Consider the following 288,358-nt stretch of genomic DNA (forward strand, 5'->3'; position numbering starts at 1 on the left):
CAAAGACACACAAGCCGTCGCCCTTTCACATAGGTAAGTGCAAAGATTTTTTTCGCTGCAACAACTTAAGTGCAAAGTTCCGGCTGCAGTTCGTTTTGCTTTGCATCTGAATTTTTGTAAATGGAGCTGCATTTCCGCTTTCAACAATGAATGGATTTTCAAACACGGACTGCTTTTTGCACAAATGTGTGGGGTGGAAGGTGGGGGGGCAGGCAGGTCATCACAGTCCTGTTCTAGGAGGGAGATGTTTATTTTCTTACCGTACTCTGCGTGTGTATGTATGTGTGTATGTATGTGTATATATATATATATATATCTGGGCTGCAGCTTTAATTGACAGGCTGATAAGAGTGAACGGAACTTTACAGCGGAACCTGCTGAGATCCGCAGGTGAGGCTGTCAGGAAGTGGAGATGGTGTGCAGGGCAGCAGAGTGAGAGAGTCTGAACGTTGTTAGCACCTCAGCACCGGCCAGCGTCAGCCCACTGAGACTGCCTGGCCAAGCAGTCTGCATAGTTACCAGTATTGCTTTCCCCAATGCAACGAGTGAGTGATGGGTGCAGGTACAACAAGCTTTTAGGGGGAACTTCCCAATGCAACGAGTGCAGGTACAACAGGCTTTCAGGGGGAACTTCGTCGCCGCTGCCCTTTTGCACGTTGAAACACTTTGTTAAGGGGGCGGATCTGGGCGGGGGGGGGGAGAGCCCGTGGGCAGTGTTGCAAACGCTGGGAGGTGGGAACACTTGGCATTTGTGTTGGAGACACCGCGGGGTTGAGAAGGAGGAGTGAAGAGACGCCAGGCTGCACAACGTTACACATCCAACCAAGCAAGATTAGCGGTAGCTTTCCCCTCCCCTTCTTTGTGAAGTTCACTTGGCAGCGATTCACAGGCAGCGCCGGACCGTTCCACAGACTGTTACATCGCCCCACTGTCTGGTCCAACCTTGTTGCGGGTTGAGCAGAAGGTGCCACTTCACCAACACTCGTCTGATCCAGACCTTGTTGTGGGTTGAGCAGAAGGTGCCACTTCACCAACACTCGTCTGATCCAGACCTTGTTGTGGGTTGAGCAGAAGGTGCCACTTCACCAACACTCTCGAAGAAGAAAGAATCGATTTGATACCTAGAAATGGAGAGGAAGGGACAGTCGGATTGTAACGTGCTGGCGTTTACAGAGGGTCAACGCTGGGTGGAGGTGTGTTAACGTTGTTTATATATTTTTTAGGAATTCAATATATTTTAGGGTACTTTAAAAAAAAAATATATATATATAAACAAAAAGGAAAAAGAAAGATGTATCTAAGTTTGGCGTATTGTGTTTCTAAGTTAAGCAAACAGAAACTGTTTGAAAGCGAGTCAAAGTTTGACTGTCAAATTTGATGCTACATTCTCTCTGTGGCAGCTCTCCTGCTAAATCATTTACTCGCGAACGCATAGTTTAGTTTTGGCAACAGCTTCTGAGAGTTGAGTGACTGTAGTTTTTTTTGGTTTCCCATTGACTGAATGACCGATTGGATCACAAACATTAATTATTCCTTCTATGTATTTGCTGAGATTTTTGTTTTTTATTTTTTGTGTGTGTGCCTCAAATGGGCCAGGTTGAGAAGTAAACTTTGTTTTTGGAAGCGGCCCCTTTTATTCCTTCCCCTCTTTGTTCCACGGTTTCGATGTCAAGTTTACTGTGAAGTTTTTGCTTTGGGGAATTGGAGAGGGAGAGATTAGTGGGGGAGATTGTAAAACGCCAACCAACGTCTGCTTGTTTGGGCTACAGTACTTGTAGCACAGAGAACACACATAATTAAAGGAAACTTTCGAAATGTTATTCCTTCAGGTAACTGAGATCACTTGGAAGGGAGAGGATGACCGATACCAACATTATTGCTAAATGTCTCAAGTTGACTCACCAAAGTAAATAGTAGTTTCACAAGTGGTATCACCGCTCAATTATACGTGAGGCTTTACATTTATTGGCAAAGCAGGTCATAAATTGATTGCAATTTCCAATGTTAAAGGGTGCGGGATTTCGACTGCAATAGATTTATTATTTTGGGATTATCCTAGATCAGAGAGTTTCAGGAATTGAGCAAGAGTGGAGGTATTGGTTAAGGAAGAGCCAACTGCTTTTACTTGCACTTCTACCAATACTAATGTCCCAGTCATGCAGCTTGGGAAACAGGCCCTTCGGCCCACCGACCCCATGCTGGCCATCAACCACCCATTTTACATGAATCCCATTTTTAGTTTTTGCATTGTCATTAGCTCACCTCGGATACCACCATTCACCTACTCATTAGGGGCAGTTTACAGCAGTCAATGAGTATACCAACCTGCAGGACTTTGAGATGTGGGAGGAAACCAGAGTGCCCAGAGTGAAGAACGTGCAAACTCCACAAAGCAGCACCTGAGGTCAGGATTGAGCTCAGGTCTGTGGCATTGCAAGGCAGCGGTTTTACTAACTACACCACTGTGCTGCCCTTTCAGGATGCAGGCTTCAAAAGGTGTATCCTTTTCACAATGGTTCACAGTTGTTTTCAAGGGATGAAATACTTTTTTTGATGTGTAGGTAAAATGTAGGAATGATGGGAGCCAAATTGTACACAATAAACTCCCACCAATGGCAGTGTAGTTCAGACCAGGTAATGTAATGTTGCTCAAGAATGCCAAGAATGATTATTTTTATTAATGGCATCCATCTGATTCACAATCCAATTCCATTCTCCCACTAATTTTCCCTGCAACCTATCTTCCCCAGATTCTATCATCTACCTGAATGAGGGGCAATTTACAGTGGCCAATTGACTTAAAAATCAGCAAATATTTGGAGTGTGCAGGGAGACTGGAAGCATCCACAGGGAATGTGCAGACCCCACACACGTCACCTGACAGACCCAGGTCACTGTCTTGTTTACTCTGATGTTTTTTTTGGGGAAAAAACCTGAGAGATCAATGGACCTATTACTGACAATACCCGCCAGAGCTTTACTGGTCAAATCACTGGGCTGAGGCATGAACTCAGAACTTCTGCTTTGGAGAGGCAAACATGTTCATCATATTTATTCTGATTTGAATCTAGTTGGCAGGCTTTCCTTGTTTGAGTTAACAAGTTGGCAGGCTTTGAGTTGGCAGGCTTTCCCTGAGTGAGTTAACAAACTTTTTTTGTTGCTCTTTATTTCGTTTTTACCAGAGATTTATGTTTACATATCTGTAGTGCTGCCTCATGTAAGAATTTCATTGTTCTGTTTCAGGACATATGACAATAAAACACTCTTGACTCTTTCAGACATGTGGTACCTTTGGTGGTGAATCTGTGGAATTCTTTGCTGCAGAAGGCTATGGAGACCAAGTCAATGGATACATTTAAGGCAGAGATAGATAGATTCCTCATTAGTATGCGTGTTAGGGGTTATGGGGAGAAGGCAGGAGAATGGGGTTAGGAGGGAGAGACAGATCAGCCATGATTGAATGATGGAGTAGACTTGACGGGCTGTAGGGCCTAATTCTGCTCCTATCAGTTAAGACCTTATGACCTTGGCAAAGGCCTTGCTAAGGTCCATGTACATATGTGCTGCACTGCCCTCATCGATCTTCTCGGTCATCCCTTCAAAAGTCTCAGTCAAGTTGCTCATTGAAATGAAGAGAATGCAGTTAGAACTGCTGGCCCGTGCCTTGGGGTCAGTCTTGACATGCACTACTGCTGTCTGTGTGGAGTTTGCTTGTTCTCCCCATCGCGTGGGTTCACATCCCACACTCTAAAGGCATACTGGTTATTTGATTAATTGACCATTCTAAATAACAGTGGGAAACTTTGGCTAGGTGGGTGGGTGGTGAGAGAATTGGGTGGGGGAGGGATATATTGTCAATGAGCAGGTGTAAGAGAATATTTTACATGGAAATAACTAGGGAAATGAGATTGATGAGATGGCTCTGTGAGCCAGCATAGACTCAAAGACTTGAATGGCATCTGTCCCCATCATAAGGAAACAAGAAATGTGGACTCAATTTAATTACTCCATTGACTGTCAATGCTTTTTCTGCAAAGGTCCAAATCTCTGGACTTCCCTTTCCTTTGCCTCTTCGCCTCTGCTGTCTCCTTTTAAGGCTCTCTTGCTTTTGAACCTATACCTTTGATCAAGCTGTTGTTTGTCGACCGTAATATCTTTTTTTATGCTAGTCGCCATTATTTTCCCTTGGGGAAAGCTCCTAAGAAACATTTTGTTTCTTTTGTGTGACATTGACTTTATTTCAACAAAGAGTATTGTTGGTTTTAGTGTCCATAATAATATAAGTCCTTTATGTAACAAGGCTGCAGAGAACAGTGCTAAAAGGGAAAGATAAGAGGCTTCTGGGTTTATGGCATCAACTATGCATGTTCTCCTTCTGACTGCATGGGTTTCTCCAGATTTTCTCTCATATTTCAAAGACGTGCATGCTAGCGGGTTAATTGGCTGCTGTAATTTACCCTAACGTTGGCGCATGGTAGTATCTGGAGTGGAAATAGTTGAGGGGAATGTGGGGAGAATACAATGAGAGGATTGTAGGATTTGTGTGACTGGGTTCTTGAATGGCTAGTGTGAACTCGATGGGCTGACAGTTCTGATCCTGTGCTGCACGACTGCATGAAATCTAATCTAATTTCTGAAGTATAACTGATCATTTTAATGCAAGAAAAAAAAAAAGGCAAACAATTTGCTTAAAACAAGCTCGCACAAACAGGGGTGTGTCAATGATCACTTTCAGTAATACTAATTGAGAGATAAATACTGGCCAGGACATGAGAAATAACACCACTTGGCTTCCTCATAAGAGTGACATGTAGATTGTTTGCATCTCCCGGAGAGAAGATCAACCTTGGTTTAACTTTGTTAACATCTTTCAGGACATGGCAGCTCTGACAATACAGCACAAAAGCCTCTGCCCAGATTTTGATGCTCAATTTGTAAACCCAGGAACCATTCAAACTGATGATTGAATGTGTTATCAATTAAGTCACAGTTGGCACACAGGATGCAGAACTCGCTCCCAGTTTCCCCCAAAGCAACAGGAGCTGGCAGATCGTCAGCCTTATGAGATATTTCAGTGGAGCTTATTCTTGGTCAAATTCAAAACACATTTGTACATCCACAGCATGTGGATTGGGTATCGGGTAAAGTTGGGGAGGAAGACACTGAACAATTTTCTCCAGTGCAACAAAGGTCAACTGTAAGGTTTTTTCCACCACCTATGTCAAGTAGTTCTGTGTTGCTTGACAAAGCTGTACCGGAATGAATGACATGCAAGCAGGAAGTATTCAACAGGTCAGGTAGTAGCTGGGATGGCCGAGACAGAGTTTCCAGAAAATCCCCGGGTTCCAACATGGTTTCATTCCCTGGAAATGTCCGTAACCTGAGCTGTTTGTAAGTTATAAAAGAACAAGAACAGTGCGTGGTAGAGGTTCACAGTAAGAGTTGTGATGGGAGTGTAAGCAGACGTGGGAAGAGAGCTACCAGCCCACCTCAGCGAGTCAGTGAATTGACTGAGTCTGCTTGTTGCTCTCAGCTCTGCTTGGCTTGGCCCAGTCCCCTTTTTTTGCGGCTTGGAGGGTGGGGAGAGAAGTGATGCAAAAATGTCCCATTCCCACCGGGTAGAAGATTCCTGCAGCCCCATGGAATCTGGCAAATCTATCCCGTATGTCTCGGCTCGAAGGGCCGAATGGCCTTCTCCTGCACCTATTGTCTATTGTATGTCCTTGCCGTATCTTCGGAAGGACATGTACTATTTAAGGTCGAAGAACTTCTCTTGAAAGTGGCAACAGCCAGACATGAACAGGTTTTAAGTACAGTGGCAGAATGAAAGGGGAGGCTATGAAAGGATAGAGGTCAGGAGAGAGTAAATGCCCAGGTGCAATGGGGAGAGAAGAAGAGAATTGGACAAGTGTAACAGCAAAAGGGGAGGCCGTGATGGAAATAACCATGGCAGAATTATTAATACTTGCTCTCTTGAAAAATGAGAGCAATCAATAGGATTGTACACTCTGCCTGGCAAGGTGTAATTTGCTCTAGTAGGAATGATGGCATTCACTAACTAAGGGCACAGTGGGTTCGTTCTGCACACTACATACACATCATGAGTTGCAGCAGTGTCGAGGGGTGTGGCATTTTAGCACTGGACACTTTCAGTGTACGGAGTGACTCCACTATAAGAGTAAGAACATCTGCAGGGTGGTTCCAATGCAATGGGACATTGGCACATCAGTTAACCTCCAGGAAGTACATTACTATCTTGAGAGCTTGCAGAATAATGATGTTTGTAGTTTAGTTTATTGTCACATGAGCCGAGGGAAACAGTGAAAATCTTTTTTTGTTGCGTGCTATCCAGTCAGCAGAAAGACTATACATGATTACAAACAAGCCGTCCATAGTGTACAGATACATTGTAGATGATCAGCCATGATCACAATGAATGGAGGTGCTGGCTCGAAGGGCCAAATGGCCTCCTCCTGCACCTATTTTCTATGTTTCTAGGATAAAGGGAATAATGTTTAGTGCAAAATAAAGATCAATAAAGTCCATTAAAGATAGTCTGAGGGTCCCCAATGAGGTAGGTGGTAGCTTAGGACTGCTCTCTAGTTGGTGATCGGATGGTTCAGTTGCCTGATCACAGCTGGGAATAAACTGTCCCTGCATCTGGAGGTATTTTCAAATAAAGGGATGGGGTGGGGAAAAAAGGAAAAGCATACAGGAAAGGGTTAAAGAGACTGCAGAACAATGGGGAAACTTTTAAATGCTTATAACTGGATTTAGAAAATGAATGACAATCTTTACATCCCAATGCTCTAGGCTATGTATCAAGAGTATTCGTCCGTTAAATCTCTCATTATAATATAATAGTTGGATTTTGCGTGCCAACTGGCTGCATCACAACTGCATTCCATGCATTTCAGTGTCAAATGCACCAGAGTAACTGGCTAACTCTCTCAGGTTTGGGACGATAGAATTGCCAATAGTATTTTCTTATAAAAAAGACCAAAGCAATTTGCTGAATTATCTTTTTATTCATTTCTTGAATTCCTGTGGTCTATCTAAGTCTATTGTGCAGAGATAATGGAGTTGCCCTCTGAGTCGACACCCCTGTCTACACTATTCAATGTATTCTCGCCACATTCCCAAAACCTTCCTCGAGATTCACCTATACACTAGAGACAATTTACAGTGGCAAATTAGCCTACTGACCTGCATAGCTTTTGGGATGTGGGAGGAAACCAGACCCGAAGGAAACTCGCACCATCACATGAGGATAAATGCACATTTTGCATGACAGCACCAGAGAACTTCGATCACTATAAGGTAGTGCTTCTATCAGCTGTGCCGTCATGTTCCCAAGACTGCTGATGTAAAGCCATTCTGGTGGTAATGTGAATTAGCAAGGCAGAATGCAAGACATTCCTCAAAGTGAGTTAAAAGGTTTGAGAGGAAACTAATGTGCAGATAGTAGGAAGCGCTGACTCCTACCCATTACCGATATAGCAGTATGGCTCCACAGCAGTACGAGGTCATAATAACCTAAAGCTGTTGCTGAAAGTGAGTGAAATTTTAACTTTTTAGTCAAGTGTGAAAGATGTATCAAAACTGTATGCAAGTGATTGTTTCAATTAAAGTAAAAATCTACCTCGGCATCAATTGAGCATTACTGTTATCTGTAATTACTGCTTTGAATAAAAGTGAATTGGGTTCTACGAACATTAAATTTTACGCAGCTGAATTTAAGACTTTGGAGCATTGATGATACTCGTGTCCTGTTCCGCGCATGTACTACTATGGTTGCTCACCCTGAATAAATTCCGATAAATATACAATCTTTGGTTTAAAATCCAAATAGCGTCTCTGGCGGTGCAATCAACAAGCCAAGTAATTCATCTGTGGGGCTATCATCTAATCCTGCTACTTAGAATGGAACCACAGATGCTGGATTAAACCGAAGATAGATGCAAAAAGCTGGAGTATCTCAGTGGGACAGGCAGCATCTTTGGAGAGACCTGAATTTTGACCTGAAACATCACCTGTTTCTTCTCTCCAGAGATGCTCCAGCTTTTTGTGTCTATCTAATCCTGCTGCCTTTGTAGATGATAATTTTCCTCATCTTTGTAACGGGTCTGATTTTTAACCTTTATATACAATATGTATGATTGGGGGCCTTGAACTTGCCAACATAAAGTGAGCTTTATTTTTCCCTTGTGAAAATATTGTGACTAGATTTCCTCTCCGTTGCTGCCACGCATGATGTTGAATTTACAAAAGCTTTATAGAGAATGTCACATCCAGTGAGAGTTCAACAGCAGAGTTCCAGAAATAACCCCAAATTGTTTCTCATTATTGCAAATATATAACTTACCAAAAGGTTTTATTGGCAGATAACCAGAAGCAAGTGGCGTAAATGTTTAACGTAACATTGTGTGTGAGTCTTTGCAAAATCACACTCTTACATATTTTTAGAACTTCCCGCAGAAATTTTATGCTGTAAAAACACTTGAGTTGAGTTTGGAGAGTTTTTAAGTGCTGCAGCTGAAGCGATGTTGCTCTTGGACAAAGTGTTGTTTAAGTTAAACATTCCTTCACACATTTTCTATTAAATTGCACTTCTAGAGGACATAAACCAAAGCGACAGCAATTCTGCATTGGCACAGTGAGGCACATTCGATTTTAAAGCTGAATGTTCAAAAGGAATGGGTTAGCTGTTTCCGCTTTAAGATGTTAATGTTTGGCTGCTCAGTTTTTCCAACCAAAATATTACAGTATGAATTCCATAGAACAGATGTCAAGTTAAAAGTTGGACAGTTGAATTATGGCATTTTTTTGTGACCTTAATGCAATCATGTGTGTGTTTTTAAATATCAAGCCAGACCTTGCTTAATTAACCTTTGGTATTTCACATGTTTACCCCCCACGACTTTCATAGTTAATTTTAAACTGCAATCTTCCATTCTACTTGCGTAATGATTCGCCACTTCACAACTTTTATAAATCTTCATATTGTCATTGCTGAAATTTCACAGATGTGAAGATGTCCTTGGTTTTGGCTCCTCACTGCTCCTTCTGGTACAGGTAGTAGTTAATAGTTTTGTGGTGACACTGATGCAGTTCAGCATCAAAACTATCCTTGGGGTTGTGTTTGCGAGCATTCGTACATTGAGGCAAAGAGGTGACTAACTCTGATCAGTTTTTTGAAAAAAATCAGAACTCATTCCTCTTTCTCCATCCTCCACCTAATGCTCTCTTGGTTTGATTTTCTTATCAGTAAATGTAACTCTGTTCCAGCTGAGAGTAATTAATTTTAGTATTATTTGAACTAGCATCAACCCACATTTAAAGAAGTGAATTCCAACTTTCCCCAGCTTCACTACTAAAGCACGGCTCAACTTTTTAGACTCTGCTTCAAATCCTAGATTTCCGAACCAGTGGAAATCCTTTCTCTGTGTCAACCAATTGTAGTAGTTTCCCATATCAGCTTTAAAACTTGAATCAAATCAGTCCTTCATAAATCCAAGTGAATGCGATCTCTGGATAGCACCTTGAATTTAATCCTTGCAGGTGGGGTTTTATTCCAGTAAACATATACTGCATTGCCTCCATTTCAATTTTTTTCTTCAAAGATCTGGTCTTTGTAATGCTCCATTGGTCCAAGTACTGAATCTTTTATAGTGTGTAGTAGTTTCTGCCACCACCTATCACAATCCTCCCGATATAAAAGACAGCCATTCCATTAGCTGCTTTTGATTATTTTCTAAACACTTTGATTTTTATTGGCGACTAAAACTAAATGCAAAACTGCAGATGTTGGAATCTTGCAGCATCCTGATCTGCAGAGATCCTCCAGCAGCTTATTTATTGGCGACTGAAACAGTTTGGTCCTTCAGAATTAAAACAAAATGTCCTAGGTCATCAGTGTTAAGCATATATTGCAATACTTACTGTATCTGTATTTGTATAGCTCTTAGTCAGACCTCCCAACATTTGATTTTACAAATTCATAATTTTGATGTCCAAAATTCAGAATTTTACATCAAAATTCATAATATGGCGCGTAATGCAACTTTTCAGCAAAAAAAAGTATGCACGCCAAATGTGCATACGCATTGCGCTACATTCATGTGTGAAAAATGACTATTTCCAACAGTCTGTAGTTCTTGGACTACATGTACAATTTCAGGCCTATCATGTGTATATTCTGCTATTTATAGAAAGGTTATTGAACAAAGATACTTTTTGCAACACAGAAAAAATAGTTTTGGTTTGTTTTCTTTTATGCCTTTTCCTTACACATCCCAATCCTCTTGGTATTGAATAAAAGAACAATGGTCATAAAATGTATTACTAAGTTATGAAGAAAGAGCTGATATATGCGACTTGACTAAGTACACGGAAGTACTTGTTGAAGTAAATTTGCACATTAATTTGCACGGTAGCGCAGCGGTAGAGTTGCTGCTTTACAGCGAATGCAGCGCCGGAGACTCAGGTTCGATCCTGACTACGGGTGCTGCACTGTAAGGAGTTTGTACGTTCTTCCCGTGACCTGCGTGGGTTTTCTCCGAGATCTTCGGTTTCCTCCCACACTCCAAAGACGTACAGGTATGTAGGTTAATTGGCGGGTAAATGTAAAAATTGTCCCTAGTGGGTGTAGGATAGTGTTAATGTACGGGGATCACTGGGCGGGACGGACTTGGAGGGCCGAAAAAGGCCTGTTTCCGGCTGTATATATATGATATGATATGATAATCAGCCCAAAAAGTTGGTAATTGATTTTTCTGCTGTGTTTTATATTTTAATCCCGTATTAATTAATTAATATAGTTATATAATCTTGCATTTAAATTTAATATTTACTCATTACAGTTCCACCACTGATTTTCTGGCACTCCTGGCTCCAGAGCTTTGCTGGTTTATCCAGCCGGCCAAGGAACTCGGCTATGGGGATGGATGTGCTGGCTCCAGCTGGGCTGGAGTTCCAGAGCCCCGGCCGCAGGTTGCAAATTCAACCCACCGATCGGCCATAGAAGTCCCGATGAGGTTGAGATTGGCTGCCTTGCCCAGCCTAGGTGCCACATTTTCCGGGAGACTTCCAGGGTGGGGGGATTTCTCGTGGAACCTCTAGCGGCCAAATTGACAAATTGCAGTTGCCGATTGTTTTGCGAAAAAATGTGAGGCGAAATCGGAATGGCGGAAATAAAATAAAAAAGCGGAAACTTTCCGCCAAATTCGGAAGGTTTGGGAGGGATGCTTAGGACTAACGGAATCAAAGGATATGGGGAGAAAGCAGGAATAGGGTACTGATTTAGGATGATCAGTCATAATCATATTGAATGGCGATGCTGGCTGGCTGGAATGGCCTACCCCTGCACTTATTTTCTATGTTTCTAAAATCATTTTCTGATATGTGGTATTGGTATGTTAAAATTTCTTTCGCCATAGTTTCTAGGTTTGCAGCATTAATTAAATATTCTGTGTGTTATTCATGGATCCAAAAATACATTTGCCTTTTAAAATAATTTTCTTGTCAAAATAGCACTATTACCTGATGGTTGTGATGGGCCAGCTAACACAAGGTTGAGAAATGGACCCATGTTACTGCTTCTGGATGCTATCCAATGCCTGCTATAGACTGGCAAAAACGACACGATCTTCTCATCATATCTGACCAGTCTATTGCAATACACTGATAACATCTCCCACTGGGATCGATTCTCAGAAAGGAGAGCAATGAGCCACTATTTTCCAAGATACAGTCAGCGCAAAGTTAGTGTCTTGGTTTCTCATGCACCCGCTATGTCATGCTATCTTCAACTATCTTCCAACAATCATACGCAACAAGAAATGTGGTACAATGATGGTATTTGGCAAATGTGTTCAGTTTCAGCTGAAACTCGGTTGGCTCCATAAATCAACGGCTGTCGGACTTCTTGAATATAATTCTTTGGACTCCTTGTGTGCAGATGACTTAGGGTTGAGTTGATATCAGTCATTCTAAAGCAGCAACTGACAAATCTAACTCAACCACAGTCTAAGATTGGGAAATGACTGTGGCCTGCTACAGTTTTAACTTATTTTGCCTTATAATGTAGTTTTTTTTTGTTATTTGGGAGTTTGATAACCAAACCTTGCAGAGAAATATTTGTAATAGGTTTCCTTCTTGCAACCATTCCGAAGAATGTGCCTCGATGTTATCACTTCTTTTGGCAAAACAGTTGAAAATTGGTTTAACCTAAACGGTGTTTGTCGTCATTTCCGGTTGTATTTTGCTGAAAGGAAAGTTCACTTGGGTACTTCCTGTTGGAGCTCCCAATTTGATTTGTGCCTCTTGCAGCGTAGAAATAGGCCCTTTTGACCAGATTGTAGGTGAAGATTGTAGATTGTAGATGTAGATTGGAGGGGGGAGGGGGAAAGAGGGATAGAGGAACTATCTTTCCCTTCCCCCTTCCCAGTTCTCCTACTGTCTTCCTTGCGCCTACCGCATCCTATTTTTGACCCATCCCCTCCCCTGACATCAGTCTGAAGAAGGGTCTCGACCCGAAACGTCACCCATTCCTTCTCTCCAGAGATGCTGCCTGACCCGCTGAGTTATTCCAGCATTTTGTGTCTACTTTCGAAGAAAATAAACATTAAACCCTGGCTTCTGGTTCCAGAGACTCTGCTAACCATCATTAGAATAGATGTTTTGCTGGCACACATCTACAACTAAATCTGAAACTTGGATTATTATTACTAAAATGCAAATTAAAAGCTTATATTTGGCACACCAGAAAGCGGGAAGCTAACTTGTGGACTTGTTTTGCATATTATTTAAAGCTGCAGCAGAGACAAAGCACAAATCAATGGATTGGAGAAAATACTACATTCATATTAGGGATCTATATTTATATTCGTCAAATTTGTTGGATGCCAAGTGAGCACGATTCAGCTAGTCTGCACGCTGGTCCTTCCCAAGGCTGCAGCTTTTTGTGATGTGACCATGATTGCTACCATTAGAATGGGTGTCGTGACAATACATAGATATAACTAAAACCGAAACTATACGCCAAAATATAAATACAAACTTTACATTGACTCACTCACGATAGGAAGGCAGTCCATTATTTTGCATAATATATTCAAAACTGAAGAGGAAGTACTGCATAAATTAGAACAATGAAGCACAGGAACAGGCCCTTCAACCCATGACCTCTGCACATACTATGTATCAATCCAATGTAAACTAATCCCACTTGTCAGCGTGTTGACTATATCCCTCCATCGCTACCCGTTCGTGTGCTTGTCTAAATACCTTTTAGGTCATTATTGCATTTTATATCCAATAGTGCCAAAATCTGTTGCCTGATCAAGTGAACATAATTCAACAAGTCCACAAGTTAGCTTCCCGCTTTCCAAAGGAACGAGGCCAACTGGTGATGTACTCAATGCATTAAATATTTTGCGGAATCTTCTGATTATTTTGCTGTAACGGGCATCTGGGACGTGGATGGTAGTAAGTTTTCCACTCGATGAAAGATGCACTTTACTCTGCCTTAAACTCGTTGGCCTGTCAGTATAAGGGATTCCAAGTTCCAATCTCCCAATTAATTTGTTAATGAAATTGCATAACATTTTTTATAGAGAGCTTCTGAATGAAATACTGTCATCTGCTGAACACCTGATTTGGAACCAAGAATGTGCATTTATTTCAAGCAAATTTGTATGAAGACCTTGCTTTGCATGTTGTGGGTTTTACAACGTCATGCATTCGAAATCACTTTACATGTAATGTGTGAGTGCCAGCAGCCGATTGAACACAGCAACCTTCCATAAGTCACAACACAGCAAAGGGCAGTTATGCATTTTTTTTCATCTTTGTATGAAATAGCAGGAGAGCATTCGGAAGATTGGGTCTATGCTAGAACTTGGAGAGTGATCCGTTCATTCCCACTCCTCCACTTATTTCCCTGTAACCCAATGGGCATAATTTTCTCACCCGGGCATAATTTTCTTGCCACCCACCAGCCTTGGAGGCAATTTATAGTGGTCCATTAACCTATCAATCCACATATCTTTGGGAGTGGAACAAAATTGTGGCACCCGGCGAGAACGCTTCTAGTGAAAAGCACAACGTTCAAGCTCCACACACTTCAGGTCAGGATCAAATCGGCATGCTGTTCAGTATGCTGCACAGTAAGTCTGAAGAAGGGTTTCGACCCAAAACATCACCCATTCCTTCTCTCCAGCCTGTCTTGTTGAGTTACTCCAGCATGTTGTGTCTTTCTTTGGTTTAAACCAGCATCTGCAGTTCTCTCCTACACATTTTGTCTGCTGCACTTTTACTCTATTTCACCAGCATGTTGGTTATTGATTAAGACCTGCCAGGTCTTCCCTTTCAAATGGCCCTAAAATATTCCTCTCAAAATAGTGTCATATGATATTTTACTTCAATCTCACATGCGAAGGGGCTTTCATTTAACATCTTGTCATGAAGATGGTGATCCTTTGACAGTGCATCCCCTTCAGTACTGTGGAGGCATGAGGCTGCAGATGTCGGACCCTTGAACAAAAAACAAAGTGCGGAGGATTTCAGTAGGTCAGGCAGCATCTGTGGGTGGAAAATGGACAGATAATGTTTAGGGTTGGGACCCTTCCTCAAAGTTGCTCAGTGTTGCACCGGTTTCCAACTTATTTGCCATAGATTGGCAGCACTCAATATAATGTGTGACCTTACTGGGAGAACTTTCCAACCTGTACCTAGATAGTTAGTCTTACTCGTGAAGGTATGACACTGGACCCAGTTTTTGGCAAATATTTGAAGTGCTAGTGAAACAGCATTTTGGAGGTACAAGAGAATGAGGTCTAGAAACTACAATCCTGAAGTTAGGGAAGTTTGATTTCCATAACATAAGCCAGGACTTAAGAAAGGTTGTGTGGTTACATCTGTTTGCAGGTGGGTCAACATGTGACAATTAGGAGTCTTGCAAAGTAACATAAACAATTCCTGTAAGCGTGCAAGTTAAGGCAGGAGAGGTCCTAAGGAGTACAGAATTAACGGGGGCTTCTTAAGAAAGTAATTGGCTTGATGCAGAGTTGGTGTGGAATAGTACTAATGGGCAAGGGAAAGAAAAATATTCAAATATTTTATTAGCATATTCAATTAAAGAAGGTAAAAATGCAAAGAGCGAGGATTCTTTGGGACCAAAAAGGTCAATTTATGCTTGGAGCAGGTGGATATATGTGAGGTTCTGAGTTTACCAATGTTCTTTAATATTGTAAAACTTCAACTAATTAGATAGCCATATAGTCATAAATATAGCACAGAAACTGCCCTTTGGCACATGGTGCCCATATTGACCAACAAAATCACTCATTTATCCTACATTATTTTTAACAAACTCTCTTAACGTTCACTATGATGTATCACAGGGATTCGTCATGGGGTCCTTAATGTTTCTTGTTTACACAAATGTGGAATTATTGTGAATGTAGGAAATATGATTGGTAAGTTTGCAGATGACATAAAAAACGAACATATTATTGATAGTGAGAAGGATAATCTTGAGCTGTACAATAATATAGATGAGTTGATAAGATGGGCAGAATAATGGTCTGTGGTATATGAAATTTAATCCTGACAAGTGTAAGGTGATGCATTTTGGCAGAAGTAATGAGACGATGATATGGAGAGCGAATGGTCTGACCCACTGGAGTACTGAGGTCTCCCTATCCAAGGAAAGCAGTGGGAAGGTTTAGTTTACTTTAGGAAACAAAAGAGCGGAAACAGGCTTTTCAGTCCACCGAGTCCGTGCCGTCCAGCGATCCCCGCACACTAGCACTTTCCTACACACACTAGGCACAATTTACAATTTTACCAAACCAATTAGCCTACATGGCGGCACGGTGGCGCAGCAGTAGAGTTGCTGCCTGACAGCGAATGCAGCGCCGGAGACTCAGTTTCGATCCTGACTACGGGTGCTGTCTGTACGGAGTTTGTACGTTCTCCCCGTGACCTGCGTGGGTTTTCTCCGAGATCTTCGGTTTCCTCCCACACTCCAAAGACGTACAGGTTTGTAGGTTAATTGACTGGGTAAATGTAAAAAAAATTGTCCCTAGTGTGTATAGGGTAATGTTAATGTGCGGGGATCGCTGGGTGGCGCGGACTTGGTGGGCCGAAGGGCCTGTTTCCGCACTGTATCTCTAAAAAAAAAGAAGAAAAAAAAAGAAACATGTATGTCTTTGGAGTGTGGGCAGAAACCAGAGCACCTGGAGAAAACCCATGCAGGTCATGGGAAAACGAACAAACTCCATACAGATAGCACCCATAGTCAGGATCAAACCCAGGTCTCTGCCGCTGTAAGGCAGCAACTCACCGCAGCGCCATCATGCCACTAATATAAAGCAACCAAAAATAAAGTCTCTCATTATGTTGTGAGACTGTGTCTGCGAATAACATTACTATGTCGATGACTGTTTAAAAATGTAGAGGTTGCACATGATTAGATTGCAATTAATGGCATTCTTAAACTGTAAGCACGTAGCCATGCTAATACAAAGCCACGGCATGCAGACACCATTTGGGAATAATGATCAATCAGACTATTGTCAAATTTGCTTGTTGCATGCCTAGTTTTCCCCTGAGCTTAACCAATGGCTTGTTGTGGACTGTTTTTTATGTGGGATAGCTACCTATCTCGTTTGCCAACAATACGAGATGTTGGAATTTGTTATGTGTGGCTCTTTGACGTTCACATCAATAGTGTGGGTCAGTGTGCTGTCTTTCAGAGCTTTCAGTCTTCCTTAAGATGTAACTTGCCCTGTCAGTGGATGTGTGAACTGACTTTGTTGTGGTATAGTTATGCTAATCGCCAAGGATGACTTTGTATAAAGCATTTTTTTTTACTGTTTTTGATGCCTCCCACTCAAGTAGCAGAGACCCCTATCTGATGATCATAGTCAGATACCAAGAATTCTGCAATAAAGATATGTGATTGTCAATCCAGGAATTGGTTTCCTATTTGTGTTGGTGGATTGTATTGACATTGGTATTGAAACCCTGAGTCCTATTGCTGTGCAGTATTGTGTGCGAGTAATTAGCGAATGATTAATTCATGTAGGATTGCAGTAAACAGAAATAAATATCACTTACAATGTGAGGCTGTATATGAAGTTACACCCTCACCACTGTCGTATGCCTTTTTAGTATTAAACAAAGTGCTGGACTAACTCAGAAGGTCAGGCAGCATCTTTGGGGGGGATTTTTTTAAATTTCAAAATTGAATTTTAGTTGTAATTTAAAAAAGAAACGGGCAGCATCTCTGGGGAGAAGGAATGGGTGACGGGTCGAGACGGATTCAGACTAAGAGTCTGAAGAAGGGTCTCGACCCGTAATGTCAGCCATTCCTTCTATCCAGAGATGCTGCCTGTCCCGCTGAATTACTCCAGCATCTTGCGTCTACTTTCAGTAGTGTTAGCACCTCTCTTTTTCTTTAAGCATCATGCCATTGTTTAGTGGCCCCATGGGATGATAGAGTCAGACAGCGTGGAAAGGGGCCCTTTGGTCCAACTAGCCCACACCGGCCAACATACCCCTTCCCTTGTATGAGAGGTGTCCCCACGGTACACTGTTCTCCATTCTCCGGCAGGTGAAGGACCCCAGACTGTGGTCCTCTCTCACCGATCCTTCCATCTGGCTACACAAAACCTCAGCATGTACTCCTGCAGTCTGGAATGGGCAAGTCGACAGCATTCACTTCCGGACATCTCCAAGGAAAAGGCATATAAATTGGCCAGAGGAAGCAGCAAACCGGAGGACTGGGAGAAACTTGGAACTCAACAGAGGAGGACCGAGGCGTTAATTAAGAGGGGGAAAATAGAGCATGAAAGAAAGCTTGGGGGGAATATAAAAACTGACTCCAAAAACTTCTTCAGATATGTAAAATGGAAAAGATTATTGAAAACTGTAGGTCCCTTACAATTACAGAGACAGGTGATTTTTTTTAATGGGAAACAAGGAAATGGCAGAACAGTTAAATGAGTACTTTGTGTCTTCACTAAGGAAAACACAAACAATCTCCCAGAAATACTAGGAGACCAAGGATCTAGTGGGAGGAAGGAACTGAAGGGAATCCACATTTGTCAGGAAATGGTGTTAGGTAAACCGATGGGACTGAAGGCAGATAAATCCCCATGGCCAAAATGGTCTGTATACCAAGGTACTCAAGGAGGTAGCCCTAGAAATCGTGGATGCATTGGTGATCATTTTCCAATGTTCTCTTGACTCTGGATCAGTTCATGTGGACTGGAGGGTAGCCAATGTTTCTATCTCCTTGTGCTGGAAAACCAGAAAGTTCCATCTCCGGTCACTTTCCCCTGCAGCTGCAAGAAATGTAGCCCTGTCCCTCCATCTCTCTCTCTCTCGCTTCCATCCAAGAGCCCCACCAGCCCTTCCAGGTGAGATAGAGGATCATGTGCATCTTTCAAACCTCGCCTATTGTTCCTGATGTGCCCTCCGTTACATCAGCAAGACCTCAAGTAAACTAGGCGACTGTTTCGCTGAGCACTTGCCCAGCCGGAGAGCCCTGTTTTAAAGTATTTTAAATCTCATTTCCATACTGACTTTCTATCATTTGCCTCCTCCATTGCCAGAGTGAGGCCACACACAAAGTAGAACAGCACCTTATATTCCACTTGGGTAGCTGAAAACCCAACTGTGTGAATATTGAATTCTCCAATCTCAAGTAATACTCCCCTACCCCCCACTCCCTGTCTTTTTCCCCTGCACCCACACCCCAGTGCTCACAAGTTCACCCACCATCTCCTATTGCTCTAAGTCACCTTGCTCCTTTCTGCTCCTTTGTACATTCATCTCCCATCCCCAAGTTTCATATTTTCCCTTTATCCCCCACCCCTTGCACATTTATCCCCCTCCTTCCAGCTTCACATTTCACTCCTTTCATCAACTGACAGCCTTTTGTTTCTTTTTCACCTCTAGTCTTTGTCACTTATTCCACCCATCTGCCAATCCCCCTCCCTCACCTGCAACTACCTATTACTTGCCAAGGTTTGTCCTACCGTCACATCTTTTTCCAGTTTTCTACCCCCCCCCCCACTACTCCAATCAGTCTGAAGAAGGGTCCTATCCTGCAGTGTCACCATTTATTTCCCTCCAAAGATGTTGTCTGACCCATTGAGTTCCGCCAGCCATTTGCTCTTTGCTCAAGATCCCAGTATTTCATTGTTTCAAGGTAAAGGTCAGTTTATTGTCATGTGTACCAATTAAGGTACAGTGAAATTTGCAGTTTCTTATATCTGCTTTGTTAGTAATGTTGAATTGAAATGGGCATTGAAATCTCTCAAGTGGATACAAGAAACAGGAAATATATCAGGGAAGGACTAACATGAAAGGAACTGCAGATGCTGGTTTATACCAACTCAGTGGGCCAGGCAGCATCTCTGGAGAAAAGGGGTAGGTGACATTTCAGTTGTTGGTGTTTAGTGGCCAATGTTTATCTCCTGACCAGTGCACACACCTAATTATTTTCAATTGTCAGATGTTACTTAAATCTGGGAATTTGCTGTGTGCATATTAATTTTCCCATTATACTATGTTCCAACACATCACATCAGAACTATTCCATTCACCTTGACATAGTTTGGTTGTTCTAAATAATACGAATAGCGCTTTATTTCAATTTGAAAATGTTCAGATTATTCTTTTTGAAGGAATAATGAAGCAAAATTCTCAATAATTTGCCTTGTGCGAAACAGTTGCCTGTCCACCTTGACTGTTTTTCCTCTGTGCTATATTTTTAGAATATTTATAAACTTGGCTTTTAAAATCTATTTTAGAATAAAATCTGATGCTTTTGGGCAAATCCCTGACATTATTTGATGCCAAGAGGAAACCTATTGCATCGTACAATGCTTTCCATTCTTTCCCCAGTTGGATGCCACTAATGTACATGGAAAAAATGAGCCAGTACTGAATGCTAACAGTTTATTGAGTGCACATTATCATGGCAGTTTCCTGTTGAAGCCCCCACTGTTCCATGGGATAATTGCACCCTAGACTAAATAGGGAGCGATCTTTCCAACTTTTCTTTTGTACACCTCTCAAAATACCAACATAATAAAGGAATTTGAGCATTAGAGGCCGAGGGGAGACCTGATAGAAGTATATTAAAATTATGAGAGACAAAGGGTAAACTGAAGTGATGCAGCGGTAGAGTTGCTGCCTTACAGCGCCAGAGACCCGGGTTCGATCTTGACGATGGGCGTTATCTTTACGGCATTTGTACGTTCTCCCTGTGACCGCGTGGTTTTTCTTCGGGTGCATCAATTTCCACCCACATTCCAAAGACGAACAGGTTTGATGGTTAATTTGCTATGGTAAAAAATGTCCCCAGTGTGTGGGATAGTGCTGGTGTATGGGGTGATCACAGGTTGGCATGGACTCGATGAGCTGAAGGGCCTGTTTTCGCGCCGTATCTCTAAAGTCTAAAGGAACTTTTTTTCCCCAGTGTGGAAATGTCAAATGCTAGAGGACTTGGCTTTAAGGTGAGGGGGAAAAACAAATGTTGATATTAATAATGAATACATGAACAGAATTCCAATTTTTCAGTAGTCAAAACATTTTTAAGTTCTTCCAGATATTTCCAGTACCACAGTGCTATTTTAAGAGACCCCGTTTGCACGATGACTTGACGTGGTTCTATGTTAAAATACTCACTAGTGGAAAATTTAGGCTTCTGTGTTGCATTTAATTGCATGAAGCTGCGAGCTGTATAATTTGAGAATTAGAGAATCAAATAAAATACATCTTATAAAGAACATGTTTAGAAAATTACACTAACTTCAGATTTCTGGAACCTAAATTAAAAATCCAATTTGAAAGCCTTTAAAATGCCACTACCACTTTATTCATATCCAAATGGATTTGCATGCTCTTTGTCATTAAGGAAGAATTTGTGTGCTGTTTGGGGTACTGTAATTAACAGCCGCCTCTTTCAACCATGGATTTGTGTAGATGGTAGATTTTCAGCCTGCTAATATCTCTCGAACTGACCATGATTTTCCTTCATACTGAAGTCAGAGTTTATTTTTAAAACCTGGAGGTTTCCTTTGAAGCAGCAGAGTTGTCAGATTATACAGTCCACTCCCTAGTACTTGGAAATGAGGAATTCTTAGAGTTCCTGCACCCTTTTAGACTTTAAACTTTAGAGATACAGCACAGAAACAGGCTTTTCGGCCCACCAAGTCTGCACCAACCAGCATTCACCCAGCACTACCCTACACAGTAGGGATAATTTACGATTTTTACTACAAACTTGTCCATCGTTGGAGTGTGGGAGGAAACTGGAGCTCCCAAAGAAAATCCTCGGGTCACGGGGAGAATGTACAAACTCTGTACAGACAGCAGTCATAGTCAGGATCGAATCTGGGTCTCTGGCACTGTAATTCAATTCACATTACAAAATTATCTCCCAATTCAATTCCCAAATTAATACATGAAATTCTCTTCCACAAGCAATTGATATTTTGCTTATCGATAATACCAGGATTGATTTTTCTGTAGCAAAAACCAAAGTGCTGGAAGAACTTGGCAGGTCAGGCAGCATCTGTGGAGAGAATGGATAGATGACGTTTCCAGTCAGGACCCTTCAGACTGAGTAGAGGAGAGAAAGCTGGAAAAGAGAGGTGGGGGTAAGGCAAAGCCTGGCAAGTGATAGGTGGATACAGATGAGGTGGCTTGGGGTGGGAGTGTGTTTGATTAGCATATGGGTGGAGTAAGTGACAAAAGCTCGCTGAAAAGGAGACAAGAGGGTGCCAGATATGAAACGAAGTGGTGTGAAGCCGGAGGGACGGATATGGATGGAAGGGGACAGTGGGGAGGGAAAAGAGGATGGATAAAAGGGACATATGGGACTTGGGGGTGGCAAGTCTTGATGCTCTGTCTCCATCACAGGGGACAGACTATCAACTGACATCTACCACAAACCCACTGACTCTCACAGTTACCTCGACTCCAGCAACTGGGACCTCAACGCCTGTCATCTCGTCACCCTTTCTCCCGTCATGCAGCGACCCTCTGTGGCTCCGGTTTCAACATACTAGGAGCAAGGAGAACCAGCTGGGAACAGACATCGCGACCTCCTCAATTCACTGTCGCACCAAACACCACAGCCCCACCCGGCTCAGACATGCCCCGCAAAGAGTGGGTCGCCCTGAACCGGCTCCGCACAGGGGTCGGCCTGTTCAATGCCAACATGCATCGTTGGGGGTTGCGTCCATCAGCAGCCTGCGTGTGTGATGCAGACCAGCAAACAGCGCAGCATGTCAGTTTCGACTGCACTGTCCTCCGTCCCCCTGGTGGAGAGGTAGACCTCACGGTCCTTGATAACAGCACATTACACTGGCTACAGCACCTGGAGGGCATTATATAATTTCTGCTGCCTCAAACGCAAGAAGAAGAAGAACCTTGACTACACCTCCTCCCACCTGGCTCTTGGAAGAATGCCTTCCTCTTGACTTCTCCGTCACCCCTGCATCTGCTCCCAAGGTGAAGCTTTCTGTTCTTGGACATTTGAGATGTCCCTTACCTCAGTAAATGTAGTTTCTTCCCTGCTGTTGAGAATGGAGATTCCACCTGTGTCTCCTCTTTGTGCTCTCCCTCCTCCAGATGGAATAAGGATAGAGTTCTGCTTCTCTTCACCTTTCACCTCACCAGCCTTTATATCCAGTGCATTCTCCTGCATATCTGGTGTTTTCAACATGATCCCACCACTGGTTCACATTTTCCCATCCCTACATCTTTCAGCTTTCTGTAGCAATCACTCACTCTGAAATTCCTAGGTTCGCTCATCCCTTCAACCCCCCCCCCCCCCAACTCCATGGGCATGGGGATGTAACACTTATATAAATCGCCACCTCTCTCACTTTTATCCATGGAGCTCAGATGAGACAGAGGTTCATGTGCACCTCCGATTTCAAGTAACAACACCTACTCCCACCTCCACCAGCCTCTCCTTCCCCTGCTCCCCCACCCCAGCTGCAACAATTGCAACAGGCCAAAGCCATCCATCACATGCATGCCAAAGTAAAATGGAAAAATGGTTGAACTGTTAACATGAAAAGGCTCATTGAGGTTATTTTCGCAAGTCTAAAGGCACTGTGGAGAATCTAAGCATCCTACTTAATGTGGTTTATTCACAGAAGGGAAGTTTCCACAGCAAGAAGTCACAGAGGAAGTCCATGTGATATTAAAGCTAGTGACAACTATGCAGAATTAAGCTGATGAAGCATATTTTCCACCAGTAGCCATGGCAGAGAGTTGGTCCCCACTGTTATACTATGGTTACCTAGTGTAACTGATTATTAACTACTTGTATTAATGATTGTTGTATTCCTATTTGTGTGTTATTGTGCTATTGGGCCTGTTACACAGCAGCAACTAGCAATTTAATTTTACTGTTGCTGGTACATATAGTTTAGAGATACAGCATGGAAACAGACCCTTTGGCCCACCAAGACTGTACTGACTACAATCACCATGTACACTAGTCCTATCCTACACTCATGGGACAATTTAAAGAAACCAATTAACCTACGAACCAGGCATGTCTTTGGAATGTGGGAGGAAACTGGAGTGCCCGGAGAAAACACACGTGGTCGCAGGGAGATCGTATAATCTCCGTACAGACACCACCCATAGTCAGGATCGAACCTGGGTCTCTGGAGCTGTAGGGCAGCAACTCGACTGTTGTATCACCGTGTCACCCCTTTGACCAATTAAACCCTCTTGACTCGTAACCTCAATGACTTTAGCTCAAAACGATGATTAAATAGTCAGAGCATCACAGACCAGTAGTTTAAATTATGGTCAAGGATGTATTTCTAACTTAATTCAGACAAGCACCACCAATAATAACGATAGCGTAGATGAAATATTGAAGACTTTAGATCTGATGTTTAGTGCACCACCAGAGGTAGAAAAATAAGACAACCAATGGTTTAGCTGACCATATTAATGGACCAACCCAAACTAAAGAGCCTCGGAAATTTGAATTAAAGTGGAAAAGCAGAGTTGAGCATGTGTGATTTGAACTGACTCATGACATCTCAATGGGAATATATGTAGCAGGATTTCTATACAGTTAAAGGTTCAATGATACTTTGAAGGGTAAGGCGTCATCCATTCCTTCTCTCCAGAGATGCTACCTGCCCCGCTGAGTTACTCCAGCACTTTGTGTCTATCTCTGGCGTAAACCAGCATTTGCAGTTCTTTCCTACACATTAAAGGAGAAGGTTGTGTTATGTTCCAGCAGTTAACTTCCATTTGACTTATGGAGTGGTTATCTATCTTCGAAGGACCTGATTATAAATGCTTGTCATCTTGATGCCTAATTTTAGTGTCCAGCTTAGCAGAAGTATTTTCTCAATGATCAAATTGTCACACGAATCCATCTGTCATGAAGTCGACTTTTCTCTGTGTGTAATTTTCATGATTGTTCAGTGGATTTTGGAACAGTCCTTTGCTCTGGGTTTGTTCTCCTCTTTCCAGGATTCTCTGCAACTGATGCAGCAGAAAGTGTAGAGGTGGCTTATGAATTGACCTGAAAATGGTTCTTATTTCTGGACCACCATTTTTATACATTTAAATGTGCCAACTTCCAATAATGTTGATTTTTGTAGCCATCAAAGCCCACCTTCCCTACTATGTCCAGGTCAGTCTTATTTCTTTGGTGTTTATACTTGTGATAGCTTTTCTATGCTATAAGTAAAAAGCTAGTCATGTTTTAATTGTGACTTTGGATTTGGCTAGGAGAGACCCGGATGGGGCGTACTCAAAAGAAAACTTGTACATTCTTTATGCATGAGAGATAAGGAAATGTCTTTCCATTTTTCTATTATTAGTTAGGGCAAGAATCAACATTTCCTTTTCAAAGGGAAATGGATGCTGATTTGTGAGAGATTAGTTTTGCCCATGCTTTTGAATAGCTTGGAGATTAGAGCGCTTTAGTGAGTTCAGTGCTTCAGTTATGCTCCAATTGGCATTTAACAAAAACGATGAGTCATCCAACTTGCAAATAATTCCAGTGAAGTTACCAAAGCCTGGTGGGTAATGATAGCATTGCCAAAGGTACAAACCCATGAAGACCAAAATACGCTTGAACTAATTCCGGAGTCTGGTTGGGATTTACCTGTTTCTGTTTTGTCATTAATGAAACTCAGAAATGGGTAAAATTAGCACATTTCCAGAATTGGTCCAAGGGTATTTTGGTGGTGTGGGAAGGGGGAAAAAGTTAATCAGGGCTTTTCATGCTATTTGGTGATTATTGCATGTATTTGAACTTGATTGCGGTGCTCAACACTTAAATAGACCAACTTAACTGTTCAGCTCGCACAACCCAGATTAGTGGATTGTAGTCATGCCTCAGCCTTAACATTGGGGTATGATACTATTCTGTTCAAAGGATAAAAAGAGAGAAAATATCATAATTTTTTGATAGGACATACATTGCTTTCAGCTCTTGTCAATGTATCTCAATAAAATACTTTTGAGATGTAATCATTATTGTAATGTGGGAAATGAGTCAATCTCGTCATCACACGGCAAACTCACAAAAGCAACATTGTTTAGTTTAGTGTAGTTTAGAGATACAGCGCAGAAACAGGTCCTTTGGCCCACAGAGCCCGCACCGACCAGCAATCCCCGCACGTTAGCACTATCCTACACATACTAGGAACAATTTACACTTATACCAGGTATACATGCCCAAACCAATTAACTGACAAACCTGAACATGTTTGGAGTGTGAGAGGAAACCGAAGATCTCGGAGAAAACCCACATGGTCACGGGGAGAACGTGCAAACTCTGTTCAGACAGCACCCTTAGTCGGGATCGAAACCGCGTCTCTGGCGCTGCAAGCGCTGTAAGGCAGCAACTCTACCGCTTCGCCCAGTGTGATGATAAACATTTAAAAATCAATGGTACAGTTTAGCCTCTTTATTATGGACCTCTTTATAACAGATTTTGGTTATAGCAGACAAATTGCGTTGTAACCCAGGTGTCTGTTCATATCGGGCAGGTCAGGAAACATTGGCATTTTATAAGGTTACCAAGACTCCAGGATTGAAAATCGTTAAACAACGTCATAACATGGAGATTTACTAAGTGTCTGTGAGTTACCCTCCACCAACAGACTATCCAAAAACCGGTCAGAAGGAATGGAGAAGTTCTGCAAACACTTCTTTGTTTTGAATCATTTAGTATTGTACATATTATTGTAAATGATTGAATTAATTATTTTTGGTTTAAAACAAAAGTGTGTAGGTGCTGACGTTGCTTTACGTGACGATGCATGCGTGCCGGTCCCCCTATCCCTTGTGACCGCCCCCCTAGGTCCTTCCACCACGTGACTACCCGAAGACCTTGCTAACCAGCGGCTTTGTTCCCACAGCGTTGTCCCATGACTGCTCCAAGTGGAGGAGCATAGAACAGTACAACACAGGATCTGGCCCTTCAGCCCACAATGTCCATACTGAACTTGTGGCGAAGCCAAACTAATTTCATCTGCCTGCACATAATCAGCATCTTTGTGTGTTGTTTGAGTTTCTGGCACCTGCAGCTCCCTCCCCTCCCCCCCGGGTTCCTCCAAGGCGCCTATAAAACCCACCCTGCTGAAGGTCAGCCAAACCCGCTGCCCCCATACGGCAAGGAGACTGTTGAAGATGTTGGTGGAGACAGTGGCTAACTGGGTGGCACACAATCATAGACACCACCCAGAGACTCTATGCATGCTTTCAGCTTTCTGAGAGTGTACCTTCATGAAAGGAAGTTTGACCTCTGCTGCAGAGATATACGGGACAGAGCTAGCAGGGGTTGGGGAGCGGGGGACACGACATATCATGGTGAAACTTTGTTTGCCTGTTCAACTCGTGCAAAAAGCAATAAGCTCACCTGGTAAAGATGCAGCATTGCCAGAGGTCAGGCTTGCAACCCGTGATGGCATTCAGCCCCCGTCTCCGGCTTGGTGTCCAGCCTATTTGGAATTCTCCACTGGCATCCTTGATAGATTTATGGAGAAAATACTTGGCCAACTTGTAAAATGTGGAGTCTTCCTTCGAAATGTCCTCTGAACCGGACTTTAGCAGAGGGTGATTTACCCCATCCATCCAAGGTTTTTAGTTAGGAAAGAACCTAATTGTCATCAGGCTGGCTCAACCTCCCCCTGTCGCTCAGGCTCTCGAGTTCTTGCAATAGCCTCATAAATCTTCACTGAACCTTTTCCAGCTTAACAGCATCTTTCAGATAACAGGGTGTCCAATACTCTAAATGTGGCCTCACCAATGTCTTGTACAACTGTAACATGACCTTCCAACGTCTAGACTCAATACTCTGATCAATGAAGTCAGTGGAACAGATTTTCAGAAGATGACAAAATATGTAGGAAGGAACTGTAACCCTGGCATTCCCTCTCTCTCCACCTCTCCCCACGCTAGTCATCCTGCCAGCTCCACTGTTTGCATCCATATATCGCTTCATATCACCTCTTCCACAACCATTGAGGTTTCCACCTAACCTTAGTCATCGGTGCCAGCTCTGATTTGTTCTGAACCTTTTCATAACTCTAGTTTCCCTCTTTATTGACTCTCATTCTGAAGAAGGGTCTCGACCCAAAATGTAACTTGTTATTTTTCCCCAGATATGCTGCCTGACCAGCTTAGTTACTCCGGCATTTTGACGCGTTCTACTCACTTTGCCATATTACCCATTTATATGTACAGTCAAGGACCCATCTCTTCCATTAACAGTCTCCAATTTTGATCACCATTAAATTTAGGAAGATATCTTGTGCAGTGAGCACTGCCGAACTGGGACTCAACTGCATGAACCCTCTGGAATTTTATATTATCCATCTGCTTCTAAACTGAAGAATAGTTGCTCAGTCCAATCATGATTGCTGTGAGGCAGTGAACAGACTCATAGCTCATCAAAGATTGAAGCTTGGTCTTAACTCTTCTGAGCCAGATGATTTTCCCCAGAGCAAACCCATTTTGATCATTGTTTCACCATTTTGCCTCTTTCACGATACTTAGCTGTTTAACCTGGTATCAGGTGCCGTTGTTTAGTTTAGAGATACAGCATGAAAAAGGGGTCCTTTGGACCACCAAGTCCATACTGACCTCGATCACCTGTACACTAGTTCTATGTTATTCCACTTTCACACCCTACACGCAAGCATCTGGTTTTCTCCAGATTTTCTCTACACCATGTTTTCCTCTGTGCTGTGAAGCAGCAGCTCTACACTGTGCCACATGGCTGCCCTGTTGTATAAGAACAGAATTGGATTCTCACATCATGCATTAAATGGCAGGTTTGATTCGGAATAACGGCAGCCCAGCTCAAGTATAGGATAGGGAAACAACTCTTTTGTTGAGAAATTTTGGAAGGTATGGTTTTGTGATGCCTGGTAGCAAATGTTAAGCTGCACTGATCGTGGCAGATTTACACGCATGTCATTCTATTGCAAGAACATGGTGCTGGTGGAACAGCCTTGCACACTCACTCTTTCGTTTCTTTTGCTTGCTGTTTCTTTCTGTGGGCTGCCACACTCTTGCTGCTCGTTGAATCACCATTTTGCTGTTTTTCTTCTGCCTTGTTCTCTTTAAAAGCGCAATGCGGTTGTTTGCTCCTTCCCGACTCCGACAAAATTCCTGCAATGTTTTCTTCTTCAATCAATTATGTCACACATCATTGACAATAGCTGCTTTGCTCAGTGTTGCTGCTGTGTTTGTTTCTACCTAGTGTGGTAACACAGCGTTGTTGTAGCTGTAGACTATCTTAATCTGCAGGGGGCACTGTCTGAGTGTTTTGAAATGCTTTATTCCCCAAATTAGACTAGTTAAAAACAATCTAATTTTACACTTGCTGGCCAGTTATTATAAATCTGCTTAATACAGCTACTGTACTCCATACAGTAGATTAACATAGATTTCAGAATTATAGATTTAGAATTAGATTTTAAATTTATAGGCCTGTAAAGCTACAGCGAGCAATAATTTAATTGTTCCGTTCCCTGTACACATGACCATTAAACACTCTTGACTCTTGGCCATCGGATTTGCGCACAAAAGGAATTTTGTTCCTGTGTTTTACTTCACCGCTTTGTCAGATAAATTTGATTTTTATTCAATTTTTAATGAAATCTTTTAGCGGTTTGTGGGAACCCACTCCCATGGTTTGCAACAATTGTGCTGTTAAATTTGTTGCTCATCAATATTTCTCTTTCCAACCCCTCCCTCTCTCCTGATACTTTATTATGGATGGTGGAAATATAGAAAAGGAACGGGGTTGGGGGTGGAAATATACAACACGCCTGCAGACCTATGTGGAGAGCTTAATAGAATTATTGGTGTGGACTATTGTAAGATCTCTATATTCCAGTTTAGCAGCATTTAAAAACCTTTGCTTTTGTTCTTGCATTTATTCTGCAGTTAGATTAACCTTTGGGCATGCAACTTAGTGTATAAACATGGTGCAGGTAGGGTAGACTTTGGCATTTGCCTTCCATCTGGAGAGGAAATTGAGCAAGTACCACAATACCTTGTCTACCACTCCACCTGCAATCTCCTTCAACAATTTGCCACCAATTTGTTACATACACGTGTTATGTGTCTTGATATCTTCTCTATGACATTTCAGCCAATAAATGATCTCTTCCTTTTATTCACAAAATGCTGGAGTAACTCAGCAGGTCAGGTCATGATCTCTTCCTGTTTTATATGTAGAATGCCTTATAAACTACCCAGTTTTGAACACGTACATCCTCATCAATATGACTTGGGAGGGATAGGTGTGTGAATTTGAATCAATGGTGGAGAATGAATGGCCTGAGATCTTCATGAGAATCTTAGTGGATGATGAATGAATAGATCTCGATTCAAACAAACAATTCAAAGCACATTGACCAATGGATTACTTTGAAGCTCAACACTCTTAAACACAAGAACAGCAGCCAGTTTGTGCACAGCAAGTCTTTCTTCCTGTGGAGATAATGAGCAAATAATCTATTTTACATATTGATTGAGGGTTAAATATGGGTCAAGACCCATGGATAATGCTTTCAGTCTTGTTCAAAGTGTTGCCATGTGATTGAAGCAAGGAATAGAGTTCAACCCAACTGAAATAGTAAGGGGTCATTTAAAGATTCGTGCAGAGACCTTAGCAATGAATTGGAGTTGAATTCTGCTGCACGTCATAGAAAATCCAACAGAAATGAGGAGTGCACCCTGCCTGGTATCGGTGTTAACTAAGGTTTCTACAATGCAGCTCCACCTTTGATTTTCTGGCACCCTTGCTTCCAGAGCCTTTGTGGATCATCTGTTTTGCCGGACCAACAGAGGTCAAGGCCTCTAAGAAGGGTTGAATGAACTGTCGAGGAGGCCGAGATACTGGCCCTTAAAGTCAGCGTCGGAAGTCTGCTATGGGAAAGGATCTGCCGGCTCTGGCAAGTTCGACCCGCTGATTGGAAATCGGGATGAGGTTGAGAACGGCTGCCTCACCCAGCCCAAATTTTTTTGGGGGACTTCCGGGGGGGATTTCAAGTGCACTCTCATAATTAAAGTAGGTGCCGAACCACCAGTTGGCGGAAAATCGGTGGTGGATCTTGTACAGACTTCTAAATTTCAACGCTGTCAATTTAAAAGTGTTATTATTTTAAAAAAAGATTTCTATATACACTGATGAGCCAAAACATTATGACCACCTGCCTAATATGCTGTTGGCCCTCCGAGTGCCGCCAAAACAGCGCCGACCCACTGAGGCATGGACTCTATAAGACCCCTGAAGGTGTCCTGTGGCACCAAAACATTAGCAGCAGATCCTTCAAGTCCTGTAAGTTGCAAGGTTGAGCTGCCGTGGATCGGACTTGTCGATCCAGCACATCCCACAGATGCTCAATCAGATTGATATCTGGAGAATTTGGAGGCCAGGGCAACACACCGTGAACACTTTATCATGTTCCTCAAACCATTCCCCAACAATGTGTGCAGTGTGGCAGGGCGCATTATCCTGCTGAAAGAGGCCACTGCCATCAGGGAATACCATTGCCATGAAGGGGTGTACCTGGTCTGCAACGATGTTTAGGTAGGTGATATGTGTCAAATTGACGTCCACATGAATGGCTAGACCCAGGGTTTTCCAGCAGAATATTGCCCAGAGCATCACACTCCTTCCACCGGCTTGTCGTCTTCCCACAGTGCATCCTGGTGCCATCACTTCCCCAGGGAAACAGCGCACACGTACACGGCCATCCACGTGAGCTACAAGAAAATGTGACTCATTGGTCCAGGCGACCTTCTTCCACTGCCCCAAGGTCCAGTTCTGACGCTCGCGTGCCCAATGGTGATGGTGGTGGACAGAGGTCATTATGGGCACTCTGACCAGTCTGCAGCTACACAGCCCCATACGCAGCAGGGTGCAATGCACTGTGTATTGTGATACATTCCTCCCGTGACCATCATTAAAATGTTCTGTGACTTGTGCCGCAGTAGACCTTCTGTTGGTTTGGACCAGATGGGATAGTCTTCGTTGCCCTTGCGTATCGATGAGCCTTTGGCGTCCAACACCCCCTCGGACCACTGTCAGTAGGTACTCACCACTACTGACTGGGAGCACCCCACAAGCCTTGCCATTTCAGTGATGCTCTGACCCAGTCGTCTGGCCATAACAATTTGGCCCTTGTCAAAGTCGCTCGGGTCTTTACTCCTGCCCATTTCTCCTGCATCCAACACAATAACTTCAAGAACTGACGGTTCACTTGCTGCCTTATATATCCCACCCCTTGACAGGTGCTAATGTAACAAGATAATCAATGTTATTTACGTCACCTGTCAGTGGTCATAATGTTTTGGCTCATCGGTGTGTACTGGGAAAGATACAGGCACAAACAAAATTAGCTTGGTCAGTCTGAGGAAGGGTCCCGACTCAAAATATCTGTCCATTTCTCTCTACAGATGCTGTCTGAGTTCCTCCAGCAATTTGTTTTTTGTTTGCTCAATCAAAGTTCATTGGATTTGCTAATCATGCATTTGTAATCATTGTTGGGGCCAGAAAAAGTCTGAAATGTTTCTACTTTTAGATTTAATTTTGTGTTTAAAATGAGATTCCCTTCCTTTGCATTCCCAAAAATTGAGTAGTTGGTACTTGGAGACACAGTCTCAATTTCCTTGACCATTGTTAATTGAAAGTGATGAATAAGACTGATTTGCGCAGTGTCAAGTAGATTAAAAATCCCCAAAGTCTTTATGCTTGTATTTTTTATATTTTGATCATTACGGAATCGAGGGATATGGGGAGAAAGCAGGAATGGGTTGATTTAGTGTGATCAGCCGTGATCATCTTGAATGGCGGTGCTGGCTCGATGGGCCGAATGGCCAGCTCCTGCACCTTATTTCCTGTGTTTCTATAATTTGTTTTATCACACGAATGAAATAAATTCAGCATCACTTTTGGCTCATATCGGCATGTGGTTTAGAGTGATGGATATCGACTAGTTTGAAGATTTGGCTGGATTTTGCGTAGGTTTGTGCACTCAATCTTGTATTATGCCCTTCTCTTTCACAGTGTTCAGAATTACACAGCGATCATGAAGTTGAGGGAGCAACATTTAATTAGCAAACCACACCCAGGCCAAGCCAAGAGAATAATATTTGTCTGAATATTTGTAGGATGATGTGTTTGCAATTCTCTGTCACTTATTTATTTTGAGGCAAATTTCACAATAGGGTTGAGCTTGAACAAACACCTGTGTCAGCACGAGGAGTATGTAGGAAGGAACTGCAGATGCTCATTTACACTGAAGATAGAAAGAAAATGCTGGAATAATTCAGCAGGTTGGTCAGCTTCTCTGGAGAAACGGAAAAGGTGAAGTTTTGGGTCGAACCCTTCTTCAGATTGAGAGTCTTTCCCTCTCCCCTGACAGTGTGAAGAAGGGTCTCAACCCAAAACGCCACCTTTTCTCCAGAGATGCTGTAAGACGGGAGGAGTATCTTGTAGATGGTTTCCAAGTGCTATGTTTATTCTGCTTACTACTCTTGTGATATTTTCATGTATATTCTTACTGTCATTGGTGAATGACCCATGTAATTGAGAGTGTGTGCGTGCACACATGTGTGCGCTTAAAAGAGCAGCATAATTGAAGAAGGGTGTCCACTCACCTTCTTTCCAGAGATCCTGCCTGTCCCGCTGAGTTACTCCAGCATTTTGGGTCTTCCTTCGATTTAAACCAGCATCTACATCTCCTTCCTACACAGCATAATTAGGCCATTTGGTCCATCCACTCTGCATTGCAATTTAAGCAAGCCTCATCTATTTTTCCTTCACCTGCCTTCTCCCAGTAACCTTTGACACCCTGTGATAATTCATTACTTGCACTATACTGTTTCTTCCACTGAGGTCCTGCTTGTGGTGTTACAGCATAGTCAGCTGTTGCCAGTGGAACTGCCTCCGGATCAACGCAGGGAAAACCATGGAGATGGTGGCAGATTTCCGCAGGCGCAGCCAGGTCCCCGCGACACCGGTGAACATCCAGGGAATGGACATCGAGAGGGTGGATTCTTATAAGTACCTGGATGTCTACCATAACAATAAACTGGACTGGACTGAAAACACCGATGCGCTATACAGAAAGGGCCAGAGCAGACTTTATCTGCTAAATTGAAAAAGTACAGAGGAAGCATGTTCCCCTAAAGTTTAAGGGTGGGACAAACAAGTCCAAAGAACCTTGGATGTCGAACGATATAGTAGGATTGATTCGAGAGAAAAAAGGGGGGCTTTTGGAAGGCATAAAGAACTTAAGGCACAGACATCATTAGAGGAATACAGAAGGTGTAGGGCGGTTCTTAAAAAAGAAATTAGGAGAGCAAAAAGGGGGCATGAGATAGCACTAGCGGGCAAAATAAAAGAAAATCCCAAAGTGTTCTATAAGTATATCAAGGGTAAGAGGATAACGAGGGAAAGAGTGGGGCCCATCAGGGACCATAGTGGAAAGCTGTGTGTGGAGCCAGAGGATGTAGGAGATGTTTTAAATGATTTTTTTGCATCTGTTTTTACGAGGGAGGTGAGCGATGCGTACTTAGAAATGGAGCAGGAGGGTTGTGATGTTCTTGAGCATATTGCTATTGACAGGGAGGTGGTGCTGGAGGCTCTGGCAGGCTTAAAAGTGGATAAGTCTCCGGGCCCTGACGAGATGTATCCCAGGATGCTGAGAGAGGCAAGGGAGGAGATTGCGGGGGCTCTGGCACAAATTTTCAGAGCCTCTCTTGCAACAGGGGATGTACCGGAGGACTGGAGGATAGCTAATGTGGTGCCATTATTTAAAAAGGGCAGTAGGGATAAACCTGGGAACTACAGGCCGGTGAGTCTGACATCGGTGGTGAGAAGCTGCTAGAAAAGATTCTGAGGGACAGAATCAGTCTTCACTTGGAGGATCGAGGGTTAATTAAGGATAGTCAACATGGCTTTGTTAAGGGAAGGTCATGTCTGACTAACTTGATTGAATTTTTTGAAGGGGTGACCAAGGAGGTAAATGGGGGTAGTGCAGTGGATGTGGTATACATGGATTTCAGTAAGGCTTTTGACAAGGTCCCACACAGGAGACTAGTCAAGAAGGTAAGAGCCCATGGGATCCAGGGCACCTTGGCAAAATGGATAAAAAACTGGCTTAGTGACAGAAGGCAGAGGGTGATGGTAGAAGGGTGCTTCTGTGACTGGAGGCCGGTGTCCAGTGGGGTGCCGCAGGGATCGGTGTTGGGTCCCTTACTGTTTGTAATCTACATAAATGATCTGGATGTTAACGTACAGGGCATGATCAGCAAGTTTGCAGATGACACAAAGGTAGGGGGGGTGGTGAATAGCGAGGAAGGGATCTGCAAGCTGCAGGAAGATATAGATGAGATGGTCAGAGGGGCGGAGCAGTGGCAGATGGAATTTAATCCTGAAAAGTGCGAGGTGATGCACTTTGGCAGAAATAACTTGGAGAGGGAGTACACCATGAATGGAAGGACCCTAGGGAAGACAGGGGTACAGAGGGACCTTGGAGTACAGGTACACAAGCCCTTGAAGGCAGCAGGACAGGTGGACAGGGTGGTCAAAAAGGCATATGGGTTACTGGCCTTCATTAGCCGGGGCATCGAATATAAAAGTAGGGGGGTAATGATGGAATTGTACAGAACACTGGTGAGGCCACAGCTGGAGTATTGTGTACAGTTCTGGTCACCACATTATAGAAAGGATGTGATAGCTTTGGAGAGGGTGCAGAGGAGATTCACCAGGATGCTGCCAGGGATGAAGGGCCTCGGCTATGAGGAGAGACTGAGCAGACTGGGGTTGTTTTCCCTGGAGCAGAGAAGGCTGAGAGGGGACATGATCGAGGTGTACAAGATCATGAGGGGCATAGATAAGATAGATGGCGGGGAACTTCTTCCACTGGTGGAAGGTTCAATAACGAGGGGACATAGATACAGGGTAAGGGGAGGGAGGTTTCGGGGGGATGTAAGAAAGAACTTTTTCACCCAGAGGGTGGTTGGAGTCTGGAACTCACTGCCTGGGGTGGTGGTGGAGGCGGGAACACTCACAACGTTTAAGAGGCATTTGGATGGGCACTTGAAATGCTACAACATTCAGGGCTACGGTCCAAATGCGGGAAAATGGGATTAAAATTAGACTGTGTTTGGTAACGGGCGGCGCGGACACGATGGGCCGAAGGGCCTCTTTCTGTGCTGTAGGACTCTATGATTCTAAGGAGACTCGGGTCCTTTGGAGTGTAGGGGGCACTCCTAAGGACCTTCTACAACATGGTGGTTGCATCAGCCATTTTCTATGGAGTGGTCTGCTGGAGCAGCAGCATCTCAGCGGCAGAAGGGAAGAGACTCGACAAGCTGGTCAGGAAGGCCAGCTCTGTCCTGGGTTGCCCCCTCGACTCAATGCAGGTGGTGGGAGAGAAGAGGATGATGGCAAAGCTAACATTGCTGCTGGACCACGATTCCCACCCCATGCAGGACTCTGTCACTGCACTGAGTAGCTCCTTCAGTGACAGACTCCTTCACCCCAAGTGCGTGAAGGAGATATATAGGAGGTCTGGCTTCATCCCCATATTTACTGGCTGTTAGAGGCTACCAGAGAAACAGAAAGTTTGTATGCATCTTCACAAATCCCTGGGGACCAAAAGAACCTACTAATTCATAAAAATTTAAATGGTAGAAAAAGACACCAAAAAAAGTGCATATGTAAGTATGTGGAAGAAGGAACTGCAGATGCAGGTTTAAACTCAGCGGGTCAAGCATCATCTCTGGAGAAAAGAAATAGGTGATGTATCGGGTTGAGACCCTTCATCAGGGTCTACTCCTGAGCCGAAACATCACCTATTCCTTTTCTCCTGAGATGCTGCCTGACCTGCTGAATTACTTGAGCATTTTGTGCCTATCGTCTGCATATAAGTAAATCATTGTAAAAACATCTTCCTGTTCTTCCAGCAGCTGTAACTATCGATTTTAATGGAGCTGCTATAATGTGGGCCTTGCTCAGTGGGAAGATTAATCCAGTTCGCAGGCGGGGAAGTTTATTGAAATTTGCCCTGTCCTTTGGGATCCCACAAGAGGTCCTCTGTGGTCCCTGTGCTGCAGTCTTTAGTTCATGCCAGTACTGGACTTTGACGTTTACAGAGAAGCAAGGGTGAGCCTTGGTGGGTGTTTGGCATCAGATCAGAAGTTAGATGTAGATACAATACCATCTTATCATTTAATATTTCATGAGGGTTAAACGAGGGTATGTGAAACAAAATAGTAAACAGGAATCAGTAATTGCTGTCTTAATTGAGCTTGTAGGTCCTCCCGAGGTTATGAACACCCTGTAGCGACCATAGAGAATGGTCCAGGTCGTCGAACCCTCGGATTGGCCAGCGAGGTCACGTGGGAACGCGACCATAGGGATTGGTCCAGAGAGCGACATCGCTGATTGGCCAGCGATGTCATGTGCGCGTTTGGCGCCCGATTGAGTCAGTTCGGCGAAGTCTTCAAGGAAGACAGTAAGTTTGTATTGGTTGTCCTTTACCTTGTTGTTTAACTCTGTATCCGAATATTGCGGCTGCAATAAACTCCTCTTACAACCAACAAGTTTCGGACTCGCCATATTGGTGACCCCGACGTGATCTGGACGATCACCGACTGAGCAGGAACCCGACGCCTCGTTGACGATGACCGAGCAGGGCACACCGGAGTCAAGCGCGGCAGGCGTTCATCTACCGTTGTTTTGGACGCACGCACCGCAAGCTTGGTTTATCCACGCCGAGGCTCAATTTCATATAAAGAAGATGTCGGACGAATCCACGAAGTACTTCTACCTCGTCAGCGCTCTATCGCCGGACACAACCAAGCGCGTGATGCGGTTCATCGTGAATCCACCTGCGGAAAACAAGTACGAGGCCATGAAGAAAGTATTACTGCGAACCTTCGGGTTTAATAAGCATGGTGGTGCGGCAAAACTTCTGCACCTACCGGATCTTGGAGACCAACTGCCTTCCGTCCTCATGGCCGAAATGATGATGCTAGCCGGTGAGCATACGGATTACCCTATGTTCGAGCAGGCATTCCGCGAGAAACTTCCCGAGGATGTCCGACTGCAGCTCACGGATTGTTCTTTTAAGGACCCCGAAGCATATGCAGCGAAAGCGGACGCGCTCATAGCGGCAAAAAACAAGGCGAGTGGTTCGATCAACAAAGTCTCGACATCAGTGACCACGCCACAGCGACGGCAAGATGGCGCCATGTCTCCCGCCAATTCTCAGAAAGCCCGCCAAAAAGATCCGCACAAGCGCGGCTGGTGCTATTATCACCTACGATGGGGTAACGAATCCCGCAACTGTCGTTTGCCTTGTACCTTCGCAGGAAATGCCTCGGCCGATCGTACATAGGGGCAGTTACGATTGGCCAGAACCGGCGCCTCTATGTCCATGATCGATTCACGGACACAGAATTTTTGGTAGACACGGGAGCCATCGTCAGCATAGTGCCGCCGACCGACCTCGAAACCAGATCGGGTAAGACAGGTCCCACCCTCATCGCGGTTAATGGCAGCCCAATTCGCACTTTCGGTACACGGACGTCAAACAAGCGATCCTGGGCGCAGATTTTCTCTGGGCTTTTTCACTGGTTCCTGATGTCCGCGGTAACGACCTCCGACCCTCCGCCGAAGATGAGCACGTCGCTCCGACAATCGCCTCCTCGCCCAGCCCTACTGTCCAGGCCGTCGTCGCGGCCCCCGACTCGTATGCTGCGATTCTGGCAGAGTTTCCGGAGCTGCTCGTCCAACGTTTTGACACGCCTTCGGCTAAGCACGGTGTGGTCCATCACATCCGCACCGAAGGCCCTCCCGTTTTCGCTCGGGCCAGGAGACTACCGCCAGACAAACTGGTGGTGGCAAGGGCGGAGTTCAGGAAAATGGAGGAAATGGGAATTGTCCGTCAGTCTGACAGCCCGTGGGCCTCGCCGTTACACATGGTCTCCAAAGCATCTGGGGGGTGGAGACCATGTGGCGATTATCGGCATCTCAATGCTGTCACCACGGCTGATCGCTACCCCATACCGCACCTACAGGATTTTTCATCTGGGCTGGAAGGAGCGGTGGTGTTTTCCAAAATCGATTTGGTGCGAGGATACCATCAGATTCCGGTGCGACCGGAGGACATACAGAAAACTGCAACAATTACTCCGTTCGGGTTGTTTGAATGGTTGCGTATGCCTTTCGGTTTAAAGAACGCGGCACAGGCTTTCCAGCGACTGATGGACCGCGTGGGCCGGGGTTTACCGTTTTTGTTTATTTATTTAGACGACATCCTGGTAGCCAGCCCCTCCGTGCAGGAACACCAGGCCCATTTGCGGACCGTGTTCCAGCGGCTCCAAGACCACGGGCTCATAATCCAACCCTCCAAATGTCAATTCGGCCTTCCTGCTCTTGATTTTCTAGGGCACAGAATTACCCCTGCCGGCGCCTCCCCTTTGCCCGAAAAGGTGGAGGCTATCCGGGCATTTCCTAGGCCCACCACAGTAAAAGGGCTACAGGAGTTCGTAGGCATGGTTAATTTCTACCATAGGTTCGTTCCGGCAGCTGCGCGAGTCATGCGCCCACTCTTCCAATGCCTTGCAGGGAATCCGGTAGAGTTGTTGTGGTCCCCGACCGCTGAGTCGGCTTTTACAGCAGCTAAGGCAGCTTTGGCAGACGCCACCATGTTGGTCCATCCGAGCCCCTCCGCCCCCACGGCCCTGACGGTTGACGCCTCTGACGTGGCGGTGGGCGGGGTTCTGGAGCAGCAGGTCGGTGGCCGTTGGCAGCCTTTAGCGTTTTTCAGCCGGCAACTAAATTCGGCCGAGCTGAAGTATAGCGCATTTGACCGAGAGCTTCTGGCTCTCTATTTAGCTGTTCGTCATTTCAGGTACTTCCTCGAGGGCCGCCCATTTGTGGCATTTACGGACCACAAGCCATTAACATTTGCTTTTTTGAATTTGTCTGACCCATGGTCGGCCCGCCAGCAGCGGCACCTGACCGCTATCTCCGAATTTACCACCGATGTCCGTCATGTCGCGGGTAAGCTTAATGCCGTTGCTGACGCCCTGTCTAGACCTGCTTTTCCCCCTATTTCGGCGGTGGACTGCGAAGTGGATCCCAAGGAGCTTGCGGAGGCACAGCTCCTAGCGGATACCGTTTCGGCTTACCGGTCCACCACTTCGGGATTGAAGTTGGCCCAGGTAGCTTGTGGGTCGGAGGGCACGAAAGTCTGGTGCGATGTTTCTCTTCCCCGTCCCAGGCCGGTAGTACCGCCCTCCCTTCAGCGCCGGGTTTTCGATGCCATTCATGGGCTGGCGCACCCGTCCATCCGCTCCACCTCTGCCTTGGTAGCAGCGAGGTTTGTCTGGCATGGCCTGCGGAAACAGGTAGCGGGGTGGGCACGTTCCTGCGTGCCCTGTCAGACCGCTAAAGTCCAGCGCCACGTCCAGCCCCCTGTACAGGATTTCGAGGTCCCGGCTGTTCGTTTTTTCCACATCCACGTGGATTTGGTCGGGCCTTTGCCTTCCTCCCGGGGCTACACCCACCTCCTCACGGTGGTGGATCGGTTCACCCGGTGGCCAGAGGCTTTCCCATTGTTTGATATTTCGTCAGCGTCTTGTGCTAGGACTTTGGCCCTTCATTGGGTAGCTCGTTTCGGGGTCCCGGCAGTTATTACCACTGACAGAGGGCCACAGTTCACTTCGTCCCTCTGGGCCGCGCTGGCAGAACTGTACGGGTCCAAGTTACAACCCACGACTGCATATCACCCCCAAGCAAATGGACTCGTAGAAAGGTTCCACCGCCAACTTAAGGCGTCCCTCAGTGCAAGGCTTGAAGGCCCGGACTGGGTAGACCAACTCCCTTGGGTTCTTTTGGGCATCCGGACTGCTCCTAAGCCAGATCTCGGTGCGTCGTCCGCAGAGCTAGTATATGGCTCGACACTTCGAGTACCCGGAGATCTGTTTCCGGACCCTTCAGACCTGCTGCCTACAGTCCCATCAGTGTTAGCATCTCTCCGGGAACGGGTGGGCTCCCTGGCTCCAGTTCCGACTTCACGTCATGGGTGTCCCATGGTACATGAACCGTCTTCCCTGAAGGACTGTGAGTTTGTTTTTCTGCGTAAAGATGCCCATCGCGCCCCGTTGCAAAGGGTCTATCAAGGGCCGTTCCGGGTTTTACGTAAGGGAACGGCTACCTTCACCTTAGACATGTGCGGCAAGAGTGAGCTCGTCTCGGTGTCCCGGCTCAAACCTGCCCATTTGGACCCGGATCAACCAGTCCTGGTCGGTCAAACCCCTAGGAGAGGCCGACCTCCGTTAGTTCCGCTCAGTACGGGACCCCCCGTTCCGACAGTTCCTCTAGGACCCCCCGTTCCGGCAGTCCCTCCAGGACCCCCCGTTCCGGTAGTTCCTCCAGAACCTCTCGTTCCGGCTGTTCCGCCAAGTCCGGAACCTCCGGCTCCTGTGGTTCAGGCTGTCCCTCTCCGTACTCGTTATGGTCGCGAAATCCGGCTCCCTGCTAGGTTCCGCACCTCGGGTTCTGGGGGGGGTCATGTAGCGACCATAGAGAATGGTCCAGGTCGTCGAACCCTCGGATTGGCCAGCGAGGTCACGTGGGAACGCGACCATAGGGATTGGTCCAGAGAGCGACATCGCTGATTGGCCAGCGATGTCATGTGCGCGTTTGGCGCCCGATTGAGTCAGTTCGGCGAAGTCTTCAACGAAGACAGTAAGTTTGTATTGGTTGTCCTTTACCTTGTTGTTTAACTCTGTATCCGAATATTGCGGCTGCAATAAACTCCTCTTACAACCAACAAGTTTCGGACTCGCCATAACCCAATCTATGGACACCCTACAGTGGAAAGAGCATTTGGGTGACTGGCAGGAATCTTCTGCCATTTGGGAATGAAGCATTTCTGTTTCCCTTCTCTTCCCAACATCAACCCCCACCCCCCACCCTAGCCCATCCCAGAACCTTAACTGGGTTGAGGAGAGGTTGGTGTTGGGGAGGACTCAGCAAATTCACTCGCTCACTCACCGAGTCCATGAGGCTGTCGAAAGGCCACTCTTCCTGCGTCTGGTCACTCCTGCCTCACAGCTGCAATCCTCTCTCTCACACGCTGTTTTTGTTTCAGATTTCGATTTAGAAAGATTTTGGGTGACTGGCAGATGCTGATTTATACTGAAGATAGACGCACAATGCTGGAGTAACTCAATGGGTCAGGCAGCACCTCTGGAGAAAAAGAATGGGTGACATTTGGGTCAGAACCCTACTTCAGACGGTGGTCTGACCAGAAACATCACCTATTTTTTTCTTCAGAGATGCTGCCTGACCCACTGAGTTCCTCCAGAATTTGGTGTCTATCCCAGGAATGGAATCCTGTTGGAACAATTTGATTGTTGATATCCAGAACCTTTTAATTGGTACAAGTATTGTATATGATCACTACCTATTTGTTCTTGGCTAATTCATGTAGATGACTTTCTTGCCTCAGAGTCTGCACAAGAATCTAAACTGATACTCTCGTGCAGTCATCAGGGTGTGGCACTGTGTCAGAGGTGCTCTGTTTGGGATGGGAGGTTAAGTCCATGTTTCCTTTTGGGTTGAGGTGAAAGATCCTGTGATCTCATTTCAAGGTGGAGCAGGATAATTATTCCCAGTATCCCGATCATTATTTATTCCTTTCTCGTCATCATTAGACTCACACACTCAACTACTCCTGTGCAAATATTCTAGATACGCTCACCAGAATCACAGGTAATTGGATCAAGTTATCTCTACACACAGACACACCTTCGTGGAATAAAGGCTGATGTACCAGTTACTTTGCTAATTTACTTTGTAATTGTGTAAGTGATCACGGTCCCGCACGGGAGATTGGTGACTAAAATTAGAGCACATGGTATTGGGGCTAGGGTGTTGACATGGATAGAAAATTGGTTGGCAGACAGGAAGCAAAGAGTATGAGTAAACAGATCCTTTTCAGAATGGCAGGCAGTGGCGAATGGAGTGCCGCATGGCTCGGTGTTGGGGCCACAATTGTTTACCATATATATTAATGATTTGGAAGAGGGAATTAGAAGCAACTCTAGCAAGTTTGTGGATGACACAAAGCTGGGTGGCAGTGTAAGCTGTGAAGAGGATGTTAGGAGGTTGCAGGGTGACCTGGACAGATTGAGTGAGGTGGCAGATGCAGTATAATATAGATATAAATTAGGTTATCCACTTTGGAGGCAAAAACAAGGAAGCAGATTATTACCTCAGTGGTGTTAGGTTAGGTGAGGGGGAGGTGCAGCGAGACCTGGTTGTCCTTGTACACCAGTCACTGAAAGATGGCGTGCAGGTACAGCAGTCAGTGATTAAAGCTAATGGAATGTTGGCCTTCATAACAAGAGGATTTCAGTATAGGAGTGAAGAGGTTCTTCTGCAGTTGTATAGGGCCCTGGTAAGACCACATCTGGAGTATTGTGTACAGCTTTGGTCTCCTAATTTGATGAAGGACATCCTTGTAATTGAGGCAGTGCAGCGTAGGTTCACGAGATTGATCCCTGGGATGGCGGGACTGTCATATGAGGAAAGATTGAAGTGACTAGGCCTGTATTCACTGGAGTTTAGAAGGATGAGAGGGAATCTTATAGAAACATATAAAATTATAAAAAGGACTGGACAAGCTAGATGCAGGAAAAATGTTCCGAATAGTGGGGGAGTCCAGAACCAGGGGCCACAGTCTTAGAATAAAGGGGAGGCCATTTAAAACTGAGGCGAGAAAAAACCGTTTCACCCAGAGTTGTGAATTTGTGGAATTCTCTGCCACAGAGGGCAGTGGAAGCCAAATCACTGGATGGATTTAAGAGAGAGTTAGATAGAGCTCTAGGGGCTAGTGGAATCAAGGGATACGGGGAGAAGGCAGGCAAGGGTTATTGATTGGGAACGATCAGCCATGATCATAATGAATGGCGGTGCTGGCTCGAAGCGCCGAATGGCCTCCTCCTGCACCTATTTTCTATGTTTTTATTTGGGTATGCAACTTTGAGGCTGGTAACAAAAGGAGGTGGTAAGAGGTTGTTTCTTCTGGCAGCAGAACCTAGAAGTCTGGACAATTGTCAGGAAAAGGAGCTGGATCTATAGGATGATGGAGAGAGTTTGAATTGTGAATCTTACGAGAGTTTGAGTTGTTTTTTCTACCACTGAGCTTGGTGGTATGTTTGGTTTCACAACTGATGGATTCTTTGATTTGGATGGAACCAAAGGAAATGGGTATCAGATGCGAAGGTGAATTTAGATTCATCGAGTCCATGCCAACCAACGATGACCCGTACACTAGTTCTATCCTCCACACTAGGGACAATTTGCAGAAGCCACTTAACCTACAAATCTGCACGCTTTTGGAATTTGGGAGGAAACCGGAGCACCCGGCGAACACCTACAGGGAGAACATACAAACTCCGTACAGACATCACCTTCATTTTCAAACCTGTGTCTCTGGCACTGGAAGGCAGCAACTCTACCACTGCATCACTGTGCTGCCCTTTGTTTGGATTTGTGGATCAGCCGTTATCTTTTTGAAAGTTTGAGTAGGATTAGGCCATTCAAACCAATTCTTCTGTTCATTAAATGGATTAGTTCAGGGTTGGTTTTCCCCCAGAAGTTCCATGAGATGTTTATGAAGACATCCATTTGGTTCTAATTTTAACTGCAACCTGTCAAGGAATCTAACGTGTCTGCATTCCTCACCATTTCAAGTCCCTTGCTGTACGCCTTCAATTTCATCTTTGTGCAAGTATTATAATTCTGTAAAGTGTCCGAGTTGCTTCTGTTCTAATGGTGAAGGGGGCCCCTGCTGAATAGTCCCCTGAAGGTACATTTTAAGTCAAGGTGGGACTTATTTGGGAATGTGATATTGATGTTTAACACGATAACTTCTGTAATAGATCAAAACTTGTCTCTTTGGTGTAAAGTGAGAAGTGCTAATGGTGAGGTTGTCATTCAGTGACTGTTTCCTTATGACATTTCTCCAAGTGAATTTATGAACACAGTAATATGAGAAGGAATTTATTGCTGTATAGCCTATCCCATTAGCAATTAAAATTCTATACTCGCAGGAAGTTGATGCAACTTTTGGAGTGCTGTTTTTTTACTTTTCATCTTTTTTTTTGGTAACTGGTTTCACTCTTAATCTTGCTGGTTTCCATTTACTGTCTGCCATCGGATATTACAAATGCTGGGGATCTTCTCCTTGCATACACAATACTCATTGTAACTCCTGCCTGGTCGTAACTGAGTGTCTCGAAATCAAACCCAGATCATTCTTCCTCCAGACTCATTCCGACATTTCTTGATGTGGTTTTGGGTCATGATCAAAGTTGCATAAAAATGCATGAGACTCCACTGAGGAATTTTACTCTTCTAAACTACAGAACATTTGATAAGTTGTATTGCCCCCAGGTTGGCCTAGAATAATACCCAGAGGCCGTTTGGCCCATTTATGTTTGAGATATCTCTCTGATAAGAGCTAACCGCAGCAAAGGCTGATGCAATATGCGGGTAGCTTCAAGCCCATTGCACAGATGGTATGGTGAGGAAGAATAACAGAGTGTACGCATAATCAAGAGAACTATCCTTTCTGCACCCGATCAACATTTCCTTTTCCAAGGGAATGAAATAGTCCAAAGAACTGTTTTACAAAAAAAAAACCTTGAGATAACCAACAATAAACGTAAAGGTGGTGATTCAAGAGGATAGAATGCAGGTAGTGTCCTGGGTGGAGTGGTGTTTTTCTAAGGTGGGGCTTATTTGAGCTTTGGTAATAGTCTCAGTGAAGTACAGATAAGGACTTTGGCTTTATTAATAGAAGAGAAGGCATTGTGTTTGAGCATGAAGATGAACTGCCTTGGTGAAAGGATATGAGACACGATCACAGCCCAAACTCAAATTAATGAACTGCTGGTGAGGTTTTATTAACCAAAGTGAAAGATTGCAGGTGCATTATAATAATAATAATAATAATTCATTTATTTTATATAGCGCCTTATCGGGTGCTCAAAGCGCTTTACAAAAACAATTAACATAAAAACAAACAGACAAACTATCCTGACGGAAAAGCGGCGAATAAACAACGCCAGCGTCCTCTCACGTCAGGGTCCGGCAGTAGACAACAAAAAGCACAGGACACACAGATACAATTTTTACACAAACAGCCATCACAGTGATTGCTCTAGGCATACCCTCACTGTGATGGAAGGCAAAGTCTTATCTCCTCCTCATTCTTCTCCCGTGGTGCCACGAGGTGATCGAGGCTCCCAACTTTTTGAAGCCCCCACCGGGCGATGGAAAGTCCCAGGGCCGAGCCGAGCAGGCCGATGAAAGTCCTGAGCCCCCACCGGGCGATGGAAAGTCCCAGGGCCGAGCCGAGCAGGCCGATGAAAGTCCTGAGCCCCCACGCAGGGTGATGAAGGGCCTGCGAGCGGGTCGATCGTACCTCGCGCTTCGGGGCGGTCGAAGCTGCTACGGCTGGAGCTCCCAAAAACCGGTCGCCAGCCAGGGACCTGCGAACTCCCGATGTTGCGGTCTGCAGGGCCCACGGCCGAAGCCTCCGAGATGGTAAGTCCAGGCCCTGCGACCGGAGTCTTCAAGGTCGATCCCAGCTGGAGGCCGCCGACTCCACGATGTTAGGCCGTAGCGCGAACGGAGATACGACACGGTAAAGGTCGCATCTCTGTTGAGGAAGAGATTAGAAAAAAAGGTTTTCCCCAACCCCCCCACCACCCCCCACATACACAGAGTTAAAAATAGAACAAAACGTACATTAAACGATGACAGTAGACAAAAAACAAAAAAAAGACAGAGAGACTGCCGGTGAGCCGCAGCTGCAGAACACAGCCACGCCCCTAAATTAGGTGGTTTCAATGGGTCGAAGGGTGGGTTGTGTATCTGTCTGCCTGTGTCTTACTGGTTGTCAGTGTACAGCTTTCACACACAACTCTTGCAAAGGTTCAAGGTTGGCCACTGTTCATAATATACTTGTAAAACATTATCAATGCAGTTTAACAGCAGGCCAAAGGATTACAAAGTGCTCACTGCATTGGTAGTTAATTTGGCAGATATTAATCTTCATAGAATCTTAATGCATCTTGCATTTCATCTTTATGCAGTGAAATTAAAATGTGAAAAGTAGCAATTTGAAAGAGTGAAGTGTTTAAGGAAAATTAATTTCCTTTCCCCCCACCCCTCCCCCAATTTCCTCGTCACCTCTCAACCATATCTGGAATTTGCAAGGCAAATTAGCTGCTCCCAGATCTTTGTTTCAAGTCCCAACTAGTTCCTTAGAAGTTGAAAAGTCAACTTTATTTATTGTTTTGTGCAATAATAATTGAAATGTCTGCTGCATAAAAGGATTGGAATAATGCTAAAGCTTTGCAATGGTGTCGTGTGGAGCACTCGGCCTGACACTAAGTCGACGCACTATGAAGCTTCCCAGCTTCTTGACATAACTTCTCTCAACTTGTAGGTTTTTATTTAAACAACATATTAAATTTGCAAGGGAACATCCTGCACCGAGTGAATTCCCTATACTAGAGACACTCAGATGATACATATTAAATTGTAAACCGTCTCAGTGACTTTTATAATTGCAACTTTTATAATTACACCTGAACATTTTGTTGACTAGCACATCATGGTACTGAATGTTTTTTGTAGACTGTAACTCGTGCATGTGCACAGACCAACAACACACATACACCATATATGCAGCATGAGCATGCGCACACACACGGGCACACAAACTTCATCTCTAATGTATTTCCACCATAATTCATTCTCTGTAATGGTACACTGAGTTTAATGGGGGGGAGGAGGAGGGGGGGGGGGAGGAGGAGGGGGGGGAGGAGGAGGAGGGGGGGGGGGAGGAGGGGGGGGGAGGAGGAGGAGGGGGGGAGGAGGGGAGGAGGAGGGGGGGGGAGGAGGAGGAGGAGGGGGGGGGGAGGAGGAGGAGGAGGAGGGGGGGAGGGAGGGGGAGAGGGAGGAGGGGAGGGGGGGGGGAGGAGGGGGGGGGAGGGAGGGGGAGGGAGGGGAGGAGGGAGGGGGAGAGGGAGGAGGGGAGGGGGGGAGAGGGAGGGGGGGGGGAGGGGAGGGGAGGGAGGGAGGGGGGGAGGGGGAGGGGGAGGGGGAGGGGAGGGGGAGGTTTGGGCCCAATGGGTCCCCTTGGTCTAGTAGCTAACTAAAATACTGTGTCCTTTTTATAACATGCAATCATAACGCATACATTTTTATATTTCTGATTATGTACACATTCTGAATTTTTAATGCAGTTACTCTGCATCCAAAATTTAAGTACAATTGGGTGTGTGTTGTATTCAAGGTTAGTGAGATACCTTGCGATAAAACTTGATAATTTTTCATTAAGATTGAATGACTGGAATGATGGATGTTCTACTGATCTACTCTTTGATTTCTTTTTAAATAGGAAGTTACTGGAAAGAGATTTGGGCAGAAAGATTTTCGATCTGCACTGGAGGATGGAGTCCTGCTATGCGAGTATGTATCAATGTAGACAAATGTGTGCATGGTATTGTTTCTCTGGTGGAGAGAGGGAAGCTGGAAAGGGCTACTGGGTGGACTTTGGGACTGGAATATAAAGCTGCTTTTAAGCTTGCAGTTCCATGGAGTATCATCTGCTCGATTTTTGACTTCTGTGCATATGCAAAAATTGTGTGGTATATCAGAGTATTACAGTGAGGGGTGTGGGGAGCATCAATGAGTAACAGTCAAGGGTGTGGGATGTATCTACTGCAGGGAGGGGCGTGGGATGTATCAGCGTGATACAGGGAGGGGCAAGGGATGATCAGCGTGATACAGGGAGGGGCGAGGGATGTATCTACTGCAGGGAGGGGCGTGGGATGTATCAGCGTGATACAGGGAGGGGCAAGGGATGATCAGCGTGATACAGGGAGGGGCGAGGGATGTATCAGCGTGATACAGGGAGGGGCGAGGGGTGTATCAGCGTGATACAGGGAGGGGCGTGGGTTGTATCAATAATTCAGGGAGAGGTGAAGGATGTTTCGGTGTGGTAGTGGTGTCACAAGGAGAGGTGTGAGGTGTATTAAAGTAACATGGGAAGAGGTGTGAGATGTATTGGAGTGAAAAGGGGAGGAGAGCAAAGTGTATTGGAGTGCCTTTAGAGAGGGCTCCTGGTATATTGTAATGACGGGGAAAGTCTGGATGCATTGGAATGAAATGTGGAGGAGTGCAATATGTTTTGAGGTGATACAGGAAAGGGTGTGGGGTGCAGTGAAATAATGGGGAGGGGCATGGGGTCCAATGTACTGAGACAGGGTGGGGAGTGAGCCTCGTCTTTTCATCCCTACCCCTGTGTACAATGGTGCAGGGGTGGTTCTGCCTCAAGCCTTGTGGGGAGGGGGGTCCTCGTCTTGCATACAGTGGGGGGTAGCTGCCTTGATCCCAGTGGGGGGGGGGGGGGGTGTGGTCCCCTCTGCCCTGCAAGACGTCCCTGGACAAGGGTCCGGTCTTGCAACCTACTGGGCTGCCTTGACGTGTTCTATCTGCCTGGTCACCATTACCATTACTTTGAGCTGCACCAACATGGCCGCTTCATCCGTGGGCCACCCATGTAAACATGGTTCCACGTGACCTGAGGCTGTGTAATCTGAGCTGTGGATGGGACCCGGGTGTTGTCCGTGCACCCAGCTCTCCTTGAGGCACCTTCACCTTCACCTTCACTCTCCTTGGCAAAGTCCGTGGTCCCTGCATGCTTCAAAAGATCCATCATTGTACCGGTGCCAAAGAATGCCTCTCCAGCGTGTTTAAATGACTACCGACCGGTGGCCCTCACCTCGGTTGTCATGAAATGCTTGGAGAGGCTAGTCAAGAAGCACATCTGCGCCCTCCTTCCTCGCAACATGGACCCACTACAGTTCGCATACCGTCCGAACAGGTCCACGGATGATGCGGTCTCCCAGGTTCTACACACCGCTCTCTCTCATCTGGACAGCCAGGGGGGCTATGTGAGGATGCTGTTCATTGACTTTAGTTCAGCATTCAACACAATAGTCCCCAGCAGACTGGTTGAAAAGCTGCTGGAACTGGGGCTTAGCACCCCTCTGTGTGCCTGGGTCCTGGACTTTCTCACTGCCAGGCCCCAAGTGGTCAGGATGGGGGAACACACATCTAGCTCCCTCACCCTGAACATAGGATCCCCCCAGGGCTGCGTCCTTAGCCCCCTACTGTACTCCCTGTACACACATGACTGTAGGGCCAGGTTCAGCTCAAACTCCATCATCAAGTTTGCTGATGACACTGTGGTGGTGGGCCGGATCTCCAACAACAATGAGAAGGCCTACCGGGAGGAGGTGGCTGATCTGGCACTCTGGTGTCAGGACAATAGCCTCCTCTTGAATGTCACTAAAACAAAGGAGCTGATTGTGGACTTCAGAAGGGCTAAACATCCAAGGACGTACACGCCACTGGAGATAAATGGGTCTATTGTGGATAGGGTGAGCAGTTTCAAATACTTGGGAGTCCGCATCGCAGAGGATCTGACGTGGGCAACGCACATTGCCGCACTGGTGGGTAAGGCTAAGCAGCGCCTTTACCACCTTAGACAACTGAGGAAATTCAGAGTGTCGCTGAAGATCCTTCATTGCTTCTACTCTGGGGCTGTAGAGAGCATCCTGTCCGGCAACATTACAGTCTGGTTTGGGAACAGCTCTGCCCAGGACAGGATGGCCCTGCAGAGAGTAGTGCGTTCGGCAGAACGCACCATGGGAACTACACTCATCCCCCTGCAGGACCTATACATCAGGAGGTGCAGATCCAGAGCAAGCAAGATCATGAGGGACCCCTGCCACCCCAGTAACGGACTGTTCCAGATGCTACGGTCAGGCAAACGCCTCCGCTGTCACGCTGTGAAAACGGAGAGGATGAGACGGAGCTTCTTCCCACAGGCCATCAGGACTGTCAACTTTGATAACCCCAGAGACTAAATTTTTGTCGACACTTTTTGTGCTATGTTTAGTAACTTATTAACTTTATTTATATGCTGTAACTGTAATTCTTTTTGTGCACAACCCGCAGGCATTGCCACTTTCATTTCACTGCACATCGAGTATGTGTATGTGACAAATAAATTTGACTTGACTTGACTTGACTTCAAGCAGACGTGCTCAATAAAGGTTAAAACACACAGGTTAGATTAAGGGGGAAGGTGATGCATTCAAATTTTATTAAAAACAAATACATCTTCATTCTATCAAAATTTGTGACATTTGCGAAACAATTATCTGTGAAAATTTGGATATTTAAGTTTAGGTTTTTAAGCCAAAAGAAAATATCGTTTAGCATTGGTGTTGATCAGGAAGTGTTTAGAGAGAAGCATGGAAACAGGCCCTTCAACCCACTGAATCCATGCTGACTATTGATCACCTGTTCACACCAGTTCTATGCTATCCTCATCCACTCCCCACACAGAGGCCAATTAACCCACAAACCAAGAACATCTTTGCATGTGGGAGGAAACCAGAGCGCCCAGAGGAAACCCACGTGGTCATAGAGAAAGTGTGCAAATTCCACACAGACAGCACATGAGGTCAGGATCGAACCCGTGTCTCTGGCAGTGTGAGGTAGTAACTTTACCACTGCATCACTGTGCTGACTGAATGGCGCCACTGCACAATTTTGGAAAGCTTGTTTGCTTCATGGGAGAGATAAGGTTTGCAGGTTGGACAGTTTAATTGGTCTTCATTTTGTGTTCGATGCTGCAATGGTGCACCAGCTGGTGGAGGAGGGAAGTGCCATCAGCAACTCCTGCACTTCTGCCTTCCATTGCAGCTCTGCATACGTCAGAGTTTGCTGCCGGAATTTGTTCCTTCCGATGGTGATGGTTATCAGGCTTATCAATGTTGTTGTTCACTCCACAACAATAGCTCAGTTCATGTGACAATAATATACCAACAACCATTGTTGAATGCGAAGAAAACTTTCATGCAACATTTGCTTTTGAATTTAAACATGATTGCCTTCTGGCCACTATGCAGGTTCAATAAATGCTGAGGAAACTTTGGCCATGAAATATTTAATCACCTGTGAATGCTATTTTCATCGTTTGATTATGAGAATGTGCAGAACATAGCCCCAGAAGCAAATAAAAGTCATTTTCAATTGCACAATCATGCATATACATGCATTTTGCCCTTTAATCCTACCACGTAGGGCAGTGTCCTTGTTTAATATTTGACTGTTCATTTGACGTACTTCTAGTTTGTAATGGTGACTCTGTTCTCCTCTCAGCTTTGAGCCTGCATTCTGTTAAGGTGCCCACTTAACACTGAGATGAGAAAGAAAATATCTTAAAGGGTCTTTTTGAAATCTCTTTGAGACAAGGGGGCTGTGGCGACAGAATCCATGGGTATGTTTAAGGCTGAGAAAGGTTTCTAATTAATAAAATAATCAAATGTCATGTGGAAAGGGCAGGAGAGTGGAGATGAGGAATGTTGGATCAGATATGATCCTATTGAGTGATGAAACAGACTGGATTATGGATTACCTTTTCCCTGCTCCTCCCTTTGGTCAGGGCCGGTCTATTTTTGGACTGTTTTTCCATGGGGGGGGGGGTTAGATCAGAGTGTAGCCATCGTCAGTAAATGCCAGTTTGGTTGCCCTTTCTTGAATTGTTTTGGGTTACCAGAACTCATTTCACTGTACCTTAATTGGCACATGTGACAATAAACTGACCTTGAAATCCTTGCATCAAAGTGGTGGTCAGAATTGTACATTGTACTTGAGTTTTGATTCAATCTGTGTATAATCTTGGGATTTGTGCATCAGTAGCTTAAATTTGCAAATTTTTTTCAGCAGGTCAAATTTGCCACCTTGTATCAGTGTCCATTGCTGCTGGTTTTAATAAGTTATTCATCATGTCCTGCAGTCACTTATTTTCTGAAGTTACTTCTGGCAGTTTTGAGCTTAAGCTTTCACTGTTCACTTGCTTGATCTATACTAAGGTAAACATTACACTTCCCCACCTGGCAGTGTATTTTAAAAAAGCTTTTAAAAACAGCAGACAGTGAAAGTTCTAAATAAAATCAGCAGGTCAGGCAGCATCTGCAAAGAGAGAAACTGGGTCAAAGTTTCAGATCACTTGCTCTTCATTAGTTGTCCTTTTTTTTTCTTAGCCTGATTTGAAATCCCCTCAATTGCAGTGTCTTTGAAAGAGCAATTAATTAAAATATAGTATACCCAGTCCAGTTCCTGCGATCCTCAGCATGTGAACCCTTGACAAGTTGGCCACAGCTAAATTTGCATTGCTTCCCTCTCTGAAACCTATTTGCAGATCACTTAGGACACTTCCAAGTTTGGGCTTGCTTTGTTTTTTTGAATTTGTGTGACATTTCTGAAAGCTTTCGAGACAAAAGTACACAATGTCCAAAAATTTCAGATGCGAGCACACAGATTCCCTCCCCAAATTTTGTACGTATCATCTAATTGCATAATTGTAACAGTCTATCTCCCCTCAAGAACAGCCAATATGTTAGAAAGTGTATTGTTAACAGCAGTTTTCTTCTGTGTGCCTACACCCAGATAGGCAATTGGCTCAAGCCAGTTCAATATGAACAATACAGGCGACCCCTCCATTACGATTGTTCCGGATATGGAAATCAGTCCTTGTAGAATTGGTGGATCACTATACAAAAGTTTGAAATAAGGAATAACATTTACTTTCTCAAAATTCATGTGGTTGGGATAAAAATAAATAACTTGGGATTCTGGCACATGCACGGATAACGTGGCTTAGTGTTACGGAAAATCGCAAGACTGACCATTTTCCAGGAGCCATAACATGGGGATTGGTTATTTAGTAAATTTCCCAAAAGGGTATCAATCCAATATTATATAAATCGTATGCTAGAGTGTCCTCTCTCAGGGTGATTTTTCTAGCGAATGCTGGGCTAACTGACTTGTAGTTCAGTGGAAAGGAATTGCCAAATGTTGTGGGAGGGGGAGGATGTTCAGTTTTGGAATCAGGCAGATAGATTTCACTCTTGTTTCCTTACTTGGACATCACTGTGATCCAATTTAGATCATTTTGTTCAAAGACTTTTTAATGCCTGATGAATCTGTCAGCTGCCGATGTCTCTCATTAGTTATAATTAAAGTGAGGACCATTCTTTGTTTACAAAACGTTGGCCTCACTGCACTTTTATGGACTATTTGACAATTTTTTCCTGAACAATGTGGATATTATTGGTGTTAAAAAAAGTAAGGACAAACAATTAAATGACAAGCAATTGAACTCCTGGTGTTTACTTTGTATATGACTGTAGCTTTTTAATCTAATCGGGACATGGACATTTCTGCCAGGGCCACCAATTATTGCCCATAGCTCTACTGCTCTTGAACAGAATGGTTTGTCAATGCATTTCAGTAACATAGAAATATAGAAAATAGGTGGAGGAGGAGTCCATTTGGCCCCATCGAGCCAGCACCGCCATTCATTGTGATCATGACTGATCATCCACAATCAGTAATCCGAGCCTGCCGTCTCCCCTTATCCCTTGATTCCACTAGCCCTTAGAGCTCTATCTAACTCTTTCTTAAATCCTTCCAGTGATTTGGTCTTCATTGCCCTCTGTGGCAGAGAATTCCACAAATTCACAACTCTCTGGGTGGAAAAAGTTCCTTCTCACCTCAGTTTTAAATGGCCTCCCCTTTATTCTAAGACTGTGGCCCCTGGTTCTGGACTCCCCCAACATTGGGAACATTTTTCCTGCATCTAGCTTGTCCAGTCCTTTTATAATTTTATATGTCTCTATAAGATCCCCTCTCATCCTTCTAAACTCCAATGAATACGAGCCTAGTCTTTTCAATCTTTCCTCATATGATAGTCCCACCATCCCAGGGATGAATCTCGTGAACCGACGCTGCACTGCCTCAATTACAAGGACGTCCTTCCTCAAATTAGGAGACCAAAACTGTACACAATATTCCAGATGTGGTCTTGCCAGGGCCCTATACAACTGCAGAAGAACCTCTTTACTCCTATACTGAAATCCTCTCATTATGAAGGCCAACATGCCATAAGCTTTCTCCAATGCCTGCTGTACCTGGACGCCAACTTTCAGTGACTGGTGTACAAGGACACCCAGGTTTCGCTGCACTTCCCCCTTACCTAACCTGACTCCATTGAGATAATAACCTGCCTCCTTGTTTTTGCTGCCAAAGTGGATAACCTCACATTTATCTACATTATACTGCATCTGCCATGCATCTGCCCACTCACTCAACCTGTCCAGGTCACCCTGCAACCTCCTAACATCCTCTTCACAGTTCACACTGCCACCCAGCTTTGTGTCATCTGCAAATTTGCTAGTGTTACTTCTAATTCCTTCATCCAAATCATTAATATATATGGTGAATAGTTGTGGCCCCGACACCGAGCCTTGCCACTCGCCACTGCCTGCCATTCTGAAAAGGACCCATTTACTCCTACTCTTTGCCAAACAATTCTCTATCCATGTCAACACTCTACCCCGAATACCAAGTATTCAATTAAAATGCAGGGATTTTTTGCTGTGGGACCGGACACAAATTGGCTAGGCTGATTAAGGATAACAGGATGACGAAATATTAATGAGAGACCTTTCTCTTGCAATATAATCGCTCACCCGCTAACTTAATTCAAACCAAATTTGATAAATTAATTGAATTAATTAAATTTGCCAACAGCTGTGCTGGGATAGGAACTCATGCCTCTGGCTAAGCAATCAGTTTCTTGACCTTGCTGGCCTATTAAATTAACCACTATTTTACAGTACTCACTGTGTGCTTCTATTCAGAAACTGCCAACTTTACTTGTTATTGATTAATTTTGCATGTTTTACAGAGGAGTCTCGCGTTATGTCTTCTTTCTTATCCTTCCCGTTTACACATAGTTCGGGATAGGAAATCTAATACAGGGGGACGTGTTGACATCTATTTGATTTGAGTGACCAGGGCAGTAGGTGACGCATAACACCATTTGCTCTTGTGTTCGTAGAGGTTTCTCCACTAAGTAAAGCTAACTAAAAATAACATTGCAAGAGACAAGCAAGTAATTGCACAAAAGCTAGATTTTTTGTTTCTCCTGGTCTTCCAGTTGTAATTAGTTTGCATATTACAGGGTTGAGTTATTTTACAGATTAATAGCTAAGACTATTAAAGGTAAGGCGGATATTGATTTTGGCTATGTGAACGATTGTGATACACCTTGATGTGCTGATGTTTGTCTTGGATAGTGTACATAAGAATGGGTAAGCTAATAACCAATTTGGAACTCGGTTCATTGCTTCTGGTCCTTGCAGGGAGGTAGCTTATTGCGTTCGGCTCCACCAGCTTAGTTGGTAGAGGAAGTGCTGAGTTCATAGCTCTGATATCTGACCCTGCTGCACATCACATTCCTGAATGCATGTAAATGATGGAAGCACAGAGCGCTTATGTTTGACTTTTCTGGGAAAATTTACTGCATCTAAAAAATAAATCGTGTGCTATCCCCTTCCAAGTTCCTTCAGTTAGTTTTCTGCTGCACTGATGCATCAGAAAAGGCTAAACCAACATTCCCCATGATCCGAGGAGCATTGCAGTTAATTGTTGAAGTCTGCCTGTTTGTAACTATGGACCACATGCCATGCAGCCCTCCCTCCCCCTTCTGATCTCAGCTCCAAGGGATTGTTCTCATTTGGCCTTCACTCTTTTCCTATCCAGTCTTACCCACCGATATCCTCAAGTGGCATATTTTCTTCTTCTCTTGTCCCTGTTCTTGAGTCCTAATGCTCCTGCCTTGAGCTCTCGTCACCTAATTGATGGTTGGCCTCATTTGAAAGCCAATGGAATGTTGGCCTTCATAACAAGACAAGTTGAGTATAGGAGCAAATAGGTCCTTCTGCAGTTGTATAGGGCCCTAGTGAGACCGCACCTGGAGTACTGTGTGCAGTTTTGGTCTCCAAATTTGAGGAAGGATATTCTTGCTTTTGAGGCCGTGCAGCGTAGGTTCACTAGGTTAATTCCAGGAATGGCGGGACTGTCATATGTTGAAAGACTGGAGCGGCTCGGCTTGTATACACTGGAATTTAGAAGGATGAGAGGGGATCTTATCGAAACATATAAGATTATTAAGGGGTTGGGCACGTGAGAGGCAGGAAACATGTTCCCAATGTTGGGGGAGTCCAGAACCAGGGGCCACAGTTTAAGAATAAGGGGCAGGCCATTTAGAATGGAGATGAGGAAAAACATTTTCAGTCAGAGTTGTAAATTTGTGGAATTCCTCACTGCCTCAGAAGGCAGTGGAGGCCAATTCTCTGAATGCATTCAAGAGAGAGCTAGATAGAGCTCTTAAGGATAGTGGAGTCAGGGGGTATGGGGAGAAGGCAGGAACGGGGTACTGATTGAGAATGATCAGCTGGCTCGAAGGGCCAAATGGTCTACTCCTGCACCTATTGTCTATTGTCTATTGACTATGTGACTGCGTAACCAACAATCAGATGCAATGAGTTCAAATCCCACCATAGAAACTGGGCAATTCAAAACTAAATATTTAATTGAAACAAAAAGATTAACATAGAACATAACATAACCTGCCAAGGGCGGCACAGTGGCGCAGCGGTAGAGTTGCTTGCTTGCAGCGCCAGAGAACGGAGTTCGATCCCAAGTAAGGGTGCTGTCTGTACAGAGTTTGTGCGTGACCTGCGTAGGTTTTCTCTGATATCTTCGGTTTCCTCCCACACTCCAAAGACGTACCGGTATGTAGGTTTATTGGCTCGGTAAATGTAAAAATTGTCCCGAGTGTGTGTAGGATAGCGTTAATACGCGGGGATCACTGGTCGGTGCGGAACCGGTGGGCCGAAGTGCCTGTTTCTGCGCTGTATCTCTTAACTAAACTAAACTAAAAGCTAATCACTGTGACGTTAACCATAAAACTAGTAGATTGATGCAAAAGATCATCTCATTCACTAATGTCTTTCAGGGAAGCAAACCGACCAATTGGCCCATACTGACTAAATTTGTCAGTCTGGTGGAGTCTTAACTCGCTCCCAAGTCTGAGAATAATTAGGAATGGATAATAAAGGCTGACATTGCTAACTATGTCCAAATTCCATGGGCAAATTAAATAAAAAACTATAGCCATGTGAGTCCCTTCCACAAGTACACTCCCAACTCCTAGCTCTCACTCTCTTGATTTTCCACTTGCATTGCATCCTCTGATATTCTTTGGTTAGCCATTCTTTCCAATGGTTCACAGATGGTGGTTAAGGGGTTCGACCCCTACTTTATGACCTGTGCACTTATCATGGATTTTATTTCTCCTCCTCCTGCTCAAATGTTCACAGTTCTATCATTCTATTTGACCTTGAGCTGAGCTTTACTTTGTCCTCCATCAATGGGGTCATCTACTTCTGTTGTCTCAACATTGTCTGTTCTTGTCTGCACTGTGGCTGAGCAACAAATTGATCTTTGATTTGCATTATAAAACAGGAAGCAATAATTACAAACACGATCTTTCCATTACGAAAGAAGGTCCTGCCTAATTTTCTGGATCCTGTCTTTCAATCCATCCCGGAATATACACAAACCTTTGTACCGTTGCCTGTCTTAGCAGCTTTATTAAACCCACCCATATGTATAATAATATGACTAAATGCTGGCAATAAAAACAAACTGGTTAACTTATTAGAAGTCATCTGAAAATCAACATTTTTAGACGATAATGTTCTGATAAAAGGTCATTGACCTGAAACATTAACTCTTGTTCCTCTTCCTACAGATGCTGCCTGACCTGCTAAGTATTTCTAGCATTTTCTGGTTTTATTTCCATTATCTATAGCTTTTGTTGTGCTCTTCATTTCAAGACATTTAATGCTAGAAGGGTAAAAAGTTTGAAGAAGGGTCCTGGCCCGAAAAGTCACCATCCTTTTTCTCCAGAGATGCTGCCTGACCGCTGAGTTACTCCAGCACTTTGTGTCTATCTTCAGTATATACCAGCATCTGCAGTTCCTTTCCACACAAAAGTGGTGGTAATATTTGTGCAAGGTATTAAAACAAATTAAATAAATGTGATTTTTATAATTTACTCAATAATTCTTGCAACATTCAATGGATACTTGTTAGATCTTCAGCGTCTCTTGAAAGCATATAAAGAGTGGTGGCGCAGCGGTAGAGTTGCTGACTTGCAGCGCGGGAGACCCGGGTTTGATCCTGTCTACGGATGCTGTCGGTACGGAGTTTGTACGTTCTCCCTGTGACCGCGTGGGTTTTCTCCGAGATCTTCGGTATCCTCCCACACGCCAAAGACGTACAGGTTTTAGGTTAATTGTCTTGGTAAATGTAAAATTGTCCACTGTGTGTAGGATAGCGTTAATATGTGGGGAGCGCTGGACGGCGTGGACCTGGTGGGCCGAAAGGCCGGTTTCCGCGCTGTATCTCTAAACTAAACTAAGAAAAGTAGGAGAAGAAGGGCTGATTAATGGTAGAGTTATCCAAGTTCTGTTTCACTGTGAAGTCTTCCGTCCCTCTGTACCACAGTTACTCTGTACAGTTTTCTCTTGCAGTCAGCAAGAGGCTATGCAATTATATGCTTGATTTTTACTGTCTTGGCAATGAGAAAAAATGGAAGCTCAGTAAAAGGTTGTTGTGAGGGGAGATGCCGTTTTACTGTAAGGGTACAGAGCTTGTGGCTGGAATCAAACACGATCTGTTGCTGAACAGGTAGGAATGGAGTTTCAAAAGATGATGGAGTTTGTTGATGCATTAGAAGGCATTAGAAGTGTCGGTTAAGAGGAAGAATTGGGGACACTTGATGTTATATGATGGATCTCAGTTCTTGACTAGGTCATTAGGTAGTGTGATACAGGTGGTAGCCAGGCATAGAATATATACAACAAAAGGTAGACACAAAAAGCTGGAGTAACTCAGCAGGACAGGCAGCATCTCTGGAGAGAAGGAATGGATGACATTTCGGGTCGAGACATTTCGGGTCGAGACCTTTCTTCAGAATATATACCTGTGTAGTGGTTTATTTTGTATAGTGTACCAGAGGTCTGCTGGTTTGTAATCAGGAACTGTTACAATATGATTTCATAAGACACTCCATTCAGACAGGGCAGTTAAGGATACATGTGAGGAATCAAGAAGAAGGACTTGCCACTCAATCTTTGAGGCTGATCCACCATCATATAGTATTCTGGCTGCTCAATGTAATCTCAACTCTACCGAATACGTGGCAACCTCTCATCCTTATCAAAAATCTGGTTAAATATTTGAAGCACAAGTACTTCCCTTCAAGAAAGTGTTCCAAGGACACCCCAGAGAGAGCATAAAGCAAAAAAAAAACAAAATCATCGTAGTTTTTACTAATTAACCATATATACACCAAATTAACAGTTTTGAAAACATTACCTTTGATGGAAAAAACGATGAAACGAAGGTTTGTTTACAAACAGCCGATCAGCTGAAAAAAGACTTAGCACCCGCGACCTATGATCGGCACATGCTCAATCGAGATACTGAACTCGCTTATGGGGCTAGGAGGGAGAGATAGATCAGCCATGATTGAATAGCGGAGTAGACTGGATGGCCTAATTCTACTCCTATTCCTTTTGACCAGTGATTGTCTCCCTGACTATATTCCTGCTTGAAGAACTAAAACAAATTAGCCTTTGATCCATTCCAGTGACTGACTGACTTCCAACAGCAAAAGATATTTTGTTTTTACTGCACATATAATATCAATGAGACATTTTTTGGGGGTGGGGCCAGAGCAGGAAATACTTTTGATAATTAGCTAGACTAATCTGTTCTAAATGTAAAACTAAATTTAAAGCATTGCACGAAGGTTGATTAGCAATACTACTACGCCCAACATTTAGGCAACAGGTCTATGGTGTAAGACTGTTACTTAAATTGCAAGTTGTGAACCATGGAGTTTCCAAAATGCTTTCTGACTGTTGTCAGTGAAGTAAATAACCTGTTTTCCTGAGCCTTTAGGACAGAAATTGCTTGTGAGCACTTGTCAAAGTGATCAACTTTATGAGACTGCAAGAAAAGTAGTGTTAAAGAGCCTCCAAGGAGAAAACATAGCGTTTTCTCTTTCCACAGATCCTGCATGACCTGCTAAGTATTTCCAAATTTTTTTGTTTTTATTTCAGATTTCCATCATCTGAAGCTTTTGGATTTTCAAAAAATGGTGTTCACATTGATTTCTATTTTAATTGTGCATTTACCAGTTTGAACTTGTTTCACCACTATCTGAGATCGATATTTATCAGAAAGATTACCATCTTTTGTATTGGAACAATAATATATTTGTTTAATAACTCAGCAGCAAATAAAAATGTTTGGATTTGCTATTGTTCATCCTGTATTCAGTGCAAGCAGTCATTCTCCCTTCTTCTCACCCCCATTGGGCAGGCGGTGTAAAAGCCCGAAAGCACATACCACCAGATTTAGAAATGGTTTCTTCCCCGTTGTTATCAGGCGACTGAATAGACCTCTCATAAACAATGGTGTAGTCTTGATCCCCCAACCTACTTCACAGGGGCCTTTGCACTCTGAACTATCTCTGCCACTGTAATGCTGTAACACCATAATTCCACATTTGTTTATTTTTCTCTTTGCACTGCCTGGTTTACTGGTATGTTTTGATCAAAGATAATAGAGCAGAGCAAGATAGACCACTCGACCCTAAAAACCGTAGTATGTCATGGCTCCATTTTAGTAGGCAGAAACTTGCAGAAACATTTTAAAAGAAAAACAACAAAAATCTGAGTTGATAGATGAGATATATTCTGCATTTTAATGGTATCATCACACATACTGTTCCCCCACAACACTGATTACACTGCGAGAGGCATAGTGAACGGGGTGTTTTGCTTACTAAAATGGCGGATCTTCCGCTCTGTGTACTGCACTTCAGTATACAGGATTTCGACGGAGTGGTCCATCTTGCTCCTCTAATATCTTTGGTTTTGATTGTACTCGTGTTTCGTATGATTTGACTGAACGGTGCACAGACACATTTTCACTGTATCTGGGTACATGAGATAACAATATACCATGGATAGACACGAAAAGCTGGAGTAACTCAGCGGGACAGGCAGCATCTCTGGAGAGAAGGAATGGGTGACGTATCAGGTCGAGACCCTTCTTCAGACTAGTTGGGGAATAGGGAAACGAGAGACATAGACGCTAATGTCGAGAGATAAAGAACAATGAATGAAAGATATGCAAAAAAAGTAATGGTGATAAAGGAAACAGGCCATTGTTTGTTTGTTGGGTGAAAACGAGAAGCTGTTGCGACTTGGTTGGGGGAGGGATAGAGAGAAGGAATGCCGGGATTACTTGAAGTTGGAGAAATAAATGTAGAATAGATAATTGTTTGCGAGGAGAAGATGACAACAATGCATACAGAGGTAACATTTAATCAAGGGGACAGTCAGACTGGTCGTAGAACTACGAAGGGGGAGGGATGGAAAGAGAGGGAAAGCAAGGATTACTTGAGTTAGAGAAGATGATATTCATACCACTGGGCTGTAAGCTGCCCAAGCGAAATATGAGATGCTGTTCCTCCAATTAGCCTCACTCTGACAATGGAGGAGACCTAGGACAGAAAGGTCAGTGTGGGAATAGTGTGGGGAGAATTAAAGTGTTTAGCAACCGGGAGATCAGGTAGGTTCAGGCAAACCAATGTCAAGCTTTCCATGAGGAGCCATCTGTAAAATGTTGTTTTTCATCCTTAATTACTCGTAAAACCAGTGGTGGATCTCCTTCACAATGTCAATTCAATTGAGGTTATTACCCCAGCATTGTTCTGCTCATTGAGTACAGGTGAATGATGTGCAGAGCATCCATGACTTACATTTCTAAACAGTGAAGGCATTAATGTTGATTTGTTATCTCATTTTGTGCTAAATTCTCTGCTGTTTTTGTTCAACTTTGCCCATCTGATCGTGCAAAGACAGTAAAACTCTGGTTTGTTTGGTGTGCTGCACTTGATAATCTTTAAGAGTTGAATGAATGAATGAATGAATACTTTATTGTCACATGTGACAAGTCACAGTGAAATTCTTTACGTGCATACCCAAGGTATGCAAATAGTCGCCACAAAGAGGGCGCTTACAAAGTTACAAAGTACCCCTGTGCCAGGTGCCACTTTATTATCCCCCCCTCCCCCTCCCTCATGGCAGACCCCCACGCCGGGTCCTCCATTGTTTTTCCCCTCCCTCCAGCGGAGTTTTGTGCACATTGCCTGTTTGAGCAAGTGGATAATCACAGCGCAATAAAAAACGAACCGCTGGAGGAATTCAGCAGACCAGGCAACATCTGTGGAGGCAGAGGTATGGTTCATTTTTCAGGTCGAGGCACCGTGTTGGGGCTGGCACTCTGTTGACTAGTTCTGCATGTGATATATTAGCAGGTTTTTTACATAATTGTAAACAACTTCTGCCAATGTTATTATTCATAAAACAATGCATTATTTGTAATTTTTATTTTCGTGTGTTTCTAAGTATGTGTCTGTGATGCTGCTACAAACAAGATTTTCATTCCACCAGTACCTTGCTCTGCTTGTGCATATGACAATAAATGTTTATTTCATGTTGACCTGACTTGGCGTACAGTAGAGGCCCATTGAACTCAGTTCAGGTGAACGTGCTCTCGGTTTCATCACCCTCTCAGGCAGGGATTTCCCCTCCTTACCAGTTATCTTAATCTATGGTGGTTATCCATCAACATCAAATCTGCAAATGGAATTTCTCTTCTTTCATATCATATCATATCATATCATATCATATATATACAGCCGGAAACAGGCCTTTTCAGCCCACCAAGTCCGTGCCGCCCAGTGATCCCCGTACATTAACACTATCCTACACCCACTAGGGACAATTTTTACATTTACCCAGCCAATTAACCTACATACCTGTACGTCTTTGGAGTGTGGGAGGAAACCGAAGATCTCGGAGAAAACCCACGCAGGTCACGGGGAGAACGTACAAACTCCTTACAGTGCAGCACCCGTAATCAGGATCGAACCTGAGTCTCCGGCGCTGCATTCGCTGTAAAGCAGCAACTCTACCGCTTGCTCGCAATCTCCTGCATGTGATTGTATCAGTCTAGCATTTCATTAACAAGAAGAGAAATGAACATGAAGAAGTGCTTTACGAGGCTGCAAATTGAGTGCTGTGAGGTGGGATTAAGTTGGGGAGCTGCATTGACCAGTACAGGCTTAATGGGCCAAGTAACTACCTGCAAGGAAAATGTCCTATGATTCTAAACATTGATGAAATATCTGCATGCAGTAAAAGATCTGATGACAGTTTATTACATCTGGGCAATATTATATTTAAGTGGATAATTCTGAATCACTAACTTTTTTCTTTTCAGGCTGGTTAACAAGATAAAACCGGGTGTCAGTAAAAAGATCAACCGCCTGTCTACACCTATAGCTGGTTTGGTAAGTTGGTTTTTAACATTTGAAAGTCAAATCACGCGGAAACTTTCCTTTAACTTTATCACATTCATTTTCTTTCAAAAAGTTAGCAGCGTCTTCCTCTCGCCCTTCTTCTAAGAGGTAGTGAAAGTATGGCCAGTGTTGATGCTGAGGCAACAGCCTCCTCTATCAGAAAAATTTTGTAAGGTGATTGAAGTTGCCCAAGTTATAAAGAAGCCATTGCAGGTTATGCTGTTGTGGTGCTAGGCAGAGCACGAGGCGAGAAAGAAAATGAGAAACTGATGAAACAGTGTAATAGATGCATGATGGAGTAAGATGTGCACTACTGAGCCTCTGAGAGACTGTTTCCAATTCTAGATTTGATATTATTTCCTTGCCTCTATTTGTTTGCCATGTTTCTTAATGCATCTCGCTCCTATTGTAATATAAAGACCCCATTGTTGTAAGAAGTGTTCTTGTGGCTTGGTGTGAATCGGGGAGGAAATCCTTTGCAATCTTTCCATGGTGCTTTAAGAGAAGTTGGTGAAATTCTGAGCCTTGTGGTAGAGCTTCTTTCCCTCTGTTAGCAGACGTGATCGATCCTTCGATAAGCGAGGGTTCACCTCTAAGTTATTGCAGACATAGGACTTCGTCTCTGAAACTGCTAAGAACTGTATTCTGCACTTTGTGTCCTCCCTTTGCTCTACCTGTTGTACTTGAATTTGGCTTGATTGTATTTATGTGTGTCTGATTTGATTGGATAGTATGCAAAACACGTGACAATAATATGCCTGAACTGAAACCTGAAACCTGAACATCTAGTTATAAATATGGTAACATCTTGGACTTTATCACACCCAATACAGGAAAATAAAAAGCTCTTTGGAAAAATTACCTATTACATATTGATTCAGTTTTCCCATCAGAAGTATGCGTCACTCTTGAGCACAGCAATTAATAAAATAAGTACGTAATTGCCCAAAGGATTCTGGTGTGAAGACTAAATTGTTTTGGGTTTTAGGCTAGAATAGTAATTTGTTAAGTTAATACTGGAGTGTGAGCCAGCCTCTTGGTGTGGGTTCAGGCAATTCACGATCACATTTCTTGTTTGATGTGGTTGTGGTATTTCAGCAGAGGTCATATCCTTTCTATTCATCACCTCAACATGTGGTAAGACTCTGGATTTAGGTTGACGTGCTTCTGCTAGTTTTATGGGTTCTAAGGTGGCTGATGAGGTCAATGTGAAACAGTTGTTGCTTGATGGGGTGGGACAGGTGGGTAGTTTGTGAAGTGGCGCAATTCTTCAGTAACTCAGGGCTTCTACATTTATCCAATTAGGGAATTAGGGGTGGTACCGTTGGTAGAGCTGCTGCCTCACAGCACTAGAGACCAGGGTTCAATCCAGACCGTGGGCACTGTCTAGAGTTTGTACTAGAGGTCTCTGTGACCATGTGGATTTCCTCTGGGTGCACCGGTTTTCTCCCACATTCCAAAGAGGTGCGTGTTTGTAGGTTAATTGGCCTCTAAAATTATTCCTAGAGTATAGAGAGAAATATAGAAACATGGAAAATAGGTGTAGGTGTAGGCCATTTGGCTCTTCGAGCCAGCACCGCCATTCAATATGATCATGGCTGATCATCCAAAATCAGTATCCTGTTCCTGCTTTCTCCCCATATCCCTTCATTCCGTTAGTCCTAAGAGCTTTATCTAACTCTCTCTCTTGAAAACATCCAGTGAATTGGCCTCCACTGCCTTCTGTGGCAGAGAATTTCGCAGATTCACAACTCTGGGTGAAAAAGCTTTTCCTCATCTCAGTCCTAAGTGGATGAGAAAGTGGGATAACGGAGAACTGGTATGAACGGGTGGTCAGTGTTGACTCGGTGGGCCGAAGTTCCACGTTGTATCTCTTAATGGGAATAAAACAACATATAGTTATGAGGTATGCAATGCCATCCCGACTCCTCCTTCAGACCCAGGGGTCAGGAGTAATAGATTCCTAAGAATCGGGGGCTTGGTGCATTTCATTGAGGCTTGGAGCTCATCATTGAATCTTTTCTTCTGTCCAGGAAATTTCTTCCCATGACATAGCTTTGCATAGTGTTAGTTTACTAGTTCTAGATACCTCATAAGAACATGTGAATTAGGAAATGAAGCAGATCTCTCGGCCTCTAAACCTAGATCTACTATTTAATAAGGCCATCAAGACTGATCCTTTAACTTTAGACTTAACAGTCTAAAAACTCACCGAGTCCGTGCTGACCAGCGATTACCCCATACACAAGCACTATCCTACACACTGGGGACAATTTATAATTTTACCAAAGCCAATTAACCTATAAATCTGTACGACCTTGGAGTGTGGGAGAAAATCGAAGCATCCGGTTGGGTGCTTTAATTGTAGAAAACTCACGCGGTCACAGGGAGAACGTACAAACTCTGTACAGACGGCACCCATAGTCAGGATCGAACCCAGGTCTCTGGCGCTGTAAGGCAGCAACTCTACCGCTGCACCACTTGGATATTTCCCTCTTGTCTGAATTCCAAATTGTTTGGGTGGGTGTTCTGGTCAGGCTTTCTGGTGGAACTGTTGTACAGATTACTGAAATGGTGGTTGCAATAAATCAACTTTTGAGTGGTCTCGCCATGGAACCAAATAAATATTTCTGATGCGGTTTTCATTTCTGCACATGTCACTGATAATGTAAACTGCCGCTCCTTTGTTCCGGAAATGCCACAGATCTGAGGTATGAGGCTTAGCTCTTTGAATTCGTTGTCATATTTCCAACACTCCTTCTATCTGAACCTTTTGTATTGAATTATCTCTGAGGTATGTGCAGCACTTTCCCCACCCAGTTACAAGAGATACCAGCAATTCGTTACTACCAACAAATTTAAAAAAAAAATCTTAATTGCACTGATCGAAATTTTGTCACATAGTATCATGTTACAGGGCTAAACAAACCAAGAAACGTCATTGTCCCAAGGCAGTTTTTGATCTTCTGAACCTCTTTCACCATCCTAAAATGGTAACTGATGGTAAGATTCAAGAACATCTTCTGCCCACTGTTATCAGACTGTTGATCAAACTTCTCTTATGTTCAGGATTTATAATGTCGTAAGTGATAGGAGTAGAATTAGGCCATTCGGCCCATCAAGTCTACTCCGCCATTTAATCGTGGCTGATCTATCTCTCCCTCTCAACCCCATTCTCCTGTCTTCTCCCCATAACCTCTGACACCTGTACTAATCAAGAAACTATCTATCTCTGCCTTAAAAATATCCACTGACTTACCACCACAGCCTTCTGTGGCAAAGAATTCCACAGATTCACCACCCTCTGACTAAAGAAATTTCTCCTCATCTCCTTCCTAAAAGAACGTCCTTCAATTCTGAGGGTATGCCCACTAGTCCTAGACTCTCCCACTAGTGGAAACATCCTCTTCACATGCACTCAACCCAAACCGTTCACTATTCTGTATGTTTCAATTCCCAATCTTTCAATTTACCTTACTACTCCTCTTGCACTTTTTTTCCTGCACTTTCTCTGAAGCTGTAACACTATATTCTGCACTTTGTTTATTTTTTTCCTTTGCACTCATTGATGTACTTGTATATGGTATAATTCGTCTGGATAGAACACAAAATAACGTGTTTCACTTAAGCATAGTGCATGTGCTAATAATAAATCAATGCCAAATATTATAAAAATTATTTTCTAAAATAATGTTTTCATTTGGCCTACTCCATCTTGAATTCTCCACAAATCATCTCTCATAACCTGTAACAGCCCTGGGGAGTATTCTTTTTATTCATTTTCAGAACAATTGTTTTTGATGGGAGCGACGCTGGTGCGGTCAAATTAAGCTGAATTTCAGGATAAGTTACCATCTTCAGGGGATGTGATTGAAAGGAAAACCTTATAAAGTGCTGTAATAGATTATTTAGGTGTGAACATTAAGATAATTGAGCTAATGTCACTGGAACAAGTATTGATCTCAGTAATGTGCAAGAATTTACATTTGAGATTTAAAACTGCTTATTTAATAATGATGTTATAATTTGTTTGCATTGTTTTGGACAGTAAATCCACCAACCTACAGCACACTTTACTGTTGAAATTATTGGAATAATATCCAAAAGAAAGTTTACTGTCCCAGCCATTACCGGGGCAGAATCAAAATCTTAAGGAAATCGTAATAATTTTAACCACCTTTGATCTGAGAAGTTAACTGCGAGCAGTGTTAGTGCTGAAAATGTGCAGATTGGGGGATAAAAGTGCCAGTGCTGCAATGAGGTAGACTGGGAGATCAGGAATATGCCCATAGTTTACGAGAGATCTGTTTAAGATCACAGTGGGGAAATTTGTGAATCTTGTGGTACATGCTTTCAAGCTTTAGTGTCGTCCATGGACATGGATCCTTGTATGCCAACAGAATAAGTTCTTTTATAGAGCGTAAAAAAAGTTGTTCTGTGTGATCGCATGATTGCAGTTGTGAAAGATCTTGCGAATCTTGGCAAAATTATCCTTTATTAATGACCATTCGACATGTATATAGTATATAAGATGCAGGACCAAATATCTTGAAGATATTAAAGAAAGAGGATTTCATAAATATTTCCTACGCAGACCATTCATTATATGTACTAAAATGAATTTGATTAAATCTCACGTTCAAAATATTTCAACACTGAAGATGCTTCGCTTTACAGATTAGAGTTGCACTTTGGATTTTACTGGCATTTTTCAAAACAGTCATGGTGGGAGAAAGTTGGTGCAGTCTCTAAACTATGAAAGTAAAAAAGATTTGTGCTTTGGCTTCATTTGAATCATTGTGGTTTGGAATGTAGTCACTTGATCACAAGTTGGTTTTTTTTGGCATTGAGAAGTTATTGCCTCACTTAGCTCATAATAAGTGAAACAGTCACTAAGTATTTTTTATTCTTTCCCTTTCAGTAGATTCCAATTTAGTGTCAGTTCAGTTTAGAGCTACAGCTCGGAAACAGGCCCTTCGGCCCACTGGGTCCACGTCGACCAGTAATCCCCGCACACTAACACTATACCTAGGGCCAATTTACAATTATACCAAGCCAATTCACCTACAAACATATACGTCTTTGGAGTTTGGGAAGATCCTGGAGAAAACACACGCAGGTCTCGGGGAGGACGTACAAACTCTATAGCCAGGATCAAACCAGGGTCACTGCACAGTAAGGCAGCAACTCTACCGCTGCAGCAACGTGCCGCCCACTAAATTTCTGAAGTGAATTCTGGAAATAATTGTATGTCATATATCTGTAGCTGGAGGTTTGCGAGGACTAAAACAGGAGTAGGCAACGCATTACCATCTCCTTCCTACATTGGGCTGGATTATCCTGAACCCAGTCCACTACCTTCTGTCCCTGCTCACCTGAACCAAATCCAGAGGCAGGGGATGAGCTGATCCTCCTCATCCCACAGGCAAGTAGTGAGGGGAGCAGGCTTTTACAGGTGAGTAGGCCTTAGCCAGTATATCTGAGGCCTTGTCACCCACTCCCCTCTCACATAGATCAGCAACTAAGAGTTTGTCAATTTCTGATTGTTTGGGATATATAAAAAAATTATCCAAATAGGTTTGAAACGTTTTACTATGCGAAATAATTAAAACCAATAAGTTTAACGTAATGTGCATCTGAGCACCAATGTTAATTAAAAAAGAATAACCAAAAACAGGAAACTAAAATAAGAGTACCCGTATGCACATGAATTTTTCTCAGGGGGAGATTGCTGAGGCTTTGACCAAGATCTTTGTATTCTCTTTAGTTATAGGTGAGGTCCTAGAGAATGGGAGAATAGGCAATGTTGTTCTTTTGTTTAATAAGGCCAAGAGTAGTGACCCTATTTATTCAGTGCTATGCTGCAAGATGTGTTGGAGAACCCAGTTGTATGCCAGCCAAGCCAATGGTCAGCTGTAGGGTGGGTGGGGGGAGGAAGGAGTCATCCAGGATATGTTGAGGCACAAATTAGTTGGTGACTTCCTTGAAAGTTGGTGGCTCTTTTCTGAAGTGGTGCCATAGTCGCATGGTTTGGGTCCTTGTTGCATGTAAACAAAGTTATAAGGAATCTGTGATTGTGGCACAAGTGGTTTAATGTTGTGTTGCACAACATCAGGAGTTTTAAAATTGCAGTGCATGAACATTTAGAAAAGTCGCTGTAGATTTACTTGAAGTTAAATAATAGATTGCCCTGTCTTTGGGAAGAGATTAAAATAAAATTGAGTTGCCTTTGCTTGTCTTTCTGAGGAGTTGTTAATCTGTCACTGTTGATTATCCCAAAATTACTATCAATCTCCGTGTATTTGATGTTGGAGAATGTGTTAAAATGGGTTTGTGCAAGTTGATTTGCACAATTATGCTATTTTTTTCTCCTTTTGATTTCCTTTTGGATGAATGGAAAATTATCATGAATCTCGCAATGTTATTGTCAGTTTACCTCTCAAAGCACTGCTTCTGTAGCACTTCTGCTTTGGTAAATGGATCCCATTCTACTTACTGCCTTGCTCTATTGCAGCAATGGTAGTATTATTTTCAGGTTACGTTATTTTGGGTTGGGAGGATTGCTGAAGTGAGCACTTGGAATGGGAATACAATTTTTTTTTAAGGTGTGGTTAAGGACCAGTGCTATGTTTATTAACTTTTTTTTCACTTTACTGCCCAATACAAATGTCCAGCAAGGTCAGCATGCATCATCCATCACATTCCTAACATTACAACAGTGACAGCACTTCAAAATTACTTCACCTACACGGGGCACTGAGATATCCTGATGTTATTAAGGGCCAGGTATAAATACAAAAAAATCCCTTAATTGGAGATTACAAAGATCGTTGAAACTTTGATTCAATGCTTGAATATCTGTTGTGTGACTTTTGTACCTTTGTGCAGTTTTCTTGTGAATGTCTTATGATGTCTAATTGTCTTTTCAACGCTTGCAAACCAATCCTTTTTTTTTTGGCTTGAGGTTTGCCAGTGTAATTTCCAAACAATCAAACACACGTGAAACTCAAGACAAGAACTTATTTCATTTCTAGCAACTTGAGATTTGGGGTCTCGGCTTCACCTCTGAAACAGAAAACTTTGTGGTTATATAATATAACACTGCTTTTAGGAACATATCACTTGACCTGCCCCAGGAAATCATCTGGTGAACTGTGACACCAAAGGTCCCTCGCTTCCATTTCAGACTTTACTGACAACTTTCTGCCATGCTGAAATCCGATTACTCCCATTGTCCATAAAAAAAATCCTAATAAACTTGACATTCTGATGGTTGTCTAACAAATTTTGCATTTGCAAAAGTATCAATCAAATTGGGTTGCCCAGATATTCCAAGCTGTTTTATTTGACTCTGTTCAATTTCGGTGGAATTTGATTTATTCTCATTTGATTAATTTTGAATAAAACTTTTTTGTTTTTATGATTTTTGATTTTGTTTACTCTGCCTCCACATCACCTGCTCCCTTGGATGTGTCTTTTCCATTTTGTACCAAATCTCAACCCCTGCAACTCCAATAGATAATAGTGGAAGGCTTTCTTCAGCAGGTCTAAAGCAGCCCTTGCTTCTATCCTGTTCAATTCTCCTCTTGCGCTATCTTGAATATATTGGTGCCGATTCCCACAATAAAATAAAACTTTAAAGTTTCTTTATGCTTGCTGCATGTGTCAATCCTTGCATTGCTGTCACTTTTGCATTGTCTGCCCCCTTGGCCTCACTGTTTCCATCTCAGGAGATTAGGTAGCTACCCTTATAAGATATACATTGAGAGACTCCACAGCATCTCCTTTCTCCCTTGCTTCCTGCAAGAACTTCATTCCATTTTCCCACTTTCTCCATAGTGATGTGTGCAGATTCGATAGTGGCATTTAGAGGCTTTTAGATAGTTACATGTGTACGCAAGAAATGAAGGAATATGGATCACGTGCAGCCAGAGCAGTTTAGTTTAACTTAACATCATGCATGGCATCGACATTGTGCGCTGAAGGGCCTGTTCCTGTGCTGCACTGTTCTATGTTCAATCTCCTATATCTGCTCCGATGATGAGAATTTCTCATCAGTGCATTTACACTATCTTGTTTTCAAAGTTCTAGCTATCCATCTACCAAAAGACACCTAACCATTGTTTAATGTTGATGCATGTCTACTCTTTTTTTTTCTCTCTGACAATTATTTCCTTAGATCAAGGATGGCACCTTGTCTTCTATCAGGGTATGTTAAAGCAGTTGGAAATTTATATTTCAAGTACCACTTTCATTTTTGCTTTGGTCTCTTTCCACTGATGTGGTTATTCCTTAGTTTTGATTTTGTGGTTTTTTTTCAAGTCATATCAGCTCAGATAAACATACAAAAGAATAAATTAGACACAATTACAAACGGCATTAACGCCAATTAAATGGGAGAAGCTTTGCAAATTAATTAGTAGAGTTCTTTCTCTACTGAAGAGTAGACAGGTCTACTGCTGTCTACTCTTCAGACAGCAGTAGACCTGTGTGTAAAGTTAGGTTCCTTAAATTTATTCTTTTAATCCCCTTTAATGAGATTTTCTCAAGAGTTAAAAAATGGGGCGAGGACTAAATCATCTGGAATGTAGAGCCTGAAGGGGTGGGAGGAGCAAATTCAATAAATACTTTTGGAAAGGAATTGATACACATCTATAGTGGGAAGAGAGGGAATGGCAGGATTGTCAGCAAAGAGCACGGGGTGGGATTAGTTAGGTGCCTCTTGCAAAGAGCTGACGTGTACATTGGGATGGGTTGAATGAGCTACTGTAAGGTTGCATGATTCACTGAGCAATTCATAATCCATCTGTAATTGGAATCACTTGTAGAGTTCATTCTGAAAATCCTTTAAAGGTATGACCAACTCTACTGTTGTTGTTAGCACTGAGGCAGTATGTGTGGGTAGGTCCTGGGTGGAAGCTGGTGTTTCTATTTGGAAGGCAGCAAATGCTGCAAAATGGCACAATGCCCAACACCAAGTAGAACACTGGTGTTGGCTTACTGAAAACGAGAAGGTCAAACTACCATGCGACCAAAATAAAAATGATCATACAAGCAGTATGACTTGGTGATAATCTGGCAGCTGCTGAATTTAAAACTCTCTGCATCATCTACTGAAAATGAAAAAGCAAAATGCTAGAAATAACCGTAAGAGGATTCAACACTTTCAGAGATCACTTTTCCATTGTAAAGATTCTTTGATACTATTCTAAATATTTATGCAATGCTACTGTGTCATTCAAAACCACATTCCACCATTGGGCTGGAATTTGGATTAAGACTAATTGATCTGGTATTTTTTTTATGTGCTAATCAAATAAACTGCTTGAATTACTGACTAAGAGGTTTAGCATTTAATCATAAACTTTGACCGGGCATAACTTAAGACTACTGAAGGAAAAAGAATCAACCAATGGCAATATTCCAATGTGCTTATTTGGAAATGGGCTAAAGAGTGAAATTGTGTAGGGCAAGCAATGTGCAAAGATAGGAGAGCAGTTTGGGTGGAAGAAACGTAGAGATGAGACGAAAAGGTCTGGCACAAGGGTTCCTATCATAAGTAAGTGATAGACCACACAGAAGTGGTGAACAGCTTTATAATAAAGTCCAAAGAGACTTAACTTCATGAACATGGATCATCTTTATTTAGTACTTGTCAGTGACAATTTAATCAGAAGTATGAAATTTGTCCTCGATGGCCACTGAATGGACAGTGCTGGAATGGTAGTCGATTTGTTGTTGTAAAAAACAACTGTTAGATGACACCTGGTGTTGGGGTAGTCGTGGCAAACACTTGTGTTTGTACTACTTATTTAATGTGGAAAATCAATTCAAACTATGTCGCGGAAGTATTCCATCAAAGCAGGAATTGGCACCAAGCACACCAGGTGCTAAGGCAGTAGGCCAAAACGTCAGTTCCAGATCTAGGGTGAAATTAGTGTCTTAAGGGAAAAAATTGATGAGGTAAGGCAGAGTACAGGAGTTATGTCACCTACAGGGTAGCAATACATCTAAAGGTGTTTCCGAGGCATGTTATTGATCATAAATTGTGCCATGCAGGCCTTGCTAAGATGTTCACCAATTAATGTGCAGTTTGTCTTGTTAAGTTCAGCTGACCTACTAATGTGGTCAAAGAGGTATATTTAATTTTAAAAATGTTAAACAAAGGAGTTGATGGAGAACTTACAAGGATGGAATTCCAACAACTTGGAGCTTAAGCTGAAGGTACAGACACAAACAACATTTGGGGATGACCACGAGGCTGCAGTTTTGAGGAAACAATTATCATGGAATATTGTGGAGGACATAGTTTTAGAGAAAATGCTGTTAACATTGATTTTCATTCACCGCAGAGAAAATACAGTGCATTCAGAAAGTATTCAGACCCCTTCACTTTTTCCACATTTTGTTACGGTACAGCCTTATTTTAAAATGGATTAAATTCTTTTTTTATCATCAATTTACACACAATACTCTAGAATGAAGAAGTGAAAACCGATGTTTCGAAATTTTTGCAAAGTAATTAAAAAGAAATAACTGAAATATCACATTTACATACGTATTCAGACCCATTGCTATGACACTCAAAATTGAGCTTAGGTTCATCCTGTTTCCATTGATTATCCTTGTTGTTTCTACAACTTGATTGGAGTCCACCAGTGGTAAATTAAATTGATTGGACATGATTTGGAAAGGCACACACCTGTCTCTACAAGGTCCCACAGTTGACAGTGCATGTCAGAGCAAAAACCAAGCCATGCAGACGAAGGAATTGTCCGTAGACCTCCGAGACAGGATTGTGTCGAGACACAGATCTGGGGAAGGTTATAAAACAATTTCTGCAGCATTGCAGGTCCCGTAGAGCACAGTGGCCTCTGTCATTCTTAAATGGAAGAACTTTGGAATCACCAGGACTCTTCATAGAGCTGGCCGCCTGACCAAACTGAGCAATCGGGGGAGAAGGGCCTTGGTCTGGGAGGTGACTTTGACAGAGCTCCAGAGTTCTTCTGTGAAGATGGGAGAACCTTCCAGAAGGACAACTATGTCTGCAGCACTCCACCAGTCAGGCCTTTATGGTAAAAGGCATACAGGCCTCAGTAAATGGCACATGACAGCCCACGTGGAGTTTGCCAAAAGGCATGTAAAGGACTCTCAAACCATGAGAAACCAGATTCTCTGGTCTGATGAAACCAAGATTTATCTCTTTGGCCTGAATGCCAAGCATCACATCTGGAGGAAACCAGGCACTGCTCATCACCTGGCCAATACCATACCTACAGTGAAGCATGGTGGTGGCAGCATCATGCTGTGGGGATGTTTTTCAGTGGCAGGAACTGGATCGAAGGAAAGATGAACGGAGCAAAGTACAGAAAGGTCCTTGATGAAAACCTGCTCCAGAGCGTTCTTGACCTCAGACTGGGGCGGAGGTTTACCTTCCAACAGGATAACGACCCTAAGCACACAGTCAAGACAATGCAGGAGTGGCTTTGTGACAAGTGAATGTCCTTGAGTGGCCCAGCCAGAGCCCGGACTTGAACCCGATCGAACATCTCTGGAGGGACCTGAAAATAGCTGTGCATCGACGCTCCCCATCCAACCTGACAGAGCTTGAGAGGATCTGCAGAGAAGAATGGGAGAAATTACCCAAATACAGGTGTGCCAAGCTTGTAGCGTCATACCCATGAAGACTTGAGGCTGTAATCGCTGCCAAAGGTGCCTGAACAAAGTACTGAGTAAAGGGTCTGAATACTTATGTAAATGTGATATTTCAGTTATTTCTTTTTAATTACTTAGCAAAAATTTCTAAACACCTGTGTTCACTTTTTTATTATGGGGTATTGTGTGTAGATTGATGATAAAAAATAATAATTTAATCCATTTAAAAATAAGGCTTTAACATAACACAATATGAAAAAATTGAAGGGGTCTGAATACTTTCTAAATGCACTGTAAGTTCAGAGGTCAGAAGAGATGTGAAAGTCTCCGGGAGAATCTTAAAACCCCAACAAGGAATGTGGGGAATGTGGCTTAGTCTTGGTCAGAATTAAGTTAAAAGAAGAGAATGCACAAACCAGGGTTGCATTCCATGGAAATTAAAAGCTTTAGAGATGATATGAGCACATTTTCGGGACGTAAAGAACTGTTGGATAGATAGAAACTATTTCTATTGGATGGAAAAGTCAGAATCAAGGGATGCAAAGTACAACATTTGATAGTACATCTATATACTATTGAAACTCAGATCCCCCCTGATTTATCGAAGGTTTTACAGAAGGGGGGCGCTGCGGTGCGGATTTTGTCTTCAGCTTGTGACGGCTACATTGTTTCGAAAAGTTTCCAAAAAAGCACAGATTGTTTTAAAGTAGTTTTTTTTGTTATTGCAGGTCACTTGACAGATCAGGAGGACGGGCCCAACGGGCACACTTGGAGAGTAAGAGTGGGGCTGGGGTCGGGCCCAACGGGCCCGCTTTGCTAGTCTTTTATAAATGGGAAATACTGCTATAAGAGAATTACAAACTTAATAATAATTCCTCCATTGATAACATGGGGCCTACTTCTAGTGTTAATTTTAAAGCTGAGATTTTTGTTAGCCATTATTACCACAATAGGTGGGGCAAAGGAGATGGGTCATTGATGTCACTGTCAGGAGAGAGAGGATAAATGGCCCCCACCTACTGCTTCACTGTCTTAACTGTATCGCACTTCAACAGAGATGAAGCAGTTCTGAAGCACTCATGTATAATTTGCAAATGATCTAACTTGCATGCCAGGAAAACTAAAATGACTTTCTTTGTGACTTGTCAAAATTCTTCATTATGCCAGACCTGAGAAAACCCCTTCAAAATTATAAAGTCACACGGCTGGATGGTGCGCAATCCGCCAGACTCCACGCATTAATCCTGCAGCTGCTCTTGCTCTACGGTAGTGGAAGCCTCTGCCCTGTGGCCCATCAGTGAGGCCACATGGGCTGTGGGTGGCAACTAGGCCTCGGGAGAGGAGAGGGAACCTGTTGCCCTGCCACAGTAATACCCTGGTAACATTTGGCAGCCTGCTGCTTTCAAAAGCATTTGTGATGTTTTTAAATGTCCAGATTTGGGGGCAATTTCTGAGTCCTGTACTTCTGATTGAACGTATACTTTAACACATTGGCAGTGTAGGTAGGTAGCATGGTTAAGAAGGATTATGAGTTGGCAAACTTTATTTGACGGGCTTGACTATAACAGCAGGCAAGCTGTGCTTCAACTTTGTAAAAACATTGGTCAGAAGTCAACTAGAGAACTGTGTGCAGTTCTGGTTCCCATTCAATGGGAAGGATGTGATAGAGCTCGAGAGGGTGAGGATGTGATTCATAACGAATGTTTCCTAAATTTGAGCATTTTAGTTATGAGGGAGGTAGAGGGGGAAACGAGGGGAGGGGGAAATCATCCACGTATTAATTTCCTCCCGCCTAGACTACTGCAACTCCCTATACACTGGGATCAGCCAATCATCCCAGTCCCGCCTGCAATTGGTCCAAAACGCCGCAGCGAGACTCCTGACGGGTACCCGTAAAAGGGACCACGTCACCCCGATTCTGGCCTCTCTCCACTGGCTCCCAGTACAGTACAGAATCAACTTCAAGCTCCTCCTATTCGCATACAAAGCCCTAAACGGGCCTGCCCCCCCATATATAAACAATCTTCTAGCCCATCACCCTACCTCCAGGTCTCTCAGGTTGGCTGACTTGGGGCTACTGATTATCACGCGGTCTAGGCTTAAGCTGCAGAACCTAGACTGTGGAACAGCATCCCTCTCCCCATCATAACTGCCCCCTCCATCGACTCCTTTAAGTCCAGGCTCAAAACCTATTTCTACTCCCTAGCGTTTGAGGCCCTCTGAGGGGGCGCTGTGAACTGTTTATGTATGTGTTGTTAAGTTTGTGTACCATTGTATGTTCTTTTTTAGTGCCTGCACTGGTGTACAGCACTTTGGTCATCGTGGGTTGTTTTTAAATGTGCTATACAACTAAAATTGACTTGACTTGACTTAACAAAGGTGAATGAAAGGGGCAAGCGCTCTGATGGGGACTTTTTTCACCCAGAGAGTAGTGAGTACCTGGAATGCAATGCCTAAGTGTGGTGGCAGCAGAGTCACTGACAGCATTTAAGAAGTGTGCGGGGATGCACTTTCATCACCTAGGCATTGACGACTGTCGGCCGAGTGCTGCAAAATGGGATTACTCTGGATGGGTGTCCACTGATCAGCATGGGTGTAGTGGGCTGGGTGGCCTGTTTCCATGCCTTATCACTCTTTGACAATACAGCCTCTTTCTATTTTATCAACATCAACCTTTGCCAACTGCCTTTGATATCAGATGGGCCTTAATCATGCTTTCATTCCCTTCAGTATAATCCTCTCCTGTATGGCTTCCTATCTTATCCTTTATACCCAGGATTCATTCAAAAATCTCTTCCCTACATCAAATCGCACGTGCGTTTGTGTTTTCCTTGCCAGCAGATAACATTCTCATTTTAATATTAAATTCCCCAGTATACTTGTTCCCCAATGTCTTTCATCTTCTATAGTGTTATCACAATCTCAATTCAGGAAATTCATCTTCTAATCGTGATCTCTGCTGTTCATCATCTGGACCACTGTCACTGGTGTGTTTCTAAGTGCTTGGGTGCAAGGTACATTGGAATTCCCTATCCATCTAACACTATCCAGGGCAGAAATTCCTCCCTGGTCGCACTGGGGTTCTGCATCTGAAATTCAGTTTCATTTACTTGAATACACATACATTTCAATATCATACCTTTAACTGTTTTTAACAAAGAGTAAGTTTTGAGCTCCCTCTCTGTAAGAGGACATGGAAAATGGAAAATGGTAAGATTAGCATGGAGAATACATGATGAGTCAAGAGACTCCAATAGTGTTTTATTATCATATGTCCCAGACTGAACAATGAAATTCTTACGTGCAGCAGTGCAACATAATATTGTAAACATAGTACTCTGTAAACATTTAAAAGTGTGTCTGTGTATGTTGTCTGATTATGCTGGCTGCCATTTGGAGGTGGTGACTCCTGTAGATCCCTTTGATGGTTAGAAGGTCAGAACCTGTGATGGACTGGGCAGTGTTACAACTTTTTGCATTCTTCAGTCCTGGGCGTTCATGTTGCCAAACCAGGCCGTGATGCAACCAGTCGAGATGCTTAATTTGAAAGGAAAAGTGCAGGATGATCAAAGATTATTTAGTGGCAGACTTTGGAATCAGTACTACGAGGTATTGCAGTACCATTCTGAGATGTACCTGCAATACATCCCTGCTATGCACAGAGGATTTTCCGTTGTACAAAAGATAAGAGGCCCACTTTTTGTATTGAGATTTTCAAGCAAACTTTCGCCAATGCATCTATTTTTATGGACTTGCCTCTTTTGTATTTTTAACAGCCGTTTTATTTTTGTTTGTGATAATGAATCCTTCATTTGATTTTTGCATTCATTTGGCTGTTTCATTTTGTTTGTCTCAGCCCAAAGATGGTCAAAATGATTCCAAAGTCCAATTTTACAATATTGACTTAACCGGCAATTAGAATTGTGCCTTATTCAAAGTGAATTTGCTGACTTTATTGGCGCTGATTTCAGAGATTCATAAATGTGGTCACCTCTGAACCCATTCAGAACGTGGTCTTTCTCAGAATAGTTGCAGCTCTGCCTAATCTGAGGAAAGATGTTCTTGCCTTAGAGGGAGTACAGAGAAGGTTCACCAGATTGATCCCTGGGATGGCGGGACTTTCATATGAAGAAAGACTGGATAGACTAGGCTTGTACTTGCTGGAATTTAGAAGACTGAGGGGGGATCTTATAGAAACATATAAAATTCTTAAGGGGTTGGAGAGGCTAGATGCGGGAAGATTGTTCCCGATGTTGGGGGGGTCCAGAACCAGGGGTCACGGCTTGAGGATGAGGGGGGGGGGGTCTTTTGGGACCGAGATGAGAAAACATTTCTTCACACAGAGAGTGGTGAGTCTGTGGAATTCTCTGCCACAGAAGGTAGTTGAGGTCAGTTCATTGGCTATATTTAAGAGGGAGTTAGATGTGGCCCTTGTGGCTAAAGGGATCAGGGGGTATGGAGAGAAGGTAGGTACAGGTTACTGAGCTGGATGATCAGCCATGATCATATTGAATGGCGGTGCAGGCTCGAAGGGCCGAATGGCCTACTCCTGCACCTATTTTCTATGTTTCTATGCCTTCGGTATATTCTCTAGAATTAGACTGGTCATTGGAGCAAGGATATTTTTTTGCAAAGCCATGCCACTGTTAAGGAAGATTAGCATTCTCAAACTATCCCAAATGGATCCATCAGTAAACTATTTTTACTAATGTGTTTAGTGCTGGTGCATGCTTTCTACCCTCTAGTGAATGTCACACATTCACACATTGTCCCCACAACCACCCTGCACTCCTTATCCCTAACTGTGTCTTTGTCTGTCTCTCTCTGTCTCTGAGTGTCCATGATGTGTCCATGCAGATGTGTCTCTATCTGTGTGTGTGTCTCTCTCTCTCTCTCTCTGTCTCTGAGTGTCCATGCCTATGCGTGTGTGTATGTGTCTCTATCTGTGTGTGTGTGTGTGTGTGTGTGTGTGTGTGTGTGTGTGTGTGTGTGTGTGTCTCTGTCTCTTTCTGTCTTTGAGTGTCTGTGTCTATGTGTCTCTGTCTCGGAGTGTGTGCCGGCGCGTGTGAGTGTGTGTTGGTGCGCGCGTGTGTGTCTCTGTGTCTCTCTCTGGAATTGTGGTGTGCTGAACGCACCAAGTGGAAGTGGCCCATCCTGGACACGAACAATAATACACCAGTCTGTAGCTGTGCTCCCAGCTGGTAGTACTCTGGAGTAACAGGTGCAGCTTTCTACACGACTTTGAAAATGTGGCTCCTTTGAGGTTGATAGCATCGAATTTCAGAGTGTGGTTTAGAGTGCACAGTCCTCGTATTAAGCTCACCCCCCTCAGGGCTAATGCCACTTTTATGTGCAAGAGGTTTGTTTTTGTTGAGATTGGCTGGGAGGGGAGGAGGGTTTTTCAAGTGATAATATGGCCTTCCTTTGGATTGAGGCAGAAAAACCCCATTTCTCCAGGAGTATGATGTTATCAACTGGATACTCAGTGATGAGAAGTGAACACTAATGTCGTCTGTACATGTGGAACTTGCGGGCTGAACCAACTGCTGTGTCTGATTATCTTGTTTTATTTATTTCCACACATAACTTAGAAACTTTACATGTTGAAGGGAATCCTCAAATTGGATACATTTAATTTTCTAAGATAGACACAATGCTGTAGTAACTCAGCGGGACAAGCAGCATCTCTGGGGAGAAGGAATGGGTGACGTTTCGGGTTGAGACCCTTCTTCAGATTTATACAAATTTAATTTTCTAATCCTCCATCAAAATTAAGTTAGGAGAATTAAAAAAAAAAAATTGGGTTTGTCAGTCGAAATAATGTTTTTGAGGTCGCAGATTTAATCTCGAGTGACTGAACTGGTGATTACATCGGTGAAAAATGAAATGTAGCTAATCTGATTATTGCAAGAAGCTAAGTGCAACGAAACTTTGAATATGTGTCACAGTCTCTGCTTGTAGAAAGATTTTCCCCTTGCTCATTCAATGCTGTACCACAGCTGTGCTTGTACTGTTGGACATGTTGCAGGTGCTGCACACCATGGTAATGGTGGCACTGCAGTGTATACAGGAGGGAGCACTAATTCTGGTTGTCCTGAATTCTGGTTGCACTTATTCTGGTTGTCCACCCCAGTTTTGGGCAGGATTCCATTCCTGAGAACTGTTCGTTACTCCAACAGCTTGCAAGTTGGAAATGTGACTGGAAATCAAGTTCATACATGGCAGAAGTTGCCTGTACCCCCACGACAGCCAGCAAATTCATCCCACATCTCCATCTCCGTCACATGCTCATCTCCAAGTGCTACAGGCTGTAAATAAGTTTAGCGTGTGTACGCTGTGGAAGACCAGTACTCGACAGGGTGTGTGATATGTATGTGGTGGGAGTGTCACATACTATGGTTGTACTGCTTGTGTGCTGATAACTGGAGATGGAATTTCAGTTAAGGTGTTGTTTCACCATTTAGATTATGGTATTGTGCCGTGGTGGCAAGTTAAGTTTATTTCTTTAATCTGCATATTTATATGTCTTGTGCTGAATTCAATTCTGGTGGAAGTTGGTGGTTTAACCTTTTTTTGTTAATAGTTAGTGATACTTCAGAATTTAGTTTACATTTGAAGAGAAAGGAAGAAACAAACTTTGGACTTCACCAGCAATTTATTTGAGGCAATGGAGCAAACGAGAAGGGATTACATGCAGGTCCTCCCTAGCGACGAACTCCTAACTGGAGTATTGCCTGTCTATACAAATCAATGTTTGGGGAGCCCGGTGGGATGGATTGTCAGCTGCTGTGGAGCTACATAGTTCCACAGCAGGGTTCTTAGTTCGCGGCCCCATTTCCGACTTGCCAATTGTTCACGTTACCTGCAGTACTCGGGAATAAATCCCTGCTGCAAACTGAGGAGAACCCGTGTTCAGTTTAGTTTAAATCAGTAGTTTGTATTAGCTGGTGACTATTTGCCTGACTTCTTTTCTGGCAGTTCGCTGACATTTCTTGTTTCAGAGGCCCAGCGCAAATTGGAGGAACAACACCTCGTATTTCGTTTGGGCAGATTACACCCCAGCAGTATGAATATTGACTTATCTAACTTCAAGTAACTCTTGCTTTCCCTCTCTCTCCATTCCCTCCCCTTCCCAGATCTCTGACCAGTCTGACTGTCCTCGATTACATTTTATCTCTGTTTGCATTGTTGTTTTCTTCTCTATCTATTCTCCATTCTTCGTCCCGTTGTCTCGTTTTGACACCCTACACTTTCTTATCTCTGTATCTCTCTCTCCACTGATGATCAGTCTGAAGAAGGGCCATGACCCAAAACATCAATGCTGCCTGTCCCGCTGAGTTACTCCAGCTTTTTGTGTCTTTCTTGTTTCCGACTGTCAGCGTTGGCAAACTGATTTGTATGTAAATTAGGAGCAGGGGTAGGCCAGGCAGCTCGGCAAATTGTCTCGATTATTTAATCAGATTGTGGCTGATCAGATCTGTGGTCTCGATTTTCATGACTTTGATTATTTTTACGGACGTGCCAGTTTTTGCATAATATCTTTATTTCTATCTTTGGTGCATCTTCCAGTTCTGGTGATAGATATTATTTAGCGCTCAATTATTTTTGGATCAGCAGCCTTCAACGAACAACATTGGGGCATCTGTGTATTCAACTCTTGCTTCTGAAAATTGTCTCCAGTGACAAAACAAATTTTCAAGGCAGGGTTTGAAACATAGACAACACTGAACTAGTGCCTGCGAGAGAGAACACATTTAACCCTGTTAAATCAATCCGCAGATGACGAGTCTTTTGTAGGTTAATTCCTTAATTTAAAGGATACAATCTCAACCTGATTTAAACTGATACTCCACAACATTGTGCAACTCGATGCCCTTGTGCACAACCCCTTTCAAAGCTGTGTAGAGTGTCTAAGAATAATGCGCCAAGACTGTGAATCCCTCTACATTGTTAGCACTAACACGGTGTCCCAACAGAGACACTGCTTTACTTTAAATCGTCCCACCCTGTTTGATGATGCAGAACCACTGATAAGAAACGGAAAGCATAGCTTGTTTTGGGGTGGGGTGAAGGGAAGGGATGGTGTCAGGTGTTTTTATTTTTTTTGAAATAGACTGACATTGTGATTTAAAATGAGCAAATTCACCAGGTAGCTTGCTCCAATAACAATCTAAAAATTAGGTGTCACTCAATAAAGTTATTTTACGCTGTTTATCAAAGAAATGATGTATTCAGTACTGCAGTCAAGGTCACCGACTATGGTTAAATGTCTGAGGTCATCATCTTGGACTGGGTATGGTTTTACCAACAGGCTTCGTCACACGCAAGCATTCCAAACGAGTGAGAGGGCTGTCTGAGAAACAAAGGCATGGTTATAACCCAGCAACCTTCCCCCTCTGCAAGTATCTTAATCGCTTCCAATCTCTTGGGCCTTTAAACTCTGACCAGAATGAAAGGAATAAAGTTGCAATTTTTTTAATGCGTTCAACGACCCAGGCACACATTTCACCACTGTACAAAACTATAATTTGTTTCACTTTTTAATGTAAGAATTCTTCCATAGTCTGGCATGATGAGATCACTTATTGTAAGGTATTCCTTGATAAATACGAAGGTGGTAACAGGACAGGGTTCTATGAATGCAGTGGAAACTGAGTTTTTAAACCATTGTCTCGATCACCACCTAAGATTGGCCTGATTTTAAATTACAGAAAAAGACATAATAAAAGAACAATGCAGTAGCACTTCCTACTTGGGTGACTGCAACACAAGCAGGTAGAATGGTTAAGAAGGTTTATGGTATGCTTGCCTTCATTGCTAGGGGCAATGAATATGCGAGTCAGGAAGTCACGACACAGCTCTATAGGGCTTTTGTTTGGTCGCGATTGGAGTATTGCATGCAATTCTGGTTTCTGCATTACAGGAAAGATGTGGCGGATTTGGAGAGGGTGCAGAGGAGGTTTACCAAAATGCTGCCTGATTTGGAGGGTTTCAACTTTAGGGAGAGGTTGGATAGACTTGGAGACTGAGGGGAGGTAATAGAAGTATTTAAAATAATGAGAGGCATAGATAAAGCCGAAAGTCTGAAGTTTTTACCCAGGTGGAAATGTCCAAGACCAGAGGGCATAGCTATAAGTTGCGAGGGGAAAAGTTTAATGGAGAGGTGCGGGTAAGTTTTTTAGATAGAAAGCAGTCATGTCCTAGAACGCACTTCTAGGCAAGATAGACAATAGGTGCAGGAGGAGGCCATTCAGCCCTTCGAGCCAGCACCGCCATTCAATGTGATCATGGCTGATCATTCTCAATCTGTACCCCGTTCCTGCCTTCTCCCCATACCCCCTGACTCCGCTATCCTTAAGAGCTCTATCTATCTCTCTCTTGAATGCATTCAGAGAATTGGCCTCCACTGCCTTCTGAGGCAGAGAATTCCACAGATTCACAACTCTCTGACTGAAAAAGTTTTTCCTCATCTCAGTTCTAAATGGCCTACCCCTTATTCTTAAACTGTGGCCCCTTGTTCTGGACTCTCCCAACATTGGGAACATGTTTCCTGCCTCTAACGTGTCCAACCCCTTAATAATCTTATACGTTTCGATAAGATCTCCTCTCATCCTTCTAAATTCCAGTGTATACAAGCCTAGTCGCTCCAGTCTTTCAACATATGATAGTCCCTCCATTTCGGGAATTAACCTAGTAAACCTACGCTGCACGCCCTCAATAGCAAGAATATCCTTCCTCAAATTTGGAGACCAAAACTGCACACAGTACTCCAGGTGCGGTCTCACTAGGGCCCTGTACAACTGCAGAAGGACCTCTTTGCTCCTATACTCAACTACTCTTGTTATGAAGGCCAACATTCCATTGGCTTTCTTCACTGCCTGCTGTACCTGCATGCTAACTTTAAGTGACTGATGAACAAGGACACCCAGATCTCTTTGTACTTCCCATTTCCTAACTTGACACCATTCAGATAATAATCTGCCTGCCTGCTCTTACCACCAAAGTGAATAACCTCACATTTATCCACAATAAACTGGATATGCCATGCATCTGCCCACTCATCAATGGGTTTCTGAGAAAACTGATGAAGACAAGGGTACTTATTCAGGCTGGATGATATAGTCTTAGAAATGTTCCAGTCCGCTGATCAAAGCAGTCTTGAAGTAGACCCTCAGACTCTTTAGACCACATCTATTATTCCTTTTGTTATAGAGTCATAGAGTGAAACAGTGTGAAAAAAGGCCCTTCGGCCCAACTTGCCCACACCCGGCCAACATGTCCCAGCTACACTCGTCCCACCTGTCTGCATTTGGTCCATATCCCTCCAAACCTGTCCTATCCATGTACCTGTCTAACTGTTTCTTAAACAGTGCCTCTGTTAGTGCCTCGTGCTTCAATCTCTGTCTGTAAACCCGCAGGAGAAGCATTGACAGATGATCAGAATGGTCAAAATCAGGGCATAGGATGAAGCAATGGGTGTACTTGATTGTACTCAACTGCAGCAGTGCTCTAGAAATGAACATCCCACATGGGCAGGAGACATGCTGATGGTATTCGGGAGCTGTCATCCTGAAATTTGTGTGATTAAAATCATTGGCAGTAATGAGTAGCACATCAAGGTTTGCTGACTAAAGAGAGATGACGATTGGGTATAATTCATCCAGTACCATCGTGGTATTGTCTTGATTTGGTGTATAAACTGTTGACGTTAGATGTTAGGGATAAATTCCCTTAGGAGAAAAAAGTAAGGCATTTTACGATCGGGTGCTTCAGATCAGGGCCGCAGAATAAAGCTAAGGCCATTTCCTTGTTTATCCTGTGCTCCGTTGAAAAATATGGCATTTGATGTGAGAATCTTTCCACATCACTTCCACATTATTGGAAAAATGTACCGAGAACGTGTGAATTTACCATTTTTTTGAGAATGTGCCTTGAATGTACCTGGGCTGTTGGCTTTAGGATGGTCTGCCTTTGGTTGCACCAGTTGGATCTTGAATCCTACACATTTACTTCCGATCTCTTTTGAAGATAGTCCTTTTCCATTTTGACTGCACCTTGATTCTTTTCCATAACAAACGTATACCGAATTTTATGATCATTGTTCCCCAATTGCTTCTCCCACTTACCCCTGAGTATTATGTCCAGTACTGCTTCCTTCTTGCTTGAGCTGGTGGGAAGTGAACAATGAATCTAGACAGTTTTTGCTCCTCGCTCTGCCTGTACCCCTCTTTGCATTTTACGCTGCTGTTTTTCTAGACCTTGCAAGGTTAAGCAATCGTTCATTACCATTGCGGTAAGATTTTTGTACCCTGTTCCAATTTCATTAGCAATTAGTTGTTCTTTCTCCTTCACATTGTCTGGGGTTCTTTTGACAATGTTCGGAAGACAGGTTTAGGCAGGGCTGCGATGTTGAATAACACGCTGTCAAGTATCACTCTTGATTAACATATTGACGCAATGTACCATTGAAAATTTGGCATCCGTGGACTCTCGCCCCAAGCCAGACGTGGGTGGAGACAGCAGAAAAATAAATGTTTGACTTGTTTCTCATAATAGGAGAAGAGGAAAGTATGCATTAGGATGACACACCCAACAGAAAACTCACGTTATCTGACACAATGGCATTTTCAATCCTGTGTAGTTGCACTCCTTCTTTAGGACTGCAGTCTTGTTGTCCCTGTACCTTTCTGTTTGACTGATCCTGATGGCTTGTTTTGTGTTGATTCTATTGAAGATTGCCAATGACTTCTAATTCAAACAGAGGTTTCAAGTCTTCTTTGTTGTGACACACTTTGCAGGGTTTTTCTTTTATTGTACTGCACTGCATAACATCTCTCCACTCCCCAAACAGAACCAGGATCAAACTGGGATGCAAGGTAAAGTTAGAAGCAGGTAGCACAATTATGAGATGGCACTGCGGCAGGTAGTGTTGGGCTGCCGTTCTGGTGATTTTTAGTTTAGTTTAGAGTACACTGTGGAAGCAAGCCCTTCCGCCCACCGAGTCAGCACCGACCAGCGATCCCCGCACACTAATACTATCCTACAAATTACAATTATACCAAGCCAATTAATCTACAAATTTGTACATTTTTGAAGTGCGGGAAGTAACCGGAGAAAACCCATGAAAGGTCATGGGAAGAAAGTACAAACTCCATACAGACTAGTAGCTGCAGTGAAGATCGAACCCGGGTCTCTTGGCGCTGTAAGGCAACAACTCTACTGCTATGCCACTGTGCCACCCTGGTGATTTGGGTTTAATGCTGACATCGGGTACTGTTTGCAAATTTTCCCTGTGAATGTGTGTGATTCTTCTCGCGTCCCACAGATGTGTGGATTGATTGGCTCCTGCAAGTTGTGCTTATTGTAGGTGGCTGGTGGGAGAATCAGAGATACGCATGAGAGATTGGTTTACAATGAAATAAGTGAAGGAGCATGATTTCCCCAGCATGTTCTTGATGTACCTAGTGACCTCCTATATCTTAAGGTGTTTATTTCACAAAATGCTGGAGTAACTCAGCAGGTCAGGCAGCATCTCAGGAGAGAAGGAATGGGTTATTTATATCTTAAGGATATGTAAATAAATAAATTAATCAGAAGATGACTTTATAAATTTCTACTCCACTTTTCTTCTTGCTGAAGTGATAACCCCAGAGGTTGTCTATCTCTCAGTTAGACATAAAAGGTTCCATGGCACCATATTGAAGGGCAGGTACAGTATGTAGTCCTCGACCATTGCCACCAATCTAAACTGTCAGTTCCTTATGCCGTGACCATTTGCTGGATCTTGCTCTGTGCAGGTTGGTTGATACATTTCCTGTCATGCAGTTTTCAGCATTATAAAATGGCCGCCGTTCTTCTGCAAGAAATGCATCAACCCATCTGCATTGAGCAGGATCCAGTAAGCAGCAGTGGGATAATGAACTACCGTGCTGGTTTAGTAAACAAAATGTGTAGAAAGGATCTGAAGAAAGGTCCCGATCTAAAACGTCACCCATCCTTTTTCTCCAGACATGTTGAATTACTTGGGGGTGTTTCAAATGGGATAGACAAGGATGGAGTTAAAGGGAAAGAGAGTATAGGAAAAATTAAGAAAGACCCCAGAATTAACGGGACAGAAAGCTCACGAAGGAATAGGAGAAAATGGCCAAGTGTAATAGGAATCAATGTGAAAGGTGAGATGAGCAAAGGATTAAAAGTACTATATATGAATGGATGAAACATAAGAAGTAAAGTGGATGAGCTTGAGGCTCAGTTAGAGATTGTTAGGTATGACATTGTGGGGATTACAGAGACGTGGCTGCAGAAGGATCAGGACTGGGAACTAAATACTCAGGGTTATACGTCCTATAGAAAGGACAGGCAGGTGGGCAGAGGAGGTGGGGTAGCTCTGTTGGTGAGGGATGAAATTCAGTCCCTTGCAAGGGGTGACATTGGGACTGACGATGTAGAGTCACTGTGGATAGAGTTGAGGAATTGTAAAGGTAAAAAGACACTAATGGAAGTTATCTGCAGACCCCCAAACAGTAGCCTGGATATAGGGTGCAAGTTACAGCAGAAGTTAAAATTGGCATGTAACAAAGGTAATGCCACTGTAGTTATGGGGGATTTCAATATGCAGGTAGACTGGGAAAATCAGGTTGGTTCTGAAGCCCAAGAAAGGGTGCTTGTAGAGTGCCTCCGAGATGGATTCCTAAAGCAGCTTGTACTGGAGCCTACCAGAGAGAAGGCAATTCTGGATTTAGTGTTGTCCAATGAACCAGATTTAATGGGAACTCAAGGTAAAGGAACTGCTTGGAGGTAGTGACCATAATATGATTAGTTTTAATCTGCAATTTGAGAGGGAGAAGGTTAAACCAGGAATGTCAGTGTTGCAGTTGAACAAAGGGAACTATGAAGGAATGAGAGAGGAGCTGGCCAAGGTCAAATGGAAAAGGATCCTAGCAGGAATGACGGTGGAATAGCAATGGCAGGAATTTCTTGGCATAATCCAGAAGATGCAGGATCATTTCAGTCCAAAGAGGAAGAAAGATTCTCAGGGGAGCACGAGGCAACCGTGGCTGACAAGGGAAGTTAGAGATGGAATAAAACTAAAAGAAAAGATGTATAAGATAGCATAGAGTAGCGAAAAGCCAGAGGATTGGGCAACCTTCAAAAGACAACAGGAAGTAGCAAAAAGGGCAATACGGGCTGAAATGATGAGGTGCGAAGCGAAGCTGGCCAAGAATATAAAGGAGGACAGTAAAAGCTTCTTTAGATATGTTAAGAGAAAAAGATTAGTAAAGACAAATGTGGGTCCCTTGAAGGCAGAAACGGGTGAAATGATTATGGGTAACAAGGAAATGGCAGAAGAGTTGAACAGGTACTTCGGATCTGTCTTCACTAAGGAAGACACAAACAATCTCCCAGATGTACTAAAGGACAGAGGGTCTAGGGAGACAGAGGAACTGAAAGAAATTTGCATTATGTGAGAAATAGTATTGGGTAGACTGATGGGACTGAAGGCTGATAAATCCCCAGGGCCTGATGGTCTGCATCCCAGGGTACTCAAGGAGGTGGCTCTGGAAATCGTGGACGCATTGGTGATAATTTTCCAATGTTCAATAGATTCAGGATCAGTTCCTGTGGATTGGAGGGTAGCTAATGTTACCCCACTTTTCAAGAAAGAAGCGAGAGAGAAAATGTGGAATTATAGACCAGTTAGCCTGACAATGGTGGTGGGGAAGATGCTGTAGTCAATTCTTAAAGAGGTAATAACGGCGCATTTGGATAGCAGTAAAAGGATTGATACAAGTCAGCATGGATTTATGAAGGGGAAATCCAGCTTGACTAATCTAGAATTTTTTGATGTGACAAGTAAAATGGATGAAGGAGTGTAAAATGGATGAAGGATGTCGTGTATCTAGACTTTCAGAAAGCCTTTGATAAAGTCCCACACGGGAGGTTGGTGAGCAAAATTAGAGCACATGGTAGTGGGGGTAGGGTATTGACATGGATAGAGAATTGGTTGGAAGACAAGAAGCAAAGAGTAGGAATAAACGGGTCCTTTTCAGAATGGCAGGCAGTGGCGTTGAGTGCCACAAGGCTCGGTGGTGGGACTGCAACTATCTACAATATATGTTAACGATTTGAATGATGGAATTAAAAGTAACACTAGCAAGTTTGCAGGTGACACAAAGCTGGGTGGCAGTGTGAACTGCGAAGAGGATGTTAGGAGGTTGCAGGGTGACTTGGACAGGTTGAGTGAGTGGGCAGATGCATGGCAGATGCAGTATAATGTAGATAAATGTGAGGTTATCCACTTTGGCAGCAAAAACAAGGAGGCAGGTTATTGTCTCAATGGTGTCAGATTAGATAATGGGGAAGTGCAACGAGACCTTGGTGTCCTTGTACACCAGTCACTGAAAGTAAGCTTGCAGGTACAGCAGGCAGGAAGAAAGCTAATGTCATGTTAGCTTTAATAACAAGAGGATTAAAGTACAGGAGCAAAGAAGTACCTTCTGCAGTTGTATAGGGCCCTGGTGAGACCACATCTGGAGTATTGTGTGCAGTTTTGGTCTCCTAATTTGAGGAAGGACGTCCTTGTTATTGAGGCAGTACAGCGTAGGTTCACGAAGTCAATCCCTGGGATGGAGGGACTGTCATATGCGGAAAGACTGGGCTTGTATTCACTGGAGTTTAGAAGGATGAGAGGGGCTCTTATAGAGACGTATAAAATTATAAAAGGACTGGACAAGCTAGATGCAGGAAAAGTGTTTCCAATGTTGGAGTCCAGAACAGGGGCCACAGTTTAAGAATAAGGGGGAGGCCATTTAAAACTGAGATGAGAAGAATCTTTTTCACCCAGGGAGTTGTGAATTTGTGGAATTCTCTGCCACAGAAGGCAGTGGAGGCCAATTCACTGGATGAATTTAAAAGAGAGTTCGATAGAGCTCTAGGAGCTGGTGGAATCAAGGGATACAGGGAGAAGGCAGGCACGGGTTATTGATTGTGGATGACCAGCCATGATGCAATGAATGGCGGTGCTGGCTCGAAGGGGACAATGAGTGGCGGTGCTGGCTCCTCCTGCACCTATTTTCTATGTTTCTATGTTACTCCAGCACTTTATGTCTCTGCTGGCTTAGTAATATTGGTGATGACATGATGGTAGTGATTGCTATTGGAGTCTCTGGACTCCAGGCACTCTGTTTCGAACCTCTAGTTGTGTGGAGTTTGCACAATGTGATTCCTGTAACTTCTCTGTTTTTCTCTCATGTTTCAAGAATGTGCTTTTGACTACTAAATTGACCTTACTGCTGATATGTTGGTAATGGAATTTTGAAAATAACAGACAACAAGGAAATAGGGGACTTGGATTAATGGAATTACTCTTAGAGTTGGGATAGACTCAGTAGGCTGAATGGTCTCCCGTGTTTTGTGCAAATATAAATATTCTTCAGAATTACCTTGAAAATCAGAGGAATTATATGTGCAAGGAGGTCTTTATATCAGTACTTCTACAGTTAATGCAAATGCCTTCTGCTTGATAACGGATCTAATTTCAACTTGTGGTTGTTTGTGTTCATTAATCCGTTCTTGATGCCCTCTAGAAAGTGGTGTGTCTTCTGCTGGTCTGTTGTATTGCTTGTTGAGAAGGTGCTTCTGAAGGTGCTATTAGTTTGGACATTCCAGGATCTGTAAATATTTTCAAGAAATATGATCCTGAAAACCAACAGACCACAGTCCCTCTCTTCCCCTCCCCCTTCCCAGATCTCCCTCTATCTTCCTGTCTCCACCTATATCCTTCCTTTATCCCGCCCCCTGACATCAGTCTGAAGAAGGGTCTTGACCCGAAACGTCACCCATTCCTTCTCTCCTGAGATGCTGCCTGACCTGCTGAGGTACTCCAGCATTTTGTGAATAAACACCTTCGATTTGTACCAGCATCTGCAGTTATTTTCTTATACTTACAGAACTGAATGGGGTTGTTTACTCCTTGAATATTACATCGACAGTCAACAATTGTGGGGTCTGAGTTAAAGTGTCCCTTAATTTGCCACAAGGTTCCTGAAGACTTTGTCATTTTCATATATTACCATAAATCCCAAGCAAAACCGAGAGAGGTCAAAGCATGTTAAAAATGGCTGCTAGTGATTTTAGACATAACAGAGTGCGATTTGAAGCTGATGGTGTTACCCTGGTGCCTTCTTGCTTACACTGTAGGGAGGTGCCTTTTGAAATATCCTTTGTGTGTTACTGCAGTATATCCAGTCGACATCGTCTATTACATTATGCGGTAGAGGTTAGCATCGAGACCAATGCACAAATCAAGCACAGTGATCAATGGGCTGCTGTTGAACTGCTTGGGTTTTGCCATTGCCACAATATGATATAGATTAAATATATGACATAGTAATACACACTGTCAATATAGCAAAATATTCTTTGACCATTGCACTGTGAATCTTTTAGGGTTAAAGAGGATATGATGGTCAGGAGGCATAATGTCATTTAGTCTTATTTAATTCTGGTTACAGGGTGGCACAGTGACGTAGCGGCAGGGCTGCTGCCTTACGGAGCCACAGAACAGGGTTTGATCCTGACTATGGGTGCCGTCTGCATGAAGTTTGTACATGTGGGTTTTCTCCGGGTGCTCTGGTTTTCTTCCACACTCCAAAGACGTACAGATTGTAGCTTAAATGGCTTTGGTAAAATTGTAAATTGTCCCGAGTGTGTGGGATAGTGCAAGTGCACGGGGTGATTGCTGGTCGGCACGGACTTGGTGGACCGAAGGGCCTGTTTCCACGCTGTATCTCTAAAGTCTTGTCGCAAGTTGCAACCAAGATATTCATGGCCAGGATCATCAAGTTTTCCTGCTGGTAAAACTGCAATGACTGTATTGTGGGGACATTGTGCTTCATGGGTGGTAGCTGGGTCAAAGGTCACAGAAACTGCAGCCCTGTCCCTGGGCTGCCCTCTTGACAACTCTGACGACCAAAGACCTTCATACTGTTTCTTTGTGTCTCTGATAATCAGAGACATTAGGAAATTAGGGAAAAAGCAATATAATTTAAATGATTAAGCGTTACTTATTTAAAAATGATTTTAAATAACCCTGACTTGTGTTGTGTAATTAAAAGAATTAAAAACCATTAAAAGAAAGTTTTAAAATAGGAAGGAGAGCAACTTATCGCTCCCTAAGCAGAACCCCTATTTGTTATCTGTACTAATGCAGTAATAAGTTCAGTTTAGTTTATTGTCATGTGTACCGAGGTACAGTGAAAAGCTTTTGTTGCATAATAAATGCACATTGAACCAGACTTATGAATTTTGGTTCCACTAACTTCAATGGACTTGAATTTCAGAAGCAGTGTTCATTCAGATCAAATCATGTGTGTTGGTGGATAAAACAAATAACAAATATTTGCCCTGTTGGTCTCTTTGGAGCTTTGTAACTAATAAAATAACTTGTATAACAGCTTTGAGCTGAAGCATGCCAATTTATTTCTTGCATCAATTTACAAATCCCTTTCTCAGCCATTCTTCCCTCTCTCAAATTTGAAAGACTCTTTGGAAATGTTAAAGTTTTCAGATTAGAAATAGGGAATGCCTCATTTGAATCTTTGCAAAGCAGTTCTTTGCAGTGTTTTATTGAGAGAGAAAACTGGTAAAATAATAATCCTAATTTTCTCATCATTAGTTTACCACATATATTAATGATAATGATATACCAATAGGAACCATCTTATCCTGCTTGTGGAAAACAAAGTCTTTGGCACATGGGCAGTATTTACCAAGCAAACAAATGGTTGCTATTGATCTTCTGTCAGATCAAAAATGAAGGTGGACCTGTTTTCAGTCTTTGTTTTGTAGTATCAGTCATGGATCAACAAAAAATCAGTTCAACTCTGTACTTGTCTATTTCAGCATTTGGCTTTTGTTGGGGAACATTTGTAGAAAGGTTGTGCTATGTTGAGTCGATGTGACATGTTGTTCCATATGAATGATGAATAAAGATTTTCAAAGCAAGCCATGACATGCCCAAATGTATTTTGAACAAATAGGTCAAAAGTTTTAATTATAATTCTTTGAAAAATGAAACATTTTAGTAGCTTGTAATTAAGGATTGCATATGATTCTGAAATGGTTATAAATTTCAACCCACTTTGCTTTAAAGAAGTCGCTTGTTTTTGTTTATTGGGCTAGCAAGAGCATGTATTAATTTTGAAATTGAAGGCTACAATAGAAATATTTGCAAAGGAATTGTTTTTGGCATACTTTTCCATTTCAAAGTCTGTACTTTTTCAATTTCAAAGTCCAAATTAGATAGAAAAAAAATGTTCTCGTGTGCTCTGACCTAAAGTGATCAATAAATAGATTTGGGAATCTGTTTAATTTTAACCATTTATTAACCTGACTTTTTTTCTTGCCTTAGTAAGATTTCTTTACCAAATGCTCATAAGCAATGAGCCATCATAACACACCTTGCTTAAGTACATATTTAAATTAAGTGTTTCACTCTGGAAGATGTCGAACTTCACCGCAAAAACCAAGTTTTTTAAATGTACATTTGACACCACGATGACAAGTGGGAGGAAGTGTTAATCTCTACTTTGGAGTCCCTTTGGAGTCACTTGGCAGTTTCTGGGTGGGTGAATACTCACGAAAAGTTTACTCAAATAGACACTTGAAGTCTAGAAGTAATCTGATGTGTCATGAGAGACTAAAACGAGGGTGGAATGTTTATGTAATATAGACGTCAGGAATAGTCGCAGCCCACATGCTCTGCAGTCCTGCTATAACAGGTAATAGACAGTGCCACTCAGTTCTGCAGGTGGCCCACGTCTGCAGGATGTCAGTTTTGTTTCATTAGAAGATTTTTGTCTCTCTTTCTTCACCCCTCCCCTCTCTCCATTGCCTTTATCTCGGCATTGGACTTCAAAGGAAAGGGTATTATACTGAGCAAGCTTCCCTTGTGTTCTGTGCAACTAAGCTGGTAATTCACTTCGTTTTTTCAGGACAATGTAAATGTTTTCCTGAAGGGCTGTCAGAAAATTGGCTTGAAAGAAGCACAGCTGTTTCACCCAGGAGATCTACAGGATTTATCCAGTCGCGTCACTGTCAAGTAAGTGCAGCTTTTGTGTTTAATGAACTCATGACATTGGTAGTCCAGAGCTGGCAACGACTGCTGTATACTTTTAACGTGCATGTGTGTATTTTTCCCTGAAGCTGATGTGTCTTTGTTTTTGCTGGTATTTATACTTTTAACTATATACAGTAGTTCCATTGTGGTAAATGTGAGGGAAGAACACGATTTGGATAGATAAATGGCATAACCAATCTTTTAAAAATGCTTCCGGTAACGTAATAGTGAAGGATTTGAGTGAAATAAATTTCTGCTGTGAGTTATTTTGGCTGCAGCTAGGAATTATTTGAAACTGTCATTGATATCTTCAGTTACAAAAATGTTCTGCTGTCTGCAAAACCTGAATTGAAACCAGTTGAGATTTAGTGGAAAATTATAGATTGGAAGAGGGGAATCAAACTACATGTTCTTTCGGCCTTACAATTATTGATCATTATACAGGACTTTTATGTTTCGTTATAAGTCTCTCCATTTGCGAATGAAAGATTTATTTTTGTAAAAACTTGGCTTTTAGTGGGAAGTTTACATGGTGTTGCAGACCTGGAAAATTAAATAATGGTGCAGTAATCCTCAAGAGCTCAAACTGAACCAACCTGTATGGAATGTTTTTTTTAGTTTGTAATGTGGTGTTGCACATAGTTATTTGGAGAGGTAATCTATGCATGTCAGTGCAAATCTTGATTATAATGACTACCCTTCTTGTATCCAAATATTTGTTGTCTGTGCCATTAAAAGACTCGTCAAGTAATCTTCCTATAATGTGTATTTCTGTAAGGCCATAGACTTCCATTCATATTTGTAACATTTTGCCTTGTTCAGACCAGATCTAAATTGTTTTTTATTTTCATGGTATGTATGAGGCTATTGCTGGGTTTACAAAAAATTATTGGTGTTCTCCCCAGCAAGGCCTTTTTTCAAAATAATAATTGGTAACTAGTGTTGTGAGAGTGAAGAGCTTATGTTGCGTGAGTTACGGTGTTTCTGACTCCTGATGCCCTGATTTTGTATAGTTGACTTTCCCGATTTTGCTTAGACTTGCTGATGAGATCTTTAGAATGACAACAACATGATCTGATCAGAAAAAAAGCACAACAAAGTAAACCTATTGAGTTTTACTTGATTGGAGTGAAAAACATTTTTTGCGGTGGATTTGTTTGGCTGAATCTCAGAACAGCAGGAACCATGTCACTTAATCAAAATCAAAGCTGGCCACAAATTTGATTCTATTATCCAAGCCTTATATTTTTGGAGTTTGTTCAAGTATTGTATCTGTTTGTGAATGGATAGCAATGGTTCTAGAGTCAGAGAATTCAGTGGTGTCTTCGAATGGATATTCTCTTTCAGTTTATATTTTTAATATTACTATCAACACACTCCAATGAGTAATTTAAAAACACACATTGTCAAATTGTAGGATATGGTGTGAAATTTCTATGTTTGGTTGAAATGAGAGCTTAGCAGTAACTTTAAATGTTTTTATGCAATGGTGAATGGAAGAATAGCATAACCAGAATAGATCTTTTAAACACCAGAGCTTGGACATTGATTCTGAACAGCTGAAAGAAAAATAGTTACAATGGAGGTTTGCCCCAATTGGTTCAAAATGATAGTTGGTGGTCAAACTATTTTATTTGCGACTGATATTTTTATGTTGGTCGATCTTTAATTAGAGTGTAATTACAGTTTTAAACATGTTTTCTTTTGTGGTGTGTATAGATTGAAGGGAAAGAGATGCTCGAGGTCCGGCTGTTGATGTGGTGTACTTTATTCCTTCAAATATCTTTTATTTCTCCTTTTTCTTATTTTATTGAAGGCAATATTAGGGTAGCACAGCTGGTAGAACTGCTGCACCACAGTGCCAGTGACGGAGTTCGATCCTGATCTCGGGTGTTGTGTGCGTGGAGTTTGCACGTTCTCTCTGTGACCATGTAGGTTTCCTTCGTGTGCTCCAGTTTCCTCCCACATCCCAAAGGCGTGTGGATTTGCCTCTGTCAATTGCTCCAAATGTGTGGGGAGTGGATGAGCAAGCGGAATAACATAGAAGTAGTGTGAAAGGGTGATCGATGGTTGGCTTGAACTCTATAGGCGAAGGACATGTTTCCATGCTGTATCTCCAAAATGAACTAAATTTGGAAAACTTTGGATGACTGCAGTCTTCGCAATGGTATTCCAGTTTGCTTTTCCCTTCTGATTGAAGGGATTTTCTTAATGCGATGTGCAGGAATAAATATGGATTTGGGACTGTTTTGGAGCAGCTTAAGAGCTGTTGTAAATCAAGTGCATGACAATTAGTATTGATTCTCTGAGATACAGAGTTTGTAACCCAGATCCAGCACAGTGGCTCAGCGGTAGAGTTGCTGCCTTACAGCGCCAGAGACCTGGGTTCGATCCTGACTACAGGTGCTGTCTGTACGTAGTTTGTACCTTCTCCCTGAGACTGTGGATTTTCTCCGGGTGCTCCGGTTTCCTCCCGAGCTCCAAAGAAATAGAGGTTTGCAGGTTAATTGCTTTTGTAAACGTTCCCTTATGTGTTGGATAGTGCTAGTAGATGGGGTGATCGCTGGTGGGCGGGGTCACGATGGGCAGGGGCCTGTTTCCATGCTGTATCTCGAAAGATGAACCTAGAGACTGCATTTTCCTCAGTCGTTGTAGTCATAATCACACAGCACGGAGGCAGGTGCTTTGGCCCACTGTGTCTATACTGACCATCAAATATGTACCTATACTAGAAACAAGGATCTGTAGATGCTGGTTTACAAAAAGAGACACAAAGTGATGGAGAAACTCAGCAGATCTGGCAGTGTCTCTGAAGAACGTGGATAGGTGACGCGATGGGTCCGATGTATTCAAGAGAGGGTTAGATGTAGCTCTTTGGGCTAACAGAATCAAGGGATATGGGGAGAAAGCAGGAACGGGGTACTGATTTTGGATGATCAGCCATGATCACATTGAATGGTGGTGCTGGCTCGAAGGGCCAAATGGCCTACTCCTGCACACATTTTCTACGTTTCTATGGCCCTTCTTCAAACTCTGGGATAAACTAATTCCATTTTCCTGTATCTGGTCCAAATCATCTTGAATTATTATTCCCTAAATGTAGCTATTTATTTTGGATGTATCTGACACTTGAGTATCATTCTACGATATCACCTGATGACAGATCTGGTGGTAGGAAAACCACAACGTTTGGAAATAAACATCTAATGTGCAAATGTTCAAGGATGAAAAATGTGGGAGAAGATTTGGGTAGATAAGATTTGGCCAATTAACCTGCAGGATGGAAACACGCCCAACGGCCCACTGAGTTCACTCCAACAATTGATCACTCTTTCACACTAGTTCTGTGATATAACCACTTTCTCATCCACTCCCAGCACATTTGGGACAAATTACAGAGGCCAATTAACTTGTAAAACCACACCTTTTTGGGATGTGGGAGAAAACTGGAGCACCCCGAGGAAACCCACAAGGTCACAGGGAGAACGTACAAACTCCACACAGACAGCACTCGTAGTCAGGATTAAACCCAGGTCTCTGGCACTGTGAGGCAGCAGCTCCACCAGGCGTGCCACTATGCGGCCACAAACAATCTTTTAAAATGCCCTTTGAAAAGCAACAGTGAGGGATTTGAGTGAAATAAAATTTCTGCTGTGGTTTTTTTGGCTGAAGCTCAGAATTATTTAAAACTGCCATTGATATCTACAGTCATGAAACTCTTCTGTTGTCTGGGACACCCAAATTGAAACCAGTTTTGAATTAGTGGAAAATTACAGGTGGAAGGAGGGGATAAAGTTGTCATAATTTTCCGAAGATAATATTTTTTTACAGCTCAGTTTCTATGATCATAAAAACATTGATATCTTGTCCTTACCCAAATTGAGCTCGAGGATTGTCATGCAAATTGCACAAGGTGACAGCTTATTTCTCCCACATGCAAGTTATGATGTAGCAAGTGAAATTGCAGGTGTTTTTTACAAGTTGCACGACATCTTGTTTCAACCACAAGTGAATGCAATTGAACAGGTTTGACCAGCAGTATGCATTACAATGGAAAGTGAGACCATTTACCCTTTTCTCTTAACTGCTTGATATTTTTCTCGTATTGTTTGGGTCCAAAGGGGTAGCTTTGCTTTTATCTGCAGCTTTATTACACCGGTCTTGCCAAGTCAAACGGTGTACAATTTATATTTAAAGTAGCAGTAAAGAGGGAGTATAAACAACAGACTCTCTCACCTGCAGACTCTCTCACCAAATCTCCTGCTCTAATCTATGGGCACCATTGACTGGAAACGCAACACTAGCCACATGATATGACTAATATCTGACCTCTTATTGTTGCTTTCTGTGACTGGGAACTACTCTCCTGATTTCCCAGACACTCCTCCATCATTAGGCCACGTTGGAAGTGTAAAGAAATAACATCCACATGTCTAAATGAACGTAACTCTGTTTACACTCTGAGCCATGCAGTTGGAAAGACCGCATTTGGCATACTGTGTACAATTCTAGCCAACCAGCTGCAGTTATTTTCTTAAGCTATCGGAAGGATGTCAGTAACTTGAAAAGATGGAGAGGAGATTCACCAGGATGTTACATGGGCTTGCTGTAAAATTATAGAAAGGATTTGGATAGTCTGAAACTTTTTCCCTGGAGTTCAGGAGGCCGAGGATTGACCTTACTGAGATATACAAGATCACGAGGAACATGGATAATGTGAATGGTCATTTTTTTTCCCCAGGGTAAAGGATTGTAAAACTAGAGGGCATAAGTGAAAGGTGAGAGGAGATATATTTAAGAGACCTCAGGGGTAACATTTTCACGCAGGGGGTAACCTGTATCTGGAATGAGCTGTCAGAGGATGCAATAGAAGTGGATACAATTATGACTTTTATAAGACGAGGAAAAACTTTTTCAGTCAGAGAGTTGTGAATCTGTGGAATTCTCTGCCTCAGAAGGCAGTGGAGGCCAATTCTCTGAAAGCATTCAAGAGAGAGCTAGATAGAGCTCTTAAGGATAGCGGAGTCGGGGGGGTATGGGGAGAAGGCAGGAACGGGGTACTGATTGAGAATGATCAGCCATGTTCACATTGAATGGCGGTGCTGGCTCGAAGGGCCGAATGGCTTCCTCCTGCACCTATTGTCTATTTGTAGGTATACAGATAGGATAAGTTTAGTGGACTATGGGCCAAATGCAGGCAAATAGAACGAGCCCAATATGCCAACTTGGTTGGCATGGACCAGGTGAGCTGATTCTGAGCTGTACTGCTCTGACTCTGATTGGCATCCTCAGCCCGTCCCAACTTTCATTATCTCCAGTACTGGGCAATGCAAACCATTTGGAAAATGCACCACAGCAAGATGCCAGGGCTACCTCAACAATACCTCTCAAACCTATTATCTCTGCTATCACTGGTATGAATATTGAATTATCTGATTGTTAGTAACTAACCAACAAACCCCCTCTCCCTGTGCCCCATCTGAATGTGAACCCATTTCTCCCACAATCTCTCCTGAAGCAAATCAGCCTGAAGAAGGGTCTCAACCCAAAACGTCACCCATTCTATCCCGAGATGCTGCCTGTCCTGCTAATTTACTCCAACATTTTATGCCTATCTGTCTATATCAAAGGTTGAGATATGCGAGGTCTTTCATTGCACTTTGAAGGCATTGTTCCACATCAAATAGTGACATGCTTTTTCACGTAACTGTGATTAAAAGGCACAACAATTAATGCTGGGGTTGAGCTAATTGCAGACACTCTTTTTACTGACCAGAGCCATTTAGAATGCGCATCAGAATTTTCTTTAGCCCAACACAAAAGCAGAACATCACAGATTATTTTCAGATTTCTACAATCAGGAAATGCTCAGCAAGTCAGTCTGCAAACCAATAATGTCTCAGGCCAATATCCCTTTTATCAGAAGCTTTTAGAGAGTGGTCACCGATCTGAAAAGTTAACTGTTTCTCCCTCCACAGAAGCTGCCTAACTTGAGTATTTCCAGCACTCACTGTTTTATTTTGCCATTCACTTTAATAGATTGAAAATCATGAGAGTACATGATCATGAGAGTACATGAGATGACCAAGGAAAGGTAGAGCCCAAAACAGTCCATAGATGGCTGTGGAAGAGGTGATAATGCAGGCATATATGGATGTGCACAGTGGAACTAGCAGGATGACCGGGAGAGGGGCAGAGAGAGAGGGAATGCAGGGGTTACTTGAAATGAAAAACTGACCTTTCTGACATGGGCTTCCTTCACTGTCAGAGTGAGGCCACACACAAATTGGAGGAACAGCACCCCATATTTCGCTTGGGCAGCTTACAACCCAGCCATATGAAACGTGATTTCTCTTGTTTCAAGTAAACCCTGCATTGCGGCTCCATCTTTCCTTGGTCATCTGTGTCGGCTCTGATTTGTTCTGAACCATTTTATTCCTTTAGTTTCTCTCTCTCCTGACTCTCAGTCTGAAGGGTCTCCACCCAAAATGTAACCTATTCTTTTTCTCTAGAGTTGCTGCCTAACCTGCTGAGTTACTCCACCATTTTGTGTCTATAGAGTCACAGAGTGATAAAGTGTAGAAACAGGTCCTTCGGCCCAACTCGCCCACACCGGCCAACAATGTCCCAGCTACATTAGTCCCACTTTCCTGCGCTTGGTCCATATCCCTCCAAACCTATCCTATCCATATACCTGTCTAACTGTTTCTTAAACGATGGGATAGTCCCAGCCTCAACTACCTCCTCTGGCAGCTTGTTCCATACACCAACCACCCTCTGTGTGAAAAAGTTACCTCTCGGATTCCTATTAAATCTTTTCCCCTTCACCTTAAACTCTGGTCCTAGATTCCCATACTCTGGGTAAAAGACTCTGTGCATCTACCCAATCTATTCCTCTCATGATGTTGTTTACCTCTATAGGATCACCCCTCATCCTTCTGTGCTCCATGGAATAGAGACCCAGTCTACTCAACCTCTCCCTATATAGCTCACACCCTCTAGACCTGACAACATCCTCATAAATCTTCTCTGAACCCTTTCATGCATGACAATATCTTTCCTATAACATGGTGCCCAGAACTCAACACAATATTCTAAATGCGGTCTCACCAACGTCTTATATAACTGCAACATGACGTCCCGACTTCTAATGATGAAGGCCAAAGTGCCAAAAGCCTTTTTGACCATCTTATCTACCTGCAACTCGACCTTCAAGAAACCCTGCACCTGTACTCCTAGATCCCTCTGCTCTACAACACTACCCAGAGACCTACCATTTACTGTGTACGTCCTGCCCTTGTTCGACGTCCCAAAATGCAACACCTCACACTTCTCTGTATTAAATTCCATCAACCATTCCTCTGCCCACCTGGTCAATCGATCCAGATCCTGCTGCAATCATTCACAACCATCTTCACCATCTGCAAAACCACTAACTTTTTTATCATCAGCAAACTTGCTAATCTTGCCCTGTATGTTCTCATCCAAATCATTGATGTAGGTGACAAGCAGTAATAGGCCCAGCACCGAACCCTGAGGCACACCACTAGTCACAGGCATGCAGTCTGAGAAGCAACGTTCCACCATTACCCTCTGCTTCCTTCCATGGAGCCAAGTTGCTGTCAATTCAACTATCTCTCCTTGGATCCCATGCGATCTAACCTCCTTGCACTAAAATATGTGCAGTTTAAACCAGCCCTCCTTCCTCGTCTATCTTTATAGTTTCATTCTGATTTGACAACACACACTTTTATGTCTCGTATGACTTATACCCCTTATCTCCCTTAAATTCATGTGAAAAGTGTGGCATATTGATTCATTTGCAAAATTGTGGAAAAACAGCCTTGCGTTCATTTTGCTGCAATTAACGAGAATGTCATGCGTATTCCAGATGGCTAATCAGTCAATCACAGGGTGGAGTAACCAAATGCCATTGTCTATTAGACTGATTCAATGTGACAGGTATTAGAATAGCCTCTCCCTATTTCTCAACACTTCATGCCATTGAGGCTTACTCGTTCAGTTTTATTTGCGAGTATTGTGTTCAGTTCTTGACACCGTGTTATAGGAAGGATGTTGTCAAGCTGGAAAGGGCACAGAGAAAATTTATGAAGATGTTGCCAGGACTAGAGCATCTGAGCTATAGGCAGAGGTTCAGTAGGGTGGGACTGTATTCCTTGGAGTGCAAGAGAATGAGGGGTGATCTTATAGAGGTGTACAAAATCATGAGAGGAATTGATCGGGTAGATGCACAGAGTCTTTTGCCCAGAGTAGTGGAATCGAGGACCAGAGGACATAGGTTTAAGGTGAAGGGGAAAAGATTTAATAGAAATCTGAGGGGTAACATTTTCACACAAAGGGAGGTGGATGTATGGAACAAGCTGCCGGAGGAGGTAGTTGAGGCAGGGACTATCCCAACATTTACAAAGCAGTTAAGACAGGCACACGGATAGGGCCGGTTTGGAGGGATGTGCATCAAATGCGGCAGATGGAACTAGTGTAACTGGGACATGTTGACCGGAACGGGCAAGTTGGGCTGAAGGGCCTGTTTCCACACTGTATCACTGTGTGACACTAAATGTGGACTAACTTGAGAAACGTAATTGATGAAATAAGATGAATGGTCTGCTTTTATGATTGGTACTTAATTCATTTTGTTGTGTAAATGGGTCAAATTTATGAGCACAGGACCTAGAAAATTTGCTCCATGCTGTTTATTTGAGCATTTAAGTCAATCTGAATGTGCTTGATAAAGTTCCAGAGTGAGAATCTTAATTGCAAGGTGTTGGTGCCTTTCCTTGTGTCAATTGTTGGTGCCTTTCCTTGCTACATGCTACACTGAAACTAACTTGGTTTCAGCCAAGCCTTCTGTATTGATGTGATGCAAGTTCTTACACATCCTGCAATGTGACCCAGCAGGTGTGATGTTTGTAGCCAGATCTTAAAGGGACGCACCACAATACACACAGTACTCTTCCACCTGAGTGAACGGACGATGCAGATGTGGTGTGGGAGGTGTGCTCCTGGAGGGTTAGGGTATCCTGGACCTACCAGGAAATGTTGCTCATCGGAGGCATGTGCTTTGCACATGAGGTCACAGGCACACCTAAGTTCTCCAGACAGGTATTTCTGTCAGGGCAGTCCCAGGGAGGTGCCTCTGAAATCCATGAGTGCCTGGACATGAAAAAAACATAATGCAGACAAAACTTGTTCGGGCAGAAGGAAAAGGAGGCACAGTTTTATAGTTGGGGTGCTATAACGTTAGCAGTCATCAGCAAGCTGATGTGATACAGAGCATGAGTGGTAGTGCGGAATGGTATTGAAGCTAGGAAGTTGAAAATGATTTTGACCCACACATGCAAGCAACATAATCACAGAGCTCTGTGAGGTTGCTTTGGTGGTTTTGGGGTGTCACAGAGTACGACAAATAATGCATTTTGAGTTTTGGCCCTTTAAATGGCACTGTTTCAGGGAAAGTAGGTTATAAGCCAGAGATGTTCTGAAGTAAATAAGCACTGTCACCTTTTCTGCCAGTGATACTGAAAATCTCACTGCAGGTGATTTTTTTCACAAGTGTTGATGTTATTTGGGAAGATTTACATTAGAAGAAAATAGCGAGGAGTATTAATGTTCCATGGAAAAATGAGGAGAAACCTTTCCTGCTTCACACTCTAACGTGTGCATAAAATTGCTCAGTTCTGGGACAACATGACATTTCAAATGAGCAATATCTGCTTAGTTTCACTGTTTCACTTGTTAGTCTCACTCATTATCTCTCACCTTCTCCACAGACAATAATGGACCATTGGCAGTTTGACCTTTCTTTTATCATCATTGCTGGCTTTGCAATCTTTTTGAATACCATTCATTCATTTATTCTTCGTACCTCTTTATATCTCTAGTTTCCCTCTCCCCTGACTCTCAGTCTGAAGAAAGGTCTCGCCCCGAAAGATCACTTATTCCTTTTCTCCAGAGATGCTACCTGACCCGCTGAGTTACTCCAGCATTTTGTGTGTATCTTCGGTGTAAACCAGCATATGCAGTTTCTTCCTACACAGCAATATCTTTTGTTTGGTGTTGTCCAAATATATTTCTAAATCCCGGAATCTTTTTTGAAAAAGCAGTATTTGATATATTCAGAGCGATATTCTGGAGTGTTAACTTGGCTTGAGTACATATCTGATGACAGATTTTTTTGCCATTTCTCCTTAAGCAGTTGTGATTTCACGGGTCAGCGGTGGTTTTCTGAATGATCTATGTGCTACTAACATCATGCTCAAAGGTTGGGTGAGCTAATGGTCTGATTGCCAAACATAATGTTTCTTTATACCAAAGGGGCGTAGGATGCACTTGTGCAAGGATAAGCGGGAGAAGAATCATTCATAGCTTGATGTGCTGAGTGGGCTCTTCCTTGCTCTGGTCTATTCCTTAATTGCTGTTTGCATCATGTGCTACCTCTGCCAGTGAATGGAGTAACTACAACCAATCTGACAAAGTCCCAGAGGAGTATTTAACTCCCAAATAATAAAGAGGGCATATCTAATTCTTGGCAATAGCGAATGTGTACTCTAAATTTAAACGCAGTTAATAACCTGGAAAATGTGGGTTGTGGGACATGGATTGGATCATAAATAGACCTTGGGATTTCCCTTGGGGCTCCTGAATTATTAATGTGCTGTATTAGTACAATTAATCCTTCCATTTATTTATAAGACACAATTTTATCTGTTGCATATGTTTCTCTTCTGCTCTCCAACCATGCTACAGTGGAGCTTGTGTCTTTTTACTGTTGCTTTAACCTCTGCTGTGCTGATGCTGTCTGTCCTGCTGAGCAACCAAAATGAAATAGAGGTTTATTTTTAGTGTGTTATTTCAGTATTAGGTATTCTGCACAGATAAATTTGTATTCTGTTAATAACTACCAGTCCCAATCAATTTGTACTAATGTTTGCATTGTTATGGCAACTAACAATGTGGATTGAAATGCAATTATGCCTTTCCTGTACAAAGTACCAAATGTATTGTCTATGGACTCTCCTCAACTTATTTCTGCCCAATACAAGTTTGAATTAGATTCTGAAGGATTTGATTATGGAATGTAAAATGGTTACATCATTATAATCAAACATGTGAAATCATTTCCAGCAGAAAATAAACACCGAATTAGCATTCTTTTCATTTTGCACAATATTTGTTAACAAACGTGCACTTCTGTTCTCCCAGTGTAATATTGACCTTTTTGAGGCAGTGACTGTCAAAGCATCATGTCTTAAGAAGATAGACACAAAATGCGGGAGTGACTCATGGAAACATAGAAAATAGGTGCAGGAGGAGGCCATTTGGCCCTTCGAGCCAGCACCACCATTCATTGTAATCATGGCTGATCGTCCACAATCAATAACCCGTGCCTGCCTTCTCCCCATATCCCTTGATTCCACTAGCCCCTAGAGCTCTATTTAACCCTCTCTTAAATCCATCCAGTGATTTGGCTTCCACTGCCCTTTGTGGCAGAGAATTCCACAAATTCACAACTCTCTGGGTGAAAAAGTTTCTCCTCACAGTTTTAAATGACCTCCCCTTTATTCTATGTAGCAGGTCAGGCAGCATCGCTGGAGAAAGGAATAGGTGATGCTTTGGGTCGAGACCCTTCTTCAGACTGAGCATCACAATAAACACTTTGACCACTTATTTCAGCTCTCAATGAATGCGTGTACTTTGCAAGCGGATGTTAAGCAAGCTAACTGATAGGTATTTGGAGATTTGATCGACCGAAGGTTAATTATTTACAGATACTCCATGCAAGTTGCTAACAGATTATGCATTTAATAAACAGGAGTGATTAACAGATGTATCTCCTGCAACCCCCATCCCTGACAATGAATTTTGTAACTATTTGGCGTGCCCACAGATCATGTACAGAAATCACTCTGATGAGTTAAACATGATAAATAATTCTTAAGAGGTCCATAGGTTGAAATGATGAACTTTATTAAATTAATTGGTTCCTTCTAGAGTAAAACACGTTCCACCACATTTTGTGCTGTTTATTTCTTGGATATTATTGGTATGTTAGTTGCTACTGTAGATGGATTCAACCTGGCTCTTTGATCAGTAGGTTCTTGATATGGATTATTTTACTTTATTGGTCTTGGGACATGAAGGGGGGGATGTGGTCCGTCCCATGTAGTGTGAACTGCACTGTTTGTCAGTTTAGGTTTATATGTCAAGACCATGCAAATTCACTCATAGGACAGAATTAAAAACATATATTTGGTCTCTGGAAGCAGAAGATTTATAGAATCTGAAATCTAGCTTGCATGATATGTGTTCAGTAAACACTGCATCAGGTAGGGAACTTTGCTCCCAGAGAGCTCTTCAATTCAAGAATACTTTGTGGAAGTGGGAGAGAGGGTAGGGTGAAAATTAACAACCTTATAAGGAAAGAATGTGGATGACTTGGAGCTCTGCAGTGCAACAATAAAATTCATACCTTGTTTAAGAACCATTAGTCATGGGTGCAAGCACGTTTGCTCATAGGAACCAAATTAAATTCATACTTGAACAAATACTTTCCACGATTGACTAGACTGGACTTATTTTTATTGTGGCTATGCTCATCAAGAAGAGAGTCGTATGAAAACAAATTGGGTATCTGTTCCATTGGAAAAAACAGTTCCTCTCAGAATTGGTGGCTTTTAACCACTTAACTGGGCAGAGGTTTTGTGCACAATCTTAGGAAGCTGTTAGGTCAGTGGAAGTTTCAAATTCAAAACGGTGACTAAAATTGTGACTGTATCGTGATGCAGATTATCCAGAGAGAACTTCAGAATAATGTTGGTAGACACAAAATGCTGGAGTACCTCAGGCAACATCTCTGGAAAGAAGGAATGGGTGACGTTTCAGGCCGAGACCCTTCTTCAGACTGTTCTCCTCCTCTCTCCGACGAGAGTTCAGCTACTTTTCAGAATAATGTTTATTTGTTCTCAGGAGATGACTACCACGAATATTGTAGTTCTATTACATCAAATAGGTAGATGTCCCACAACAGATAGGGCAAGGGGGCTAATGAGCAGTGGCACATCTCATTCTTGAAAGTTGGTCAGAGCAATCCACCCCTAAGCCCTGCCTATTTGTAATAAGAAGGAACTGCAGTTGCAGGTTTATACCAAAGAGAGACACACAGTACTGGAGCAACTCAGTGGCTCAGCAGACTAAAGAAGGGTTCCGACCCAAAGTGTCACCTATCCATTTTTTCCCGAGATGCTGCCTGACTTACTGAATTACTCCAGCATTTTGTGTCTTTCAAATCCTTGCCCGTGCCTGCTCCTGGATTCTGTTCTGTGCTACCTGTTGTATGCTGATTTTAAAGGCAGTGAAAGCTATTTCCTCAAAATTTGTTGCCAATTAAAATGCACTCCTGAACTTGTTCATCCCTAATGACAGCAGCAAGATGGGCTAATTTATCCTCCCCAAGATACTATAATTTCACTTCTCATTTCTGACGGGCAGTTAATTGAAAAGCTGGCTCTGACTGACATCATTCAAACCCTTTTCAAATTGAAATAAGCATGCTCTTGTACAATCTGGTTATATAACCATATAACAATTACAGCACGGAAACAGGCCAGTTTGGCCCTTCTAGTCCATGCCGAACACTTTCTCCGACCTAGTCCCATCTACCTGCTCTCAGACCATAACCCTCCAATCCTTCCCATCCATATACCTATCTAATTTACTCTTAAATAATAAAATCGAGCCTGCCTCCACCACTTCCACCGGAAGCTCATTCCATACAGCCACCACCCTCTGAGTAAAAAAGTTACCCCTCATGTTACCCCTAAACTTTTGTCCCTTAATTCTGAAGTTATGTCCCCTTGTTTGAATCTTTCCCACTCTCAAAGGGAAAAGCTTACCCACGTCAACTCTGTCCGTCCCTCTTAAAATTTTAAAAACCTCTATCAAGTCCCCCCTTAACCTTCTGCGCTCCAAAGAATAAAGACCCAACCTGTTCAATCTCTCTCCGTAGCTTAAGTGCTGAAACCCAGGCAATATCCCAGTGTGTAAAAGAGAAGTAGCCTCTGCACATGCCATGAACTCTCAATCGACCCCTCAAGTTTTTTGCAAACTTAATTGATTGTAAAATTCACTCTTATTTTGATGTCTCAGAAGGAAATCACCAGTTGCAAGATGAATTATGATATTATTCTCTGTACATGCCCTATGGATACTGCGTAGAGACAGTCAAACATGGCTATCATCTAAATTTGCAATGATACTTCTGTTCCCGATGTTGGGGAAGTCCAGAACAAGGGGTCACAGTTTAAGGATAAGGGGGAAGTCTTTTAGGACTGAGATGAGAAAGTTTTTTTTCACACAGAGAGTGGTGAATCTGTGGAATTCTCTGCCACAGAAGGTAGTTGAGGCCAGTTCATTGGCTATATTTAAGAGGGAGTTAGATGTGGCCCTTGTGGCTAAAGGGATCAGGGGGTATGGAGGGAAGGCAGGTATGGGATACTGAGTTGGATGATCACCCATGATCATATTGAATGGCGGTGCAGGCTCGAAGGGCCTACTCCTGCACCTATTTTCTATGTTTCTATGTCCCTTTACTTTGGCATCAGCTGCGTAGGAAGTTTGGAGTTAACAGACTTGCTCACAGCAAAAAATAATTGGATTTGTGTATCAAACTAAAATTAATTGAGATGCCTTGGTCTATATATTTTTTGAACCTTTCTTTGGCATTTGTTTACATAGAGCAGCAGTGAAAGGGAACTAGTGTAGGAAGGAAATGCAGATGCTGTTTTAAACCGAAGATAGACACAAAAAGCTAGAGCAAAAGGCAGCATCTCCGGAGAGAAGTTAATGGGCCTTCCTCAGGGAACTAGGTCTATTGCTGGTAGCCTGCAGCCAGAAGTATATATGAAAGCATCAGAGTCAAGTGATCTGCAACGGCAGCATTTAGGACAATGGTGCCACACAAGAATTCATCCTTGGAACTTCTCCGGTAATGGAAGACCACAGTCAGAATGAATTTGTAGTAAACTTTAAATCACAGATGAAGCACAGTATGCCTCTTCATTATAGAAAATACATTACAAGTCCTTCCCAGGTTATGAAGGTCAAACCCATGGACACTGTATGTATCAACAAGCATTTGGGAGACTGATGCAGTGATAGAGTTGCTGCCTTACAGTGTCAGAGACCTGAGTTTGTTCCGTACTACGAGTGTTGTCTGTATAGAGTTTGTACATTCTCTCTGTGACCACATAGTTTTTATCGGGGGCCCTTTTTCCACCCACTACTCCAAAATTGTACAAGGTTCTGGGTGAATTGCCTTCTGTAACTTGTAAAATGTCCCTGTGTAGGATAGTGCTAGTGATCGCTGGTCGGCGCGGACTAGGTGGACCGAAGGGCCTGTTTCCACACTGTATCTGTAAAGTCTAAAAGACTGGTGGGATGGATATGCTGGTTACAGTGAGGCTGTAGGCATCTTCTACCAGATAGCCATGGGGCATTTGTTCAAGCCTTCCATCCTCCATTCCCTCTTCCCAACTCAGCCGCAACCATGAGGGGCTGGTTCAAACTGAGGAAGAGCTGGGAGTGCTGAACAGATAAACTTGATCACTCACTGGCGGCTGCTCTTCCAGTGCCTGCTTGCTCTTCCATCACAGCTGTTTCTGTGATCCTCTCCCATGCACTACTTTTGTTTGTTTCTGACTTATGAACAGTTTGAGCTCTGAACAGTTTTCATAACCTGGGGACTGCTTGTATTAGCCTGGATTTTCTGTTGACTGAGTTACGATGAAGGGATTTTATTTGGGGATTGTCAAGGGGACAAGTTGTAGAATTCATCCGGTCAATGGATTAACGGGAGCATGTAGAGGATGAGAAGACTGGCAAAAGATCGTCAATTGTTGCAAAATGCAGGGCTGTAGGAACTGCTCATGGCCTGTTACTTTAATTATCTACCCCACTCTGTGTCTGCCCTTTCTGTTAGTGGGCTTCTGCACTGTTAAAATGAGACCCAACACAAGCTTGAGCAACAGCACCTTGACTTCCATCCAGGCGCATTGTAGCCTTCTGGACTCGAGGCCGAATTGCACAATTTTAAGGTAACTTGCTTTCCCTGTCTGCGTCAGAACTGCTGTAAGTTATCCATCTATGATGTTTGCTCAGCTTTCTCTTTCCACCATCACTGGCTGAATTACTGGGCAAGCCCCACAGCCCTGCATTTCACAACTTTTTAAACTCCTTTGTTTGTATTCTTGGTCTTAAACCTGCCTCCATTAGCCCTTGACTTTTACACCAGATTTGATGAAGTGTCTTTGACCTGAAACATGAACATTCTTTCTCCACAGATGCTACCTGACCGTCTTTGAGTATTTTTCAGCATTGACTGTTTACATTTTTTTTGATGAACAGGAAGGAGACAGAGTTGAGGACTGTCCAAGCATGAATGGCACGCTCAACTGATTATTCAACTGATTGCTTTAAAAACTCTTGACACTGTTCAATTCCAGCAGCATTGTTCGGCATTAGACTGTCCCATTCAATTCATTGTTTCAGGAGAAAAGACCTGTATTATGTCTTTGCTTTAATTGCGCATTAAGCTATACATTTGTCGATTTTTATTTTTAGTACTCTAACTATATAATGAGCTCTGGTCTGTGATACTTTTAACAACACAGATTACTGAAAGACATAAATTTAAATCAAACCCTGAAATTTCTGTCTAGTTTCGTATTGAAACCATATGTGATACAAATGCCGAGACAAAGGGAGCACTGAGTTACAAATAGAATGTAAAAGTTCAGCTGGATATCTCTGGCCCCGAGAACATATTTCCAGTATTAATCAGAAGCCAAGAGCATGCTGCGCTTGGCAAGACCCAATAATATTTCATTTGCACCTGATGCTGTTACTCAATGAAAATTTTATTTTGTTTTAACACAGTCCATTGAACTTTATGTATCGTAGAGGATGTGTGACATTTTAAATTATACGTACCAGTATGCCCAATAAAACATATAAGATTGATTTGTTTTCAAGGTGCAGGGGAGTAGTTACAGTACTAGAATAAATAAAGACGTGTGCATATATATAGCACCTTTCACAAGCTCACGATGTCTCAAAATACTTCAACGTAATAAAATACTTTTCGAGTCTTGTGAAGAAAACGCAATAGAGAATCTGGATAAGATGATTAATAACAGAAAATGCTGGAGACATTTAGTGTCCAGTCAGTGGGCTAAAACAAAATACAATTTTGTGTGTGAAAGGAGGTGGGTAGATCAGAACGAGAGAAAAGGGAACGAGAAGAAGGTTAACTGAAATTGGGGAATTCAATGTTTATGCTGTTGGGTTGTAGACTACCCAGATGGAATACGAAGTGCTTAGTTTAGTTTAGCTTAGTTTAGAGATACAGCGCGGAAACAGGCCCTTCGGCCCACCGAGTTTGCACTGACCAGTGATCCCCACACACTAACACTATCCTACACACACTAGGGACAATTTACACATATGCCAAGCCAATTAACCTACATATCTGGACGTCTTTGGTGTGTTGGAGGAAACTGAAGATCTCTGCGAAAACCCATGCGGTCACGGGGAGAACATACAAATTTCGTACAGACAGCACCTGTAGTCGGGATCGAATCCGAGTCTCAGGCGCTGCAAGCACTGTAAGGCAACAACTCTACTGCTGCGCCACCCTGCCGCCCCATGCATTGTACTGTTCTATGCTCTAGGTGATTTGCCTGCAGGCTATTTGACTAAGGGGGACTGACTGACACAGGCCCTAGCTATGCCTGCCTCTTTGTCGGGTACGTCGAACAATCCCTGTTCTGAGCGTACACTGGCCCCATCCCCGAACTCTACCTCCGCTACATCGACGACTGCATTGGTGCTACCTCTTGTACCCATGCAGAACTCACTGACTTCTTACACTTCACTTCCAATTTCCATCCTGCCCTTAAATATCCTTGGACTATCTCCGACATCTCCCTCCCATTTCTGGACCTCACCATCTCCATCACAGGAGACAGACTAGTGACTGACATCTACTACAAACCCACTGACTCGCACAGCTATCTGGACTACACGTCTTCCCACCCGGTCTCCTGCAAAAAGTCTATCCCCACTTCCAATTCCTCCGTCTACGCCGCATCTGAGCCCGGGATGAGGTGTTTCACACTATGGCGTCAGAGATGTCCTCATTCTTCAGGAAACGGGGCTTCCCCTCTTCCATTATAGATGAGGCGCTCACTAGGTCTCTTCTACATCCCGCAGCTCCGCACTTGCTCCCCCTCCCCCCCCCATTCGTAACAAGGACAGAATCCCCCTCGTTCTCACCTTCCACACCACCAGCCAGCGTATCCAACAAATCATCCGCCAACATTTCCGTCGCCTACAACGGGACCCGACCACTGGCCAGATCTTCCCATCCCCTCCCCTTTCTGTGTTCCGCAGAGACCATTCCCTCCGTACCTCCCTGGTCCACTCGTCCCTTCCTACCCAAACCACCCCATCCCCGGGGCACTTTTCCCTGCAACCGCACGAGATGCAACACCTGTCCCTTTTCCTCCCCCCTCAACTCCATCCAAGGACCCAAACAGTCTTTCCAGGTGAGACAGAGGTTCATCTGCACCTCCTCCAACCTCATCTATTGCATCCGCTGCTCCAGATGTCAACTTATTTACATCGGCAAAACCAAACGCAGGCTTGGCGATCGCTTCGCTCAACACCTGGGCTCAGTCCGCATTAACCAATCTGATCTTCCGGTGGCTGAGCACTTCAACTCCCCCTCCCATTCCCAGTCCGACCTTTCTGTCATGGGCCTCCTCCAGTGCCATAGTGAGTCCCACCGGAAATTGGAGGAACAGCACCTCATATTTCGCCTGGGCAGCTTGCAGCCCAGTGGTATGAACGTTGACTTCTCCAACTTTAGATTGTCCCTCTCTTCCCCTCCCCCTTCCCAGATCTCCCACTGTCTTCCTGTCTCCACCTATATCCTTCCTTTGTCCCGCCCCCCTGACATCAGTCTGAAGAAGGGTCTCGACCCGAAACGTCACACATTCCTTCTCTTCTGAGATGCTGCCTGACCTGCTGAGTTACTCCAGCATTTTGTGAATAAATACCTTCGATTTGTACCAGCATCTGCAGTTATTTTCTTACACTACCAGTTGGCTCTGACTGCCCACAAGAGTGCAGGCTTTTGGGATGGAATGAGCAGAGAGCTGATGTTGCCCACGCACACAGTTAGCTCAGTGACGGACTCTGTGAAGTGAATTTCCAACATGTCCAACAGCTCATTTCCAACAGTAAAGAAGATGAGATTATCATCGCATCACATTTAAAAATAGAACAACTAGAGCTTGACATTTGCTCTCATGATTTCACAATGGTGCATTTGGTATTGCCTGATATATAATTTGGGATTAATTACTACTGATCTATCCTAGGGTGTGTGAATAAATAAATAAAATATATGAGTGCTTATCAGCCAGGGCTGAAGTTCAAGCACTGATAAGTGAAAGCTTCTTTGTGATCAGGCCCTCACAAACTTTATGACAAGGGCGTAGGCTGAGAGGCATTTGGTTGAGGTTTCAAAGTTGTTTTCAATTGGGAAATCTCTCTGCCGTGGATGGGAAGAATGAGGGTTAGTCTTGGCTGGGATGGCCATAGGTTGAGTGGTGTGGCAGGCAGCCTTAGATACACAGATACATTAAAAAAATAGGTGCAGGAGGAGGCCATTTGGCCCTTTGAGCCAGCACTGCCATTCATTGTGATCATGGCTGATCATCCACAATCAGTAACCTGTGCCTGCCTTCTCCCCATATCCCTTGATTCCGCTAGCCCCTAGAGCTCTATCTAACTCTCTTTTAAATTCATCCAGCGAATTCGCCTCCTCTGCCTTCTGTGGCAGAGAATTCCACAAATACACAACACTCTGGGTGTTTTTTTTTTTTTCTCACCTTAGTTTTAAATGGCCACCCCTTTATTCTTAGACTGTGGCCCCTGGTTCTGGACTTCCCCAACATTGGGAACATTTTTCCTGCATCTAGCCTGTCCAGTCCTTTTTATAATTTTATGCGTTTCTATAAGATCCCCTCTCATCCTTCTAAATTCCAGTGAATACAAGCCCAGTCTTTCCAATCTATCCTCGTATGGCAGTCCCGCCATCCCGGGGATTAACCTCGTGAACCTACGCTGCACTGCCTCAATAGCAAGGATGTCCTTCCTCAAATTAGGATTTCTTGATGGCCTTGAGACGGCCGACTTGTTCCAACATGGCGTTAAGGCAGTGACTGTTGGCATGGAGTGGCTTCACACTGAGCTGTCCCTTTCAGCAGAGGAGGGGGGAGGTGAATGTGCAGTCCTCTGAATTAATCAAAGTAGGCTTGCAGATGTGTTTTATTTAGACATTCAGCATGGAAACAGGCCTTGGGCATATCGAGTCCACACCGACCATCGATCACCTGTTCACACTAGTTCTACATGATCCCATATTCGCATCCACTCCCTGCACACAGGGGCCAATTAATTTACAAACATCACAGATTACAAATGTGTTGCTATCAGATTCCTATTATAATGGGACCCAATTTCTTAATTTGGGTTTAGAGCACATTAATAGGTGGCTTCGAATGAATAATATCTTCATGTATACAATCTGTGGGAATTCTATGGAGGTAAAGAGGTTCCACTTAAAGGACTTCACGCTGGATTCTGCTAGTGGCTGACTGTGCTGACTATTATACGACTTTGTTAACGGTGATAAAGAAGAATTGCTCTGAAATTCCAGAATGTTTTCTTTGACCTAATAACAAACAAAATCAATAGATTGCAAACTGATTTACATACATCGGGGAACATGCCAGTACGTTGCAGACATCAACAACTACATTTGGAAATTTCATATAGTAAATGATTCTTGTGGTTCTGGCAGCCCTAGACCTCTCTGAGAAACCATCCTTCCTCATTCCTGACTTTCTGCTCATCCTCAAAGCACGAAGCTCCCTATTTCCCTCCGGATCTCTGCCTCTCACAGTCTTGTGTTAAGGCACTTTTCCAGCCATTCCCTGAAGCTGAACCTTTGGACCAAGATTTTGGACATCTGCCCTGATGGCTGTGTAGCTCTGATAGTAAAAGTTATGTGAATCAGTTTGAGATATTTTTATTTAAATTATTGTAGAATTACAAGTTTTTGTTATTTTGGGATATTATCTTTAAAGTCTTGCTGTTGTTTTCTAAAGCAATCCTTATCCTTTGTCTATTTTAAACTGACTCTTTATATATCTGAAGTATTCCTACAGTGGCACAGTCTATAGACCACTTGCCTCAGTGCCAGTGAACCAGATCAATCCTGACGCTGGGGTGCTGCCTGCGGAAAGGTCGTGCATTTTCCATGTGATTGTGTGGGTTTCCTTGGGTGCCCCAGTTTCAATCTGTACAGGTTGATAGGTTACTTTGCCATTGCAATTGCCCCTGATATGTAGGTGAGTGGTGGAATCCGGAGTTAATTGATGAGAATGTGGGGTGGGGTGATGAAAAACAATGGGATTACTGTAGACAAGTATGTGTTGGTTAGGATGTACTCAGTGGGCCGAATAGCCTGCTTCTGTGTTGTGTGACTCTACAGTTCTGTATTACAATAATAGAGATTAAAAAGTTAAGAATGATTAGTCGATGGTCACTCTTTAAAAGACAAAAAGCAGAAAAAGGATTTTAAACCATGGTCAATAATAGGGAAACAAATGGGATTTTGTGTACATTAGTAGAATTGTTGAAAGCAATGGGTACAGGATATTATCGTGTCCATACCCGCAGCACTTTTTTCTTTCTGATAAAGGTCATTTTGGCTCTGCAAAAATGCTAAAATGTACTGCTTTAGGCTGCTGGGCATGATGAAATTAAACATTTCCAGTGCCAACCTCAAAAGCACAAGGTTAAAAATTCCAAGAAGAATTAGATGCAAACATTTGATCTTGCTTTCATATTTCTGCATCCAGCAGATGATGTTTTAGGCTGGGATTTTTTCAGTAAAGACTCCTTTATATATGGCCAGTGAGATAGGATATTCAATATTGATGTTTAGTCTTTCCTTTGTCAGCAAGGTGGAGCATTTACGGGGGAACATTTATTTTACAATGTCTTTATTTATAATATCATTATTGCTCGCTAAAATTAACTGCCAAGCAGTGAGCCTGTGACAGAGCCTCACAAGCTGCTTTTAGAAGGAATGATTTGCCGCCGGCTAGCTGCTGGTTGGTGTGACATTGATGAACTTGTAGCTTTCCCTGAATACCTGAACATCTTGGAGATTTCTCAGTGTATTTTTTGTTGGTTCCAAATTTACTGGAGTGTTTTAGTATGTTTGCTTCTTCCAATAGATGACAACAAAGAGGTGAACAGGGTGTTGCTCTGATACGTTTAACGACGGCATGGATTTTTGTTCCCCCTCCAGAATCATAGGTTTCTAAAAGTAATTGACTAGTTCTTAAATTAGGATTGTTCCAGCCTCTGATATACCAGAGAAACTGGTCCTTGCCAGAGACAGAAACAGAAAGCTCTCATTATTCATTATTGCAAGGTGCTGACAATTCTTAGTGTAGTCCGAATTACTGGTAGAGACCCTCCCTACCCATCGACACCAGCATCAGGACAGATGTCAGGAGAGATGTCCAGGAGGACAGCTATGCTTTCAGTGGGCAGGCCAGTGGTCAGTTACTGGAGGACCTTGTAAACCATTCACCCACAGAGTTACTTCAGTTTTTTGTGTCTAATATCACCTTGTTAACATCACAGCTGCCTGGCCCTGGGTTAGAGGTCCAGCTGATTCTATTTGTTTCACTGTGTGGGATAGTGGTATTTTGGGAGAAAACAGACATACTCCATTTTGGAGAGATGACTACCAAACTGTTTGCAAATTCCTCAACATATTTAATCTCTTTGTTAAGATAGTGTACAATTAACTAAATTTACTTCCCTCCCCTGACATTAGTCTGAAGAAGGGTCTGTACCCGAAACGTCACCCATTCCTTCTCTCCCAAGATGCAGCCTGACCCGCTGAGTTACTCCAGCATTTTGTGTCTTCCCTCCCCTGACTTCAGTCTGAAGAAGGGTCTCAACCCGAACCATCACCCATTCCTTCTCTCCCAAGATGTTGCCTGACCCACTGAGTTACTCTAACATTTTGTGTCCCTCCCTTGACTTCAGTCTGAAGAAGGGTCTCGACCCGAAATGTCACCCATTCCTTCTCTCCCGAGATGCTGCCTGACCCGTTGAGTTACTCCAGTATTTTGTGTCTAACTCAACTAAATTTACTAATCTCAATCCCAATTATATCAGGCATCTTTTTGAACACATGGCAAAAACTCATATTAACATCTGGGTTCCACCTCCTTTGCATCTGTGCTCTTGCAAAGGATCATAATAAGTTACATAAATTGCATGGTTTGATGTCTGTTTCTGATCATCTGTGTAATCCAATGGCCTTGAAATGCCTATTGTTATAGTAAGTTGTAATATTGCCTGTTTAAATTTGAATTGGGAAGCTACATCCATAAGAAAACAGATCATGGATGCAGAATTGCCAAACTCGTGATTTAACACAAATTTGGCAACATTTGGCAACAACAAAGCTTGTTCATAAGTTTCTAAATCCTTGATGTTAAGGAAATGTTGATTAGGATTAATATGAGGAAAGTTGCTTCCTAGTAGAGTGGGCTTATTCTAGGCTCATTGTCCTGACCTTTTGTTACTCCACGATCAGTCCCACTGAAGCAAGTTATCTGCTTGTTAAACACTTTGATTTTTATGGGCTTCCAATGATTTGCTCAGCTAGGTTGTCACTACTTCCCACAGCTACTGTTTTTAAAGTATTATTGGTACAGTTTGTAAAAACGTAGGGCAAAGAATATTCTTTCTGCTTCTCGGGGCAGCACAGTGGTGAAGCTAGTTGAGCTGCTGCCTCTTGGCACCGAGACCCGAGTTCAATCCTGACGCTAGCTGCTGTTTGTGAGGAATTTGCCTGCTCTCCCTGTGACCACCTGGGTTTTCTCTGGGTGCTCAGGTTTCTTGCCACATCGCAAAGATATATGGGTTAGTAAGTTAATTGATCACCGTAAATTGCCCCACAGGGGAGCAGTAGAACTCGTGATAGTGGGTGGGGAGACCGGATCAAGAAAATATGGTAAGAATGAAAACGACTGAGATTAATGGGGGATTAATGACAAATGTGCAGTTGACAGACGATGGACACTCAATGGGCTGAAGGGCCTGTTTAGCACTGTGTCTCTCTATGACTCAATGCTCGTTTCAATGCATCTGTCTCCTTTTCCCTTTTCCGTCCATGTGCATCTTTCCTCAATTTACTGAAACATTATGAGGTGACAGAATTGTTATTGTTCCTGAAATATCCAACCCCTTGATTGAGCAAAATCATTCTTTAAAATGGCCTTTAATCTCAGCCGCCCAAAATACTTTTCTTGTTTTCTTTTATCTCCAGCCAACCAAAAGCTGCAGTTAGTCCCACAAAACAGATCATGGGTGCAGAATTGCCAAACTCATGATTTGCAGTCAGCTCCGGGGCTATGCATTTTTCCCCTTGTAAATGCACAAGAGGCCCTCATCAGTAATAATATCCTCAGGCTAGCAGAGGGGCTAATAACCGGAGATTCCCACAGCAGATCCAGCAAATAATAATCACTAAATTTTAACCGGAGGCATTTTACGGAATATGATTATTTTTTTAATATCCTGCAAACGAATATGTTCCAGGGAGGAAATCTGCCATCCTTGCCTTGCTTAGCGTTTATGTAACCCTCGCCCCAACATTGTGGTTAACTCTTCGATGCCCTCTGCAATGGTTGAGCAAATCAGAGTATTACCTGAATGGTGACCGATTAGGAGAAGGGGAGATGCAACGTGACCTGGGTGTCATGGTGCACCAGTCATTGAAAGCAAGCGTGCAGGTGCAGCAGGCAGTGAAGAAAGCGAATGGTATGTTGGCATTCATAGCAAGAGGATTTGAGTTTAGGAGCAGGGAGGTTCTACTGCAGTTGTACAGGGCATTGGTGAGACCGCACCTGGACCAGTTTTGGTCTCCTAATCTGAGGAAAGACGTTCTTGCCTTAGAGGGAGTACAGAGAAGGTTCACCAGATTGATCCCTGGGATGGCGGGACTTTCATATGAAGAAAGACTGGATAGACTAGGCTTGTACTCTGGAATTTAGAAGACTGAGGGGGGATCTTATAGAAACATATAAAATTCTTAAGGGGTTGGAGAGGCTAGATGCGGGAAGATTGTTCCCGATGTTGGGGGAGTCCAGAACCAGGGGTCACAGCTTAAGGATAAGGGGGAAGTCTTTTAGGACCGAGATGAGAAAACATTTCTTCACACAGAGAGTGGTGAATCTGTGGAATTCTCTGCCACAGAAGGTAGTTGAGGCCAGTTCATTGGCTATATTTAAGAGGGAGTTGGATGTGGCCCTTGTGGCTAAAGGGATCAGGGGGTATGGAGAGAAGGCAGGTACAGGTTACTGAGCTGGATGATCAGCCATGATCATATTGAATGACGGTGCAGGCACGAAGGGCCGAATGGCCTACTCCTGCACCTATTTTCTATGTTTCTAAGTCACACAATCCAATTTAAAAATAAGCAATAAATGCTGGCCTGTGACTATCCCCATCCGTAAAAATATACGCGTTCAAAAAAACATTGGGATTGAGAAAGCACTTGGGATTTGAAATAGCTCAACGAAAGTGAAAATATTTTAAAAAATGCAATTTAAAAATAATTGAGATTTAATATTTTTAAATTAATTAGTAGAAATAAATTTTGAAATTGTTTTCTCTTTCACCAATAAAATTGGGAGCGGTTCAGTGGCGCAGCGGTAGAGTTGCTGCCTTACAGCGACAGATACCTGGATTCAATCCTGGCTACAGGTGCGGTCTGTATGGAGTTTGTATGTTCTCCCTGTAACAGCGTGGGTTTTCTCTGGGTGCGCTGGTTTCCTCGCATACGCCAAAGACATGTAGGTTAATGGACTTCGTTGAAATTGTAAATTGGCCCAAGTGTTTAGGATAGTGCTAGTGTATGGGCTGACCGCTGGTCAACATGGACTTGGTGGGCTGAAGGGCCTGTTTCCGCACTGTATTTCTAAAGTAAAGTCTAAAATTCCATGTCAGCAACAACTAACAATCAATTAGAATTTGCACGTTCATTTTGCATTAAGAAATTTGCAGATGACTCAAAACTTCTTTGTAATCTATGAACCAATCCTGTTTGCCTCTGGAGTGTTCAGATAATTATTAAAAAGATTAAATGATTTTGTGCGTCAATTGGTGTTTTAATTATTTCATTTTAGTTGTTCTTTAGTGTGACTGAAAGTTGATGTTTCAGTTGACTTTTTTATTTAAATCAGGAAATGCTCAAATTTGCCAAAGTAATTTAAAAAAAATGTAAAATCTCCCTTGACTGAACTAAAAATAAAAGTTTGAAAATTTTAGCCCTCATTTTGGCACACTTGGACTCAACACAAGTCAAATTAGTCACTCGAGAGATTGTTTGACTCTGGTTCTAAGAGCTCATTTGCACCTCATTCAACAAAGAGTGACTTTTCAATGTGTTTTTCTAAACATTTGGAAGTCGTCAGTAAGAACCTGAAGTTCATGTCAGCTCATGATTTAGGAATGGAGACAACTGTGCGCTCTGAGGATGCACTAAATTACTGACACCAACTTGTAGAAATTCTCCCTTCAACTCCCCATTTGCATGCCCCTGAAGCTACAGCCAAGTTTCCCCCATTGTAATGGAAGAGCAACAAAAGATGAGCATTGGGTACTCCGGTTTGCTCCAAGGTCCCAAAGAAATAGATGGGAGAATTGGACTGCTCTGAAAGCTGGCATTGACTTGATTGGCAAAATGGTCTTTTCATCTCATCCCTGGCCTTTGTTCAACAAACTGCCCAACAAATAACCCCCATGCCCTTGTTCACCTATTACTGGCCATCATCTGTTCTGACCCTTCTCTATCCGAGCTTTCTTTCCCACCCTTGGGCAATCGCTCTGAAGAAGGACTCTGACCCAAAATGTCGCTAACCCATGTTCTCCAGAGATGCTGCCTGAACTGCTGAGTTACTCCAGCACTTTGTGTCTATCTTTGGCTGACTGGTCTCCTCCTATGTGATTAGGAAATATGAAAAAATGAGAATATTCAATTCAATAAAACAAACGTTAAATTAAAATTGTTTTTGGAAAAAACGCTTGCCGTCATCATTTTCCATCTCGAGAATTCCTGTTGATGTGACTGGCGGGATGATAGCTGTGGGGCATCTTCTGCTATGTCCAATGCGGGCAGCGGGTATCTCTAAGCTGAGGACTTGCATGAAATGGACTGAACAATGGCTGTTTACTCTGGAAGTAGTAACGATAGCTAGCACTATTTGACTTATTTTATCTTGATAACAATGATCCATTCAATGATAGTTCATTACCTTCAAAGTACTGTATGCAACACATTACAGGGATGGGGCGTCAGGACCACACAGCCGGAAGCCTACTCGTGTGGAGTTTACACATTCTCCCTATGACAACTGAAGCTCCAGCTTCCTTCCCCATCCTAAAGGTGTGTTGAATGGCAGGTTAATTGGTTACATTGCCCCAAATGTGGTGGAATCTGTGGTTGGGAAGGGGTGTAGTTGTTAAAGAAAATGGAAGGATGGGTCACAGGGAAAATTTATTTTGGAATGGGATTGCTGTGTGAGCTAGCATGGACTCCATGAGCCAAAATGGACCATTGAGTCATAAGGAAATGCAGAATATGCTTGCACTCGAGTCTTAATGAGTTTTGGGGGGGAAAAAGGGAATATTTCTGTAGAATAAATCAATCTTTTGCCAGTTCTAAAATAGTTGGATTGGGAGTTTGTACTCCATCTTCAATGATTTGATATTTATCTTTTGTACGTTATAAATTTCTATGTCCATATTTGTAATGGAAGCAAGCCACAGCCAATGTTACAGTGTAATTACACCCTGTTGACAACGGGGTGATTGTGCAGATAGTTTAAGGAATTGTGAGATAATATGTTTAGCAGGCAGCTATTTCCTTAAATAAGGACATGAGCAGTTCACAGAAAATACACTGAGACTTTTAATATCCTAAAAGAAAGATAGTTGGGGTTTCAATGTAAAACTTGGAGACACTAAACTAACTAAAGCTATGGTTGACAATATTCTGTTATGTTTTGGCTCTAGCTATAATTGTGTGGGAAGAATGAGAGATATAGTGAAGTATGGTAAGAATGAAAACATTTCACGGGCTTCTGGTGTTCAAATTCAGGATAAATGGATGACTTGGTACTGCTTTATTTCAATTGCTTGTAAAGGTTTGCCACCTTATTATTTGCCCCATTTTTGTAGATCAATTACAATTAAAACAAATTAATCTTAATGTGGATGAATAACTGATGGTCCAATTCCCTCCTATGTGAGGACAAATCTTCATAAAGCTAGAAATATTGCATCATATCAATAATATTGCATAAAATGTTGGTAACTTCAATTATTTCAACTTTTTAAAAAGCGATACAGCACGATTGTCCAGTACACTAGACTGATCCTACACACTAGGGACAATTTACAATTTTACCAAAGCCAATTAACCCACAAACCTGTACGTCTTTGAAGTGTGTGAGGAAACCAGAGCACCCGGAGAAAACCCACGTGGTCACTGGAAAATCGTACAAACTTTGTACAGACAGCACCCATAGTCAGGGTACTGTGAGGCAGCAACTCAACCACTGTGCTGCCCCTGCCGATATTGTTCTTCCTAGATCTTATGTAGTTTGCTACCCAATCCCCAAATTCTCCAGTTCCCTTCAGTGACCTGTAACTCGCACAACATTTTCAATCAATCCAAGCAAGGTTTAGTGAAATGGAGACATAAAGATTGCAGATCTTTAAGTCTTGAGCAAAAACAAACTGCTGGAGGAACCCAATGGGTCAGGCAGCATCTGTAGAGGGAAATAGACAAACAATGTTTCGGGTTGAGACCCTGCTTCAGTCTAAAGGAGCCTCCTGATCTGAAATATCAACTGTCAATAGACAATAGACAATAGGTGCAGGAGTAGGCCATTCAGCCCTTCGAGCCAGCACCGCCATTCAATGCGATCATGGCTGATCACTCTCAATCAGTACCCCGTTCCTGCCTTCTCCCCATACCCCATCACTCCGCTATCCTTAAGAGCTCTATCCAGCTCTCTCTTGAAAGCATCCAACGAACTGGCCTCCACTGCCTTCTGAGGCAGAGAATTCCACACCTTCACCACCCTCTGACTGAAAAAGTTCTTCCTCATCTCCGTCCATTTCACTCCACAGATGCCGACTGGACAGTTCCGTTTCACCAGACCTTTTTTTTGCTTAGGGTTCAGTAAAGTTGTTTTTGTTTTCTAAATAGCACTCGCATGGGAGGAACAGCTTCTATAGTTGTTTCTTTTTGTTCAAGGTTAAGTGGCTGGCAGAGTTGTCTAGCATGAGTGTTCTATAGGGACTGGACTGGCATTGGGCAACTCCTTAGCAACTGTTACTCATGATCTTCCAAGCCTGAACAAATTGGTTTTTTTTATTTGTGGAGATCAGGGTAGTAACATAGCTTAGAACTTGCGTCAGTCTTTCTGTTAAAGCGATCAGTGAAATGAGAGCTCAAATATTTGGAGTGATAAGATGAAATTTGACGACACGCAATTATGAATTTTCCTCTTCGTGCAGTTAACTAATGTATGAGTTACAGGCAAAGCTTGGGAATATGTTCAAGCTTTGAATTAGTGCAGATGATTCCTTGGTGGGAATTTTATTTATTTTTGACACTGAGCCCAGAACTGCACTTACTAATTAAATCTATGTGTGCATTAAATATCACTCCATGGTATCACTACTCTTGAACTTCTTCACAGCTTGGCCCAATGAAAGCAAGATTGGGACATTATGTTTCAACTTTACAAAACACTGGTTCGGCCGTACTCAAGAGTATTGTGGTGTTCTCATCGACAACTATAGGAAGGATATAGTTGTGCTGGAGAGAGTGTTGAGGAGATTCATCAGGATGTTGCCTGGATTGGCAGACTTTAGTTATGGGGAAGAGATTGGATTGTTTACCCTGGAGTAAAGGAGGTCACAGGATAGAAGTATGGAAGATTATCAAAGGCATAGATTGGGTGGATAGTCAGAATTTTTTTTCCCTTGGTAGGGGTATCAAAAATAAGAGGGCATAGGTTAAAAGTGAGAGGAAGAAATTTTAATAGGGATCTGAGGGGTAAGTATTGTATAACGAGTGGTTGATAATTGGAACATGCTGCCAGTGGTAATAAAATCAGTTTAGTTTAGTTCATACCGTCATTGTGTTTAAGAGGCAGTGGACAGACCAGGTGTAGAAGGATGCGGTCCTGATGGGATCAGTGTATACTAGACGACCCATGGACGCGTTGGATCCCGTTGTTACTAAAGGCTCTCTGGGCGTGCCGCCGCCATGCCCAGCAACCCTCCCCGACTGCACACGCGAGGATACCGGGCCCTGCAATCCTCCCCCAACTGCACAGGTGTGGCTGCCTGGCCCGTTGAAGTGGGCTGTTGAAACTCGCCGGGGGCAGGGAGGAGAGGAAAGGGGAGAGGGAGGCACTCGCCCCGGGCAGCCATTGTGGCGGCCAGCAGCAGAAGAGCGGTCGCAAGGCGCTGCGCCATGTTTGTCCTGCCGGTGGCCATCTTCTTTGACCTTCTCTCTTCCGCCGCGCTTCTTCAGACTGATCATCATTATGATTTTAAGTATGATCTTCATAGTGACCTTCACTATGATTGTACCTATGTGCAGTAAGATTTTTACTGAACTGTATGCAAGAAAGAATTTCACTGTACCTAGGTACATTGTGACAATCATTGAACCGTTGAGAGTCGGAGACAACGAGAGTAGTCTTTCAGCTGTTAGGCAGCGGCTGTAGGAAGATCAGCATGGTGTAACACAAAGACATCAAAGACCTACTGAAAGTTCACCTGAGAATGGCACGAGGAGGTATAACTGAGAAGAAAAATATTCTCAGCATCTATTTGTATCTTGTACTCTATTTCAAATGTAATCATTAGAGATACTGCGCGGAAACAGGCCCTTCGGACAACCGAGTCCACATCGACCAGCAATCACCCTGTACACTAACCTACACACACACTAGGCTCAATTCTACAACGTATGGAAGCCAATTAACCTACAAACCTATATGTCTTTAAAGTGTGTGAGAAAACCGGAGCACACGGGGAAAACCCACGTGGTCATAGGGAGAACGTACAAACTCTGTACAGACAGCACCCATAGTCAGGATTGAACCCGGGTGTCTGGCGCCGAAAGGCAGCAACTCTACCGCTGTGCCGCAAATGTTAAGCACAGCCCATATAATTTTTCTTATCGGACTCGTGTTATCCTGCAGCGTGTAGAATTAAGCCACAGTGGTTTTGCAGTTGTTGTCAATGCTGGTGACCCTTCACCGAGTTAGCTGGCTAATGGTTGGAATTTAATTGCAAATGCTGCTAGGTCATTGTGGATTAGTGCTAGCTGCTGAGGTATGCTTTTCAAATTCTGAGCACCTCCCTCCCCTCTGAGGGCCGGATGGCAAGAGCTGCTCCGGTGATTCAGCCGATGAATGAGGTGGACCCCTGATTTCAAGCTGATTCTCCTCTCCCGCTTGGTGTGGTCCACAAGGACACATTTTGAAGGTGGGGTTTGTATAGGAGGCTCAGGGGTTTGAACAAGACTTAATGTTCAGGCTTTACAATGTCCGTAAATGTCTTCATTTTTGTGCTCTTTCAAAGCTGCATTTTGAGGTCAAATTGTGTGAGGTAAAAGTGATTCCTTGACATAGTTTAAGAAAATAACTGCAGATGCTGGTACAAATCGAAGGTGTTTATTCACAAAATGCTGGAGTAACTCAGCAGGTCAGGCAGCATCTCAGGAGAGAAAGAATGGGTGACGTTTCAGGCCGAGACCCTTCAGACTGAAGAAGGGTCTCGACCCGAAACGTCACCCATTCCTTCTCTCCTGAGATGCTGCCTGACCTGCTGAGTTACTCCAGCATTTTGTGAATAAATACCATGACATAGTTTGATGAAATGCTATTTGGTTGGTGTGAATAAAGTGACATAATTTCTCCAATATTCTTCATTACTTGGTCTTTTGAATTCCATAACTAACTGTAGTTCAATAACTAACTGAAGTTTAGACTTTAGAGAAATAGCGTGGAAACAGGCCCTTCAGGTCATCCTTGCTGACCAACGTTCACTCCATACACTAGCACTATCCTGGCGCTGTAAGGCAGCAGCTCTACCGTTGCGCCACTGTGTCACCCCTTCAAGTTCGAGACTAAAATGTGTTCTCCACGATTCTTCTCATTGCCAACCTAATCTGGCTTGGAACGCTAACCTTTCAGTACAACTCTTTATTCAACCTCTATGTTCCTTTTCAGAATATATTGCATTACTCATTACCTGGAGCTGTGTCGACTGCAATGGTAATATCGAGTATTGATACAGATCAGCTGCTCAGTGTTGAGACTTTGACCAATATTAATACCCACAGTGTAGACTTCCTCATACAAAGCTAGATTGGGTGAAGAATGCAGTGCACTTTGAAACCTTGAGCCATTCGGTTATACGAGAACTGTCATTAGATATTTGAATGATTAGACCAGGGATTGTGTTATGAGTTACGGAAGTGATCCTGTAAAGCAACAAGTGTGGGGAGATGGTGCCTCCCTCAATGTTACTTGAAAACTAGCTAATTGAAAAATTCATTGCCTGTTTGCATGTGAAAAGTTTAATCTAAATGATGAGTTGGCCTGTTTGTTTTTGGATGCGCTTGTTAAACTGGAACAGGATTGAGTTAAAGTAAAACTGCTTTAGGCTAATTCATCACGATCTGTTTGATTATTCCCTGCCAGTTCTGTTTGTGCAAAACGTTTTTTTTTCATCCCTGACTAAATTTATGCTGAATTGGGAGAAGGAGTTTGAAGAACTGTAGGTGCTTGATTGTAATCAGGTGCTCATCAAAGTACCATTAAACTGTAATGAAAGTATCCACCATCATCTTGTGAAGCAGTGAAGCAATAATCTTAGCAATTATCACCAATTGTAAGGAAATGACCTGAAATACTTTTGTTTTAACATTTGATTGCAAACTTCACCTGGGTGATAGTTTTCACCTGGGGCACACTCTTGTATTTGCAACAGACCTAGAAATGAGGAGAGCAGTTCAAAACATTTGTCTTTTTTTAATCATTGTTTCTCTCTGGTAATTGATTACTGTGCTGCCTTGAAAATGCTTCCACGAGATATAACTGACCTTTGCCATGGTCAAGAAAGATCCCTGTTGCTTTGTGTTCTCCTGGAAGGACCAATAGATGAATTAATAAAGAGCCGATTATATATTTTAACTGAAAAGTATTTTAAACAGGAACAGCTGAAGTAAATTATCCTAATTAAATGATTTTAATTATTGCAGGCGTGAAGAAACTGAAAGGAGACTCAAAAACGTAAGTAGTCTGCCGGTTATGAATAGCTCTGGTGTTCTTTCTTTCAAACCACTTTGTACATTTTTGTTTTAATTTCAGAGCAACATTTAGCAATCATTTTAAAAGCAAAAGCTCCAACTGATTGAGTTGACACGCTTTGATGTGGATAAAATTTAGACAAAATTATGGTTTGAGTTCAGTGCTGTTATCCGCGGCATAAAGCCCTGATATGGATCTAAATTATTGCTGCCCATGTGGCAAAGTTCTCAGATCCTAAATTGATTTTTGCCTAATGAAAAGGATCTACAATGATTTGGCAATACACGATGACCTGTCATTTCCAAAACGGCTTGAAACACAAAGAAAGCAGCTGCTAAATGGAAATCAGCCTGGACCTCAACTGGATATAGCAGCCACCTAATCCTGAGTGACTGCAATGCTTTGGACTGTTCTTTGTAGTCATGAGATACTTATAGAACTTATTCTGAAAGCACTGGAGTTTGCATTCGGACCACATTCTTTTCATTTCTCTCTGAAAGATTTCCCCCCATACATTGTAAAGATGTGGCCCTCATGATATTTATGTTTAATGATAGTTGTATCAGTTTATTTTCATAGTGCATTGAGTTTGAACTAATTCATTAAGCTTTAGTTTTGTTCTAGGAGTGTGTGTTGTGACCTTTTTATCTATGTCTTTGTTGCTGTGAGATTCAATTACTTTAATGTGCTTAACATTTAAAATGCTCCTGTAAATCTACCTCCTTGACAACTTTCTTAACAGTAGTTTCAATGTCCTATCTGGCCTGTTGGTAAATTTAGCTTTATATTGTTGCTCCAAGATACCTTTGGATGTTTTATCAGATCAAGCAGCTACATGAATGCAAAGTTGTTGTTGGTAACCTTTTATGTTGCTATTTGAACGTTAATTCTACTGATCGGAACATTTATTTTATTGTGTTGCAGAAATATCTGAATTGTACATTCTTTCCCCTGATATACCTTGTAATTAGCTGGTTTAGTTGTAAACTTTACCAATCTGACCATTTGAATCTGCAATGATATCATAATATCTTTTCCCATACACCCTCCTCAAATTCAAAGCTATTTCTGTTTTTTATCTTTGTCTCTGAAAGAGATTTATCTATTTTAAATGCATGACTCCCAGTTATGAGTGCAGGGAGTGGAGAACTGATGGGATTGCAGTGATCATGTTGATGCAATGGAAGGATAAAGAGGAGCAGGGAGTTCTATCATGAACCTTAGTTATATTGGCATAAACTTTACTAAAGCAGATTGAAACCAAAATCATTGACACATTAACTCTGTTTTTCTTCCCACAAATGTGTCCTGAACTACTGAGTATATCCAGCATTTTCAGTTTTTATTTGATCACTGAAACAGTCAATATCACTGGTTGTCAGAGCTGCCTGTGTGGAAGTGGCCTTTGCAAACTTCTGACACTTCTTATCAATGCTATATGTTACAGCCTCATCGGGTAATCTTTGTATCGAAATTCATCCCACTCACCTATCAGGGTGTGTTTAAGAAATTAAATTTGTCTGCTTATTGAGGGCTCCATTACCTCTGGGCCTGGAAGCTACAGAATATTAAAATACGTCTCATTGACAAAGAAGCAAATCATTGCATTACATGAGTATAAATATAGACATGAGAAAAGGGCATGTTCCATGAATTTAATTGAGCAATGTTATTTATTTATGTATTCTGATTTTCTATGTCAAACACTTATGGATAACGGTATCCTTACAGGTTTTGATCACAATATATTGGCTTGGTAGAAGAGCACGTTCTGACCCTCACTATAATGGACCATACCTTGACCTGAGTGCATTTGAGGGGCTGTTAGGACAGACGCTGACCAAGGTGAGTTACAAATGTTTGCAAGCCTTGAGGTAGACTTAGAAATACTTGAAGCAGTTAAATCTAGCAGACTTCTGTATGATATAGGGAGCAACATTTCCATTGTGCATTTCCACAAATTCCCCAGGACGCTAGAGAGATTCATTATTAATCACGTCTGGTTTGCAGCTAATATTGAGAGGGATTGGAGATAGCAAGATGAATACATCCATCTATTTGTGAGCAAACTGTGAGAGATGAATGTCTATATCAGGGGTGGCCAAACTTGCTTAATGTAAGAGCCACATACGATAAAGTTCAGATGTTTGAGAGCCGCAAGACATGAACAAAAGAGCCGCAAGACATGAACTTAAATATTTTTACTAACCATGAACATTAAATTTACGTTTTATTCCAATGGGGTCTCAATTCATACCCAGTAAATAATTATAAAGCTTGAAATTTTTTCTTATTTACCTTTTATATTAACTGTGATGTAAAAAGGAGCTCAGCCAACATATTTCCACGAGCCGCATATTAAAGGTCAAAGAGCCGCATGTAGCTCGCGAGCCGCGGTTTGGCCACCCCTGGTCTATACTGTAGGATCACGAGGACTGATTCTTTAGCCCATTTGTTGTAGAATGATTGAGTCATACTGCACTGAATTTGGCCATTCACACGATATGTCTGCACCAATTGCTATTACCAGCATTGATCTGTAGTCTTCAATACTGTGGCAATTCAAATGCTTCTTCAGATAATGCAAAGTTGTGAGCATTCTTCCTCCACCACCCACTTGGGTGCTGCATGACATATTCCAGCCACCCTCAGTCTGAAGAAGGGTCTCGACCCGAAACGTCACCCATTCCTTCTCTCCTGAGCTGCTGCCTGATCCGCTGAGTTACTCCAGCATTTCGTGATACCGTCTGGGAGAAATGGTTCCCACAATCCAAGCTATCCACACTCCCTATTAATGCACATTACTTGTTAGCAAAAGCCACGGATATTATTTTCATTCAAAATGTGCATGCTTCTTGTTTATTTTTGAGAATGGTTGAAGAGACGAACATTTTGGTAACATTTACCTTGATCGAGAAATGCAATAACTCGAGCAACATGTCCTGGTTTGTATTCCAAGCATGGCATGAAAGGGAGAGAATGTTGAAGGTGATACGCCTTTAAGACGAATCAAACGGAAAGTAACCTTTGGTTCACTGCCAGACTTGCTGAGCCATACTTCCACTTCGCTAAAGATTTTGAGTCTCTCTCCTGCCAAGTTCGTTATGATTTTGCTCCCAAAAACTGTTAAAACCACCAATCAGTTGCCAGGGTTCTGAAAACCGATGACAGGAAGAAGGAACTTTTCCTCGGGTAATACATTCAGCCGTTCTTGTTGCATCTTGAATTATTTTTTTGTTGTTGCTGCAGGTAGAATGATTTCTGCTGTCATTAGAAGCAATGTTCTGTGTGCCGTTTGGTAGCTCTAGATAATGTTTATTCTGCCATAGTAACTACATTAATGCAGGAGAGATAACAACCACAGAATGATGATTATTATCTGATCGGAGTAATTCATTCATCCTTTTCATCCGTTGATCTGGATTACAAATGCAACCTGTTTTTCTGTCTCAGTTAAGTGCTTGTCGAAAGCTGCACATATTTAGTTTCCCATAGTACTGTATGTTGAACTCTTGAATGATCTAAATCACTCCTGAGCGCCACCCAGTGGCCAGTTTAAGAACCTCTGACACTACCTAACCGCCGACTCTCCAATGGGAAATGATATCTGCCTTGCGACTGGAATGGGAAATCAAATGGAAAAAGAGATGAAAATAATTGTGAGGATGGAGTGGGTGTAAACGGCGTACGTCTCATTTTGATTTAGATAATGGTCACCTAACAATGTAATATTGAAGGTCCAATGGATTGTTGGGGAGATTTGGGGGACCAGAATAATTCCAAAATAATGGGTTTAATTTTCCAGATCAGATGGGAGAAGCTGAGGTTTCTCTCTCTGAAGAAAACGTTGAGAGGAAATTTTGGCAGTTGTGCACATTACCATGATTAGTTTAGGTGGGGGTAGATAGAGGGAACCTGTCCCTAGTCATGGTTGGTTCAAAGTCTGAAGACGGGTCTCGACCCGAAACGTCACCCATTCCTTCTCTCCAGAGATGCTGCCTGTCCTGCTGAGTTACCCCAACATTTTGTGTCTATCTTCGGTTTAAACCCGCATCTGCAGTTCCTTCGTACACATGGTTGGTTCAAGGTTGAGGGGCCTTGGATTTAAGACTAAATGAAAGATAGAAGGCAGATTTGAGGAAACACATTTTTTAAGCAGAGGCTAATTAGCATTGTATTTCCACCACTTCTACTTGTGAATTCCAATTTGTCAGTGCATTCAAGAGTGAAGTGGCTAGGTCCTTGAAAGGGAATTCAAGAGAGTTTATAAACCTGTGGAGAAAGAGCAGGGGAATTGGACTGATGGAATAACTGTTCCAGGAATCATAATCGTCTCGGTGGGAAAAGTGGCCTTCTCTTGAGCTGGAACAAAATTTCAGTGATTTCTTACTCAAATTGGTCTTGCTCCTTAGATCTAAAGGACAGAGTTAATGTGAATAATAACTTGCATTTGCTGACAGCAACAGCTGATATTTACTTTCCCCTTAAGGCTCTTGCAGACTCAGGAAGTTTGAATCGAAGTGGAAGAGACAGCGGGTACTGTGATATCTGGTGCGCGGAGCGGACGGAGCCAACATCGCCACAGTTCACGCACAGAAGAGACGACTCGTTCGATAGCTTGGACTCATTTGGGTCAAAGTCTCTCACAAGCCTTTCATCCGAAGTAACTCTAAAGGAGAGTAGCGAAGGTAAGGCAAGGACACTTTGCTGTCGTCTTGAAGTGACAGATGAATGTACGAGAAGGAGATCACAAATTGGTCACCCATAAATGTCTCTCCTGAGTGAAAGAGAGGGCTTGATGGTGGGCCTTTTTAGAAGTAAAATACAAAGTCAGTGTCGATGCATAGAATGCAACTAATGTGTTGTTCATAGTTGTATTTTAAGCGCGACATGGACTGAAATTCCAGGAGACCTGCTTGGTGAGATTGGAATAGCAGTATGTTTCAATCGTCCTTATATGGAATGCCCTGCCTGATTAGATGAGCAGAAAGCATTTATCACTTGGGTGAAAATAATTGCTGCTCCATGGAGACTTTCGCAGTATGTTAATAGATTTCCAAAAAAATACCGTGTCATTGGTTACTGTCATTAGTGTGTGAACTTCTGGAAGGAACGTTCCACATAAATCTTTACAGAAGCTGCAACTATCAGGCGATGGCAATGCACATCTGAAAGCACAAAGCTGCTGAAATTTGAATGCCCATGTCAAATAATTGTAAAGAATCACCTTTGTACAATATTTTTCTTTTAACTGGAGATCCACCAATGTGAAGTAGTAACCCAGAGATTAAGATTTAAATAGAAATTAAAGCAAATCCTGTTCATTGCAGCCACAGAGTTTAATTTTTTGGGGGGCGGGGACGGGGGGAACTGTGGCACAGCGGTGGAGTTGCTGCTTTACAGAGGCAGAGACCCGTGTTCAATCCTGACTACAAGTGCTGTCTGTACGGAGTTTGTACGTTCTCCCAGTGACCTGGGAGGGTTTTCTACGGGATCTCCAGTAACCTCCCACACAGGTTTGATGGTTAATTGGCTTGGTAAAATTGTAAATTATCCTAGTGTGTGTCGAATAGTGTTATTGTGCGTGGATCGCACGTCGGCAGTGACGGTGGGTCGAAGGGCCTGTTTCCGAACTGTATCTCTAAAACTAAAAACAACTTAATTGGATTAAAATATAGTAGCAGTGACCATAAAACTACGAGGTTTTTGTAAAATCTCATTTTAATGCGATGATGGTTCTTCAGGAAGTGCCCGCGTAGTTTTGCCAATGCATGGCCCTAGCGGGGTGGTTGACCAATGTGGTAACAATGTGTTCACCATTCATCTAAATGGCAGCCGGGAGCGAGTTAGGAATGATGGCGGGTTAGGAATGATTGGCATCCTGGTATCCTGTGTGTGTAAGTGAAACGTCCTCCTTTTCTCATTTAGGTGGTGGGAGTGATATTGGGTCCGAAGATCTGAGCAGCAAGTGGGTGGATGGTCCAAAGAACAACATGTCGCTTCGCAATGTCTCCACATCCGAATACAAGCCCGCTCTTCCCTATAACCAGTTCCTGCCATCGAAAAACAAGCCTTCAACCTATGTGCCCGCTCCACTGAGGAAAAAACGTGCAGGAAGAAATGAGGACAATAGAAGAAGTTGGGCCAGCCCAATGTTTACTGAAAGCGATGGATCATTATCAAGGTAATTGGTTTTAAAACCTTGTGTTTTTATTCTATAATAAAAAGTGTTTCTCTGTATGTAGGTGAACACCCTGCTAAACACTGGAGACCATGAGAATTTAATGAGCTTTTTACGCCTTTGTTCCACATGTACTGATTTCACTGCCTTTGTTCCACTGACTTATAAAATCTACTAATCACAGTGATGACAATCCAGCTTTATGGAGGATTTTTCCACCCATTCTGTTCAAAAGGTATTTCCAAATTGTGATGAGCTAAAGAGATTTTATTTCTTAAGAATTTGGACTTTGTTCTAGATTCTCTACTGGAAGAAATAATTATGCCACATTTTCTTTATTAAATCCCTCGATGATGATAAATTGCGGGATACTCATGAAGTAGCTCGGATGAGGTGCCAGCTAGTTAATGACCTCTATCACATCATCATCTACATGGTGTTAGAGATGTTTTGCCCTCACTCCAACTCTGAGGAGCGGAATTTGCACGGGGTGGCTATCGAACATCAGAATTATTGGGATTTATACAGTGTAAGGTCTTGAGATAGATACATGGTGATCCTCGATGATTGAGGAGACCAGAATCAGCTGCACACAAACATTGCATACACACATACATGGCCATGCCTACCCATCCATCCCCATCCACACCACAATTCCTTGCCTGCTCTATCCCTTCCCATAATGACCTCCCCTCCCACTCGTCCTTCTCTCTGTTCACTTGCCCCCTTTCCCCTTCCTTTTTGTCTCGATTCCCCAGCTACCTTTACTACCACCTCCCTTCTCTCCCCTTCCCCTCCCCCTCACCCCTCTCCCTGTGTGTGGGCACCTGCTATCCCCCTTCACAGCTACCTCTTAATTGGTGGTCCGCTGCCAGAGCCTTCCACTCAGTCGCCATCATCCACTCAGCGCGTGCAATGATCCTAGGACCCAGACAGCCCCTGTCTCCCGTCCTGCCCACTCGTGCACAGGGCAACTCGATTGGATTCACTCCTGCAGATCAGACTTTGTCAGAAAGTATTGAAGGTTAAATGGTATTCACATGTTGCATATCAATGGAATCAGACTTTGTTTAATCTTGGAAAAATATATGGAGAGAAATTTGTCTTTGTTGTTCTCCATTTATTTCCTGCAGATCTGACCTATTGAATTCTCTTGCAGGAGAATTCATGTCTCTAACGTTGCTGTATTGCTCTGTAGTACAACAAAATTTGACCAAATCCAACTTAATATGACTTTTTTTTAAAATCGCTTAATCTATGTTTCCATTGCATCTCCACATGAGTGTGAAAAGTAGCACGACTCTGCTCCAAGTTTAAGTTATGATTGAAGATTCGGGGTGTGAATTCTGGTTCTATTGAGTGTAGAACTTATGTGGGGAAGGGTTCCATGCATCCAGATCACACCAGTGGATAGAGCAACACCATCGATTAGATTATTAATAAGGCTTTGATAATGTTTCACAAGCCATGAGCGGTTAGTATGAGGGAAGAGGGAGAATTGTTTCAGGCCTGCCTTGATGACCATGTTGCTTCAGATCAGGAAAGTAGGAACAGGAAGTTCAAACCACTGGCGTTTGAAAAGCATAAATCAAAAAGCACGAAATGAGACATATGCCAGGTACTGATACAACTACACTGCCACACGATGCTAGGCATAAATTTGAGCATGTTATTCTGAAAATAGGTGTGCATAAATTAAACTTCGGTAGTAAATAGACAGGCGCGTTTTTCTAAAAACTCGTAAATCAAGCATGTGTGTAAAAGGTGAGGTACCTGTATTGAGGATCAGAGATTGGCCACATGACCAATGGAAATGGTGTCTTCGGAGCGAAGCTGGTTAAGAACGAATTCAGGATATTTGCCTTTGTTAGTGACGGCGTCGAATATAAGAGAAGGGAAGTTATGCTGTGACTTTACAAAAGGTTTGTTGGGCCACAACAGGAATACTGTATGAATTTCTGATTGCCACATTATAGGAAAGATGTGATTACACCCGGGAGGGTGACACAAAACGCTGGAGCAACTCAGCGGGTCAGGCAGCATCTCTGGAGAAAAGGGTTTTTCGGGTCGGGACCCTTCTTCAGAAGATTCACCAGAAGCTTGCCTGGGTTGGAGTGTTTCAGTTATTGAATAGAATTGAACTAAAAGACACAGCATGGAAACAGGCCCTTTGGTCCACCGAGTCCGTGCCGACCATCAATCACCCACTCACACTTGATCAACACGTTAGGGGCGATTTACAGAGACCAGTTAACCTACAAACCTGCATGTTTTAGGGATAAGGGAGGAGGCTGAAGCACTCGGAGGCAACCCATATGGTCACAGGGGGAACATGCAAACTCCGCACAGATGGCACTCTGGGTCAGGATTGAGCCCAGGTCTCTGGTGTTATGGTGCAGCAGCTCTACAAGCTGTGCCACTGTGACACCACTTGTGCAGTACTAAGTACCGGATCGGATGGATTTGTTTTCCTTGGAGTGGAGAAGACTGATGGGAAATTTAATAAAGGTATACAAAGTTATAAGGTTATCCACAGCGTAGATAGTAGGAAACATTTCCCAGAGCACTAATGTATATAGCCAGAGGCATAGGTTAATGTACAGAGTAAAATGTTCAGACGGCATGTGAGGAAGAATATTTCCACCCAGATAGTGATGGAAACCGAAAATGAACCTCCTGAGGGGTTGGTAGAGACACAGAAACTCACAACATTTAAGTATCAAAGTAAACACCCAAAACCTATGGACCAGTTGCTAGAACATGGGATCTGCGTCAATTGAGTGGTTCTCATGGACATGGTAGGCTGAAGAGTTTGTTGAGGTGCTGTATGGCTCTGATTCAACAACTGATGACCCTGTCATCAGTATTCTCTCAACAACGGCCATGACAACACATTTATGTTGGAGTAGTCAAGACTGATCAAAATCCATTGGATCGATTGGACTAATACTGATATTTACAGTTGACTATAATTTAGCAAGTGTTTTAAGAAAGCCATCCTTCCAGTCTGCTTATTTGAGACATTAAGAGAAAGTGCCAGCCTGAGAGTGCACGAAATGCAAAAAGAATTTAGAGCTGTATCAGTCAGTAATAGTAATCTGATTTCCTAACTGTAGCATATATGTTTTACACAGCCTCTCATTGCCTTTACTTTTGTGGGTTGTAATACAGCAGTGCATCTGTCTTAAGTGCAAGGGTAAGAAAATAAATAGAAACAGGGGGAGGTCATACAACTCCTCAAGCCTGCTATGTGTTCAATGAGGTCATGACTGATCCCGTGCCTAAGAGTACATTCCTTTCTGATGCACATATCCTCTTCGTGTCGGAAAATCCATCAAGCTCAGCCTTGCATATTTACTCAAATGACCGAGCAATCTATAGCCCTCTAAGGTAGAGGATTGCAAAGATTTACAGTCCTTTGGATGAAGAAGTGTCTGCTACTTTCAATCCTGAACAGACGATTCTTTATCCTGAGATTGTGCTCCTGGGACTTCTGGTAAGGGAGCTAGTTATCTACGAGCTTGGGCTTTCCACTGGCAATGAAAGTTAATATCATGATGTATTTATGTGCCTTCAAATTCTTTGTGTGTCTTCAACTTACAAGACAGGGTAAACGGTGAAAGGAGGTGATGCTCATGAGACATTATTGAACTGATGTGCTGCACTGAACTTTCATGTATCTGTTCTGCATTTTTGGAATCGCATTTTGTTTGTGCATTGTGGTTCAATCCAAATTATTTTACTTGAACTCAGTGGAAAAGAATCGACCGTAAACGAAGAAGAAGTTGCTGATGGCATTTCTTCAGAAGGTACCCCCACCAGGGGTGAGAATGGAATGCCTCAGAATTTGGAACTTGTTTCTCCTGGGACTGATTCTGGATCATTTAGCATGAGAAACGAGTTTGATCCTGTGGTGAATGACTTGGTGCACTGGATATCTGGTAAACCTATCCCATTTGCAAGGCATAAACTTCAGGGACTGGATAAAACCCTACCCACACAGACCCAGGAAGCTGCTACCTTGTCCTGTCATGTCACCCACTTGATAGAAGACCATGAGAAACCATGCAGGTCAGAAATGGTTGTGGCTTGGCAATGAGGTGCTACTTTTTGAGCTTCAGTGACTGATGTTTAACTCTTTTTTTTAAAAAAAGCTATGTTCCTTTGCATTTCATAGGCAAAACATTTCCCACTAGTCATCAATAATTCCTGCAATATTTCTACTTGCTTGCGCGTTGCATAACATAACCCTCTACATTCAGCTGGATTGGCATGTATAGTTGCAACGAGTCAAGTGGCGTTGAAGCGATGGCTTTTAACTAACACACGCGTGCAATTAAGTTAGGAGCTTGAAATTTTAAAAGAAAGCATAGTTGTGTGTCTGCTGTGTATATACTGGCAGATGAACCTTACTACAGTGGATGTTTCCGACAGCAACCAGCTTGGAGGGCCTGCTGCAACTTGCCCGTCACTTGGAGACGAGTCCTCTTCAGAAGATGAAACAGGTGCCATTCCAGACATCGGAAAGGATGACCTGTTTGCTCGCAAACTGAACCCAGTAGGAGCAGGGCCAGATGTCACACATGATAGATTTCTACCAAAGTATTGGACTCCCGAGGGAGCAGAGGGATGGAAACAGATACAGTTGGGGTCTCGGCGAAGGCCATGGTATAAACAGATTCAGTACATCAGGTTTGTTCTTTTCTGATCAACCTTATGCACAGTGTGGAGATTGTCACCTCAGAGTCAGAAGGTTGTGGGTTCAAATCCCACTACAGATCTGTGGTTACATAATTCATGCTGACAACTGGGTGAAATACTGAGAGACTGCTGCACTTTCTGAGGTGCTGATATGACATTAAGTTCAGTCCCCAATGTCCTCTCAGTGGGATGTAGATTGAAAAATTGCACAGCACTGACTTTAGAATTTAGAGATACAATGTCAAAACAGGCCCTTCGGCCCACTGAGTCTGTGCCGACCAGCGATCACCGCATGCACTAGCATTATCCTACACATTAGGGTCAATAATCGTTTTTTTAACAAAGCCAATTAACTACAAACATGTATGTAATTGGAGTGTGGGAGGAACCACACAGTCACAGGGAGAAAGTACAAACTCCGTCCAGGCTTCGCCAGTAGTCAGGATCGAACCTGGGTCTCTGGCGCTTTGCTTTGCAAAGGACAGCCAAATATGTCCCAGTGCCCTGGATTGTGTCTATCCCTCAAAAAAAGCAGGTCTGCATAGATTTTAATGCTATTTGCTGGATCCAGGTATAAGTAAATCAGCTGCAGTGATACATGTTTTACAACAATGAAAGTAATTAAAATGTGCCACCTCAGTTGTAAGTACCTAGCAATGTTTTGTGATCATGAAAGGTGGTGTATAAATACAAATCCTTTCGTTTCTGTGATACTTTTTCTCTTACTAAAATTTTCTTGCTAAGATTGGGCTCTATTTCTCATTACTTTTCTGACCTTTTTTCAAATTTTCTCTTTTTTCCCTCCACTGTATTTTGACAGGCAGAGAAATTTAGTGATATTCCTTTGACAAATTTGAATTGTTTTAATCCATTTGATTTGGCAGTTACATCCAATTTGTAGTTTAAATAATGCACAATTAAAAAAAAAAAAAATAGTTTGGCAAAGTTGAGGCAGGTGGAACTTATCCAGCATGCAAGCTAAGGATTTTTAATTGAAAGGGAAAGGGAAACACAAGATATTTAACCTCCAGGCTTTGAATGTTGAGTGATACTTATGGTTTGGAAACTACCTCTGGGTGCTTCAATATTTCTTTCACAAGTTATAGACTTCAAGTCACTAGACTGATGTATGTCAATCGTGAATATATTGGTAATTAGATGAGATAAATTATGCAGATGGGAATTTGTAAAATTGGGAAGCAATGTATACATTGGAGGAATTTCTTCTTGCTGCTGAATGTGCTAAATATATCAGGCAGCAGTGACCATTGAACACTTTGGTGTTTTGGTTCAACTGAAGTCGAAGAAAGTGGAATGCAATATGTGTACGTACTACTGTCTTGTTTAAAGGTCAATTTCCTGTCCTGCCTGCTTAAATATAGAATCTAGTTTAATTTCTGTCTGTGGATTTTAACTGTTTTAACTTCTTGACAATTTCTGCCTTCTTTCCTAATGTTTAATTTTCCTCTGCTTCTGTTTTTCCGATCCATCTATCAAATGCAGAAAGAAGCCATTTGAGTTTCCAGAGGATTTAGAATCCGATGCCAATCACTGCTCTCTCATCAAAGGCAGCCCTGAGCAGAATAAAATGATTGGCTTTGAAAATTGCAGTAGAAGCAGCGGTGCACAGCACCAAGTACAAAATGTAAAGTCTCTACCAGTGAAATCCCAAGGACAGGCAGAAGGTGCCGCTCACAACTTAGTTGAAACAAGGTTGATGCCTTTAATTACATTCCGTAACAAAATTGCACTAAGCTCAGAACTACTTTGCGCCTTATGTATAATTTAGTCCAAATAAAAATATATTATTACAGCAAGGTGCATTTAACAAGGCTTAAATTTAAGAGAGAAGCATGCAAAATATTTAATCGCTAACTAAATTGATATTTTTATAAACTGAAATTGCTTTAAGCTATGGTGCATTGCAATACACTACATTTCAGTCTGCATGATAAATTGAATCCATGTTTAATAGGAGATTATGGTTCCTTTTAAGAAGGATACCATTTGTGGTGGAAAACTGAAATGGCTGCTGCTTTTAGCAAATTGTAAATATGGTCTTCAGCTAACATGATAGTAGACATTGATCTATCATTCTGTGATGGTAAAATTCCAAGGCTGGTAGTCCTGAAGACATTTTGTTAATGCAGGTCTATTGCATTTTCTGCTCAAGTAAACTGCAAATATTTGTCATAGTGCTTATTCTCTATCGCATCCTTTCTTATCTAGTCTTGCTTGATTTGGACAATGCTTGGATTTTTATTTTTCCTGGACTTTTTCCAATAAATATTTCCTTTTATCTTTAAAAAATATATATCTCTAGCCTGTTTCCGCTCCTTCAAATGTTACACGCAAGTCCTACTTATTCAGAACTAGTAGACTTCTCTGTTTGCAAACCAAAGCTCGATCCAGCCGCGGGCCCGAGGATTCTCATGCAGAATAGAAATGCCTTCCTCGCTGATCATTCCCACTCTGGCAGTTTGGAAGATGAGGACGATGAGGATTTGGAACCGGATTTGGAAAATGACGACATGTTCAGTCGTAAAACCAATGCGTTCTGCGCCACTACCAGCTTGAAACCTTTTCACAGCCAGGAACAAAGCAGCTTTGGTTCCAACGACTCGGTTGAAAGACTCGTAGCTCAAGAAAGAAGAGACAAAAGCGTCATTCCTGATCCGGAAAAGGATGATGTGATCCTTAGGAAGGAACGTGATTCTCAAACCAAGCCACCGTTGCCTTCAGGTGCACCAGACATATACAATCCCATTCCCTTCCCAGATCTGTGGGCTTTGCCAGAGTCACTCCGTTCAAAATTCCTTTGTCCGCCTAAGCAAGGCTCCGAAGAATTGGAAGAATCGGAAAATGGCGAAGGTGCATTGCCTTGCCCAAAAAAAGATGATATGCTCTCTCGGAGAATGGCGCTATCTCAAGCTAATAAAGCAGTGCATTCTTGTAACTTTGCACCTGCCTCGTGCAGTGAAGAGGATTCAAAGAAGTGGGAGCAAATAAGGGAGGCCAGCAGATTGAGATACAAGAAGCGTCAGCTGGTTGAGAGGTTAGGGCGTGTTGCAAGTGTGCGTTTCATCCCTGCCTCTAAACCAAATGGGGCAAGTCCCTGCAGTAGTGACTAAGACGTGCATGAAGTGTGAACATGTGGAGTTTCTGTATCATTGATTTTTCTAGTATATAGTATTATGTACAGGCCAGTTTGACTTACTTGGTCATGAATAAACATAAGTCACCTTAACAAGCACTTAACTTCCGTCGGTTGTTCCAGAATTAACGTCTCAACATTTAAAAAAGAATAAGCAGCAAACTTTGATGCCTTGTCACTGTCATGAGTGGCAACTGTGTGATAAGCAGGAAGCTCAAATCACTCTCAATGAATTGTGGTTAAAAAAAACATGTTGTTGAGGGGAACGTTGTTTGACTGTATTAAATCCTTTTCATTTTATCACATTGGAGTTTCAGAAGCCAAATTCAAACAGATTCATCTTATGTTCATTTTCTCTCTGCCTCGCTAAAAGTATAACAAGATAGCAACAGCTCTCTTCCAGGTACATCAGTTACTCTGTAGGGTGATATTTAATAGTAAAACACAAAGTACTGGAGCAACTCAGAGGGCAGGCAATATCTGTGGAGGCAATGGATAGGTGACATTTTGGGTCCGGTCCCTTCTTCAAACTGATTGTAGCAGGGAGGACTAACATTTGTAGATCAGGAAGAACCATTTTTTATAAATGTTGTTACATAACTCAATCTGAAGGGTAAAAATATTTATTTGATTAGAAGAATAAAAGGGGTCAAAGTAGGAATTATTTTAACCATTGCATGAAATAGGAATACTTGTTGGAAGACTGTTCAGGGAATGTTCTTTAGATTACTCTGAAAGCACACCTGTTGGTATATTTTAGGAATATTAACATATTTAGTATATCCTCCTGCCATAATCTGAATTTCTACAGTGGATGTGAAAATAACTCGGTCAAATTTAAATGGGTATTCAACCCACCTGACAGTATCCTTGAATCCATTGCTGATACAGGAATGTATCTTCGAAACACAATTTTACTACTTTAGTTTGACATTACAAAGCAAAACAGCTCCAAGTCACTGATACCTGAAAAGAGTTGCAAGTTTTTGTGGACATAACCAGATTGGCTCTCACATTGCAACATTACTTCACATGCAATGTTTAATGCTGATGTGTAATTTGTATTGGAGTTGGGGTAGCAAAGGGATGGTTGTATTTCTGGAGGAAAGACACAAAATGATGGAGTAACTCAACGGGTCAGGCAGCATCTCTGGAGAACATGGATTGGCTTTGTTGCAGGTTGATACCCTTCTTTTTGGATTTGGATAGCAGTAAAAGGATAAGTGCAAGTCAGCATGAATTTATGAAAGGGAGGAATCATGCTGGACTAATCTTCTGGAATTTTGTGAGGATGTGACAAGTAAAATAGATGTAGTGTGGATGTAGTGTATCTGGACTTACAGAAAACCTTTGATAAGGTCCCACATGGGAGATTGGTGAGCCAACTTAGAGCATTAAATGGTATTGGGGGTAGAGTGCTGACATAGATAGAGAATTGGTTGGCTGACAGAAAGCAAAGAGTTGGAGTAAACGGGTCCTTTTCAGAATGGCAGGCAGTGGCGAGTGGAGTGCCGCAAGGCACGGTGTTGGGTCACAACTATTTACCATACATATTAATGATTTGGATGAAGGAATTAGAAGTAACACTAGCAAGTTTGCAGATGACACAAAGCTGGGTGGCGTGTGAACTGCGAAGAGGATGTTAGGAGGTTACAGGGTGACTTGGACAGGTTGAGTGAGTGGGCAGATGCATGGCATATGCAGTATAATAATGTAGATAAATGTGAGGTTATCCACTTTGGCGGCAAAAACAAGGAGGCAGATTATTATCTCAATGGTGTCAGGTTAGGTAAGGGGGAAGTGCAGCGAGACCTGAGTGTCCTTGTACACCAGTCACTGAAAGTTGGCGTGCAGGTACAGCAGGTAGTGAAGAAAGCTAATGGCATGTTGGCCTTCATAACGAGAGAATTTCAGTATAGGAGTAAAGAGGTTCTTCTGCAGTTGTATAGGGCCCTGGTCAGACCACATCTGGACTATTGTGTACAGTTTTGGTCTCCTAATTTGAGGAAGGACATCCTTGCAATTGAGGCAGTGCAGGGTAGGTTCACGAGATTGATCCCTGGGATGGTGGGACTGTCATATGAGGAAAAATTGAAAAGACTAGGCTTGTATTCACTGGAGTTTAGAAGGATGAGAGGGGATCTTATAGAGACATATAGAAATATAAAAGGACTAGACAAGCTAGAAGTAGGAAAAGTGTTCCCAATGTTGGGCGAGTTCAGAACCAGGGAACACAGTCTTAGAATAAAGGGGAGGCCATTTAAAACTGAGGTGAGAAGGAACCTTTTCACCCAGAGAGTTGTGAATTTGTGGAATTCTCTGCCACAGAGGGCAGTGGAGGCCAAATCACTGAATGAATTTAAGAAAGAGTTAGATAGAGCACTAGGGGCTAGTGGAATCAAGGGATATGGGGAGAAGGCAGGCACGGGTTACTGATTGTGGATAATCAGCCAGGATCACAATGTATGGCGGTGCTGGCTCGAAGGGCCAAATGGCCTCCTGCACCTATTTTCTATGTTTCTATGTTTCAGACATTTGTATTTCTGAAGTTACCAATACTTTGTTGAGGAGCAGTAGGTTCAGTTTTGTAGCTGACATTTGTGGTTGTTGAAGATAGACACAAAATGCTGGAATAACTCAACGGGGCAGGCAGCATGTCTGGGGAGAAAGAATGGGTGATGCTTCAGATCGAGACCCTTCTTTGTGGTTTTTGAGCTAGCTGTAAAGTTAAATTCTATTCTCCCTTGGGCAGACCATAAAAATTATGTACTGCGGCAGAAAGAAGATGGGAGGCTAGGGATATGGTAGCACAGTGGTTAAGTTATGAAACTCCGGCATGGATTATTCACCCTTACTCATGAGTGCAATTCCCACCGTGACAGGTGGGAAATTTAAATTTAAGTAATTCAGTAAATCTGGATTTTTTTTCCTCTCAAGTTTGATCTCGGTAAGTTTATCATTTAAAAAAAATCAATTTGATTCATTGATGTCCTTCAGGAAATGAAACCCTCCTTACCTGGTCTGGCCTAAATTTAAATCTAGGCTCACCAATGTGATTAACACTTAACAAACCCCAGTTTGGCAGCTGTTGAGATGGACAGCAAAATTTTGCGAGGGTATATAATCTTTATCCCAGAGCAGAAATGTCAAATGCTCAAGGGCATAGCTTTAAGATGCGAGGTAAATTTAAAGGAGATGTATATTTTACACAGTGTGGATTTGCCTCGATCACAAGAGAGGTGGTAGGAGTAGGCACAACAGCAATGCAAAAGCGGCATTTAGATAGTTCCATGAACAGGCAGGGATGGCGGGATATAGACTACGCACAGGCAGATGTGCAATTTAAATTGGCATCATTGTCTATATTGTGGGCTGAAGGGCCTGTCCCTAAGCTGTGCGGTTTCGTGTTAATGCCAGTAAAGTCCACATCTAATAAATTAATGCAGGATCTGGGTCAGGTTGAACTCTGCTCCATTGTGATCCAAAATTCAATTCAGCTTCTTATTGCTGTATTAAAATGCCAAGTTTCCATGAGAAAATGATTATTTTCTGTAGATTTTCACAGCTCATTTTACTGTCTGCTTTATTTGATCAGGATGTATTAGTGGTGGAATGTTCAGCTGCCTGTCCACTTTATTCATCCGTAGAAATGGGCTTGTGTTCATCCAGCCTCTCTTATTTTCCAAGCCGCCCCCTTACCGCCTCTGCTTGAATATCAAAGCAGATTGACAAATTGTGAAACATGTCTTAATCCTAGTCAATCAATGTGACTTGTGATTTGCCCATTTAGTTGTTGACCTTGCTGCTTATATATACGCCCCAAAAGCTCTGGACCTAAAGACTTGATTGATAATCCATTAGTGTGTTAGATAGCTTGATCCTGGAATTATCCACACTCGGCGTCTAATGATGAGTTTGAAGAAGGGAAAACTCATTTAATCTACTTATCTATCAATCTAATTAATGATGTTTAATAAACTGAAGCAAATATCGAACTCTTAAACAAACACAAAGTCAGTTATAAAGGACCTCTCAGCAGCCAACAAAAACATGAATGTTTAAACCAGTACCAGTTTAGGACAAGCTTCGTCACAATTTCCTGTCCGGAATGCATAATATTGCAGTGGCTTTGTACCCTGCCTCTGAAATTCACAATTGTCGATTTTCAGTCAAATTCAATACTAAGTTGTATCATGACACTGGTTATCTAATAGAACATTTTTTTTTAGAATTTGTTTTGGGAAAAAGATTGCATGCATTTTGAGCGTCAAATGTGTTTACAATCATTCATTTCATTGTATAAGTCATGGAGTTTGTTTACTACAGATGTTTTATGTGGAACTCAATAAATGAGACTATAAATAACATATGGTTATTGTTGTTTGTTTGAGGGAGTCCTGTTCTTTGAATTCCATTATATTTATTGCCGTTAATCATGTATGATTTAGTTTGTCCCATTATTTGTAAACGTTATATGTAACAATATTGATTTGCAGCCAGTTTGCCAGTTTGTGGCTTTGAAGGGTAGGTTTAACGTATGTCAGAGGGCAGGAGAAAAGGATTGTGATTTTTGTCCATACCATTTTTTTAATTAATTAAATATCAAAGTAGCATTCTAAATATAGCATTTCAAACCTTTTTGAATTCTGAGCAATATGTCCAGGTTTTAAGAGCAATTATATTTTGCTGAGTTGAACTCTTTTCAAAAAGAAAAGTTTAAAATACTTGTTGGGCATTTTATTTTAACATAAAACCTCTTTCATATTTTAAGTTTTGCAGATATAAATAGTGATCCTTTCATTTAGTAATTATCGCAATTGTGACTGATGACCATTTTAATCAAGTGAGTAATTATCAAACTAGTAAAACTGGATTACTTTTGTGAAAGTTTGTGAACCTATCATTCAAAAATAATGCAGAACCCTGGTTTACAGATGGAATTGCCTTCCATTCCTCACTTTGCAAAGTTAACCTAGTTGTATGGTTTTCTTTTATTGATTTTTTTCAATTCCTTAGACTTCTTCGAATGTCAACTGATAATGATTCAGGGTAAGTTTCATGGTCTCTTGAAGCGCTTACCGTTACATGTGCAATGTATGTTCTGCGCTGTGATGCCTCTGTGAGAGACAACTAAAGCATGCTTGTGAAACCAGGCCAACGAGAACGTATACTAATAGACATAAGTATGCCTGATCTGGGGATTCTGCTTTAATTGTCTTGTGCATTTAATATCCCAATGGGTTTAGCCGCTGAAAATGGTTCAGTAACTTTGCAGCTGTATGCTTTCCTTTGTAATGCACATGGGAAGGTTTGGGATGATCCACTAAAGCCATAGTAGTTTTAGCCGTCAACACTTGACAGGTGACGGCAATAACTCTGTTAAAAGCTCGGCGGTATTCTCAACTTTGATTTTGTCATTAAAAGCCAGGAATCTCACCCTGTGCTTTAAATACAAAAACAGTACAGTGCAGGTTGTGGAAGATTAGTGTAGAGTCACAGCTGCCTTTATAGTAGCTTTGATGCTGACTTTAAAACTGGAAATAAAAAACATAACGGGGAAAGGGACAAGATACTGAAGAGACATCAACGCCCCAGCATGTATTTAAATCTTTGCCTTTGATCATAAACCAGTTTCAAAACATTTTGATGTCTTTGGTGACCCATGTGGTAAAGGCATCTAACCTCACTTGCAGTAGGATGATTAATCCCAGTCTAAGTAATGGTCGGGGTAATAGAGTTTCAAAATAAGAATATTTAAATCTACATTTTAAAAAATCTAGTACTTTTTCATTAAGCTTTGCAGATTTGTTTTTATAAATTTAATGTGGTTAGTTTATCAAGTTATTTTCTCATTTGCCATTAATTCGTATATCTTTATAAAGTTGAGGCACAACCTTTCTATCCCTTTTCCATAGAAAGCTATCTCTATATCTTGTGCAGTATCCCCTACTTTTAACATAGTTGTTGTGCAAACTGTACAACAAACATAAGAATATGCACATACGTTAATAGAACAGGCAGATTTCTTTTTAAATCTCTTCCTTATAAAGCAAAGTTTCATTTCTGTGATGTTTAACTAATTGGATTTACGCTTGGGCCTCTGCTGAAACATGAAAAAAAAGTTGCAGGATTATGTCACATAGTTTGATAATAAACGCACAGTTGTCCTATCTGTACACTTCATTGTCTGGAAAATTTTGATAGGTTTTATAAAACCAGTTCAAAAGGGAAGAACTCCCCAGATCAGTGTCACATCTGCTGGAATATGATATGCAGTTAACCCAGCTGGCATGCTAAGCGGTGATGGTCAAAAATAGTTGCCTATTACAGTTGGTTTAACAGAACAGATGCAAAGCAATATTTACAAAGCTTATTTGCAGCTTCATTTGACGTTGGCTGCTGGCATGTTTTGTGTTGCTAACATGCAAATAAAGCTTTATGTTCATTTAAAGTCATAGAACTATATATGTATTATGAACACTACGGTAAGCAAAATGGTTAATAACTGACCACTGTATTTTGGCCCACACCTGTTTTATCAGAGTTTTATCAGTTACTCTGATGCAATTTTGCATTTTTGATTGGGGTGGGGAGTTGAGATTGTTATTTAATTGTTATTACATTGGAAAACATTGAGTTTGACTTCCATTATCCAGTTCTTTGCGAAATAAAGTCAAAATAGGTTGTATACATTAAAGGTGTGATATGGCCACCTTTACATTGCATTCTACTTATGAAGTTGCTTATTCAGTAAAATGGTATTCAATAAAAGCAGAATTTAAATGCCTACAAGACTACAGTGCACACTTTAAAATATAAAACAGAGGGCACCCTTCGGTGTTGTGCCTCTCGGGTCTCAAATTGTTGTTGAAAATAAAACTGCAGATGTTGGAAATCTGAAATTATAAATAACATTTTGGAAACATTCAGGAGGCCAGACGTGGAAAGGTAAAACAAAGTTTAAAGTTCCAGTTCAAGAAACCCTTCATGACCGCTGGGAAAGTACGAGAATGCTTCATGTGCATAATTCCTAATTAGAGAGTGAGCAGGAGGATTATACTCGTGTCCTTTATAAATACAGCAACTTGCCAAGATCGTTCATTTTGTGTTCCTTCCCCTCTAGTTCTTCCCGAACAATCGAAGTAGCCACATCTTGCAAGGCATATGCAATTATTCCAACTTGGGCAAAATAAATCCGACGTTAAATTAAATATCACAAATTACTGTGTTTTGTTTCAGTGGGTTTATTCTTGTCCAGACACATTTTGCAATTTTTGATGTTGCCTTTTTAAATGTTCCCAAGTTATAGTGCTTTGCAGAGAAATAGCATGTTTTTAGTCACAGCATTAAACCATTTATTATACATGGGAGAGGAGAATTTTCAGATGAAAGAGTTAAATGTCACTTGGTGATTATCTCAAGTTGCATCTCCAGACCCCCTGCTGACTTGGTATGCAGTTGTTTTCAGACAAGATTTAAATGATTAAACCATATGTGTGCAATACTGTGCCAGATTCCTGTTGAGCGAATTCACCATATATTAAACTTGAATGCTTGACTGTTTTGGATCTTTAAATAGTTCAAAATCTGTAAATCCACCAAGCCAAATCCTGCAGTTGGATTTAATCGGAATATGCATTCGAAGTTGAATGAACCTAGTGGCTTCTGAATGTAGCCTTAACTGATGAATTTTAACACGCAAGAGCATTGCTTTTCAAAGCATTTGAATGACATTTATTGACTGCTATAATTTATGGTTCCTTTGCATTAACACTCAAACTAAATGCCGTGAAGTTGGCGTTGAATATTATATGTAATTATCACATTGGGAATCTCCTGATGAGATGCAGATGTATTGATTGACTAATTGTGTGCAATTTTGCTTTGAACAGACGTACTGTTTATTTGATCAGTGGCGTTTTATTTTTAACATAATGATATTTTGAGAAAGTGCCTCATAAGTATGTAATAAGAAGTTTGAGACTTCAGTGAAAATGTCTAATTGCACCTAAAGGAACAACTTCTCCCCCCACTCGCAACAAGGACAGAATCCCCCCTCGTTCTCACCTTCCACCCCACCAGCCAGCGGATCCAACAAATCATCCGCCAACATTTCCGTCACCTACAACGGGACCCCACTATCGGCCATATCTTCCCATCCCCTCCCCTCTCTGCGTTCTGCAGAGACTGTTCCCTCCGTAACTCCCTGGTCCACTCGTCCCTTCCTACCCAACCACCCCATCCCCGGGCACTTTCCCCTCGAACCGCACGAGATGCAACACCTGTCCCTTTACCTCCCCCCTCAACTCCATCCAAGGACCCAAACAGTCTTTCCAGGTGCAACAAAGGTTCACCTGCACCTCCCCCAACCTCATCTATTGCATCTGCTGCTCTAGATGTCAACTTATTTACATCGGCGAAACCAAGCGCAGGCTCGACAATCGCTTCGCTCAACACCTGCGCTCGGTCCGCATTGACCAAACTGATCTTCCGGTGGCCGAGCACTTCAACTCCCCCTCCCATTCCCAGTCTGACCTTTCTGTCATGGGCCTCCTCCAGTGCCATAGTGAGGCCCACCGGAAATTGGAGGAACAGCACCTCATATTTCGCCTGGGCAGTTTGCAGCCCAGTGGTATGAACATCGACTTCTCCGACCTTAGATAGCTCCTCTGTCCCTCTCTTCCCCTCCTCCTTCCCAGATCTCCCTCTATCTTCCTGTCTCCACCTATATCCTTCCTTTGTCCCGCCCCCCTGACATCAGTCTAAAGAAGGGTCTCGACCCGAAACGTCACCCATTCCTTCTCTCCTGAGATGCTGCCTGACCGGCTGAGTTACTCCAGCATTTTGTGAATAAATACCTTCGATTTTTACCAGCATCTGCAGTTATTTTCTTATAGTTCTATATAGGTAAGCGGAGCACTGAGTTACAATTAATGTGCATTGACCTCCTGGTGACTATTGTTAGATTAGATTAGGTTAGACTAAGTGTATTATTGTCACCTGTACCGAGGGTACAGTGACAAGCTTTGTTTTCCATGCTATGCCATCAGACCAGGTACAATCGCTGACAGTGGCAACACAAGTAGGTAGAGTGGTCAAGAAGGCATCGGGTATGCTTTCCTTCATTGGTTGGGCCATTAAGTATATGAGTCGGGAAGACATGTTGCAGCTTTAAAAGACTTTGCTTGTGCTGCATTTGGAGTATTGGTTACAGTTCTGGTCGCCCCGTTACAGGAACGATGTTGAGGCTTTGGAAAGGATGCAGAGGGGGTTGCTGCCTGAATGAGGTGTTCATGCTTGGGGAGAGGTTGGGCAGACTTGTTCTGTTTCTCCGTGGCGCCAGAGGTTAAGGGGAGACCTGATCGAGTAAATAAAATTATGAGGCATGTTTTAGGTGGATAGACAGAGCCCTTTTCTCAGGTTTGAAATTTCAAATACTAGATGGCATAGCTTTAAGGTGAGAAGGGAAACGTTCTTGAGATGTGCAGTTATTTTACACTGAGGGCAGTGAGAGCCTGGAACATGTTGCTGGGGTTTAGGTTTAAGGTTTAGTTTTATTATTGTCATATATACTGAGGTACAGTGACATGCTTTGTTTTGCATGCTATCCAAACTGATCAGATTTCACATACAATCAATTCAAAATTAATTACAATAGATGGAGCAAAGGGGAAGAGACAGAATATAGAACATATTCATGGTACAGAATATCATGCTGATTATTGTTCTTTATTATATTTTATTTCAGGAGTAAATCTCTCAATGATGTGTCTGCTGAAGAAGAAGATAAAATGAGAAAATCTCTTAGATATGAGGAAATGCAGGAAATAAAGAAAGCTATGAATGAACAGGACCAGCAATGGCAGAGTGTGAGTTGAAAGCAACTGCCTCCCTTCTTTCCTCCCGCCCTTCTTTCCTCCCGCCCTCCCTCCATCCCGCCCGTCTTCCCTTCTTCCCTCCTTCCCTCCTTCCCTCCTTCCCTCCTTCCCTCCCTCCCTCCCTCCCTCCCTCCCTCCCTCCCTCCCTCCCTCCCTCCCTCCCTCCCTCCCTCCCTCCCTCCCTCCCTCCCTCCCTCCCTCCCTCCCTCCCTCCCTCCCTCCCTCCCTCCCTCCCTCCCTCCCTCCCTCCCTCCCTCCCTCCCTCCCTCCCTCCCTCCCTCCCTCCCTCCCTCCCTCCCTCCCTCCCTCCCTCCCTCCCTCCCTCCCTCCCTCCCTCCCCCCCCCTCCCTCCCTCCCTCCCCCCTCCTTTCTCCCCCTCCTTTCCCCCCTCTTTTCCTTCCCTCCTTTCCCCTCCCTCTTTCCCTCCCTTCCCTCCCCGTCCCCACCTCTTAGCCAAAGTAACATCAGCAAATTGCACACTTTTTTGAGCACCAACTTTTGAACAACCACTCCTTTGTTATAATTTTGTTACTTGTAATTTTCTATATTACACTGACAATTTAAGCATTAAGCAATAGGTATTTACATAGTAGGAATGTGTCTGCAGAGTTTTTGTATAAAATGAGCACTGAGACAAAGTGGGAAGATATGAAAGGTAAATGTGAGTGGTAGTTATACATGTTGTCCTGAAGGCATGGGTTTTAAATAATTCTGGGACATGGCTGTAAATCTCTGATTCTGACAGGTGCAGAATTGCATGAGATGTCACGATAATGAATGATGTGGGGGGAAAGTGATTAAGGGCAGCACATTTTTGTTTTGTAAGGAATTATAACAAGGCCAATTCTTTGTTTTAAATGCATTATTGAAGTGATTTGTGTGGACTTGTGTGATGTAAAAACGACAGGGAAGTCTGGCAGTGGCAACTGCGGGTGAGAAATAATCACAGTTGTTGCGGACTTGGTGGACCGAAGGGCCTGATTCCTCACCGTATCTCGAAAACTAAAAACAACAACAGTTGCCAATCTTAAAGTTGTCATTATTTGTATTACTACTCTGACGTACACTGGCTGTTTGCTTAATCTGTTGGTGTGATAAATAGTCGCAATAGTTTTGTAGCTAGTTTTCGCAGACCGAGGTCACCAGTCTGCTTGTGCAAAGCAGAAGATCTCATGCCAAATGCCTGTCTTTCAGTTGTATTTGGTGAGTGCTTTAGCATAGATACATATCAGAATGCAGGTGATCTACTTCACTAACATGGAATACCAGTACATGTGAATTTCAGCTACTAATTAATGTTGTGACTCGTATTCGCACAGCTAGTAATCCATTGCGTCATAACTTCAGTGAACCAAGTTTACTCCTGACCTCCAGTGTGGAGTTTGCATGTTATCCCAATGACTCTGTGGGTTTCCTCTGGGTGCACTGGTTTCCTCCGGGTGCACTGGTTTCCTCCGGGTGCACTGGTTTCCTCCCATATCCCAAAGATGTGCTTGATGGTAGATTAATTGCCCACTGTAAATTGCACCCAGTGTGTGGTTGAGTGGAAGAATTGGAGGGGAATTGATGGGAAGGGGAGGGGGGGGGGGGGAGGGAAGAGAGTAGGTTCCAGGAAAAATGGCTTTGCTGTCTGGGGAAACAGGATAGCAACAGGATGTGACTGGCATAAACTCAATGGCCTCCATTTTGCTTGTTTTGCCCAGGATCTGGCAGTGTGGAAGAATCGGCGTAAAAGTGTCAACTCCGACCTACAGAAGAAGAAAGACGAGAGAGATGAAATTGAGAAAATGTCAAGCGAAGGGAGCCCCAAAGCAACAAAGACATATCGGAAAATAAGGGAAGAAAGGTAATCCAGTAATTATCTCGCATGGAAGTCCCTGTAGACCTCCATGCAATGGGATATTCTGTTCAAGTTCTGGGGGGTTTTTCTGACTGTTACTCTTGTTTTGTGGGATGTGCTTGTTTCTCATCTGTCGTTGCCGATGGCAGACTTCATTAGTTATTTCATTGATGGGGGAGAGTAGCAGACAAGGATATTTTAAAAGGTCTGGCTGCTGAAATAGCACTGCCAACACGAAGATCTAGAAGGATTGATATTTAAATAACATAATGAATGGTACTGTGCATTAGGTGTTATCTGAGGCAGAGAATAGGGTAATTAAAAGAAGTAGTTTAGTTTAGAGATGCAGTGTGGAAAAAGGGTCTGCAGCCCACCAAGTCCACGTCGAACAGCAATCCTCGTACACTAGCATTGTTCCCCACACCAGGGCCAATTTTACCATTTTTACTGAAGTCAATTAACCTACAAACTTGTACTTCTTTGGAATGTAGGAGGAAACTGGACACCCAGAGAAAACCCACACGGTCACGGGGAGAATGTACAAACCCCGTAGTCAGGATCGGACCCGGATCTGTGGCGCTGTAAGGCAGCAATTCTATCGCTGCGCCATTGTTCCGCCCAATATATTCAAAGTAGTAAACAAATCACCAGATTTTCTATTCCTATAATTAGGTTGGCATATATTTTATCTTGGTATTAGTTCACAATTAATTTATCGATTAGGATCTTGTCTGTACTCACCTAAAGTCCAATTTCTCGAAGCATTGCCAAAGCCCTAACGGTTGCGCTCAGCCAATATTCAGAGAGTAAAGTGTTCTATTTTGAAGTTCAAATCTCCCTGGCTATGTCACTATCCCATGTGCATTCACTGCCCTTGGTGAGTCCATTTAATAAACGCCATGGCCCTTTCCCATTACGTCTCAGAGGTGAAGAGGTTTGTAGCTGGACTCGATTTACACTTTTGTTTGTACTACAAGTGTATTGTGGCTATTTGGTGGTATATATTTGGAAGAAAAACACTGTGCTGGAGTAACTCAGTGGAGGCAGAATCTGTGGAGGGAATGGATATCAGTTCAGTTTAGTTTATTGTCACGTGTACCGAGGTATAGTGATATACAACGTTTTGAATTGGGACCCCTTCAATTGATTGTGGGGGGGGGGCAAAGCTGGAAAAGATGGGAGTAGAACAAAGCCTGACAAATGTGTAAGAAGGAACTGCAGAGCTGGTTTAAACCAAAGATAGACACAAAAAGCTGGAGTAACTCAGTGGGACTGGCAGCATCTCTGGAGAGAAGGAATGGGTGACGTCTCGGGTCAAGGCTCTTCTTCAGACTGGTTAGGGATAAGGGAAATTAGAGATTTAGACGTCCCTTATCCCCCTCGTTCTCACCTTCCACCCCACCAGGGGGGGATAGGATGGAGTCGAGGTAGGTGGGAATAAGTTCGGTGGGACATGAGCAGGCAGAGACAATGGGTCTGCCGGGACAGTTCTGTTTATGGATTTTAGGTAGGAGGTAGAATCGGGCCGTGCGGGGCTGGGGAACTATAAGTTTGGAGGCATTGGAGGGTAGATCGCCGGAAATGGTGAGGTCCGTGATGGTGCTGATGATAAAGGTCTGGTGTTTGTCGGTGGGGTCATGGTCCAGGGATGGGTAGGAAGAGGTGTCTGAGAGTTGTCGCCTGGCCTCGGTCCGGTAGAGGTCAGCACGCCAGACTACCACAGCACCTCCCTTGTCAGCGGGTTTGATGACTAAGTCGGGTTGTTGCAGAGTGAGTGGAGGGCTGCACGTTCAGGAGGGGAGAGGTTAGAGTTAGTCAGGGGAGTGGCGAATTTGAGGCGGTTAATGTCACGACGGCAGTTGGAGATGAAAAGTTCTAGTGAGGGTAGTTGGCCAACCGGGGGGGTCCAAGAGGAGGGGGTCCATTGGAGACGGGAGAAGGGGTCATCAGTGGGGGGGTGAGGACTCCTTCCCATGGAAAACGGCTCGGAGGCGGAGGCGGCGGAAGAAGAGCTCCACATCATGGCGGATGCGGAACTCGTTGATGTGGGGGCGGAGGGGAACAAAGGTCAGGCCTCTGCTGAGGACAGACCATTTGGTGTCTGAAAGGGGGAGGTCAGGGGGAATGGTGAACACCCGGCAATGGTGGGGGTTGGGGTCGGATGAAGGCAGGGGGGCAGGTGGAGGGGGAGGGGATGTATGGTGGGGGGGGGGTGGTGGGTTAACAGAGCAGAGGGGGGCATGAGAACCGATGTGGGGAGTAGTTAGGGACGCCTGGCTAGAGGGGGGAAGGGGGAGATCCAGTGGAGGATTGGCTGTGGTTACCTGTAGTAGAGGGTGGGCAGTAGGGCCCAGCGGTGCTGTGGGACGGGTGGAGCTGCGGCCTGTTGCTGGTCCTGGGAACCGGGTACAGCGACGGCTCCGGGAAGGTCGGCGTCCGACGGCGTCGGGAAGGTCGGAGGCGGTGAAGAGGTCGGGAAGGTCAGCGGCAGCGGCAGCGGCGGTGAAGAGGTCGGGAAGGTCGGTGGCGGCGAAGAGGTCGGGAAGGTCGGCAGTGAAGAGGTCGGGAAGGTCGGCGGCAGCAGCCCCGGGGAGGCGGTGGAGGTTGGAGGCAGCGGCGGCGGAAGACTCGGGTAGGCCTTGGACGTCGGTGGCAGCGGCCCCGGAGAGGCGGTGGAGGGCAGCGGTGGCAGCCTCAGGTAGGCCTCGGATGTCGGCGGTGGCGGCCCCGAGGAGGCGGTGGACGTCGTTGGCGGCGGCAGCTTTGGTGGTCCGGGCCTGGGATCGGCCGGGGAGGCGATGAGGATCGGTACTGCACCTGGTGGCAGCAATGGCGTCGCGGGACTCGGACTCCTGGTGTGCGGGCCGGCGGAGCGGAGCAGCGTTGGAGCTCCAGGCCTGCGGTCGAGTCGCTGCCGAGGACTGTCGGTGGAGGCAGCGAGTTTGCGAGCCTTTGTAGGGTCCAGGTAGGCGAGGAATCGAGTGTTGAGGGCGCGGATCCGGTGTAGGATGAAGTACAGTTGGGGCCCATTGCAGGTGTGGGTTAGTGAGGCCCGGAGCTGTGGGAGAGTCAGAGCGCATCGCAGCCAGGGCACAACGCAGACAGGGAAACAATGCAGGGCACGGAAGGAAAGTTGTTCTGAAAAGCGGCAGATGGACTGTTGGAGCCTGTAGTCTGAGTTGGGCCCGAATTGGGAGGTCTGGAAACGGAGCTGGAAACCACGAGGCAGAAGATGGAGGCGCAGGCAAGTCCCAAGAAAGCAGATGTGGCTGTGGTAGCGAGTCTGGGTCAAGATGTGGTCGTAGAGTAGGAGGGCAGGAGAAATCACAGAGGGGGAGCAGCGAGAGAGCATGTTGCTAAACTCTCGTCGAAGAGAGGAGGAGAACTTCTTCAAAGTGGACATACCTTGAGGAGAAATCGCAGTGGAGCAACAGGTAGTATAAGAAAATAACTGCAGATGCTGGTACAAATCGAAGGTATTTATTCACAAAATGTTGGAGTAACTCAACAGGTCAGGCAGCATCTCAGGAGAGAAGGAATGGGTGACGGCAGCATCTCAGGCTCGGTCCAAACGCAGGCTCGGCGATCGCTTCGCTCAACACCTGCGCTCGGTCTGCGTTGGCCAAACTGATCTCCCGGTGGCCGAGCACTTCAACTCCCCCTCCCATTCCCAGTCTGACCTTTCTGTCATGGGCCTCCTCCAGTGCCATAGTGAGGCCCACCGGAAATTGGAGGAACAGCACCTCATATTTCGCCTGGGCAGCTTGCAGCCCAGTGGTATGAACATCGACTTCTCCAACTTTAGATAGTTCCTCTGTCCCTCTCTTCCCCTCCCCCTTACCAGATCCCCCTCTATCTTCCTGTCTCCACCTATATCCTTCCTTTGTCCCGCCCCCCTGACATCAGTCTGAAGAAGGGTCTCGACCCGAAACGTCACCCATTCCTTCTCTCCTGAGATGCTGCCTGACCTGCTGAGTTACTCCAGCATTTTGTGAATAAATGACAAATACTTTAGATGGAAGAAGGGTCTCGGACCGAAAGGTCACCCATTCCTTCTATCCAAGATGCTGCCTGACCTGCTGAGTTACTCCAGCATTTTGTGTTATCTTAGATGGGTTAATAGTTTTGGGAGGTAAAAGGAATTTATATCATTCTAGACCAAATGGACTTGTTGGGCCCAAACCTCTCCTGCATTGGTGCAGCACCCTCTCCACTCCCCCTCCCTCCTCCCCTCCCCCCCCCTTCCTCGCCTCCCCCCCCCCCTTCCTCCCTCCCCCTCCCTCCCCAGTAGATAGATTTAAACTTTAAAATGTGAATAACTTAAAAAATATAACACTGATTTCAATAAAACTCCTTCCATTAGCACCAAAGGGACGATGGTGAGTAAGATGGGCCTAAAATTGTCGAGCTATCATTTACCGTTTTGGCTGTAATTCAGGAACAAACAAACAAACGAGAGTTTTAGTAAGTAGAATATATTCAGAGCAGTATATAGAAAAATTCCAAGAAATGTTTAAGTAATCTTTAATACTTTCAGCAAGGAGAAGGACCCTTTAAATTTAGATTTTAAATTGATGTTGAGATCCAGAATTTGTTCTGAGGAGTTTATTGGATTTTCTGTATTTATGTTACATTCTGATAAATGCCATGTACCTTTTGCAATACATTCAGAAGATTGTTGTTTTTGTTCCAAGTATTTGTCTCAAAAATGAAGTCCAAGTGTGGCTAAGATGCTTTGCACATTTTTTCATGGAATATGGTAACTTGGAGGAAGATGGGTAACACAAGTGAAATATCACTGTTTTTTTCCCTTTAGGAGTCGGTTAGGATGGTTTTAGTTTAGAAAAAAAAACATGGACATTTTTTGATTCAACTCATTGTACAAGATAGGTTCTGAAAAGAAAATGATGCGTGTGCATCAGGAGTTATTTAATAAAGTGACATTAAGCAGCAACATTTATATCAATTAACGGGCAAATTGTGACTTTAGTAAAATGTCAAGGACATTGTGGAATGTTTCATTGTGTATTAATATTTTCTCGTCATCAGTCAAAAAAGCACAACAGACGGAATGGAAATGTGTGGTCACATTTGGGCTTTACTACTTGTGAAAGCTTCAAGTTATGCTTTGAATTCAAAATGTGTAGAAAGTTGAGGGAGTTGTACAAATGATACGGAATAATTAAGACTAACAGCAAATGCAATTCGTTGTGTATTCTAGTTCCTCTCGTGGGGCCAAGGATTGAAATATGACACTAATTATCTTGAAGCGCTGGCTTTGCAGTTTGCAAGAATTTTTCTACAGTATCCCACTGTATACAAGTTACAACCTAACTGAATACTTTTACAGACCACACCTACTTATCATCTCAGCTTCGACATTAATCTAATTAGTATTTTTGCTCTTTCTCTCATTCTTTTTACTCCACCATCCCACACAGGGAGCTCAGACAGCAAGATCCATCCAGTGGCAACCAAACTGACTACAGAAAGCTGAACTCCTCTGATGAAGAAGTGTTTGTAGAAGAAAGAAAACCCCGGCAGCGATTGTCCGAAAGAAGTCACACAGTGGCAACTGAAACCCCTTTCACCTTCCAGAAACGTGAGCCTGTATCCTCAGCACCAGCTCCAGGAAGACAGCCAGCACCAGAATTGAAAAACACCGTCAACAATATGTCAGAAGGGCAAAGCACACTTCCCTTGTATGTACGCCATTCAGTGGACCATAAAGCTGACCAGACTCGGGTTTCAAGTTCGCTGCCTAGGAATTATCAAAGACCTGGTGCGCCAAGAATTGCTCCTGTGGTTGCCCCGAGATCCTATGGTACACAACCTAAAAAGGTCTCGCTCACAAGGACATACGCCGTAAGTCATTCTTCACAAACTTTTATTTTGATTAAGCTGTTTTGGGGTTGCTGCTGTTTTAATTAAGTGTATTGGTATGGTGTCATTTTTCCTTCAGACATTGAAGGTTTCGAGTTACATGATCCTTCATTTTTTTTATCAATAATAAACCAGTCTCCTTTGGATCTGTAATTTAATAGCCATATAGATTACTCTCAGCCTTCCGGTTAGCTTTCACAGAGTAAAATTTGAGAAACTTGTACCTTTTTTACTTCTTTGCTCCTGTTTTGAAAAAATGCTCTTGATATTTAATTGTCAGTATTCAAAACAAGAGTAGCTGGAGAATTTAGGGCGTTTTTGGAAGCCAAGAATTACCAGACTTAATGCAACCAATTTTAATTTCTGGGATTAAGATTATGCAAAGATGTTTTCATGTGGCCATTGTATCTGAATCTATCCTATTTTAATATTTAAAGCAGGGGCAAAAATTGCTGGCAAATATTAAATTTGAGAAGCACTTGCAAAGGGAACGGATAAATTAATTTTTTACATGCTGACCCTTTGTCAAAAATGGCATAATTGTTTCCATCCTTGACTGCTGCATCTATCTACATCAGCTTGCCGAGTTTCCATTTTTCCATACGGCATTGAAGAAGCCATTCAGTTCATTAGATCCTTGGTAGTTCACAGATCTGTCTTGTTCGCACAATAATTTCCCTGTAACCTGTTCTCCTTCCGTTTTGTTTACTTTACTTCAGTTTAGTTTATTGTCATGTGTACCGAGGCACAGTGAAAAGCTTTTAGTTGCGTGCTAACCAGTCAGCGGAAGGACTGTACATGATTACAATCAAGCCTCCCACATTCACATCAACTCCCCCAGATTCTACCACTCACCTTCACACTCGGGGCAATGGCCAGTTAACATACCATCCCGCACACCTTTGGGATGTGGAAAGAAACGAGTAAGCGGTCGGTGGTGGGGCAGCGGTAGAGTTGCTGCCTTACAAGCGAATGCAGCGCCGAAGACTCGGGTTCGATCCTGACTACGGCCGCCGTCTGTAAGGAGTTTGTACGTTCTCCCCGTGACCTGCGTGAGTTTTCTCCGAGATCTTCGGTTTCCGCCCACACTCCAAAGACGTACAGGTATGTAGGTTAATTGACTGGGTAATATGTAAAAATTGTCCCTAGTGTGTGTAGGATAGTGTTAGTGTACGGGGATCGCTGGGCGGCGCGGACTCGGTGGGCCGAAGGGCCTGTTTCCGCGCTGTATCTCTAAATCTAAAAAAAAAAATCTAAGCGGGGGAAACCCACGAGATCGCAGAATATGAAAACACTTCACGGGCAGCATCTGAAGTCAAGATTGAACCCGGGTCACTGGTGCTGCTCCACTAACTGCGACAATTGTTTGCATTTCAACTTTTGGGTTATGTTATTTTTTGGACAATGGGGACAGTATGGAGGTGCAGCTAATAGAGGCGAGACCTCACAGCGCGAGGGACCTGGATACAGTCCTGACCTCGGGCACTCTGTGTGTGGAATTTGCACATTGTGCTTGTTACCATAGAAGTATCCTCCGGGTGCCCTGCTTTCTCCCCACAGCCCAAAGATGTGGTAGGTTTATTGACCATTGTAAATTTCCCCCAGTATGTAGGTGGCTGGTAGAATCTGTGGGAAGTTGATTTAAAATATGTGGTGAATAAAATAGAATTAGTGAAATAGTGCAAGTCTGATGAAGGGTCCCAACGCAAAATGTCACCCATCCTTTTTCTCCAGAGATGCTGCTTAACACACTGAGATACTCCAGCATTGTGTGTCTATCTTCTGTATAAACCATCATCTGCAGTTCCTTTCTCCACAGAATTGATATAGGATTGTAGTAAGTGGGTGGTTGATAGTTGGTATGGACCCAGTGGGCCGAAGGGCCTTCTTCTGAGCTACGTCTCCAAAGGGGATATTTGTTACATGTGCATTTACACTGCACTTTAACATTGATGCCCCAAGCTTCTGAGAGATTTTGTGCCATTGTGAAACAGAGAAGCCTCCTGTTGCCCATCTCCTAAACGTGTTAATCCACAAGTCCGCACTCCTCCCAAAAGCAAGCTGTCTCTTTGACGGTGAAAACTTCAAGGAAGCCAGGTTATTTCACACCTTGCTGTGGATTTTGAACTCACTGGAGTTGGCTCGAAACACAGAGCAATGACTTTGGCATTGGTGGCTGCCAGGGGCCAGTGTGTTGTCCGGCAACTGGGGACAAACTGCACTGCTCCACATAATCAAGCATTTAATTTTTTTCAATGCCATGTTGCCTTAGAAAACCCCGAGTAAAGCTTTACCAGCACCAAGTGAAATATTGAGAACATGGACGACAGTCACAAGAATAACATATTTTTAAATGTGCTCTTCTATTTTTGGCACATGGGCTCAATTTTAAATCAGCCTTTCGTTGCCTTCAGCCAGTTTATCATTTTATTTCAATGGAGCATGTCAAGTTAAGGAACGTGCATATCGGTTCAGTTCCCCTTGCTTATGGCTTTTAACACTTGTGTTACCATATCTCTGAATGCAGCAAGAATATGGATGGGTGGATATCTACAACCTTGCCAGGTGTGGGAGAGGCAGAAGGTGCTTTTCTCCTCTGTCGGATGAAATACGAACGAGTCGAAATATAACGAAGTGTATGAGTGTTGAAATCATATTTCACGTTATGTCGCTGTGCTGGTTAAACTAATTGAGCTGTCTGGATTGACCCATTTTCTTCTGAGTTGGAGTTCAGTCAAGATTTAACTGTGCATGTTCCATATTATCTTCCATTAACCAGACTGGCACAGACGATAAGTTGAGGCCAGCATAGGTCAGCCATTCAATACAATCCCAGGAATGAGCAGGTAGCCATGATCATATTGAATGGCAGGTTTGAGGTGAACTACACCTGCTCCGATTTTTCTCGTGTCCTTGTGCCCGCTTATGCACTGGGTGACCAAACCTTAGAACTGAAGTTCAGAATACAAAGAGCAATCCCTTTGGATACTGGCAAAGAGACTGCAACACTTGCTTGAAATATAAGGCCCGCTTTTTCGGGCTCAGAAATTGTAGGCAACATGAGAGCATGTGAAATGCAAAGGACTGCTGCGTGTAATAAGCTCCAACACAGATCCCCAAAGCTGAAGTGAGGCAGACGAGCAGAGTACCCATCACTGGGAACCTTCCTCTCTGCCAGATCTTAAACCTGTTGGCGGTGATGGCTCCAGCTGGCGCTCGAGAGTGAAGACACGGAGAGTGAACATAAGCAGCCTGTGTAATAAGCCCCTCCTTGCAACATAAGTGATAGGACTAAAATTAGGCCTATCAGCCCATCAAGTGTAACCCCGCCATTCAATCATGGCTGATCTATCTCTCCCTCCTAACCCCATTCTCCTGCCTTCTCCCCATAACCTTTGATACGTACTAATCAATATTCAGATCTCCCTCTATCTTCCTGTCTCCACCTATATCCTTCCTTTGTCCCGCCCCCCTGACATCAGTCTGAAGAAGGGTCTCGACCCAAAACGTCATCCATTCCTTCTCTCCTGAGATGCTGCCTGACCTGCTGAGGTACTCCAGCATTTTGTGAATCAATATTCTATCTATCTCTGCCTTAAAAATATCCATTGACTTGGCCTCCATAGCCTTCTGTGGCAAAGAATTCCGCAGATTCATCACCCTCTGACTAAAGAAATTTCTAATCTCCTTCGAAAAAGAACGTCTTTTAATTCTGAGGCTATGACTTCTAGTCATAGACTCTCCCACTAGTGAAACCATCCTCTCCACATCCACTCTATCGAAGTCTTTCACTATTCTGTATGGTTCAATGAGGTCCCCCCTCATTCTTCTAAACTCCAGCGAGTATAGGCCCAGTGCCGACAAATGCTCATCGTAGGTTAACCTACTCATTCCTGGGATCATATTGAATGGCTGACCTTTGCTGGCCTCACCTTATCTTCTGTGCCAGTTTGGTTAATGGAAGTTAATATGGAACATGCACAGTTAAATTTTGACTGAACAATTCAGGAACATGTGCTTGCATGAGGTGATTTTCAAGAGGTGATTGAAGTAGTGAGAGGCCCAGCTTCAATCAGCAACTTTGACCCAGCTGGTGCCAGCCTGGTTAGGTAACAACACACACTTCGTGGTGTGTGAGACCACATTTCTTCTTGGCATGGTGGGTTTCCTTATCTTCAAGCCTAGTGTCCCAACTGTGATTATTGCTGATGGCATCCTACCATCTTCCAGCTCTATGTGGAACAAGTGCAAGTAGGGCATCCATGTTCTCAGCCCATAACCAGATTTTGGCTCTCTCTATGATGGCCCACATATGCCTGCAGGTGGAATCTCTAGGTTGTTATGCACCTGCTGGGGGATTAGGGTGCACGAGCGTACTGCAAATCCTCGCCCCACAAACACTCTGCATGGCCTTAAGACAGTAAAACATTGTCATTGGTGGGATTACAATTTTGGTATGAACTTCCTCCAGAGACTGACTGCCATTCTCAATTGGAATACTGAATACTAAACATTTTAAGAAAAAAATGAATTATCCCATGTCTTTACTTTAGACTTTAGAGCTGTGGTGTGGAAACAGGCCCTCCAGCTCACCGAGTCCGTGCCGACCAGCGATCACTCTGTACACCAGCACTATCCTACTACACACACTAGGGACAATTTACAGAAGCCAATTAACCTACAAACCTGTACGTCTTTAGAGTGTGGGAGGAAACTAGACACCCAGAGATGACCCATGCGGTTACAGGGAGGCCGTACAAATTCCATACAGACAGCACCTATAGTTAGGATCGAACCTGGGTCTCTACCATTTCACCATTATGCCGCCCTTAGTCAGTCGACAACTTTCTAACTTGCTCATAAAAGTAGGAATCCGGGTGAAAGTGACTGGGCTGTATAATAACATCAATGCTCGTTCTTGGTTCATGACCACTATTTGTGGTATCAGAGGTTATGAGGAGAATGGGCTTAGAAGGGAGAGATAGATCAGTCATGATTGAATGGCGGATGGGCCGAATGGCCTAATCTACTCCTATTCCTTATGACCTTATGATTCATCAAGTGATCATAATATGATTAGTAGTGATCATAATATGATTAGTTTTAATCCTATTTTATCTTCTATGTTCTATGTTCATTCCACGATAGGGAATGGCTTTGAACTGCCCAGTCCAATTCCCTAGGCAAGTGGTGACTTTCCCCTTCAAACTCCTGCCAATTTGTTGGTCAGGATTTGTTGATAGGCCAGGTAGACTCCCAGATAACAATGTGTTATGCTCCAGAGCTGACACTAGATCTTCCCCTTCACCCCCAGAGGCCTAATATTTATTGGCAAGATCTAGTATTCGGGCTTCCTCTATTATTCTCTGTGCATCAGTGGGATCTTTTACCAAAAGAACAGGATAAGCTCTGTGTCTAAAACATGGAAAGACGGCCTCTGTAGACACAAAGTGCTGGAGTAACTCAACGGGTCAGGCAGCATCTCTGGAGATAAAGGACAGGGGACATATCGGGTCCAGGCTCTTCTTCAGTCTGCTGTATTCAGGCTTCTGTATTTATTTGTGTGTGAGAGGGAGTTTATCTAGGCATTGAGTAAAGAAAAGAGAGAGCTAGATAGAGCTCTTAAGTATAGCGGAGTTAGGGGGATGGGGAGAAGGCAGGAACGGGGTACTGATTGAGAATGATCAGCCATGATCACATTGAATGGCGGTGCTGGCTCAAAGGGCCGAATGGCCTACTCCTGCACGTATTGTCTATTGTCTATAAAAGACACAAATTGCTGGTGTAGCACAGTGGGTCAGGCGGCATCCCCGGAGAACATTGATGGGTGATGTTTTGAGTCGGAACCCCTTTTCAGATTGTGAGTTGAGTAAAAGATGTGTCCTCATAAGTAGAGAGGTCTCAAGTCTGCACAGAAATGACAAAGCAAGAAAGAGATTACTTTAAGATCAGGGAAAAATATGTCTGGTTGGCAGCAGCTGCAGTATTTGATGCAACTTGAATTTTTGCTGTGTTTACCTAGTCTGCATAATCTGGGATTGGATGACAATATACTCTCTTGTAAACTTGATAACTTAATATGTATCAAAGAGAATATGAGTGTGTGTGTCTTGACTTCTCATTCTGGGAGGCACCAGGTTGGTAATGACTCAATTTGTTTCTGTTAAGACAGAGCGGTATGATTTGTCCTACATTCCATGCATGGATAAAAATAGAGCTTACTGGAGGAGCCAACTTAATTTAGTCATTATTTTAGTGATCTTGTCTCAAAGATGATGGTGTATAAAATCTGTCCAACTGTCATCTTTAAGTCTCTCTACCCCACAATCTGAGCTGTAGATTACAAACATGTGCAATTCAATACAAATCGTGTACACTCTTTTGCTATGATTAACTAATATCCTGGATGTTGATATATGCCTTTGGCTGGTTCCATAGTTGGCATTTGGCCTAAAAAGACGTCTTGTGTGACAATCCTCTCCTGTTCATGGGATTGCTTACCAGTGTTTTTAGTTTAATTTTGTTTTGAATTCTCGTCTGGGAAGTCGGATTGGCGATATTCCACATAAAATAGTCAGTGAATCAATGGATTAAATGTATGCTATTTGTTACTATTGTATGGCCTTAACAATTATTTCACAATTGGGGTTTTTGTGTGGAGCTTGGATTCGGGAAAGATAAAATAGCACGAATTGTTTCTGTAATTGTTTTTTTGTTGTGAGGCCTGTCTGAAAATGGACTTTTAGATATTGGTGTCAAGTCTTGTGAAGTTCCCCTAATGTTGAATAGCCATCTGAAAGGTATTGCAGTCAAGATTAGTACTCTGGTTCTGAAATTTAGATCCGTTGCTTTGAATAGAATTTCAGACATTAATTACAGCTCACAAAAGCTATAGCGTGGAATAAGCATAGGGAGAGGAGGGGAGGAGCAAGATCATTAATTCCATTGGCTCTGATTTGTTCTGTATCTTTTCATACCTCTAGTTTCCCTCTCCCTTGACTCTGTCTGAAGAATGTCTCGATCCAAAACGTTGCTTATTCCTTTTCTCCAGAGATGTTGCCTGATTTGCTGAGTTACTCCAGCATTTTGTGTCCATCTTCATTAATTTCATTGTTCATTGTCATTAGAGTAATGTCATACTGATTGATATACTGTATGGATCTAGGATTCCAATTTGTACATCAACAGTCAGTAACGAGTCTATAATAGTTGTGTGTTGATAAGTGCTCGGAAATATTATCTGAAATACTGGTTTGCTTCCTTTTCAGCAGCGGGATGAGCAACCAAAATATAATGGAGATGTGAATGGTTCAAAACATTTCCAGGCACCCTCGAGCTTTCCCTTCAAGTCTGAATCTGCAACACCAATGGAAAGTGGTGAGCTCGCGAGAAAAGAGTCAGAGGGAGGCAGATGGCTCAGTCCTTTCTTGAAAACTGAGGAAAAGAGGTCTGAGGAGATTACTCTTGCCTCCAAACCAGAGAATGACTTACACATGAGGAACAATGTTTCTTCCAACGAAGAAAGTGATATGTATCCAAGGAGCAACTATTCCTCAAAACTGGAGAATGATGACCAATCACAGGGCAGTTCTTTAATGAGTAGTAATGAGGAGGAGGGGGAAGAAGAGGAAGAAGCAAGGATGCCATCTCTCAGCGAAAACAACTTTCCTCATGCGTCAAAGGCTGACACCACGTCCAACTCTGCAACAATGAATTATTTTACAAAGGAAACAAGCCAGCCCACAGACACGGTTACCACAGCAGCCATGCGACAGGTAGGCCTGAGAAGTAGGTTACTGTGGATGTTTAAGGTCTGTCTGGTAATGCGATCGTCCTCCTTCACTGCTCACACAAGGACACGCTTTAAAGAAAACTCTTTGACTAATTAACCACAGTGTGATATCGTGTGATACACAAAGGCAGATGCAGCTAACTAAATTTCTAAAAAGCACGGCAAAACCAGTTTTGTCTAACTGAGTTTTTATATCCACTGACAGCTTTTATATCCACTGAGTGTCTGTAACAGGGAAAATAGCAACCAGAAACTAGGCTTTGTCATTTGGGAATAGTTTTTTTTAGCGCCTTCGAACTGATTCATCCAAGCCCTTTTCCAAAGAATCTTCAGACATGCCGGTCTGACTCTGGATGGTTGTGGGTGTTATGGAAAATATTAATTTGACTACTTTATGAGATTGTTAACAGAAATGTTAAATTATTTTTAATATTTTTGTAGAGGCCGTACAGTGAAACACGCATAGTTATTAATCAGAAACCGAACAGTAATCAAGACTTTGGATTCACAACTGATTGGACTGCCACCGGTGTGACTGTCAAGTCGATTGAAAGAGGTACTTCATTTTGTTTTAAATTTTGCTCGTACATGTTGGTATTATCTTTGTGCTGGAATCCTGTGTATCTGGATTTCACATCTCTTGTTAGCAGCAGTCATGCTGGTATTTAATTGATGACCATGAATGATTTATGATGTGATGGTCAGAAGGTCACTCTCATGTAGAATTCAATGTGTGTAGAATTTAACAAAGCTAATTAACAAGGGAAACCAGGCAAAACTAAATTTCACCTGTATTTTGACATGTAGGAAATCTTTCCAATAGGAATGATTCATAAAATGTGATGTTTTATTGGCAGATTAAGTGCTTGTGCAAGTTTAATTGTGATGCTTTTAGAAGTGACAATTTCCATCAACTATATACAGCCTTTTAAAAATATTTACATATATTTCTGCATGTTGCCTCAGAGTTATTTTTGATTTACAGTTATATTTAGTCAGACTGCATGTTGCAAGTTACATTCTGAGGTAAGGTAGTGCAGACAAATTGACATGCTGGTTAATATATTTACTGTGTTGTTCCCTCTGACATTTAAACACTCGAGTAGATTGGTCTAGTTAATTGCTGAAGGTCTTGCAGAAATGATAATCTATTGACCAGAAAATGAGAGATGATCGCCTGAGGAATATGTCTGTTCAGTGCAGCTATGCATAAAATGAGAGTAAATTAAATGGGCCACCCCCCCTCGTTCTACAGAGAGGTCACTGGCAGCCTTCATTATTGTACAACTGAATTGATACTTGAGCCCTCAAAGGACATTATTTGCCATGGCTGTCTAAATATTGTTGTACTCCAAAGCTTCCTGTGCTGGAAACTTGGGTTGATATCTTCATGACGCTTTTGAGGTGGCAGGAAGAGATAGAAGGATGGCATGTTATTTTTCTCTCTTAATTGACTCTTTTAATGATTGTGGCTTTATTGAGCAGATTGCAATGCCAAATGTGAGAATGGGGAGCAAGTGCTGCCAGTTTTAATTACAAAGTAACTTTATGAATTATATTGTCCAAAATTAAATATGAAATACTAATTAGAAATTAAATTGGTGCAGATGAAGTGGGAATCATTCTACCACCTGTATACACTGGGTTTTGTTTTAAATCATGAGAAATCATAGAACCAGCTCTTAGTACCAGCTTTGCCAGATGATCCAAACTGCAGCATATTGCCTTGTGTGCTCTGTTCCTTATTACAATGCATCATTTTGTCATTTGAAGTGGTCATCTGTTTACTTTGAATAAATGCTGTGGTTTCTGATTTAACGACTGTCTAGCCTAATAGCGCAATACTAAATTTTTGCCACTGTCTCCTTGTGCTTTTAGTGGCCATTTTAAAGAGATAGCAAATACTGCCATGTCTCCAAATAGAAGAAATAGTCTGAAGTCACTCTTATCAGGCCTCAACAAGAATTAAAAACGAAACCTTGCAGCTCTTTTGGCTCGCATGGAAACAGCCCTGATATCTTGAAGGTCTCCTCATAATTAAAGGCTCTCATGGTTGATATTCTGGCTTTTCAACAACAAGACATACAGTACTGCACATTGAACTTAAACCATCACCAATTTTGTTCATGACGCCTTCAGCTATAATGTCTTTATTTTTGTTCAAGTATAGATCCCAATTTGTATGTTTAGGATTCCATCCAGCTCTGATATGCATTTTAAACAATTTTTTATTTGAACCTTTTGGACCTCCTGACAGAATATCCTTGAAAAAGTGCTCCAATCAATCCTTAATCCATTCAGTATGGTTCAGCTGTACTAGGCACACCATCATTCTATTAAACTACATATCCTGAATATTTTTTTGGATTCAAATATCTTTTTCCTTTGCTGTTCATTGGCCTCTCCCCCTCCCTTCCCAATGTTCGTGCTTTTTCGTCAAGTTGAGAAAACAGAATTAAAGTTTCACGTCACTTTGATCCTTCGTCAGAACAGGCCTAATGAAAGGTCATCAAGCTGAAACATCAGCTCAATTTCTCTCTCCACAGACCCTGCCTGACCTGTTGAGTATTCCCAGCATTTTCTGAGCTTTTAAAAAATTAGATTTCAGGTATCTGCAGTATTTTGCTCTTGGATATATTTGGTTCTTTTAACCAACTTTCTACACAAGTTACTATATTCACTCTTGTCTGAAGCCATGTGACATATCTCCTTTGAGTCACCTCAGTGAATGCTGCTGATTTATACTCGCCTATTGTAGCCATCCATTCACTGCACTCCAAAGAAGGCAGGATATCGTGCCGAAGAATATTGCATTCTGCCTGCAAGCCCATTCCAACAACATGTTGCTTTTCACACACCCATGACGGCTATGATCATTTATCCTAGTGCATGACCAAATGGTTACTAAATTCATTTTGAATGATGAATTCCAAAACCACAGCCACCATGAGATAATGAGTTAACCTTGTTTATCATTATTTCCTTGGTGGTCTTCTTCTGCTGTCCTATGTCTTTTAGACCTGCAGCTCCGTTGAGGCGAGCCAGGCCAACGTGTCATTGTCCAGGTCAATCAGACCTCGTTCACCATTCGGTGGCCGGTATTTGGGGCAACTGGTGACTACGTGCTCCACTGTCTGTGTTGGGTCCCCACACTCGCAGAAGCCACTGTCCACGAGACCCCACCATCGCTACTCCATAGCGTCCGACGCCTGTACTCAAGCGATTGAGGGTTATCCACTGCTTTCGGGGCAGGTCCTGGCCAGGGACGTCCATGGGTTCACCGATGTAGCGGTGTAGCCTAGATGGTTCCACTGACTTCCACTGGTCTCTCCATCTCGTCTTGACCCAGGTGGCCTTGGAAGTGTCAAGTGTTGTACAAAGCAGCTCGTGGGCCTGCATGGCAAAGGGTCGCCGTGACTTGAGGCGCACATGTCGTGGTGTCTCTGTGAAGATCTGATGGAGAAGGTGGAAATCACTAGTCTGTGCCTTTCGAGAAAGAGCCTTGGTGGTATTGGAGCATTATCATTCTTGGCTTGGTCCTGCCCAAGTGCTCACCAGCCACCCTGTTCCCATGTCCTCATATTTTCAGTTTTGTGGGCCAGAACAGCCTCTCAACCTCAACATTAGAGCAATGCCACAGAATTTAGTGGTCTATGAATTCTAACTAGTATGCTGGGTCATAGAATCATATTCATAGAGTCCTGCAGTACAGAAGTGGGTCCTCCGGTACATCATGTCCATTTACCAGCATTTGGCCAGCAGCCAAATGGTACTTGGGATGTAAGTGGTTTTGGGATAAATCACAACTGATACAAACTCAATGGATGATTTTAACTCTTGATGCATTCTCGTAGAGTTGAAAGTTGACAAATTTGCCGTAAAATATTAAAGAACAGGAAAGACCAGATTTTGCCCGTGATAATGATTGAAGGATCGCGCATGACCGAATAAAACATCTCTGAATGAAAATGGTGTGTGCCTTGTAGAGGAATCTGCAGATGGTGCTCCTGTACTTAATGTACAATGTCGCCTTAATGGACGGATGAACTTCTATACACATTTTGACATCGAGTTTTGGAAAGAAACCTATGCTCTGTAAATTAACCATGAAAGCTGAATGACACAAGCAGGGGAATTGAAGATGCCAAATACATTTGCACAAACTGCTCCAATTAATTACAGATTGTCAGGAGGTGCACCTGTTGTTTTAGAGAAGCCTAGACAAGTAACTTTGCATATTTTACAACAAAAAAAACAGTCATCGAGTCATAGATGAATACAGCTTGGAAACAGGCCCTTCGGTCCAACTTGCCCACGATAACAAACATGCCCCTTCTACAGTGGTCCCACCTGCCCACATTTGGCCTCTCACCCTCTAAACCTAGCCTATTCATGTATCTGTCCAAATGTCTCTTAAAACGTTATGTTAGTGTCTGCCTCAGAAGCTTATTTGTGTAAAAAAAAAAGTTACTTTTATAACTGAATTTTTATAAAAGTCTGCAGCAATGCGGCTATGCCTTTCATATGTGTTGTTTTCGGGCAGGAGGACCAGCAGAATATTGTCAGCTGGAAGTGGGGGATGAAATAAGTACAATCAATGGCAATAATGTAGCCAACATGGACCATCAGGCTTGGTTAGAAGCCTTGGAAGATGCAAGAAAAACTGGAAATTTGAACATGGAAGTCAGAAAATATGAAAATAACAGTAAGTTTTGATTCCACTTGATCCTTTCCATTTATTCAACTAATAGATGTGTGTCCTGAATAAATACATGTACAAAAGTGCAAAAACAATCCCTAAGACTCCACTGAGATTCATTGTTATTAATACTCGAGTTAATGGGTCAATGGTTAACAAGGCAAATCAACATCTATTATTGACAATGACGGCATTCACTGCCAACAGATTTTTTTGGGGAAATTTGTTGAGTGTTTTCATTGGGGCATTTTTCAAAGTAAAACTGTCCTTAGATTTGGCACTGGGATGATCAGTCTGAAGAAGGGTCTCGACCTGAAGCGTCACCCATTCCTTCTCTCCCGAGATGCTGCCTGACCCACTGAGTTACTCCACCATTTTGTGTTTACCTTAGATTCAGCAGGCTCATTTGCAATATTGTTTTGGAGAGGATGTGTTGCCTCCACGTTTCAGTTTCAGATGAGCAGAGATTTTTCTACTGTCTTTTAATATCACGATTATATACCTTAACATACGCTGTATCCCATATCTGGGACCTTAAAGACAGGTTGATCTAAAGTTTCTACATGGAGCTTATAATCCATTTGCGCACATTCATTGCATTTCCCATAATAATTAGCATCAGTGGTTGCCTATAAATTGCAAAGGTTATACAGTTGCAAATGCCATGCCCTTTCAGTGGTTCCATCTGAATCAAGAGGACATCTTGCATATGATGCTACGGGTAAAGTTCGGCCATCCTTACCTGTTCTGTCTTGACCCATCAATATAGTTGACTTTTAACTGTTCTTGGCCTTGCGGAGATAGTTAAGGATGGACTAACTATCATTTGTATCCAGTGAATGAAATGTGTGCCCCACTAAACAGAAATCGTGGAAATATTTAAACAGAAATATTTGCAAACATTGATCTAACAAGGTGGCGCAGCGGTAGAGTTGCTGCCTTACGTCGTTTGTAGCGCTGGAGTCCCGGGTTCGATCCCGACCACGGGAGTTGTCTGTACGGAGTTTATGCGTTCTCCCCGTGACTGCGTGGGTTTTCTTCGCGATCTGCTGTTTCCTCCCACGCTCCAATGACGTACAGGTATGTAGGTTAATTGGCGTGTAAATTGTCCCTAGTGTGTGTAGGATAATGTTGATGTGTGCGGGGATCCCTGGTGGGAGCGGACTCGGTGTACTGAAGGGCCTGTTTCCGCACTGTATCTCCAAATTAAACTAAACAGGCTACTTTGCGCAGAATGTCTGTGTTGTTCACTCACCTTCTCCCACCCTACCATGTCTAGTCATTTTTGATATCCCTCTATTCTTTTCTGTCTGGAGGAATCACACCCACCACTTAAACACACTGTTATAATTCACCTTGATTATCCCAAGTGCTGACAAGTATCTCAGTCTGGGCACACTCTGTATAGATATTTAGGAAAAACAATGTTACGAAGCTGTCTCTTGCATGGAGTCAGGTTGATGATACAGGTTTCCAGTTGTGGTATGTCTGAACACTGTAATTAGACATGTAACACAAACTTTATTTGCTGATTCTGGTCATTACATTATTTGTATTTCCCAATTACAAATCTGGCGAGAGACTGTTGACATATGATGATCTCACTTCTAAGCTAATTGATGGGTTGTCGAAAGTATTCGGAGATACAGTTATTATGAAGTGTTGATATATAAGTTAACACCAGTGCAGATTTATTTGTTTTTGCATTCTCCAAACATATTCTCCTTCACAACCCAAACCAAAGGTATCAACATTGAATTCTCCAGTGTTAGGTATCAACCCCTCCCCTTCTCCCTCACCTCCCCATTCATCCCCCTGCGCTATCTCATCACACACCCCTTTCACCCGCTGTCTTGCCTCTTCCCCCTTTCCTTCCATCTATATCCCTTCCCTTAGAGTCACAATATCTTGCACCTATTTGTCTTCTTATCATCCCTGATCTTTATCTACACACCTGTCAATAAACCCACCCTCATCTGTATCCACCTATCACTTGCCAGGCGTTGTTCCACCTCTACCTCTTTTCTCTGATTCCTACTTCCTACTACAATTAGTCTGAAGAAGGGGCCCGATCCGAAACGGCTCCAATCCATATGCTGCATATCTGCTGCCCCAACAAAGTTACTCCAGCATTTTGCATCTTTTCATTCCTTGACATCTTTTTTTCCCTTTATTCCCATTTAAACCAACTGTCTCCTTCCACCTATATCCCTCCCTCTGGGTTCACAATTTACTTTTCACCTTACCGTACCCCCTTTTATCATCTTTTCTTCTCTGGTATTTGTCCACCCTTCCGCTAGTGAACCCCCTCCCCCCCCCCCCCCATCTGTATTCACCTATCGCTTGCAGTACCTTGTCCCTGACCCCCACCCCCTCTTCTCAGTCCACTACTACAATTAGTCTGATGAAGTGGCCCGATTCAAAATGCTGCCAATCCATATGCTGCAGAGACGCTGCCTGACCTGCAGAGTTACCACACACTTTGTATCATTCCTTTCCTCTACACCCTCTCCCCCCCCTCCCCTCCCTTTATTCTAATTTAAACTAACTGAAGATTACCAAGAAAATGGAGGTCGTCGCCATAGCAGTTGAAATTCTTTGTTAAAGTTATGTGGAGAAAGTTGTTTGTGAATTCCATTCCCAGTCGCCAAGCGCCACTTTAAATTTGTTAGGAATTTTAAATCCAGTTTGATACGTGTATACAGATGTGGAATGTGGGGTGTGCGAGACATTTACTACCCATCCCATAATTCCCTGCCGGTGGTGGGTAGTCTTAAACTGCTGCAGTACTTCTGACGGCGTTGCTTCCGCACTGTTGTTGCTCACAAGGTTGGGTTTTAGTGGCGATGAAGGAGAATGAGATATTTACAGGTTAGGATGATATATCAGACCAGGAGGGTGATTTTCTGATGAGGGAGATAGCGATGATTGGAAAATGTAATGGGATCTTTTTATTGAGCTATGACGGATACAGTTATTTGGTGTCATTGCCTGTATGGGAATTTTATTTGCTCCTAACTTTTATTCTTGTTTGGCTTCATGTTAATAGCATTCAGTTTGTCACTCATCTCCCCCCCCCCCCCCCCCCCCCCCATAACTTTAGCAGGAGTACTGAAGGGGTATTATTAGTTCACGTAAATCTCACAGATCTTTCATTCTTTGGAAAAAAAATTACAGGTGCAAGTGAAATGAAATACAGCATCTCCAATGAACCTATTCGGTGGGAAACTACGGGACCAACCATGATGACCAGCAGAAGTCAACCCTTCAATCAACTATCAGATGTAGGTCACTGTGAAGGTGGTTTTGTATTATATTCAACATACTGAAATGAGTTTGCTGGTATCAGGAAAATGTGGGTTAATTGGCATTGTAAATTGTCGCTGTCGTGTAGGTAAGCGTTCGAACCTGAAAGAAGTTGATGAGAATGTGGGAAGAATGTAAATTGGATTTGTGTGTGATTGGTGTCGATGGTGCCTGTTTTCGTGCTTCTCCATATCCGACCTTAAAATATGCACGCATCATTTTAAATTTCATTGAACAAAAGTCAGTTGTAGAATCAAAAAAAAAATTAAATTGCATGGGGTCACAACTGGCCTAAGAAGATCATTGTATGAAAGGAGCAGAACAAGATATGGCTGCTTGATCTTGCTCTGCCATTTGACAAGATTGGGCTGATCTATCTCAACCACCGTTTCCCTACGCAATTACCATCTCCCGCTTCTCCGACACTGATATCTATCTTGAATGAACTCAACAACAAACATCCATGGCCTAAAAATTAATTTCCTAAGTAAAGAAAAACTTCCTAATCTCAGTCCCAACTCTTTTAACTCTTCGGACCAAGCCCTTTAATTCCAAATTTTCGAACCAAGGGGAACAACGTCTGGACATTTACTGTGCTGAGCTATTTCAGAATCTTATGTTTCAAATACAGTGCACTCAGAAAGTATTCAGACCCATTCACTTTTTCCACATTTTCTTATGTTACAGCCTTATTTTAAAATGGATTAAATTCATTTTTTTAATCATCAATCTACACACAATAACCCAGAATGAAGAAGCAAAAACAGGTGCTTAGAAATTTTTACAAAGTAATTAAAAATAAATAACTGAAATATCACATTTACATAAGTATTCAGACCCTTTGCTATGACACTCAAAATGAGCTTTGGTTCATCCTGTTTCCATTGATTAACCTTGAGATGTTTCGACAACTTGGAGTCCACCAGTGGTAAATTAAATTGATTGGTCATGATTTTGAAAGGCACACACCAGTCTATATAAGGTCCCACAGTTGACAGTGCATGTCAGAGCAAAAACCAAGCCACGAAGACAAAGGAATTGTCCGTAGACCGATACAGGATTGTGTCGAGACACAGATCTGAGAAAGGGTATAAAACAATTTCTGCAGCATTGCAGGTCCCGTAGAGCACAGTGGCCCCCGTCATTCTTAAATGGAAGAACTTTGGAACCACCAGGACTCTTCATAGAGCTGGCCGCCTGGCCAAACTGAGCAATCGGAGAAGGGCCTTGGTCAGGGAGGTGACCATGAACCCGATGGTCACTCTGACAGAGCTCCAGACTTTCTCTGTGAAGATGGGAGAACCTTCCAGAAGGACAACTATATTTGCACCACTCCACCAATCAGGCCTTTATGGTAAAGTGGCCAGACGGAAACCACTCCTCAGTAAAAGGCACATGACAGCCCACGTGGAGTTTGCCAAAAGGCACCTAAAGGACTCTCAGACCATGAGAAACAAGATTCTCTGGTCTGATGAAACCAAGATTAAACTCTTTGGCCTGAATGCCAAGCGGCACTGCTCATCACCTGGCCAATACCATACCTACGGTGAAGCATGGTGGTTGCAGCATCATGCTGTGGGGATGTTTTTCAGCGGCAGGAACTGGGAGACTAGTCAGGCTTGAGGGAAAGATGAACGGAGCAAAGTACAGAGAGATCCTTGATGAAAACCTGCTCCAGAGCATTCTGGACCTCAGACTGGGGCGGAGGTTCACCTTCCAACAGGACAACGACCCTAAGCACACAGCCAAGACAACGCAGCAGTGGTTTTGTGACAAATCTGTGAATGTCCTTGAGTGGCCCAGCAAGAGCCTGGACTTGAACCTGATTGAACATCTCTGGAGGGACCTGAAAATAGCTGTGCATCGACGCTCCCCATCCAACCTGACAGAGCTTGAGAGGATCTGCAAAGAATGGGAGAAATTACCCAAATACAGGTGTGCCAAGCTTGTAGCGTCATACCCAAGAAGACTTGAGGCTGTAATTGCTGCCAAAGGTGCCTCAACAAAATACTGAGTAAAGGGTCTGAATACTTATGTAAATGTGATATTTCAATTATTTATTTTTAATTACTTTGCAAAAATTTCTAAACACCTGTTTTCGCGTTTTTATTTTAGGGTATTGTGTGTGGATTGATGATAAAAATGAATTTAATCCATTTTAAAATAAGGCTGTAACGTAACAAAATGTGGAAAAAGTGAAGGGGTCTGAATACTTTCTGAATGCACTGTATGTCAACTTTAATACTTCAAACTCCAGATTATGTCAGTGCCAGTAAATGTTGAAGGCCTTGATGCAGAGTTACTGAGTGGAAGGATTAATATTGCACGCCAAAGATCCTTTGGTTGCTTGTTCTGATATAATTGGAGACTTGAAAAGAGGCTAGTTAGCTGGCTACCATTCCACTTGGGATTTTGAAGCCACATAAAACTAACATTCAAAAAATATATCAGGAAGGAAACATCGTAGATGAATGTTAATAGTTATTGGATATTTTTGTCTGTGGCATTTGTTTTTTGTGTTTGCTCAAAATGATATTGTGGTAGAAATTCATCTTCTGTCACTTATATTACTGTCCTGGCAACTGCACACTGTGCTGTGCTCCTAAACTTTAGTTCCATTGAAGTGTGCAGTTTCAAATTTCTGAAGCACAACCTTCTGCATGGGCCACTGATCTATCGCATGTGCAGTGCAAGGGACCATGGCTGAATCTGTCTCAGTGATCAACAAAACAGATAATAGTGACTTAAAGCTCCATGATACAGCACTTAATTAAGAATTCTTGAGGCGTATTCAAAGGTTACAAGTTGTTCCCAGTGCATTATAAAGGTTATAATAAATGTACACACGCCATGCATGTAACTTGTTAAATCTGTTCCTTTTATTCCCCAAATTTTAGTATGTTTTCTTTGCTTAATCTGTGGGATAATTAATTAAAATATATCTACTTTGTGCCAATTTTGCAGCTTCCTCAATCAGGAGAAAATGAGAAGAATTTTCCGGAGGATTCAACACAAAAAGGTTACCTATGCAAAGTATTTCTGAGTGATTTCTTTGTGACTGAAGCAGTTTTTAATAACAGTCTCTTAAAAACAGTTTTGCTGAACATGTTTTTCCCGGAGTTTGTGAAACTCCAATGTTAGAAAGACTGTGAGCAAGGTAGAGAGGGCAATTAAACAAAAAAAGCATGAAAGAGCATTTTGTTTTGGTAGTGACTGAAGTACTGCATTTATTCAACCTAGTCACAAGATTTTGCAGAACGGGACCATTCAGTCTATTACATCCATACTAACTCCGTATTCAATTACAACCATCTTCCATTTTCCCGTAGCTCTAAAGATTATTTCTTCTCAAGTCCCTTTACAGTGCCCTCTTCAAAGTCCTGATTGACTCTGTTTCACTCTACGGGCAGTGAGTTGCAGATTCTAGGCACTCACAGCAAATAGTTTTTTATCACTCCCATCCCCCCTCTTTCCCCCAACTTTACATATTATGTTTATCACTTTGAATCTGTGTTCCATGGTCCTTGAATTATCTGCCAATGGAAACAACTCGCCTTTTATTTATTTAAATCCATAATTTTTTCGTAACTATTAAGTCTCCCCTTAATTTGCCCTAAGGGAGCCAGAATTACTTCAGCAGCAAGGGGATTCATCCAGTCATCAGCCAGCTATGCCTTTCATCTTGGCTCATATAGGTTTAATCAGAGTCATAAAGAATCATTTTGGATTTTGGCATGATTAGGTGACCACTTGGTGCATAGTCTCCAGTGTTCCTTTGCATTCTGCTTTCTTCTCTTCCCACTATTGCTCCACTAAAACCAAATGCCCTTTCGTACTTTAATAAAAAATTTAAAAAGCCCCCTCAACCTTATTCACAAAGGATTCTGTGGAAATTTTCATTTTAAGCTAAACATTGTAGTTCCCAAATGTAATGAATCTAGAGCCTCCATATGTTAGTAGCATCTTTTCAGGAAGTTTTCAGTTCTGCATGGTGATGCATGGGTTCAGAACCCTACATCTTTCAACACAACACCATTTGACCTACACTTCAGTAATTTCACATTGCCTTATAGTTGATCTAAGTGTGCAACCAATGAAGCATACAAGTCACAATGCCCATCTTATGGCCAACTGTACATAAAAATGAGCTACCATAATATAATTATATTAATACCTGTAAGATCGATGTGTGCATACAATTGCTGCTGTGAACGGAAGTACTCATTTCCTCTTCTCTCCATTTTTAATAATTGTTCTTTCTAGTCCCTCTTATGTGCTGCCATTCATTTCCAAAAATTGGTGATACAATATCAAGTGATTTTTGTGCATTTTCCAACTTATGCACGAAATCAATTTATTGACGTCTAAAAAATGGAACCTGTGTGTTACATTATTGACAGCCTGTAAATATATATTTTTAAAGACTGTAATAATTTCCATTTGCTGCCTGATGTTGACAGTTTAAAAATAATAAGTTCCCAGGAAAGAAATTTGTTTCAGACTCAATGTATGAAATCCCAGGAGTCCTTTATAGATGTATCAAAAAATTGTGTAACATGCACATTGTTACATAATTTCATAAAGTGGATCAAAATGGGCTTCACCTTTTTTTATTTGTGATATCAAAGTAAACATTGTCAGTTGTGTTTGATTCTTGGTGGTAAAAGTCAGTATGTGTGATCCAAGCAGATGTGTGCAGCATCTCAGCTGGGAATAATACTGAAGTGTGGGTGTCAGGAAAAGATGCTTGCAGTTCTACTAAAGCTGTTCTGTGTGTAGCCAAAACAATTCTCAAAGCATCAAAGATAGAAATGAAATGGGCATGAGCCATCAAACAGTTTTGGGGTTCTGCCTTCAAGTAAGTTTGAAACCAGTCATAGATTAAATTTTGTCAGATGTGGCCTGTTGAAAATTTCCCTTTGATTTCTTTTTTTTTTACAACTGCAAAGGAGACAGAATTGTAGCGATGAAAAATTAGTTGTAAGCAGCAGGTGTGGGAAATAGTTAAAACAAATCGTAAGCTTGCAGTGCACAAAGGAAAGATATGTTTCAATGATCCAATGTTTGATTTCATAAAGCAAACACCATTCAGGTACTCGATGGGGATTTTTAAAAATTTAATTAGCAATGTGTGTTAATTAAAATAATAAAACTACATCAGAATATTCAATTCTCTGCTTTTGTACAACCCTTCCCCATTCCCAACAAGCCAGAGACTAGAATAATTTTCCACAGCACATTCACATGTAAATTCTATTGTATATGATTAGAAATTGATTAGGTTTCTTGCTTCTATTGTCATACTGTGCTAAGACAGAAGGTTCCAGGAACGGTAATTGATAAGCCTTTGTTTTATTCATTTGTGCAATTTTAAAACGGCAATAATAATGTTCTTTGGTCACTGTAAATTGCCCTGACTGTGCAGGTGACTGGCGGAATCTGGGGGAGTTGAAGAAAATGTGTTGAATAAAAAAAGGGATTAATACAGGATTAGTGTACAATGGTTGCTGCTTTGTGCAGAATCGATGGGCTGGAAGGCTTGTTTCTACGCTCTATGACTTAAGTCCTTGAAGAAAGCAGATGAGCTGGTTTTAAGTTGGATGCACAAGATGACAGAAGAGCAAAAAGCAAAATGCTGGAGGCACAGTGGTCAGCCAGCAACTGTCAAGGGAAATAGATAGGATTGGGACCCTTCTTTAGACTGATGAGTAGAGTGGTCGACAGAGGCGAGCAGAAGGAGTGGGACTAAAGCTGGCAGGTGATCGATAGATCCAAATTGTGGGGTGGGGTGGGGTATTGGCGGATGATTCAGGCGGGGAAGATTGGGTGAAGATAGTAACCAAGATGAGATGATCGGAGGAAAAGATAATGGGTGCAAATATTAGAATCTGACATGAAAGGAAGATGGGGAATGAAATGTAGAACATAGATACATACGCAATAGGTGCAGGAGTAGGCCATTCGGCCCTTCGAGCCAGCACTGCCATTCAATGTGATTATGGCTGATCATCCACATCAGTGCCTCGTTCCTGCCTTCTCCCCATATATCGATTCCGCTAGCCCTAAGAGCTCTATCTAACTCTCTTTTGAATGCATCCAGTGAATCAGCGCCCACTGCCTTTTGAGGCAGAGAATTCCACAAATTCACAACTCTCTGTGTGAAAATGTTTTTCCTCACCTCAGCTCTAAATGGCCCACCCCTTACTCTTAAACTGTTGCCCTTTGTCCTGGAGTCCCCCAACATCGGGAGCATGTTTCCTGCATATAGCGTGTCCAATCCCTTAATAATTTTATATATTTCTATACGATCCCCTTTCATCCTAAATTCCAGTGAATACAAGCCCAGTCGCTCCATTCTTTCATCATATGACAGTCCCGCCATTCCAGGAATTAACCTCGTGGACCTCCGCTACACTCCCTCAATAGCAAGAATGTCCTTCCTCAAATTAGGAGACCAAAACTGCACACAATACTCCAGGTGTGGTCTCTCCAGGGCCCTGTACAACTGCAGAAGGACCTCTTTGCTGCTATCCTCAACTCCTCTCGTTATGAAGGCCAACATGCCATTTGCTTTCTTCACTGCCTGCTGTACCTGCATGCTTACTTTCAGTGACTGATGTACAAGGACACCCAGATATCGTTGTACTTCCCCTTTTCCTAACCTGACACCATTCAGATAATAATCTGCCTTCCTGTTCTTGCCACCAAAATGGATAACCTCACATTTATCCACACCCAGAGGGACGGATGGTGGACAGAAGGGAACAGGAGTGGTGGTGAAAAAAAGTAGGAGACCCGGAGTAGGGAGATGTGAGTAATGAATGGATGGAAAAGGTAGAGGAGGGGAAAGAAACAGGGTTGAGGTAAGTGCAAAAAAGGTGTGCATAAGGTAGGAGGAGTTGGCGATGGGAAGAATATCTGAGTAGATGAGAATGGGGAGTAGTAAACTCTAGTCTACAACATTTTATGTTTGTTGCAACTGTTGCTTAATTAAGTTAATAAAGTTAGTCGATATAGTTAGGACTCTGAAAAAAAAAAAAAAAGTATTGCATGTAACTTTCCAACATATTTCACTCCATTCTTAAATTGGGGTTATCCACGTGGTTTATATGTTCTATTCTTTGTAGAACATAGAACAATACAGTAGTATAAGAAAATAACTGCAGATGCTGGTACAAATCGATTTATTCACAAAATGCTGGAGTAACTCAGCAGGTCAGGCAGCATCTCGGGAGAGAAGGAATGGGTGACGTTTCGGGTCGAGACCCTTCTTCAGACTCAATACAGCACAGGAACAGGCACCATCCCACGATGTATGTGCCAAACTTGATCCCAAGACAAATTCTTTTCTACCTGTACGTAATCCATATCCCTCCATTTCTTGCATGTGTGTGCGCCTATCCAAAAGCTTCTTAAACACCACCCTCGTATCTGCCTCCACCACGATCCAGGCACCTGCCACCCTCTGTTGAACAGAAAATTGTGATCAATGTTCATTCCTAATGAAGATTGAATTAAACTTGGTAATTAATGTATTTTTCTATTTTGCTTTAGCTTCTGAACCCATTAGTCTGAAAAACTTTAAAAGACGATCCCAGTTTTTTGAACAAGGTAAGCCAAAAATAAATGTGCTTTCGAGCACTAATGAACATTAGATGTACAAGGTTAAGCCTTACATTCAGTTACCTTTATGAAGTAATACATAAACGCTTCTCTCCTTTTTGTAGGTTCATCATATTTTACTTTTAATTCATCAGTCTACCTTTGTGGTAGTCATTGTTCATTGTGATTTTTGAACAATGTGAACTATGCTCCTTTATCCTCTTAGTGTTTCTAAATCTTGCCATTGTGAGACATTTGGCATGCAAATATTTTGGTATTTCTATGGAGCCTGATGTCAAGCAGAATATTGAAGGCCATTTTAATAAACCATTTGAAAGGAAGAATTGCATTTACATTTGGTGCTGTAACTATTCACTTTTACAACTAAGACAGGTCAAAGGTTACAGTACTGATTATTTTTTCCCCTCAAACAAAGTCCAATGTTAGAACGAGATTGCAACAAAGGTGTGTGTATCACAAGACACAAATGTTGTTATGGTCCCATTTTTTAAAATCATTATTTTGCTTGCCATCTCCCCACATCTTCAATTGATGGTGTATCACTCAGTTCCCTTTTTGCACTCTATTCCTCTTTTTATAATGTGGTGGGTTTTGCACAAAATGCCTTATTTCATAAATATGCACAGCTTGAAATAAATCAAAATAGTGCTGTAGCGAGTGGTGCCATTATTCCACGTTATATATTGTCACGCAAGGTTGGGTACACATCCAGCCTTTAGAAATAATTAAAGATAAATTTGATGGTGTACTTTGGACTATGTCCTCAAACTGTTCATTCCTGAGCAGGCTTATCTTGAAATCTTACATTTAATAGCCTATTTTGGGGTATATTTAGTCTAAACAGAACAATATACCACTGTACAGTTGTAGATTGCTCGAGAAAATATTGGATCCCATGTTGGGTTGCAGCACTTTTTTTTTACAATTGATGCCTGTCTTCAGAATGTGTTTGAAAAATGAGTAACTTACCAATCATGCAGGAAGCTAATTGAATTGGCTGTTTTTGAGTTATTTCTCACGCCAAACTCTTGAAGAAATCTTTTTGTATTTGCTTTTATTTAGCCATGGCATTTCTGAGAGCAATATTTATTAGAATGAAGAGCACAAGGTAGAATAGGAATATTCTCTGTTGAAACTGCAGCAAATCTTTGGGTTGGGCTTGCCCCCGTATCACAATAACAATATATCATAACAAAACCAATCACAGATTCCAAGTGGGTGAGGGAGACATTTTGTCTCTGGTTGCTTGAATTAAGTGGTGGTTGCATGTTGTTGTTATCTTTCAAACATTGGTTGCATTAATTTCAGAAGAGCCAAATATTGGATGTGTAGGACAACATGCAGTTGGCACTGTTTGTGTCTCTTTAAAACAATCATGGATTTATATCCCAGTGACTCCTTCATTTGTGAAGGAAGAAACAAGGTCAAAGGGCCACGCAGTTCTTTTTCAAATACTGAATCTCCCATGCCCAGCAGTAGCAATTGAGCAGTCTGTGGATGTTTTAGAGGTCATTCATTTTTTGCGCCTTCAAGACTTAGTAAAGTATACACAATTATTTTTTTTCTCTGCTGGATTTATCACTTCAAATTATTTTTCCGCACAGGTGGACCAGAAACAGCAGTGAGTGATGTAAGTATAGTTTCTAATTTACTATGCCATCTTGAATTGTCATTGTCATTGTGATTCAGCACAGAAATAGGTCCTTCGGCCCAACTCGTTCACGCTGACCATGATACTCCATCTAAGTTAGTCCCATTTTACCTGTGTTTGGCCCATATCCCTCTAAGCCTTTCCTATCAATATACCTCTGGTAGCTCGTGCCATATACCCACCACCCTCTATGGTATTCCAAAGAAACAAGAAGACTATATAATGCACATGTATGACTTCAATTAAATATTTTGAGCATTTCATGAATTTAATTGATCACTTGATGTTAAAGAAAGTTGCAAATCTGGATGTTTTTATTAAAAAAAAGGTGTTACATGCTTTCTTCTTGCTGTGGTACGATAGCTACAAATTCCGTCAATTAGTGTTTCAAGTCGTTGGTCTTTGAATCCTGAGGAGGAGAGAAAGCGCCAGGAAATGTGGCAGAAGGAACAGGACCGATTGTTAAAGGTACAGTGTGGCTATGGTGCCAGCCACATGGTGTTGAGGTGGTTTGTCTGAGCTAACTAATAAATAAATGCTTTGCATGGATGCTAGCCCTTTAATGTTGCATGTTATGACAAAGGGGCTTTCACTCCCTTATGTTTCATTGTTGTGCAAAGGCTAAAATACAAGAGGATGTGAACTTTGGACATGGGCCTTTTAAAAAAAATCCAGAACCATCTTTGCATTAATTTTAAGTGGCTCAATTTCCCAACGATCCATCTTGCTGTATAGATTTTAATATATTGGGACTTTTTAAAATTCGATACGTTTTTGAGGCGATCAATTTTCCCCAATCACCAGCAAGAGTGGCACGGTAGCGCAGCGGTAGAGTTGCTGCCTTACAGCGCCAGAGACCCAGGTTCGATCCTGACTATGGATGCTATCTGTACGGACCTGTGTGGGTTTTCCCCAGGAGCACCGGTTTCCTACCACACTCAAGACATGCAGGTTTGTAGGTTAATTGGCTTAATAAAAGTGGAATTTATCCCGTGAGTGGTGAGTGTAGTGTTAATGTGCGGGGATTGCTGGTTGGCGTGGACTCGATGGACTGAAGGGCCTGGTTCCGCTCGGTATCTTTAAACTGAACTAAACTAAACAAAATGCACCTAATTCTGTTGGTGTTCATTTGAAACATGTTACAGGAAAATTCTGACAATCCAGCCTCGGCTTTTTGAAGCTGGATTGAGCAGATTTTCCAAACTAGTCACCAGGTGCTGGAATAACTCAGCGGGCCAGGCAGCATCTCTGGAGAAAAAGGATAGCCTGACCTGCTGGGTTACTCCAGCACCTTGTGTCTGTCTTTTGTATAAACCAGCATCTGCAGTTCTTTGTTTCTCGATTTTCCAAACAATTGGCTGCAATTGATAATACCCCGATTCATTTATTTCAGAACTTTATTTAGATTCTCCACATTGGTTTAATACATTTTCCGGCGAACTGGGTGAATCTTAAAGGAGCAGCAAATATGCAAGTGCTCAGAGTCCTGGCTCCAGTGACAAGCCTACCTGTGTTCCTGACCCCTGGCATTCTAGCCTCCAGATTGTGGCCCATTGTCTCGCACACACCACGTACCACATTCACATTCTGGACTCCTGGCTCACCCTCTGAGCTATTGAGCCAGATGCCGAACTATAGGGTATTTTGAACAATCAAATGGCAGGTTATCAAAGCTTTACAATACCAGAGTAATTAAGCATTCGTTCTTCAGTGAGTGTGCTTCCATATATAGCAGCTCTCCATGCTATGATCCTGTTACTGAGAATAAAGTTGCTTAACATAGGGAAGATTGAGGTTTCATCACTCCATAATCATAAGTGATAGGAGCAAAATTAGGCCATTTGGCCCATTAAATCTACGCCATTCAATCATGGCTGATCTATATATCCCTCCTAACCCCATTCTCGTGCCTTCTCCCCATAACCCCTACTAATCAAGACTCTACCTATCTCTACTTTTAAAATACCCATTGACTTAGCCTCCCGTGGCAAAGAATTCCACAGATTCACCATCCTCTGACTAAAGAAATTCCTCTTTCTCTCCAGTTCACCCAGAGAATTTATTCTCTGACCAAGTTTGCCCCATCACATTTTTCTTGCTGTGTCCTTTGCAATGGCTGATATGCTAGTTGAATCGATTAGGAACCATTGTATCATCAGTTGTTTGGGGAACAACTGAAGGGAGCTCTCTTGTTTGGGAATTGAATACTTGTGGAACCAGTTCAGTCCAGCAGAAGCTGAAGATTAACTATTTTTAATCTAGTGGAATGTATAATATCTGCATTTTTAAATCCTTTTGTACTTCTTTTTAAAAATATAAATATAATTTTGGGTATTGAACATGGATGGCAGTTTATATTGTAAGAATTTGAGGTCCTGCTGTTCAAGCCAGGTTATTATCCTTTTGATTTGGAAAAGACCTACTGTTACTCTTTTCTAACTGTGCTACCTAATGCCAGCATTATATCACAGTGCTGTTGCTAGTTATAACATGGAGCATGCATGGCACGCAGTGGTGATGGCTTAAATTTGTTTTGTTAACGTTGTTACTGAACGGTGAGACCTCCTTTTGTGAGTAGCCTTTGCCAAACCTAGACTCAAAAGAAGTGCTTGTTTTAAATGCTGGAGGGTATTGCATTGGGAGCTCAGTCAATAGTTATGAAAGTTTTCTCCTTTATTCATTGAATTTGGATTAGTGCTGGGTAAAGTTCATTAAAATTTTAGCATGTCAAAAAAATGTGCTTTGTTTTTAACGTAGACATGTTAAATGCAGACCTATATTGTGACATTTTAAATTTGGTAATGCATGTTTTTAATAATTCAAAATTCTTCCACTTCCAAGTTTGTAGAAATGTTTCTAATTTGTCTAAAATAAGCAATTTAAATATTGCAAAGAAATTTGCCTTGATTACTTGCAATGAGCTTCTAATGCCAGGCTGTATCCTGATTGCTTTATTGACTTACACAAAGCCAAGTATTCATTATGCAGCCACAATCATGTATGTTCATTTGGTGCTTCCCCTGGAGGGAGAATCTCCCCCCCCCCCCCCCCCCTCTCTCTCTCTCTTGGACTGATTCCAGTTTTGGCATTGGCATCTTAGTACTACTGAGGCAATATGGAAATATAAGCTCTTCCTCGCATGCTTCCACACACTTTTCTCTGCCTAATGGTTTTGATTATCTGGGATCACTAGGAAGAATATCAGCATGCGCAAGAAAAGCTCGAGGAAGAATGGAAAAGGGCCCAGAGAGAAGCTGAACAGGAAGGTTCCAAGTACTATGAAGAGGTAATGAGGGATGTGGTGTTGCACTAACCAGGGTCCTTACATGTGTCGGAAATCCAATGCACTAGTCTGTGAAACTAAAGAGGTCCTTTAAGATTTTTTAAGTTAAAAATTGACTTGAGAGATATAATATCAAAATATTGAAAATTGTTAATCCAGTTGGTTTTGTTATTTTCACAAATAACCAGAGTCTACATTGTGTAATACCCCCATATCGATGTGTTTGTTTTAATGATGAATGTTCATCATTAAAAGTTTGGCAATTTTGAATAGAACATACTTTTAGGTTGCCAGTCCAAACATCGTCAAAGACATTATCCGTTTAAAGAGATTGTATTTACAAAAGCCTGATTATATTTCTTAATTGTTGGTACTAATTGCTAATGGGACCATTTGCCAAACCATTTATTGCCAAACGGGTATTATGATTAATGATTTTGAAATGTGTGGTTCTTTTTGCCCTTTATGTATAAATTACATAAATTAAACATGTTTCTACTAATTATTGGGTCAAAATCAATGCTGCAGGTCAGACATTGTCCTTTGTAAGAAGTTTGGGATAGAATCAGATAAATCATTGTCGTTGCCTTTTTATTCTTTTATGGTTTAAAAAAAATAAACTTTTCAACTGGATGATATTTCCAACTAAACGAGTTCTTACTTTAATGACTGCTTCATATTTCAGCATGATGTTCATCACCAAGAGCGGACAATCTTGCTTGAATCAATAGTAATCTTTCTTCTCCAAGCTAGATAATAATTGATACTGATTTTAAAATCTGGATTCTATAATTATGGATCCTTTCCCATCACTAAACGACATAAAACTTTTACTCTATCTTTGAATTTAGAAGCTGGAGACTTGTGCAAATTCTGCATAAGTTTTGATAGGACATTATCCTGGCAACATAAGTACTGATTCTTATCAAAATTGGAGTCTCAAGATTCAGAAATAGTCAATCTATTGTAGTTTAACAAATAAAATAAGGGTGGACAGTGGCAAGGCAGCAAATCTTCCGCTGTGCCACGTACTGCCTTTGTTTTTTGCCTGACTGTAATCAATAACAGTCAGGCTCTCTGCTCATGATTAACCCCATGCTTTTGCTGTGGCCACACTAGCCACTCCCCTGTTTCAGCTTTGTTGGAGGTGCTTAAAGGCCAAAAGTTAAAGAAATGTTAAAAAAAGGAATTAACTATTTGCAAACAGATATTAGATCAGCAGATGGACACAAAATGCTGGATTAACTCAGCAGATCAGGAGAAAAGGTGTATATCTTCAATATAAACCAGCATCTGCAGTTCCTTCCTAAGCTTGAGATCAACAGATTTGCTTAAGGTGCATTTATGATGGAAACGTATCAAAATCAATGTTAAAGCAAACCACTTGCTTATCTTCTCAATCCCCCCAGTACAGCACATTGGAGCTCTGCCCATGGACAGGTGTTGATTCCTGCAATGAAACGGGAGTAAGTCACACTCGCAATGAGGAATATGTGGTTTGTACAAGAAAGAGACACCCTGGTCAAAAATCAGCCAGGATCTTATTGAATGGTGGAGAAGTCACAGGGGATGAACCGCCTACTCCTGCTTCAATATCTTTGTTCTTTTCTGACCCCCACCAATGCTTATTTCTGCATTCACTATGTAACATGCAGGTGCAGACGTCAAGAACTACATGACCTGCACAGGCGGTGAGCTGGTGGTTTTCCACAAAACCACTGGCTGGGGAGCAGCTTGATTCGTACCAATTTCGCTCAACGAAGGAAATCTACCATCCTTACCCACCCAAGGGTCACAGCAAACCAGACCTACAGCCACGTTCTTGACCTTTAATTGCCCTTGAGATGGTCGATTTCACGGGGTGCTTAAGGACGCGCAATAAATTATGTTCTTATTGCGATCCTCCAAACCTGCAAATGAGGCTTGCGCTCCATTCCCATCTGTCAATTGTGGACATGGGGAAGTTGTAGAATCATAGAATTGTTAGATCAGACAGATGGGACAACATCAGACAATGTTCATTATTTATGCGTTCATTCAGTCGGCCTCATTCCATCACTCTTTCCCAATAGTCGTGCAAAATATTTTTCCTGAAATGTCTATTCAACTTACTTTTGAAAGCCTGGATTGGCGTTTTGTAAGGCTCTACCAGCCTTACAAACGATGAGCTCCAGAGAACTTAACCGTTTCACTGCCCATCACTACAAATCTCTGCCTACTGTTTCATAAATAACGTGCCACCATTTATTATATCTAAAGCTGTTACGATTTTGTGTGCCTCTTTTAAACCTCATCTTCTTTGCTTGAAGGCAAACATATCTAGCTTTTTCAAGTTAACCTCATTGTCAACTCTTTGCTGTTGGAAACTATTCCTGTAAATCTTCTTTAGGACCTTCACATCCTCTTTAGGACCTTCACATTCTTCCGGCTCGGTGACTAATATTCCAGTTATGGCTTAACCAGGGTTTTTATTAGGTTCAACATAACCTTCCTCTCTTTGTAGCCTCTCTCTCTATTTATAAATTCCAGGACCCTATAGGTTTTCTGTTTGAGGGTGTGGGCATGAAATATGGCTGATCCTGAATGAATTAAAATTTCACTGCAAGAGCTGAACAGTTTAAGTGAATTAAATAAATATAACTGTTTAGTTTACTTTAGAGATACAGAGTGGGAACAGGCCCTTCGGCCCATCGAATCCGCATGGACTAGTGATCCCTGTACAATTTACAAATTTTATGAAAGGCAATTAACCCACAAACCTGTACGTCTTTGGAGTGTGGGAGGAAAACGGAGCACCCGGGGAAAACCCATGTGGTCACGGGGAGAATGTGCAAGCTCTGTACAGACAGCACCCGTGGTCAGGATCAAACCCGGGTCTCTGGCGCTGCAAGGCATCAACTCTTCCGCTGTACCACCGTGCTGCCATTGCTTTTCAATCAATAACAGTAAGGCTCGCTGCTAATGATTGATCCCATGCTGTTGCTGTGGCCACATTTGCCACTCCTCTGTGAGAGAAAATAACTGCAGATGCTGGTACAAATCGAAGGTATTTATTCACAAAATGCTGGAGTAACTCAGCAGGACAGGCAGCATCTCAGGAGAGAAGGAATGGGTGACGTTTCAGGTCGAGACCCTTCTTCAGCCTGACCTGCTGAGTTACTCCAGCATTTTGTGAATAAGCTCCTCTGTGAGAGTTACTTTAACTGATGGCCTTTAAGCACCTCCAACGAAGCTGAAAATTCACAATGAGGGATATGTGGTTTGTACAAGAAAGGGGCACCCTGGCTCCCAGACCCTATAGGTTTTTGCCACTTCCCTTTCAACATGTCCTACCACATCCATGGATTTGTCCTCAGCTCCCTCTGCTGTTGCTTACTTCTATAGCATGGAAATGGGCTCCTACCGATTCATGCTGACCAAATTGCCTACCTGAGCTCATCCAATTTTCCTGTGTTTGGCCATATCCCTCCAAAACTCTCTGATCCATGGACCTGTCTAAATGTCCTTTAAACACTGTAATTTAACCCACTTCCACCACGAGCTCTGGCAGCTCCTTCCACATGTCCACCACCCTCTGTGTTGAAAAACTGCCCCTTGGGTCCCCTTTAAATGTTTCACCTCAAATCTCTGCCACTTTTGGACACTCCGACCCTTTGGAAAAAAAGGCTGTGGCCATTCACATTAATTATGCCTCATGGTTTTATATACCTTTGTAAGGTCACCTCGGCTTCCCGTGTTCTAGGGAAAATGGCCACTGCCCATCTCCTTGCAGTCCACGTCCCCCAGTGTGGCCTCATCAACATTCCAAGTGTGGTTTCATCCACATCTTGTACATCTATATTAGCTCGCTTTGGTTACTCTGCCAAAATCTAATCCTTCGTGCAACTAGACTGGGTCACAGTATTTAGCAGGGAATTGAGGACAGGGGGAAATCAGTTGCCGAGTCAAGAGTGTTTAATTGTTGCATGCACCAAAAACAGAACAATTAAATTCTTACTTGCAGCAGCATAAGAGGCCCATAATCACAATACTGGCGGGTAACATAATAAACAAAAAAAACAATACATTTTTACAAAGCAATATTATTAGTGCAAGCAAGAAAAATATGAAAGATTGTAAAATATTTGTTTTAACGGTGTTACTGAGGTCCATTCATAATCTTCCTCTGAAAGCCCTTTCCTACAAGGACCTTTATAATGTTGTTATGTATAACGGACATTAGCTACTACATGTGGACCCTACTTTATAAATTATCAAAGACAAATAGCAATGGGCAATAAATGCAATTAATCGCAGAACTATTCAAAGTATCTCCTGAAGAAACAACATGAGAAAGGCACCCTTAACAGTGAAGGGGGAGGAACTAGATCCTTATCATACCAGAGTCTTCGAGAGATGCAGCATGGAAGCAGGCCCATCAGCCTATCAAGTCCATATTGACCATCAACTATTTGCTCACACATAATTCGGCTTTAATCTAATTTTTATTTTCCCATATTATCATCAACCTCTCCCCAGATTCTCTATGCCACCATGCTCCCATATACATGGTGAGAGCAATTTTGAGTGGGCAGGTAACCCATAAGCCCACACTTCTTTGGGTTGTGGGAGGGGATCCACGCGGTAATGGAAAAAATGCTAACTCTGTAAAGACAGCACCCACGATCAGGATTGAACCTTGGTGCCATGAGGCAGTGGCTCTTCTTGTTGTGCCACTAAGCCACCCAGACAATTTAACATATATAACGCAGATGAGGCCAGTTGGCCCATTATGTCCATGTTGACAGAGGAAGAACAATGCAACCTCATTCCATTGCCCAGATGTTGGTTGGAACACTTATGGCTTATGGCACATCCAATGTACGTCTAGAATATACAAAGATTTCAGCCTTTACCAAACTTCAAGGGGATGGGCTTCTGCACCTCTTCGGCCACTCTGCTGAAAATACAGTTCACTTTCCCCTAATGTGTAGAAAGGAACTGCAGATACCGGTTTACATCAAAGATAGGCACAAAATGCTGGTGACCGAAGATCTTCAAGTCTGCAGAAGGGTCTCGACCTGAAACGTCACCCATTCCTTCTCTCCAGAGATGCTGCCTGTCCCGCTGAGTTACTCCAGCATTTTGTATCTATCTTCACTTTCCCCTAATCCTTACACCATTGCCTGGTTATTGACTCGTCTGCCCATAGAAATAGATTTGTCACTCTCACCCACCTTCGGCTCTCATTACTTTGAGCCTTTATTGCATCTCCTTTCACCTTTTCTGTTGTAAAGTGTAAAATTTTGAGTAAAGTCTTTAATCACTGCTCACTCTTAAATGTAATTTCAATTTTAACAGGAGCGCAAGATACTACAAGAAACAAACACCCCGCGGTCACCATTCAGTGTCACGGATGGGCCTGGTGAACCCAGAAACAAATTATCTTCCCGAAATTGGTCCACGTCTTGGGATGGTCATGACACCGAAGAAGAGCTGGGAGACGAAGAAGAAGATGAACGCCAAAGGGAAGACGAGGAGGCCAGGAGGCAGGAGGAAATCCGGCTGCAGGAAGAGAGGGAACGTGAGCGCCAAGAAAAAGCAGCCCGCCATGAACAGGAGAGAAAACTGCAGGAAGAGAAGGAACGGGAGCGCCATGAGCAGCGACAACGGGAGCTGGAACGACAGAAAGAAGAAAGAAGGCAGAGGCAGCAGGCAGAGGAGCAAGCACTGCAGGCAGAGGCAGAAAGAGCGAGAGAGTTTAATCCTCGATGGTAAGATTCCATTTAGTTACTGAAGTACCAGATGAGTGTATCTCACATCCAGTTGCTGGGATCACTACAAAACATGGCATGGGGAAGAATTAGAAGTTATTTAGCAGTAAAGTTAATTATAGCAGAGAGGTTTCCGAAATTATAATAGTTGAATATAGTTTTAAATAGTCATAACCGTTGTAAAGATTTAAATTCCCTGCAACTTTCTGTCCTTCAGGTCCATGTGTCTGTTTTAATCCAGATTATGTGTTCAAGAAAATAATGCTTCTGTGCAAAGTACATCCAGGGGCCACAGATTAAGAATAAAGGGTAGACCATTTAGAACGGAGATGAGGAAAAACGTTTTCACTCAGAGAGTTGTAAATCTGTGGAATTCTCCGCCTCAGAAGGCAGTGGAGGCCAATTCTCTGGATGCTTTCAAGAGAGAGTGAAGGTAGAGCTTTTAATGATAGTGGAGTTTGGGCATATGGGGAGCGGGCAGGAACGGGGTACTGATTGTGGATGATCAGCCATGATCACTTTGAATGGCGGTGCTGGCTCTAAGGGCCGAATGGCCTACTCCTGCACCTATTGTCTATTATTGTATTTGCTTTAAATTAAGATTATTTGTAATCCGTTGGAAAGAGATGAATTGTGTTGCATCATATTCTTACTGTAATAACAACTCCAATTCCATTTTGATTTCAGGCCTAAATCAAAGTCCACCTCTGAGCTTGATGAGGTTGTGCCTGTGCAAAAACAGGGTAAGTTTCTCTTGATTGTTTCATTTGCGAAATAAATACATGAGTGAATCTGTCGAACTCATTGCCACATATGGCTGTGGAGGCCAAGTCATTGAGATTCACAGATTCTTGATTAGTAAGGGTGTCAAGGGCACGGGGAGTAGGCAGGAGAATGGAGTTGAGATGGGAAGATAAATCAGCCATGATTAAATTGCGGAGGAGACTTCATGGGCCGAATGGCCTAATTCTGCTCCGATGATTTATGCACTGATGAACTTTTGACTTGCCTATCCATATGCGCACTTATACCAGCCAATGTGCTAAGGATATCTTGGCTCATCTTGTTCAACAGCTGTGATGCGTTTTCAGTAATGTGCCCTAAAAGTATAATTTGCAGAGCAAGTATGGAAACACACAAGTTAGTTACAGATATGCTTGGGTAATTGTAAAATTATGTAACCAAGAACTAATCACAGTTAGTCAAAGGTTGAAATACAGTGAGGCATTTCTAGGCAAAATGTTGTAGCATTTCTTGATCTTTGAATTTAACTCTGTCTGACCACATCCTTCATTTTATCCATGCCTGTAAGCTAATGCCTGGCTGTGTGCATATTTCGATGTGCGTTTAGGTGTAAATGTGGGAACATTGGGCGGTGTAGCCCAGTGGCTGCCTGAAGAGGAAAAAATGCCCAGGAGTTGTGCCAAGTTCCAAGATGCTATGCGGGTTGAATTGGAAACTCAGAGGCTGCAAATCCTCAATCAGATGAAATATGCTGACCCAGAGAGAGGTGGGAGTGGCTCTGATCAGCAGCCAAGCTTCACCTTAATTTCACAATTAATCCAGTGATCAAGCTAATTAGCTCAATTTCAGCTGCATTTGAACAACTGCTTCAATCTGAAACAATTTTTTCCTTAATTATACACTTTTTAGTCCCCCAAAATGAACAATTTTGTTGGATGCATTGTAATTATTTGTTTTTCCGCTTCTGTTGAATGATCTGTTGTGACACTATACTGATTGTTGGATCATTTATATTTTAATATCAAATTCACCATTCGGGTGTGCTGGTCACCCAATTGCATTAACCACATCAATCACGTCTTTTCTTCATAATAATTCTGCCGTTACGCCAGGCAGTTCCTAATCTGCTTTCAATATATGAGTGCTAATTATAGTCAGTGTTGATTTGCAAATTAAATAATTCCTCCTTCAGACTTAATCATTACCCAAGCTGATTTTTACCCAATGATCATCCAATGCTGAGAAGATAACTGTGATAAAAATGTTCCATTAGTTCGTTCACTCAATGTACTTCAGCATTGCCGTGCTAAGTTTGCTGATTCCTTATGAAATGTTAACTCGGTGCAGTATTTTCAAATGAAGGCTCTCCATCTTAATAATGTTGCGTTAATCCATGTTTTCCTCCTGCAAGGCATGAAAGCTGTTGACAATGATTTGTGATTGATTTACAGGTGACCTGAAGAGTCGAGTGTCAGACAGTGCATGGATTAAGAATGAAGCACCACCGAAAACCTCGCACCAGAAAGAACAGCCCCTGTCGCATGCTGAGCAAGAGCGAAAGAAAATCCTGCAGGAGATGCGCAGAAAGACCCAGCTTTTAAATGACAATAGCTGGATCAGGCAGCGTAGTGCCAGTGTTCTGAATAAGAATGCAGATAGCGATTATGCATCCCTGAGAAGGTATGAGCCACATCAAAGCAGCAGCTTCAGCAGCTGGGTATTGGGGATCTTGAGGCAAAAAATCGCCACTAATGTGTGTCAAATTTGAGATGTAGTATCATGTGGACCAAATTTTTGAATTGGAATATAATGTACTTGGGTAACTGCGTCATCACGTGAGTTTAACTGCCACCTGTTGTGAGTACACACACCTTTCCTGCCTGTAAAACCAGACTTCCTGTAGCCTAATTTATTGTTGTACTTCCCAGGTGTTGTCGTAGAGTTATACAGCATGGAAAACGACCCTTCAGCCCACACTGATGTTGTCCACACTGGCCGACATGTTCCAGCTACTCTAGTCCCGCCTTCCTGCATTTGGCCCATCTTGAATGGGAATAGAAATTTAAAAGTTCACAGAATTTCTACAGTCATCACAACTGTGCTCCTCACCCTCTTCCTCACACACACACACAACCCAGTGGTCACTTTTCTCTGTCATCTGTTTCTCTTCTCTTTCCTGTCCCCTTTTCAATTTCCTCTCTTTTTCATTCTCCTTTGTTGCTTTTCTCTCTCTCTCCCCTCTCGCTTTTTCCTCACTCCTCTCCTCTCTCGCTTTTCTCTCTGATTATTTTCTCTCTCCCTCTGCCCCCTTCTTTCCCCTCTCTCTCTCCTGTGCACGTGCAGCATATGTCTTTTCAATTACGTTGGAGTACATCAAGCAGTGTTTAGTAAAAATGTACAGAGATGGGTTCACCGAAATTTATGTTCAGACATAGTCACTGCAAAGTTATTACTCAAGTCTTTATATTTCCAATATTGAGATTTATTTTCGGTTCACAATACACGTTCTCTCAAATAACATAATTCATTTACAGCCATCGATGAGATTCTCTGGGCAAAGAACTCTTTCCTTGATACATTAGCATAATATAGGTGTGCTGTCTTGACTATAATATAAGTGTGCTGTCTTGTGATAAAGTGATCATCAGTAAACAAAGGACTGTCATTCTGAGCATCAGGCTATAAACTATTAGACAAATTTATGGAATATTAGTTAATAAAGGAAAAATATTGAATTGACACTAAATACAAATTGTTCCTGCATTGGAAACAGCAAAGACAATTATTTTATAGTAGATTTACACCTAAATTTCACCCTTAAAACAACGCCAGTAATGTATTTAATGGACTTTTACCGGGAGGAATAACTCCCGGGCTTATTCTCAATGACACAGCTAGTATAACTGCTACCTCATGGCCTCAGAGACCTGTGTTCATTTCTGAACTTCTATGTTGTGAAGATGGAGTTTACACATTCTTCCTGTGGGTTTCCATGGCTGCTCTGATTTCCTCCGACATCCCAAAGATGTGTGTTGATAGATTGGTCGCCTGTTGTAAATTATCACTAGTGTGGGAATGTGGAGAGAATAAAAGAGATTAGTAGCTAAATTGAACTATGTATGCTGAATGGCCTGTTTTATGTTAAATGTTTCTAATTACCGTTTCCCTAGAACTGACATCCAAAAAAATAGCTTCTGGACTTTGAAAAATGTTGAGGAACAGTGAGCTAAAGCTTTAGTTTCAACAGTCAGATTTGCCTTAAGCCCTTTACCAGTTTAATGGCAGGCACCACAGTGTTTATCACAGAAACCCAGTTGCCAAACAGATGTGTACAGAGTAACTATAACTAGTTCCAGAGGTTGCTTTTGATTGCGTAGAATGACTTGAGCCATTAGTCCAGTTCCAAAAACGTTGTCCTATGTCAGAGCCACAGCCAAGAGCAGTGGCATAAATTAACAAACTAAACTGGTGAACCATAAGACATAAGATCAGAATTAGGCCATTTGCCCATCGAGTCTATTCTGCCATTTGATCATGGCTGATCTATTTTTCCCTCTCAATGCTTTTCTCCTGCCTTCTCCCTGTAATCTTTGTGACACCCTTACGAATCAAGAACCTATCAATCGCCACCTTAAAAAATACCCAATAACTTGATTTCCACAGCTGTCCGTGGCAATGAATTCCACAGATTCACCAGCCTCTGGCTAAAGAAATTCCTCCTTATCTCCATTCTAAAGGCACGTCCTTTTATTCTAGGGCCGTGCCCTTTGGTCCTATATTCTCCCACTACTGGAAACATCCTCTCCACATGCACTCTATCTAGTCCTTACATTATTGAGTAGGTTTCAATGAGACTCCCCCCCCCCCCCCCCCCCCCTCCCCGCATTCTTCTAAACTTGAGTGAGCACAGGCCAAGAGCCAACAAACGCACCTCATATGTGAACCCAATCATCCCGGATCCTCCTCGTCAATCTTGTCTAGACCCTCTCCGACGCCAGCACATCCTTCCTCAGATATGGGGCCCAAAACTGCTCACAATATTCTAAAAGTGGCATCACCAATGCCTCGTCATTACATGCTTGGTTTCATGGTCTAGTCCTCTCAAAATGAATGCTAACATTGCATTTGCCTTCCTTATTACGAACTCAGCCTGCAAATTAACCTTTTGGGAATCCTGCACCAGCGGTCCCAAGTCCCTTTGCATCTCCAATCGGATGCTTTCATGCTTCATTTCCAGGATCACACTGGGATATTTGGGTGATCAGATCAGGAATATGTGAATGTGTTTTTTTAGTATAGATTTTTCTAAAGAAACATTAAAAATGCAATCTAGAAATTTAGATTCAGAAAAGTGTAGGGTGAAAAGGGTGTGCATGAGGGTGAGGGAAAATTTAAAAAGTGAGGCAGCAGACCAATTGAGTACCAGATTTATGGTACTACAGATTATACAGTCTTGACATCAACATTGATGTTGTCCAAAGCACTCGAAATTTGGCATTTCTTTAGTAAAAAAAGAAGAGCTGCTGGGGCAATTCAGTGGGTCAGGCAGCATCTGAGGATGAAAATGGGCTGTGACATTTCGGGTCGAGACCCTTCATCTTGATTGGAGTTCAGTCTTGATGAAATGTCTTGATCTGAAATGGTGGCGCTCTATTTTCCTGCACAGATGCTCCCATGAGCTGCTAATTTCCTGCAGCAGCTCTCTTTTGCATTTGGCTACAGCTTCCCACATCTGCAGTCTCTTGTGATTTTGCTTGGCATTTCTAAAGCTTATTGTGAGATGGTAGAACGTAATATAGTTTCAGTGAACTTGCATTGAGTTATTGTGAAGCAGAAGTTGCTGAACAAATTGTATTATGATTACTTTTGTTTCAGAGGTGAATCTTTGGATAACTTAGACACCCCGAAGACAAATACATGGGGGTCAACCTCAAAGCCAGTGAATTCCTCAGAAAAGGAATCAACCTACCACCCAGTCTCCACCTCGAACAGATCCTACATGCGAGCTCCATCTTCAACACTGCCACCTCGATCCACTGGATCTGTGAGAACAGCCTCATGGGCCAAGAACTCATCTCCGCCCCTAAATACTCAGTCCGTAATAACTCAAGGCAGCAGGTATGGCACCAAACTTCATCATGTAGATGAAACTATCTGCAGTGAACTGCCTTCTGTATAATACATGATTTGTGCTTCACATTCTATGTAAATGGAAAATACACTTCAGGGAAAATGCTTCAATTCAATTGTTCACTAACTGTGGTCACTTTTCTTTAATTACATGGTTGTCGAGTTTATTGTCACGTGTGCAAGTACAGTGAGGTACTGGTGCAATGAAAATCTTACAGCAGCAACACACGCTTGTAGACTCGGGCAAATACACAAAAATGATCAATTCTATATAAAATACACATAAAATTCTTCAGGATGGAAAGAAGGAATAAAACTATGCCAAAAAAACAAGACATTAGTCCACAATATTGTTTATTTTTCCAACTAATCCTGATCATTAGGAAAGGATTAGAGTCCTGGCAACATCCTCATAAATCTTCTTTGCGCTCTTTCCAGTTTAAGAATATCCAACCAATAATGGGAAGGAGACCGAAACTGAACACAATACTTCAAATGTGGTTGTACCAACATTTTATACAACTTTAGCACAACATCCCAACTGCAACTTGTTAATTAGTATTAAATTCAAACTATGATGCAAGTGGCAATAATGTGATCAACAATTCAGTATTCATCTAATTGATGCAGAACTACCATTCACCGTGACAAAAATATCTGCTTACCAAGGAAGTCCTTAAATAGAGAAAGGTGGAGCAGGGGACAAATGTTTTCAGATAATTCGTGGAAAGATTGAAAGGGATGGGTGGAATGGGAGTAAAAGAAAATTAATTTGCTGATAGCGTTTGTTAAAATTGAAAATTCAAAATTGAAAAGTCAAAAATTGACTTGCTGATAGTCTTGGAACTCAAAAGAGGTCAAGAGTGTTTAGAGTCATGGTCATATAGGACGGAAACAGGCCCTTCAGTCCAACTTGCCCATGCTGACTGAGGTGCCCCATCTAGTTTCATTTACCTGCATTTGGTCCATATCCCTCTTAAACCTTTCCTGTCCATATACCCATTCAAATGCATTTTAAATGTTGTTATATTACCTGACTCAACTATCTCCTCTGGCAGCTCATTCAATATACCCACCACCCTCTGTGTGGAAAAAATTGCCTCTCGGGTTCCGATGAAATCTCTCCCCTCTCCCCATAAACCTCTGGTTCTTGATTCCCCTACTTTGGATAAAAGACTCTGTACATTCACCCTGTCCCTCTCATGACCTTTCGCATCTCTACAAGATCATCTGTCAGCCTCTTGAGCTCCAAGGAATAAGTTCCTAGTCTGCTCAACCACTCCCTATAGCTCAGGACTTCCAAGTCCTGGCAACATCCTTGTAAATCTCCTTTGCACTCTTTCCAGTTTAACAATATCCTTTCTATTGGATTGCCAAAACTGAACACAATGATCCAAATGCGGCCGCATCAGCGTTTGATATAACTAACATCACATCCCAACTTCTATATTCAGTATGTGTAGGAAAGAACTGCAGATACTGGCGTAAATCGAAGATAGACACAAAATGATGGAGTACCTCAGCGGGGCAGGCAGCATCTGGAGAGTCGGAATGGGTGACATTTCTGGTCGAGACCCTTCAAAACATCACCCATTATTTCTCTCCAGAGATGCTGCCTGTCCCGCTGAGTTACTCCAGCATTTTGTGCCTGTCTTCTATATTCAGTACCCTGACCGATGAAGGCTAATGTACTGAAAGCCTTCTTGACCGCCATATCAACCTGTGACACCACGTTGAAGGAACTATGTACCTGCACTCTGAGAAACTTCTGTTCTGCAACACTTCCCAGGTCCCTGCCCTGGTTTGTCTTCCCAAAATGTAACACCCTATTCTTATCTGCATTTCCTTGTTTCTACTAGAAGGCCCACTTTGTTGGCCCAAACCACTCCAAAGCCAAACACCAAGGCCATGAGCAGAGGTGACACCATTAGCAACATGATTGGGTGATGTTAGTAGGTCCAGAATAAGCTCCACCTACAAAATTCTTCCAGAAAGATTTGATAGGCAGCAAAGCATCTCCTCCAGATCTGAGACCCATCAAAATTATCAGAGTTTTCAGTGTTTGTCACCCTCTGACATTCAGAAGAGATTTATAATAAGCGAAGCCTTTTTTAAAAAGTAAAATCAACTAATCACATAAAATATTTTTTTAATCATTCAAAATAAGATAGAGATTCAGCTTAAATTCTCCCTTTCTTTCTCCCCACAGTTCTAAAATAGTCATAGTCATATAGCATGGAAAGAGGCCATTCAGCCCTCCATGACCATGCTGACCAGTGTGTACCCATCCATGTTTATCCCATCTACCAGCACATGGTTTGTAGCTCCTAAATCCAGGCAATTCAAGTGCAAATTATTGGACCCAAACAGTCTTTCAGGGGCCTCGTTAGATTCAGAATCAAAATATCAAATTCCCCACTGCAAATGCTGAGAGGTCTTAGTGAACTCGTACTGATCATTGGACTCCACAAAGAGTCAAGCAGTGAAGTGAAATTGCAGGGGGATTTTGGCCGGTAAGTTAAAAATTCTGCACTCGCCCAAGAATCTCAAAACTTATTGACACCTACATTGCGAAATGTTAGCGGGTCCATGGGGAATCTGGGTGGGAAGGGAAATTATCACGCACTAGTTCAATCTATTTGGAGTGCTCTCTCTCAGGGAACTGTTGCTGCTCAATTGTGGAATGTGTTCAAGGAGCAGGTCACTAGAGGTGCTCTTGATTTAACGGACCAGACAGGAATGTACACTTGTGAGATCTGCTACGATCTTATTGTAAGTAGAGCATACCTGGGGCTGTTTAATTTAGGGATACAGCATGGAATCAAGCCCTTCAGCCCACCGTCCATGCCGACCAGCAATCCCCGCACAAGTAAAACTATCCTACACACGAGGGACAATTTATAATCCAATTAAGCCAATTGACCTATAAACCTATATTTCTTTGGAGTGTGGGAGGAAACCGGAGCACCCGGGGAGAAACCCATGCAATCACAGGGAGAACATGCAAACTCCACACAGACAACACCCGTAGTCAGGACCAAACCTGGGTCTCCGGTGCTGTAAGCAGCAACTCTACAGCTGCATCACCATCTGATGTCTGATATTTTAAATGTTTGTTGAATTCTTGTACGAGCCTCTTCTGCATTGCAGGGACACCATGGATGATATGTGAACTATATCCGCAAACCCAAGCTTTGTCCGCATCACAATGCTTCAGGTTATCAAGGGTGTATCAGACTTACATTTAAAATTAACACCAGCATCAGTTGCCTTTTGTTGAAGAGTTCAAAGTTCCTTTCAGTCTCTAGGTGTAGCAGTGTTTATTAAGTCTAATTATGATGATCAGGTTTTTATTGTGAGAGATGATTGCTTGCTTACAGTAAAAAACAATTATCGCGCACTTGCCTCGTGTGAAATTTTGAGGCCATCTGATATTAATGGAATAACATCTACAGGGGCAGATTTTAGGGCCAGAATGATATCTCTGCACTTAATGCTGTTGACAAAGATCCAACCAGTTGCCATCTTAAGCAAGTTCCAGGTTTGGTATAATTCTCATGCTTGTGTAGCATTTATATAGTTGGTGCCCTTTTTCTCCTGTATCCAGGTCAATAAGTGGAAAGAAGATCTGTTCATACTGTGATAGCGCTCTGGGCAAAGGAGCTGCCATGATCATCGAATCTCTTGGTCTTTGTTATCATTTACATTGTTTTAAGGTGAGGCTAGGGACCAGCTTATGTGCAGGGGAGAGTACTGCAAAGTCACAACCAGGGGCATCCACTAAAGCCATGCATGCTTGTCTAACATTCCACAAGATTTCTATTAACATTCTGACGGTGCAGGAATCCATGCAGACCTTTGACTTGAAGGTGCATAAGTTAAAAGCAAAGTGCTGAAGAAGCTGGCAACCTGAGTAAAAAAAAAAATTGCTGGCAATGTTTAAACAATGTCAGCCGAGACAGAAATAGCATTACTGCTGCAAATTATTGACCCTTCATCAACATTAATGTTATTTCACTCGCCACTCTTTCTGCCTGACCTGCTAGGTATTTCCAGCATTTTCAGTTTTATTCCAAAGAAAAATTATTTTGGAAGAAAATTACTTTTTTATGTATTTGCAATTGTATTCTGCATGGATTTCAACACTAGCATAAAGCACTGACTGTAGTGCCATTTTAACATGGGCAACCTGTACTAAAATATTATAATCATAACTTTGATTCTGTTTCAGATTGGCATAACTCATAGCTTCCTGCTTCTGTATCATAATGCACAGCTTTTGATTTTCAGCTAAAATGGAAGGCATTGGCATTAACTACCTTTATGGTTTATATTTGCACAAATATGTTGTTCTCAAACTAATTTGCCATTTAACTTTATTTTTGTCCTTCCTGTCGATGGCATTGCCATTGCTTCCTAATGCTTCTGTCTGCACATTCGTTAATGCATTGGTGTTTTGCTTCCTGTTGCAGAATGACACAGCTTTGTAACCGACGCGTCAGTGTAGTGACGAAATGTGACTTTTGCAAGACCACCTTTGCTTGGCATGCACATTTTAAACATGCATCTTGTTTTATGCATGCCCAGGGTTATTGAATATCATTTGGTTCATCTTGTCTTCCTCTGAAGCCACAGGAATATTAATTGACCTCTCAGAGCCCATGTGTTTTGTTGAATATATTGGGATATGGTGCTTGTTCACAACCCTTTGTAAATTCTATTGAAATTAGTCACAAGGTAATGTCTGTGGGCACCTCATTTTTGTACAATTATCCCTCTCCCATCTTGAATGCCATTTCTATTTAATATGCCCTTTAAAATCTTTTCTTTGGTTTTTTACCTTCTACTTCCCTGAAGTAAAAGTGAAACTTTCAATTGTGTATCTTTTTTGATATCTACTCGAGCTGTAAGGTCTCAGTGCTTGAGTGGGTGGCTCGCAATGATCTGTTGTGTCCACCTCTCCTATAAAGCCCCACATCATTATACAACGAGAAGGAAAATAAACCTTCCCTTTGAACTTTCATTGGTGACCACCCGAGTCACTAATTGCACATGATGGTGAATTTGAGACCCATCTTTGATTTGGAGTCAACATTTGCTCTCTCATTCTGTCTTAATGACACAAGGAAGAAAATTCCGTCTTTATCATGTTCATAAGTTCGAGGAGCAGAATTAGGCCATTTGGCCCATCGTCTACTAATGGCTGATCTCTCTTTCCCTCTCAACTCCATTCTCCCGCCTTCTCCCCATAACCCCTGGCACCCTCACTAATCAAGAATCTGTCAATCTCTGCCGTAAAAATATCTATTGACGGCCTCCACTGCCATCTGTGGCAATGAATTCCACAGATTCACCACCCTCTGACTAATGAAATACCTCTTCATTGTCTTTCTAATGATATGTCCTTTTATTCTGAAGTTATGGCCTCTGGTCCTAGACTCTCCCACGAATGGAAATATTTCCCCCACATTCACTCTAGGTCTTTCACTATTCGGTAAGTTTCAATGCGGTCCCCCCACATCCTTCTAAACTCCAGCGAGTTCAGGCCCAGTGCCTGAAAGTGCTCATCTTATGTTATCAGGCCATACTTTCTCGCTATTACTTAATTTCTTTCCTTGAATTTCAAGAGATAAACCTCAAGAGATCTAACTGAAATGTCTTGTTTCATGCGCAGTGCATCTCGTGCAGTGTTGACCTCGGGGGCACAGAATCCGGAGCAGAGGTTCGAGTGCGAAACAACAAGCTCTTCTGCAACGCCTGCTATACCCAATTTAAAGGTAGGCCAGAACTTGTAGTTTGTCCACAAGATATGGCAAGCGTATTTCTGACTAGTCTTCTCTGATGAATCTGAAGAAGGGTCTTGACCCGAAACATCACCCATTCCTTCTCTCCAGAGATGCTGCCTGTCCCGCTGAGTTACTCCAGCTTTTTGTGTCTATCAAGCGTATCTCTATTCTGTAATAAGCACTATTCATCCAGTTGCCATTTCATGTAATCAAAATGTGTCTCACTCCATCCTTGTTTAACATTAACTGGGTTTTTTTTGTTTTAGTCTTTGCTATTTTCAGTCTCTCTCAGTTTTCCACCCCTTACAGCTCACTATTTTTATTACCCAACTGAACTCAGAATTCCCACACAGAACGGGGGGTGGAGAACAGAGCTAACATTGAGAGCTAACATTGTTTTAATTACAAAAGGGGATTTTGGGAAGATCCTGTTTTCCAAAAGATAAAAACAAATGGATGTGGAAAAACATATTTAGCTGCTGGCAGGAATCCCGAACCAGAGGCCTCTTATTACAGAACACAATGAAATGATGATGATCCCTATGTTCCCAAATTAGCCACTGTTCTACAAAAGTCTGTAGAGGATGGCATTTTGAAGGGGAATGGATGGGAATGAATCCATAGAATGTGCTTTTGGCTTCCATTTACCCAGTGTAAAACATTTAAACAACCGAGGAGCCATTTGGAAATAACTCGTAGGCATGCATTTATTAAAAGGGACTTCATTCCTCAAAACAGAATTGATCTTACTTCACAAATAATAATGTCTTTTTTTCAATTTTCTTGGCTTCTTCTATGCCTCAGTGAATTTCCAAATGTAGCTTGTTTCCTGGTAAATGTAACTCTGAAACTGTCCACCAAAAAACTAGCAATTAATCACAGGAATGAATACTCCCATGTCAATTTGACTTCCATGACGCGAAGTTACTGAAGTTTGCTTCTCCGTGTTATCATGGTAGACATTGGAGCTTCGTGTGGCGATGTATGTATTTCGGTATTTTTTAGAATCCAAATCTCACCAACATCGACGTAGTGCAGGTTTGGTCTCTGGGCTCACCTTCTACGGAATTCTCTACCACAGAAGGCAGTGGCCAATTCACTGGATGTATTCAAGAGAGAGTTGGTTATAGCTCTTAGGGCTAATGGAATCACGGGATATGGGAAGAAAGCAGGAATGGGGTACTGATTCCAGATGATCAGCCATGATTATATTGAATGGGGGTGCTAAGGGTCGAAGGGTGGAATGTCCTTCTCCTGCACCTATTTTCTATGTTTCCACCACAAGTCTGGATGCTGGCCCAAATTATCCTGGAGTCAATAGACAATAGACAATAGGTGCAGGAGTAGGCCATTCAGCCCTTCGAGCCAGCACCGCCATTCAATGCGATCATGGCTGATCACTCTCAATCAGTACCCCGTTCCTGCCTTCTCCCCATACCCCCTCACTCCACTATCCTTAAGAGCTCTATCCAGCTCTCTTGAAAGCATCCAACGAACTGGCCTCCACTGCCTTCTGAGGCAGAGAATTCCACACCTTCACCACTCTCTGACTGAAAAAGTTCTTCCTCATCTCCGTTCTAAATGGCCTACCCCTTATTCTTAAACTGTGGCCCCTTGTTCTGGACTCCCCCAACATTGGGAACATGTTTCCTGCCTCTAATGTGTCCAATCCCCTAATTATCTTATATGTTTCAATAAGATCCCCCCTCATCCTTCTAAATTCCAGTGTGTACAAGCCCAATCGCTCCAGCCTTTCAACATACGACAGTCCCGCCATTCCGGGAATTAACCTAGTGAACCTACGCTACACGCCCTCCATAGCAAGAATATCCTTCCTCAAATTTGGAGACCAAAACTGCACACAGTACTCCAGGTGCAGTCTCACCAGGGCCCGGTACAACTGTAGAAGGACCTCTTTGCTCCTATACTCAACTCCTCTTGTTATGAAGGCCAACATTCCATTGGCTTTCTTCACTGCCTGCTGTACCTGCATGCTTCCTTTCATTGACTGATGCACTAGGACACCCAGATCTCGTTGAACTCCCCCTCCTCCTAACTTGACACCATTCAGATAATAATCTGCCTTTCTATTCTTACTTCCAAAGTGAATAACCTCACACTTATCTACATTAAACTGTCCAAGTCACCCTGCAGCCTTATTGCATCTTCCTCACAATTCACACTACCCCCCAGCTTAGTATCATCTGCAAATTTGCTAATGGTACTTTTAATCCCTTCGTCTAAGTCATTAATGTATATCGTAAATAGCTGGGGTCCCAGCACCGAACCTTGCGGTACCCCACTGGTCACTGCCTCCCATTCCGAAAGGGACCCATTTATCCCCACTCTTTGCTTTCTGTCTGTCAACCAATTTTCTATCCATGTCAGTACCCTACCCCCAATACCATGTGCCCTAATTTTGCCCACTAATTTCCTATGTGGGACCTTGTCGAAGGCTTTCTGAAAGTCGAGGTACACCACATCCACTGACTCTCCCCTGTCAATTTTCCTAGTTATATCCTCAAAAAATTCCAGTAGATTTGTCAAGCATGATTTCCCCTTCGTAAATCCATGCTGACTCGGAATGATCCTGTTACTGCTATCCAAATGCTCAGCAATTTCGTCTTTTATAATTGACTCCAGCATCTTCCCCACCACTGATGTCAGACTAACTGGTCTATAATTACCCGTTTTCTCTCTCCCTCCTTTCTTAAAACGTGGGATAACATTTGCTATCCTCCAATCCACAGGAACTGATCCTGAATCTATAGAACATTGAAAAATGATCTCCAATGCTTCCACTATTTCTAGAGCCACCTCCTTAAGTACCCTGGGATGCAGACCATCAGGCCCTGGGGATTTATCAGCCTTCAGTCCCATCAGTCTACCCAAAACCATTTCCTGCCTAATGTGGATTTCCTTCAGTTCCTCCATCACCCTAGGTTCTCCGGCCCCTAGAACATTTGGGAGTTAGGGGAATACCCTAACAAGGGGTTGCCCTAACAGCAACAAGAGGCAGCAGAGCTTTAGTTTGCACAGTGAAGAACACCCCATGCCATCCAAATAAAAACCACCTCTGATATTCCCCTAACTGCTTGTCAAACCTTGCTGGTGTTTTAACTTTTAATGGAATTCTCATCTTGATTTGGATGTGTTTGGGTTGGAAACAGTTCAGGGAAAGTTTACTGGAATAATGTCTGGAATAGGTGTATTGATTAGATAGACTAGATTTATTTGCTGAAATCTAGGGGAATGTAAAATAACGATTTAAATATATCTGATTCTGGGGAGCATTGTGTGGTTGAATCTAAAACCAAGGGTGCCCATGTGTGAGCAGGTGGGGGAGGTCTACTCCTGATCTGTGTAAGTCCTTTGCTATTTTGTTGCACAAAGTAGTTTAATGCATGGCCTTGGCAGAGGATATTTCACAAAATCTAAGTACAATTCAGGACTGGGATAGTCTCCATAGAAACATAGAATGATAGAAAATAGGTGGAGGAGGAGGCCATTTGGCCCTTCGAGCCAGCACCGCCATTCATTGTGTTCATGGCTGATCATCTACAATCAGTAACCTGTGCCTGCCTTCTCCCCATATCCCTTGATTCCACTAGCCCCTAGAGCTCTATCTAACTCTCTTTTAAATTCATCCAGTGAATTGGCTTCCACTGCCTTCTGTGGCAGAGAATTCCACAAATTCACAACTCTCTGGGTGAGAAAGTTTCTTCTCACCTCAGTTTTAAATGGCCTCCCCTTTATTCTAAGACTATGTCCCCTGGTTCTGGACTCCCCCAACATTGGGACCATTCTTCCTGCATCTAGCTTGTTTGGTCCTTTTATAATTTTATACGTCTCTAAAAGACCCCCCCTCATCCCTCTAAACTCCAGTGAATACAAGCCTAATCTTTCCAATCTTTCCTCATATGACAGTCCCTCCATCCCAGGGATTAACCTCGTGAACCTATTTGGAAATGTGTAATACATTTGATGTATTCCTTTGAAGACTGTTCAAGGAATACTTACTATTTCTGGGTTGCTTGACATTTTTTAAGAGATTATTATATTATAATAAAAATAATGATTCTCAGTAGTTTTGATCCATTATGTTTCTTTTTATTTGATAGTTGGGCAGACTCCGTCCAATTGAGGAACCTCCAAGCAATGGAAAGATATCGCAGTGAGTGGAAGAGGAGAAGCAACTTGGCTTAATGCTATAAGAAACCTAACTTCGATACTCCTTGTGAATGGGGGAAAAAAATTCTCTTGATAATCAGAGTGTAACAAATGACATAACTCACTGGAATTTAAAATGACGTTTTCATCACAGTTGGGCTATAAAATGGGGTGATTGTTCAATAAAACAAACCTTTAATTTATGATGTTGCGATACAATCCTGGTCATCGAACTGACTGCATACACAGCAGTGGTTACATGTTGAATTCTGCTTCCAAAGTTTGCCTCAGTTGAAACTGTCGGTGCTCCACTGAATGCAGAGGCACTTTAGCAATCTCTGCTATGTATGTGTGTTCAGTGCACACTATTGAAAATGAGTTTCTGCCCACCTCTACTTAGAAGCATAGCATGTACGGTAGCTGTGGGAATGCATGGTGTATTATACAGGAAATGTATTGGTGAGTTATAACGTTTATTTATCAAACTGATGAGCTGTTAGTTTATGGTGCAAGTAAGGCAACTGCCTCTGTTGATATGGCTACTGGTAGAAGGCAAAGTTATGTGGTTTATATACTTCATATTCTACTCAACATTTATGTTCCGATACTTTTCAAAGATCTATGAAATTATTCCAAAACTGTGTTATGTTTATCTCAACACGTATATCTGCATCTCCCTTCTCATTCTATGATTAGGCAACTCTGGAAGAAGCATAATATTTTCTAGAATGAGGGACGGGTTAACCAAGACGGAGCAAGCATGTGTTTTTATTGTACAGATCTTGAGCATTCCTTCTATGTTAAGAGCTTTGATGTGAATTCAAAATCTGTGAGATTTGCTCCTGGCTTTTTTGGAATTAATGATAAAAATATTTTGAAAAAAAATGTATAAAAGAAAAAAGTCTGTTTTTTTTTGTGTTGACTAATGTTTATAAATAAAATGAATAAATCTTTAAATCTGGTCATTGATGTCAATATATCAAAATCAAAAGATTATATATATATATATATATCTGCAGATGATCAGCTGCCCCAGAATTGCTGACAACCCATCCTATTCCAGCCTGCGTAACTAACTACACACTTCCGCAGGGAGACTGGATTTCAATGTGTAAGTGTCTCACCTTCTCCTAGCTAACGATGATCTATTCTACGTTTTCCTTGAACTTTATCTCTTTTGATGTCTTGTTTTCACTCATTTTACCCTTCCTTATCTCTGTGTCTCCCCCTCCCCTGACTCTCAGTCTGAAGAAGGGTCTCGGACACGAAACGTCCCGTCCCGCTGAGTTACTCCAGCATTATGTGTCTATCTTCTGGATTTCAGTGTGTCGGCACAGCGGAGCATAGCCAGGAATTTGTCTCAATGCAGACCCATCAGTTGCAACCTCGAAATAGTTGGGTAGCCGAAGAGTCTCCACCCCCTCTGTCTTGCTGTCTGCCCGTGATCTTAGTGAAGGTTTGTCAACAATGGCTCAGCTAGTCAAGCTGCTGCCTCATGCCTCCAGTGGTCTGGGTTGAGTCCTAGCAATGTCTGTGTAGTAACATGACAGTGTAGACTTCTTTCCGATGCTCTATCCTCTTCACACATCCTCAAAAAAAGAGTGCAGGTGTTTATGTTAATTAGAGTCATGCTGCATGGACACAGGCCCTTCAGCCTGACTTGCCCACGCCGACAAACATGTCCCATCTACACTAGTCTCACTTGCCTCCGTTTGGCCCATATCCCTCAAACTATCCTATCCATTGACAATTATAAATTGCTCCAGGTGAGTGCCCCACATGTAGATGAGTGAGAGAATCTTGGAATGTGGAGAGAATTTGCCTGGGTTTGGGTAGGACTAGGTAGGTAGTCCTCATGTACTTGATGATCTGAAAGGCCCATCTCTGTGCTGTATATTTCTCTGACTACGACATTCATAAACATTCAAAAGCACTTAATCTGCTCAACCATTTTCATATTTAATAAAGAAATTAAAATCATTTAAATAAATAAAATGCACTTCCATCTGCATTGATGTCAGAGTTCTCACAGTCCTTTCAATGGCTCTGGGGAGTTTGCGCCAGGTTCAAAGTGGTGGCAGCTCAATGGAAGCTGCTTCACAGGAGTCCACCAGTGCAGCAAGGATAGCATTTTCTTGGATGGAAGATGATGCCGCAGTTTGTTCAGCTTCTAGGAAACGGTGGTTGAACGTTTGGCAATGGGTGCACCCAATGTTATTGAGCAATGTGAGAACTAATAGCCCACGAAGAGACATGAAGATGAGAGCTCTGACTGCACTGAAGTTGTCTACAGCTGCAACGCTGACCCCACAGATGGCAATTTGTTTGGATATACACAGGTACGTTCTGGGATTAGCTCTGGTCAGGTCTGGGATCAGCTCCACCATGTTTGAATTATACAAACAGGCAAGGATATTGAGAAAGCTGACACATGAAAGCATATTATAACAAACAAACATTTTTCAGTCTAACTTTAAATCTAATAAGCATATGAATGCTCCTTCCTGTCAATCCTTTGATTTGATTTTCTGAAGTAAGTAATTTTTTTAATATCTTGCTGAACAGAGCTGCAGTTTAATAGGATGTACACAATTAACAAACGACTATGTGCATGATTCCTGTGAGAGCTCTGACATTTTGTAAGTTCCTTTTGAATTTTTAAAAAACATGTTAAATTGTTATTCTAGGCTAATTGGACATAAGATCGCATACAACAAATTATCCTCCAACATTTCTGCACCCTCCAACGGGACCCCACTACTGGCCACATCTTCCTATCTCCACCCCTTTCTGCTTTCCGCAGAGACCGTTCCCTCCGAAACTCCCTGGAGGTCCCTTCCCACCCAAACCACCCCCTCCTGTCAACACCTGTCCCTTTACCTCCCCCCTCGACTCCATCCAAGGACCCAAACAGTCTTTCCAGGCAAGGCAGAGTTTCACCTGCACCTCTTCCCACCTCATCTACTGTATCCGCTGTTCCAGATGTCAACTTCTCTACATCGGCAAGACCAAGCGCAGGCTCGATGATCGTTTTGCTGAACACCTCCGCTCAGTCCGACTCAACCAACCTGATCTCCCGGTGGCTCAGCACTTCAACTCCCCCTCCCATTCCCATTCTGACCTGGGCTTCCTCCATTGTCAGAGTGAGGCCCAGCGCAAATTGGAGGAACAACACCTCATATTTCGCTTGGGTAAGTTTACACCCCAGCGGTATGAACATTAACTTCTCTAACTTCAGGTAGTCCCTGCTTCCCCTCTCTATCCCCTCCCCCTTCCCAGTTCTCCCACTAGTTTTCCTGTCTCCGACTACATCCTATCTTTGTCCCACCCCCTCCCCTGACATTAGTCTGAAGAAGGGTCTCGAGCCGAAACGTCACCCATTCCTTCTCTCCCGAGATGCTGCCTGACCCGCTGAGTTACTCCAGCATTTTGTGTCTACATAAGATCCCCTTACTTTAGCATATGTGCTGTAGAAACTCAGTCCCAATTTTTACATGAAGTAAACAAATAAAATGCGTTAAGACTTTCTTTACATGTCACATTTTTAGTTGCTCTGAAAAGGCACAGAAAAGTAGAGGTTCATGTGGAACAAATAAGTGATGCTATTTTGATGATTCATTACAATTATTATATTTTTGTATTATGTGTCGCCGAACATATAGCCACCTAGCTTTCACTAGCTGTGTAATTGAGGTAGTAAACCAGTTTTGCACAGTTGATCAGGTGGGTCATGGTTTTAGTTTGTGACACAAGTGAGAATGCAGATGTATTCTGGATGATTAGCAATTCCCCTTAACGGAGGCAGTGGCTGAGATTTACTGCATAAATGACTCCTCCTCAATATGGAACTATGTTAAAAGGGTCCCAACCCAAAACGTGTACATGTCTTCCAGAGATGGTGCCTGACCCACTGAGTTACTCCGGCACTTTATGTTTCTCAATGAGGTAAGGGAATATGTCAAGGTTAGAGCTCTAACAATATGCACTGCGCTTGTAAATCCTGCCATAAGTAGCAACACTCAGACCCTTCAAGCGGCTCAGTAGTTTATTGATTGAAGTATAGGGAATATATAGTATGGCATTAGAAATAATTGAGAGATGTGGCTTAGAAACAGTTTCCATTCGTTTTTAGTTCAGAGATACAGCGCAGAAACAGGGCCTTCGGCCCACAGAGTCTGGTCGACCAGCGATCCCAGCACACTCGCCTAAGCACACTAGGGACAATTTATATCTATACCAAGCCAATTTAACCTACAAACATGTACGTCTTTGGGGTGTGGGAGGAAACCGAAGCTTCCCGGAGAAAACCAACGCAGGTCACAGGGAGATCGTACAAACTCTGTACCCACAGCACCCATAGTCAGGATTGAATCTGGGTCCCTGGCGCTGTCAGGCAGCAACTCTACTACTGCCGCCCTCTTCACAAAGGAGAAGCTGCTGCTCCAGTTTTGGAGGGTGAAATGTGTCCAGTGCCCCATGATGGGGAGATACTTGTTTTCCTCTTTGAGCTCGAGGAACAGGTTTCTTGCAAGCCACGTTCAAGAAATATTTGTAAGCTGACTGATTCATTGTTGACAAAGTCAGCAGTGGATCATCATTTCATAGACATTGCCATCATTTTGATCTCATTACATTGGTGGCTCAGGGATGTTATGTCCATCTATAGTATCTCTTCATTGGTCATGTCCATCCTTTTTGTTTTGCTCCATGCAAATGGTCCTCAGACTTTCCACAGCTTCTGCGTATGAAGTGAACATATCTGGTGACACCTGTGTACTGCCCAGGTGAGGTCTGCTATGTGATTTTTCTGGGTTGCATGCAATACAAAGCATTTTACTGTCTAGGTACATGTGACAATAAAGTATCATTGAATAAAGTATAATTGGATCATTTAATCAATGAATCACTGGAATGATACAAAAAAGAGTTGTCATATTGTATTCACCTCTCACCATGGGGCCCTTATCAAAAGATAAAGAATAGTCCTTTAAGGTTGCCATCACTAGGTGTACATCAGTAAACCGTATAGTAGGGTGTTCAGGAGATCTGTTGGTAACCACATCACTCCTCATTGCAACTCCAAAGAGGTTCTCTATTCTATGTCATCTGATACGATTCCCATCCTCTGAAAATGTATGTGTCATTTCTCCTCCTTTCTTGTCCTCATCCTGATGTTGAAGTCTTTAGGCAAGGGCTCGGCTCTCTTGTGGTAGAGGATGCAGCTGGAGGTTCGGTCAGATATTCCTGCTGAGTTGTGGAGGGTGATCCAGGACATGGCAATCAGCAAACTTGCTTTGATCTGAAGTGTGATAACGCACACCACCAGATTTAGGGACAGTTTCTTCCCAGCTGTTATCAGGCAACTGAATCATCCTACCACAACCTGAGAGCAGTGCGGAACTACTATCTACCTCTTTGAACCACCGGGTGGGGCCAGGAATGGCTGCCTCACCAACAGTCTGTCTGTCCTTTCCTTCTTTGTGTCTGTTTTGTATGTGTTAAATGTACGTTTTTTTAGTGTTCTTTAACTTGTTTTATGTGGGGAGTGGGGGTGGGGGGGGGGGGTTAGTTGGGGGAAACTTTTTCCAATCTCTTACCTCGACGGAGATACGATTTTTTTTGGTATCGTATCTCCGTCCATACTGTGGCCTAACATCGTGGAGTTAGTGGCCCCTGCTGGAGATCGACCGGGAGCTCCATCGCGGGAGCCTGCGGACTTACGATCACGGAGTTCGCAATCCTAGTCGGGGGTCATCTTTAGGTCTCCAACCGTGGGAGCCTACGGGATTTTAACATCGCAGAGCCCGCGGTCTCTGATTAGAGACTGACATTGGGAACTCCAAGCCGCAGGAGTTTCGATCGCCCCGACGTGGGAGTTTCAACCGCTGGCTGCGGGAGCTTCGATCTTCCCAACTGCGGATAGTTCGACTGTCCCGGACGCGGGAGAATAAAGAGGAAGGGAGATTGGACCTTCTTACTTTCCATCACAGTGAGGAACGTGAAGAATCTGCTGTGGTGGATGTTTATGTTAACTTTTATCTAGTTGTGTGTGTCTTGTTGCTTTGTCTTTAGTATGGCTGTGTGGTCATTTGAATTTCACTGTACCTTAATTGGGTCATGTGACAATAAACTCATCTTGAAACATTTATGTCCCGCAGACTATCCTTGATCAGACTTGACTGGCTTTACCGTGCACTAAATGTTATTCCCTTATCACGTATCTATACACTGTAAATTGATTGATTGTAATCATGTATTGTCTTTCTGCTGACTGGTTAGCACGCAACCAAAAGCTTTTCCCTGTACCTCGGTACACGTGACAATAAACGAAACAAAATTAAGCTAAACTAAACTTGGAGGTTTGATAGCATTGTCCACTGGGTGGCGATGTGGCTTGCAGTATCAGCTGCAGTGGATGGAAATCACAAATGAGTCAGCAACAGTAGAAAGGGGAGTGGAATCTAAGATTCAGCCAGAAAAGTTGACCCTCAGGCCTTTTTTAAACTTTCCCCTCTCATCTTAAATCTATGCCCTCTGGTTTTTAGACTCGTCTACCTTGGGGTCACACCTCAGGGAAAAATGTCCTAGCTTATCCAGTACCTCATTATATATATATAGCTTATCCAGTACCTCATTATATATATAGCTTATCCAGTACCTCATTATAACTCAAATCCTCCAGATCTGGTAACATTTATTTTTGCGCCCATTCCAATTTAATAACAGCTTTCCTATAGCAGGGCGATCAGAATTGTACACAGTGTTGCCTTTCCAAGGTCTGGAACATATGAGTCATAGAGTCATAGACCTATTCAGCATAGAAACAGGCCCTTTGGCCCAACTTATCCATGCCAACCATGTTGACGTTCTGGGCTAGTCCCATTTCCCTACAGTTGGCCCATATCCCACTAAATCCTTCCTATCCAGAAAATGTGCAAAATAGAGGGAATATGAGAAATATTGTTGAACTGATTGTGAATAGAGGGAACATGAGAAATATTGTTGAACTTCCTCCCCAGCCGACACTTTTTGCATGCGTGCAGTTCTGGTTAGCCCTTTACAGGAAAGAAGTGGAAACTTTGCAGAGGGTGCAGAAGACCCTCACCTGGATGTTGCCTTGATTGGAGCGTATTACTAAAAAGGAAAGGATGGACAATGCTGGTGTGCTTTCTCTGGAACATCAGAGGCTGACAAGAGACCTGTTTTAAGTTAATACAATTAAGAGAGGCAGGGATAAGTTTGAGAGTCCTTTTTCCCAGGAAGACCATCAAGGGGAGGGAAATATCAAATACTGGAGTGCAGGCTTATGGCGAGAGAAGGAAAGTTCAGGGGAGATGTGTGGAAGAACTGGAGATGCTGGTTTACACCAAAGATAGACGCAACATATTGGAGTAACTCAGCGGGACAGGCAACATCTCTGCAGTGAAGGAATGGGTGATGTTTTATGTCGAGACCTTTCTTCAGACTGTTGCGGAGTAAGTTCTTTTGCACAATGAGTAGTGGATGCCTGGAATACGTTGCCAAGAGTGGTGGTGGAGGCAGACACACTTGTGACCTTTAGGATGCATTTACACAAGCACACGAACATGCAAGAAATGGAGGGATAAGGAACATATGCCACCATGGACAAAAGGAAGTGTTCCAATGCTTATGTGTTGGATTCAGGAGCTGTTGTGGAAGGAGCTGGCAAAAAGAGGTAAGTCAACGAAGACCAGCAACAACCACACGTACTTTGTTGCTAAACAGAATATTGACCAAAAACTTTAAACATTGGTAAACTTGCCATGCTTACTACTGCAGGAACTGGACCAACATGGTCAGGAGGTTGAGTTCAACCTTTACTCAGGAAATCTAGGTAAATGAGTTAGGCTTATTAAATATCCTATAGATGGAGTATTTCTTTTACATGGTACATCAGCTGAGTGGTGCCTTACAAGTGCTTGTAAAAGCACTTGCTTGTGAAGGTTTAGTTTAGTTTAGAGATACAACATGGGAACAGGCCCTTCGGCCCATCGAGGCTATGCCGTCCATTGATCACCTACACACTAGTTCCATGTTATCCCACTTTTGCATCATACACGCTAGGGACAATTTACAGGAGACAATTAACCTACAAACCTGCACGTCTTTGAAATGTGGGAGGAAACCAAAGCACCCGGAGAAAACCCATGTGGTCACAGGGAGAACATACAAACTCCGCACAGACAGCACCCATATTGAGGATCGAAACTCGGTCTCTGGCTCTTGGCAATAACTCAACCACTGCAACACTGTGCCGCCAAAGTGTCCCAAGACTAATCAAAAAGGCACAATGGCACAGCAGTAGAGTTTCTGTCTTACAGCGTCTGAGACCCAGGTTCGATGGGCACAGTCTTTGCAACTGTTAATTTTAGCGGCAGAGATCTGCTTTCTTTTCAAAGTCTAATAGAAGTGTAATTAAAATAATTAAATTCCACATTTGAAACAAGGAGCAAAAATCAATAAAACATTTTTTAAAAATTCATAAACAAATAGCTGCGTAAATATAGCCTGCCCTGCAGGTTATCTCTGTTTGAAATCTAGGATTTTTGAAAAATATGTGAAATGGCAGGAAATAAATGCTACTCACAAACTGTACTATATTCGTCCAGAAGTGAGCATGACATTGAGCAATGCTTTCCCCTCCACTGGGTTGATCTGGCTGCCCAGTGGCATGTAGACAAATAAGATTGGAATAACACAACACAAGGGTAAAATCACTGTGAATTTGTTACCTGCTTACATCTTCTCAGTAGATAATTAAACTTTCAGTCTGTAGATGGACTTCTAGCGACTAAACAATTCATCCACAGAATTATTAACTCTCAGCAAAAATACTTTCTGTAGTTATTTCTGCACTGATCTGCAATGGGTGGCACTATGGTAGAGTTTCTGTCTTACAGCACCCGAGACTCGGGTTTGATCCTATCTACGGGTGCTGTCTGTATGGAATTTGTATGTTCTCCCTGTGACCTCATGGGTTTTCTCAGGGTGATCCGGTTCCGTCCCACATTCCAAAAACGTGCAGGTTTGCCAGGCAAGGCAAGGCAAGGCAAGTTTATTTATATAGCACATTTCAGCAACAGGGCAATTCAAAGTGCTTTACATAAAACATTAAAGTGCAGTTAAAAGCAATTAAAAACTCATTAAAGAGAATAGAAAATAAAAAAAACTAAAATAAAATGACAGGTATAAAATACAAGAATAAAAGTTACAGTGAATAAATTACTAAGAAATGAATAATTATTTGATTTAATAAAAGGCAGCGTCAATCAGAAAAGTCTTCAGTCTCGATTTAAAAGAACTGAGAGTTACAGCGGGCCTGCAGTTTTCTGGGAGTTTGTTCCATATATGTAGTGCATCTTCTATCTATATACTAAATCTCTTGTTTGTTTGTTTGTTTGTTCCTGAACTACAGCCAAAACGGTACACGATACAGCAATAATTTTAGGCCCAACTTTCTCACCGCCGTCCCTTTGGTGCTAATGGAAGACGTTTCATTGAAATTGGTGTGATATTTTAAAAGTTATTCACATTTTAAAGTTTAAATCTATCTCCTAGGGAGGCAAAAGGGAGGAAGGGGGGTGGAGGGAGGGGAGGGAGGGAAGGGGGAGGAGGGAAGATAAGGGGGGTTGAGGGGGATGGAGTGGGGGAGGAAGGGGAGGGGGGGAGGGGGGAGGAGAGGGTGCTGCACCAATGCAGGAAAGGTTTGGGCCCAACGGGTCCACTTGGTCTAGAAACTAAACGCTGCTTCTCCATGTTTAGTTCTGACTCTGGGGACAGAAAGCAGACCTGTCCCAGACGACCTGAGAGGTCTGGATGGTTCATAATGTAGCAGAAGATCGGAAATATATTTTGGCCCTAAACCAGTGCTTTATAAACCAACAGTAGTATTTTGAAATCAATTATTTGACAGACTGGAAGCCAGTGTAAAGACCTTAGAACTGGAGTGATGTGATCCACTTTCTTGGTCTTAATGAGGACTCGAGCAGCTGCAGCTGTCTAATCGATTTTTTAGGGAGACCTTAAAGACAGCATTACAGTAGTCAAGTCTGCTGAAGATAAACGCATGGACAAGTTTTTCCAATTCCTGCTGAGCCATAAGTCCTTTAACCCTTGATATATTCTTAAGGTGATAGTAGGCTGACTTTGTAATTGTCTTAATGTGGCTGTTGAAATTCAGGTCTGAGTCCATGACTACACCAAGATTTCTGGCTTTGTCCGTGGTTTTTAACATTGCCGATTGAAGCTGAGCGCTGACTTTTAATCGTTCCTCTTTGGCTCCAAAAACAACTACCGCAGTTTTGTCTTTGTTTAATTGAAGTACGTTTTGGCGCATCCAATCGTTGATTTGTTCGATGCGCTTACTCAGTGTTTGTATTGGACCACAGTCCCCTGGTGATATGTTTATGCAAATTCATGTGTCGTCTGCATAATTATGGTAACTTATTTTGTTGTTTTCCATAATCTGAGCCAGTGGAAGCATGTAGATGTTAAACAGAAGAGGCCCCAGAATGGAGCCCTGGGGAACTCCGCATGTCATATTTGTCCGCTCTGATGTGTAATTACCTATAGACATAAAGTTGTCGCTGTTCTTTAAGTAGGATTTAAACCAGTTTATTACTGTGCCAGAAAGTCCAACCCAGTTTTCCAATCGGTCAAGTAATATGATGTGGTTGACTGTGTCAAATGCAGCACTGAGATACAGCAATACTAAGACTGAAATTTTGCCACTGTCTTTAGGTTAATTTGCTTCTGTAAATTGCCCCTAGAGTGCAGGATGTGAAATTAAGACAACGCAGAACTAGCGTGCGGGTGATTGATGGTCAGCGCCGACTCGGTAGTCCGAAGGATCTGTCTCCATGCTGTATCTCCAGAGACTAAAGACTAATTGGTACCACATATGTAATACAATCAAGTAGGCTTTAGCCATATGCAGTATAAAAGAATAGAACATTGTTCATAAAGGCTGTTTTAAAATGCTTGTCTATATTTTCAAATCTCTCCATGTTCTCATCATCCCCTCCTCTCTAAAATCACCTCTCGCAATGATGGCACTGTGGCGCAGCGATAGAGTTGCTGCCTTCGAACGCCTGAGACCCGGGTTCAATCCAGACTATGGGTGCTATCTGTACGGAGTTTGTACATTCTTCCTGTGACAGTGCGTTTTTTCCCTGGGTACTCCAGTTTCCTTCCACATTCCAAAGTCGCAGAGGTTTGTAGATTAGTTGGCTTCAGTAAAAATTGTAAATTGTCCTTGTGTGTAGCTTAGTGCTAGTGTATGGGGATCACTGGTCGGTGCGGACTTGGTGGGCCGGGATGCAGTAACAGCTGGGTTTGGGAACACCTCCATCCAAGACCGTAAGAAATGGCAGAGAATTGTGGACTCAGCCTAGACCACCACACGATCCAACCTCCATTCCATTGACTCCCTTCCATTGACTCAACACACACCTCCAGATTCAGGAACAATTTCTTCCTAGCTGTTACCAGGCAACTATCCTACCACAACTAGAGAGCAGTCCTGAACAATTATGTTCCTCATTGGAGACCCTCGGACTAAATTTGAGCAGACCTTACTGGCTTTATCTGGCACAAAATATTATTCCCTTATCATGTATCTGTACATTGTGAATGGCTCGATTGTCTTTCCACTGACTGGTTAGCATGCAACAAAAGCTTTTCACTGTACCTCAGTACACATGACAATAAACGAAACTAAACGTAAAACGGAGTTTGCACATTTTCCCTGTGGCTGCATGGCTTTTCTCCAGGTGCTCCGGTTTCCTTCCCTGCTCCGAAGACGTACAGGTTTGTAGGCCAATTGGCTTCGGTAAAGATTATAAATTGTCCCTAGGGTGTAGTTTATGGGGTGATCGGTGGTTGGCATGGATTTGGTGGGCCAAAGTGCCTGTTTCTATGCTGTATCACTAAACTAAACCAATCTAAACTAAACCCAACTAAACTAAACTAAACTAAACTAAGGAGGACAATGTCCACCATGCAGAACCAAATTATTTTGCAAGCTTCCAGTAGGTCTGATTGAAAGAGAGTCTGAACTGAACAGTAAGCATACTGTATTTATAAGATAACTAAACTTTGAAAATTATTTAATATTATCTGTTCCCTCAGACCTACAGGTATATGTCAACTCATCTTTACTTAGTTTAAATAGTAATTTTGTACTGTCCACAATTTACTGTAGATACAAAATCAATGTTCCATGAATAATAATATGTAATCATCCTTTTTTATAATTTATTCTGATTAAAATGGATACCATGCAGAGGTTTATTTCAGTTGATATTGTTTGTCATTTTTGAGACTTGAGTGCAAGATATTTGTATAATGAGATTCAGCTTCGATCCCATAGTACATGATTGTGAAATATATTATTGGAATTAATTTAAAGCATTCAACATTCCAGGTTTTAAAATGGTATTCAAATTCCTAATCTTTTACCAAACCTCCAAAACACAAAATAATATTATAAGAATTTCTAAATTCTACACAAATATGTTTTATAGGTAGTCCTTTGTGTTTAAATCTCGTTTATATTTATTTGCAATTAACTTTAGAATGCATTTACTTGTTATTAAATAGTAAATAATAAAACAATACAAAAGCAATCAACAGTGGCTTTTTATCCCTATTATTTCAATCAACGATGTGAAGTATGCATGGTGGCAAATGCAGGCAGCAAAGAAGAGAACATTTGTCCAATTCTGCGCACTTTCTAAGAAAAATTGATTTGTTTAAAATCTTGGAAATATTCTTCATATTTAACTAGCTAACTAATCAGCATCAATTGCATAGTGAACAACTATTCTGCAATTCTGTTATTGAATTTCACCAAATGTTGGGTATTATGTTGAAAGGGAAGGACATGATAATAAGAAAAATAATTATGGCATTTGGTGATTGAATTAGACCATTTGAAGATACCTTTCTCAAATGTATGGAGCAGTAATTGAGCCTGTTTACGTGCAAAGATTTCAAGATAAATGGTGAAACATTTAGAAGGACTTGAAGACACATTGCATAACAAATGAAGATATGGACAGTGTTGTCATGTTTTGTCATGTAAACTTACACTTATATGCAGAATTTTACATAATGTATCATTATATTGAGTTAATGTTGAATTGGATTTCTCTCAGGTTATCCACCATGACAAGATTAATGATATTTGTTCTAGATAGGGAAGATCCTGTAAATGTTATTTTATCAATGGGACAGATCAGATCTGAAGGTTTGTAGCTACAAGTAAAAATTAAGTGCCAGCATACAGTATGATGGATCTAAATAAAGCAGAGAAGTGGGTTCTGAGGTGAAACTGCAGACTCTTCAACAGTTGGGACAGTTGAAATGCCTGAGTAATACAGAATACAGAATACAGAGCCTTTATTTGTCATTCGGTACCGAGGTACCGAACAAAATTACGTTACCAGTAGTCACACAAAAAAAGAAACACAAGACACATAACCCCAACACAAACACCCATCACAGTGACTCCAAACACCCCCTCACTGTGATGGAGGCAACAAAACTTCCGCTCTCTTCCCCACGCCCAAGTCCCCGCGGCCGAGTCACACCGGGCACTGAAACATCCCACGGCCGAGCCGGGCGATGTTAGGTCCCGCGGCCGTACCGTGCGCAGCTAAGTCCCGCGGCCGAGCCGCGCCAGCGATGTAAAGTCCCGCGGCCGAGCCGCGCCAGCGATGTAAAGTCCTGCGGCCGAGCCGCACCAGCGATGTAAAGTCCCGTGGCCGAACAGTCTAATGGAGGAGGTGACAAATGTCCAGCAGTGTGCTGCACACGTAACCAAACGCAGCAGTCCCGAACATGCTGTCAGATTCTAGTCTGCCAATACGCCACTGAATTTTGCCACTATGCACAAAGCCTGAATATGTTGAGGTTATTCAGGACATAACCTGGGAGATTTGCATCAGGATACACCAGGCTCCAAGAATCCTTTCATATCAATGGAGATTTTATAGCTGCATAGAAGGTAAGTTTTGTTCTTTGTTGTTAATTATATTGAAGTGTTTTGGTGATTTATTTTAAAAATAAAGTCAATTCTTACTTATTTTCCGAATAGTTTTTAAAGGCATCTCAATGTTGACGTCATTCAGAAGCATTGACCGCTTGCTAGCTGGCCAAACTTTGAGGTGTTGCTTTGCTATCTATCAACTCTCTTCTCGGCGGCTTTATGGGTGGAGTTTCTACTGGCCTTACTCAACTGGGCCTGATTGTCCCAGGTGAGACTATTGCCTGCACAGGGCCTCACACCTTAAATTCAGGGTCCTCAGGTTAATCAAAATCAGCCTTCTGGGTCCAAACGAGGTGTGATGAGGAATCCAAACAGTGGGCATGGATGGCAGGTTCCAGTCCGTAGACAATGGGTCAATTTACTATACTAATGTTTCAGTGTTGAAAACTATATTTCCTTTTATAAACAAATTATTGTGCAAGAGATGCAATTTTATTCAGATAGGAACAAGATCAATGGAAACATTTTTTGGAAGCAGCGTGAAACAAAAAGCCATGGTAATTAACATAATTAATCAAAGATGAATATATTTCCTGTTGTTATTTTTTGTGGCTAGGAGGCATTTGGTGCATAAACATAATTTGAAGCATTGAGTATTGTAATTGATGGCAAAACTCTGACTGGCAAATGAAAATAATTAATTGACAAACAAAAGTCTGCAGATACTGAAAATCTAAAACAAAACCATAAAATTCTGCAGGTACTTGGCAGGTTAACCCAAAACACACCTTAATTCCCACTTATTCTTTACAGATGAAAGGTCATTGACCTGAAACATTAACTCTGTTTCTGAGGACCTGAACATTTTAATATCCAGGCTCAGGAACAACTTCTTCCCAACAACCATCAGGCTGTTGAACACTACAACCTCCAACTAAGCTCCAAACTATATAGACTTGAGGGTATAATTTTTGTATTTGCACTATTATTGTTTGTGTTTTATACGCTGAACTTATTTTTTGTGGTTTACTGAGTACTATATTGACATATCTGTTGTGCTGTTGCAAGTAAGAATTTGTTGTTCTGTCACCACACTTGACTCTTGAAGATTTCAATGTACAGTCGGTCAGTACATCTATTCTGTCAGATTTGAACAGAAGATGGCAGTATTTGTTTTCAGCTGCGATTTGGGCAGAAGTCATCTTCTGATGTGGGGAAAAGTTTCTACTTCCTCCCTGATCTATGCCTCTCATACTTTGATACAAACAAGGCCAATCCCATTCCCTGGCCTCTGTCACTTAAAGGACAACAAACCGAAAGTATTCAGTCAGTTTAATGCCCCAAGATAGTGGCATTAATTAAACTTTTGGACAGGCAAATGCAGGGAATGGAAGGATATGGACTATGTGGAGGCAGATAAGAGTTGGTTGTATCATCATGTTCAGCACAGAGATTGTGGGCTAAAGGGCCTGTTCTTGGTCTATGTTCTATGTTCTATTTTGATACTCTTCAGAAAACTCAGATTGTCATGCATGATCTCATATCAGCAAAGTCAAATTGACCATCCCTGATCGACCTCTGCCTTACGAAGTGCAAATTAACCCTGTCTCTCAGATTTTTTTACAATTACTTCCCTATTACTGACATTAGAATTGGCATGTATTGAGTTAAACATGGACTTATGGATGTGAGCAACTGTTTAGGATGGCAGGCTCTTTGGCTCCATTTCATCAGCAGGTACTAGGTGAGTGTTGCAATACCCAGCTTGCCAACATTTAAAGTTGATGTCACCAATTAGAAGATAGTGCTTCTTTTTAGCTTGAATATTAAGCTTCAAACAAATACATTTATCTTGGGTGGCACAACACTGCAGCAGTTAGTGCTGCTGCCCCTTGCATTTCAATTTGCAAGTCACATGGGATCCATGGTAGAAGGTGAATTGAGCACAAAATTGGTTTGGTCATAGAAGACAGAGGGTAGTGATGGAGAGGTGTTTCTTTGATTGCTGGTCTGGGACCAGTGAAATTCTGCAAGGGTCAGTGCTGGAACTCTGTTATTAGTGACACATAAATGAACTGGATGAAAACATAAATGGTCTAATGAGTTAGTTTGCAGGTGACATACAAATCTGTGGAGTTGTGGATAGTGAAGAAGGTGCAGTAGTATATTCTTTTTGAAAGCTCATTCTGAAGAAGGGTCCCGGCACAAAACATTGCCTATCCATGTTCTCCACCTGTTGCTTGACCCATTGAGTTACTTTAGCAATTGTCTTTTTTTGTAAACCAGAATCTGCAGTTCCTTGTGTCTACACAGAATGGTATGGATCAGTTGGAGATTTGAGCAGAGAAATGGCAAATGGTGTTTAATTGAGACAAGTGCTATTGAGGGCGTGCAGCGTAGGTTTACTAGGTTAATTCCCGGAATGGCGGGACTATCATATGTTGAAAGACTGGAGCGACTAGGCTTGTATACACTGGAATTTAGAAGGATGAGAGGAGATCATATCGAAACGTATAAGATTATTAATGGGTTGGACACATTAGAGGCAGGAAACATGTTCCCAATGTTGGGGGAGTCCAGAACAAGGGGCCACAGTTTAAGAATAAGGGGTAGGCCATTTAGAACTGAGATGAGGAAAAACCTTTTTAGTCAGAGAGTTGTGAATCTGTGGAATTCTCTGCCTCAGAGGGCAGTGGAGGCCAATTCTCTGAATACATTCAAGAGAGAGCTGGATAGAGCTCTTAAGGATAGCGGAGTCAGGGGGTATGGGGAGAAGGCAGGAACGGGGTACTAATTGAGAATGATCAGCCATGATCACATTGAATGGCGGTGCTGGCTCGAAGGGCCAAATGGCCTGCACCTATTGTCTATTGTCTATTGTCTAAGTGTCAGGTGATCAATTTCAGGATGTCAAATGCAAGAGGAAAGTAAATGGCAGGACCCTCAGGAATATTGAAGTATGGAGGGATTTTGGGTTGCAAGTCCATAACTGCATCAAAGTAGCAACACAAGGGGAAAAGCATTGCAGCTGTATAAAACTTTAATCAGCCCACATTTGGATTATTGTTTGCACTTCTGGTCACCACATTGCAGGAAGAACGCAGTCTTTGGAGAAAATTGAGAAGAGATTCACCAGAAAATTGCCTGGATTGGAGAGTATTAGCTATAAAAAGAAATCTGACAAAGTTTGATTATTTTTTCTGGAGAGTCAGAGGCTGAGGGGCGACCTGATAGAAGTATATAAAATTATGAGAGGCGTAGATGGAGTCTTTCCCCGGAGTGGAAATGTCAAATACTAAGGAGAATAAGTGAGAGGGGAAACGTTTAAAGGCGATGTTTAGTTTAGAGATACAGCATGGAAACAGGCTCTTTGGCCCACCTTTTCCATGCCGACCAGCCATCCACACTAGTTCTGTATTATTCCACTTTCCCACTCCCTACACATTCCAGGCAATTTACAGAGGCCACTTAACCTAAAAACCTGAATGTATTTTGGGGATTTGGGAGGAAACCAGAGCATCCGGAGGAAACTCACATGGTCACAGTGAGAACGTGCAAACTCTGCACAGACAGCACCCAAGGTCAGAATTGAACCCGGGTCTGATGTTGTGAGATAGAAGTTCTCCCAGCTGCGCCACTGTGCGAGGCAAGTTTTTTTACACAGGGAAGAGTAAGTGCCTGGAATGTGCTGCCAGAGGAGATGGTGAAAGTAACGTATCAGTGTAATTTAGCCAGATGCATTAACAGGCAAGGAACAGTGATATCGTCCATCTTCAGGCAGATGGAACTAGTTAGATTGGCATCATGACTGGCAAAGACATTGTGGGCCAAGAGCCTGTTTTTATACTTTACTGTCCTGTGCTTTATGTTACGGTGCTGTCTGTGTGGAGTGTGCATGTCATCTCTGCAACTGTGTGGGTTTTCGCTGGAAATCTGTTTTTTATTTTCTAGATCCCAAGTAGGCTAATTGGTTACTGTAGATTACCCCTTGGCGCATGCAATTGCCCAAACCATCAAAAGCAAATTGACAAGTAAGTGAGAGAGAAGTTGTCGCTGGGCTCCAGGGAAAATGGGGAATGGGCGGATAGTCTGCCATCTTGAAAACTCAAATGGACTTGATGGGCTGAATGGCCTCCTTCTGTGCTGCCATTATTTTGTAGTATTGCTGAACATAAGAAATGTTGCCTCAATAACAGTCAATAGGCATTCATATAATTGTGAGAGTCTGATATATTAGTAAAATGAAAAATATTATTTCTCATTTGCAAAGAACCTTCTACTGCGACAAATAATGTAATTGCTTCTAACTGTCCCAACTACAATTGTCCCTTAATCTCATCCCATTTATCTATTTTTGGTTGGCACCTATGTATTCTCCATTTCCCTGACCCAGATACAAGCATACTCCCATTGTTCTACTTATCTTAGTCTTGATAATTACACAATGTTCTGATCATAATACATTTGACTTTCAATACCTGAGACTTTGAATAGGGTGTGTATTCCATGTGAGTTTATTGGGCCATTCTCTTTGAAGCACCCATTAATATTTTAGCTTGCATTGCCTTTCTTTGTTATCTTCCTTTGTCTTGCTCTCATCCTATGTGTTGGATAAGGATGAATTTTCATTTGTACCACTGTATTTACAATCACAGGGATAGGCATTACTGTCAGGACAAGCACTTCAACTACATCCTTATTTGTCTTTTTTTATTTGTCTTGGTGAATGTTGTAATTGAGCTGATTTTTGTCTTTATAGGGAAAGTTCTCCCACTATAGAAATTTTCGATCTTTGAACTGATAGTGTGGAAGAATATATTTCCAAAACAGTACTGTGTATGATTTGAGGAGCAGCCAGCAGGTGGTAGTATTTACATGTACTTGTTGCCCGAGGTAAAGGTCACAGATTTGGGAGAAGCTGTCGGAATAGGCTGGGCGAGATGGTACACACTGACTGCAGCAGCTGAGTGCCAGTGATAGAGGGAATGAATGATGGAATCTACAAATTGCGAGGGAGAAGAGAAAATCGGAAGTGTCAGTATTACAGTATAGCAAAGGGGATTACAGAGGCATGAGGCAGGAGCTGGCCAGATTTGACTGGAAGGAGGCCCTAGCAGGGAAGACAGTGGAACGGCAATGGCAGGTATTTCTGGGAATAATGCAGAAGTTGCAGGATCAATTTATCCCAAAGAGGAGGAAAGATTCTAAGGGGAGTAAGAGGCACCCATGGCTGACAAGGGAAGTCAAGGACAGCATAAAAATAAAGGAGAAGAAGTATAACATGGCAAAGAAGAGTGGGAAGCCAGAGGATTGGGACTCTTTTAAAGAACAACAGAAGATAACTAAGAAGGCAATACGGGGAGAAAGGATGAGGTACGAGGGTAAGCTAACCAATAATATAAAGGAGGATAGTAAAAGCTTTTTTAAGTATGTGAAGAGGAAAAAAAATAGTCAAGGCAAATGTGGGTCACTTGAAGACAGAAGCGGGGGAATTTATTACGGGGAACAAGGCAGATGAGTTGAACCAGTACTTTGGATCTGTCTTCACTAAGGAAGAGACAAACAATCTCCCAGATGTTCTACCGGAGGACGGAGGAACTGAAGGAAATCCACATTAGGCAGGAAATGGTGTTGGGTAGACTGATCGGACTGAAAGCTGATAAATCCCCAGGGCCTGATGGTCTGCATCCAGTGTACTTAAGGAGGTGGATCTAGAAATTGTGGATGCATTGGTGATCATTTTCCAATGTTCTATAGATTCAGTTCCTGTGGATTGGAAGGTAGCTAATGTTGTCCCACTTTTTAAGAAAGGAGGGAGAGAGAAAACGGGACATTATAGACCAGTTAGTCTGACATCAGTGGTGGGGAAGATGCTGGAGTCAATTATAAAAGACAAAATTGTGGAGCATTTGGATACCAGTAACAGGATTGTTCTGAGTCAGCATGGATTTACGAAGGGGAAATCATGCTTGATTAATCTTCTGGAATATTTTGAGGATGTAACTAGGAAAATTGACAGGGGAGAGCCAGTGGATGTGGTGTACCTCGACTTTCAGAAAGCCTTCGACAAGGTCCCACATAGGAGATTAGTGGGCAAAATTAGAGCACATAGTATTGGGGGTAGGGTACTGACATAGATAGAAAATTGGTTGGCAGACAGAAAGCAAAGAGTGGGGATAAATGGGTTCCTTTCAGAATGGCAGGCAGTGACTAGTGGGGTACCGCAAGGCTCGGTGCTGGGACCACAGCTATTTACAATATACATTAATGACTTGGATGAAGGGATTAAAAGTACCATTAGCAAATTTGCAGATGATACAAAGCTGGGTGGTAGTGTGAACTGTGAGGAAGATGCTATGAGGTTGCAGGGTGACTTGGACAGGTTGTGTGAGTGGGCGGATGCATGGCAGATGCAGTTTAATGTGGATAAGTGTGAGGTTATCCACTTTGGTGGTAAGAATAGGAAGGCAGATTATTATCTGAATGGTGTCAAGTTAGGAAAAGGGGACATGCAATGAGATCTAGGTGTCCTAGTGCATCAGTCACTGAAAGGAAGCATGCAGGTAGAGCAGGCAGTGAAGAAAGTCAATGGAATGTGGCCTTCATAACAAGAGGAGTTGAGTATAGGAGCAAAGAGGTCCTTCTACAGTTGGACAGGGCCCTATTGAGACCGCACCTGGAGTACTGTGTGCGGTTTTGGTCTCCAAATTTGAGGAAGGATATTCTTGCTATTGAGGGCGTGCAGCGTAGGTTTACTAGGTTAATTCCCAGAATGGCGGGACTGTCATATGTTGAAAGACTGGAGCGACTAGGCTTGTTGTATACACTGGAATTTAGAAGGATGGGAGGAAACCTTATCGAAACATATAAGATTATTAAGGGGTTGGACACGTTAGAGGCAGGAAACATGTTCCCAATGTTGGGGGAGTCCAGAACCAGGAGCCACAGTTTAAGAATAAGGGGTAGGCCATTTAGAACGGAGATGAGGAAAAACCTTTTCAGTCAGAGAGTTGTAAATCTGTGGAATTCTCTGCCTCAGAAGGCTGTGAAGGCTAATTCTCTGAATGCATTCAAGAGAGAGCTAGATAGAGCTCATAAGGATAGCGGAGTCAGGGGGTAGGGGGAGAAGGCAGGAACGGGGTACTGATTGAGAATGATCAGCCATGATCACATTGAATGGTGGTGCTGGCTCGAAGGGCCGAATGGCCTACTCCTGCACCTATTGTCTATTGTCTATTGAAATCACAACTTTGGGAGATCCTACCAGAGTAACTTAGCTGAATAACTGCAGTGTATTATGTGAATGGTAAACGCTGCAGTCTGATTGCACAGATGATCAATTGAATCAATATTTAGAATAGGGGATGGTGTGTGCTAATCTAGCAGGCTATTTTTTTTCCGTGTAATTTTGATTGTTGTCAGAACGACACATTCAGTCATGTTCGGAGTATGCCATCAGATGTCTGAATTATTAATCAGAGATGGCAGTGCAGTTTCAGGGAATTAAGCACATTATTTACTGCAATATATCCAGCTCATGGCCTGGATCCATTGTGTTCATGTAGTTAGAGCAGTAGTAAGTAGTAAGTGGAGTAAGTTCCTTGTCTGTGGTATAGGTTCTGGAAGTAACATTATTTTGAACATCAAGGGAAGGAGATTAACATTTGTTATTATCAGCTCGGGTTGAATGTTGCCCAGTTTTGTAGCATGTGGTCATAAACTGTTTCATCCTCATTCAAGTTGTGAATGGAAGAGAGGAATCTCTCAATATTGGTATTTTTGCCCACATTTTCACTCTTGCATGTTATATGTTTTGCTTAAGGAAAATCCAAAAATAGGATGCAACACAAACTGCATGAATTGTGGTCTGGCTGGATACATTTTCTGTGGCATCAGATTTTGCTACAGTTATTCTGTGAATCGACACTCATGGAATGACAAAACAGTTCCAGACTCTGTCAAATCAGTGGTTTAAGTGAAATCCTAAATCAAGAGAAGCAAAGGGGCTGCTAATGCAAATGTTAATAATATTTAGACTTACAAAGCCCATTCTGTGAAGACTTCTTGTTCTTTAGCTACATTTCTAAGTTAAAATCGAATAGACTGCTTTGTATTGTCTGGTCAGATTAAGTTAAACCACAATGGAAACAAAAGAGATAAAATCGTCATCTATTTCCCGATATCTAAAGTATTGTTTCCATTATTATTATTTAGTGCAAGTTATTAAATTGCATGGATACATAAGAAAGCATTTCATGAAACCAAATAAATGATGCGGTTTAAATAATGATATGCTTTGTGAGTAGAATTGGGTACGTTCACAATTAAAGTGGAGCCAGCCATTTACGTTTTCCCACGTCTCCATTATGAGGTAAATCGTGTGGTATAAAGACTGTGTATTAAGAAAGATTACATTGCTGGTGAATATTGTTGTGCTTCATGTTTTGGATGTGCAGACTATGGAAAATTTATACATTCCCATGTGATGTATGTCATTTAGCTCAGAAAAGTGTCTCCTTCATATTGATACATTATTTAGTTTAGTTTAGAGATACAGCGTAGAAACAAGCCCTTCAGCCCACCAGGTCCGTGCCGACCAGTAATCACCCATACTCTAGTTCTACACCAGGGACAATTTACCAAAGCCAATTAATGTACAAATTTGCACGTCTTTGGATCATGGGAGGAAGCCGGAACACTCAGAGAAAACCAACGCAGTCACAGGGAGAACGTGAAAACTCCGTACAGATAGCACTTGTAGTCAGGATCAAACCTGGGTATCAGGCACTGTAAGGCAGCAACACGACTGCTGTGCCACTGTGCGGCCCTAATTATTGTCTTGATTATATTGTTTGTATCACGCTGTCAATTCTGCTGAAGCCTGAATGTTGCAAATAAAGATTGAATTTAATCGGTGCTGTCAGTCATGGTAAGCTTATGCCTGATTTAACTATAAAATTCAACAACTCATAATAGACCAGTGCTTTTGTATTGATAAAAAGTTGCCGTTTCACACCTTTAATAAACATACGAGTCATGTAGCAAAAATAAAACAAAATAATGACATTTAACTTTTTAAAGGTGCTGGTATGGCATAAGTTCATTATGTTCTAGGAGCAGAATTAGGCTTTTTGGCCCATCAAGTCTACTCTGCCATCCCTCTCAATCCCATTCTCCTGACATCTGTACTTATCAAGAATCTGTCAATCTTCGCCTTAAAAATACTCATTGACTTGGCCTCCACAGCCGTCTTTTGCAATGAATACCACAGATTGACTACCCTCTGACTAAATAAATTCCTCCACATCTTCTTTCTAAACGTACGTCTTTTTATTCTGAGGCTATGGCTTCTGGTCCTAGACTCTCCCACTACTGGAAGCAATCTCTCTGCATTCACTATCCAGGCCTTTAACTAGTTGGTAAGTTTTAATGAGGCTCCACCCTATCCTTTGAACTCCAGTGAGGTCAGGCCCAGTGCCTTCAAACGCATGCCGTCTCAAGAATGGCACTGCAATAGACTACAACTGTGGCGTGGATGGGATATGTGCAAATCATAAGATGCAGAAATTACAGTTTGTAAAAGCAAGCTGTAGGTGAGTGAGGCTGCCAATCTCAGTCCATGCATTGTTCAGAAGCAAAGAAATACGTCAACTGTACACATCTACTCTGAATACTACCAAGGTTTATGACGATTGTGATGAATGCACATTAAATAGCATCATTCCCACACTCAGTGGCATGACAAAAAAGATGCACCGAGTTCATAACAGATTTAAATAAATGGTCAGGCTAATCTATGGATTGTGCAGCCGATCACTGAGTAAATGGAAGGCAATCCCATTGACACAATGTTGGACCACTCCTGCTAATCAAGAAATAAAAAACAAAAATGCCAGAGATGCTCATTAGTTCAAGCAGCATCTGGAGAGAGAGAAAGAACATGGAACAGTACAGCACAGTAATAGGCCCTTCAGCCCACTATGCCTGCATTGACCATGATGCCAATTTAACTAATGGCATCTGCCAGGACATGATCTGTATCCCTCTATTCGCTGCCTGTTTATGCATCGGTCCAAGTGCCTTTTAAACATTGCTATCTCAAACTGTTAAACATCTGTTTCTACAACCCCTCTCCTGGCAGCACATTCCAGGCCCTTGTTTCTTAAAAACTTTCACACATCTCCTTTAACATTTCTCCCTCTAACCTTAAACCTATTTCCTCTAATATTTGGCATTCCCACGCTGGGAAAAAAAGATTCTGATTCTGAGTTAATTTTAGGTTGATTCCCTTTCTTGAAAGGCTTGATCTGCTGAATATACAGTGCCCTCCATAATGTTTGGGACAAAGACCCTTCATTTATTTATTTGCCTCTCTACTCCACAATTTGAGATTTGTTATAGAAAAAATCACATGTGGTTAAAGTGCACATTGTCAGATTTTAATAAAGACCACTTTTTAAACATTTTGGTTTAACCATGTAGAAATTACAGCAGTGTTTATACATAGTCGCCCCATTTCAGGGCACCATAATGTTTGGGACACAGCAATGTCATGTAAATGAAAGTAGTCAGGTCGAGTATTTTGTTACATATCCTTTGCATGCAATGACTGCTTGAAGTCTGCGATTCATGGACATCACCAGTTGCTGGGTGTCTTCTCTGGTGATGCTCTGCCAGGCCAGTATTGCAGCCATCTTTAGCTTATGCTTGTTTTGGGGGCTAGTCCCCTTCAGTTTTCTCTTCAGCATATAAAAGGCATGCTCAATTGGGTTCAGATCGGGTGATTGACTTGGCCACACCAGAATTGACCATTTTTTAGCTTTGAAATATTCCTTTGTTGCTTTAGCAGTATGGTTGGGATCATTGTCTTGCTGTCGAATGAACCGCCTGCCAATGAGTTTTGAGGCATTTGTTTGAACGAGCAGATAGGATGTGTCTATACACTTCAGAATTCATTATGCTACTACCATCAGCAGTTGTATCATCAATGAAGATAAGTGAGCCAGTACCTTCAGCAGCCATACATGCCCAGGCCATAACACCCCCACCACCGTGTGTCACAGATGTGGTGGTATGCTTTGGATCTTGGGCAGTTCCTTCTCTCCTCCATACTTTGCTCTTGCCATCACTCTGATATAAGTTCATCTTCATCTCATCTGTCCACAAGACCGTTTTCCAGAACTGTGGTTGCTCTTTTAAGTACTTCTTGGCAAACTGTAACCTGGCCATCCTATTTTTGCAGCTAACCAGTGGTTTGCAACTTGCAGTGCAGCCTCTGTATTTATGTTTTTTAAGTCTTCTGTGGACAGTGGTCATTGACAAATCCACACCCGACTCCTGAAGAGTGTTTCTGATCTGTCGGACAGGTGTTTGGGGATTTTTCCTTATTATAGAGAGAATTCTTCTGTCATCAGCTGTGCAGGTCTTCCTTGGTCTGCCAGTCCCTTTGCGATTAGTAAGTTCACCAGTGCTGTCTTTTTTCTTAATGATGTTCCAAACTGTTGATTTTGGTAACCTTAAGGTTTGGCTGATGTCTCTAACAGTTTTATTCTTGTTTCTCACTCATAATGGCTTCTTTGACTTTCATTGGCACAACTTTGGTCCTCATGTTGATAAACAGCAATAAAAGTTTCCAAAGTTGATGGAAAGACTGGAGGAAAGACTAGGTGCTGAGAACTCTCTTATACCTGTATTAAGGAGGCATTTAAACACACCTGAGCAATACAAACACCTGTGATCATTGTGGTGCCCTGAAATGGGGGGACTATGTATAAACACAGTTGTAATTTCTACATGGTGAAACCAAAATGTATAAAAATTGGCTTTATTAAAATCTGATATTGTGCACTTTAACCACATGTGATTTCTTTTCTATTGCAAATCTCAAATTGTGGAGTAAAGAGGTAAATAAATAAACGATGGGTCTTTGTCCCAAACATTATGGAGGGCACTGTATATAGAATTTTTCTATTTTAATTCCTGATTTTCTGCTTTTTGATTTCCCGCTTTTTGATATTTGTCACACACATACTCTGCAAGCATGAGGAGAAGTAATAGGCATTATGGTCAGTAGTAACAGAGAGATCAAGCTGCTGGGAGTTGTAGCAGTTGAGGAGAATAACATAAAAATAAGATGAGATTGGGAATCTTGGATTTAGGGAATATTCGTATCTGATCATTCTACAAAGTAGAGTGGAAACAGAATGACTGACCTTGCATTTGGTACCATCCAGTTGTGAGAGAGGAAGGCACAAAGGCAATGTGGGCTTGTAGATGGCATAACAAAACTAAGTAATTCCAGTGATCAAGAATGTAATCTGATGGCCATGGAAAAGATGAGCAGGGACAGCAAGGTTGATGCTGGAGGCAACCATTCTGACAGTAGAGGTTGATAGGAGTTATGGGTGATAAGAGAACTTAGCTGTATGACGAAGAACCTGTGTGAATCAAACAGAAGGTGAGACCATGGAGGAGCTGTGTGAGCTTGACGAGATGAGAAATACTTCAGTGGGACCAGACGTGGAGGGCAGTAGAGAAAGAATGGGAGTTCATGACGAATATGCGCTGTCCGTAACCAAGGCCACTCTCTGAAATACTCCCTCTGATTTACTCCTCTCTTCCGGGCCCTCATTTCCTTTAAAAAATCTTCTAATATATAATCTTTCTTATATTAAATCATGCTGATCCATCTTTGCCAGTCTTTGAATTGCAAATTTGTAGGGAGGAACTACAGATGCAGATTTACACCGAAGATAGACACAAAATGCTGGAGTAACTCAGTGGGTCAGGCAGCACCTCTGAAGAAAAGAAATAGGTGATGTTTCAGGTCGAGACCCTTCTTCAGACCCTTCCTCTCGACCCGAATGTCACCTATTCCTATTCTCTAGAAATGCTGCCTCTCCTGCTGAGTTACTCCAGCATTTTGTTAATATCTTTGAATTGCAAATGGCTGTTTTTTCAATTCTTCTGCTGAATTTTCTAAAAAAACTTCTCTGCTTTGAATATAGCTGCTCACCAACTCTCTCCTCTATTTATGTTAAAAAAAAAAGGAACTGAATATTCTGACTGTTTTTCATTAAAATATTACAAAATATTTATTGATGAACAGCATAGAATGCACTTGAAACGTGTTGTCCATTCATCATTTCATCAAATGCATTGAATTTATGCTGCATAAAACCAATAATTAATACATTGGCGAGCAGCTGGAAGTCATTGTGCATGCTGGTGCCACAGTATCCCCTGTCTATGACCCGAGCTAATGAATCTCCTATCGCTATGGCTCTATCTTCGCTTTCCCTTCTCTGCTGTGTCTCAGAGCCAAGCCACATGCCACAGACTAAGACCATTGCTTCTGTTTTCCCCTGTCCGGAGACTCCAGAATGGTCTGTTGCCTCCAGGGTCCAAGTCGTCCCCGAGCATCTGTAGAACATTCTCAAGGGGGAGAGGTTTTTGTGCACATTGGCACAATGGCATTGGTAGGAAAAGTGATGATGTGCTGCGGTGTGAATATGGGGATTTAGGCAAAGGATTAAAAAGCAGGACATCGAGGGTACTAATCTATGGATTACTCCTAGTGACACTTGTTGGAGAGGCTATGAATAGGCAGATAGGACAGATGAATGTGTGGCTCAGGAGATGGTGCAGGGGACAGAGACAGATTTTTAGACCATTGGGATCTCTTCTTGGGCAGACATAACCTGTACAAGAGGGACAAGTTACATCTGAACTGGAGGAAGAAGCAATATTTTTGCAGGGAAAATGTGTAGGAAGGAACTGCAGATGCTGGTTTAAATCAAAGATAGACTCATAATGCTGGAGTAACTTAACGGGACAGGCAGCATCTCTGGAGAGAAGGAACGGGTGACGTTTTGAGTCGAGATCCTTCTTCAGACTGATCTGTCTGGCGGACGGGGACGGGGCTGCTGAATGGGCTGAAGTGTGAGGTGTTGCACTTTGGAAGGCCAAATGTAAGGGGAAGATATATAGGTATGTAGGTTAATTGGCTGGGTAAATGTAAAAATTGTCCCTAGTGGGTGTAGGATAGTGTTAATGTACGGGGATCGTTGGGCGGCACGGACTTGGTGGGCCGAAAAGGCCTGTTTCCGGCTGTATATAATATGATAATATGATATGATAAAATATACAATTAATGGCAAGACCCTTAACAGCATTGATATTCATTGGGATCTTGGGGTCCAAGCCCATAACTCTTTGAAAGTGGCAACACAAGTAGATGGAATGATAAGGAAGGCATATGGTATGCTTTCCTTCATTGGTTGGGGCATTGAGAATAAGAATTAGGAAGAAATTATGCAGTTTTATAGGACTATGCTGGTGCGTATTTGGAGTATTGCTTGCAGTTCTGGTCGCCCCATTACACGAAGGATGTGGAGGCTTTGGAGAGGATGCTGACGAGATTTACCAGAATGTTGTCTGGATGAGGGGGTTCTTGTGACAGGGAGAGGCTGGACAGACTTGTGTTGTTTTCCATGGAACAGTGGAGGTTGAGGGGAGACCTGATGGAGTATATAAAATTATGAAAGGCATAGATAGGGTGGCCAGTAAGACCCTTTTTCTCAGGTTTGACATTTCAGATCCTAGATGGCATAGCTTTAAGGTGAGAGGGGAAATGCTTAAAGGATATGTGTGGGGACATTTTTTACACAGAGTGTGATGAGTGCCTGGAACATGCTGCAGGGGGTTAGGTTTAGGGTTTGGTTTTATTATTGTCACGTACCGTGGTACAGTGAAAAACTTTTCTCTGCATGCTATCCAAACAGGTCAGATATATCATGCACACAAAAAGCTAGAGTAACTCAGCGGGACAGGCAGCATCTCTATAGAAAAGGAATGGGTGACATATTGGGTCGACACCCTTCTTCTGAAGAAGTGGTGGTGGAGGCAGATACAATAGTGGTATTTTGGAGACTTTTGGATAGACACATGGATATGCAGGGAATGGAAGGTTATGGTTTATGACAGACATAGAACAGTACTGAGCAGCAGAGTGCTGCAGCAACAGTCCTTCTGCACCTGCCCAGCAACCTGTGTTATGTAAAAGGCCTGTCCCACTTTAGGCGATTTTAAGGCGACTGCCGGCGACTGTCAAAGTTGTAGCAGATCGCCAAATTTTTCTTTTACCCGACGACAATGACCACGACAATGCCGAGTCAGATAGCGCAGCGGTAGAGTTGCTGCTTTACAGCGAATGCAGCGCCGGAGACTCAGGTTCGATCCTGACTACGGGTGCTGCACTGTAAGGAGTTTGTACGTTCTCCCCGTGACCTGCGTGGGTTTTCTCCGAGATCTTCGGTTTCCTCCCACACTCCAAAGACGTACAGGTATGTAGGTTAATTGGCTGGGTAAATGTAAAAATTGTCCCTAGTGTGTGTAGGATAGTGTTAATGTACGGGGATCGCTGGGCGGCACGGACTTGGAGGGCCGAAAAGGCCTGTTTCCGGCTGTATATATATGATATGATATGATATGATATGAGGTCGAGATTACAGCGTCTTTGCAAACATCGCGAAATTCCCACGCTGTCGATGCTTCTCCGGCGTCCTAACCTTCGCTGAAATCACTGACAAGTCGGTAAGTACTTGAGAGTTTTGAACTATAACATCTTGTATGGGTTACTTAAAAACCAAGCATCACTGTAACAAGGAATAAACCGGATTTACTTCCAGTTTACTAATAGCTGTATTAAAAAAAAAATTAAAAAGTAGTTAAGTAGATTTTTGTGAAAAGTATGTGGGCATTCTTTGAAAATGTATGGGAGATGCATATCTGGTTTCTAGGTTGCAAATCTGGGTTGGGAGCCCACTTTAAATGTAATGGCTGATGGCCATAAACATCGCAAAAACTCCCATGCTTACCTGACCATCAAACTGTCGCCTCCAATCTACCTGTCAAATGTCCTGACGGTAAATAAATTCGTTAAACACAAGCATTTTATGGTATTTTGAAATGACTTTACTTATTTTAATACAATGTGATCCTAAATGCATCTAAGAGAACCTAGCAAACCTGGGGACAGCAGGCGACAGCGCCCGCAATAAGCAACGATACCTGGCGACAAGCCAGCTGTAGCCGTGAAATTTCATTCCAGATGATTTCTCAGCGACGCGCTGAGATCCACTACGATTCTTGGAAGACTCCTCACGATCATGCCCGCGACACCCGGCGAACTGTCGGCGACAGCCTAGTCGCCGGCAGTCGTCTTAAAATCGCCTAAGTCGGACAGGCCCTTTAGTTGCTGCTTGTGTAGAAGGTGGCAGGAGAATTGGATGGAGTTGATGGGCCGTGAAAGAGAATGTTGGAGTTTGGTTCAGGTGGGTATGCTGGTGTAGATTTAAAGGACCAGGTGGCCCACATCTATGCTCTAAGAATATATATTTGGACGAGGGAATTGAATGCAACATCTCCAGATTTGCGGATGACATGAAGCTGGGGGGCAGTGTTAGCTGTGAGGAGGATGCTAGGAGGCTGCAACGTGACTTGGATAGGCTAGGTGAGTGGGCAAATGCATGGCAGATGCAGTATAATGTGGATAAATGTGAGGTTATCCACTTTGGTGGCAAGAACAGGAAAGCAGACTATTATCTGAATGGTGGCCGATTAGGAGAAGGGGAGATGCAACGAGACCTGGGTGTCGTGGTACACCAGTCATTGAAAGTAGGCATGCAGGTGCAGCAGGCAGTGAAGAAAGCGAATGGTATGTTGGCATTCATAGCGAGGGGATTTGAGTATAGGAGCAGGGAGGTTCTGCTGCAGTTGTACAGGGCATTGGTGAGACCACACCTGGAGTATTGCGTACAGTTTTGGTCTCCTAATCTGAGGAAAGACATTCTTGCCATAGAGGGAGTACAGTGAAGGTTCACCAGATTGATTCCTGGGATGGCAGGACTTTCATATGAAGAAAGACTGGATAGTCTCGGCTTGTACTCGCTGGAATTTAGAAGATTGAGGGGGGATGTTATAGAAACTTACAAAATTCTTAAGGGGTTGGACAGGCTAGATGCAGGAAGATTGTTCCCAATGTTGGGGAAGTCCAGAACAAGGGGTCACAGTTTAAGGATAAGGGGGAAGTCTTTTAGGACCGAGATGAGAAAGGTTTTTTTCACGCAGAGTGGTGAATCTGTGGAATTCTCTGCCACAGAAGGTAGTTGAGGCCAGTTCATTGGCTATATTTAAGAGGGAGTTAGATGTGGCCCTTGTGGCTAAAGGGATCAGGGGGTATGGAGAGAAGGCAGGTAAGGGATACTGAGTTGGATGATCAGCCATGAACATATTGAATAGCGGTGCAGGCTCGAAGGGCCGAATGGCCTACTGCTGCACCTATTTTCTATGTTTCTATGTTTCTATAAAAGATAAATATGAGTTTTAATCTGTAGGTTATGCATGATTTTTGTTAAAGTTGTGAACACATAAGCATTTGTTTCATGGACTCAGTAAATGTCAAAATAGATTAATGGGTGGTTCTTAGCGACTCAAATTTGCAAAGAAAAATGTCACTACAAGCTAAATGAGTTCTTGAGCTAGTTTGTAAACTCTGAGGGACATGGTCTAAGATACAGCATGGGACACAAGGACATCAATTGACAAATGTAGCAATTTTCAACATTATATTTTAACTAAAGCTCAAACTTCTGTTGAATTAGCATTGATAATATTTGGAAAATGATTATAATGGAGTGTATATTAGCAAAATAATTATTTGCTTGGTTGGGTGCAACCAAAGTTATTTCTTTTGGGACCCTGACACCTCTGTGATATAAATGTTAATAGCTCATATTTGAAACAGATGTGTGTGGAGGGATTTAAATTCTTATTTTCGTCTGGTAGCTGAAGCATTGATCCAGAGCTCACACAATGGTTCCATCCTGTTCCTCAGCATTATGTTTCTAATTGCAACCCTTTCCCGCAGCCTCTGGGATTAAAAGCATCTGGTTTCTCAGGTGGAGTTGAGGTCAACCTGGGAGCCTCTAGCTGTGAATTAGTGAGATCATGTAGAGCACCTAAATCTAAGGCAAACATTGAGTTTCAGCTAATTTACTGGGCTGCATAAATCTATTTGGACCAAAAAGCTTGCAGGAAACAGTTATCCCCCTGAAGTAGAATTTAGGTGTCATATTTATACCAGTGTCATTTAATTATTATAGGAGTATACATAAATTAACTCTGGTGTATTCAAACCTATCCATAACCTGAAGCGATAACAAGGTGGTCTTTATATGATAGCGTTCATGAATAATTGGTTGAACTTTGGTTTAATACTGCTGGTGGAGTTACACAGTTTTCACTATGTGTTTCACTGTGAGCAAAGACATTTTAATGTTGCATTATCATCCATCCATAAGCCGGAGTCTATTACAATAGAATCATGTTTGCTTTAAGGAAGTTCTCCCAACAAAATTTACCAGAATAATAACACTATGCTTCAGGTTCTAGGGTAATGTTTGCTTTGAAAAATCTATCAGGATTTAGTGCTTTTCAGTCATATCATTTAAAGAAAAAATTGATTGTATCACCATAAAAACTGTGAGCTTACTTCTAGAAATCATAAGTTCATATGTTATAGGAGCAGAATGAGGCCATCCAGTCTACTCTGCCATTTAATCATGGCTGATTTTTCCTCTCAACCCCATTCTCCTGCCTTCTTCCCATAACCCCTGACACCTGTACTAATCAACTCACATCCTGTGAGCTGACATCTGGAAATCAAGTATGGAACTGTTCTGCCTAACACTCGAAATTCGAAGAATGATTAGTTCAACCCACAGAAAAGGTAAAAGTGCTCAGGTCAAATGGAAAATTTAGGAACATATTTATCTTGATGATGAGAAGCCAAAGAGTGCCATAAAAATATAATGATTTTAATTGATTAGGTGACAGAATTAGACATGACCATGAAAATTTGGTCTCCTAATTTGAGAAAGGGCATTCTTGCTATTGAGGGAGTGTAGCGTAGGTTCACCAGGTTAATTCCCGGAATGGCAGGACTGACATATGAGGAAAGAATGGATTGACTGGGCTTATATTCACTGGAATTTAGAAGGATGAGAGGAGATCTTATACAAACATATACAATTCTTAAGGGATTGGACAGGCGAGATGCAGGAAAAATGTTCCCCATGTTGGGGGAGTCCAGAACCAGGGGTCACAATTTAAGAATAAGGGGTAGGCCATTTAGGACTGAGATGAGAAAAACTATTTTCAGCCGGGAATTCTCTGCCACAGAAGGCAGTGGAGGTCAATTCACTGGATGTATTCAAGAGAGAGTTAGATATAGCTCTTAGGGCTAACGGAATCAAGGGATATGGGGAAAAAATAGGAACAGGGTACTGATTCTGGATGATCAGCCATGATCATATTGAATGGCAGTGCTGGCTCAAAGGGCTGAATGGCCGACTCCTGCACCTATCTTCTATGTTTCTATGTTTCTTTCGTGCAATACCAATATCAAGAACAGGGTACTGATTCTGGATGATTGGCCATGATCACATTTCAAGGCTCGAAGGGCCGATTGGCCTACTTCTGCACCTATTTTCTATGTTTCTATGTTTCTATGACCCCATCAACTGTTGCATAACAGAGTCCCCCTCCTCCTTACCTTTCACCCCACCAGCCATCGTATACAGCACATAATACTCTGACATTTTTGCCACCTCCAAATGGGATCGCACCACCAGCCACATCTTCAAATCTCCACCGTTCCCTCTGCAACTCCCTGGTTACCTCGTCCTTTCCCTCCCGCCCTCCCCAGTTACTTTAACCTTGCAACTGCAAGAGATGCAACACTAATCTCTATCCCTCCTCCCTCCTCCCTCGACTCTGTACAAGGACCCCGACAGTCTTTTCCGGTGAGGCAGAAGTTCACTTGCACCTCCTCCAACCTCATCTACTGTATCCGCTATTCCAGGTGGGTACTATATATGGACGAGACCAAGCGCAGGTTCGGCGATTGTTTCGCTGAACACCTTCACTCAGTCCGCCTAAACCACCCTGATCTCCCGCTTGCGAAACACTTTACCTCCCCCTCCCATTTCCACACTGACCTTTCTGTCCTGGGCCTCCTCCACTGTCAGAGTGAGGCCCAGCACAAATTGGAGGAACAGCACCTCATATTTCGCTTGGGCAGCTTACACCCAGCGGTATGAACATTGATTTCTCTAACTTTAAGTAACCCTTGCTTTCCCTCTATCTCCATTCCTCCCCCTACAATATCCTTTATTGTCATTGTAGTTTGTAGTTCTCTGACCAGTCTGACTGTCCCCTTGATTAAATGTTATCTCTGTATGCTTCGTTGTCACCTTCTCCTCGCTAACAATCATCTATTCTACATTTTCCTGGACCTTTGATATCTCTTTCTCACACTTCCTTATCTCTGTCTCCCTTTCCCCTCACTCTCAGTCTGCAAAAGGGTCTCAACCCAAAATGTCATCCATTCCTTCTATCCAGAGATGCTGCCTGTTCCACTGAGTTACTCCAGCATTTTGTGTTTATCTTGCGTTTTTAGTAGACAGAATTAATATGAATTTTAGAAGAATCTGATAAAATTGCTTGTCATGATGAATAAAACTGTCACAAGAGCCATGGAAAAGTTAGCCAATTCTAGGTGAGTGTTCCTGCCCAGGAGCTATGGAGCAGAATAACCTTTGTTTTATAGATGAAGTCTGCACCTACATTGTGGACAATTGAAATGCACAAGTTAAAAACAACAGATGACAAGTTAATCAATGTCATATTGATTGTTGGTTAAAGCATTGAAGCAACAGAGAGAAAGCTGGGGAATGGGAATGAGGTAAACAGTCTACCCAGGCCTGGCACAGACTCAGTGGGACTGAATGACCTCTTCCTGTGCCATACCAATTCTTTGGCCCTCTGAAGCTGACCAGCAACAAAAGCTTTTCACTGGATCTCGGTACATGTGACAATAAACTAAACTAACTAAAGCCTTCTGGACTCATAATGCAAACAATAGTTAGAATATGAGAATGGATAGTCATTCTCCAGTTAGCTCTGTGGGGACATAAATAGTTGTCTCAAGATTAAAGGTATGCCCCTTCTATTTCTAGTGCACCTTAAAGTGAATGCAGGAAAGGTGTAGGATTGGTACAACAACTCTTTGGAGCCTTGTCCCACAACATGAAAATTAATTGCAGTAGAGGTCATAGAGACAAGGATTAATTGCAGTAGAGAGCTTAGAGACAAGGATTGATTGGAGTAGAAATCTTGGAGACAAGGCTGGTCACTGCATCCTTTTGAATTCAACAATATCCCGCCAAGTGCTGCTCTCTAATGGTTCGGCTAAGGCTGGTTCAATTGGGTCTTGGATCAAAACATAATGGTACTCTGCAAAATGTGCACCAGAACCTCAGCAATTTTGCTTTGAGCTTGGAGAGGGTGGCCGCAGAAGAGGAATGAATCAGGATTTCACTGGCAATTCCATGCCGAGAGATAGGAGGGGTTCTGAGGTTATAATTAATAGTGGGTAGGTTCAGAATTTAGCTTGCTGCAGGAGATGCTGCAGGATAGAATGTACCTGCCTGCAAGCCTTTAAGGTTTATAATGCAATAGTAAAACCTAAATTATCCCTTGAGTGCACAATGTTGTGCATGACAAGGTGATGTGGTCCTAGCTATCCAGTTTGTAAGTTCAAAAGGAATGATTAAGTCTATGAAGACCTGATATTGAAGTGGTCACATGATCGGAAATACAAGGGCAAATTTTCTATGTGTTGCATAATTATTGTTATCATGCTGCTTATGTGGAAAAAATGGAATTCAGTTGCATGCTTGCTGAAAATACATGCTCAAAGTAATTGATTCAAAACTGAAATGTCATTATATTGTGAAATATATTAGCTTCATGGACTGAATATTTCCAACTATCTTGTGCAATAGTGTATGATCTGTTTGTGATTTTTCTACAAGAAATGTGAGATACTTGATTATGCCCTTTGACGATGCTGGCATTTATGTCAAGAGGACTGGAGTACAACAGAGATGTAATCCTGAGGCTCTATAGGGTGTTGGTCAGGCCACATTTGGAGTACTGTGAGCAGATTTGGGCCCCATATCTGAGGAAGGATGTGCTGGTTCTGGAGAGTCCAGAGAAGGTTTATAAGAATGATTCCAGGAATGAGTGGGTTAGCATGTGATGACCGCTTGAAAGCATTGGGGCTCTACTCGCTGGAGTTTAGAAGGTTGAGGGGGGACCTCATTGAAACTTCCAGAATAATGAAAGGCATAGATAGAGTGGACGTGGAAAGGATGTTTCCACTGGTGGAAGAGTCTAGGACCAGAGGTCATAGCCTCAGAATTAAAGGGAGCTCTTTTAGAAAGGAGGTGAGGAGGAACTTCTTTAGTCAGAGGGTAGTTAATCTGTGGAACTCATTGCCACAGAGGGCTGTGGAGGCCAAGTGAGTGGATATTTTTAAGGCAGAGATAGACAAATTCTTGATTAGAACGAGTGCCAAGGGTCATGGGGAGAAGGCAGAAAAATGGGATTGGGAGGCAGGGATCAGCCATGATTGAGCGGTGGAGTAGATTGGATGGGTTGAATAGCCTACTTCTACTCCTATAATTTGTGAACTTGTGACAAAAAAAAGCAGAGAGGATGGGTGAGATTGTGTATTTAACACACTTTATTTGGACAGTTAAAACCCCTTGATCTTGAGTTTTCATTCAGGGTTGAAGGAAACTGGCAGCATAGATTTGAAATCAGCTAAAAAGGAAAACAGATATTGGTGGTTTTTAGACAGTGGGGAAGTACAGGGAAGAAAAATAATGTAAATGCTGTAAATGCTCAGCATCTTACCAACATCCATGGGAAGCATTAATATTTCATAATAATGGGTAAAGAATCATTGACCTGAAACATTAAACCTATTTCTTTCTCCACAAAGGCTGTCTGAACTGGTGAGTATTTACTGTGTTTGCTTTTATTTTAGGTTCCTAACATCGGAACTACTTTGTTTTTTGCAGCAGTGGAGTTCAGCTCTGGTCAATAGCACTAAACACACTACCTAGTCATGTCAGCACCAATAGATAGCACCAAACACACTGCCTCGTGTTGTCAGCACTACTACATAGCACTAGTGATATCAATAAATACACTATCTCGTAGTGGCAGTAAATGGTACTGCGTCTCTGTGAAATTCATTCCATTGACTTCAATGGAATAAAACCTACAAAGTGGAGTTCAGCATGCTGACATTAGTACTTTGTCTTTAGCGGTCCTTTGGGTAGAGGATGACTTGCTTCCTCTCCAGTTTTCTTGTTTCTGAGGTAGTTTCTGAGGGCAATGTGGGATTTGTGGACCTTGCCTGGAAATAGAACAGGAAGTGGTTGATGGGAAAGGAGGTAAACATTATGGGAGGCATTATGCTGCTTTTGCCACTTTGCATAGTTACCATAGTTGTTTGATCAATAACGTGAGTTCTTGTTGCCTTCTCCATTAGGATTGTTCATGGGCTAAGGATTCCCAAGAGCTGGTGAGAATGATACATTTTTTTCGTTTAGCGATGCAGTGTGGAAACAGGCCCTTCGGCCCACCGAGTCCGCGCCAACCACTGGTCCCCATACACCAACACCATCACCATCCTACACCCGAGGGACAATTTACAATTTTACCAAAGTCAATTAACCTACAAACCTGTACATCTTTGGAGTGTGGGAGGAAACCAGAGCACTCTGAGAAAAAATCTATGCGTCACGGGGTGAATATACAAACACCGCACAGACAGCACCTGCAGTCAGTCTCTGGTGCTGTAAGGCAGAGTTCTGCTACTTCGCCACTGTGCCAACCTCAAGGAGGTTTTCAAAGAGGTTTTGAGGACATTTTGAACTCGTTCCTCTTTCCTCTTGGTAATCTCTTGCCATGACTGAACTTGGAGGGTAATACTTTGTTTTGGGAATCTGGTCTCTGGGCATGTGAACAACATGGCATACCCTTTGGCGATGCTGACCTGGGACAGTATGTTCATGTTGGTTTGCCTCTCCTTCACTGCATCTGGAGGGTTTTGCAGAAAGAGTTATCGAGCTGGGATAAATTTCTGTGCAAGACCCTTTGAGTTGCTAATTAGATCAAATCTTTTTGATATTTTTTCATGACCTGGGAATAAGGAGAAAAAAAAGTAATACTTGCAAATGACACAATGTTTGATAATTAGTGCCCTGGTTATGTTTTTGAATCTTTTGTAGTTCACCAGAAAATTAGGTATATTAGACTGTGCATTTCCAGTAGCAGTCTCCAACTGAGTCCTCAATGTGCATCGGGAGAGGGGGGAAATGTGAAGGTGGGGAGTAGTGACGAGGATCAGAGGGATACAAGCACGGATTGTGGATGGGTTCAGGTTGTAAGTGGGACAATGGGGACAAGCAGGGGCAATTGAATGCTGAGCCCTGGTGAATTATATATGTATACGATATAAACATATCATAAGGTCTACAGACACTCCCCAACATTGACAATAGACGATTTACACAAAATTGCACTTACATAAACAATTCTGGCAGTTTATAACTTCCACAACACTGTATGACCATTCAAGTTTACATTGGAAACAAGCCGGCAATGGCAGCGGTGCTTGCCCAGAAGGCCACACGTTGCAAAAAGAGCCCCAGTGGCGAGTCGGAACTCAAGGCAGCACAGTACACAGTACTTGCACAGATAGCCATGTGCCACAGAGTTTGCACCAAATGCAGCGGAGAGGGGGGGAAATGTCAAAAGCACAAAGCGCTGGAGAAACTCAGCAGGCCAGGCAGCATTACTGGAGAACATGGACATGCGATGTTACAGGTTGAGACCCTTCTTCACACTCGGTGAGTTATTTTGGGCAGGGGATGGGGAATGTGGGTCTGATTTACATAAAATTTGGCTTACATAAGGGTTCACGGAACATAACCTGACGTAAGTTGAGGAGTGCCTGTAATTTAAATGCCTTGTTGATTGCAACCTATTCTAAGTAGATGAGGTACTGCTTATAAAGCTCGAGGCAGAATTGTCTTAGGCTAGTAAAACATCGTGGAGGGCTACCCAGTGTGTCAGGGGAACCGCAAACAAAGGTTGTGCCCTGACTGGATTATATAAGGGAACTTTTACACTTTTAGTCTTTAGAGATACAGTGCAGAAACTCGGCCCACTGAGTCCACGCTAACCAGCGATCACCCCTGACACTAACACTGTCCCACACACTAGGGACAATTCACAATTTTACCAAATGTATCTTGACTGTGAGAATATTGCCGAGCTTATGAAGTAAAGAAAATAATAAAGTCGGTTTCAATTGGGGGAAGGTCATCTTTAAGGTAATTTGAATGTGGAAAAATGTAAACTTGGAAACATGTGTGAAAATATTTTGGAAAGGAGATGGGCTTTCTGCCTTCTGTCTCACCTTATTATTCCAGCTGCCTAACTTTCAAACATAAAACACAGTCAGACCATTTTAGGTATATTGAGGCTGATCTCAGTTCTAAGTTTATACAAAGATCAGATGACTTACTTTACACATTAGCCTTCAGTTAACTGTGTCTGCTTATCGGGAAATTTCAGGACCCTTCGATATTTTTCTGAGGGGAAAGCATTGACAAAGAGCAGAGTGCAACAATAATTGAACATGACAAGTATGCTTATGCCAGTGTACTTTGGAATATTGTCTCGTTCCTTGCCGTTCAGATGGTGATTAACTGCACTGTAAAGGTTTAAGACCAACATTGCTGTATGTCAAGCAGATGTGGGTATCAGCAGGAGAGCAGCTCCCATGGAGCTCCTCCATTGCCGGAGTGAGGCCACACAGAATCTGGAGGCACTGCAAATTCCACTTCAGTAGCTTACAAATCAATGGTATGTAAACTGATGTGTTGGAAAGAAGCTGGTTTAAATCGAAGGTAGACACAAAATGCTGAAGTAACTCAGCGGGCCAGGCAGCATCTCTGGAGAGAAGGAATTGGTGACGTTTTGGGTTGAGACCCATGTCTGAAGAAGAGTCTCGACCCAAAATGTCACCCATTCCTTCTCTCCAGAGATGCTGCCTGTCCCGCTGAGTTACTCCAGCATTTTGTATCTACATTGTATGTAAATTGATTCTCCACATTTAGGAAACCTCGAACAACCCTCCCCATTCTCTCCCACTGTCCCTATATTCCCCCCCGCCCCTCCTTGTACCCTTTTCTCCCACTCCCATCCCCCCTCCCCCAACCACCGTGCTTACATTCCTTTCTCTGGCTTCACAATTTGCAACTTTGCTGTGCTATGCTTTGGACCTCTGGAGCACCCGTCAGGATGTGTGACATGGCCATCCATGATCTATTAGTGCCGTGCAAAACAATATTTTCAGAGCCTAGCATAGCGTCCTCGGTATTTCTTTCCTGAAGTGGGGCGAAGGAGGCAGCAACTACAGATGGTGGAATCAGAAAAGGTTGGTGCTTGGTGTTTAGGAGCTGACATCTGAGATCAGGTCAGGTAGCAGATCAGGAGCAATCTATTTAATGTGGTGATCATGGAGCCTGGGGTTTCTGTTGGTCAGGAAGTGGCAGATCAATGGGTTGAGAGGAGTCCGGAGATTGGGGATAGACGGAAGGTAGGTGAACATTTTGATGTGGTTGGGAGCAAAGTTTAGTTTTAAAATACAACGCTGAAACAGGCCCTTTGGCCCACCATCGATCCCTGCACACTAACACGATCCTACACACACTAGGGACAATTTACAATTATACCAAGCCAATTAACCTGCAAACCTCTACGTCTTTGGAGTGTGGAAGGAAACCGAAGATCTTGAGGCAAAACCATGCAGTTCATGGGGAGAACATACAAATTCCATACGGACAGCACCTGTAGTCAGATCGAACTTGGGTCTCTGGCGCTGCAAGGCAGTAGCTCTACCGTGATGCCACCGTGCCACCCAGACTGAGATAAGTAATTTATTTGCTCAGTAGGCACCCAGTTTGGGTCTGTACTAATAAGACCATGCTGTACTAGAACAACCCAGCATGGGTACATCCTTTACAATCCCATCTGAGATTAATTTCAGAGTTTCAACAGCCTAATTGGATGGGAACCTCATTATCCTATTTTAGATTTTAGAGTCCATTATAAAGAACGATGTTACGGTGTACTTAGAAGTTCACGATAAAATTGGCTGTCAGCATGGCTTTGTGAAGGGGCGGTCTTGCTTTTCAAATTTGCTGGAATTTTTTGAATTCTTTCAGTCCAAACAGTCAGAAAGCCATCCACACTTGCATCAGACTCCAGGATGTTCCCGTGGCACGATGTCCCTGCAAACACCGAGATCACCACTCACGGCAATCCCTCCGAGATGCCACCAGCGCATCCATCTTGTTTTTCGGCGACCTCATATTCCCCACTGTGATGGAAGGCAAATAACTTTTACCTTCTTCCTCCTTTTCTCCTGCGGTCGGGGCGATCGAAACATTTGCAGTCGGGGTGATCGAAGCTCCCGCAGTCGACGATCGAAGCCCGCACAACAGGGCAATCGAGGCTTCCTCGATCGGAGGAGCAGGAACCGCTCCTCCTGCGGTTGGAGCTCTCGAAGTCGATCCCTAACAAAGAGACCACCAGCTCCACGATGTTAAGGCCGCAGTGCAGATGGAGATACGAAATGGAAAAGTCAAATCTCCGTCGAGGGAAGAGATTTAAAAAATTCCCCCAACCCCATGCCCCCACCCCCCACATAATACAAAACTAAAGATACACTAATACAAATAAAACAGACTAAAAACAACAAAAGAAGAAAGGGACGAGATAGGCTGTTGGCAAGGCTGCCACTTACGCGCCATCCGTTTGCGGATGATACAAAAATAGGTGGAAGGGCAGGTATTGTAGAAAAAGCAGGGACTCTGCAGAAGGAATTGGACAAGTTGGGAGAGAGTGGGCAGAGAGGTGGCAGATGGAATAGAGTGCAGCAAAGTGTGGAGTCATACATTTTGGTAGTAGGGATAAAGGCGTAGACTATTTTCTAAATGGGGAGAGAATCCTAAAATTGGAGGTGCAAAAGGACTTGGGAGTGCTGGTGCAGGATTCCCATAAAGTTAATCTGCAAGTTGAATCGGTAGTAAAGAAAGCAAATTTTAACATGCTTATCAGCTTCCTCTTGGGTTTCTCTTTTGAAGAGCGGAAAAGGTGAATGCGGTCAATATCGCTTCACATTCTGAGATCAATTGTGCGATCATCTGCGATCTTCTCAAATGAGTCGTTTAGATTTCTGCCCCAATCATTTGCCTGAAAAATCATTCTATATTCAGGATTGTAAACATCAGATGATGCTATTTCTTTATTGTCGATTGGTTTCATCAGTGCAGTTTACAGTAGAGAAATATCTAGAGTGATGCTTCATTGTAATCAGATTTTGATATTCAATTAATGAGCAGGGACAATATGTAACAGTCAAGAAGTTCATTGTCATGAATGGTCGGCGTGGACTGGTAGGGCCGGACAGGCCTGTTTCCATGCTGTAGTTGTTATATGTTATCTTGTTATGTGAGCGATGATATGGGAACTTGGGATTGGCTGGACAGCAACCAATTGTTAGTGATGCTCATGTGAGTTCAATTTTGAAAAATGGTCAATTCTTGGTTAAATGGATGTGTAATGCCAATAGCTGATATTGTGGCTTAGGCATGTCTGATACTGTGGGAATATATGGGTCAATTATGTCAATGGAATTCACATTATTTCAACTGTGATGTTGTAAATTTGCTTTAAAACTTCCAAAATGGTTCTAGTCCATGTTTGTCTTGTGGAATAATTATGATGATATCAGAATATGGCAGAATAAGGTCCTGATGTGGACCTTATTTCATGTCATGTTGTACCAGTCCATTTATGGAATATCTACAGCAAGTAATATGATAGTGATGTAGTGTTTCTTTCAAAAGCAGTCACAGACACTCTTCTGCTGACTTGTGAATACAGATTTTTGAATCAAAGTATAGGTAAGGTAAATGGGACTTAAATTATTGATATATCAATTTATAGGCAATTTCAGAAGAAGGGTTGATGCACAATTATCCTAAATTTGGAATTCAAGACACTTGAGTTGTTTACTACTTAAAATGGCATCTCTTTGCAAGATTCTTTGAAGTACCATGAATCGTGTGTTGCTTTGGTGGAATCAAACTCATGACAGAAAGTTATTTTCTGCACATTGAGGTGTAAATATTTGTTTTAATTAAAATTTTAAGCCAATCTATGACTCTGAAGAAGTTTGAGTATCATTGATGTGTAGTTCCAATCATTCAGGTTTTAATTGTAATTGGAAATGTAAAAAAATCTCAGGTATAATCTTAATTTTTAGTTTTCTTTTTTTGTGGCACAACCCTTGTCAAGGAAATACGCAGTTCACAAGTTCACAGGTTCACAAGTCAAAGGAGTAGAATTAGGCCATTTGGCCCATCGAGTCGGATCTCTGCCTCCTAATCCCATTTATCTGCCTTCTCCCCATAACCCTTGACACCCGTTCTAGTCAAGAATTTGTCTTTCTCTCTCTTAAAAACATCCACTGACTTGGCCTCCACAGCCCTCTGTGGCAATGAGTTCCACAGATTAACTACTCTCTGACTAAAGAAGTTCCTCCCCACCTCCAGTTGTTGGCCCTCGGCCTCGGGTGTCCTATTTCACTTATTTGGTGTTATCAAGTCACACTTTCACTGACTTTCCACATAACATGTTTTAAAATCTAAAGATGAAAGGCCAAGTCTAGCTAAGGGGTAGTTTCACCTTTACTAGACCTCTAGCCAAACTTACTCAGTATCTGGACAGTGACACATCTTGTTAATATGCCTTTATCATGGTTAAAATTGAATCATTCTCATCCTAATAGCGGTGATCTGGATAAATCAATATCTAATTACATGCAATTCATTTTCCATTTCTGCTGAACTACTGGTGCTGTTATTAGAGGTCAGATGTAAATATAAACTATGTTCATAAGCAGTACATATGTAGCTGAAGAGAAATGTTCATGGATAGGATGCGAAATTTAATATTGAAGTCTTTGAAGAATTTCAATGATTCCACTTGAGACAAAATCTTAAAGAAATGGTTTTTCGAGCTGGCATTATACAACATACAATCCTTTGAGGTTATGGAGCTGGGAAGAATTCGTAAATAATTTCGCAATTGCTGTTAACATTGAGACATCTTCTGTTAACCAGCGAGTTCTGTTAACTCACCTGACCTTGAAGCCTGATTTACCTGGAGTGGCTCCTTTGGGCACAATCTTCCATCAGCTCAATGATGTCCAGTGAAGTGCAGAGCTTCTCTGATAAGAAGTGACAGGTTCCACCCTCAGAATTATTTCAAACGCTGATCCAGGTTTCCGACAGATTTGCCAGATGTCAGAGCTTGAATGTTTTTGAACGTCTCTGAGTTTAGTTTATTTGTGTCTAGTTTATTGTCACGTGTGCCGAGGTACAGTGAAATGTTTTTTGTCACCAATCAGTCAGCGGAAAGACAATACATGATTACCATCGGTCCATCCATAATGTACAATTGCATGATAAAGGGAATAACGTGAATAATGTTTAGTGCAAGATAAAGTCCAGTAAGTTCCGATCAAAGATAGTTGGAGAGGTCTCCAATGTGGTCTCCAATAGTAGCTCAGGACTGCTGTCTTGTTGTTGGCAGGATGATTCAGATGTTTGATAACAGCAGGGAAGAAACTGTCCCTGAATTTGGATGTGTGCATTATCACACTTCTGTAATTCTTGCCAGATGGGAGAATGTAATGTAATGTAAATGTAAATGTGAAAACCTTTATTGTCACTACACAAAGTACAGCGAAATTAAAGCAGTCCAGATGATGCAATCACACACAGCAGACAGTACAAAGGATAAACCTTTATCCATAACAAGCTAAACCTAATCTATTGAATTAAACAAGCTGACCTCTAATACAATATAGACAAAACAATTACAATACGGTCAAGGCAGTGTACAGTTCAATCAAGACAGCAAGTTATTGCTCAGCAATGAGAGCTAACATATTGCAAGTGCCGTTTAAAAAAAAATAAAAAAAAATAATGTAATTAAATATAAGGTGCGGTCGGTTGTAACATGTAATAAGTTTAGCAAATGTTAAGCAATATAAGTGCAGTAGAATGTAAACATGTATTAAATTGAGGCTTAAGTTTTCTGACAAATAACTGACAGTGTTCCGATTAGTTCCGTTCCTTCCATTCAGTTTTATGTGTGTGTCTGGGGAGTGGGAAGAGGGAGTGGCCGGGGTGCAACTCATCCTTGATTCTGCTGGTGGATTTGCTGAGGCAGCGGGAGGTGTAAATGGAGGTGTAGATTTCTCCACTGTTAAATTTGATTGTAGCTGGAACTAATTCAGATTTGGGACAATTTCTAAGTAGAACAAGGCCAAACTGGATGTTCAACTAGGCAATTCAGTTTCCATCACCATCCTGACCTCTTTCTGTATCATGGAAGCATGGTGCATGTTATCCCTGGTGCAAAACTCCGTTATAAATTATGCAGGAGAGCTTGGACCATTTGTCCTGGAGAGCCTATCGATGGGCATCTTTTGATCTGGGAGGTATAGTCCTCATCTTCATGCTTGGACCTCTTTATCTGCTCTCGACATTGCACCTCACACCTTCCCCTGCAATCTGCAACTCCCAACCCCACTGATACAAACCTTTTCATTAATTCTCATGTCTCCACCTCCCCAGATCAGTGCCAAAAGCATCATCCACCCACACTGTCTGTAGCCAACTACTTAGTCTCTCTCCCCAATGATCTGCCAGCCTCTGTCCCAATCAGAGTGCTAATTCAGTCTCCCTGATCACCACTTCCGACGCTTGGTGCTGGAATTGCACTCCACGCTTCCTACACATGGGGGTCTGTGCCTCCTGGTCCATCACCATCATCCAGCCATCAATCCACAAGCTACAAGTATGTTCGTGCTCATGTCAATTAACTGAACTTGGCTCAAGGAGAGGAGTATCAAAAGATCTTCAGCCCAAGATATTAATTAACCATGTTTCTCATTCCACAGATGCTGCCTGAGCTGCTGAGTGCTTCTAGGATTTTATGTATTTGTTTTGTATTTTCATTATCAGCAATCATTTGCTGGGAAAATAAACACCAGGTATTGAATTTTGGAATGTCAAAATGTTACCAGAATATTGTAGAATCATGGAGCTATAATGTATATCACAGGAATAGGCCCTTTGGCCCACCATGTCCATGCTGAGCTTTTTTTTGCCCATCTACACTAATGCATTTACCTGCAATAGGACTTTCTGTTTCTCTGCCTTGCCAACTTAAATGCCTGCCTAAAGCCTATTAATTGTAGCAATTGTATCGATTTCACTGTCCTCAGACATCCTGTTAACAAACATCAACCACACTCTGTGTATAAAAGCTTGCATATCATAATCCCTTTACAAAGCAATCTCATGTTAAACTTCTACCCTCTTGTTGTTGATGTGCCTGCCATGGGAAAAATATATTGGCTGGCTATCCCATCTACGTTTCTCATAATCATCTGTACATCCATTAGGTGTCCATCAGCATTTTTGGCTCCTGCAAAAACAAGCGCAGCCTATTCAAACATTCCCTATGACTAAAGTCCAACGATACAGTCAATATTCTGGTAAATCTCCTATGTCTCGGCACAGTTTAGCATGGAAAGCCTGCAAATAAGTGGAAGTTTACTGAATTTAATAAATCGACTACAGTGTGTTTACTTTCAGGGAATTATATTGTGACCAATAAAATAGGGATCCAAATTCTGGGTGTCACTGTGAACTGATACAGAAAATAGCAGGAGAAAGTCATGATGCAACAGCCACAAAGATCCTTTTAACATTTCTAAACACTGCAAGATTACCCTTGTGGCTTTAATGCTCAGATTTTTTTTGAATTACTCAGAACCAATGCTTTGAAATTTGAACCTTTTTTGTTGCTAACAACTGTAATTCTACAAATTTCTTTTCAAAGGGCTTTTATATTGGCTTAAATACAGAATTGATGGTGACTTCAGATGTCTGGATCTGAGCTTTTGTTGCAATGATCCTACGTCAATGAGCTGAATTGAGCTGAAAGTGTCTCTCACTCCCCATGAATTACTCTGACATTGCTGATGCTGGTACAGAACATTGAAAAATAATACCAGAGAAGTACAAAATGTGGAGAAAAGCTTTCATTATAACATAAACATTTGGTTCCTTGATAAAGCCTTACAACACAGAGATTATCATATCATATCATATCATATATATACAGCCGGAAACAGGCCCTTTCGGCCCACCAAGTCCGTGCCGCCCAGCGATCCCCGTACATTAACACTATCCTACACCCACTAGGGACAATTTTTTACATTTACCCAGCCAATTAACCTACATACCTGTACGTCTTTGGAGTGTGGGAGGAAACCGAAGATCTCGGAGAAAACCCACGCAGGTCACGGGGAGAACGTACAAACTCCTTACAGTGCAGCACCCGTAGTCAGGATCGAACCTGAGTCTCCGGCGCTGCATTCGCTGTAAAGCAGCAACTCTACCGCTGCGCTACCGTGCCGCCCATTATACAGGCTATTTTGCTATAAAGTGATGGTTGCATTCCAACAAAACCTTGTGCTATCGAAATTTGTTGTAAATATCGCTGCTTCAATTATAGACAATAGACAATAGACAATAGGTGCAGGAGTAGGCCATTCGGCCCTTTGAGCCAGCACCACCATTCAATGTGATCATGACTGATCATTCTCAATCAGTACCCCGTTCCTGCTTTCTCCCCATACCCCCTGACTCCGCTATCCTTAAGAGCTCTATCTAGCTCTCTCTTGAATGTATTCAGAGAATTGGCCTCCGCTGCCCTCTGAGGCAGAGAATTCCACAGATTCACAACTCTCTGACTAAAAAAGAAGAAAGAGTTACAAGATAAACAGTTTTGGACTTGCAATTCCAAAGTTATTTTTTCTGCTGAACTTTCTACAATAAAGATGCATTTTTTTTACAGAAAGAAGTGTATGTTTTTATTGCATGCTACAAATGCTGACTTGTTTGTTCAAAATTGGCAAAAATAAACCTCAACATCACTGAGGACATCCTAATCAACACCTAAGACAAGACCAAAATCAATGAGTTTTAAGGACATCCACAAAATTAATTTTTCTACCTTAAATCGGGACATAATGCATAAAATAAGAAACGCGGAATAAATGAATAAAATAAAGACATTTTCAGTACTTTATGTTGTGTAGATATGATGGCTTTATGAAGAATGTGCCAGAAGAGGTGTCTGTTGCAGAATTATGATGAATAACTCAGTATCTCTAAATCTAAAAAATCTAAAAATAAGGTTGAGGATCATCATTATCAGATGAAGCACGAGCACTGGCAAGAGAGAAAGAAACAATTGATGTAAATGGCAGAGGTTCTCTTTTTTCTTCTTTATGGTTTTGAGGCTTGAAGTAGGAGTCCATTTTTTGCTGCTTTGTCAACTTTTTTTCATGTAGCACCTCATAATAGTGTGAAAGAGCAGCTTTTACAAAACAAAGAACTGTCCTTCTGTGCTCAGCATTATAATCAATATTCTTCAACCTTCTTAATTCTTAATTGCAGTTGCTTACCTATTTCTGGCAATGAGGGGAAATAAGAGAAGGGGCAAGCACTCGAAAACAAGTTTCCGAAACATCATCCACATCACCTTCTTAATCTATTGTACCCTCGGATACCAGCTGTTGCAGACGTCAAAAGAAATCATGATCCCTAATCAATCGAGCTTGCTCCCCACACGATTAACCCACCAAATCCTCTCCCTTATCTGGTTCCATAGGGCGGCAGGGTGGTGCAGAGGTAGAGTTGCTGTCTTACAGCGCCAGAGACCCGGGCTCAATCCTGACTGTGGGTGCAGTCTGGATGGAGTTTGTATGTTCTCCCCATGACCCTATGTGGGCTTTCTCCGGGAGCTCCGGTTTCTTCCCACATTCCAAAGGAGTACAGGTTTGTAGGTTTGAAGTCTGAAGAAGGGTCTCGACCCGAAACGTCACCCATTCCTTCTCTCCTGAAATGCTGCCTGACCTGCTGAGTTACTCCAGCATTTTGTGAATAAATACCTCAGGTTTGTAGGTTAATTGGCTTCGGTAAAAATTGAAAATTATCCCCAGTGTATAGGATAGTGCCAGTGCATGGGGATCGCTGGTCGGCACAGACTTGGTTAGCCAAAGAGCCTGTTTCCACGCTGTATCTCTAAACTAAAATAAAATCTTGAATGGCTCCCATTATCACCTTCCTTAACTATCAGATTCTAGCACTGGTAGCCTCTGTGTCCCCACTCATCACTCTCCAGTCTCTACCTGAACTTTTACCCTTGCTTTCTCCCATCCCCACTCATCCTTTTATCAGCTACTTTTCCAATTCCACTCTCAGTCCTGATGTAGGATCCTGACCCAACACGTCAACAGTTCTTTTCCTTCCATAGTTGCTGCTCAACCCACTGAGTTCCTTTCCATTTTTGCATCGGTCTGGTGAATCTTTGCAGCACTCCTTTTATGGCAAATATCTCACTTACTGAATAAGGAAACCAAAACTGTACATAATTCTACAGACATGGACTCACATTTGCTTATTTTTACTTGTAATGAGTTAAGCATATTAAAAGACAAGGCACTTATGCCAAGTAATTTTATATGAGGCACTGATGAATCATTATCGCATGCAGCCCTGAAGTCATATCAGAGGTTTGTTTGTGAAGTCTGGTGGTCAGTTGACCAGAGTATAATAGTTTTGGGAGGAGAGTTTGGGCTACTTTGAGACAATTGTTGGGTAAACCCAGCTGACAGTTCATGCTCATTTTACTCTATTTAAGTGAAATAAAATGAGATCTTGTAGGGCATTCAAGCAAACAAACTATTTTTGGAGGGAGCTGGGCAAATATTTTTAAGGCCATAAGCATTAATATTTGATATTAATTCCCTTAAAACAGATGTCAATCCAAATGGCAACTCATCTCTGATTCATCTCTGCAATTCCTGTCACATTATCTGCTAGTCTAAGCCACCAACAGACAAACTGCAGGAACTTAAAATTTTAAATTATGTTACTTCCATACTTTTAATAATGTTCTTTGCTTTATTTAATGATGACTGGCAGAACAGACATATTAATAAAAAACATGCATGTGCAGAAAACAATCTATGTGACCAAGCCTTTATGACTTTTTGATCTTTTAACGTCTTAAGCCTCAATGGAGCGCACAGCCAGTTTCCATTTCTGTTGTATACATATTTGAGGTATGTTTAAACCATCTGTCTTTCATCAACTGTGCTAACAATCAGGGAGAACAAGTAAGGTTTAGATTGGATCTGAATTCGGAGATTTGGAAGTCCCCTTTTCAGCTCTTCCTCTGCCATGTGTTACAATGAAACCTCCTCCTATCTCACTGACTGGAGGGCACAGATTTTCTCAAGCTGTTTAGTAATGTAATAGTCTTGCAATTCAACAAATCACTTCGATCAATTACTGAATGGCAGCTGCAGTTTATAGGGTTTCATTTGAAACAGCAAAGATTGCCTGGGAATAATTAGCAAATGGTGTTGAGGGTAGTTTGAAGGTCTTCAGACTGAGCATTGAAGTGGTGGAATGTTTGCTACACAACTTTGTTGTTTTCCCAAATTATAAATGACTCTCATATGCAAAGCACTGAGACTGAGAGACTCTAGTTTCAGACATGTAACAGATGAAGTCCTTTGGAATTTTTTTCTGAAACAAAAGCTTTAAGACTGAAAGGGCAATAAATCTCAGCCTAGTTGGAGACAGATTTTTAAAACAGCTAAGAGGTATTTCATGGTCATTCGCCGAAAATATATGGTGAGTGTCACATTTAACCCTTAGAAGTAAGAAGGTGAGAGTTCACAAATTCCTTGACACTTATGGAATTATTTGAGAAGTCAATAGGAGAACATAGTGCATTTATAATTTCTCGATCTTTGAATTTAATGCTTCAATCTATCCTTTGATAAATACTGTGTTTGTAGCAAACCATCAAATTTCCCAATTAACGATGTTTGTATAGTTGCTTGAAGTTATTGATCAACTTAATCCTTCATAAAGTTGAGCGCTAACAGCTTCACTTAATGTTACTGTGAAATCTGGACTTATACCCTAAATGGGCCTCTACAAGGCACTACATAAGATCTAACAAAGTTTTTAAAGAAAATTGAGAGCACAGAGAATTGTTTTGGTCCAGAAATTGAATGCACAGTGAGAGTCAGAGGGTGGTAATAATTCTTGAACAAAAGCTCTTATTGGTTAGATATGATAAGAAATGATTTCCTTGTGATCGACGTAGTTTAGTTTAGAGATACAGCGTGGAAACAAGGCCCTTAAGCCCACCAAGCCCACGCCGACCAGCGATCACCCCATACACTAGTACTATCCTACACATTAGGGACAATTTACAATTTTTATCTGAAGCCAATTAACCTACAAACCTGTGTGTCTTTGAAGTGCAGGAGGAAACCGGAGCTCCTGGAGAAAACCCGCATGATCACAGGGAGAATGTACAAATGTACAGATAGCATCTGTAGTCAGGATTGAACTAGGGTCTCTGGTACTGTAAGGCAGCAATTCTACCGCTGTGCCACCATGCCACCCTCTGGAGGCCCTCTGTTCTGAGGTCCCAACATTTCACCGTATGGATTAATATAGAAACATAGAAAATAGGTGCAGAAGTAGACCATTCAGCCCTTAGAGCAAGCACCGCCATTAAATATGGTCATGGCTGATCATCCAAACATAGGTTGTTGACATGGAAAAAGGAATAAATAATTGTATATACAAATTAGGGAGATAGTTTATAATTTTCACAAGGATAGGAAGAGAAGCTGCCCCAGCACTGACCCTTGTGAAACTCCACTAGTCACTGGCAGCCAACCTGAAAAAGTGCCTTTTATTGCAACTCTTTGCCTTTTGCCATCCAGCCAACCTGCTATCCATGCTAGTTTCTTCCCTTTAATTTCATGGGCTCTCATCTTCCCTAGCAGCCTGATATTATCGAAGGCCTTCTGAAAATCTAGTTAAACATCGACAGCCTCCCCTCTGTCTGTCCTGCTATTAACTTCTCCAAAGAACGCCAACAGATTCATCTTCCCTTCACAAAACAATGTTGACTTCGGCCTATTTTATCGTGAACTTCCAAGTACTGTGTAACCTCATCCTTTATAATTGACTCTAAAATCTTACCAACTACCGAAGTCAGGCTAACCGGCCTATAATATCCGATCTTCAGTTTTGCTCCCTTCTTGTACAGCGGGGTGATATTCATAATTTTCCAATCTTCAGGAACAACTCCTAATTGGTAATTCTTGAAATATCACAACTAATGCCTCCACAATCTCTGAGGTCACCTCATTCAGAACCCTGGGGTGCAGTCCATCCGGCCCAATTAGAGCTTGAGAATTTAGAAGGAATGCCAGTAAACATTTGTTCACACAATGCATGGCCAAATTTAATATTTGTCTCTGCAAAAAGTTTAGGGCAATTGTGGCTATTGTGACTGAGATGCAGGAATATTAGGTCTCATGGGAAGAAGGGATATAATAGATTAATGAAAATGGGGTGCAGATCAAGCGAATTCTGATTGCATGAAGATAACAGGATCAAGGTGTGGATTGACCTAATTTTGCATTAATTATTTATGTAAACATGGACAGTGCGAAGAAGGAAGGCACATTTGTATCATCACTTAAAGCATGCAATCCAGTTATTCTAAATCCTTGGTTTTGCCTTAATCATCCTTGGGATTATATCTCCTTGAGAAATTGCCATTTTCCACCCCTTCATCCATTTCTATTGCCTGCTCAGACAGTAGTTTCCAGATGCTACCTACTGCATTAAAATCTATTCCTCAGATCTCCACTTTCTCCGTTTAATTATTTAAATGTGCTGTCAGGTTATCAGCCTTTAACATTTTCTTGTCACTCTCTGCCTGAACTGTTCATGATTTTTAGCAGGTCTGTCAAACTTCATTTTAGCCTTCTTTGTTTTGAGGAATGACTTTTCCTTCAGAACAATTTTAAGAAATCTATTCCACGCCCACTCTCAGTAATCTTACCATTGTTTCCAAAGTGTGGCCACCAGGACGGAATCATACTTTTACAAACATTTAATGTAACCTTGACTTTTATGCTCTATCGATAAGAGATTCAAACATCTCTAACTTCAAGTAACTCCTGCATTCCCTCTCTCTCTCCCACACCAGCTTTTCGGTCTCACCTAGCAAACAGCTAACAATGGCCTGTTTCCCTTATCATCGTTACTTTTTTGCATATCTTTCATTTATTTGTTCTCCACATCATCTATATACCAAAACCTTGTTTGATTGTTTGTTTGTTTGTTCCTGAACTACAGCCAAAACGGTACACGATAGCACAACAATTTTAAGCCCACCTCACTCACCCTTTGGTGCTAATGGAAGAAGTTTCATTAAAAACAGTATTATATTTTTAAGTTATTCACATTTTAAAGTTTAAATCTATCTCCTATGGAGGGAGGGGGGAGGGAGGGAGGGGGTGGAGAGAGGATAAAGGGAACTAATGCAGGAGAGGTTTGGGCCCAACGGGTCCAATTGGTCTAGTTGTCTATATATCTCTCATTTCCCTTCCAGTGACTTTCAGTCTGAAGAAGTGTCTCGACCCAAAATGTCACTCATTCCTTCTCTCCAGAGATGCTGCCTGCCCTGTTGAGTTACTCCAGCATTTTGTGTCTATCTTTGGTTTAAACCAGCATCTGCAGTTCCTTCCTACACATGGCTTAATACTTTAGTGGCTGTATTTTTCATTCTATTATTGAAGCAGCTACATTTCATGTGGTAACCTTTACTATTATTACTGTTAATAGTAATATTATTTGCACAATATTGCTACCACTGTGGTTAGTGTTCTAGTATTGGTATTAGTTTATTCTTGTCACATGCAGTGAGATACCGTGAAAAACTTTGCATGCTATTCAGACAAATTATAATATACATGAGTACAATCAAGCCATTCATAAGTGCACAGGTGGTGCAGAGAAAAATACCTAAGTGCAGAGTATAGTATTACAGCATTAAAGTGTTACAGTTACAAAGTGCAGATAAAAAAAGTGCAAAGATTGCAATAGTGTAGATTGGGACTATACCCTTAGCTTACGTGAGAACTGATCAGTAGTCTGATAACAGCAGGGAAGAAGCTTTTCCTGAATCTGATTGTACGTGCTTTCAAGCTTTTGTACCTTCCACCCAATGGGAGAGGGTAGAAGAGGGAATAACCGGGATGTAAATGGTTCTTCATTATGTTTGCTGCATGTTTAGGTAAATGTCTCTTGTTATACAGTCCAGATTTCCACGTTTTCCACTGTTTATTCACTCTCCTTATAAGGGTCAACAGTGAAACAGTGAAACCGTACCACCACTCTCCAAACTGGCAGGAGCTTTAGCCATTGTCTTTCAGTCCCTGTAGGAGGCACAGTGATGTTATTATAATGGCCATTGTAGAGCTCATCGCAAGCACTGGTGTTAAGATTATTGTAGATAATGCTATTCTTAAACTGTCTTACATTTTCCTTCTCTGATTACAAGCTGCACATGATGTAAATACACAAAACTCAATTCCCTCTACTCCTTCTGTCGATAGACCTGAGTGTTTCTCCTTTCAGAGTAATGTTGACAAGACATCAATGCTGACAAGCTTGTAGCGCACCATCAAAACTGAGGGTGAAGGCACCCTCTCACTTGATCTGATTTAGACAAAACCAGGTTGTATATGGTGGAGTAGACATACACAGTGATCCATGGCTTATGGGCCACCTGCAGCATGAGTAGGGAGCCTGTATGTGAGGATACATGTGACTTATGCTGGGGCAAGGCACGGATGAAAGCTCATGTGAATGCATATGAAATGCTTGGGACACTGGCAGTTTAAAAAAAAATCTTGGCTGTAATATCAAGGAGCACAGGATGAACTAGCAACAAGTCAGAAGGGGTTTGGAAGGAGTGGCCGGATCTTTGACCTAAATGGCAACCTAATTGTGGGACAATATCTGCCAGTGACACCTGAATTTCCATTGTATGCCAGCAGAAGCCAACTGTTTGAGTAATGCGATAGAAGCGCAGACTGCTCCCTTAGATATCACCTTGGGATGATGGAGCACCAATCCCTGATATGTCTTAAAACATCTCCTCTGCCACTCCGTAAGTGTGGCTGCTTCACAGTCGAGCAGCTCAGGCGCCAAGCACTCATTGACAATTAGTGAAATACAAGTCCAGTCCTTCTGCACTCAGAGCTGATTGAGTTTGTCCTCAATCTGCAACCTCCTCCACAACAGCTTCCCAGCATACAGACTGCAAGGGAGCAGTGAAACAGTCAAAGGTAAAGCAAGTGACAAATCACAAGCCTGAGAAGGTTTTAATCTAAAGGAAAAATGGCTTGTTTTCAGATGTTCCTGTATTTTAGGAGTGAAATGTTATCCCTGCATTGTATATTCACATACTGTAAATAGGTTACATATGTTACATAAGGCAGATATTTTAAACCTCCCTTCCCCTCTCCTGCATTGTATTTCTTAAGACAACCTAGAAACATCATTTTTCATTTTTTGAAATATTTGTTTTCAATTCTTAGTTTTCCTGCTTTGTTGGCCATGTTATTATTGTCTCAAGACATTCCAAACTACTTTCTGGCCAAGGCAGTCCTCAGCCATTACCCACTAATTTCTTTTTTTTTGCAATTATTGTGGCCCACCTTAATATGGAGCTCTGCTAAATTTACTACCTTCCTCTTGTCCATACAGTACGTGTCTCCTTGGTAACCTTTGTCCTGACATTAGACCGCTTCATGTTGGAGGGCATAATGTGGCGAATAATACTGGTAGACAGTCTACATTCAAGGAATTTCGCAGCTAGTTGTCCCTGATACTTTTTTCAGTGCGGACATCACAGGGACCAACTTAGTTCACACTCAATATCAGAAGCTCATGACTGTCTCTGTGAAGAATTACAAGCATCACAGCCTGCAGTTATCTCGGCTTTGCTCCCCAGAGGTATGGCAATTTTCATAACTCCTCATAGATTTAAGAAGAATGAGAGAAGATTTCATGGAAGCATATGAAGTTCTAAAAAGGATTGTTATGTTATGTGCTGATAGAGTGTCTCCTTTAGCTAGAGCATCTGGATCTAAAGGGAATGTAACCCAATAAAAATTCTACAACGAGGAATAATAATTCCACTAGAGTATTGAGTATCTATAGATTTTTCTATTCCAGAAGGTTGCAAACCCTCAGTGGGTGAAAATATTAAAAACAAGATAGATTGGAGAACCTGCTGTTATTTTTCTTGATGCCAAACATTGTTGATAGTAGATTTGACAGATTCTCATGTATACATGAGACTCTGTCAAATCTACTATTAACAATGTTTGGCATCAAGAAAAATAACAGCAGGTTCTCCAATCTATCTTGGTTTGGTGTAGATGGAGTCATTTTTTAGAGGACAAATGTTTAAAAAACCAGCGAGGTATAGATTAGGAATCATAGCAAAAGTTACAAGGGGGATGTGAGGAAAATCCTAAAATGAATGTATTTGAATTCAAAATTCACTTCCTGGAGGGTTGATGGAATATAAACAACCGGGGCTTACAGAAAGGAATTGATCATAAGATCATAAGTGATAGGAGCAGAATTAGGCCATTCGGCCCATCATGTCTACTCTGCCATTCAATCATGGCTGATCTATCTCTCCCTCCTAACCCCATTCTCCTGCCTTTTCCCTATGACCTCTGACTCCCATACTAATCAAGAAAATTGGACAAATCAAGGGAATTGGATTGGAATTTGCTGGGTTATTTGGAAAGGGCATGGGAATGGGATTGATGTGAATCATTTTTTGGAACTTCTAGGTACAAATATCTTCATTCAGTTCTGTCAAATAACTAACCTTTTCTCAGATCCAGATTGTCTAGAATTTGGGGCTTCTAAAGGAATCGAGGGATGTGTGGATTGTTCAAAAAAGTGGTTTAAATATAGAGCATCAACTGTGAAAGTCACTGAATGGCAAAGAGGCTGCCCAGTAATATTTCTAGGTTATTGTGTCCTTAACAGCATGTTTGGACTAAATCTGCATGCCACAATTATTATTACAATTACAGTTAATCTATTCTGCAAATTTCCTCCACATGGTACTGATATACTACATGTTCCTCTCACAGAGTGTCTAATGATAAATCATCCTCTGTCCCAATTTTTGGAGAGTTTAAACTTATTCACTTCAGATGTCCTTCAATGGAATCTTCTTCTCGGGTAGCCCCTCAGGATGACTTGCATTCACACTCCTTTTGTGGGTTCTGAGGTGACTGATGAGCCCAATATGGGAACTAAAACAGCTTGAGTAGTGACTTTCTCGAAACAGAGAGTTGTTAACTGTTTGCTGACTTTTAGTTTCATCTGGAAAACAAAGTGTTAGGTTCAACTGATCCGTGAAAAGGTTACTGCACGCAATGGTTTCATTTAGGCCTGTGCTGTTGGCAAAAGCTGAAGTATGCAATTTCTACCTTCTATAGTAAGAGCATTCTTGGTTCTCTTGAGAAATAGGGAACAGTAATTAATGGCATTCTTCATCTTTGATACTTAGAACAGAGAAACAATGTGTGCTACTAAGTACAGACCTAAATTGTTTTGTTAGTTTCGTTCCGATGAATTTGAGTGAGCAGATTCCAATAATCTAACATATCTATTAGAATATATTACCAATAATGATGTGTAATAGTTCCACTTATATTGTAAATGTGATATTGCATTAATTTGCACTGTATAGTATAAAATTGGAATGTTCTCATTATTTATAAAATATTACAGAATTCAATGGAGCAATTGGAAAACCTACTCAAATTTGCTGTTCAATGGTATTTCAATTGCTTGATTATTTCTTGGTGTTGAGGACTCCTACAGCCATTAGGCTATTAAACACTACAACCTCCAAATAAGCTCTGAACTACATTGACTATTATTGTTATTATTGTACTATTATTGTTTGTTTGTTTTTATGTATATGTATGTGTGCATGTGTGTATATATATATGTGTGTGTGTGTTTATATGTGTGTGGGTGTGTGCGTGCGTGCGTGCGTGTGTGTGTGTGTGTATGTATATATATATATATGGGTGGGTATGTGTATATACACTCTGAACTTTTTTTCTCGTTTATTATATTGCTTACAGTATACCATGTTTATATATTCTGTTGTGCTGCTGCAAGTAAGAATTTCACTATTCTATCTGGAACATATGACATTAAAACACTGTTGACTCTTGACTCTTGAAATTGAAAACTGTATGACGTTTGCTAATATTCACAACTATGGCCTCATTAATGATAGTACTCCCCAAGGGGATAATTCAGATCAGAAGACCCTTGAAAATAAATTTGTTTTCAAAGAGAAATGGGGGCCCTGGCAGACTTAATCACTGTAGGTTTAGAATGTCACAAACATTTAATTTTAAATCAGTTTACTGGACTCTGTAATGAACTTCAAAAAGCATTTACCTTTATTAATCTTTTCATAATTATAATGTTGGAATTCATAAAGCCATTATCATTTCCTAAAGCTCTCAGTAAATTAAGGTCATTGCACTAGAATTAGAAAGACACTAGTAAGTTGATTATCAGACGGCAGATAGTTGATTTGAATTTAAGGAATTAGGAGCAATATGACTATAAATTGACATGTGAGATGAAAAGTTTTGCCATAGTAGGAATGAGGAATCTAAGTATCAGTAAGCTGCTCGTTGGTACCATTTTCCTTCCTCAGACTCCGGTACTTAGCTATGACAGGTAAACCTGTGCTGACAGTGACTTATCTACATGAACATACATGATGAGGATAAATCTGGACTAGTGGCTCTGGGGGTGCCAAAATGAAATACAGTGCATGCTAAAGATTGGGAATAAAAAAGGAGAAATGCTGGAAATATTACAGACGAAGAGAGAAAAATAAAGTTAATGCAGGATTTTCTGTGCACTAGCATAGACTCAATGCACCAAAATGACCACCCATTACGTTATAAGGACAAATATCATAATATATATTCCAGGACAGGAACAGGTTTAACTTTCAAGTATTTACCGCTTATTCCGTATTCCATTCCTCAGGGAAAATTCCTCTGAAGAAAATCCCTCTATTGTTTTAAATGTGTCAAATAAATAATCCTTGTATCTTCTGAGATGGAACACGCACTTCTGACCTGAAATGTTAACCCTTTCCACCGTTGCTGTATGGCCTGTGAGTGTCTCCATAGGTACTCAATATCAGCAATATCTTTGATAATGTTTCTACTATGTGAATGAAGATAGTAAAACAAGATACAGCATGGAACCCAAAATTTCAGTCCATTTGTCTTGATGCCAGTTCCAAAACTCCCTTTGAACTTACCTTATTCTGTTTACTGCACTCCCTTTAAACTTCTCTGGTTCACTGAAATGTTACTAAGTAACATCTTTAAAAAAAGCTAAGATAGATGTGTGTTGGAGTTTTTACAAAATAACATTGGATAGTGTGCAAAAATGGTTAGTCCAGCACCGACTTGTTCCAAGCATGCCAAATTAACTGTATAATGAGTTAACAGTGGTTTCTTTGCACAACCAAAGCAGATTCTTTTTCTGCAAATGGGTAGAAATCAGAAATAGACTCTGTAAATGGAATCAAGCTGAGTGGTATGATACTTGAAATTTTAATTTACTCATTTACAGGATGCTTATGTCATTGCTAATGTTGGCATTTATTGCTCATCCCTGGAACCGAACTTAGGAGATAATGAAGACTCAATCACATCAGTGGGACTCAAGGAGACCAAACCTGCTAAAGAATGTAGATTCCTCCCCTGTACAACACCAGTAAATCAGATGAGTTCTTACATTAATGTGATAGTTCCATGGTTACTCTCTATGAGAATAGAATCATACGGCACATAAATGGCTCTTTCTCCCAACTTGTTCATGCCAACCGTGATACCCATCTATTTTGCATGCATGAAGCACACATCCCTTCATATCTTTCCTGTCTAATTACCTATTCATATGTCTTTTAAACGTCGCAATTATATCTGCCTCTATCATTTCACCTGACTGTTCATTCCAGATAATCATCACCTTCTGTGTGTCACAGAGTCATACAGTGTGTAAACAGGTCCTTTGACCCAACTTGCCCACGCAGACCAATGTAGCCCATCTTCAATAGCCCTGCGTTTGACCCATATCCTTCGAAACTAATACATGTACCTGTCCAAATGTTTTTTTTAAATTGTGATAATACCTGCCTCAAATATGTCCTCTGGCAGCTCATTCCACATGCATTCCATCTTTTGTGAAAAGAAGTTGCCCCTCAGGCTCCTGTTAAATGTTTCCCCCCTCATCATAAACCTATGTCCTCTGGCTCTCTATTCCCCTACTCTGGGTAAAAGATAGTGCATTTACCCTACCTATTCCTCTGTAAAAAAAAATTAAACTTCAGATCTTTTTCAAATTTCCCACCTGTCACCTTCAACCTGTGCACTCTAATTCTAGACTCCGCTGCCTTGGGTAAAAGATTGAATATCTATCCTGTCTAAATCCCTCAAAACCTTACAGACCTTTTAAAGGTCACCCTTCAGCAAATTCTGTCTTCCAGTAAGATTAAATCTATTCCATCCACTTTCTCCTTATAACTATAGCCCTGTATTCCAGCCAACATCTTAAGGGCCTATCCTACTTAGGCGATTTTAAGGCGACTGCCGTCGACAGTTCGCCGGGGTGTCGCGGGCATGACCGTGAGGAGTCTTCAAAGAATCGTAGTGGATCTCAGCGTGTCGCTGAGAAATCAACCGGATTGAAATTTCCCCGCGACAGCTGGCTTGTCGCCAGGTATCGTTGCTTATTGCGGGCGCTGTCGCATGCTGTCCCCAGGTTTACTAGGTTGTCTTAGATGCATTTAAAAGCATGTAATATTAAATTAAGTAAAGTCATTTGAAGATAGCATAAAATACTTGTGTTTAACCAATTTATTTACCGTCAGCACATTTGACAGGTAGATTGAAGGCGACAGTTTGACGTTCAGATAAGTGTGGGAATTTTCGCGATGTTTATGGCCATCAGCGATTACATTTAAAGTAAGCTCCCAACTCAGATATGCAACCCAGAAACCAGATATGCATCTCCTGTACATTTTCAAAGAATGCCCACACACATCACAAAAATCCATTTAACCACTTTAAAAATTAAATTTCTTAATACTGCTATTAGTAAACTGAAAGGCAGTCCAGTTTATGCCTTGTTACCATGAAGCTTGGTTTTCAAGTAACCCGGGGAAGATGTTATATTTCAAAACTCTCAAGTAATTACAGACTTGTCAGTGATTTCAGCGAAAATTAGGACGTCGGAGAAGCATTGATAAGCGTGGGAATTTTGCAATGTTTCCGAACGCGGTGTAATCTCGACCTGACTCGGCATTGTCATGGTCATTGTAGTAGGGTAAAATAAAATTTCGGCAATCTGCTACGACTTTGACAGTCGCCTAAAAAATCACCTAAGTGGGACAGGCCCTTTAGTGAATCTCTTCTGCACTCCTTCGATTGCTACGTCATACTTTCTGTAGTACGACCAGAATTATATTCAACATTCCTGAAATAAAATTTTGTACATCTGTAACATAATATCCTAACTCTTGTATTACCTGTAATGGTATGGCCTATGAAGGCAACATATTAAATGCCTTCTTCACCACCAAATCTACCTCTGAATCCAATTTTAGTGATCTGGAGACCACAAACCTCTCATCAGATGGTATAATTGTACAGTTATACCAGCCTATTGGAATGTTCATAAATTCACAAGTAAAAGGAGCAGAATTAGACCATTCAGCCCATGAAGTCTATTCCGCCATTCAATCATGGCTGATCTATCTCTCCCTCCTAATCCCATTCTTCTGCTTTCCCCCATAACCTTACTGTTATGTATCTGATTACACATGCCAATTTCCAGTCCACTTTTGTCACCACTTACAGTAAGCTTTAAATTTGCACCCCAAAGTCCCTTTAATTATTTAATGATTTGAAGGTAAATTTCGCAGCTTCCATTGGTGGGATTTGGACGTATCACATTCTGCAGGCACCCTCCAATGCTCTGTGAAGAGGAAATTATCCCTCTATTTAAATGGAGAAACAGGAAAATACAGATGCTGGTTTACAAAAACTGTAACAACTGAACCTATATCTACTCCCTCTCTTCCATCCAGGGACCCCATCAGTCCTTCCAGGTGAGACAGAGGTTCATATGCAACTCCTCTAACCTTATCTACTGCATCTGGTGTTCCCGATGTGGGGAGATCAAGTATAGACTCAGCAACCATTTTGCTGAACACTTACACTCCGTCCGCCAAGGTCTACTGAATCTCTTGGTTTCTAACTATTTTAACACCCCTTCTCATTCCCATACTGGCCTTTATCTCCTGGGCCTCGTCCATTGCCAGAGTGAGGCCACACGCAAACTGGAGGAACAGCACCTCAATATCCACTATGGTAGCTTACAATCCTATGGTATGAACATTCAACTCTCCACTTTTAGGTAACAAAACTGTCCCTCCTTTTTTCCCCACTGCCCTTTCTTCTCCTCCCCTCTCTCCCCTGTATCCCACATCGATTTGCACCTAGTTCTCCCTTCCCTCTCCCCTTCCATCTACATTCTTTCCTCTAGCTTCAAAATTTTGCAACTCTTCATCTTTTTGTTGCACCTGCCTTTTCATCTCTGGCCTTTGTCTAACCATCTGCCTATTAAACCCCTCACCTGTATCCACCTATTACCAATTAACTTTCTTCAAAAGAAGGTTCCGATCCTAAATGTTACCGATCCTTTTTCTAAAGAGATGCTGCCTGATCTGCTGAATTACTCCAGCATTTCGTGTCTATCTTCGGTATAAACCAGCATCTACACATTCCACCTGCCAGTCTTTGTCTTGACTCTTTCCTCTTCCAGCTTTCGCAACACTCCCCACCCAGCCACAAACCCACAATCAATTTGAAGATGGGTCCCGACCCGAAACATCACCTGTCTATGTGCTCCATAGATGCTGCCAGACCTGCTGAGTTACTCCAGCACTTTATGTATTTTCCCCACTATTTAAATGTTTGACTTGTCATTAACACTGGGTAATGGATCTGCCTCCCAAATGAATGTCAAAATATTTTAATTGAGGTTATCTAGATGCATTAACCCCAAAGCAAAATACTGTTTTCATAAATGGCTGGAAATACTCAACAGATTAGTGTTTCAGACCAACAATCTTTCATCAAAACCTCTTCACTAGCATTTGGCTTTGAGAGGTAAATTTCAAGGTGACCATTGGGCAGTCATGCCTGTGTCCTAAAATGTAGCTCATAGCATCTCAGTGATGTCTGGGGACATAAACTGTGCAGAAACATTCATTTGCTGAATCGTGAAGCTTACCACTGATATTTTGCAGCAACACTTTAGCAACAATCTAGGATTGATCCAGGCACTGCAGTCTAACTGATGACTTAAGAGTCCCAGTGACAATTATACTGAACAGCTTTGAATGCATGAACTAAGGCTTAGAAATTAGCCAGCCTCTAAGCCCTGTTTGCCATAGAAAGTAACATAGAAACATAGAAAATAGGTGCAGGAGTAGGCCATTCGGCCCTTCGAGCCTGCACCGCCATTCAATATGACCATAGAACATAGAAAAATGCACCACAGGACAGGCCCTTCGGCTCATAATGTCTATGCCAAGGTAAACTAATCTCATCTGACTACACATGATCAGTTGCCTTCCATACCCAGCATACCCATGTGCTATCTTAGAGCCTCTTAAACACCACTATCATATTTACCTCTGCCCAACCCCTGGCAATGCATTCCAGGCACCCACCATCTTATGTGTAAAGAACTTGCCCCACACATCTCCTTTAAACTTTGACCTCTCACCTTAAAGCTACTCTCTCTGGCCTTTGACATTCCCACCCTAGGAAAACAATTCTGATTGTCTACCCTATCTATGACTCCCATAATTTTCTATTAGGACTCCCATCAACCTCTCGCATTCTAGGAAAAGCAACCCTTAGTTTGTCCAACCTCTCCTTATAGCTAATACCCCCTTATCCATGCATCATTCTGGTAAACGTTTTCTGCACTTTCTCTGAAACCTAAACATCCTTCCTGTAATGGGGTGACCAGAACTGCACGTAATGCTCCAGATGCGGCCTAACTACAGTCTTACAGAGATGCATCATGACTCTTTACTCAATGCCTCAACCAATGAAGGTAAGCATGCTATATGCTTTCATTACCACTCTATCTACTTATGTTACCTCTTTAATGGAGCTATTGATCTGGATCACAAGATTCCTCTGTACATTAATATTGCTAATCTTCTTGCCTTCATCCATATACCCTCCCCTTATATTCGATCTCTCAAAGTGCAACACTCACGCTTGTCGGATTAAACTCCATTTGCGATTTCTCCACCCATTCCTGTAGTTGATCATGGAAAATGAACCTATCTATATTTACATCCAAGTCATTTACACATATCACACACAACAGAGGGCCCACCTCAAATTCCTGTGGAACTCCACTGGTCACTGACATCCAACCTAAATAACACCCTTCCACCACAACCCTTTGTCATCTATGAATAAGCCGGTTCCGAATCCATATGCCTAAGCCACTGTGAATCTAGTTTATTTTCTGGATCAGTCTACAATGGGGTCTATATCAATTGCCTCACTCATATCCATGTAGACAACATGCATAATCCGTCGCTTCTCAATCACCTTTGTCACCAATCTAGATTAGTAAGAAATTACTACTTCATATAAAGCCACACAGACTGTGCATAATTACCCCATTCCCTTGCACGTGGGAGTAAATCCTATCTCAGAGAATCCTCTCTAATACCTTTTCTACCACTGCTGCAAGGCTCGCCCAGCTATATTTCCTGGATTATCTCTATTTCCCTTCTTAAACAAAGCAAAAGCATTGGCTACTCTCCAGACTTCTGAGATCTTGTCTGTGGTTAGAGAAGAGGCAAAGATCTTTGTCAAGACCCCTGCAATCTGACCTCTTGCTTCGCTCAATAATCTGGGATAATCTTGGAAATTATGCCCCCTAATGCCCTTCCACAGTTACAACAGCACCTCCTCTTGTAGCCAATTCACAGCCAATTCCATTTACTTACCATTATTCCATGGCCATGCTTCTTAAATAACAATAATCTGTTGATATGTGCCTTAAAAACAAAATTTGTCTTTGAGAAAATAAGTTAGATTTCAATGACATTTTGTGTGAACAATCTTCCAGATTTCACTTCTCTTTTCCAAAGATAATCTTTTGTTGAGTCTCTATTAATAGTTCTATGCCACACAACAAACTGGATGCATGTGGCTGGATTTACAGCATGTAGTTGCCTGTGCAACCAACATTGTCAATTTACTTAGCCAATAGTCTATTTAAGGAACGTGGGAAGCATAACAGTTTCTTCTCTGAATTTAAGCATGTTAGTAGCGGTTCTGCATGTTAATGCAATAGTGGCATTCCTAAGAAACTTTGGATTATGGAAAATTGTTTTATTTGTGAAAATTGTATTATAACAATATTTGTGTCAATTGGGAAAAGGGAGTTAGGGGATAGGAAGTTTCAGATTAGCAATAACATTTTTTTTTGCAGGATTTTCACATTTTTTCAAAAGCAATAAATTTACTTTTGTGTTACTGCAAGCTAAAAATACTAAAGAATATATGCTACAATGTTTAATGTCATATCATTGCACAAATGTCAAAATAATTGATTGCTTGTCACTTTCTATGGCCACCTGCAGAGAAACAGGCAGACTCTGTTCTTTAGAGACTATGTTATCTGATTACTACCTGGAGGTTACCAGGAAACATTTTTTTTCCCTGAGGCTCTTTTTTCCCCAAGACAGATGTTTTCCTTCCAGCTGGCAATTACCAAAGTAATTTTAAAATGGTTTTCTAGTTCAAATCAATGGGTTTCCTGGTCCAAAATCGTGTTATAACGCAGTTGGCCTGCATAATGCAAATCGTGTTCCCCAATTCATAACTCGTGTTATATCCAATTTGTGCTCTGGAAATGCACGTTATAGGAAAATGGCCTACAATTTCAACAGAACGTGAAGATAGTTAACAAGAATTTTGTGTTTCAAATCAATCCGAATCACTGACATTTGAAACAAGTTTCAATGTACAGTGGGATTTCTCAATCATGTCCATTTCGTTCTTGGAATAGAGTCCGCAATAAGCAGCATTAATTTTAAGATGATTGTTCTTTATTCTGGAATTGCTCCACACTGCAGAAATCATTCTCTCCATTTTTCCTTCAAACAATTCTAATATTTTAAATATTTCAGTATAATTTTCTAAATACAGTGGAAAACACATCAATTAATTTGGCCATATCTCACTCCTCTAAGCATTGGTATTATTCTAGTGCATTAGGTCAATTTATAATAGTCTCTTGAAGATTATCATATCATATATATACAGCCGGAAACAGGCCTTTTCGGCCCTCCAAGTCCGTGCCGCCCAGCGATCCCCGGCACGGTAGCGCAGCGGTAGAGTTGCTGCTTTACAGCGAATGCAGCGCCGGAGACTCAGGTTCGATCCTGACTACGGGTGCTGCACTGTAAGGAGTTTGTACGTTCTCCCCGTGACCTGCGTGGGTTTTCTCCGAGATCTTCGGTTTCCTCCCACACTCCAAAGACGTACAGGTATGTAGGTTAATTGGCTGGGTAAATGTAAAAATTGTCCCTAGTGGGTGTAGGATAGTGTTAATGTGCGGGGATCGCTGGGCGGCACGGACTTGGAGGGCCGAAAAGGCCTGTTTCCGGCTGTATATATATGATATGATATTAGAGTCACTGCAATGTCAGCAACCCAATAAAATAACATAAAAACAGAAAGTGTTGAAAACACTCAGCAGGTCAGGCGGCATTTGTGGAAACAGAAGAGGGTTTATGTTTCAGGCTGAAGGCTCTTCTCCAGTTATGATTGTGGGTCTTTGAGCTGAAATGTTTACTCTGTTTGTCTTTCCACAGATGCTGCCTGACAATTTCCAACATTTTCTGTTTTGTATCATTTTTCCACCATATGCAGATTAAAAAAAATTCATTCCAGTAAAATGCAATGCTTTGTGAGGCTGTGGGGGTGTGTAATTTAGTTTCCAACATTGGGGTGCTTTGGCCTCTGTTATTCACATGGCTGATAAAGCCAAATATTTATATATCTCTCTCCTTTAATAATTTAGGATGTAGCAAGCACAGAGTATAAGTGTAAATTGTCTTGCAATATTTCCTCAGTCACAGTTGTTGATCATCCAATTATTATAAAGTGGCTCTGAAGTTAACCCATAGAATAACATGGGGTGTAGCTGTCATTGACAAGATATAAGTATTAACTTACAGTATTTTCCAATATATTCAAGAGTTTAATTCATGGCAGCGACCTTCTCTAAGTTTAGATCTGGAGCTCGTGTATTGAGCTTTAAAAAAGTTGCAGATTCAGTGCGTTTTTTACATAAATCTTTCTTTATGTTATGCCACTTTAGTCTCTGCCAATATTCTAAACAGCTAGAATGCTTCTTCTTTTGACACCTTCTTTCACGTAGGATTTGTTACCCAGACATATTGGTGCAACTGCCCACTATGGGTACTTAACATTTCGTAATTGGGAAATTGAGTTTACATGATCATCTAGTGCCAGATGTGGCTCATCCAAATGATGCATAATTTTATTTCCCTCTCTGCCAATAAATCCTCCTACTACTCCAGATCATCCAAAAGTTTAGTTTTTAAAAATTCCTACTCCACAATACTCCACATCCCGCAGCTCCGCTCTTGCTCCCCCTCCCCCCACTCGCAACAAGGACAGAATCCCCGTCGTTCTCACCTTCCACCCCACCAGCCAGCCGATCCAACATATCATCCACCAACATTTCCGTCACCTACAACGGGACCCCACCACTGGCCATATCTTCCCATCCCCTCCCCCCTCTGCATTCCACAGAGACTGTTCCCTCCGTAACTCCCTGGTCCACTCGTCCCTTCCTACCCAAACCACCCCAACCCCGGGCACTTTCCCCTGCAACCGCACGAGATGCAACACCTGTCCCTTTACCTCCCCCCTCAACTCCACCTAAGGACCCAAACAGTCTTTCCAGGTGAGACAAAGGTTCACCTGCACCTCCTCCAACCTCATCTATTGCATCCGCTGCTCTAGATGCCAACTTATTTACATCGGCGAAACCAAGCGCAGGCTCGGCGATCGCTTCGCTGAACACCTGCGCTCGGTCCGCATTAACCAAACTGATCTCCCGGTGGCCGAGCACTTCAACTCCCCCTCCCATTCCCAGTCTGACCTTTCTGTCATGGGCCTCCTCCAGTGCCATAGTGAGGCCCACCGAAAATTGGAGGAACAGCACCTCATATTTCGCCTGGGTAGTTTGCAGCCCAGTGGTATGAACATCGACTTCTCCAACTTTAGATAGTTCCTCTGTCCCTCCCTTCCCCTCCTCCTTCCCAGATCTCCCTCTATCTTCCTGTCTCCACCTATATCCTTCCTTTGTCCCGCCCCCCTGACATCAGTCTGAAGAAGGGTCTCGACCCGAAACGTCACCCATTCCTTCTCTCCCGAGATGCTGCCTGACCTGCTGAGTTACTCCAGCATTTTGTGAATAAATCGATTTGTACCAGCATCTGCAGTTATTTTCTTATACCACAATAAACTTTCTGTTTTGACCTTCCTCTTTCCATCCTACTTCTCTTCTCCATTTTTCAGGAAACAAATGTATTTATTTATTTTCAAAAACATGAGATGATTGACTCATTTGCCTAAGTCACTCTTCACTCTGTGTGCTGATAATAAAACTACCACCACCTTCTGGACTGAAGACGAGTCACCGCTTATGGTGGAGATTTGGGACTAGATAGATAGAATATTAGCTATAAATTATATTCTTGAAAGACTGCAACATTTCTACTGATTCTTGAGAATCCATGATCTAAGATCACTCAAAGTGGCAAAAGAGCATTCAAAATGGCAGCATGAATCTAGAGTTCATGCATTGGGAGCACATAGAAGATCAACGTAAGTGGTGGGCCACCTCTCAAAATACCAACCTGCCTGTCCTACCCTGTATTTCCTGGCCCATTTATGGAAGAATCTGATGTCCCTGCACTGTCTTCATCAGTAATTGAAATTCACAAAATCAGAGTGGAAGCCAGTCACCTTCATCTTGAGAGACTGCCTTTATACTGGAAATTCAATCTCATAATGGCTTCTTTGACTTTCATTGGCACAACTTTGGTCCTCATGTTGATAAACAGCAATAAAAGTTTCCAAAGGTGGAGGAAAGACTAGATGCTGAGAGCTCTCTTGTACCTGCATTAAGGAGGCAATTAAACACACCTGAGCAATTACAAATGCCTGTGAAGCCATGTGTCCCAAATATTATGGTGCCCTGAAATGGGGGGACTATGTATAAACACTGCTGTAATTTCTACATGGTGAAACCAAAATGTATAAAATTGGCCTTTATTAAAATCTGACAATGTGCACTTTAACCACATGTCATTTTTTTTCTATTACAAATCTCAAATTGTGGAGGACAGAGGCAAATAAATAAGTTTGGGTCATTGTCCCAAACATTATGGAGGGCACTGTAACTGTTCACAATACTCCAAAGGTTCAATCTACTTCTTTAAAGATCCCTGGATTAGTGAAATGTGTTTCATGTAATCACTATTCCAGGTAGCCCTTACAGTGAGATTTGCAATATGGGAACTGTTCACTGTGATTTAATACACTTCAGGTTCCATACATCAATCCAATGCAAGGGACCTTCACCAGCAAATTCATATTCTGTGAAAGATTTAGTGGCATTTGTGTTACAAATTGGATATATTGTAGCAGCCAGCTATAATATATGACTTTGTAGCAGCCAGCTTGTATGAAAGAAACAGGAGCTCTGGTGATGGAGCCCCTATTTACTTATGTTACTAATATAATTTGATGCTGAATTCCTACCCAAAATAATTGCTCCAATTGATTTGCCATGATATGAGACTGCCTTAAAGATGGACAATGGCAAGATTTAAAAAAAAGTGTGCAACATACATTAATGGTACAATATTCAGACATTGTATCTTTCAGACACTTTTACACAGCAACATCGTGTTGTAAATTTTTTTGTTGCTATTTGATGGTTATGCTCAAAATGCAATCAATTGTACTGATGTGTTTATCTCCAACTGTCTCTCTTCGAAGCGTGAAGCAAATAAAGAACAAATGCCCTTTGAAATCAAAGTCGAGAATAGAAATTCTGGTTACTTCACTGAAATAAGCAATAATGCATGGAATTTTCCTTTCCATATAAATCAATGCAAACAATTTATTTTAAGTAGGAGAGAAGATCAGATCATGTAATTGAATAAATTATTTTTCAATCATTCATTTATTAAAATCAAATAATTTGGAGATGTTTAACTGGCTGTAGTTTATTGTTTTTCCTGCAGCAATGCATCGCCAAATACTGTCATAGAGTTATACAGCAGGGAAACAGACCCTTCGGCCCACCTTGCCAACGTGTGAGAAAGTTGCACCTCAGGTTCCCATTAAATCTTCCACCTCTCACTTTAAACCTTGTCCTCTGGTTCTTGATTCCCCGACTGTAAAAGACTGCCGTGCATCTATCCTATCTATTCCCTTCATGATCTTATACACCTCTACAAAATCACCTCTCATCCTCCTGGACTACAAGGAATAAACTCCTATCTCTCTCTGTATCTCATGCCATTATGTCCTGACAACATCCTCATATATCTTCTCTGCACCCTTTCCAGCTTAACAACATCTTTGGGTGACCAAAACTGAACACATTACTCCAAATGTGACCTCACCAAAATCTTGTAAAACTATAACATAACTTCCCAACTTCATTTTATCTCTGTACTGCCTACTTCCCTGATAACAGTCTGAAGAAGGGTCTCAACCCAAAATATCACTTATTTCTTCTTTCCAGAGATGCTGCCTGAGTTACTCCAGCATTTTGTGTCTATCTTTGATTTGAACCAGCATCTGCAGTTCTTTCCTACACATTCCAACTTCTATACTCAAGATATGTGGCGGGACTGTGGCGCACCGGTTGCAACACTGGGGACCTGGGTTCGATCCCATTAACCCACACAAGTCATGGGGAGAATGTACAAATTTCAAATTTGTACATTCACTTAAATCACCTGAATTTGTACATTCTCCCCATGACTTACGTGGGTTTTCTGCAAGATCTTCGGTTTCCTCCCACACCCCAAAGACGTACAGGTTTGTAGGTTAATTTGCTTGGTTTGTATACTTGGTATAAGTGTAAATTGTCCCTAGTGTGTGTTGACATGTATTAATGTGTGGGGATCGCTGGTCAGTGCAGACTCAGTGGGCCGAAGGGCCTGTTTCCCTGCTGTATCTCTAAACTGAACGAAACTAAATAGGGAAAGCCGCTTTAGTCCTCCATGTCCATGCCAACAGTTAGCAATTATTTGTACTTAACCAGGATATTAAACTCAGCTCTAGGTCCTTCTATGCATTTGCAATTCAAGTACTCATCATATTTCTTAAATGAATTGAGAATACCTGCCTTCACCATCCACCCAGGCAGTGTATTTTCTAGATTCCAGCATCATCTGGGTGAAACAAAAAATCCTTCTCAGATCTCCTCTAAACCTCCCACTCGTTGCCTTAAACAAATGCCCTCCACTGCTGTAGGGATCTGGTATTTTTCATTTGTGTGTTAGCGGTATGTGGCTGATTGTGGGTCTATTTATAATTTGGAACTGAGACCAGCGTGAGTGAAAGGTAAAAGAATGACAGTCAACCCACAATGCCAGACCCTCTGTAGGAAATAGCTATCACGTTGTTTTCAGAAGAGGCAGTATTTTCTTTGTAATCTTGTTTTTTGTATTCTAAAGAGAACTGCAACCAGTCTTGTAGTTTCACATCGGTTTCCTGGTGACTTGTCTTTTCCGTGAAAAAAAATGAGACAGATCACATGGAGATGTGACATTCTGCTGTCATCCTGTGCTCACCAGTCGTCAGCCTCTTGCCTGCCCTTAGGCTGTGGATCTGACACACAATGCTGGCTTTGATGTGACTGAAGGCCCAGTACTAATAAGCTTGCTTGACATTAACACATAACAGGACAGTAGGAAACCTGTTCATTTTTGTTCATTTTTGTGAAAGCTTTATGTGGCTATATTGTATGGGCTTGCTACAAAAGGGTTGGGCGTATTGAGATTTTAATGAGAACACATCACTCATTTATATTGTAGTGTGTCTTCCCGAAGGTTAAATTATTTAGTTTTACTGTTCTTCAGGATGGAGTCAATTTTTATAGTCAATGAGTATTTTTGCCACATAGCTGGAACATCTCTTTCTCTTTTGTTTTATATGCTGGAGGGTTTCAAACTTCATTTCACTTATATTTAGGAAATTAGGAAATCAGGATATTAAACCCCACTTACTTTCCATGTCATTTAATCTGATTTTGGCATGGCTTGTACTTTCCTACCTCTTTCTTGCATGATCTACATATCCCTTGATTCCCCGAATATCTAATAACCCATGCATCCCTGTCTTAAATAACTTTTTCCAACTGAGGCATTTTCTCAGAATCAAAGATGTGAGTTTTTAGATGGCTAATGAATTTAATGTGGGAAATGCAATCTCTTTCATGCTGAATGGATGGGTAGTTTGTGCAGTTTAGTTAGTTTAGTTTAGAGATGCAGCACGGAACCAGGCCTTAGGCCCACCAAGTCCAGGCCGACCAGTGATCCCCACACACTAGCACTTTTCCCCTACACTACACACTAGAGACAACTCACAATTTTTACCGAAGCCAATTAACCTCCTAAACTGTAGGTCTTTGCAGTGTGGGAGGGAACAGAAGTACCCAGGGAAAACCCACGTGGTCACGGGGAGAATGTACAAATGCCATACAGACAGCACCGGTAGTTAGGATCGGACCCGGGTCTCTGGCGCTGTAAGGCAACAACTCTACTGCTGTATTTATTCACAAAATGCTGGACTAACTCAGCAGGTCAGGCAGCATCTCGGGAGAGAAGGGATGGGTGACGTTTCGGGTCGAGACCCTTCTTCAGTCTGAAGAAGGGTCTCGACCCGAAACGTCACCCACTCCTTCTCTCCCGAGATGCTGCCTGACCTGCTGAGTTACTCCAGCATTTTGTGAATCAATACCTTCGATTTGTACCAGCATCTGCAGTTATTTTCTTATATAACTCTACTGCTGTGCCTCTTGATTTGCTTCTGGGGCTTAAGCAGAGCTTTTGTGTTCTGTGCATTTCCTTGAGGTTCTCAATGCCATGCTGAATGCTCCTTCTCCAGTCTGAGTGATCATCAGCCAGAGGTTCATAGTAATCCATGGGGATGTCGCACTTCTTCAAGGAAGCTTTGAGCACAAGCACCGTTCTATCACTCAGTTACTGAGCCTTCACAGGATAAGGAATTTCAAAAACTCATCAGTCTAAGAGCGAAGAAATTTCTTCTCATCTTTGTGTAAATAATGATCCCTTTATGGAGAGATGTGGACGCCGCAGCAAGGAGAAAGATAGACAATAGACAATAGGTGCAGGAGGAGGTCATTCGGCCCTTCGAGCCAGCACCGCCATTCAATGTGATCATGGCTGATCATTCTCAATCAGTACCCCGTTCCTGCCTTCTCCCCATACCCCCTGACTCCGCTATCCTTAAGAGCTCTATCTAGATCAACTCTCTAGTTAGCTTGTCAAGCCCCATAAGGATTTTCAATATTTCAATGTGATTACTTCAATTATCCTCAATTCAACATTGTATAGATCCAGGTTGCTTCATCCCTCCTCATAAAACATTCCAGCCTCCCAAGAGACAATCTGGTGAACCTTTCCTGTATTCCCTCTATTGCAAGTATTTCCTTCCAGGAGATCAGACTTATGCACAATGTTCCAGCTGCAATCTCACCGGGATGTTATATAATTGGAGCAAGATGTTCTTAAATCCTCTTATCATGAAGGCTAATTGCTTGCTGTTTCTGCAATGCTAACTTTCAGTTAGTTCGTTATTCTTGTACAGGAACACCTAACTCAGATAACCTTTCAATCTTTCAGCATTTAAAACCATTCTGTGTTTTTATGGTTTTGATCAAAAAGAAAGATCCCACATTTAGTCACTTTGTATTTCATCTGTCATGCCCTAGCTCATTCATATCACCTGCCTCTCCATTCCAGAGGTATCTCTGCATTCTCCTCACAGCCCACGTGGTCACTTAACCTAGTACATTAACAAACAAACTTTGCTGCATTTTGTCTTGCACCTCTAATACAAATCATTGATACAGTTTATTGACACAGGTGCCTCTGCACAGTACTTCACTAGGCATAGACTCCTAACCCAAAATGACAAAACTTTCTGTCCATACCAGTATATTATTTCCAATCCGGTATTCGCTCTTACTTTATTGTGTGTGGAATTTTATCGGCCTTCCAAAAGTCCAAAAAGAGTACATTAACTTGGTCACTTTTATCTATATTCGAGATACTGCCTAAAAAAGCCTGAACAAATTTGTTAATTACCCTTTTTCAATGCAAGTGGCTTCTGCCCAGTCCTATTAATATTTACCAAGTCCCCAATTACTATTTCCTTAATCATAAATTAATGCACTTTTGCAATTCTGATAATAGGCTAATTGGTCTTGGTTTCCATTTCTTTCTCTCTCCTTCTCTCTCCCTCTCTCTCCCCCTCTCTCTCCCTCTCTCTCCATCTCCCTCCCTCCCCCCCCCTCTCTCTCACCCCCCCTCCCTCTCTCACCCCCCCTCCCTCACCCCCCTCCCTCCCTCCCTCTCTCACCCCCCTCCCTCACCCCCCCTCTCTTACCTCCCCTGCCTCTCTCACCCCCCTCTCTCACCCCCCCTCCCTCTCTAACCCCTCCCTCTATCTCCCCCCGTGCCTCTCTCATCCCCCCTCCCTCTCTCACCCCCCTCTCTCACCCCCCTCCCTCTCTCACCCCCCCTCCCTCTCTCACCCCCCCTCCCTCCCTCTCTCGCCCCCCCCTCCCTCCCTCCCTCTCTCACCCCCCCTCCCTCCCTCTCTCACCCCCCTCCCTCCCTCTCTCACCCCCCTCCCTCCCTCACCCTCCCTCCCCCTCCCTCCCTCCCTCCCTCCCTCCCTCCCTTCCTCACCCCCCCTCCCTCCCTCTCTCACCCCCCCTCCCTCCCTCTCTCACCCCCCCTCCCTCCCTCTCTCACCCCCCCTCCCTCCCTCACCCCCCTCCCTCACTCCCCTCCCTCCCTCACCCCCCCTCCCTCTCTCACCCCCCTCCCTCTCTCACCCCCTCCCTCTCTCACCCCCCCTCCCTCTCTCACCCCCCCTCTCTCACCCCCTCCCTCTCCCCCCTCCCTCTCTCACCCCCCCTCCCTCTCTCACCCCCCTCCCTCTCTCACCCCCCTCCCTCTCTCACCCCCCCTCCCTCTCTCCCCCCCCTCTCCCCCTCCCTCCCCCCCTCTCCCCCTCCCTCCCCCCCCCTCCCCCCCTCCCTCCCTGCAAAGACTGGTACAAAATATTTGTTTATTTTCTCAGCCATTTCCCGATTTCCCCAATGTAATTGAACTCGTCTCAATCTGTAAGGGCCCCAACCAATGCCATGATCCTCTGCTGAATTCTGAAATATATCTAATTCGAGAGTCAAGAGTCAAGAGTGTTCAATTATCATATGTACTGTCAATAGAACATGACATTTTTACTTGCAGCAACATAACAGGCCTGTAAACACAATACACACAGATAAATAGAATAATCAAACAAATCCCTGGCAGGTCTATCTGAAATTGGAAGGAATGATGGAAGAGGTTAGTAACAGTAAGTATCAAAGGCCAGGCAGAGAGAGGTGAAGGAATATGGTGATGCCAATGGCCTGCAACTCTACTGTTTTGCTGAACACACACTCGGTACCCGTAGCCCTATGGGATCTCCCGATTACCAACTCGTTCAACGCCCCTTCCCATTCCCATACTGATCTTTCTGTCCTGGGCCTCCTCCATTGCAAAGACGCAAAGTTTAAAGGAACTGTGCGGGCAAGTTTGTTACACAGAGGGCGTTGGGTGACTGGAAGGTGCCGATACATTAGTGGCATTTAAAAGATTTATGGATAGGCATATGGATATGCAGGGAGTGGAGGGATATGGGCTCTGTGCAAGTAGATAAGTGATGATTTTTGTATCATGTTTGGCATAGGCATTGTGGGCTGCAGGGCCTATTCTTGTTCTATGTTCTAAGTTCAATAAATCAATAACTGTAAAACTAGTGCAAATAAAAAGTCAACTACATAGTGCAATCAAAGACACAGTCCTTATAAATTTATAGTTGTTGAGGTTAGTGTTGTGTAGTGTTTAAGAGCCTTCTGACTTACAATCCTCAGACTTAATGCTAATTTTTAGCAAAATTACAAGCAGTTTCCTTTGATCTAATGCTAACTAATTTATTTTGATAATCATGGCTAGACCACATTCTGTGTCTCTTTTTTTGCCATGAAAGGATATATGCTATTTGTAAAATGTATATTAATATTTTAAAAGAAGGCCATGTTTGTTTACTGTCATAACTTATAGTGCTGTTTCCTAATTGACGATAACCAACACACCTCACACCTTCATAGTTTGTTTTATTCAGTCTTAAGACTCTGGTTTCAGATTGAACATGAATATTTTCAGTTTTCATAGTGGAATCCATGATTTTATGTTCCTTTAACTACAAGGTTATCAATTAAGTTTATCAAGATACAGTACAGATCAAAAATATCCCACCCCTCTCACTGATTCCACAAACATACTGATCCGCAAAGCCTGTTATACCTTTATCCTTTATCTGTGCACTGTGCATGGCTTGATTGTATTCATGTATAGTCTTTACTTTGACTGGATAGCACGCAGACAATAGCTTTTCACTATACACGTGACAAAAATAGACTAAACTAAACTAAACTCGACACTATAGACTATAAAGACTATAACAAATAAGTTCAGGAAATTAGGATCTCTTGACTACACATTATAGTAAGTCAATTCACATTCCACATTTGGCGACAAGTGCATTAAGAAATGTTCTATCTATCTTTTCATTGGAAAGTAATTCATTATAGACCCGCCTGACGGCATCAACATCAATGGATTGAACTAAACTAAACTCTAAATTAAATTCTTGCACTCTTCATTAATTTCTCCCCATTATTA

General features: G+C 42.3%; 1 protein-coding gene across 2 annotated transcripts; it reads left to right on the plus strand.

Moving 5' to 3' along the window:
• Positions 1-1,037: 1,037 nt before the first annotated feature.
• On the plus strand, positions 1,038-211,933 carry LOC144595159 (LIM domain only protein 7-like). 2 transcript variants are annotated; one of them, XM_078402296.1, is made up of 29 exons: positions 1,038-1,193; positions 48,045-48,115; positions 64,004-64,073; positions 95,732-95,838; positions 129,395-129,425; positions 131,175-131,288; positions 133,933-134,131; positions 135,372-135,627; positions 148,496-148,528; positions 153,228-153,348; positions 155,061-155,203; positions 160,639-161,062; positions 168,349-168,855; positions 169,314-169,428; positions 173,416-173,577; positions 176,749-176,855; positions 179,842-179,896; positions 184,432-184,488; positions 186,105-186,130; positions 186,515-186,619; positions 189,345-189,437; positions 194,775-195,187; positions 195,875-195,930; positions 196,539-196,697; positions 197,383-197,611; positions 200,807-201,049; positions 204,669-204,777; positions 206,736-206,838; positions 210,969-211,933. In XM_078402296.1, exons 1-29 carry the CDS (start codon positions 1,128-1,130, stop codon positions 210,989-210,991), a joined length of 4,197 nt encoding a protein of 1,398 aa, XP_078258422.1. In that variant the 5' UTR covers positions 1,038-1,127; the 3' UTR covers positions 210,992-211,933. The 2 variants fall into 2 exon arrangements, with proteins under 2 accessions (XP_078258422.1, XP_078258423.1); XM_078402297.1 differs by lacking the exon at positions 186,515-186,619.
• Positions 211,934-288,358: the final 76,425 nt, after the last annotated feature.

This window comes from Rhinoraja longicauda, chromosome 7 (genome assembly GCF_053455715.1).
Source record: "Rhinoraja longicauda isolate Sanriku21f chromosome 7, sRhiLon1.1, whole genome shotgun sequence".
Lineage (NCBI taxonomy): Eukaryota > Metazoa > Chordata > Chondrichthyes > Rajiformes > Arhynchobatidae > Rhinoraja > Rhinoraja longicauda.

Coding starts and splice junctions, on each gene's coding strand:
- LOC144595159 (XM_078402296.1), top strand. CDS start 1,128: ATGGAGAGGAAGGGACAGTCGGATTGTAACGTGCTGGCGTTTACAGAG. Junction 155,204..160,638: donor CGGAAAATAAGGGAAGAAAG/GTAATCCAGTAA, acceptor CATCCCACACAG/GGAGCTCAGACAGCAAGATC. Junction 195,188..195,874: donor AGAGAGTTTAATCCTCGATG/GTAAGATTCCAT, acceptor TTTTGATTTCAG/GCCTAAATCAAAGTCCACCT.